Below are 282513 nucleotides of genomic sequence, written 5' to 3'. Positions count from 1 at the left end.
CCGCCTGGCAACGTCCCCCAGGTCCTCCCTGGGGCAGGAGGTATATCAGGGCTCAGTGAGTGTGCCCGGCCTCTCTCCCTCTTTCAGGGGGTCTGGCTCCGTCCATGTTGGGGGAGACGGGTGGAGAGGGGTCAGGAAGCCTCACTGTGGTCAGGGGATCCTCCCACCCAGAACAGGGCCTAGCACGCAGTAGGTGCTCAGGTGTGAACCGCCTGCCCCATCTGTTATTTTCCTGCTGGGAACAGGCCACCTGGAGGAGCAGGGGTTAGGGGGGCCTCATGGGGCATCAGCACTGCATCCCTGTTGGGCTCAGGAGGCAAGGAGGTGCTGGGCTGGCCCCTCAGCACAGCCTGCTTCTCATCCCGGGTCCGTGCCCCTTTCTAGAAGCTTCCACAAGAAAAGCCACCCATCTCCAGGCTGAGGGGCCGGAGCTGTAGTCTGTGCTTGGCGCCTGGCCCCCCGAGGGTTCAACGAGCCACCCTGAGTTCGCACCGAGGCCTGTGTGTGGTGAGGGATACGCCTGGGGCCCGTTGAGACTGGGGGGGCTGGTGGTCACCTGCTACCTGGGCCCCTCCTGTGTGTCCCCAGAATGTGGCTGTGACCTGGCCGAGGGCGGCTTCTTCGTGCGGCAGGGCGAGTACATCTGCATCCAGGACTACCAGAGACTGTACGGGACCCGCTGCTTCAGCTGCGACCAGTTCATCGAGGGCGAGGTGGTGTCGGCGCTGGGCAAGACCTACCATCCCGGCTGCTTCGTGTGTGCCGTCTGCCGGTGAGTGCGGGACCTGCAACCGCTCCTCCCCAATCCTCCTCCCTCCCCCCTCCCTCCTCTCTCCCTCCTCCCTCCCCCCTCCTCCTTCCCACTCCTCTCTCTTCCTTCCCTCCTCCCTCCCTCCCTCCTCCTTCCCCCTCCTCTCTCCTCCCTCCCTCCTCCCTCCTCCCTCCCCCCTCCTGTCTCCTCCCTCCCTCCTCCCTCCCTCACTCCTTCCTTCCTTCCTCTCTCCTCCCTCCTCTCTCCTCCCTCCTCTCTCCTCCCTCCCTCCCTCCTCCCACCATCCTCCCTCCCTCCTCCTTCCTCCTCTTTTCCTCCTCCCTCCCTCCCTCCTCCTTCCCCCTCCTCTCTCCTCCCTCCCTCCTCCCTCCTCCCTCCCCCCTCCTGTCTCCTCCCTCCCTCCTCCCTCCCTCACTCCTTCCCTCCTTCCTCTCTCCTCCCTCCTCTCTCCTCCCTCCTCTCTCCTCCCTCCCTCCCTCCCTCCTCCCACCATCCTCCCTCCCTCCTCCTTCCTCCTCCTTTCCTCCTCCCTCCCTCCCTCCTCCTTCCCCCTCCTCTCTCCTCCCTCCCTTCTCCCTCCTCCCACCATCCTCCCTCCCCCCTCCCCCCTCCTCTCTCCTCCCTCCCTCCTCCCTCCCTCCTCCCTCCCTCACTCCTTCCCTCCTTCCTCTCTCCTCCCTCCTCTCTCCTCCCTCCTCTCTCCTCCCTCCCTCCTCCCTCCTCCCTCCCCCCTCCTGTCTCCTCCCTCCCTCCCTCCCTCCCTCCCTCCTTCCCTCCCTCCCATTGTCTCATACGGCCGGGCAGGAGGCGGGACCCAGCCAAGGGATGGCAGGTGGACCCTGGCCCTGCTCTGAGGCACACCTGCGTCCAGCCGCACACCTTGCAGGCTCCCACCCCTTGCCCGCAGCACAGGACCAAGCCCTCCTTCTGGGATGCAGAGGCCCGTGGGTTCTGAGGCTGCCGGCACAAGGCCTCTGATGGCTTCCGGGGAGCTGCTCTCCCCCACCTGCGCCTTCTCGGCCCTCCCCCGCACCAGCCGCTCTCCTGTCCACAGCCTCCACCTGTCTCCTCTCACGTGGGTGTCTGCAGTGTCCACGCTTTGGCCTCTCCATGCCCACCCACCGCCGCTCCCCTCTCCTCCACTGTCCTGGCACATCCCACCTGCACACCCCGCCTCTCTCTACCCAAGTCCCTGGTCTGCAGGTGGCACTGGCGCCCAACCCACCAGGCGCACAATCCCCAAGCATGGGCGTCTTCCAAGGTACCCCGTGAACTTCCGAAGTCTGCCCAGCCACTGCCTTACTCAGACCCAGAACTCACCTGCCTGGAGTCCTGCCCAGGCCTCCACACTGGGGCCCCTGATTTCCCTCTCTGCCTGTCACTCCTCCGTGCCACCCCCGTGGCCTCCGTGAGAAAGTCTGAGCCTCCCAGCCTGGCCGAGAGGAGCTTCACAGTCTGTTCCAGTCTCTTCATTCCTTCGTTCATTCATTCATTCATTCGTCCAGGCTTTTCTAAGCGCCTGCATGGGCCAGGCCCCAGGCTGGCTCTGGTGACTTGGAGCTGCATTAGCCCAGACCCTACGGGCACAGGCGGCATCTGGGGACACGGCAGTGCAGCAGGAGCTGCCTCCCCCCAGCCTCCCCCTGGGAAAGCAGCCCCCTCCCTCTCCCTCCTCGCGGCCCCCCTGTGTCCCGGGCCCTACGACCCTTCTCTGGCACCGTGTCCCGGAGCCGCCTGACGGGAGCGCCACGTGGGCGGGGGCTCGATCTGACTCTTCTCCGGCGCCTGCCGCCTGGCACGGAGCGGGTGTCCAGTGGCTGGCCGCTAGAGACAGAATGAGGCCCTCAGCCCCGGCAGCAAGGCTACACCCGCTCCCCTCTCTGCCCTGCACCTCTGGGGCTCAGGGGAAGCAGCAGGCAGCCCTCGCACGTGGGCATCCTGCCTCCCCCCTCCCTCCCTCCCTCCCACCACAGCCTGACACTCGTTGCTCCCAGGGGGAGTGTTCTTTCTAGAAAACAAAGAATGAACCCCCCAGAGTTTATTCTCTGTCTCACCACACCCAGTTGAAAGGGGACTTGTTGAGTGCTGTTACCGCTGTTTTCTGTAGTTGTGGCACGTGCTCTAGGAGGAAAGGGAAGCTTTTGTTGGGGGTGGGGGTGGGAGGAGGTGCTGGGCCAGGAAGGAGCAGTGACAAGGGACATTTCTAACGTAAGAGTCACTGTGTATCATTGCCGCGTGTGTGGGTCAAGGTTCCCCCAAGGATAATCGGCATGTTTGATTTCTGTGCATGTAGCTTAGAGACAAGGGGTGACATAATCACAGTGGGTTTGAAAGATCACCTCTGTAATCCGATATTTTAAAAATAATAGCTGACAGCTCTGTCGTCCTGGAGTCACTGGCCTGGACTTACCCACCCACTATAAAAAAAACTAGAAAACTGGAAAAAATATACGAAACAACTGTTTTGGGGTACTGGCAGCTCAGAAGTAACAGAAGGAAGAGGAATGAAGGGACCCCCGTAACCACCCAGCTTTCTGCCTGGAGGCTGTTTCTTGAACCAGAGGATAAGGAGGGAACCAAGTAGGGCATGACATCCTCCCCAAGTTAAGAGACAGTGATGTGAGAGACAGAACAGCATAGGAGAGGGGAGAGAGCTCTGCGGAATGAGACCTCAGGAGAGCTGCATAGAGGTGCCTTTGAATCTTGGACTAAATATGAAGCCATGTAGACAGAGGGTAAATTTCACACGGTTGGGCTAAAAATGACCAGGTTTCTGTAAGCTAAACATTCCCAGGGCTGGGGGACATTCGAGTTCTGGCCAGGTGGAGATTCCTTGTGGAACACCCAGGCATGCAGTGGGGACACCAAAAGCATCACGCCTTATTAGTGGAACTGAAATTGCCCTAGAGCGAAGGCATAAACCCGCTCGAAGTTCAAGAACAAGCCTCAAAGAGATCACGCTGGTCTGCAAGTGAGCTAACTGCCGGCCAAAGTAAAGTATAACACTCTTTGTAGAAAGAGAAGAAAACCCAGCCCTCGACAACATAAAATCAGCAATGTCCAGCACCCATCAAATGTGACTGGTCATAAGAAGCTGGAAAACGTGACCCAGGGCCAGAAGAAAAATCAGTCAATAGCAACAGACCCAGAAATGAGATCAATGGTGAAACTAGCAGACGATGACTTCAAAACAGCTGATGTAAATATATTTCAGTTCTCAGAGGAAAACATGAACATAAGTAGGAGCATTATAGAAGACATGAAAAGAAACCAAATGGAAATTATAGAGATGAAAATTGAAATTTCTGAAATAAAACACTCCCTGAAAGGAATTAGCAGTAGATTATATATTATAGAGAAAAAGATGGGTGAACCTGAAAACATAACAATAGAAACTATTCAAACTAAAGCAGTGATAGGAAAAAAGACTGAAAAATATGAAAAGAGACTCAGCGATCTGTGGATATAAATTTTTCTGTCTAGATGGGGAGCGGGGAAGACTGAAAATTTTTGAAGAAATAATGGCTGGAAAATGTCCAGATTTGATGAAAACTATAAACTCATCTCAGTGAATCCCAAGCAGAATAAACACAGCAAAAACCTATGAACTTCATCATAATTAAACTTCTGAGTGACAGTAATAAGAAGAAAATCTTGAAAGCAGTAAGTGGGGAACAAAACAACCCAGTACGTAAAATGGAACAGAAGATGACTGCAGACTTCTCATCTGAAGCAATGTGCACCAGAAGATGATAGAACAGCATCTTTAAAGAGCTGAAAGAAAAAAATCTATCCAACAATTCTATACCAAGCCTCCCCCACAAAAACACTTTCAGAAATGAAGGCACGACTGCCAAATGGTATTGCATTTCTTTTTGGGGTGATGAAAAATGTCCTCAAATTGATTGCGGGGATTTGATTGTGTATTCACAGCTCTGAATACACTAAAAACCGTTGAATTGCACACATTGAATGGTATGTGAATGTTACAGAGCAGGTGAATAACATAATGTCAGTAAAGCCGTCACCCACACGAAATGAAGGCAAAACACTTTTGCAGACACACAAAAACTAAGAGGATTTGTTGCCAGCAGACCCGCACTATAAAAAAGTGAAGAAAAATAATGTCAAAAGACGTCAAGAAAATAAAAAGCAAGCCATCAGCTTAATAGAGGATATATATCTGGTGAAACACAGGTATCTACAATATATAAAGAACTTCTACTACTCAATAATAAGAGGACCAAAAAAAAAACTATTAAAAATGAGCAAAGGAGTTTAGCAGACAAATGAAACGATTACATTAACATCACTAGTCATCAGGGGAATTCCAATTAAAACTTGTTAAAATACCATCCAATGTCCTCTAGAATGACTCACAGTAAGAAGATGGATAGTGTCAAGTGTTGTTGAGGATACAGAGTGGAAGGAACTGTCACATGTCTCTGGTGGGAAGGCAAAGTGGTACAATCTCTACAGAAAGCAGTTTGGCGGTTTCTCGTAAAATTAGACACACAGTTAGCACGTGGCCCGGCAATTCCACTCCTAGGTATTTACCCAGGAGAAACAAAAGCACATGTCCACACAGACTTGTCAGCAAACGTTCTTAGTAGCTTTATTTGTAACAGTCCCAAACTGGAAAGAATCCAAATGTCCTTGGACATGAACAGCTTATCCGTGCAAAGGAGCAGCATTTGACAATCAGAAAGAACAAACCAGTGGTGTGTGCAGCTGTGTGAGTGAATCTCAAAAACATGCAGCAGAACACGACATCAAAGACTGCATACTGTGTGATTCCATTTATATGAAGTTCCAGAAAATCAAGTCTGATCCATGGGACAGGATGCCGATCAGAGCCGCCTGGGGCCAGGGTGGGGGGATGAGTGTGGACGGTCCCAGCAGGCTTTTTACGGTGGACAAAAATGTCCCGTGCCGTGACTGTGGTCCTGGTTACGTGAGCGTGCACATTTGTCAGAATACACTTCAATGAAGTTGCATTCATAAAATAATAGCTACCATTCATTCAGCCCCTCCGGGGCCCCGGGCATAATGCTAGAGCTTTCCACGCTAGAGGTTAGATGCATGGATGGATGAATAACAGCCCTGAGACACAGATGTTCTTAGTCCCAGTTTGCAAGTGAGAAACAGGAGCTCGGAGAGGTTAAGCAGCTTGCTCTAGGTTACACAGCCAGAGATTCTCTCAGAGCGCATCCAGGGATGGCAAGGGACTCCCGCTGTGGCCCAAGACCCCCCATTACCAAGGCGGCTGCAAGACAGCAAGCGGGAGAGAGGTAGACCCCAGCACTAACCACACATGGTGCAGCGCACGGCGTCGGCCAGGGCAGCTGAAGGACGGAGAGCGGCAGGACCATCTTGCAAGACTTGGGACGGGGGTCAGCTCAGCTTATATATGTCCTTGCTCCCTAAGAGCCGAGACTGGCCGGCTGGGGCCCAAGAACACACCTGCTGAATCCACCTAGGGCCCCGAACGCCAGCCCCACAAAGTGGGGGGCTGTGGCGGGGCTTTTGCATGGGAAGGCTCGGCAGCCTCACAGGTCAGAAAGCTCTTCTGGCCGCAGAGTCGGGGCTGGACTGGAGCCGGCGTGACCCGGGCAGGCTCCGAGAGGAGGCCCTGCAGGGGAAGGCGGCTGAGCTAGGCCTCCAGGGGGACCTTCAGTTATTGACGTGTTCACTTACTTGCTCATTCATTCACTGACAGTGGTCTGTCGAGCACCTGGCATCGTCCAGTCCCGAAGGAGGCAGGGGGGACACGGCAAAGGCTTAAGCCAGAGGACGGGGCGCGCCCCGGCCCAGATAATTCAGAGACTGCTGCCCGCAGGGCTCAGGTTCTTTTGCCGGCGCTGAACTGGGGGAGGACGCGGCCCAGTGGCCGTAGGTGGCCTGACCCTAGCTCAGCGGAGGCAAGCACCCGATCCACCTCTGTCACCAGAGGGGAAGTTCCGGGGTTGAAGCCACCGGCCTCGCTTGGGCAGCCCAGGGCCGTAACTTGACCTTGCCTCGGGGCCGGGACTAGGGTGCGGCCAGCGGGTTACTAGCTCTGGATGCAGAGTTTAAGGGGAGGCCAAAAAAATGATCAAGGTAAATGTGAGATTTAAAAAATTGAAATTAATGCAAAAAAAAAAAAATCCATGATGAACAAAATGCCAGACTTTAAAGACGGAATCCAGCATACAGTCTTGCATGCTCCTAGCGGCACTGCTTTCTGAGAGACCCAGGTAGGCAAATCACGGCGCTTTGGAGCCAGGCGGGTCTTGGTTTGAGTCTGTTTCTGACAGGCGGCAGCCGTGTGGCCTTGGAAAAGTCAGCTATCCTCTCTGAACTTCAACTTCCTCACCCATAGAGAAAAATGAAGCAAAGACCAACTTGGGCGAGCCTCTTAAAGGTGGTAGATGAGGCAGGCATTAAGGAATCTGTCATAGAACCTGGCCCGGCACCTAGTAGATGCTCAGTAAACGGTGCCGTTGCCATGAGTATTGAGCTGACAAAGCGTCCTGGGCGGTCGGAGGAGGCGAGGTCGGAGGGAGGAGGCCAGCGGCTGGGACTGCCCGGCTGATCGCCGCCTGCAAGCCCTGCTGCGGCCCCCGCTGCGGCCCCCACTGCGCCGTGATTCTGCCCGCCGGTGCCGAGGAGGAGACTAAGGCTGAGGGGTCAGGGAGCAGCCTGAGGTCGCCCAGCGGGGCCACGGCAGCGCCTGCACGCAGACACCCAGCGTCCTGGGCCTGTGGTCCCCGGGGAGGTGACGGCCTGGTGTCTAGGATGGGGCTCCCCCCACCCAGGAGAAGAGCCAGGAGGTGGTCCTGGCTGGTAACGCGCTGTCTTGTTTCAGGTTGCCCTTCCCGCCCGGGGACCGAGTGACCTTCAACGGCAAGGAATGCATGTGCCAGAAGTGCTCCCTGCCCACGTCAGCGGGCGGCAGCGTGCCCGTGCCCCAGGGCCTCTGGAGTAAGTGGACGCGGGGCGGCGTGGCGGAGGGGGCTTGGCAGTGCTGGGTGGCAGGCCTGACAACACCGGGACCAGAAGTCGAGGCAGCGAGTAACTGTGGATGAACACGATGGAGGGAGCCGGGGCCAGGCGTCTCTGCGGTACTCCTGCCTCTAAGCCTTTGCTCCGCCTGTGCCCTCCCCCCTTTGTCCCACTCCGTCTTTCAGCCCGGCTCTAGCCCACCTCCTCCAGGAAGCCTTCTGGCCTCCTTCGGGTCCTCTCCCTCCAGCACCCACACTCAGCTCCCTTCGGGAGAGCCCCTAGGAGAACGGTGACCTCTGGGCCCCTGTGGTCTGGGGCTCTTGGCAGCTGGGCCAGGGTGCGTATGCAGTGGGTGCTCAATACAGGCTCCTTGAATGAAGAAGGGGGTTGTTAGTGAAAAAGAACCAGTAGCAGGGGCATGTCAGGGGCCTGTGGGTGTGGGGCGGAGAGTGAGGCGGGAGCAGGAAGGCGCTGGCCTTTCCCTGTGGGTGGCTCTTCCGGGACCGGAGATGGGACACAGGGACGGGGAGGGAGCCCAGCGCCCCAGGACTGCCCCCACCAGGCTCCCACTGCAGAAACGGGTTGTTCAGAGCCCACCCTGTGTGCAAGGGGGCTGTGGTGTCCCCGGGGCCAGGGCCACGTGTTCTGGGACAGAGGAGGGGTTTGTATGGACTTCCAGAGCCAGCCCCTGGCTCTCCTCACTCTCCCGTCCTCTCCCGCCTCCTCGTCCGCGACACTGAAAGTCTGTGCGGAGGAGACTGCACGTCCTCCCCGGAGCCGAGTGTTGGCTTCAGGGACTGGTAATAATTTTATCTGGAAAATGAGGGGAAGCCTTCGTCCCCTGGGGAGGCAAGCTCACAGCAGTCGCAGCTGATGAGGCGGTTGCTTTGGGGTCTGCTAGGAGAGTTCTCCATTCAAAACTTTCTCTCCAGCTGAGGTCTGGATTGATTAACTTTTTGAGAATGTGCTTCAACAGTCCTGTTATCATTAAGCCTGAAATAGTCATCAAAAACGAGAGCAAAATTTGAAAAGGCGGGATTAGTTTGAAGAGTTTGTCCGGAGCTTCCTGGCAACCAAAGTAAAAAGGGAAATATGCCCAATCACAGACTCATTGTCTGAGACTTTTTTGAGATTTTTTTAAATGTCATGGGCAGAAAGGCTGCCCCCTCCAAACGGAAATTTATTTTAAAATATCAAATTTGTGTTTTCGAAGAACAAATGCTGCCCTCACCCCCAGGTGGGTCTATAACCTACCCCTTCTATAACCTATCCCTTCTCCCAGTCCATGGTGATAATCCCCAGCTTAGAACCTTTTTTGTGCCTAGAAGGCATTAAACATTCATCACCAGCTCTTGGCTTCTGTGTGGATGTCTGCATTGTCTTCCCAGCTTCCACCTCCTTTTGTCCCCAGAGTAGCCTGGCCAGGCAGGAGTCCCTCCCTCCTTTTGCAGAAGCATAAGTGCCCTGAGCCGGGTACAGAGCAGGGGAAGTGCTGGGTGCCCAGTGTCCAGCTAGGGAGGGGCTGGGGCTGAGGTTTGAGCCAAGGCCTTTAAAGTCCAAAGCAGGGGAGCCCGCCCTACCGTGACCAGAGGCTTTCTGAAGAGGTGGCCTTTGTTCTGAACCCTAAAACACAGGTTTTCGTTAAGTAGGCCTTGAGGGAAGGGCACTGCCTGAGCTGGGCCCAACTTCCACCCCCATGTGAGTGGACAAGGGGGGGTGCTGTGTGCGAGCAGGGAATGGAAGTGAAGAAACCAGGCGGCAAAGCCATGCCAGGGAGCTCCAGCTGCATCCTGGAGGCAACGAGGAGCCATAGATGGTTGTTGAGGGAGGTAGTGCCGGGGTGGGTTGGGAGCATGCTAGGAACGTGAGCCTAAGTAGCGTGGTCTGCCCTGCAGGTGGTGGCAGCTGGGGGAGGGACGCAGCCCTTCTCGCACAGGGTGGAAAGCCGCAGGTGGCCACCTTTGGGGGCCGCCTTCCCTGGGGGAGGCGGAGCGAGGCCGGCTGCTCCCATGGAAGTCAGGCTTGGTCCCGGGGACCAAGACCAAGACCAACATTGGCCTGTGCCTGTTGCTTAGTAGCAGGATCAGCGCTTCTTGCTGGACACCCACGCCTTCCCCGGGGAGGGGTGCACCACGCCTTCTGGGTGGCCAGCCGCTCCGCCGCACCTGAGCTTTCCAGGCTGCTTCCGCCCTGGACTGTCTCCCCGACTGCCCTGGGGCGAGGGTCTCCTCCTGCAGAGCCCGCTTGGCGCCCACCCAGGCTCCCCTTTTCCAGGCTCCTCCCGGACTCTCCAGCTCTGAGCCGGTTGCTGGTTGGAGCTGGTCACAGGGCAGCCCTCAGAGAGGCCCAGCGCCACTCCAGTCAGGGCGCAGCTCTGAGCCCGGCTGGGAGGAATAGACCCCTCCACGCACCACCGGGGCACGCTGTGGCCCCTCTCCGGGCCTTGGGAGTGAATATGGGGTCAGCGGTGGGTGTGGGTGGTGGCCCAGAGGCTCAGCCTGGTGTGGCAGCAGCCGGGAGCTGGGAATGTGGGGCCGTGGACCGGGGCGGCTCTGTCCAAGCTGAGGAGCCCCCCCTGGCCCGTTCTGGGGCTCGGCTCCACCTGCCGGGGCCCAGCCCAGCCCAGCCCGGATGGGGTCACACCCGGGACGTGGGATCACACTCGGAGCCAGGGTCAGGAGGCCCACCAGAGTCAGGAGGGAAGGGGCAGGCCCGGCATCCAAGGCCTCTGCTGGCTGTGTGCCAATGAGGGGCCGTCCTGTGGACGGGGCAGGTCCTCGGGCCTTCCGACATGCATCCTCACCACCTGGGCTGTGGCCCTTGGGGCCCCTGTGTCTTCCGCCCACGTGGGGGTGCACCGTCCATGTGTTCGGGGGTGAGTGACAGGATCGGGGCCCCAGTCCCCCTTCTGGAAGTGGGCTGAGCCTTTCTTGGGGTCAGGCTGAGGTTAAATGGGGGGATGACGTGGATAGATGAGGAGGGGCTGGGCCCCACGGGGGGAGCAGGCGCGCGGGCTGCCTTGTGGGGTGCGGTGGCTGCCTCGTGGTAGTGCATCTGCCTTGTGGGGTGCTGCAGCCCCCAGGAACCAACGTCCCTCCTGGCCGCCGCTCCCCGCCCCCCAGCCACCGCGTTGCCGTCGGGGGGCCGAGTCGCCAGGTCAGCGCGGGTGAGATGTGAGATGCACTTGAACCTTTTTTATCTCTCCCAGCAGCTGCTTGCAGCTCCTCCTGCTTGGCCCGGGCTCCTTAGAGAAATCGCAAGCCAAGCCCGTGACGTCTCAGGCATTTAAAATTTACAACCCGGTCGGTTCCTTGCCGTCACAGGTCAATCTCAGATTCGACCCAGACCCCCCCTCCACTCCCAGTTAGATCTGAGGAGGACAGTGGGCGAGGGAGTCTGATCCTGCACCCCACTCCCGCCCCGAGTCCACAGCTGGGGCTCAGAGAGGCACCCGACACGTCCTGGGTCCCATGCGAGTCAGTGGCAGAGCCGGGCCTTTGACCCCATGACCACGTCTGCTAGAGGAGGGGGCACTTGAGGGGAAACAAGGAAACTTTTTGGAAGGTTCTAGAAGGGTCATGCTGGGGAAGGGGCCCAGGTCCATCCGGTTGCTGTGATGGCAGAGGCGGGCCCAGGGCGCGAGGGCGAGTGGATGGCAGGCTCTGGCCCTTGCAGGCCAAAGCGTGTCCCCCTTCTGCCCCCCGGCCTTGGGGACACACTCCCTCAAGGACGTCTGCACGCCAGCTGCTGTTGAGTGGATTCATCACAGAAGATTCACCTGTCATTTGCGAAGCCCTGCGAAGCTGTGCTGAGCTCCAGATGTGTTTAGAAGATGACGATTGCCGTTTCCATGACAACAGTCCTCGCACATGGCTCTGGCCTCCACGTTCACGGCTCACCATTAGTGAGACTCTACCCCGGGTCGATGGGGACAAGGAGGCGGCATGGAGGTGCGGGCCACGTCCCCCCTCGGCTGCAGGTGGCACGTTTGCCCAGGGCCTCGGGCCCTGCCCTGGGGGAGGGCCCACTGCTGATACAGGAAGAGGCAGAGCGGCGGGCTTCCCGCAGGGAGTGGGCCCCTCACGAGGTGTCCCCCTCGAGAAAACAGCGGTAACCGTTCGAGCGTTCGGCTCACGTGCGCTTATCCATTCCTCAGATGTGTCCTTCACACCACAGGCCTGTCTCTGTTAGCTCACGGCAGCTGTGCGAGGCTGGTACTGTTACTTCCCCCATAAAATGCGTCCCTGTCTTAGTGGGCACAGAGACGTGAAGTGACTCGGTCACTGTCACACAGCGGGCGGGGGCAGCCTGGCTCCAGGGTCCGTGTTTCCAGCCACTGCCATGGCCTGCCTCTCCCCAGGCCCGGCGTGGTCCGGGATGCTCCTTTGCTTTGCCCGTCTGCAAGGACCTGAACCGAGGCTCCGAGCAGGCTTTCTCGACTTCAGCACTGTCGACGTTTGGGGCCTGACGATTCTTTGTGGTGGGGGCCAACCTATGCCCTGGAGGGTGTTGAGCAGCATTCCTGGCCTCCGGGCTCCTGGGGCCCGACCCCCACCTTCCACGCCCAGTTGGGAGGACCAGAATTGTCTCCAGACACGGCCAAAAGCCCCCGGGAGCAAAATGGCCCTGGTCGAGAGGCGCTGGCACAGAGCGTACCCTGTGTGCCCACGGTCACCTGCTGGGTGAGGGCCCAGAGTCAAAGCTGCACGGATCCAGCCCTGGGAGGTGGTGTCGGCCCTGCTCTGCTGGGGTCGGACTGAGGGGGTGGGAGGGGAGGGGTCTTGATGCCTCCTGAACTTGAGGAGGGAGCGTCCTCTTGGCTCCGATGCATTCAGGCCTTCGTTCACCGAGCTCTTCGCCGCCGCCAGCCTGGCTGGGCTCCAGGATCCTGAGATGGCTGGGAGGTCCCCTCTTCCCTCCCAGCCCTGGACCTTGGGGTTTGAGCCTGTTCTTTGGGTCTTGTCCAAAGTTGGCAGTGGATTTGACGGTGTGGTAAATTAAGAAGTCTAGAGTTTGACCAACACTTCTGTAGATATTAAATATTTTTCATTCTTAAAGATAACGTGATGCTGGGCTCTGCCCAGAAGGAGAGCAAATCCCCGCCAGAGCAGAGTCTGGCGAGCCCGCCGTGCGTCGGGCACCTAGACGTGTGGGCTCGGCCATCTTCGTATGAGATCTGTCATTGAATGTGACTTCCCCACCCCACCCCCCGGCTGGAAACAGGCTCCACACGGAGAGGAAAGAGGCTTGTCCAGTGTGACCTCAAGGAGTAGGGCCAGGATTGGAGCCAGGCTGCTGGACCTTGGGCCTCATTCTTTCATCTAGGGTAGGGGGGTCCCTGCCTGGCTGAGCCCGGGAGCTGCTGAGTCCCTCAGGGCACCCCCTGCTCACCTCTGCTCATCAGGGCCCTTTGGGGTCCCCAAGGCCCCACCCTTGTCATGTCCCCGACACACACAGATATACACGGACATACTAGACACACACACACACACACACACACAGACAAGACACATAGAGACACACACATGCAGCCACACACAGACAGACACACACAGAGACGGATAAACCTACATACAGACATACACACATTTATGCACAGACACAGACACACACAAATAGACTCACGCAGGGACACATATTCACACAGAGACACATACACTCATGCATATACATGACACATCACACACGCAGGCACTAACACGCCCATACTTAGATACACTCATGCACACACAGCCCTGCACACAGCCGCACACAGATATACTTGTCTGCACACAGACATGTAGTCACACAAAGATACAAGTGCACATGGTCTCAGACACAACACGTGCACCTAAGACACACGTATACGTACTCGATACAGACACGTTCACACACCCGCACGCCCCGGGCAGGTCATGCTGCCTGTCTCTGCCCCCGACGTTGCCCGGCCTGCTGCACGCCCTGGTCCTTCAGCCCACGTGGCACTGACTGTGGGAGCCCCCGGTGTGGCTGCCCATGGCTGGAGGGGTCGGGAGGCAGCAGGGCCGTGTCCTGAGCACCCGAGACCCCAGGGGGGCTTGATCGGGGATGGGCGTGGCTGGAGGGGCGGGGGGAGACCGGTCTGGGGCCCAGACCAGGCTGGGGGCCGTGGGGGGGAGAGCACCCGTCACCCGGGGACGCAGGCGCTTCCTGGGGCCTGGGTCCGACCGGGGCTGAGACCGGAAGCAGGAGTGCGGGTGGTCAGAGTGTCCTGCGTCCGGGATGTGGCATGGATGGCCACAGAAGGAGCTCAGAAGCCGGGGCCGGAGGGCTTCCTGGAAGGGGCACCCTGGCAGGCGAGCGCTCGGAGGACAGGCGTTGGGGCTCCAACTTCTCTAAAGCGGCACCTTTCCTGGGAGGACACAATTAGGTTCAAAGTCCACCTGCCAACAGAGCAGGACAGGCGAGGCCACCCAGAGCTCCTGCCATCATGGGACCCCGCTGCCCGGGCCATGCTTGGGGCAGTGCCCACTGCAGGCTGCCCCCGTGCACGTCCACATCTGCTTCCGCAGGCCCGGACACCCATCTCTGGAAGGTGGGGCCTCCGCCTGGTCCATCCTGGCATCCCGGGCGCGCGGCCCAGGCTGCATGCAGTCGGCGCTCGACGCGCGCTCACACCGGCTGTCGTGTGACGCCCACAGCCGGACGGTTCCGTCCGTCCCGTCCCCCGGCCCGCTCTCGCTGTCCCTGTGGTGTCTGAGGTCCCAGCGTGCCCACGCCCACGAGGATGACGGCTGTGCTCCGTTCTTTGCTCCAGGTTGCAAGGGCTGCGGGGTGGAGATCAAAAACGGCCAGTCCCTGGTGGCCCTGGACAAACACTGGCATCTGGGCTGCTTCAAGTGCAAGACTTGCGGGAAACAACTGAACGCAGAGTATATCAGCAAGTGAGTGGGCGGGGCTCGCTGACCTGTGGCCTGGGGGTGGGGGGGGCAGGGCTCGTCCTGTGCCCACCCTCCTGCATGCTCGGCCTTTTTCCTGCCCTCCTGCCAGCTCCTCCCATCCGTGCCGGGGGAAGAGCCCCGGCCGGGCCCCTCTCCCTACCAGCCTGGCTTCCTCAGTGTGGTTTGCGGAGACTCCCATGCTGTTTTCTGTTCACTGGGACAGAGACGTGAGCGCTCCCACCTCTGACCTTGTAAAACACCTCCCCGCACCGCCCCTGGTGTTAATTCGCCCCCCTTGCTGGTGCCTGCATCCCCTGCGGAAGGCGAAGTGGATGTCAGCCGAGGCCGGCAGCAGAGGGAGGAAGAGAGGGCTGACCGGGCCCAGGTGTCACGGGTGTGACAGCACAGCCCTGTCTTCTGCCGCGGGGCCATCGGTAGCGCCCGTGGCCGACACAGGGTCCCTGACGTGTGCTCAGGATGCAGCGATGGCTGGTTTGGGGTGCAAGGGGAGCACTGTTATCCAGAGGCGGTTGGGAGGGAGCTTCTGGGGATCGGGCCCTGAGCAGAGGCGGCTGGTCTGCCAGGAGTGGAGGTGCATTCTAATCCCTGGAGATCGGGAAACTGAGTCAGGTGAGCCCCCAGACGGCACAGGAGAGGGAAGGGTTACAGGCTGGGCTCAAAGGAGCAGCTTCTCTGAGTGCAGAGCGGTTCCCTCCTGCCAGTTAGGGGCTTTTTCGGCAACTTCTATCAAAGACTATGCTAGTTCTTGACACACACACGGGAATCCGAATCGGGTCGCTGCATGTGCCAGTGTCAATTTCCTGGTGGACCTTGCACTCTACTTCTGTAAGAGGTGAGCCTTGGGAAAACCTGGGGAAGGCCGTCCTGGTTTGTCTGTCCCGTTTCTTTACAACTGTGTTTGGATCCACAATTATCTCAAAATCAAACATTGCCAGTGAGAGCCCCTACACCAAGATGAGCCTCTGCCCAGGCTGGGTCAGGCTGGGGGGGGTTTCTGGCCGCTTGGGCCAGGACCTGTTGCCTCTGTCATAGTAAAGGGAAGGCGTGAGTGACACGCCAAGGCAGCCTTGGGGACAGAGCACTTAAAATAAAACAAAATGATGCCCAGCCCCCAGAGCGCTGCAGCCCCTCTCACCCACACAGCGTGTATGTTACTTAGCAGCCTCCGGAACAGCCCGGAATTCATGATGAGGGCGCGGTGGTGTTGCCATGGAGACGTTATCCTTGAACCTCCTGGATTTGCTGCATGTACAGCCTTTTTTGGGGAGAGGTCGGGGCCCTCAGGTCAGGGCATTTGAAGGTGGACCCTTTGGGCCCAATATACATGTCCCCTCCCTTGTGGAAGGAAGGGCTGCTTCGTTTCTGAGGCTGCAGAGAAACACCGGGACCTCACCCCTCCTGCCGGCATCTGTGGGACCCAGACAAGGTCCCGAGCTTTGAGGAAAACAGGGCGCCACTAGCTGCAGTCCCCCAACAGCCTGAGAAATCTCACCTGCTGTTAGCAGCTGAGCAAAAATCAAAACCAAACCGGAGCTAACGCGGCAACTTCAGCAGCGCGGGGTGTCGGGGGGGGAGACGCGCCAGAGTAACGCCCCGACCCTGCACCCGCCGTGCCAGTCGCCTCCACGTCCAAGTCCCATGGGGCCGGACCTGGGGCCGGGGGGACAGCCCTGGTTGGCGATGAGGGCCTCGGCCACCGAGTGCCAGGAGCCGGCCGCACCTTGTCTTGCTCAGACCTTGCTCTTCCCAGTTCCACTTTACAGCCAGGAAGCTGGGGCCCAGACAGGTTAAGTGACAGCTGGGACTGGGCATTTGAGTGCAAGGCTGTTTACTCACCGCTGCCCAGCAGGGAGCATTGGTGGCGCCTCCGACATCGCCGCTGCCACGCGCCCCGTGGTGTGTTGACCGCATAACGATAACGAATGAGCTCCCACTGCAGGCCAGATACCGTCCAGGCCTTGTGCCTGCGTTGTTTTCCGTCCACCACCTACAAGCCAGCTGTCTCCGTGCAGTTCAGGGGGGCTCAGCGTTTAAGCAGCCCGCCCACGGCTGCCCAGATATTCACGAGCAGCGCCCGCGAGGGTGTCCCGCGCGTCCCAACTTCCAAAAGCCACAAGCCACGCGCGTGGCAAGTAGTGAGCCCGCCATTGCTGTGCGCGGGGAGCGTGGACGCATCGCCGCCGCGTGGGCCTCCCGCCCCTTCCCGCGCAGCCGGATGCCCCCTCACCCCCCGGGTTTCGAGGGCAGGAGGCTCCCGGCCACGCCCAGGAGGGCGAGGGTCGGTCCCAAGGCACACCTGCCACTCGGCGTCTTGTCACCCTCAGACCGACCTGGTCTCCAACGTGGGCGGCTCTGTCACACCCCCTTGTGGGCTCACGTTTTGCTCCAGCGCCCCAGACCCCTCTCGGACCGAGCAGGAAGCCACCCAATGCGTAAATAGACTATTTCCCACCCCGGATGTTGAACGTCGGACAGAATGAACTGGGAGGAAGAGCCCCGTCTGCGGAAACGCCTTTTATTTCCCAGGAGCAGCTTCGATTCCTTGGGCTCAGCCTTTGGAGCCCTCCGCCAGCCCTCGCTCACCCCCTGGGCAGGCGGCCTCACCACTTGCCCCTCGGTTTGTCCACCTGTGCAATGGGACGATCTTTGTGGCGTTTCTCGTGGGGCTGCCCTGACGACCGAGGGGCCGTGCTGGTGCCCGTAAGTGCCCCATACACGCTGTTCAAGGGCTGTGCTGTTACCCGGAGTAGGGGGGAGTGGGCGTTTGCCCCTTGGACGTGGCCGCTCTCGTTGGCGCGGACTCTGAGGGCTTGGGGGTCCCGGGGGTGCCCCCGCCGTCCTGACTGCCGGCTCTGTTGCAGGGACGGGCTGCCCTACTGTGAGGCCGACTATCACACCAAGTTCGGGATCCGCTGCGACGGCTGTGAGAAGTACATCACGGGGCACGTGCTGGAGGTGAGGAGGCCGCCCCGGGGGCTGTGAGCAAGACACGCGCCCGCTCTAAGTCCTTCTCTGGGCACTGGGGCCTGCCCGCCCCCTGGGAGGTGGCAGAGAGGATAAGAAGGCGCCTCTCGTGGCGTCTGCTGTCTCGTGGCGTCTGCGGCGTATGTCTGTGCCGGAACCCGCAGCCCTGAGCCTTTGCCTCCCGGCTCTCCCAGAGGACACCTTCCAGGGTCTGCCCAGTGGGCGCCACCTCCTCCAGGAATATTCCCCTGCAACACCCTCTCCCCTGTGCCCTTTACACGTTGACAGAGAGGTGGGAAGAACTTGCGATCCTGGTTCAGCCCTTTGGCACCTAGATGGGAAATCTGAGGCTTGGCGGGCTGAAAAGGGAGCCTGGGAGGCAGGGCTGGGTCCACAGAGGCGGCCAGGTCACCCAGCGATTTCAGGTTGGGGCATTTCTGGGGTGCTGACATGTGCCTTTCTTGGTCTGGGTGGTCGTTACATGGGTGTGTCCCTTTGTGAAAATAACCCGTGTTATGCACTTTACTACACTTGTTCAGTAAGATCGATGCCGTGGCGTGGACAGGACCAAACCCACCGCCCTGATGCTCTGGCCCAGCCCGCCACTCCGCCCCACTCTGCGGCCCCTCCTGGGCTCTGCGCTGGGGCGGGTGGATGGGCCACCCCTCAGCGAGCGGCTCCTCTGTTGGGGAGGGCAGAGGTAACCAGAGGGCCTGGGGGGTGGGGAGGGGGCAGAGGACTGGGAGGGGAGGGGCCCTGACCCAGCCAAGGGGCCTGGGAGCCTTTTCCAAGGAGGTCACAGAAGCAGCCTCTTGGGGTGGGAAGACAGGTTGGGGTCTGAGGCTGCAGGGCCCAGGCCACCCTCCCACACAAGGGTTTCTGAACCCTGGAAAACCCGGGTCGGATTTGCATACTAAAGAGTTTCCTCAGGCTGCGGCTGAGGCTGGACTTGAGGCCGGACTTGAGGCCAGAGGCCCCAGAGGCCAGCCAGGAAGGGCTGGGCATTCCTGCATATCCCCAAGGACGCCTGCTGTGCCTGCCCCATAGCTAGAGCCCCCCTGTAGCAGGGCTCAGAATGCCTTGGTGAATTACACGTTGAGCACTGAGCTGCTTTTCTCGAAATGACACCAGAGCCGCAGGGAGAGAGTTGCCCCAGGGCCTCAGCTCCAGGTATCCGGGAGGGGAAGGGGTGGCCACACCCGCCCAGAGGGCAGTGGGGCCCTCCCCACCATCTCCCCATTTCCCAGACGCCACAGCGGGAATGGTCCCAGGCTCTGTGCAGAGCTGTGCCCTTCTGTGTCCAGAGGCCCCTGCGGGGGGGCTGTGATTACACCCTCATTGACTGTAGAGAGTTTGCAAAGCACAAATAAGGGGGGAAGTCACTGACATGCGATCATATTTAGCTGAACTTTTTGGCTGGATTCCTTCCAGTTTTTTCTCTCTCCATATGTCAGAGTTGGCGTCAAACCATTTATACATTATATCCTGATTTTTTTCCAACTCCAATGTCCTATTTAATAGATTCCTATGTTTTTGTTTTGTGTTTTATGGGTCTTTTTGTAAACAGCTTTATTGGAATATAGTTCACATACCACGCAATTCACCCATGTAAAGTGTGTGATTCGGTGGTTTTTAGTATCTCCACAGAGCTGTGCACCCATCCCCAGAGTCCAGCTTAGGACGTTCTCATCGCCTCAAGAAGAAGCCTGTACCCCTTAGCTATTCCTCCCCTACACCCTGAGCCCGTGGCAGCCACTAATCTCCTCTGGTCTCTGTAGAGTTCCCTGTTCTGGACACGTCATGCAAATGAAATCATCCACTGGTGGTCCTCTGTGATTGAAGTCTGTCTCACAAGATAGCATTTCCAGGTGCATCGTACGTACATAAGAGTGTTTCAGTGTTGCATCGTATTTCATTGCAGGAGTAGACCAGAGTGTTTTAGGTCGATCATTCATTGTTGGACATGGCACCGTTTTCCACTTTTTTACTACGATAAATAACACTGAGATGAACATCTTTTTTTATCGCATTTCTGGTTTTCCTTAAGATTAATTCACAGAAGTGTAGACACTGAGCCAACAACCGTGAACTTTGTAAGGGTTCTTGACACTTATAAATTGCTTTCCAGAAAGTTTATTCTGATTGACATGCTTAACGACAGAATGCGATCTTTCCCATCTCCCACCCTGGGTGTAACCTTTATGAAACCCTGTGTCAAGTTGATCGGGGAGAACGCGGGGCCTCGCTGTCGTCTGCTTCCCTCCCACCCCTGGTGGTGCCGGCTCTTCTTTGTCACTTTTAGCCCCTCAGGGTGCTTGCATTTCAGTTATCTGCCCTCAGCATTGCCTGTTTATACGCTGGGGGCGTCACGTTTCTCTGACGCGGTTGGGCAGGCGGTCACGTGGTGACACTGTTGACATCTCGTCTGCTGAACTTCTTGTATGTTTTCCTTGGGCAGTGATCACGCCTCACGTCTGTACCCCCATATCCTCCGAACGTGCACGAAGGACGCGTCCTCCCCCCGTACCCCACGGTGACGTCTCACCTGGCCCTCCCATCTCTCCAGGGCTCTCTCCTCACCCAGACCCTGCTCTGGGGGAGTCGGGGCACCCGCCACCTCCGGCAGCAGCACTGAGGCTTCTGGAGGCTTCCCCCGGCCAGGGCCCCGCCTGCCGCAGTGCCTGGCGGTCCAAGCCTGTTTCTCTCTGTTCCCCCGAAAGACTATTCCAGGCCTTCCTGGCCCTCCTGGGCTGCTCCCCTCCCACCCCAGCCAGCCAGCTACAACGACCTTGTCTAGGATTTAGCAGAGAGAGGGTCAGACGCCACTCGGGGCTGTCTGCGAAGCTGCTACCCCACCCGCTCCTGCCCTTTCCTGACGGAGGCTCTGTCTCTCCTCCCAGACGCAGCCCCCAGGCCCGTGGTCCGGTCCGAACCCCGCCCGCCTCCTCTGGAGCCTTACCCTGCCATCTCCTTTCCTCCCTGGGCGCCACAAGGCACCCTCCTGGTGGCTTGTTGAAACAGCTCAAGTCGCCCCCGTTTAAAGAGACTAGAAACCTGTCACCCTCACCTATGCAGGTCCGCCGGCCGCTGGACCGTCTCTTCAAGCCCCTCCCCAGAGCGCCGGCCCCCCTCCTTGGAGCCCTCACTCTGTGGGCTCGCGTCTGTGTGTCTGGGAGAGCATGTGCCGGGCTATCGGCCACACGCAGGGCCGAGCCCACTCGAACCCAGGAGGCCCAGCCGGGCTCTCGGTGCCTGTTCTCCGCCCGACCGCCTGGCCTCTCCCCGCGTAGATGTTGCTTTGTGCCCTGTTTCGTGCCACGCTGTGGTACCTGATGGCCTAAGCGGGGAGCATCTGAGGCTCTGTGGGCCGAGCAGTTGTCGCCACAGGTGTGTGACTGTAGCCCGGCCGGCACCCTTTGGGGTGGGCGGGACGCACCAGGCCCAGCCCCGGCGGCCCGCCCTGCCTCCCCTGTCCTGATCCTGAGCCAGCGCTGCGCCCGCCGAGGCCTGTCCTCAGGGATCCGACGGGTCCCCCAGCTCAGCGCCGGCCGCGAGGTAGCCGATGGGGGCCGTCGGCGGGCCTCCCCCCGACGGATCGGATGGGGAGGGCAGGGGCGACCCCGTCTGCAGCGTGAGCGTCCCTGGTACTTAATGGCCAGATACAGACTCGGGGCGTTTGGGGCCTGTGCATGGGGCCCCTCTGGCGCACTCGGGTTTATCCTCAGGAAGGGACGGACCGCCTGAATTGTGGGGAGCGGGAGAAAAACAGGTCCGGGGTGGAGGATAAAGAGCCTCCCCGGGAAGATGAATGCCTTTGTTTTCGCCCCTGCGGGCGGGCGGGCTCCTCGGTGTGTGTGGCGGTTGAGTCAGCGGGACCTGCACGCTCTGAGCGTCCTCCCCAGCGAGGCGGCAGCTGCGGGCGGGTGGCGGGCGGGGGGACAAGCCGGCTCCGCAGAAGGGAGCAGCCACCGTGCTGGCACCAGCTGGGCTCGGCCCAGAGCGTGCTGGCACCCAGCTGGGCGTGCAGTGGGCTCCTGAGGCGCGGCAGGTGGCAGGGGACCGGAGCGGAGAAAGCAGGAGGCTGGCTGGAGGCCGAGCGCATCTCGCTCTGCGCCCCCGTCCTCACGGTCACCCTGCCTGTTCCTGCCAGCCCGTCCCGGCAGCGGGGCCGGACAGGGGCCCAGGGGCCGACTGCGCGGACTGGGCTCCGGTGCCGGGACCCCGTGCAGGTAGGAAGCTCCCTGGACTGATGGGGAGGCCGCACTGGCTGCAGGTGGGTGGGATTGCAGGGGGCAGAGGGCAGGTCAGCCACAGGGGCCAGACCCCCAAGGCACCCGCCCCCCCGCCCCGACGTGCCTCCTAACGTGCGTTCCTCTCTGGAGCCTGAGTAGGAGAGCAGCCTGGGCCGCTTCCCCGACCCTGCAGGAGCCCTGGATCTGTGCCGCGTCTGCGTGCGCCGGGCCCGGTGCCATCTTACGCTGGGCGCCCGCCCGTGAAATGTGCATTTGCTGGTAGTGCAGTCCCCCCCCCGCCCCCTCTATCACTCTAAATACTTAGCATCCTCCAGTGCATGTTTTCCTGCCTCCTGCGTGTCTGGGGCGTCTGTCCTGATGAGCCTGCTCCGTGCCAGGTCTGGGGGTGGGAGCGTCCTGGGTCCGGTGGGGACCTGGGAGGGGCTGACACAAGCCCCCTCCCCTTCACGGGGTTGGCTGGCTGGGAGGGGGCTGGGAGCGGCCCTGCCGCGCGGTGCTGGCTCCTGGGGACGGAGTCCCCACAGAGACAGCTGGGAGGTGACTGTGCATCGCCAGGGGATGGTGGTCTCAGCAGATCAACCAGATCAGAGCTGGATGAGCGGAGGGGGTGCTGAGTGAGAGGGGGTCCCTGCCACCACCTTGCTCTCTACTGGTTCTCTCACAGTGTTAGCAGGAACCGGGGGGCGGGGGCGGGGAAGGGGGTGTGTCTTGCTCGGCCCCACCCTCCTGGACCCTGGCGGTGCTGTCTGAGCCCCACCTGCCTCCTGCAACCTGGCTGTCTCCATGGTAACGAGAAGCCCAGGGTCCCCCTGGGATGGCTCATTAATCCCTTCCTCCCTTTATTCCTTCCTGTGCCTCCATCCCTCCCCCCTCTTCCTTCCTTCCACTCCTCCATCCACCACTCACCTTCCTGAAGGCTCGCTGCGTCCCACCCTGGCCTGGGGGCTGAGTCCCCGGTGGGGACGGTGGCAGGGGTCCCCCTGCCTGACCTGGAGGAGCCCTGGAAGGAGGGGGGCGGCCAGCTGCAAGTTTCTCCGTTTCAAATGGACCCTCTCCTGCGACTCCACACGCTGGTGTGTTTATTTCTTCCTCTTTTCTCCTTGGCACTTCCTTTTCACCCTCCTAAGCCCGCAGGACTTTTATCACTGGGAGAAAACAAACCCTGAGTTCGGAACAAATCAAGGCGTTTCCTAAGGACAGAGGTGAAGTCCACTTCCCAAGACCCCAGCTTCTCTCTCCCTTTTTAAAACTGAATGAATGTGTTTATTCTAAAAACACTCTCAGAGGGAATAACTTTATCATAAAAGGAAAATCATCCATAATGAATGTCATCACCTAGAAAAACTACCGTTAGCGTATAGATTTCATCCTTTTAGACTGTGTGCACACACGCGGACACACAGACATACACAGAGACACACAGATATACACAGAGACACAGAAATACTCACTGACTTACACACACAGACACATACACACACACAGAGAGACACAGAGATACACATAGACACAGAAATACTCACTGACTTACACACATAGACACATACACACACACAGAGACACACACTGACAGAGATACACATAGACACAGAAATACTCACTGACTTACACACATAGACACATACACACACACAGACCCAGAGATACACATAGACATACACATAGACACAGAAATACTCACTGACTTACACACATAGCCACATACACAGACACACACAGAGACACAGAGATACACATGGACACACACATGCACACACATAGAGACATACACAGGGACACAAAAATACACACACATATGTACACAGACACACACACACACGACACAAAAATACACACAGACATACACAGACTCACACACACACACACACAGAGACACACAGAGACGCATGCTGACTTGCCTTCAACCTGACGCCACGTCCCTGCTCAGCACCCAGCAAGGATCAGTGTCTCCAGTCCTTGTCCTTAACCATAGGTCCATCAGCGCATTCCCAGGCATCTGGGTGGAGGAAGCCCGGCAAGGGCGCCAGGCCGACGTCCTTACTGCAGGACTTCTCAGAGCCTTGATAGCCGACGCGCCCGGAGGTGGAGTACCTTACCTCTCTGCTCCCACACTCACTGGTCAGAACTCCCCTGTCCTCTAGGACCCCTTTATGCATGCCTGGCGGGTACATCTTTATGGGACAGCCCCTCTGCGTGCGGCTCTGCTCTAGGACCTGGCACAGCGGAGAACGAGGGGACAAGGCTCAGTCCTAGAGCGGTCACCCCAGTCCTGGAGCTGGGGGAGAGAGAGGAACAGAGCCCAAACAGAGTCAGGGAGCCACGCCGGCCTCCATGTGGTCCCCCGAGGCCCTGAGTCCAGAACAAGACCCCGAGCCCAGAGCGAGCCTGTCCCAAGGCCTATGGCGTAAGCAATGGGGAGGGGGCAGGGCTGAGTCAGGGGTTCTGGGGGGCGGTCTTTGCGGACGTGGCAGTGGCACAGAGCTGGGAGGGTCTGGGGTTGCAGACCCCTCTGAGAGGGCTGCCAGATGCTCCCCCCTCTCCAGACCGCATCCTTCCTGCTAAAGATTTTGATTAGCTTCTCGGTAAATTTCATTTGACGGGTGCGCTCTGGAGATGAGGCCTTTTAAGATCTGGATCCAGTTCTGGTCATTCACAAAGGACACTAAAGCTTCAACTTGGGAGATGTGCCAGGAGCAGCCACTGGGAGCTGGCTGGTCTGGGCTGGGGGATGTGTGCCCTGCAGCGGGGACCCAGGGGAGGGCTCAAAAGCGGGCGGAGGCACAGCCCGTTCTCCAGGGAACGGAAGAGGCCGTGGACGGCTTTAGGGAGGAAAAGGGGGTGCCTGCTTCCGATGGGGTAGGGGAGGTCCATCCCTCCGTGCTTCCCACAGCTGGGGGAGGGGGAGGGGTTGGCTGCCCCTCTCTGCAGGGAGGGGAGGGAGTTTCTGGAGCCCAGAGACACCGCCACATCTCCGCGGTGCCAGCCCGGTCCCTAATGTCCACGGTAGGGCCGCGCTCAGTACCCTCCACTCTGCCTGGGTACCGCTGAGAAACAGAGCCGCTCTGTGCCCCCGGAGGCTGCGTTCCTGATGAGCCTGGTTCTGTCTGATTAAAGATGACAGCCACTTGTCAGGAGGCACAAGACATCGTTTTCAAACCACGCACTGCAAAATCTCATGGGCTTTTGATGCACTTGCAAACTCTGCGCCATCTTGAGTCCCGCCTGGGTAAGGGGCTGAGCTGCCTCCCGGGCTGGGGGCTGAGGTGACAGCACAGATGACTGAGGCCCTTCTAGGACAGCTGTGGGCAGGAAAGGGCTCTGACGGAGCAGGGGCTGCTGCTGGGTTCCGATCACGTGGAACGCCCCGGCCACCGCGGCCACCGCAAGACAGAGCAGACCAGCAGTGGGAATTGATGCAAGGGGTGAGGACACTTTCATTTTTGACTTCATGAGCCTGTCTTTGTCGGCTTGGGCTGCTATGCTATGAACTGCAAGGCTTAAACAACAGACAGTTATTTCTCCCGGCTCTAGAGGCTGGAAGTCCGAGATCAAGGTGCCAGCCCACTGGGTTCCTGGCTTGGAGATTGTCACCTTCTCCCTGTGTCCTCCCATGGCAGAGAGCTCTGCTGTCTCATCTTGTAAGGACACTAATGTCCTTCTAAGACATCATGGGGGCCCCATGTGGCTTTTCATGGCTGAATAATCTTCTGTTGTGTTTATCACACTCACATTTGAACATTTGGGCTGGTTCCACCTTCTGGCTGCTGGGAATAACACTGCTGTGAAGATGTAGGTACGCGTTTTTGTGTGGACCCGTGTTTTTATCTCTTTTGTTCTCTTCATTTTTCTTAAATACCTAGGAGTGGCGTTGCTGGGCTGTATGGTAGTTCTGTGTTTAACTTTTGGAGGCACTGACAAAGTGTTTTCCACAGTGGCTGCACCATTTTACATCCCCCCCACCGCTGTGCAAGGGCTCCAGTTTCTCCATATCCTCACTAGCACTTGTTCTTTTCCTTTTTGTTTTGTTTTAACTGTAGTCACCCTCGTGGGTGTGAGGTGGTGTCTCATTGTCGTTTGGATTTGCCTTTCCTTAATGACAGTGATGTTGAGCGTCTTTGATTTGCCTCTTGGCCATTCCTGTACCTTCTTTGGGAAAAAAATGTCAGTTCAAGCCGTTTGCCTATTTTTTAACTGGACTGTTTGTCTTTTTGTTGTTGAGCTGTAAGAGCTCTTTCTATATTCTGATCCTAAACCCTTATCAGATCTATGATTTGCAAATATTTTCTCAAACTATTTGCAAATCGTTTGTCTTTTCACTTTCTTGATAATGTCCTTTGATGCACAAAAGTTGTTAATTTTTGTGAAGTCCGACTTATCTATTGTGTCGTCGCCCCTCACGCTTTCCATGTCATATCCGAAAATCCACCGCCAAATCTGGGGTCAGAAAAATATACCCCTGTGTCTTCTTCTGTGGTTTTATACTTCTGTGGGAAAACTCTTTTACTGGCACATGTCACACACAGAGGAGGCCGTGAATCTCACACACTGGACACACCCAAGCCACCAGCACCCAGACCAAGAAAACACATGCCCAGCACCCCAAACAGCCCCCTGGGGCCCCCAAGGCAGCCACCACCCTGACTCTGACCGTATAGATTCATTTGCCTCGTTTTGAACGTTGTAAAAATGGGATCCGCTCTGCGGTGTCTGGTTTCCTTCCTCAGCCTTGAGTCTGTTCTAGGCCTCCAAGCTGATTGCTTTGCTCAGGGCGTGGGGTCTGGGGGGTGCGTGGGCGTGGGGTGCACACCACAGAGTCAGGGACCCCGCCCGGCTGGGGACAGAGGCCACAAAGGCCTGGCCCCACCCCCTCTGCTGTGTGACCTTGCTGGGCCTCCTCCACCTCTCTGTGCTCTGATGGAAACAAACATAGTCATGAACCTCCCAGGCCGTCACGGGATTGAAGACCAGTTAGTGTGTGAAAGGCTCCTTGCCTCTCCCTGTAGAAATAAGTGGTATCCCCGTTGCTGCTATTTTTGGAGACCGGGGGCATTTGCCAGCTGCTGGGTCGGGGGGTGCTTTCCAGAGGGAAGAGTGTGGAAGCCGGGCAGGACCCTGGCGGTGGCCGCAGGGCTGTTTCTCTGCTCAGCCTTAATTCTCATTGCTCGGGCTGGGGTTTCAAGCCTGTCCCCTTACAGACTGTCCCCACGGCTTTCTCTCTCCACCTGGCTCACGTGTAGGCGTGCCGTGTAGATGTGCTGTGTAGACACCAGTGTGTGCTTTCTCCCCCAAGCGGCTGTCACAGAACGCCTGCTGTTTGATGTCATGAGGGTGGGTTGTCCCCCCCGACCCAGAGTGAAGGGGGCGCCTGCCTGAGGAAGGCGTGAGGACAGGTCAGAGGTCACAGTGTTTAAAGTGCGTGAGTCCTCGGTTGACAACTGGGCCCTGATAACAGGTGGTTTCTATTAAAGCGACGGCACCGTTCCAATCCCCTGTTTGTACCTCGAGGACGGAGCTGCTCTGACTGCTTGGCGTTTTAAGGCTGAAATGGCAGCTTCACCCTCACTCTCCCGGGGCCCAGTGCTGCAGTGTGACCTGCTCCCCAGATAGATCCCTGAGACTAGGGGTTCCTGCCATGGCCCCATGCCAGGCCGTGCCCTCGGAGGCTCACTGTCTAGTGGGGAAGATTCACCCGAAATAAGTGTCAAACCCTGTGAAAATGGAGCTGTGGGAGCCCAGAGCGGGGAAGCTTCCAAGAGGAGGTGGCGTTGGAGATGAGATCGGGAACATTCCAGGTGGCCCCGGGTGGGAGAGCGGGGAGGGTGGTCGAGGTGGAAGGGGCTGCAGGTGCAAAGGCCCTGAGGCCGCAGAGCCGGCAGGACTGAGCAGTCAGCATTGTCACGCTTCCCCGAAGCATCCCTTTGCCTGGAGACATGGGATTGGCACCTCCGGCCCCCCGCAGGAAGGGAGTCCGTCCTGGATTCTTCCTCCCTGATGCGCAGGGGTCCCCTCGGGCCTGGTTTGCACCGAAGGCACCCGTGGGGAAGGGGAAGGAAAGTGAGGTGCTTGTAATGAATCTGCACCCCGTTGCGCACTGATTCAGGAGAGTATGACTAATTCAGTTTCAGAGAGTCGTGATAACCTTCTCATCTCAGGAAAGAGTGGGGGGGGGTCACATCCACATTTAGCAGCAGGCTGCAGCTACACCCAACCCAGGTGAAGGAATAGTCACTGCACAGTCAGGCTGAAGACAGTATTTTGGGGTGATTTTTTTTTGGTACCATGTAGAAATAAGCCAAACCTGCCCATGTCCTTTGTTTTGGTTATTTCAGTATTAATATTTTAATCGAATTGAATGGGTTACAAGAATGATAAAAACAGCAAAACGCTCATTGAGAACACTGAGCGATACAGAGAGACAGAAAGAAAATGATCTATCACTTTCACCCCACCTGTCGTGTCCCTCCACCTGGGGAAATAACGTTAGGTCCTCCCTCCCCGCCCCACCAAGTTACAGAGATGCGTGGGACGTGGCCCTCCCTCTGCCTCGTGGGTGGGGCGGACCCATCCACCACTGAGCCGGGAGGGGCGGGCGACACAGCTGCTCTCCTGGAGGCCGCTCTCTGCTCCCAGGCGTGGCCCCAGCGGGCAGGGGCCGCGTTCACACACCCTGGACGGCCTGGGGCATCGCCGGTCCCGTCCCATCGCCCTGGGTGTGGGCTCTCCACCACACAGCCCGAGGTCCTGCCGCACCTGAGCCCCTGCGCGAGGACACGCTGTGCCCTGAGCAGAAACGCCTGTGCTTTGTGCTTTTTGCAGGCGGGGAATAAGCACTATCACCCTCTGTGTGCGCTATGTGTCGGCTGCGGCCGGATGTTCGCGGAAGGCGAGGAGATGTATCTGCAAGGTAAGAAGAGCGTGGGCTTCCCTGGTGGCGCAGTGGTCGCGAGTCCGCCTGCCGATGCAGGGGACGCGGGTTCGTGCCCCGGTCCGGGAGGATCCCACGTGCCGCGAAGTGGCCGGGCCCGTGAGCCGTGGCCGCTGAGCCTGCGCGTCCGGAGCCTGTGCTCCACGACGGGAGAGGCCACAGCAGTGAGAGGCCCGCGTACAGCAAAAAAAAAACCACCAAAAAACAGAAGAGTGTGCTGCTTGGGTGCTCGGGACCCGAGGGCACCAAACAGGCGGCTCCCGGGCCCACGCCCTGTGCCGGCTGTGCCCTGGCGGGTCAGCGAGCTTTCCCGCTAGTTAGGGAACCCCGCCCCCCAGCAGAGATGGGGGACCAGGGCCCAGCAGGCTCTCCCCACGGAGCACCCGCCAGCCCCGGCAGAGTGACAGCCGGCCTGGTTTTGCATCGCCCGTCCACGTGATGTCCGTGAACCTGAGACGGACAAGATGAGAAAAAGGCCAAATTCAAGAGCAGGATCCAGGAGTGTTGGAAATTTGGGTCCCAGTAGCCAAACGTAAACGGATGCGGTCTGGGGTGTCTGTGGTCGCATCAAGCCTGTCCCGAAAGCCCCTCAGCCCAGGGTCCCTGTCTCAGAGCTTTCTCCCGCGCTACCCTCCCTTGATTGATGAGGGAGTGTGGAGACCACGGGACGCCCCTGAGGCTTTTTTCCTGGTCAAGGGAGTCGCCGAAGTGTCGGTAAAGAGAGTTCTGGAGAAAAACACAGGCAACCCTCTAACCCATTTCGTGGCATTTCATGGGAAATCCCTAACCCATTCACCATGAAAATAATAATAATAACGATAGAATCAAGGCGAGGCGTTCTGTGGCCACCAGACCTGGAGAAGCAGCAGGTGGCAGCCAGTTGCCCCCTCCCTCCTTCTGCAGTGACCCCGTTTGGCTCGTCGTTGCTTTTGTTCAAAAAAAATTACCCCAACACTCAGACCGGAGCTCCCAGCTATTTCTTTACATGTTTATTAACCGGGGTGCCAGCCATTCTCCTGCGAGCTACACTTCGTTTTATCACCTTGAAGACCCACCCCATCCCTGTGGCTTATTCATTCCCAAGCCTTGATAAAGAAAGATTATTTGGACGCTTGTCAGAACGGTAGGAAGACGGTAATCAGGACATGGCAGAAGGAGAGGTGGATCAGGCCAAATTCTGGAATTCGACAAGGATGGCGGGGGTGGGGGGGGGGGATTTATAGCCAAGGAGGGCGCGGGGAGTAGGGCAGGGACGGGTGGGTGGAAAATTACCGAGAGGAAAGGCCGAGAAGGATTCCTGCTGAAGACAGGCCAGCGGCCTAGACGCACAGTCAAAGGTGGGGCCGAGGCTCAACAGAATCCTCGCTGAAACTGGGCTCACGGGTTGAAGACCTTCCCCGAGGGGCCTGGGCGGGATGGGTCAGATGCTGAGACCCCCCTGTCTCTGTAGCCACAGTTGTCTTTTCAAGGACGCCTGTGTCTCCGGGACCCCGGAGGCAAGCTGAGTGGGGCCGGACGGGCCACTGGATGACCTCACCCGGCGTCCTTCTGGGGCCGTGTGTCACACAGGCCTCCCTTTCTGAGACTGAACCTCGTGGGGTGACGTCAGCCGGGACTGCCTGGCCCCCAGTGTGCCCTCTTGTTCTTCAGTCTTGAGAGCTTATGAAAGGGGCCCTTTGCGTATGGCTGGGTGGGGAGGGGTCCCCCTGCCCGAGGCGCCACGCCCACTGTAGGTGGCACCTTCAGGACGTACCGACGCCTAGCGCAGTGGCATCGAGCTGGCAGCTCGGGGACACGAGCTGGCCGTCACGGGGACCCAGTCTCAGAACAAAGATGCTCTTCACGGCCCTGGGCTCCCCGTTTCTAATGCGGGACCCGCCCTGACTCTCTGTGGGATGTCGCAGCCCATCCCGTCCCCTCCCAGCCTCTTTCCCAGTCCGTGCCGGAAGGGTTCACGCCCCGCTCCACGGAGCACCAGAGTCCCACGGGGAGGGGCCCCTTTGGGGCTCAGGCCCTGCCCTGCGCGGACACCCCGAGACCCTCTGCCTGGTCCACCTGGATGCTGGGGCTCCAGGAGGGCGTATTTGACGGGTGAATCCCATGCAGAAAAAGCCCCAAGGAGCAGAGGTCCCGGTGAGCCCTTTGGCCTCCGAGGGAGATGAGCTGCCCCCCGCCAAATACCAGCACTGCCACCCAGCCCTGGACGCACCTTCCTGTCTGCAGACTCAGTGAACATAGGCGGGGGAGTCTGACTCTCCCTAGTTATCAGGGAGACCCAGATTAAAATAACGCGTGGAGGTTATTTTTCCCACTGGATTGACAAGGGTTAAAAGGAAAGACACATCCCCATGCTGTGGGGATGGGAGGAAACGGGTGTCTTACCTGGCTCGTGGGCAAAAACTGGGAAATTGCCAAGATGCCTCAAGAGCCTTAAAAATGCACACACCCTTTGAGCCAAGACCCCACTTTTAGGAAGCCCTCAAGTAAATCAGAGAGATGGGGTGGAACTCGTGTACAATGGACTCCCCGCAACTTTTTTTAAAATATAAATTTACTTATTTGGCTGCATTGGGTCTTCGTTACTGCGCACAGGCTTTTTAAAAAAAATTTATTTATTTTTGGCTGCATTGGGTCTTCGTTGCTGCGCGCGGGCTTTCTCTAGTTGCGGCGAGCAGGGTCTACTCTTCGTTGCGGTGCGCGGGCTTCTCATTGCGGTGGCTTCTCTTGTTGCGGAGCACGGGCTCTAGGTACGCGGGCTTCAGTAGCTGTGGCACGTGGGCTCAGTAGTTGTGGCCTGCGGGCTCTAGAACGCAGGCTCAGTAGTTGTGGCGCACGGGCTTAGTTGCTCTGCGGCATGTGGGATCTTCCCGGACCAGGGCTCGATCCCGTGTCGCCTGCATTGGCAGGTGGATTCTTAACTGCTGCGCCACCAGGGAAGTCCCTCCCTGCACCTTTATTTAGAAATAAAACATTGGAACGAACAGGCAAGGAGCAGATAGAGACATTCTCATCAATCCGTACGATGCGATATTATGCAGCCCTTAAAGTTACAGTTTTGATATTTAGTTACGTGGAGAAATACTAAGACACTTTTAAGCAAAAATCGCAGGATACTAAACTGTGTACCTACGTTGTATTTAATATGTATGTGTACGCTGGAAGACAGCCCGACCCAAAGTGGGTAGGAGGTTACAGATGATTTTAATTTTCCTATATATTCTTTTTTAGGCTTCTTTAAATTTTAATTAAAAAAAAACAGCTATTACCTTTGTTATCATAGGCAATGTTTTAAAAGAAGAAAAGCTTACACACAAACCAGCCAAGGCCCGGTCTCTCTGGGAGCTCCGAGTTGGTGCAGATATTTTTCCAGGGAGGAGGAGAAATAAGTTCCCTTCCCCGGCGTTAACTCACGTGACCTGGAGGCTTTGCAGGCAGAAATGGGGTGTAGCTCCTTCCTGCCACCGCACTTTTAAGCCCCTGCTGTGTGCCAGGGCCCTACTACGTCCACTCTGTGTGGCTGGTTCGGGGGATGTGAGAATGGGACAGACAAGGCTCCCATCTCCACGCGGGGCGTGGGCTGTCCTGGCAGCGGCGGATGTAAACGCGGACACAGCAGCCGTGGCCACCCGCAGAGGGTGTGCGAGCCGAGTACGGATGGACGGAGGGAGAAAGGGGGCCGGGCTGAGGTTCAGGGAGGCCCGAGGGGGGAAGCAAGCGCTCTGGGCCCTGAAGTTATTACCCCTATTTAGTTATATTAAATTCTGCCAAAGGCCTGACCAGGTAGGATTATCGTCGGCCCTGTGTGCAGGTGGAAAAACTCTGAGACTCGGGGAGGTCGAGTTTGAATTAGAAAAGAGCAGGGCCCTTGGGGTCCTTGGGGCGCTTGGTGGCCTGTTACCTTGAGGGTGGCGCCTGTAGCTGTGGAAGCTGGGCGGGGCCGGCACGAGCGAGACAGCTCAGACACCCCGCGAGTGAGTGCGGGGTCAGGCCCCCCAGCCTGCAGCCCTGATCTTCAGCCCACACCTAAGGTTCCCACCTGAGGGTCCCCGAGGAGAGCCCTGCCCCAAAGCCCTCGTTCCCCAGGCAGGTCCCACTGGGCTCCGGCCCCCCACTGCGCCCGTGGCTGGGCCTGACCACTGCCCGCCCGCACGGAGAGGAGCCGGCGGAGGTCTCACGGCAGCCCCTCTTCTCTCCCCTGCCTCTGAATAGAAGCCACCCGCAGACCCCCTCCTCGGAGAGGCCTCGTCTGGGTGCCCGGGGTTCCGAGGGACCCCATGGGAGCATCAGCTCATGGTGGGGCGTTTCCTGTCTGTTTCGTGTCCTCGCCCTCCCGGTGGGGCTTTGAGCCCCCAGTGATCTGCCCCAGGCCCAGCCCTGACCTGTGACTCCGGCACAGACGAAGGGGAGCGAGGGCCCGAGCGTGGACGCCAGTCCCCTCCTCCTGACCCTCCGCGCGGCCCCTGCGTCTCCGGAAGTAACGCTAACACTTCCCTCGTGGGAATCTGTCCACAGGCTCCTCCATCTGGCACCCGGCGTGTCGACAGGCGGCCAGAACTGAAGACAAAAGCAAGGTTGGTGGAATTCAATCTCTCTTCCGACGCCTTTTCCCCGGCTTCTGCACTATCATCGCACGGTTAAGAGGACGCAGGCTGGGGCTGCAGGCTGGCCGGCCAGTCCGACCGGGCTATGGGGCAGGTGGCCCGAGGCCCGGCGGTGTTGAGGTGTAAACGGGTGGATCCGCTGCTGGGTGGGACCAGGGGCCTTCCCGCACTGGCCCGGCCGACCTCTTCCTTTGTTCAGTGGACGCTGATGGCTGCGCAAGTTTGGGGACAGCTGCAAAGTTAGCGGGTCTCCAAACAGTCCCAAGACCATCCATACTTGTGACGGCAACGGCTAGCACGAGGGGTCCTCACAGCTGCCCACGGGTTCGTTAATGTATCCGAAGGACTCACAGAACCGTCACAGCCCCGGTTATGGTTTATCCCGGCAGGGGCCGGGGGGAGATACAGAGTGAAATCAGCCCAGCGTGGGGCAGGGTCCAGGAGGGGTCCGGACACACGGTGCCATCGTCTTCTCCCCGTGGAGTCCGGACTCGGCCCCTCCCGGTGATGGGTGACAGCGCACACGGAGTACTGCCAACCAGGGAAGCTCCAGGGCCAGAGACCTTATCGGTGCTCCATTAAATGATTGATTGGTTGGTTGGCTGATTGATTGGTCACCACGTGGTTGATTTCACTCTCCAGGTGACATGACCCAAGACCGCCAGAATCATAGGGTTGGACTTTCCGGCAAGGCCAGCCCCACTCTAAGGATTTGGGGTGCAGTTAACCCCTCCCTACACAGAGGCATCCTGTCGGGTACGATCACCTTCCAGAAACTAGGGCAGGACCTCCCTCTGGGCCAGGCCAAATTCCTTGCCCCTCAGAGGCCCTGTGCTGGGCGCCAGGCTGCAGGCGCAGTGTGAGAGAGGAGGCCGGCATGCCCCTGACCCTTCCGGGGCTGGTGTCCCAGAGAGAGGCAGAAATCAACGCCTCTCAACAAGCAGATAACGCGGCAGTGTTTGGCTGGGCCGGAGAGCGGGGGAAGGACCGACTTTACCTGGGGTGGTTGGGGGTAGGGTGGGGTGGGGTGGAGGCGGTCCTCCAGAGGAAATGAACAGGAGCTGAGCCAGAAGATGAGATGGCGCCAGTCCTGAAGGGAGGGAGAGGGAGTGCGGTTCCAGGCAGGGTGGGGGTTCGTGCAAAGGCCCTGGGGCAGGAACAGGGCAAAAGCTCCCTTTGGCTGGGGTGTGGGTGCAATGAGCAGGGGAGGGGTTCCGCTGCCCCCGGGCTGCTGCCGCGCCTCCGTCCTCACTGCTCCCTTTCTCCCCTGCACCTTCGCAAACGCGTTCCTTCCCATGGAGATGCCCTCTCGTGCCCTTGCGTCACGCATCCTGGCAAACTCCTCCTTTGGGTTTCAAGATTCACCCAGAACGGCAGCCCCTGAAGACCTTGCCAGCTCCTCCTCCTGCCCCACGTCCTCAACTCACACCCCGCAGGCAGTTCCTTCTTCCCCAGAAGCCTGGAGGAAAGGCTCCGGTCTCCCCGTCCTGAATTCTCGGCTCCCACACGAGTCCTGGCAGGCGACACGCACGAGCGTTGGCGGGTTGAAGGCGGGAAGTGAATCCAGGGTGAACGGCAGCCCAGGGCACCACAGGCCCTCGAGGGGAGGCGTGTCAGCCACCTTTGCTCTGTCTGGCGCGACCGGGCCCTGTGCCAGGGAGCCCCCCACCCCTGCAGGACGCCCACTGGGAGCCCCGCCCTGCAGGGCCCCGGGATGGTGCAGACGGTCCACGGGCGGCGAGTGGTGCGTGACCCACAGGACTCCTGGCCCGGCCTCAGGACGCCAGCAACCCCTGGCTTTCCACTCTGTCCCCCACGTGTGGTGTCCCAGGCACGCCAGCCCCTTGAAAGCCACCAAGCGGGCTACGGATGAGCTGGATGGGGGCGGGCCCTTGGAGACCCCGGCCACTCCGGTGCCGCATAGCAGCGGCTCTGCATCCACGTTTGGGAGACGGACAGGGAAACTGCTGCCGGGGGCGGGGGGACCCACGGGGCTGCTCGCGCGCCTGTGTGTGGGGTGCAGAGTCATGCTGGGATCACTGCAGAGTTCAGACCCAGCCTCCTCGGACCCAAGCCCATGGGACACCCAGAATTCCTTTCGCCGGGGAGGGGCTCGCTGTGCTGGTGGCGGCTCTGGGTCGAGAGGCCGAGATGACCGGGGTCCCTGGGTGGAGGTGGCGGGAGGGGGCGCCGAGAAGAGCAGAGGCTGGAGAGTCAGCCGGGCCCCCCGGGAAGAGCGTGGGAGGCCGGCCGATCCGGGGGTCTCGGTGGCTCGCTGAGGCTCTCCGGCAGCTGTGTCTGGCAGGAGGGGCCGTTGCCCGGAGGAATTCTGCTCCGGGAGGAAAGGGCAGAGCTCAGCTGTCAGGCCCGCTTTGCTCTTTACTGTTGACGCTGGTTCTGTGGGTTGAGTCCTTCGGTGAGACCTTTTGCACTGTGGGAGCGAGGGGTCAGGGCTGCAGAGTCCCCCCACCCTTGGCTGTGGGGAGGGACCGGAGCCAGGGCAGAAACCTGTCCCCAGACCTAGCAGACGGTGCGGGGGCTCAGGGGTGGGGGGTCCCTGGTGGGGCTGGGTGGAGACCCACCTCGCGCGCTTTGGCCCAGAAGACGTGATGGGGGCATATGGGCTGGTGGAGGGGGCCCTCCTCGGGTCGGGCCCTCGGGGTGGGCGGGACCCAGCCCGATTCAGCACACTCTCGCCAAGCCCGTCCTGAAAGAACTGAACGGAGGGAAATCCTCACATTTTCTTTAGCAGTTGATTTCAGCGGGTTTGGAAGCCACTGCTTTTGGGGCAACTGCCCCTTCGTGATTCATTCAGGGCTCTCGGCCTGCGGCACCGAGGTGACTAAATCTCAAGGCCTGCTGTTCCCGATAGAGGCAGGAACAGGTGGACTTAGGTGCACGTGACGTCCGAGGGCCGTGGGGACCATCCTGCCTGCTACCCCTGGTGTGTCACGGCGACCTGGGGAAAGGCGGCCCTGAGCCGGGGTGGGAGGGCTCCGCGGAGGAGGACCACGTGCCCCGGGTCCTCTGTGTCCCCAGAGCCTCCCCTGACCGGGTCAGCATGCCCAGCACCAGCCCCTGGATTCTGGACCCGCTGTTGAGCTGGGCTCGGGACCTGCCGGGAGCCCAGCTACTGCCAGGCCTGGTGCAGAAGCCACCTGTGCTCTCAGCCTGGAGGCCACCGGCCCAGCAGAAGAGAGGCCCTCTGAATGCTGAGGCCCGGCAGGCCAGGGAGGAAGGGAAGGCCCGTTGCCCCGGGGGCCGGTCATTGCCCTGCAGGTGGCTTCCTGGGCTTGCTTCCACAGAGGCTCTGGGAACGTTTGGGGCGCTCCTCATTCGTCTGGAGGGCGGCTCGGCGGCCTACTCAGCCCTCCTTCAACCCGCCACTAGTGCCCCTAGTGCCAGGCCCAGTGGGCTCCGGGAGCCCCGGGAGCCCCGGGAGCCAGCTCCGTCTCTGCGTCCAGCAACAGGGGCCGGCACCGGAGTCCGGGCCGGGCCGGGCCAGGAGAGGGAGGGCGGTCCTTCCTCACTGCCTGGAAGGCCTCCCTGACTGCGTGCTCCCCCGGGGGATGGGTGCCCCCCAGGACAAGGATTTGCGTCTGCTGAGCGTGCCCAGGGAAGACCTGTCGGAAGGCTGTGGTCCTAACTGCCCGTCGACCGTGCATCGTTGGGCAGCAGATCATGTGGTCATTCAACACACAGCCACTGAGCACCTGCTGTGTGCCTTCCGGGCTGGGTACCGGGAACACAGAGGTGAATAAGACCAGTGGGTCCCTGCCCTACAGGAGGGCCCACGTCATCTGGCAGGGGAGACAGATGGGCGGGCTCCAGGGTGCAGGATGCTTGCCTGTGACAGGGGGAGGGACGGGGCCAGCTTCCCGGAGCTGAGACTTGGCAGGTGTGCGGGAGAGTGGGTCACGGGGCGCAGCCTTGTTCTGGCTCTGGGTCCCAAGTCAGAGGAGCCGCGATCTGCTGGGGATGGCAACGAGGGTTTCAGAGCCATGGCAGGGCGGCCCTGCGTCAGCTGAGTAGCTGAGAGGAGCTCCTTGCATGGACAAGGTGGCCGGGGACAGCCGGGCGGGCTCCTGCTCTGGTGGCAGCGGAGGGAGCCTGGACTGACCGGGCTGGTCCCCCAGGCTGCGGGTCTCCACGGTTACCGTTTCAAGAGCCCATGTCCTTCCCCACCCCCACCCCCAACCCGGGGCACGGAGGTCCGGGCTGCTTACCGCGGGGGGACCTGGGAGGAAGCAAGAGGCCCTGCTCTGACTGTGAGGCCGCCGAGCAGGGAGAAGACAGGCTTGTTGAGATGGTCCCAGAGGCCCGAACGCAAGGACGGGGTGACTGAGCTTGAGTGAGAACGTTTTAGTGCAATTCGCAGCAGCCACCGGCGTGGGAGAGCAAGGCTTGGTGTTGGACTCTGCCTCTGCCCAGCTGTGTGACCTTGGGCAAATCACTAGCCCTCTCTGAGCCTCAGCCCCCAGGCTTTAAGTTGGACCTCAGTGGGTGCTGACCCCTCACGCGGTGTCCATGCCGCTTGTGTGTGACCTTAATGAGAACCGGGCGCCCCCATCACTGTTGTAGGACGACGCTTCCCGGGACCAGGCTGAGCGGTGGCGCCAGGGCTGGGTGAGCTGCCCGGCCCTTTGCTCGTGTGAACAAGGCCCTGGAGAGAGAACACAACTGGGTGTTGGGTTTGATTGTGAGGCTCCTTGGAACGCATTGGAGTCGGGGTAGGGAGAAAGTGAGAGAAAGCCCGGGTCTCCTGACTCTGGGAGAATCACCTGGACTCGGCCCCCTCGTGTCTGGGCTCCCTGACCTGTGGGACGCGGGGACGCCCTGCCCCTCTCCGGGGCCGGGAACCTGGCACAGGGAGGGGAGCACCGTGCAGCCACCCACCTGCCTGCTCGGGACCCTGAAACGTGCCAGAGCAAACCCAGGTGCTCGCTGCCGCTCAAAGAGCCCAAGCCCCCTTCCGTCGGGGTCACGGTGACAGTGAGCCGGTGCCGCCCCACCTGTGCCAGGAAGTGTCCCTCTTGGTCTGGGGGACAGTTCTTGTGCCACTGCTGCAGCCCTCAGCTTAGGGGCACTTTCCTTTCAAAACAACCGGTGTTTGTCGGCTTTGCAAAGAAGGGGCTTCCTGCCATGAGCTGGAATAAACTGAACTGAACTAAAAGTAAGGATGATTTACCAGTGCCAAGCCCCCAACAGGCTGTGCCTAAGTCCTCAGAAACAGAAAGCGCCTTCCAAGCAGGTTTTTCCATTTCAGAGAGAGGGAAGCTGAGAGTCAAAGTTTTCTTCCAAATGTATGAAATGTGTACGTACATCATTTCTGCCTAGTAAAATAGGCAACCTGGCCACAGGGACAGAGATAAAACAGACCCAGTGTTACTGGCCTCCGACGGTGCATCTCCTTTGCAACGGCACTTGACGTTGTGTTTCACTGGGGGTGGCCGAGCCTCGGGGGTCCGGCTGAGCTCCCTGAGGGACCCCAGCCCCTGCCTCCGAGGGGCCCGGGGAGGCGGGGCAGGGGCCTCAAGAGGAAGCCAGGGTGATAACCGGGGCAAGAAGAGGGGATGGGCCCGCTGGACGAGTGGCCGAGCACAGAGATGGCCACGGAGCGCCACGCCCTCTCCCTCAGTGCAGAGATGGCCACGGAGCGCCACGCCCTCTCCCTCAGCGCAGAGATGGCCACGGAGCGCCACGCCCTCTCCCTCAGCGCAGAGATGGCCACGGAGCGCCACGCCCTCTCCCTCAGCGCAGAGATGGCCACGGAGCGCCACGCCCTCTCCCTCAGCGCAGAGATGGCCACGGAGTGCCACGCCCTCTCCCGCAGCGCAGAGATGGCCACGGAGCACCACGCCCTCTCCCTCTTCTCTTTGCCTCCTAGATGCAGAACCAGCCTCCCAGTCAGGTTTACCCAGGCTCCACCTGCTATACCTTTCAGATTTGTCCCTCCCACTGCCGTGTCGGCCTCACACCTGGTCCTGGTGTTGTCACATTCTGGCTGGTGTTGTGCTGAGGGTACCCAGAGCTGGGCGCCATCCACTTGGCGGGGGTCCGTGATGGGTGTTAGTGTCCCGGGGCTGCCGTACAAAATGCCACAGACTTGGGGATCTTATTATTTTTTTTTTTTAACATCTTTATTGGAGTATAACTGTTTTACAATAGTGTGTTAGTTTCTCCTTTACAACAAAGTGAATCAGTTATACATATACATATTTTCCCATATCTCTTCCCTCTTGCATCACCCTCCCTCCCACCCTCCCTATCCCACCCCTCTAGGTGGTCACAGAGCACCGAGCTGATCTCCCTGTGCTATGCGGCTGCTTCCCACTAGCTATCTAATTTACGTTTGGTAGTGTATATATGTCCCTGCCACTCTCTCACTTCGTCACAGCTTACCCTTCCCCCTCCCCACAGCCTCAAGTCCATGCTCTAGTAAGTCTGTGTTTTATTCCTGTCCTACCACTAATCTCTTCATGACATTTTTTTCCCTTAGAGTCCATATATATGTGTTAGCATACGGTATTTGTTTTTCTCCTTCTGACTTACTTCACTCTGTATGACAGACTCCAGGTCCATCCACCTCACTACAAATAACTCAATTTCGTTTCTTTTTAGGGCTGAGTAGTATTCCATTGTATATATGTGCCACATCTTCTTTATCCATTCATCTGTTGATGGACACTTAGGTTGCTTCCATATCCTGGCTATCGTAAATAGAGCTGCAAGACTTGGGGCTCTTAAACAGCAGAAATGTGTTTTCTCACAGTCCTGGAGGCTGGACGTCCAAGATCAAGGTGTGGGCACGTTGGTTTCTCCTGAGGCCTCTCTCCTGGGCATGTAGAGGGCCGTCTTCTCCCTGCGCCCTCCCATGTCATCCCTCTGTGCGTGTCTGTGTCCCAGTCTCCTGTTCTTATAAGGACACCAGTCAGATTGGATCCAGGCCTGTCCTAAAGACTCCGTTTAAACCTAATTGCACCCTTAAATGTCCTATACCTCCAAATACAGTCACATTCTGGGGTGCTGGGGTGTTGACTTCAACGTATGGGTTTGGGAGGGACGCAGTTCAGTTCATAATGCGGCCCCTCCCAGGCTGCTGGCACCACTGCAGCGGGTGTGGACCACTGAGAGGGGCTGCACAGAATCCCAGGGGAGGGGAGGAAGGGGCCTGCTTAGAAAACAAGAGAGGAGCCGTGAGCGAGTAGGGAGAGGGTGGCCCTTTGTGAAGACGGGTCCCGTTCAGGCGGGGCAAGTGGGAGGTGTGGAGAGTTAGGTACGTGGGTGGTCCCGGCAGGGCTGAGGGCTGGACCACGAGAGGGTCCGGGAGCTACCCGGTCACGCCCGACAGGTGGGGATGGACACGGATGCAGCAAGTGGGGTGGGACCCAGCGAGGCGGGGTCCTCGCGGTGATGGGGGGCGTGACGCGGGGGAGTGGAGGCGATGGACAGTCACCTCCGGGATGCAGGAGTCGTGGTCGGAACCGAGGGCGGGCGGCGGGGGAACGGTTCCAAGCCGCAGTGGGCAGGCGAGGAGCAGGTCACAGATGTGACGGCCGTCGAGTCAGACAACAGAGGCGGGGCTGGCGGAACGAGCTGCAGCACATCCCCCCTAATCGACATGGAGAGTAAGGTCTCTGAGCAGCACAATTCTGCCTTTGCCGTTGGAGCGCGCAGAAACACGGAAACTGCATCGCTTGCTCTCGTCCTCCGAAGAACAGATAATTTTGACGCCGCGAAAGCTTGGTGATCACGGGAGCGACGCCGGCCGGCGCTGAAAGCGTGGCTGCTTTGCTTGCAGCCAGGGTCACCTGCTGTGTCTTCTGATTACAGCTGTGCTGTCGTTCGTTCAAGCCTGCATGTTTATTTTAAGAATTCCTTCAGCCTGCAAGTTAAAAGTATCTCGTGAGCCGGCATTTCTGCTGGAGCGTAATTGCCCCTGCAAGGTTCTCGGCGTTGACAGTCTGCTTCAGCCTCCTCTCTCCTCCTCTCCTAGGAAAGCAGAACGTCTTCAGAGAGCGTCGTTTCCCTCCCGGCTTCCAGCACCTCGGGGTCTCCGAGCCGCGTGATTTATGTAAGTTGGACTCTGTGGAGAGCGGGGAGGGGCCCCGGGGCCCGGGGTCGTTGCTGAGTGTGCCCTCGGGGTGGGGGGCCGGGGCCGGCACCCCCCGGAGGCCGTGGGAGAGATTGGTGCGGACCGTGAGGCTGGGTCGGAGCCTCTGGTGTGGACGTGCTGTGTGAGCACGTGCCGTGGCGACAGGTGCGCAGAGAGGCGTGTGCCGTGGCGACAGGTGCGCAGAGAGGCGTGTGCCGTGGCGACAGGTGCGCAGAGAGGCGTGTGCCGTGGCGACAGGTGCGCAGAGAGGTGTGTGTCCACGGCTGTGGCTATAGAGGCGTCGGTGAGACACATCCACATCCCCACAGCCAGGACTCACCTGCGTAAATAACACTCGGGCACGTGTCACAAGTAACGGTGCAGATCTGTGCCCGCTGCTCTGGAAAGTTCCTAACGTGTTTTTAGAAGAAGCATGTGAAGGGTAATATATGTTATGTGGTCCCATTTTCGTCTGTGTGTGTACCTGTGTGCATATGTATGTACGGGTATGTGGGGGGGTGCGTGTGTGTGTACGCATATGTGTATATGTGCACGTGTGTGTGTGCATGCGTGTGTATTATGGGTATTTGTGTGTGTGTGTGTGTACGTGCACATACAAGTCTAAAAATGATTGGGAACATTTTAACGAATAGTTAATAACAGTTACCTCTGGGTGGTGGGATTAGAGATGGAAGGTGACTGTTGTCGTTATTTGCTAGTTTCCTTGTCTAAGTGGCGAACTTCATTGTCTGGGAAAGAGCCTGTGCCGGGTGGGGGAGGGGAAGGGGGCGAGCCCTGGACTGGGTGTCTTGGCCCAGCTGCACACCCGAAGGACAGCCGGTGACCCGGGACAAGTCGCCTCTCTCATCCGCCCGCCCCCCGCCCCCCGGCCAGCGCCTCATTTTTCTCTTACACGATGGAGATGGGATTCGCGCTTCTCAACACAGCCCCTCGCTCCCCAAACTCTCATTCTGGTTGGGCCAGGGCCATTCCTGACCCTAATTCCCATGGGTGATGATAACAAAGGTCCGAGTCCGGAGGGTAGATTGCAGGATGGCCCTTTGCAGATGCAAACCCGGAGGCTCAGAAAGGCAGCAGGAAGTCACCGGGTAGCTGTGTGCCCTTGGGCGAGATGTTAGCCTCTCTGAGCCTCTGGAAGCTCACCTGTAGCTGGGGACTCCCGGGGCCTGCCGCCCAGGGCCACTGAGGTACTGAGTGGGAGGCCCCGGGCACAGCCCTGAGCCCAGGGGGAGGACAGGAAACGCCCGCTCGCCGGGATTACTGTTATGACACATCTGTGCTCGTTTGCCGGGGCCGCCGTAAAGTACCGCAGACCAGGGGGCTTCGACCACAGAAATGTATCTTCTCACCGTCCTGGAGGCTGGGAGTCTTGCGTCAAGGTGTCTGGAGGGTTGGTTCCCTCCGAGGCCTCTCTCCTGGACGTGGAGGCGGCCGCCTTCTCCGCGTGTCCTCACGTGGTCGTCCCTCTGTGCACATCTGTGTCCCAATCTCCTGTTCTCAGAAGGACACCAGGCGTACTGGATCAGATCCCACCCTAATGACCCCTTTTTACCTTAGTCACCACTTTAAAGGCCCTTTTCACCAAATGTAGTCACTTCTGTGGCGCTGGGGGCTAGTGGTTCAACAGAGAAATTTGGGGGGGACACGATTTAGCCCCTAATACCGTCATCATCATGAATAATAATAATCATGACCGTTATTGTTGGGATGAGATCGTATTTGTGAAGCACTCGGCATGCGGCCAGGCGTGGTCGTGTCCTCAGACTGCAGCTCAGAGAGGTGCAGAAGCTAGTCTGTGTCCCAGCCTCCAAGCCATGGAGCCACCATCCAAGGACCTGCATCCATTTCTACCACGTGGACTCCCAGCACCACGGCCAGCGCCCAGCCGGGAACCGTGCCACCCTGGCCGTCCCTCCCAAGCCAGGGCTGGTATCAGCACCAGTCGGCAGGGCCCATCCATGCACCAGCTCGGCCTGCTCAAAAGGATGCCAGCCGCCTGGGACCCGCCTGCTGTGGGGTGGTTTTTCTCAATGCAGCCTCCTCTCCCTCCCGCCCATCAGGAAGGGATCAGTTCCCCGTGATGTCCCTGTGTGCAGGAATGGCAGGGAATTAATCATGGGACGTGGCTACCGTCTCCCACACGGGCTGTGAGCTCCTGGCGGGCAGGGGCCGTGCCTCACTCACCTTAGTATCTAGGATAAAACATGCACACAGTAGGTGCTCAATAAACCCGGGGGGTTTTAAAAGTAATCTTTTCACTGCCTTTTTCTTTATTACAAATGTAACCCCATTTATTAGCAAAAAAACAGTGATTGGTGCAGAGGTGAAAATGAATACCATTTATAATCCTACCAGCCAGAGTAGCCACTGTTAATATTTTGAAGTATGCCCTTTAGGTCTCCTTTTCTCTGTGTGCGTGTATTTTTTTTTTTTTTTTAACAAAACGAGGTCACATTGGCTATATTGTTTTGTAACCTTTCTTCACCATGGCAATAAAGCAGTGAGTCGGCATAGCATAAAAGCAGCATCATTAGATTACATCATCGGTAGGATTATATTATAGCTATAGCATCATACATGGTCATATCTTATTATTATTTGTTATGCTGGATACAGTGTAGGAGAGGAGAAAGCTAAGGGAAAACACTTGAACATACACACACTCCAGCGGCCTTTCCGCCAATTAGACAACATAGCCCGTTGTCATGGCAACCGCCCCAGGACTCGGATGCAAGGAGATGCATCTGTGAGCCCCGCTGGGCAGGACAAATGCTGAGGAACCAGGAGCACAGCCACACAGCCGGCCAGCTGGGGGCGGGCAGGCTTCTCTCTGAGCAGGGTCATGTTGGTGGCCGTTGGCGTCGTCGGGCTGCCTCCCTGACCCCCGCTGTCAGGGCAAGGCGGGCGCTGCAGACTGTGCACCTGGGGCTGAGAAAGCCAGCGGGCACTGAGTGCTGAGATCGTAGCAGGACAGAGGTGGGCGGGCGGACACAGCCTCCACGGTGACCTGTGAATGCCGGCCTCTCCCGGCCCCACGGCAGCATCACCCTTTATATCGAGCTGTGTTGATGGTCGCGAAATCCGGCAGATGGACGAGGTGGTATATTCCCATTTCCAGGGGGAGACAAAGACCCAGAGAACCCAGCTGGCTTTGGCAAACGCGCAATCGATTTTAGCTCAACTTGGCATGCCTGCCCCGAGGACCTGTGCCGTGTCAAGCATGGAGTTAGGGAGCGGGACTCCGTGGTGAATCAGGGTCCTGAACCCCCAAGAGCCACCAGCCTTAGGAGAAAAGGAGACAGATGTGCCAACAAAATCAGCACCTTTACTCACGGGAGAAAAACATCCACCTCCGGTGGTAGAGGGGAAGCGTGCTGACTCTGGAAGGACCAGAGGATGAGCCGGGCAAAGAGGCCTGGGAAGGGCATCTCAGAGGGAGGGAACGCGTATACGAAGCCCTCATGTGACCGAAAGTGGGGTCTGGCTGCTCGCCGCTCAGAAGTCAATAAGGAGGCAAGGCTGGTGGAAAGGAAACTTTGCTTTATTTTGGATGCCGGCAACCAGGGAGAGGTAGAGGAGGGCGGACTCCCGTCCAGAGGCTGACTGCCCCCGCTGTCAATCACTGGGCAAGAGCTTTTTTTTTTTTGCGGTACGCGGGCCTCTCACCGCTGTGGCCTCTCCCGTTGCGGAGCACAGGCTCCGGACGCGCAGGCTCAGCGGCCACGGCTCACGGGCCCAGCCGCTCCGCGGCACGTGGGATCCTCCCGGACCGGGGCACGAACCCGCGTCCCCTGCATCGGCAGGCGGACTCTCAACCACTGCGCCACCAGGGAAGCCCGGGCAAGAGCTTTTATAGACGGAGAGACGGGGCTCCATGCAGAAACTGCACAGTCAGCTCTGACAGGCATCTTGAAATTGGTCATCAGTGGTCTGACCAGCATCATCTTGATTGTTGTAAGTACAGTGAGTCTTCAGTTCCAGGGTCAGTTTGTTCCCATTTCCTTGAGACTAGTTCTTGGAACTGGGGCAGCTTATGCCATGGCTACGGTCTGGTCCTCATGTAGTTCACTTCTTCCACCTGGTAGAGTTTTCAGGATCTATAGGACAGCTCACAGGATACGGCTCAGAATATTATCTATAGCCCTTGAAGAAGAACTAGAAGTCCTTGACTATGCTGAATGACTAAACTATTATTATTCAGACTTGGGACTGTTTTCCCTTGTTTCTGCATCTTCTCACTTCTCTGATTAAACTTATTCTTCGGCTGAAGTTTTTCTACAGACAAAAGGCAGGCAGAGGACATGGGTGGAAAGCACCATAGGGTCCTGCTCCGTCTCACTCAGGCTCTGGATGTTCTGGAAACTGTAAGGGGTTGAGCGTGACAAGGGGTGACAATGGGTGGGGGAGTGAGAGGCTTGGATGAGCACAAGGGCCAGCTCCCCAGGGCCCTCTGAGTTCAGACTTCGCCGGAAGGCAGAGAGGAGCAGCTCAAAAATGCTGATCTGGCAGCAGCACAGTTACAAACGACAGACTCAGGGTCTGAACTCAGGTCTTCTGAACGTTGCCCAGGGTTCCCAAGGGACTCGCCAGAGATCTGAGACCTCGGGTGTTCACGCTCTCAAGCTACGTCACAGGTGGCAGGGATTGCCCCTAGCGTACCCAACGACTCATGCGAGCCTTGGAGTTGGTGGTCAGGGAAGTCTTCCTGGAGGAGGTGGGCTGCCGGACTTCAGAGGATAAAGGAAAGCTGGAGGGTGGAGGCTGAGCCTGGCATACTGGGGGAACAAGGAGGAGACACCTTCTGACGAATGGGCTGGAAACATCCGGGCCAAGTTTGGAAACTGCAGCGAGCGCCGTGTCACCCATCCGGAAGGGGCTGCCGGAGGGTGTGAGCCGGAGGACGACGGGGTGCAGCTGGAGTTTGAGCGCCGTGGCCCTGGCGGAGAGGAGAGCCCTGGCGGGGAGCGTGGCTCTGGACTCAGACAGCCTGCGTCTCCTCCCTGGCTGTGTGACTCTGGGCAAGTTACCCAGCCTCTCTGGGCTCCAGTTCTTCCTCTGTGAACAGGAGGTCCTGTGAGTGCCCCCTTCGTGGGCTCAGCCCAGTGCTATCCAGGGTGGAGGGTGTAGTGTCACGCTGCTGTTGGTGGTGTTTGTTAGAAGAATTGCTGGCAGGACAGCCCCCCCAGAGGCTGTGACTGGATAGGGACGTGGGCAGTGAGGGCCTTGACCGGAGCCACCTGGGTCTGGGAAGGGGCAGAGAGGAGGGCGGGGGCTGCGCTGACCTGGCCGGGGGCACTGAGGGGGGCCAGGGTTGAGATGAGGGTTCCTGCTGGGTTTGGGAGTCGAGCCAAGCCGACGGGGGCAGCCCGGGTGGCCGGCTTTGCCTGTGGCTGGCAATGCCAGGCTGAGATTAATCCTCAGAGGGGACCCGGGGAAAGGAGGTGACTGGTGTGCCAGCTCCAGGAGGGACGGGAGCCTGGGCATCCGCCGCACCAGGAACTGGCTCGTGCTGGGAGCAGGCTGGGGACTCATGTCCTCTCTTCCGTTGGGCTCGTGGGCTGTAAACATTCCGTCGGTGCTGGAGGGGTGCTGCAGGGCCACGGGGGCTGAGGCCGGCGTTTGGGGGGGAACCTCGGCCCTGCTGTGAGAGCCGAGCTGAGGCGGCCACCCCGCTCCGAGGCCTGTCCAGTCAGTCACGTGCCCCCAGGCAGCCCCCGGGGCCAGGAGGAGGGGCCGGCGGGCAGTGCGGGGGGGGGGGGGGGCCGGGCCCAACCACAGGGGAGCGAGCACCCAGGTGGACCTCAGCTAAGCAGATGTGGCGGCTCCAGGCGCGTCCCCATAAGTGAACACCTCTGCAGGGACCTTGCTGAGGTCACACAGCTGGCCGGCAAACCGCAGGCAGTTGGCTGCGTGTTGAAAGTGCTCCCAGGCCCTGAGTGTATGTGTGTGAGCAGCTGGGTAGGGAGGTGTGTACGTGTGTACTGGTTCGGGTGGGTGAGGTTGTGTGTGTGCGAGTGAGTGTGTGGAGGTGTGTCAGTGTCTCCCCTCCACAGTTGTAGGCGGGCATGTTCCCTGTGTGCGTGCATACGTATATTGTGCGTGTACATGTTGGGTGTTAGTATGTGTGCACACATGCACGCACACATCGTGCGTGTCTTTAAATGCATGTGTGTACATCTTTTACGTACGTATGTATTTTATGTGTGCACACGTGTGTATGTGCATTGCATGCATACAAGTATACTACGTGCGTGTATATGTATGTGTGCATCCATGTGTGCATTTGTATGCATGTCTACATGTGTGTTTTCTGTGCCCGCATGCATGTCATTTGTGTGTGCGCGCACGTCTTTGTGTTTGTATGCATGCATCCAAGCGTGTGTTTGTATGCATGCGTGCATATATGTGTGTTTTCAGTGCCCGCACACGTGCATTCGTTCACACGTACGTGTGTATGTATGTATGCAAGCACAGATGTGTGTGTGTGTGTGGTTGTGTGTGTATTTAGACCACGGGCTGAGTTCTCACTGTCTGCGGGGCGCAGGCCCGTGGGCCACGAGGCCTCCCCACGCCTTTGCCCCTCGGCCCCGTTTCGCCCGGACCCACGTCTACCCATGGCTGCCGAGCGACCACGCCTCCAGGTGTGGCTCTGACCACCCCCTCGGCTCTTTCCTTCCTCTCCTCGCAGGCCAAGCTGGGTGATGAGATCCTTGACTACAGAGACCTGGCTGCTCTCCCTAAGAACAAGGCCATCTACAACATTGACCGCCCCGACATGATCTCCTACTCACCCTTCATCAGCCACTCCGTGGGGGACAGGCAGAGCTGCAGCGAGGTACGGCCCTGCCCGGCCCGGGGCCAGCCTGCGGGGCACGGCCCCCGCAGCCAGTCTCCTTGGCGTCTGTCCCCACGGCCGTCCCCCCTCAGATAACCGGCGCCTCCTCTTTAAAGAATCCCCAGGGCTTCTCTGGTGGCGCAGTGGTTGGGAGTCCACCTGCCGATGCAGGGGACGCGGGTTCGTGCCCCGGTCCGGGAGGATCCCACATGCCGCGGAGCGGCTGGGCCCGTGAGCCGTGGCCGCTGCACCTGCGCGTCCGGAGACTGTGCTCCGCAACGGGAGAGGCCACGACAGTGAGAGGCCCGCGTACCGCGAAAAAAAAAAAAAAAAAAGAATCCCCAGTGTGCTCTGGCCCCGAACTGCCCCTCACAGACACCCTGACGGAGGGGGTCTGGACAGGCCCCCTCGGCAGGCGCAGAAAGCGACGGGAGCAAAGCGAGAGTCTCTTTATTTTCTTAAGTTGGGCTGATGTTCATCGTCGGGAAGCGTGTCCTGTTCCCTTGTCCAGAAAGCTCCAGGCCACGCTCCGGCTCTCCCGGCCCTGGCCCGCCCCTCCGTCCCATGCACTCCCCGAGCTGGCCTGACCCCTGGTTGAACCACAGACGGCTCCTTCCCCGCCGTCCCGTGGGCAGTGTCCTTTGCTGGGCCTTCCTGATCACGGCTGCTGCTCTCCATTTAACCTGGAGTCTGCCGATGAAGTCGCTTTTCCTTTCTGAGACTTCAGTGTGCGCGGGCCGTGGGGGTGCCTGGGATGGAGAGGAGGCCCGTTTTGCCAGCTGTCGGCCGTGTCTGTGTGCCAGGCGCGTGTGCTGGCCCGGCGTGGGCGCCCCACTCCGAGTCTCCCCGGGCGGAGCCGAGGCTCCGGGGCGCCGGGCTCGACGGCGTCGTGCAGGCAAGCCCGGCCTGGCAGACGCCCGCTGCGGTCCAGCAGCTGGCGCAGCTGCAGGGCGTGAGGGCAGGGCGGGGACAGCCCGCGGGCCCAGAGGTCCGGGGCACGCTCAGCGGGCCTGCCGCGGGGGCTCGTCCTTGTGGCCGATGGCACGGTCACCGCCCGTTTCTCAGGCCCGCTCTCAGTGCGCGGACCCTGGGCTTTTGCGTCGCTCCGCCTCCTGCGGCCCGGCACTTCGGGAGTGGCCGTCCCGGGACGGGACGTAGGCGAGAAGGCGAGGGTGAGGGAGAACGAGTTGGGCCCGGGGCTGTGCTGGTCACGGGGGCGGAGCTGGGGCTTGGGCCCTCGTGGCCGACCTTGGGCACTGCCGGCTGCGGCCAGCGCCCAGAGCGAGGTTTTGGGGTTCTGTCCCTCCTTCGTCTCGTGGGGCCTCAAGGCCTCTGCCCTCCACAGGCCCTGCCGTGCCCCGGCCCGGAGGCTGCCCAGCGGTGTTCTCTGTGGGAGCCCTTCCGTGGGTAAACGGCGGAGTGGGCCACAGAACGTGGGTCGGTGCGCCGGCCTGAGCAGGCGCCGGCCCCGGGCCCGGACCGCTTCCCCTGCTTCTCTGGAGCCGCAGCCTTCCAGCGGTTCAGCCGAGCGTGGGAAGCTAGCAGAGGGCGGGGCAGTGGGCCGGACGCACAGAGACCGGCCAGCCTTCCTGAGCCTCAGTCTCCCCTCCCATGAAACGGGAGGATTGGGAAACACTTTCCCCTTGCCGTGCTGACGGTACGAGAAAACGTCTCCCGTCGCCGGGGCTCCTCCCCGGAAACCCTCCACACCGCCTTCCTACCTGTCCCGGAGAGGGGGAGACGGGTGAGCTTTCCTGCCTGGAAGCCCCGTTTCCAGAGCCCCTTTTGCCCCGCGCTCCCTCCCTAAGTCCTGGCAACACGTCTGTAGGTGGCAGGCGGTGCCCGCCTGCTCCGGGCCCCGCCCAGAGCGGGGGGGGGGCGGGGTGCCTGGCCGGGGAGGCCGGCCACCGCTCCCCAGGGCCCCGATGACACCCCCCCCCCCCCCCCCCCCCCCCCCGCACACCGGTCCTCGGCCCAAGCCCCGAGGCTCCGAATCGCGATTCCTTTCTCTGGGCCGCTTTTCTCTCTTTTGAAGAAACCCGAGGGGATGGGCTCGCAGGGTGTGGCCACCCACCGCCCGGAGCCAACAGTCTTCCGCTGGGAAATGGGTCCTCGTGGGGGAGAGGCAGGGCGGGGGCGGGCCAGGATGAGACAGGGTCCGGGCTCGTCCGCACGGAGCGCCGTCCTGGGGGCCTTTTCCTCGGGTGCCGTTGACCGTATGTCTCCACAAAGGAGGTTTTGGAACGTGTGTTGGGTCTCGTGCTGGGGTCCCGTCCCGTGTGGAGGAGGGTCCGCGGTGCAGCTGAGCCTGGCCCGGGGCGCTCTCCTCCCCGAGGGACCGCCAGGCGCCGGGCCTAACGGGTAACTCTGTGTTGTGTCCACAGTCCCCTCGGCTGCTCTCGCCAACGCCGCCTGAGGTAACCCCCCCGCCCCCCCGCCCCCGTTTGCTCACGGCGCTGCCGCCGGATGGTAAAGATAACCGCCCGAGGCTCCCCTGGAGGGTCTCCCAGGCCCTTGACTGTGGCCTCAAAAGCCGTGACCCTCTGAGGCTGGGGCATCCTCCTCGGCGTTGGTTATTTTTACAATCATGTCTCATCTGCATGCCTCCCCCGCGTCTGCTGGCCCTGCGATACGGACACCTGGGACACCTGGGACACCTGTGTCTGGCCTGAGGTCTGGGCCACGGCTTCCTTTAGAGAAAAAGGCCAGGGGCTGGGTTAGCCTGGGCCACCTCATGCGCCTCCAAGTGGGGCCTACGGAAATATCTTGGCTCCTCGAGGATAAATGTGCTGAAAGCATTTCTCTATCAAATGGCGTGAGTTAGCTCTTTGTGCTTGCTTCTCAAAACCGATCCGCGACATAGACAGCCACCAATCAGACTGCGGTCTGCACGGGCAGCAGCCCTTGGGGCCAGGAACGTGACAGCCAAAGCCTGCGCGTGGGCAGCTGGCACCGAGCGGCCACGCCCACGCGTGGCCGCGAGCCCCGGGCGCCCGAGGACGTCTGTATGGTATAAACTGGCCACCGGGGCCGTGCAGAGGATGCCTGACCAGACCGCAGGGCTGTAGCCAGACCAGGGGAGAGAGCGTGCCCGTGGCCGGATGGACCAGGCCGAAGGGGCTCGGGGTGAAGGGTGGGCGGGGCCCGGCAGGTGCGCCTCCAGCACGAGGGCTGCCTGAGCGGAGCGTGCAGGCGGGCACACAGGCGAGCTTCGAGGACGGTGGCTCCGTGGGTCCTGCTAAAGAGCGGAGCCCTAGGAGGCGGGAGGTCAGCTTGGAAGGGCGTGGGAGCCGTGAGCGCCAGACCCAGACTCTCCCATCGCTCATCCCACGCCAGCCTGGAGGGCAGGGCGGCGGCGTCCGCCCCACGGCAGGGCGCTGGCCCACGTCGTGACTCAGGCCAACGTGCCGAGCTGTGGCTGGCGGGCAGGCGGTCTGCTCTGCCCCCGCGCCGTGGTGCCACGCCACCTCACGCCGCCTGTCACCTGCCCTGACCACTCCAGACGGTGGCCCTCCTGCTTGAGTGGGGTCTGTGTTGTCAGTGCTTGTGGGTCTGACTCAGCTGGGTTTCTGGGCCGGGACCAGGGGGCTTCTTCTTACTGCCCGCACCTGGGGAGCCCCCATCAAGGCCGGGGGGGCGGGGAACTCAGAATCTCCGTGGTTCTCAAACTGTGTTCCAAGGGGCCTTGGGTGCCGGGGAGGATGGGGCAAGAGGGGAGCTGAAAGACATAGGGGGATGCAGGTGCGTCTGCCTCCTCGGTGGGAGCCCCAGCTACAAGGAGGGGCTGCCGGAGGCGCGGGCAGGGCCCTGCCCTCCAGCACCTGGCAGGCACGGGGACGATGCCCAGGCCGAGGGGAATGTCAGCACCAGGGCCAGCCCCCCGTCTGGCCCTTCAGATGTGCCCCGGCAGGTGGGGGCACTGCGTCCTGGGGCCGCGCTGAGTCAGCCTCTTGGGTCAGGAGAGCAGACGCCGAGTGGAGGGCGGAGGGCTGGGGGGATAGGGGTGGGCTGTGCTCTCGGCTCCAGGGTTCACCAGGCTGTCTTCTCCCAGGAGGATCAGGATGACCGCTCCTACAAGCAGTGCCGGACCTCCAGCCCGAGCTCCACCGGGTCGGTCAGCCTCGGCCGTTACACCCCGACCTCGCGGTCGCCCCAGCACTACAGCCGTCCAGGTACATGCCCCTCCCGCGGCCTCTTTTACCCCCGTGAAGCCGTGCTTCTTGTGGCTTTTCCTCTGATGAACCTGTCTCTTACTTTGGCACCTGGAAAAACGACCAACAGGGCGTGGGGTTGCCAGTGGGTGATGGAGAGCCCGTCCTTTGAATGAATGAAAAGGCCCTCTCCTGCCGGGCCAGGGAGGTTAAGTGCAGAGACAGCTGGTTACCCCGTTGGTTCGAGGAGCCGTCCTGTGAAACACGCAAGGCAGCACTGAGCACGGAGAGTCCAGCTAATGTGTCAGTAGCAAGAGATGTCAGGAAGGTAAAACAGCACAGAGGGCAGGAGACCAGAAGTCACTTAGTTCCAAGCTCGCGTGGTTCTGGGAAGGTTTGAACTATGAAGACACGATCAACGAACAAAAACTAGAGTCAGCACGTGCATTGACACTGCACTGGTGGTAGCTGGGCTAGTGACCCCAAAGACAGATGTCCCCATGGAAGAATCTGCAAGGGGCCACTGCCAGCCCCCTCCCAGTGGGGAGAAGCCCGAGGAGGGTCCTCTACCCCATCCCACCTCATCCCCTGCCTGGCGCCCAGCTGTGTATTCCATTCCCTTCCCTTCTAAAAATCCGCGTTGCCCTCAGTGTGTCCGAGCCACAGGGACTCCACGCAGACGCTGCTTCTTGAGGGATTTCTCCAAGCATCTCCTCCTCAGATAGCTGTTGCATGGCTCCCTCCTCACCTCCACGGACTCCACTCTGATTTTTGCAGCCCTTGAGGGAAAATCAAAACGCATTCATTTGCAAAGTCATTCTCATGGACTCCCTGCCATGTGCCTGGTGCGTCCTGCTCAGTAGATGTTTGGAAAGTGGGTGAGTGAGTGAATGAATGAATGAGTGAGTGAATGAGAGCGACCAGGCGAGCAGGTGAGTCCAGGAGAAGGGCTGCCGGCCTCTGCTGACCCCTGCCCACCATATTTGGGTCTTCTAGCCTTGTTGATTATGCCTGGTCAGGTGGTCACCCCAGAGCTAAGACCCAAATCTCTCCTGGGCAAGGCCGGGGTACCTGTCAGGTGACAGATCACTCCCTGGTCTGGCCAGCTGCCCTCCACCTGGGCCCTGGATCCCAGCTGGGGCAGTGGGCAGGGTTCAGGGGCCAGCAGCTCCCACCCAGCAGGCCTGGGGGCGCCGCCACCCTGACCGCAGAGGGCAGGGCTTCCTCCCTCGGAACCCGGAGCAGACTGGCCCAAAGTGTACTTAGCGGCCGCCCTTCGGGGGCCTCGGAAAGGTGTGCATTCTTCGAGAGAGGAAGCAAAAATGTTCCTGGCACAGCGGGGCCTAGGAATATTTTGCGGCTTTGTGGCCACGAGCGCAGGGCCGACTCTGACTTGCTCTCTGTTGCCCGCAGCTGGTACTGTGAGTGTTGGTACCAGTAGCTGCCTGTCCCTGTCCCAACACCCAAGCCCTACATCCGTGTTCAGACATCATTACATCCCCTACTTCCGAGGTAAGGCGCGCAGGGCTGTGGGCTGTGGTGCAGGGCCGGCTGTGCGTCTGTGTCCCGCTGCCCTGTGTCTGCCGCATGGCTTTCCCGAGCCCATGTCTCTCGCCCGTGCTCCCCGCTTTGTGTCTTGCGTGTCCAGCTCTGTCAGTGTGTACATGTTCCCAGGAGGTAACGTGTCAGGGAGCAAGCGGCAAGGCAAGAAGAGGGGTCTAGGACCCACCCGGCGCCCACCCTTGGGCTGGTGCCCAGAACCTTTCCCTAAGTCATCTCCTTTCCTCTCCCTGCCATCAGCTCGGCAGGTGCGGGGACCGCAGGCCGTGCTCATCGGGGGCAAATGCTAAGGCACAGAGGGTGGAGATGTCCACGACCTCAGCTCCTGGTGGCCAGGCAGGAGGCACACCCAACACGGCTGCAACTCCTCCCGGGGCGCAGACCTACCCTCCTTCCCCACCCCTGCCCGGGCACGCGTGTGTGAGTCACACCAGGAAAGGGACCAATTCCTCTTCAGTCCGTATATTACGGACTGAATTATGTCCCCCCAAATTCATATGTTGAAGTCCCAACCGCCAGTATGGCTGCATTTGGAGAAGGGGTCCTCCGGAGGTTATTAGGGTTACATGAGGTCATCCGGGGGGGCCCTAATCTGATAGCGCGGGTGGCATTTACGAAGAGGAACAGACGCTCTCTCTGCACGCGCTCAGAGGAAAGGCCACGTGAGCACAGAGCACTTGTCTTCAGCCAAGAAGAGAGGCCTCACCCCAGACCAAGCCCTGCCAGACCTTGATCTGGGACTCCCAGCCTCCGCAGCTGTGAGAAATGAATGTCTGCTGTGTAAGCCACCAGCTGTGGTCTTTTGTTATGCAGCCCTAGCTGATTAATACACCATGAAAACACCCCCGGGGCACGAGAGGAGCCACAGTGATCTCTTGCTGATTCCCCCAGACGCGTGTTAAGGTCCCCGTTCCTTACAGTTGCTGAGTGGTGAAAGTTTCAAGAGAACCTTCTGTCCCCAAGGGACCGAGGGAGGACAGCTCAGCTGGATTATTCCACCCTTGGCTGGTCACCCGGCAGGGCTCCTTGGAACTTGGACGGTTCTCGTGTGCGTCACCGTCACCTGTTTGCGTGACTCCATCAGCCTAACTGAGAAGAGGGGCCCTGGTCATCGGGCTGCCTTCCTCTCCTCTTCGTGGACCTATCCCCACAGCTCATGGCCTCTTCTGGACCTACTGACTCTTCTTAGAAGCAGCAAAGCCCCAAATCCTGTGAGCGGGAGAGCAGCCCACAGGGCCTCTTGCACATCCGCGTGGTACAAGGGTGTTGTGTGGCCGGGGTGTGCCCTCACCCAGAGGTGGGCAGAAGACTCGCTGCAAGCTGGAGTGAATTTGACATTTAGACAAGCCACAGCAGGTCACCCAAGGAGATGCCTCTTCTTCCTTCGCTTGAAGGTCAGAAGAGCACGCGGTGTCCCTCCCGCCTGACGTGGCCCTGCTTGGGGGTCCCTGGCAGAGGTGCGGCCCAGAGGCGAGGCCAGACAGCAGGACCCTTGCCCTCCTGGCTGCTCTGGCCTCGCGCCCCGGGCAGCCCCTTGTGAGCTGGGCTGGCTGCCTGGGGGCGGCTTTGCCTAGATCCGTCCGGGCTGGGGCAGGAGCCAGAGCAGACCCGGTGAGGGCCCCTCCTCTGCCCCTTCTGAGCCTCTACCTCAAGTTCTTACTGCGTCAGGCTGAGGAAAAGCCAAGATGGGACCTCAGCCAAGGACGGGCCCCCTGGGCAGCTGCCCCCGGCCTGCAGCACCACGTCCTCAGCCACATGAGAGAAGGCCAGGGAGGGAGGCCGAGGGAAAGGCAGCCCACTCACCTCAGGCAGGAGCAGCGAGGCTCTTCCTTCCATCCTGTGCTGGGGGCAGGCGGGGCAGGCAGGCCCCCACCCCACTGCCCACAAAAAAAGGTGGTTTAGAAACCACATTTCTAAATGTCACAGCCCTGCCAACGGTGTCCCTGAGGTCAGGGGGCACGGTGCCCTGCAGTCCGCTCCGGGTGGGCACTGGCCCCGCCCGCGGTGGGCAGGGCTCTGCCCCGGTTCCCTTCTGGCTGCTTCGGCCCCCAGTTCTCTTTTTTTTTTAACATCTTTATTGGAGTATAAATGCTTTACAGTGGTGTGTTACTTTCTGCTGTATAACACAGTGAATCAGCTCTACATATACATATATCCCCATATCCCCTCCCTCTTGCGTCTCCCTCCCTCCCACCCTCCCTATCCCACCCCTCTAGGTGGTCACAAAGCACCGAGCTGATCTCCCTGTGCTATGCGGCAGCTTCCCACTAGCTATCGGTTTTACATTTGGTAGGGTATATATGTCCATGCCACTCTCTCACTTTGTCCCAGCTTACCCGTCCCCCTCCCCGTATCCTCAGGTCCGTTCTCTATGTCTGTGTCTTTATTCCTGTCCTGTCCCTAGGTTCTTCATGACCTTTTTTTTTTTTTTAGATTCCATATATATGTGTTAGCATACAGTATTTGTTTTTCTCTTTCTGACTTACTTCACTCTGTATGACAGACTCCAGATCCATCCACCTCATTACAAATAACTCAGTTTCATTTCTTTTTATGGCTGAGTAATATTCCATTGTATATATGTGCCACATCTTCTTTATCCATTCATCTGTCAGTGGACACTTAGGTTGCTTCCATGTCCTGGCTGTTGTAAATAGAGCTGCAGTGAACACTGTGGTACATGACTCTTTTTTGAATTATGATTTTCTCAGGGTATATGCCCAGTAGTGGGATTGCTGGGTCGTATGGTAGTTCTATTTTTAGTTTTTTAAGGAACCTCCATACTGTTCTCCATAGTGTCTGTATCAATTTACATTCCCACCAGCAGTGCAAGAGGGTTCCCTTTTCTCCACACCCTCTCCAGCATTTATTGTTTCTAGAGTTTTTGATGATGGCCATTCTGACCAGTGTGAGATGATATCTCATTGTAGTTTTGATTTGCATTTCTCTAATGATTTATGATGTTGAGCATTCTTTCATGTGTTTGTTGGCAATCTGTATATATTCTTTGGAGAAATGTCTATTTAGGTCTTCTGCCCATTTTTGGACTGGGTTGTTTGTTTGGTTTTTTTTGATATTGAGCTGCATGAGCTGCTTGTAAATTTTGGAGATTAATCCTTTGTCAGTTGCTTCATTTGCAAATATTTTCTCCCATTCTGAGGGTTGTCTTTTCATCTGTTTATGGTTTCCTTTAATGTGCAAAAGCTTTTAAGTTTTATTAGGTCCCATTTGTTTATTTTTGTTTTTATTTCCATTTCTCTAGGAGATGGGTCAAAAAGGATCTTGCTGTGATTTATGTAATAGAGTGTTCTGTCTGTGTTTTCCTCTAAGAGTTTGATAATGTCTGGCCTTACATTTAGGTCTTTAATCCATTCTGAGTTTATTTTTATGTATGGTGTTAGGGAGTGTTCTAATTTCATTCTTTTACATGTAGTTGTCCAGTTTTCCCAGCACCACTTATTGAAGAGGCTGTCTTTTCTCCATTTTATATTCTTGCCTCCTTTATCAAAAGTAAGGTGACCATATGTGCATGGGTTTATCTCTGGGCTTTCTATCCTGTTCCATTGATCTATATTTCTGTTTTTCTGCCAGTACCATACTGTCTTGATTACTGTAGCTTTGTAGTATAGTCTGAAGTCGGGGAGCCTGATTCCTCCAGCTCTGTTTTTCTTTCTCAAGATTGCTTTGGCTATTCGGGGTCCTAGTTCTCTTTGTTCAGAAATTGGACAAAGCCCTCTGCCCTCCTCTCTGGTGCAGGATGCAGGGGAGTCTGGCACCCACGGTTCTGCCCCCTGCTGACTTCAAGGGCCGTCTGTGACCTCAGGAGCCCCAGCCTTTCGCCAGGACTCACCCCTAGGGAGACCAAGGTTCAGGGACAGGTCACTGGGCAGAGCCCAGAGGCAGGCCCTCGTTCACCAGGTGCGTCCACCTGCTGGCCATGGGGCCACCACTTCTCCCCGACACCTCTCACTGAGGCCCACGGGCTCTGGCGCATCCCAGCCTGTGGGCGCTCTGCTGCCAGCTGTGCCAAGGGCCGCCTGCCTTCTTTTAAGCTGGTCACGGGGCCTGGCATCCACCTATGCTCTCCGGAAAAGCCTTCCCTGGTCTCTCCTCACAGCATCTTCAGCTTCTTTGGCTCCTTAGGTGGAGATTTTCCCTCTGGACGACACTGTGGGTGGAGGGCTCACGAAGGGGAGGCCAGCGCTTGCCCTGATCTGGCCAGATGCCCCTCCTTCCCCCCCCCCATCCCAGACACACCTTCCCACCGTGTCCTGGTGCCTGGGGCCACCCTCCTGCCAGGACGTGCGTGCCGCATAGGTGCCAGTGACAGCCGTTTACACTTTAGTATGAATTTCAGTCCCCAGTGTGTCTCCGGGGACAGTGTCAGGTTTTCACCTGGTAAGGAGCAGGCCGCGGGACCGCAGGTGAGTGCAAGCAGAAGTGATGCTGCCGAAACCATCTTGCTGGGAAGTGACTGCTGAGCCTGCTCCCCACAGGGCGTGAGAGGGAGAGGAGGGGCTGCGGATGCGGAACCTCAGGTCAAGGCCCCTTCCCCACCCACGTCTTGGTGACCCATGGGGCCCCTGCCAGGGGCTGGGGTCTGGCCTCGCCTCTGGTCCCCTTGAGAAGATCCACAGGAGCAGGTGAGGGAGCTCCCGAGGGCAGAGCTGGGACAGCAGAACAGCAGAAAGAAGGACGTGGTGCTGGATCGTGAAGCAGAGGACAAATGGCCACGCGTCCACACCGACGTAAAGGAAGGATTGGATAAATAAATAACTGGGGGAGAAGAGACAGACTCCTGGCAGAAGAATCTCCAATGATTCGCGCGGACCCTCCACCCTCCAGGAGGGGCCCCCCGCCCCGTGCCAGCTGTGGGCTGTGCACGGCGGCTCCCTCCCAAAGAGCGCAGAGTGGGGGCGTGGGGGGAGCTGGACGGGGAGACTCCTGGCCCGCACGACCTCGGCCGCGGGGTCAAGGTCAATCGCAGTGGTGGGCCACGTGGATGGCGGCGCCCCTGCCGTGATGGGAGGGGGGCGCCTCCCCTCTGTGCTCTTCCTCCCCAAACCGTAACCCCCGTCCAATCATGAGAAAAGCGTCCGACGAACCCCAGCCGAGGGACAGTCTGCGAAACAGCGACCAGCACTTCTCAAAACCGCCAAGGTCGTGAAACGCGAGGGGAGTCTGAGAAACGGTCACAGCCCGGGGGAGCCTGAGGACGCGTGAGGACCAGTGTCGCCTGGTGTTCTGGACGGGTCCTCGGATACAAGAGGGACGTGAGGGGAAAACGGGTGACGGCCGAGTGAAGTGCGGGCTTTCGTTCATTATGATGTATCGGTCTTGCCTCACTAGCTGTGACAAATGTACCAGGGAAATGTATAATGTTAACACTGGGAAAACGGGTGAAGCCCGAGTGAAGTAAGGCGTTTAGACAACGCCTGCGTGGCCTGCGTGGCAACGCGGCGGCGGCGTGTAAAGTAACGGAGCGAATGACTTGGGGTCCGCAGGAAAGGCTCCGCGCTGCCCGGAACTGCTTTGCAACAAGGCATGAATTTGGACAAACAGGCAAGGTGGCCGCTCCCCGGCCAGGGGCTCCCCGGCTCTGAGAGGTCCCCTCCCCGGCATCCTCGCGTCTCCCTGAGGATGCTGAGGGCCCCTCCCTGGCAGAGGTCAGAAGCGGCCTCGGTCCTGACCCGTCTCCAGGAGAAGCCACGCACCTCGGCCCGAGGGGCTCCGTGCCTTTTCAAAGTTGCCGCTCAGCTGGGTGACCTCTGGCTTTCCCCCATCTCCAGTGACATCAGTGGTGGGGGTTTTTGCCCCCAAGGCCCAGGGGAGAAGCTGGCCCTCAGAGCAGCACCTGGGGCCGGGCCTCACCAAGACACGGGCCCCTGCAAAAGTCAGTCGTGGTGGCGTGGCCGCCGGGCTGTCGTGAGCAAAGTGCTGCGAGAGGCCCCACGTAGGGTCTACGTGAGGGTGCATTTTATGATGATTCAGCCACACGGTGAACGGGCAGGCAGGTGCGTGTCCAGAGAAGGGAATAGTCAGCTGGGCTATGTTCTCTGGGAAGGCTTTGCACTTGAGCCTTGACCCAGGAAGGATCTGCACCGGTGGGGAGGATTGGAAAGGGAGTCCAGAAGGGGGTGGTGGAGAAGGGGAGGCAAGCAGAGGCATCCTGGGTCAGGTCCAAGGTCTTAAGAGTTGGTTGACAGGCGTGGAGGTGTCACCTGGATGGCAGGTGTAAGGGGGGCGCCTGAAAGCCCAGTGTGGCCCCCACATGGTGCCTCCTGACCCTGGTGAAAGCCGTGGCCCTCCTCAGATACGTGTGTGCGTGCGCGCGGGCATGCGCGTACACACACACGCGCACACACGCACAAGCACACGCACGCGCACACGCACACACACCCAGAGTCTTGCCTGTGAGGTCAGACACTGCACGGCGGGCCTGGGGACTGGGGCGGGGGGCGGGCAGGAGTCCTGGGACGGGTTAGAGACTCCAGCCACCTGGGCAGGGGTGGAGAGAAACGGGCCACTGGAAGCTGTGTCAAGACGTGCCCGGCACAGTGTCCTCGGCTGCTCTGGAGTCCGAGCAGATGAATGTAAAGCCCCTGCTTCCACCGTGTGCTCCGCTGCCCCTGGAGATGGACGGGCCACCGTCGGCAGAACGGATCTGAGGTTTTCTTTACGTGCCCCTGGGTGTGGTCTCCCCGGGTGCACCAGTCTGGCCTGGCGTGAGGCTCCAGAAGGCTCTGCGCTGTGCTGGAAGGTGGCAGCTAAGGGAAAAGCAGGGTCCGCGCCGCGAAGAGGGGGGCAGTCCCCTACCTGAGGCTCCATCCACGCTGACGGGTGCAATTGGTGCCGCACCCGGGAAGATGCTCGAGCTGTAGTCAGCAGGCCCCGTGTGGCCTCAGCCTGGTTCGGGCCGCTGGCTGTGGTCTGCTGAGCCCACCCCGACCCGCGGGCCCCCCTTTGCCCTCAGCGCGCCCCTCCGCCAGGCAAGAGCGTCCCCCTCACCTCGGGGTCCTGCGGCCCCCAGCCGGGGGTATTTTCAAGTCAGGGGTGTCCGTTTCCCTTTGCCAAGCTGTCACGTAACGCGGCGAGGGTTTCCTGGGGCTAAAGGGGGGGAAACGCATTGTGCCTTTGCGTGTCTCGCTACAAGGAGCCGTATGCCTTTCGTGCCGTCTTCAACGCCCAGCACACCCTGTGTATCACCCCATTCCTCAGTGGGTGTGTGGGGGGGGGCGGGGAGGACCAGCGGGTGACCAGGGCTGTCTAAATTTGTGACTTGATAATCCAACCTTGCTCGCAAAACAGAAATGACAAATCCAGACGGGATAAACATCGGGGCCAGAATCAGAGGACTCTCTCCATTTACCTGGGCCAAAAAAAATTGCTTTATTTGGGAACATGGCAGCTGATTAATACCAACGGTCTCTTATTCTCCTGTGGCTGATTGAATTTTACTCAGTGGCTTTTCAGGACAGATGTAGATGAATTCTAGCCCTCTAATCCCGATTCTGAATGGCTAATTTGTGAACTCTCCAAGAAATCCACGTCTTTTTACGCAAGGCTGCTTAGGACGTGGGCGTGGGGGGGATGCTTCCTTTTGGTGAATTTGTGATTTTTCTGGATTCCAATGGCAGCCACGGCTGAGCTGTGCCCGCCCCCGGGAGAGGGGGCTCGGCCGACGGCCAGGCCAGACTTCGCAGGAACTGGGAAACAGCACGGGCTCTGCCCTGGGCGTAGCTGTCCCCTCATCACGGGAAGGGGGTCCCTCGAGGTTGGATTAACAAGCCGTGGGGCCCACCTGGAGGTGTCGGTGAGGGTCCCTCTCCCTGGGCAGCGGGTTCGGGCGGCCCCGCCGGGCAGCGGAGAGGGGCTCATTTTCATGCTTGAAATGCTCTCCTCTGCTTTTCCCTTCCCGCCTTCTGTCTGCCGGCTTTGCTTTCCCGTCTGGAGGCAGTGAAAGTGGCCGGAGCACCTCCAGCCTCTCCGTGCTCTCAGACAGCAAGCCTCCCCCCTCCACCTACCAGCAGGCTCCTCGCCACTTCCACGTCCCAGGTAGGCGCCCAGGACACACGGCCGCTCGCCAGGCAGACCGTCCGTCCGCCCCTGAGCTGTCGGGTGGGGGGGTGGGGGGGTGGGAGCGGGCTGCCGTGCCTCTCGGGGGTGGCACGGTCCCCAAGCCTCCCCATCTCCCTCTCACCCCTAAATTCCGAGATGCTTTAAAAGTCCGCAGGTGGGTGTGCGTGTCCCCAAACTGGCACGTGTTTGAGTTTCTCCCAAAGCTCCACAAACGCCAGGGAGGCGTGGCTGCCCTCCTGGGAATGGGCTGGAGGGAGGGGCTGACCGGGTCACAGCTGTCGCTGGACACCCGCTGCAGCCGCCTCTGTCCCTCTGTCCCCTTCACACGGCGGGTGGCATCGGGGCTGAGCGAGGCTGACGTGCAATGTGAGGCCTGGGTGCCGGTCGCCGGGGCGGGTGCCAGATCCTCTCTGGGGACTCTAAATCTGGGTGACGGGCTGCTGCTGCTGACAGAAAAGCGGTAGAACGGAAACCCTCACAATTTGCTTTTGCTCACCCTGCTGTTCTCTCCTTTTTTTTTTTTTTCTTTCTTCTTTCCCAGACACTGGCGTCAAAGATAACATCTATAGGAAACCCCCCATCTACAAGCAGCATGGTACATACAGTAGGATTCCTCTGCTTCTGTGTTTGCCTTGCATGCCTGTCAGTGCCTTTGCTTCTGGATGCTTCCCGTTGTCGTGTTCTGATACATGATGGGTGCAAATTTGCCGGTAGGCTCCCGAGAGGCCCCTTCATAAATTACAGCAAAGGGTGTGTCCTACTAAGGACACCGCTGTGTGTCTAAACCCGGGGCTGACGCACGTGGGCCAGGCTGGTCTCGGTGTGTGGCTTCAGGGATGCTACTTTGAGAGAGGCGGCCAGACTGACTTTAGCCAATTTGATGAGGGGCGGAGGTGCTGGGACCACAGTCTCACCCAGCCTGGCCTTTGTAAACCAGAACAAACCAGAATCAGTCATTTATGCCTCCATGAGAATTTAAGAAGAATTTTGAGAATTTCGGATGATAGAATACAATGACTTAGCCTTTGGTTAAAGGGATTTCTTGCATCAGCAAATAGGGGCTGGAGATGCTTGGTTCCAAGGGCGTCTCTCGCCCCCCAGTTTCCCTCTCGGAGGCGACCAGCCACCTCCGCCCCACCTGAGCCTGCAGGGGACAGGTGCGCAGGGAGCAGAAGTCTCCAGATCTCACCTCTGTCTCGTCACAGAATTTCTGGTGATTTGGGGCTTGTTGCTTCACCATCCTGAGCCTCTGTTTCCTCATCTGCAAAACAGGACCGACCCTCCACGCTGCCCTTTTCACGGGCTGGTTGTGAAGACCAGATGGGATAGTGAACGTGGAATCGTGTTCTAAACTGTCGAATGCGGTGCGCGTGGTGGGGGTTGTTATTAAGACACTAGAGAGATGAGGAGAGGGATCCCCAACTCAAAGTCCTTGTCCAGATGCGCCCAAAAAACAGCCACGTCCCCCCTGGACAACTGGATGGGCGCTGTTGGGTGGCATCTATAAAAGTGTGTTTTCTGTGGCTTGCTGACAAATCCGTGCTCTAGTTGTGCAGGCTGTGTGCGTTTTATAATTTTCTCCTTGACTGCAATAGGCCCTATGCTTTGTGTGTTTCTTCCTCTTCCCGAGAAAGAAAAAGACGAATGGGAACTCCTGGGCTTCCAGAAGGCGGTGACTTCCACCGCTGCCTCTCAGTCGGAGAAGCAGGGAGCACAGATCTTCCCGAGGGATCCGAGAGGGAGGGACGTGTAGACTCCAGGGCCCTCAGAGGTGGTCCAGACCGGCTCCCTGTGTTACCAGCGGGGAGACTGAGGCACGGGACGGAAGGAGCAGGCACAGAGCGGTGTCTTTCCATCGTGGCGCCCATACTGCAGCCAGGAGGCTGTGCGTGCTGTCTGCGTCCACGGCAAGGACCGACTGCCTCGGCCTTTTCTCAGCCGCTAGCTAACGCGTCACGTACACACACAGGGTCGGAGGGCCGGCCCCTGGGAGGGGAGGAGGCAGTGAATCAGTTCAGGAGATTGCTCACTAGCCTCTGAGGGAGCCCGATCGAAGACAAAGAACTTCTGACAGTAAGGCCCTTAACCGGATCGCGCAGTGGAGCCTCGGTTTACCCTGTTCTCTTTTTTGGCCGTGCCGCGCGGCACGCGGGATCTCAGTTCCCCGACCAGGGATCGCACCCGCGCCCCCTGCAGTGGAAGCGCGGAGTCTTAACCCCTAGATTGCCAGGGAAGTCCTGGTTTACTCGTACCAGGGGTAATCTTTGTGTTTCCTTTTTAATCTGGACAGAAACACCTCTTCTATCCAAAGGCGAGTGAATTCCTCTTTGACTGAACCCTGAACAGTGACCCAAACCCTCTTAACATTCTAGAATGTGGGTTTATTGATTAATTCATGAAATAAACTTTATAGAGCGCCTGCCCTCTGCCACGCGTTCAGCCACGTCGTGGGATGGACATGGATACAGTCTGTCCCTGCCTGACTGTAAAGGGGCCATGCGTAAAGTGAGTGCTCACGGGTGCCGTGTGGTCCTCTCCACCAGCTTTCCTTAGACAACCGTCCGGACGTAACGGATGTGGGAATTCCCTGGCGGTCCAGTGGTTGAGACTCTGCGCTGCCACGGGAGGGGGCTTGGGTTCCATCCCTGGTTGGAGGACTAGCATCCCACGTGCCGCGTGGCACGGCCAAAAATAAATAAGTAAACTGAGGACATAATGGATGTGCTGGGGTGCATTTGATTTCCGATAGATTTGAGATGTCTTCATTTTACAAGATTTGCCCCATCGAGCTGGACCATATCCGGGCAGAAGTGCACTGGGGTGGGGGGCATGCATGTGTCAGTGTGAGTGTGCATGTGTGTGTTTAAAGCCCAAAGGCAGCCACCCCCGCCCCCCGCATCTCAGCAAACCGACCGTCCCCTCATCGGTCAAGGGAGAGGGGCACACATTTCAGGGTCACCTCAGGAGAAACCCACCCTTTTAATAGCCAGACTTTCCAGAAACAAACTCCGGGTGATGATGGTGAGTTCCTGGACCATTTAATTCGCTTAAGATAATATAGTCAGTGAGTTTTAAAATGTTATGCTTTTTAAGTAATGTATTTACTTTTCAACTTTTTATTTCCGACTCATCAAAAGTTGTTGGGTTTTGGTTTGTTTTTTTCTCATCAGCGACACTCTTCTCTGGTGCTCTAGTCCCGCTGCTGTTTGGGGGAAGTGAGCCTCCTGCGGGGGGGTGGCCAGGCCTGGGGACTCAGCGGGGGTGGGACCCTGGCGCTGAGGACGAGGGTTAGGGTTAGGATTAGCAGTCAAAGAGCTGCCACTGAATGCGTCGCGCGTGCTGGGGTTTCATCTCAGCACAGCCTTGAGGCAGGTATTGTCACAGACAAGGAAACTAAGGCCAGGGCCGCAAAGTGACCCATCGATGGCCAAATCACACCAGGTCTGCCTGACCCCTGAACCCACCACTCTTATTTTACATCAGTTTGCATCATTAGAGACCAATAGTATTTTCTTAGACTACCTTAGTTCCAATTCTACTTGGTTACAATTTAATGGCTTCAAAAAAGCATAAGAAAGACAAGAAAGGAAGCAAAAGGAGACTGAATGGGAAATAAGAAGGAAGAGGAAGAAGAAAGGGAAGGAAGAACCCCATCCCGTCGGGCAGAGGTGCCGCAGGACCAGCGGAGGGTGTTGGACGGGCTGGGAGGTGGGGTGCGGGGGACCTCCCACCACCCGCTAAAGGTCCAGCTGCTATGGGGACATTTTTGGTGTCTTTCGAACGGTCCTGAATCAATCGCAGTGTTGAGCCCAGCGTTCTTTGTGAGGCAGACAGGATTCCAGCCACAGCCGCTCCCCTGCCAGCTCTGTCTCTCGCTCTGAAGGACGAGGTTCTGGCTTCCAGGGGCTCTGCGTTGAGGCCCCGTGTTGCTTGGCACAGAGCAGGGCCTTTCCTCTCGATGGAGTGAAGCTGGCCCAGTGTTTAGACTGTTTAACGTGAATTCAAGAGGAACAAGTAACGCCTCCCCCAAATTTCCCAGGAGGGACAGACGTTTTGTTTCCTTGGTAAGCGCACGTGAGCCGTCAGATGGCAGTGTGTGTGGAGACGCTGGCCCAAGAAGCAGGGGTGGCGTCTCACCGCCTCCCACACCTGCAGACAGTTGGGGGCTCCCTCCCACCTCCCCGAGCTGCCCACCCACGCCAGACGGTAGAGGCGACCCGTGTAGCCTGTACTCTGAGCTCTTTCTTTGGGGCCTGGTTTAAGACGGGACTTAATCACATCTCATGTGTCTCTGGGATTCCTTTGTAGTGGGGTCGAGTCTCATTTTGGTTTGGGGATGGGAGGAAAGGGAATGGCCCTGTATCCAGAAAGAAAATTAGAGACCTCCCACTCTCATTGGGATGTTCCCTATAAAGGTCCCAAGGGATGCAGGGAGTCGGACATCAGCCTTTGCCCAGAGGGTGCTCACTGGCAAATACTTTGCAGGGCTCGGAAGGAGCTGCCTTGTGTGATAGGAAAGACACATGCAACTCGATTTCGCTGCTTGTCCTGAATTGATCCGTCTTTTCCTGAGACTCTGAAACGGCATTTTACAAATTAGCTGCCCGGTTCGCCTCTCGTTTTATTCCTGATATTCCAAACGTGTGAGCTGAGCTCCGCATCATGTGACAGCACCTGCGTGTTACCTCATGCGATCCTCGTAAATTGGAGGGCGGGGGGGGGGCGTCATTTGCCCATTTTACGGATCAGGAAACTGAGGCTCAGAGCTGTTAAGGAAGCAGCCCGAAAATAACACAGAGCTCCGGGTCCCTCTGTTTTCCTAGCCGTGCTCCATTTCTCGAGAGAATCCGTTGGGTGCTTTGCGGACTGGCAGACCGGGACTCTGGAAAGCCCGCGGTTTGAGTCTGGTTAGCTCGTGCACACCTCGTGGAGCTGGCGGCGTTTGCAGAGAAAACTGGCTAAACCTTGGTGGGATAGCCCCCTTTTTGGAGGTGGGGCCCTTCTTTAAGCCCGGAGGTAGCTCTACAGGCAGAGTCCGGCCCAGCACGCTCCCCGAGGCTATGGAAAGTCCTCGGACCCAGGAGGGCCGCTGTGATCTGAACTCCTGGGACCTCACATTCCCAAAAGCCCTTTGGTTGGAGCCACTTAATTGTTTTGGCATTTGCAAATTATCCCAAGCGTGGCTGTCCATTCGGTCCATTCGGGGGCCTCTGTGGGCTGTTCAGGGAATCCAGCAAACTTACTTTTACCGGCAGACCTGGCCCTGGAGGCCTTCTCTGGGCTGGACAAGGGCAGGGCTCTTAGAGCTCCAAGTAGCCTCTGGCCCGACGTCCCTGGGGCGGCCGTGTAGCTGCCCAAGGGTCCCGGCTGATGTGCGGTCAGAGGCTGGAGGCTCCGCTGCCTGGCAACAGCCGTTGTCCGGGAAACAGGAGAGCTGACGGGCATGCGTCCCTCTGAGCCCCCTGCTCCCCGCCCCTCCTGCACTGTGCCCCGCACGCAGGCCTGTCATCAATTTGCCTCCGCGGGTGGACACAGCTAGGTGTTGATCTTCGCTTTGAAAGCCACTGTCTCTCCTGGGAGACGGAGAAACAGGTAGCCGTCGGGAGTAAAGAAATGTCAGCGTATCCAGAACCGTCTTCAACTGTGGCCTTATCTTGTCGAGGTCCTGTAGCCCAAGCCCCAGTTTCCAAGCTCTCGGGCCTGATGTCTGTCTTGTCCTTGGTGGTGCACAAGGCAGGGTGCTCCAAAAGGCTAGAAGGTCCGAGCCCTCCGCAGGCTGCAGGTAAGGAGCCCACCCTTGGCGTGTCCTTACTACGGCCTCGGTCTCTGTGGCAGGTGGCAAAGGACACTGGGGTCTTTCCTTTCGTCGTTCCCTCGCGTGGGGTCAGCGATTTAGCTTGGGGGGCACAGGATGGGTCTTTACCGAACTGGATGCTGAGAACCGTCAACCTGCCCTCGTGTGATTTATCTCATCATGCTTGGTTGGAGATGATGTCAGCCCGGCTGGGTGACAACCCCCCGTCCCCAAACAGGCAAATGGAGAATACAGACACCTCTTGACTCAGCTCTAGAGAGTCTGCTGAATAACAGACGATTGCTTGCTCTGTTCCATAGAGCGCACCTCTGGTTGTATGTTGTACCCTCTTTACTGCTCTTCGTGGAATTCTCCCAGTGGCATAGCTCACTCACCTTGTTGTGTTTTGCGAGCAGTGGGGTGGGGCAGACAGGGGAAGGACTGAGAGTCAGACCGCCCGGGTTCAAATGCCAGCCTCTGCCACCCGCTGATCCATGATCTTGAGAAAGACACGTCATGTCTCTGAGCCTCGGTCCTCTGATCTGTAAAATGGGTCGCGTGGGGATGAGTGGTAGTGTCCGTGAAGCACCCAGCTGAGTCTGACCCGGTAGGGGCTGGATCACCGGGCCCTTCTCTTCCTTTGAACTTGGAGGATAGAAAGTATGTTCTTCGAGATGCCAAGTGGCTGCAGGGTGGTTGGCTGGAATGTGAACGAGGCATCACTTTACACATCTGCTCTCAAGTTAGCGCGTCCTGTGCAAGGCCCCAGGCCACATGCCTGCGGGGACCTTCGCCAGCTGCTCTGGTCCCTCAGCCCTTAAAAGTACAGCGCTGGCGACTTTTCTTTGATTATTTTCCATTTTTGAGCATGACTGACTGTGAAGTGGGAACTGACACATGGAAACCCAGGATCTACGGTGCGCTGCCCTGACAGATCGATTTTTCCCTTCCAGCCGCGAGGCGATCGGATGGGGAGGACGGAGGTTTCGACCCGGATAACAGGAAGGTAATGCAGGGGCAGACCTGGTTTTGTGGGGGCTTCTCCAGCTTGAAGCCTCAGGCTCCTCCCCTTAGGGATTAGGCAGGACCAGGTGGAACGGGGACCAAAGTCAAGAGGTGCTGCCACCAGCCCCCTTACATTTAGGACTAGCACATCTGCTACCAAAGTCCTCATCCTGTGCTGTATAACTTGGTCATGGTTCTGTAACCAAGGAGGTGTCCGAAAAGAAAGGAAGATAAATCAAAATGCATATTTTAGGGTTTGGCCCAAGGGCTGAGTTTGCCCGCCCACCCTGGCTCCAGAGGTAAGACCCCCTTTGCTCGTCTCTAAGAAGGTAGGTGTGTGTGGGAAGAGCCCAAGGCTGGCTTCCCCGGCTGTCCCCTTGTGAAGCCACGTGGGCCCCGACCTCCCTGAGCCTCAGTTTCCTCCTCTGTAAAGTGGGGCGATGCCACTGCAGGTGACCTCAAAATTCACTTCTGTTTTTCTTTCTCAGCAGAAGACCGACTGGCTGATGCTCAAGGGGGACGCAGACACGAGGACCAACTCTCCAGACCTAGACAGCCAGTCTTTGTCCCACAGTAGCGGGACCGATAGAGACCCTCTCCAAACGATGCCAGGGGACAGCACTTACTCACGTGAGTGGTTCTTTTGAGCAGGGAGCTGTCAGTGTGGCACGAAAGTCCTTACAGAAAAGGGGCCCACAACCTCGAGCCAGTCCCCCCCCAGATCTAAGCCTTGCCCGTTAAAAACTAAGAGAGCAAACCCACAGACAGAATGGCAAGCCCGCTAGGAAGCAGACCAGTAGCCGTGCGCTGGCTTCCCTTGGTGACGCCCTGATTCAGCCAGCCCGCTGCCCAAGGGCCACGCCGGCGTCTCCCGGAACTCTCCAGAGCGGGCAAGAGGGCAGAAGGCCGACTCAGGCTCCTGGGCTCCTTTGGGAAAAGGGCTTGCAGGCTGCCAGGCTGGAAGTTGAGGGCCCGTCTCCCTCCGGAGCGGACAGGAGCGTGGTCCAGGGGGGCGAGTCCAGACTCGGAGCCGAGAACGGCATTATCGTGTCTCCTGTGCTCGTCCTGGGCGAGGGGCCGGGAGCTGGGACTCCAGATCCTCAGGGAGCGCAGGAGACAAAGACCACGTCTGCCTGATCCGGGGGGTCGTGAAGCTGCAGTGGGCGTGACCTTCAGATGTCGGGCGAAACTCCCCGTGACGCTCTTACGTCCAGAGGCTGTAAATTTATAGGCAGCCACAACAGCAAGCTGCCGTCGGATGGCCCGCGGTAGATGGTGGGCAGAGTCTTTGGGTCTCAGCAGCTGCGCTCGGGTTCCCGTGGACAAGCTTGAGGCTTAGCTTGGAAGCAGAGGCCAGGAGGGGATGGTTGTGCACGTGAGAAAGCCGAGGAAAGACACTGGCTTTGCCGTAAGACAGACCTGAGTCCAGATCGCGGCTCACCACTCGCCGGGCCTCAGTTTCACCCGTGTGCCCGGCGGGGTCGTTGGAGACCCGGCGGAGGCGCCGCGTGTGCAGCCGGCCCTCGGCCGGGCCCAGAGTAGACGCTCGTCATCCTCACCGTTCTCGGGACTGTAAACCGTCTCACAAATGAAAGGGCGTGTGTTCCGGCGTGGGAAGAGGGTGAGAAGCGTGGAGACGATCACTTGTTAAAGAAGCCGTCTAAACAGAGAAGGCGTGTGTTGCTTTGCGTGCGATCTCTGTAAGCAGGTGTCGGCGGGCCCCGGGCCCCGTCCGCCTGGGCCTCTGCTCTCTGAGTGGGACCCAGAGCCGGAGCACAGCGCGGACACATCCCCGCTGGAAGGTCACACCGGAGAGACCCCAGAGGGTCTCGTCCAAACGGAGGCGTGCGCCTCCTGGGGGGGGATCCGGAAGGGCCGAGGCAGGCTGCCCGTCCCACCGGCGGAGGGGTGAGGGGTGCAGGGTTGGTTACGGGAGAACCCATGGACAGGCTCCGGACCAGGCAGCGGCAGCCCGTCCTCCAGCCCTGCTCTGCCTGGTGATGCAGGACTTGCACGTGGCCCCCGGCCACTGGCCTGGACCGTGGCCTTTTCTGTCTTGCACTTTGTTTTTCCTAATGCAATTGAGTTCGGGAGGTGGGGTGCTCCTGCTTTGCCAGCCCCCTAGCAGCCCCCGGTGGCCCCCGTGCCTTGAGGGCACCAAAGCGTCAGCCCCGGGACTCGAGAGCACCCAGGAAAGGACTGTCTGCGGTCCTCAGGGTGGTCCTGTCTAGCTTCAGTCCTTCCCTTGCTGGGAGGTGAGTGGGCCTGCATCTGCAGGGGGGCAGCTGCTGTCCCCAGGGGGTCCCACTTACCTTCTGGCCTGCCTGTGGCTTGGGGCTTAGGGAGGTGGGGACACCATCCGGGGAGAAGCCTGGGCAGGAGACGGCCCGCGCCGTGGGGACCTCCCTGTGCCGCGCCGACCCGTCCGTGTCTCCTCACCTCTGTGCGCTGCCTCTCTCATCTGCGCGTGCCGGACGAGGCGCCCTGGGGTCGTCCCGGGCGTCCCGCAGGCGGGAGACCCTGTGCGACCCGGGGGCCGTGCACGTGTCTCGGCCAGTCACACGCCTTCGAGGTCTGTTTGTCAACCCCGTTCCTTGCTGCTGTGTTCCCATCACAAGCCGCAGGTGTAGCCGCGGATGGGAATGGACCGCCTCCCATCCAGGTGCGCCCGGCCGGCAGGAAGTGGAGCGCCTGTGCTAGAATTCGTGCTCTGACTGGGGCGAACCCTCCAAAGTACGAACAACCTGTGTGCGCGTGCGCGTGCGTGTGCGTGTGCGTGTGTGTGTGTGTGTGTGAGTGCGTGTGTGTGCGCGTGCGCGTGTGTGCGCGCGCGTGTGTGTGTGCGCGTGTGCGCGTGTGTGTGTGTCCCCTCCTCCTTCAGGGATGCGGGCTCACGATGACCACGACGATGGTTCTGTCATCCCTTCGCTTTCTACACGTGTTCTGACGTCAGTTCCTCCGAATGGGAAACCCGCAGTGTCTAACAATTGCAGTTGTGCCTTTATTTCTGTCCTGGTGGCATCGCCTTGTTTCCCAACGTGCGTGGAAATAGCAGCGAGGACCCAGGCCGCTGGTCGTGCCTAGGTCAGGCGTGCCTTGCTCTCTGCCGGCCTCTTGAGACACTTGGACAGGCTGAGCACACACTTAAACTGAGAAGAGAGGGGTTTCCGCCTTCTTTTCTCGGGTTCCTTCCAGTCTCACCAAGCGGCCCCCAGTTGTGAGTCCATCAACAGCAGTTTCATTTGCAAACAACCGTTACTGAACAAAGTATTTGCACGCAACAAGGCACGCCCGCCTGCACCCCCGGGACGTCCATCTGTAGCGCGCCCAAGGAGGGTAGGATTGTGATACTCAACACAGTGGGCGCTCAATAAATGTTTGTTGAATTGAGATGCATTAAATTCAACGGGTATTTATTGAGCACCCACTCTGTGCCAGACGCTGTGTAGGGCGCCGAGGGGAAGACCGAGAAGACGAGAGCAGCCCCGGCCCCAGAGACGCGTGCAGGGAGCTGGGACAGGGAAGGACGCCACTGAGAGCGAGTGCACACGCACGCCGCCGCCGCCTGCCTGGGGCCCTCCGTGGGCTCTCGGGGGCCAGAACAACCTCATCCCACTCGTGACACCATCAGCACATGTCACCTGAGACTGCATTCATCATTCAGTCATCCATCCGCCCCTTCGCCAGACACTAACTGAGCACCTACTATGTGCTGAACACAGTGCTAGGCAGCGGAGAGGAGGTGGTGAATATGGCCCAGTGCCTGTCCCCCAGGGAAGCAGACAACCGACAAACCAGCGTGACATCCCTCTCCGCTTCGGCAGTGGTTCCCAGCCAGCACTGTCAGCCCCTCCCAAGGAGGTGCCGTTGAAATACACATCGTACGACAGACTGCTCGTTTCCCTTTACGCTACGCTTAGGGCATTATCTGGACCGTGCATGGAGTCGATTATCTTACGGATGAATCTGATTTCTGCACAGGAAAGGGATGGTATTGATTTTCTGTTACAAGAAGAGGGCCTTGAGCCTTACAGGATGAGGTTCACTGCCCCAGAAGAACGCGAGGTGGTGTGGGCCCCCCTCCCCTGGTCTACACCCTGTGGACCCTCCTGACCCTTCGCGCCCTGTCCTCCCTTTTGAGGTTTCCCACGTCCCCCTCCAGGTGGTCACAGGTGTGCTGAAGTAAGACAAAGCCCCAGGCCGGCTGGAGACCCTTCCCTGAGGACTCAGTGACCCCTGGAAAGGACCCTACCCTTCCGAGAGGAATAAGGCCCTTCCTCAAATCCCAGCACGTGAGGGGCATTAGGGTGGGCCCGGAGGTCGGGGAGAGGAAAGCTCCGCATTAGAAGCCAAGGCGGTGCAGACGGTGGGTCCCGCGCGCGCCCACCCTGCCTGGGATTTTGCCGTTTTACAGCCCCTTCTGTGCGTGTGTGCCCACGGAGTCCCATCCCCTTGTCTTTGCCTGCTGCCCACCCAGTCCGGGCCTGGGCTGGGGCTGGGATCCGAAATTGCCTCCTGGGTCCCTCACCCCCAGCGCCCACCAGTGTGAAGCTGGGGAGACAGCACCTCTGTTGCCCTTTTCCTGCCCTGCTGGTGGGAGGAAGGCGGGTTTGAGGGCTGGCCGGAAGCGGCTTTCCTCACCCCGTTAGGCCTCTGGAGTTTCCAGGCGGGAAAAAGTCATTCTCACGTTTCTTAGTCCACGGCTGGAAGAGAGAGAGAACCGATTCACTGTCCGCCAAGCCCACGAGAACTTGGGGGCCTGAGGACCCCAGGGGCAGAATCCACAAGCATCGCCCTGACGGGACCTCAGTCCTGGCCCTCATTTTTGGACAAGCAAGAGAAGGCCCAGAGACAGGGTGTGACCGCTGAACAGGTCCTGGGGCCAGAGCAGAGGCCACACAGACAGCACCCCGGCCCCAGGAGATGATGGTCCAGAGGAGGCGGGGACACGGTCAAAAACCACGTTAGAAAGTAAGGCCCCTGGCGCGTGCAGGTCGGGGGGCCAGGCGCCGCCGGTGGCTCGGGGAAGGGAGGTGCTAAGGGAGCAGGCGTGAGGGCTGCAGGCTTGAAGGGGTGGGTGTGGGAGCAAGCCCTCCTCACAGAGGTGAAGCCTGGCTGCTGGGGCCCCGGGGGAGGGCTGGGGCCTGGGATACGCAGGGTCACAGAGGGCTCTATGGGCCTGGGCAGGGCTCGGCCTGGCCTCCGAGTGGAGGACGGACCTAGGGGTTCTCAGCAGAGCCCTGGCCGCGGGGCCGTCGGGGCAGGAGGGGAATTGCCGTCATCCAGGCTGCGGGAGGGCTCTGGGCGAGCTAGTCTCTGGGGAGTGTCCGGGGGTGGGCTGAGCGCTTCGAGGCGAGAAGCAAGGGGGCGGTTTGGGAAACAGGAAGCCAGCGGGGAGGCGGGAGAGGGCAGCCCGAAACAGCTGGTCTGTGTGTGATGCTGGGAAGTTTCTTCTCTGTCTGGCGGGGCCCGGGGTCGGTGCAGCAGGGCCGTGAGCAGCAGATGAGGTGATGGGTTTTCTGTGTTTAAACACGGATGGGCAGCTTTGCAGAGGGTAGACTGGAGGCTGCTGGGTCGGGGCTCAAGGGGCTGGGGTGTCCAGATGAGCCATGGGGAGGCCCCCCCTGAACAGTCTGAACTGCAGGACCGGTGCAGGCAGTCGGGGGGGGGCGGGGGGGGCGGGGGGGTGGAATCAGGAATGACCCCGGGCGTCCCAGCTCAGGTGGGTGGAGGCACCTCTGTCCAGTGCTGGGCAGGAGCAAGGTGGCTTCTTCACGTCGAGTCGGGAGGCTGAGCTGCCGGGCCGGGGACGGATGGGCTGGGCGCTCAGGAAAGGATTCTGGGCTGTAGGCAGAGTCACAGGGGTCCTCGGATGGGCCTGGGGGCACGGGGGTGGGTCACCTGAGACCCAGGCCCTTCCCCAGGTGGGTTCCTGAGCTGTGTTACTTCTCCGAAGGGTCTGAGGCCCAAAGAAACTGTGACTCCTGCTCAGCACCTACCGCACTCCCACTCCTCAGCCTGTTTCCCTTCTCCGTAGGACGTGGCGGGGAGGATGGAGAAAGTGTGGTCCGGGGGAGGCCCAGGGATGGAGAGAGCCCGGGCCAGCGGAGAGGGCGGGGGAAGGCTGGGAGGGAGAGGCCCGAGGGAGCTGGGGGGCTCGCGCGGCACCCGGCATCCGGCGGGTGGCTGGGACTCCCCTGGGGCAGAGACTGCTGGGGAGGGCGTGGCCCGCCCGGCCTCTGCCCCCGCCCACGTTGGGCCCCAGCAAGAGCAGCGAGGGTTCTGGATGCCAGGGAGGGGCCCTTGGCTCGGGGGAAGCCCCCTCCAGGTGCGAGGCGGGGCCCCCAGGGCAGAGCCCCCTGCCGGTCCCTGGGGGCCGGCTGGGCCTCTTCGCTTTCAGCAAGGGTCCCTGTGCGCCCCGTGATGCGCAGGCTCGCCCCCAGCCGGGGGACTGGACAGGGTGTGGCCTCAGGTTTGCGGGCGGGGGCACAGGCAGTGCCTGAGCCCCTCCGGCGTCCAGGGGAAGGAGCCCCCGTCCCAGGCCACAGCTCTCGGGGCCTCCTCTGTCCCCCTACACACAACTCTGCCCGGGTCTCCCACCCACCTGGGAGCTCTGTCTCCCCTCCCCCGCCCCCCACCGGGGGCACCTTATCTGTGACCCTGAGTGTCCTTTCTCCCCTGAGGACTGTTAGCTCCTGAGGAGCAGGGTCCAGATGGGCCCCCCGTGCCTCCCCCTGTGCCCACAGCAGCCCCCCAGTGAGTGCCCACGGGGCGGTGGGTGCCCAGGTCTTCCCTGAGCAGAGCCTTCTCTCCTTCGTGGGCCCCAGCACGGTGGGGGTTAGGGGGGGAGCTACAGAGTGCATGAGATCACGCGAGGGGTCAGCAGAGATGGCTAGATGCGGGTGCGATCCCGCTGGGTTGAATCCTAGCCTCTCACTTGCTGTGTGACCTTGGGTACGAGAGCAAACTTCTCTGAGTTTGGAATCGCCTCTTCTGTAAAAGCGGGCATGAGCCAGTCCTCCTGGCAGGCGGCACCTGGGCTTCGGGGCTCAGACGTGGGCCTCCTGTGGGCTGAGCCCCGGGGTGTCACACAGAGCTGGTTAGGTCCACAAGCCAGCCACGGTGAGCCTTCAGTGAGGGCCCCTCTCACTTGCTTCTGAAGCCTGAAGCTCAGACGGCCCAAGGGGCGTCCTGTTCATGTTCCTATAGCGGCTGAAGGGGGCCCCAGCCCCTCCTTCCCCGGACGGGGATGCCGAGACTCAGAGAGGGGACCCGAGCCTGCACAGGGCCTCGCAGCTGCAAACTTACGTAGTCACACATCAGTGAACTGAAAGCCGTTCACCATCCTGGTGAAAGTGACGAAGATCTGCCCAGGGAAACGGCTTCCTGACCGTCGTCCACAAAGCATCCTGGATGCCGTGATGAGCCACGTGCCTGTAGCTGCACCTGGAATAGCCACCCCCCTGCAAGGGGCCTCTCCTTGCCCATCCATCCAGAGGTTCCTCTAACCTCTGACAAGCCAGCCCAGAAGACGGACAGACCCAAGGAGACCCAAGGTCAATCCCAGCGGAATGCTGAGGGCAAGGTTGCCGCAGGTGGGCTTCTGGGAGGAGGTGACGGGGAGCCTAGTTAGGCTGAGCTTGGACATGGGGCGTGGGCAGGTGTCCAGTGGTTACGGGGCCACGAGTACCCAGCTGCCACCTGTCCAGGTCCAGCACACCTGCCTTCTTCTCCCTGCGTGCCTTTTCTCTCTCTCTAATATACACACAGCACACACTCTTAAGGCCAGCCAATGCCATATGCCAGGCAGGTCCCTAGAAGACTCCCACACCTGCAAACCCTCACCAGGGCAGAGCTGCTGGAGCAGATAGGGTTGCTGCTTCGCAAAGCTAGGGTCCTGGGAGATTGTCTCATCCTCTCCGTGAGTAACAATTTGATCTTATACAAGTCACTTAATTTCACTAGGCCTCAGCTTCCTGAAATGTAAAATGGGCTCATGTGTAACGCCTTGGCTTGTGACAGTCAAGAAAATCTCCGAATATCTGAAGGGACCTTTTAAACGGGTGGTTCTCAATCTCGGCTGTACATGGGATCCTGGGACCTCTGAAATCTACTGATGACTGGTCCCATCCCAAGAGAGGCCGATTCTAATGGGTCTTGATAGCATCCCACAGATGTGAGAGTGGAGACTCCTCTCTCCCTGCTCTTCTCCACTCAGTACAGCTGAAAAGCCCAAGAACAATAGGGCAGACAATCATAGAACTCCAGAGCATAGAGAGAGGAAGGTGGACTGGCCAGAGACCTGAGGACTTGAGGAAATATGCAAGACCAGTGTCTCTCACCTCCCATGCAGTGGACACGGTGACCAAGCAGATGGCTGCCCTCCCTGGTACCCAGCAGCCAGGAGAATAGGCCCAGGGAAACACTCTCCATCCGTGGCTGGTGTCTTCCACCCCCACCTTGGGGCACGGGGCAACCAGGGAAGCACCTTTCACCCCAGGTTGCTACCAGAAACACCAGGTGGACGCAGCAGACCGGAAGGGCACTTTAACGAGCATTCTGAAAACTAAACTGTCTTCGGACTCACAGCCCATATTAAGCCATGCCCCACGTGTTAAACCTAAACACAGTGACAGCCTGCTAACATGGAAAACTTAGCTAGGATCCAGGTGTCTCCCGACATAATATCCGAATGTCCAGGATGCAGTGGAAGATCACTCATCACACCAAGAACCATGAAGATAACTATTTGAATGTGAAAAGGCAATCAACACATCCGAACACTGAAAAGAATCAGATATTGGAATTATCCTGAGAAGGAATTTTAAGGCAGTCATCACAAAAAATGCTTCAACAAACAATTGCAAATACTCTTGAAGCAAATGAAAAAGAAAAAAGGAAGATCTCACAGAAGAAATACAAGTAATAAAAAAAAGAATCCAATGGAAATTATGGGAAAGAAAAATAAAATAACCAAGATTTAAAAATTCACTGGATGGGTTCAATAACAGAATAGCGGGATTTGTCAGAGGAGAGAATCAGTGAAATTGAAGACAGAACTACAGACTTATCCAGCTTGAACAGCAGAGAGAAAATAGCAGAAAAGAATGAACGGAGCCTCAGAGACCTGTCAGACAGCACTTGTATCACTGGAGTCCCAGAAAGAAGAGAATGGGTCTGAAAAATATTCAAAGAAATAATACCTGAAAACTTAACAAATTTGGCAAAAGGCATAAACTTAACATGCTCAAGAAACGGAGTGAACCCCACGTAGAATAAGCTCAAAGTAATCCACACCAAAACACACCATAATTAAACTTACAAAAACTAAAAACAGAAAAAAATAATACTGAAAACAGCCTGAGGGAGAAGACATATTATACTCCCTACTGGGGGCACCAATGCAAATGACAGCCAATTTCTCCCCAGAAACCATGGAGGCCAGCGGAAGGGCACATATTTAATGTGCAGAAAGACATTTTCTGTGGATGTGAATTCTATCTTGGATGGAAATATCCTTCAGGAATGAATGGAAAACGGAGACATTCTCAGACAAAGGAAAACTGAGACAAGTTTTCACTCGCAGAGGTACTTGGCTAAAGGCCGTTCTCCAAACAGAAAGGAAGTGATGAGAGGGCTCGGAAATTCAGAAAGGAAGAACATCAGAACAGGTTAAAATAGGGGTCAGTATAACACACTATCCTTCTCGTGATGAGTTTCTTAAATCATTGATGAGCAAAGCAAAAATTGTTACACCATCCGATAGGGAAGCTCAAGGCAGGTATAGAAGAAAGAGCGAAGACAGTCATAGTTGATGAGTGAGGAAGATGAAGTGGCCTGAGGGGAAGTAGAGTCTCTACACCTGCCGTGAGACCAGAGGCCGGCAGCCTGAGCACAGGGGATTTTAGAAGCTGGCTAGGTGATTGCAGTGCAGCCGGGTAGAGAACCACTGGTTTAGAGCAGGTGAGGCTGGAGGTGAGGGCATAGTTCTTCTCGGGGCCCTAAGGGTTCCCAAGTCTTAGTGTGTATCAAAATGCTCTGGAGGGCTTGTACAACACAGACCGCTGGACCCCAGCCCCAGAATTCTGAGCCTGCAGGTCTGGGGTGGGTCCTGAGAATTTGCCTCTGTAGCAAGCTCCCAGGCATGCCTGGTGCCGCCTGTTGGAGACGCCACCTTGAGAAGACTACACTAGCATCCCCGCCTGGTCAGGAGCTCCTGGGTCTCAGCTGAGCGTCCTTGAGATCCTCAACCCAACAGCCTCGCATGCCCGAGTATGCCTGGCTCTGGGTGTAAACTGGGAAGCAGGTGTGTCCTGGAGGGACCTCAGGACTGTAAGTCAGGAGGCCCTTGTCTTTGTGTCCCAGGGCTGGGTGACCTTGGACAGGTCCCTCTGTGTCCCCGGGCCTCAGTTCCCCTTCTGTGAAATGGGAGGAGCTGGCTATAGGTCACTCAGCTGGCAGAGCCCAGGGCAACCAGGAGGAGCGAGGGATGCCCGGCAGGTCTGGCCCGAGCGTCCGGTCCCGCTCCTCTCCCTCCGGCTCCGCTCTCCTCTGTTGCACGTATCGGAGTCTTCACGTAGAGTTCCTGTGACAAGAGGGCTCCTCGGCCAGAACCAGTTTGAGAACCCTGCCCTTGGTGGTGTGAAAGGCCCTTCCTGACCCACATCTGGAACCTTCCCACAGACGACTGCCCCGGACCGGCAAGTCCCCGAGGCAGGTCCCCAGCTGAGGTCTTTCCTACGGGTGTGACCCGTACCGAACGCCTTCTCTGACCCTCCACCCCACAAGACAGGCGCCCGGATGGACCAGCACCCTGTGCTCCGTCCTCCGGTTTACAGCCTCGTGAACACAGAGGGATGGCGCCCGCCGTCCCCTCTGAGCCCTCGCGGGCAGCCCGGTCGCTCCCAGGAGCCAGTGCCATTGCCTGAGCTGTGGGGGACAGGGACCCCCAGATGCAGCAGACATGGCCCCTGCTTTTTACGGGCTCACAGGCGATGGAAAGACAGTTCAGGCAGCCGGGAAAGGCCTCCTAAGGGTGGTGGAGGTCCCCTGCCCCTCAGGGGGCCCAGGCCGTGCCCCTTGGCCTCCCTTCTGGGGCACATCCCACGCTGACTTCCGAGCCAGGAGTTTCCGCTCCGCTCTCTCCAGACGTGGCATTGAAGCGGTTAACGGGGGGTGGGGGTCTCAAGGTCCTGGGCCCCCCAGAGCAGCCAGGGGTGTGATCAATGGAGGGAGACCAGGTGTGGGATCCCCACAGGGAATGCAGGGCCCAGTGTCTCAGACGGGCCCTTTGAGAAGCTAGAAATTAGGATTTTGATGTGAAATCCCCCAACTGCAAACAGCTCAAGGGCTTTGAAAAACTAGTCTGCAGGCCACCTCTGGTGGTGTTGGCCGCCTCTGGCAGCGGATGGCGCAGCCGTCCCCCGCATGGGGGCCCCTCCCTCCCTCTGGCCCCTGCCCTGCTGGTCAGCCAGGTGAGGGGCTCGGCCTGGTGATAGAGGCTTCCGGAGGATGCAGGGGCCTGCCAGGCCGACTCAGGCTCCGTGATGTTCCTGGTGTCCTGGGCGGGCTCGGGGACGTCACCCACCTCCTGGCTTCATCCGCAGTCAGTGTCCTGGGGATAGAGGTCTCGGACGAGGCAGGTGGGATCCTCGGGGCCAGCCCGTGTCACCTGGGCAGCCCTGCCCCCCGGCTGAGGCCCTGTCCTGCGCCCGGTCGAGCCTGGCTGCGTGCGTGACGGCTGTGCTGTGTCTGTTTCAGGGTTCCCCTATTCCAGGTCTGACCCTGTCCCAGGACATGGCAAGAATGGCTTGGACCACCGGGTAGGTACTCGGCCCCGCACGCCCCGCGGGCCCCGCGCGCCCTCCCCAGCACATGCGTACTAAGGGCCGCCGTGGGCTCGGGTGGCTCCCACAGCTTGGTGACCACACGGCCAGGAGGACGGGCCCTGGGGGCCCTGCTCACCCACCCACGCCTGCCTGGCTCCGCCCGGGGCCGGACCACCTCCTCCCCTCTCCCTCTGCTCCCAGCCCCCGGGGAGGCCTTGGCGTCGGGGGGCGGGGGCAGCGGGGCCACCCGGAGGACTCAGACCCTCTTTAAGGCCCTCCTGACCATCCTTCTCCTGTGACCTAGAGCCCAATAAGGACCTTAAAGGATGGAGGGGTTTCGTGAGCCATGTGGGCCCAGAATCCACTTCCTTCCCTGGAGCGCCCTTCCTCCCCGGCCTCCAGTGGCAATGCCGTCACCGTGGTTACCACTGGTGGTGCCCTTAGCACTGTGACCGATGCTGGGGCCGCACCGAGGGGCCGGCTTTCTCTGCCCCACTCCCAGCTCTCTGAATCCGGGGACGTGAGAACGTGAGCCCAGACAGCGTGGTGGCTGACTTGTCCCCCCAGGCTGGGCCCTCGTGTTCGTCCCTGTCCCCACAGCTTTGCTAGGTCTCCAGTGAGGACCCGTCAGGTGGAGCGGACATGCTGACACCAGACCCCCCGCCAACCCCCTGTCCACACACACACACACACACACACACACACACACACACACACACACGCACATAGACACACACACACAGACACACGCACAGAGACACACGCACACAGACACACACACAGACACACACACACAGACACACGCACACACGCACAGACACGCACACACGCACACACACACAGACACACGCACACAGACACACACACACACAGACACAGACACACGCACACAGACACACAGACACACACAGACACAGACACACACACACAGACACACACACAGACACACACACACAGACACGCACACACGCACAGACACACACACACACACACACACACACACACAGCCCCAGGAGATTTGCTACCACTGAGGCAGCCTTTTCCCGGTCGGAGGAAGTTTGTCCACAAACCGAGGCCATTCACCCCCCAAGAGAAGCCACTCAGACCTCAGTCCCTGTGTGTTGACCCGGGGCGGCCCCAGCAACAAGTGTGTAGCGCAGGGGACAGCGACCCCTCGGGCAGACCTCAGATCCGGGGTGCAGGCCATGGGGTGCATCCGAGAGCAGGGCCGCCAGCACGGAAGCTGCGGGTGTCCTCGGGCCGTTCTCAGTCACTCTCGAGCTCTGTGTGCCCTGCTGCTGTGTGTGTCCCGGGCCCAGGTGCCTCTGCATGGTTTGCTCGAGGGAACCCCGCCCGTCCCACTAACCACTGCCCCCCCACCCCGTTTATTCAGAATGGGCTGAGCTGGAACGGCACGTGGCATGCTCCGCTGAATTCCCTCCTAAGGAAGGATGCCGGGGACATGAGAAAGCAGGAGTGCACAGAACTCCCACAGCGCCGGGGAACGTAGATCCTTAGGCTCAGCGTGAGGGTCCTGAGGGCGTTGAGCGCCAGTCAGAACGTTCTCTGCTCACCCGGCACGGCTGTTCCCGGGCTCAGGGGCCGTGAGTGCTGAGGTCACGGAATGGGCATGTCCACGCGGAGGCGTTCCACTCCCCACGCCGAGTCCTGGGGTGTCTCTCAAAATCCGGGAGACGTGGGCTTCCCTGGTGGCGCAGTGGTTGCGAGTCCGCCTGCCGATGCAGGGGACACGGGTTCGCGCCCCGGTCCGGGAGGATCCCACGTGCCGCGGAGCGGCTGGGCCCGTGAGCCGTGGCCGCTGAGGCTGCGCGTCCGGAGCCTGTGCTCCGCGACGGGAGAGGCCGCGACAGTGAGAGGCCTGCGTACCGCAAAAAAAAAAAAAAAAATCAGGGAGACGAGAGCATCAACGCCAGCACTTCCAGGCTTGCGTCATTGGCGGCCGGTTTATGCATCCTCTAGGGAGAGTCCCTTCTTGGTTGCCAGGCTGGAAGGACGCGGGTCGGTGGCTCCCAGCACCTGTGGGGAAGGCGTGGCCTCCGGAGGCTCCACCCCCAAGGGGTCTGGGAACAGCTGATCCAGACACTCTGGCGGGGACACCGTCTTCAGGCCTCTCCGAGAGCAGAGAGCAGACTCTTAAGCTTTGCAGAGTCGAGAGCTGAACCCTCCGGGAATGTTTCCCCTGCTGGCCTCAGGGTGGGGAGCAGACTGTTAGAAAGCTGTGAGTGAGCCCTTCGGAACGTCCTGGGCAGTCGATAAAGATGGAATTCATCACCACACGGGGATTTTTAGCTTCTCACATTAGAATATCCAGGAGATTGATAAAAATTATTGCTGACTTTTTGGGGGGATTCTTTTCTCCCTACCAATGTTCTCTCCTATTTTTTTTCACTCTTTCTAAGACTCTAATGTAATCGTATGCCTGTTTCTCAGCTGAAAAGCCAGATAATTTGATGACCAGTCTTTTACAGCTCAGCCATGTCAGATTAAGTTGTTTCTTGGTTTGTTTTTACTTTCTGAAAGGATTCCAGGTGACCTAAAGTAAAAGCCCAGATGCAGAGTGACCAAAAACCCAGTAACACCAAATCCCAAAGGAGAGGAAAAGAAAGAAGTAGGAGAAAATTAGATCAGAGACACACAGAAGAACACTGTATGGAGAAAACCATCGACACTTAGCTGTGAACTTCCTGAACAGGACCAGTTGTGTAGTTCTTATTGTCAAATGGAAGGAAGGAAGTCAGTAAAATCAGGGGAGGCGGAGGTGTGCCTGGTTCTTGTTCTGGAAGGGGTTTGTCCCAAGGGGCCAGCACCATATGTCCCAAAGCTTGTTAAAATGTCCTGATAAGTAGCCCGCCACAGAGCCTGACACATGGTAGATATTCACACCTCTCTGTAGAACAAGTAGGGAAACAGCCACCTACCAAAGGCTTTCCAGTGGATGAGACAGCATTGGTTCCAACATGTGCCACACGGTCTGCTATTAAGAGATTGACCGCTGGTCACCGACAGATCCACACGGTAGCCTCTTGGAAGGAGTCCCATTTTGAAAAACGCTGATGCTAAATAAGAACAGACTGAATTTTCCTACTAAAAGACAAAGACTGTCAGGTTAGATGTTTTTAAAAATAAAAGAAGAGAAACATGTATCATCACGAGATGAACACAAATTATTTTTTAATGGATTAGAAGTCAGAGGATGGGAAAGAGATAACCAAAATCACAAGTAGAAGGAAAGCATGAGTGGTGGTATTAATATCAGATAAGGTAGAAGTTAAGGTTAAGATGAATTAGTAGAATTTGTGGTAAAAAGAAGGAACACTAGTTCATGATGACACAAGTTATAAAGCAGTTAACAGCATTCATAAATTTAAACTTGCCAAGCAACGTGGCAAGGCCAGAGACCTTGATAAAACGCACGTATGGTAGGCCGTTTGAACGTGACTCTTTTGAGATCAGACATGGATCTAGTGAAGGAGAAAAAAAGTGTTGAGATCGATTTAATAGTGCAAACAGCGAACTTAATCTAATAGGCATATGAAAAAGACTCGTATATTTTGAATCGGGTTTTCACATCTCCATAAAACATTCATAAAAAGGTTCATGTATGTCACTACAAGGAAAACCTTAACAAATTTTGAGAGTCGGATATGCTAGAAAGAACACACGCATTATCATCAGGCAGCCCCGAGTTCAAATCCCAGCTCCGCCACTTCCTGGGTGTATGTTTGGGCAAAAGTCACTTAAATTCTATGAGTCTCTATTTCCTAGTCTTTAAAAAAATTATCCTGACCTCTTAAGGTTACTGCCAGGACACATAACATTATAGTTGTGAAATCTTCTAAGTTCTATAGCGTAGTTCCCAAACGAATAGTTACTATAAAAGCAAGTCTCTACTCCTTCTTACTTGCACCTCAGTGGCTAGTGAGTAAAACGGCGCACTCCAGTGTGAGCTTTAGCAAGAAAAGAACAATGGTGAATGGCCACGATTTCCTTCTCACCGTTATCAATCCCAGTATAATTTTTGAAAAGTAAAATGCACGGGTTAAATTGTTTACAGTTCCATATATTAGCTGTGTGACCTTGGGCAAGTTGCTTCACGTCTCTGGGCCTCGGCTATTACATGGTGATAATAATCACCACTTGGCATTTAGAAGGCCAGGAGTAGAGAGCTCTTTCCCTGCTCTGGACTGACACGGTGACACCACCCCCCCCAGCCCCCGCCTCCACCCGGGGGATGCCCCACCCTCCCTCCTGAGACTCTCTGTCTAGTCTCGGAGCCTGGCGGACCAGAGGAAGCCGGTTCTGCTGCCAGGAAGTGGGTTTAACTGCCCAAGGTGGGCGGAGGCCGTGGAGTTTACAGCCTGTGATGCAGGGCAGCGGGCACTAGGGGGCGGCATTTCTCTCTCGTATCGCGGCCGGGCCAGGTGGTAGACAGGTTTGCCTTGCTTTATGCGGGAGCTTCCCTAACCAGGCAGGTGCACGGAGGGTCCTTGTCAGTGGCCTGAGAAAATATCTGCAAATTGCTCTCCAAAGGACTCAGAAATCAAGGTAAACAAGGTAATACAATGTTTTGAAAAATCCAAATTAATGAAAAAAATCCATGATGGACAAAGTATCAGAAACGTGAAGACCAGCTCCAACCCTCCACTGAGGCGCTTACCCGCCTCACTGCCCTCATCCTGGCGTCTCTGGGCCTCAGTTTCCTCTGTTCAGGATGAAGGACTTTGGACTCGGTGCTTTCGGAGGCCTCGTCCTGCCCCCGCACTCGCCGGGACCATGACCGGCTCCTGACCTATCACCTCTTGCAGTAAATTAGTGCTCAAAGCTCTTTCCCTGTAATACAACCCAAGGGTGAAGACTATAATCCCTTCTTTAACTGCAGAGCTCTCTCCGTGGACATTTAACCCCTGTACCCCGTTCCAGAAGCGCTGGCCAAGAGCCCTGACCCCGTGTCAGACTCTGTACCAGGCGCCAGGGATACGGGCACAAATAAAACGTTTTTCTCCACTGTGGGCGGCGGATGCAGGGCCAAGACAGAGTTGGACAGGAGAGGGACTGAGGGACCCTGCGGGCCTCGGCACACGCACCGTGGGGCGGGAACCCTCTGTCGAGGTTTGCAGGATGACTTTTTCAGGTGGGTGGGGCGAAGGAGAACTCCAGGCGTCAGAGGTGGCTGCCCGTGCCATGGGCGGGTGCAGGGGGCACCTGAGACAGGTGGCCGGGTCCGTGCCCCCTCCGAGTGCCATCCCTGGGCGTCGTCAGCCATCACAGCCACTGTGATTGGACGGGGTGCTCGCGACACTTGGGATCGGCGCGGGGGACTTTACAGACACCGGCCACCTGAGCCCCTGGGGACAGCGCGTCGGGAGGGGAGCAGAGCCGTAGCCCCAGCCAGCCGCCCTGCGGGGCCGGGACAGCTGCGGGCCGGGGGGCCGGGCGCCCCGGAGCTGTCCTCACAGCGGGGAGGAGCCGGCTGGACAGGCAGGGGCAGCTCAGGGCCGGAGGCGGCGGGAGGTAGGTGAGCAAAGCCGCCGCGTGGGAAGCCGGCGGCCCCCAACGGGCGTGGGCGGCCACACGGCCCCTCCAGAGCCCGGCCTCGGTGGGCACGGTGGCCTGAGCCTCCTCCCCGGCCAGGCCGCCGGGACCCCGGCGACAGCCTGCCCCCCTGCAACCTGCCGCCTGCCGCCCTCTCTCTTTCTCTTCCAGAATGCCAATCTGGCCCCTTGTGGAGCAGACCTGGATGCCAGCTGGGGCACGCGAGGTACAGGAAGCGGGGACCCCGTGGGTCTCTGGCTGGGGCAGGGGTCGCTAACGGTTTTGCCCGAGTTTCGTTCTGAAACCTCCGCCGACCAGGGCCGCTGGCACAAGGCTTCCGAGCATGGTGGAGTCGCGGAGCCGGGGCGGCCGTGTCGCTGCCTCTTCCGGTCAAGCACTGGATTTCCTCCGTCCTAATGTTGCCTGAGCTGCGCCCTGTTCTCCCCCTCCCCCCGGCGCTCCCCACCTCCTAACTCCTGCTCCTCCGCGGCCTGGCCCAGGTGCTCTCCTCGAGCGCCGCCAACTCCCCCCCCCCCCGACTTACGTGTCGCTCCGGGTCACCCGGGGAGAGGTCTGTGTTGGAATGTGCGTCCCACGCCAGGGCTGAGGCCAGCCCAACGCCTACCGTTAAATTCTATAGCAGCAAAGGAGGCAGAGACACGGTGAAAAGCCCGCGGGTCGGAAGTTGGGTCAGATCCCGCTCCAGCCCTGCTCTCCGCCTGGCCTCCCAGGGCTTCACACCAGCAGGGGGGCCCGCAGGGAGGTCGGTGTTGCTAGAGAGACCCGGTCACGTGGCAGGCGCCGGCCCAAGGGCTCTGCCAGCTCTGAGATGCTCACTCACGATTGTCACCCGAGGGTGACCAGAGCCTGCTCTCTTGGGCTGTTTCGCGCTGGATGTGGGAGTGGAGGGAGCTCTGAGTGGCCTCCAGGACCCCGCATGGCACGTGGGGATATTCAAGGACCGGCCCCCCGGTGCCCAACCCCTCGCTAGGGTCTCCCTCCCGAGACAGGCTTGCTCGTGGCCGAGATCCAGAGATGCTGCCCTGTGGGTTCTGCGTGCTCGCGGAGGCCTCCCATCCGTACGACTTTATTTTTTAACAAGCCGCTTTTAGCCTGGAAGGAAAACCTTTTAAAAAGCTAGCGTGCGGAGCTCTGTATTGAAAAGGAGGAGCTAAAGGGTAAAGAAGGTAAAACAGTAAGAGGCAGGGGGGTTCGACCCCAGCAAGGCTGCCTGTCTCCACGGGGGTAAACCGAGGCAGGCCCGGACCACCAGGGAGACAGCAGCACAGCTGAGGGACAACACAGTGCCGCGTCCGGCTTCCAGTCTGGCCTGCAGCCTCCTGACCGCGCCTCCTTCCTGCTCCTGGCTTCCCGCCGGAGATCCCAGAGCCCGTTCCCCCCCCTCAGCCCGGAGGATGCTGCGGGGCGGGGTTAGAGATTGCAAGGCCCGGCCCCACCCCGGCAGGGTGGGCGTCCTGGACGGGCTTGCTTCCACCTTTGGGCCGAGCTGGCGCGTGTTCTAACCCAGCCCCTGTGGTCTCTGCTTTCTCTTACAGAATACAAGGTAAGAGGGGCCGCCCGCTCCCGCGCTGACCTCCAGCTGCCGAGCTGCACCTGCCCAGGTTAAAAGTTCCTTTTGTTGTGCTTTCCCTGTGAAATGTATGTGTCAGATGCAGACGCAAGTATGTACCTCTCCGCTGGCCTCGGCCTCGGCTCTTTTGTCCCCGCACATGCTTGCTTCCTGGGTGAACCCGGACTTGCTTCTCCCCGCAGATCTACCCTTATGACGCCCTCATCGTCACAAACCGACTCCGCGTGAAGCTGCCCAAAGACGTGGACCGGACGCGACTGGAGGTGAGAGGGGCCCCGGGGGGGAGGGTCACGTCTGCCGAGCGAGTCCCCGCAGCTGCCTTGACGTCCACAAAGTCGACGTTCCTCGCCCCCAAGGTCCCCGCGGCGACCACGCGGTGCCCGGCGATGGGCTTGGAGTCAGGGTCCCTCGTTGTTTCAAAGACCGGAGGACATGGTCATATACCCAGCAAAGATGGCTGTGCAAAGGGGGGCACAGCTGCTTGCGGTTCGGGGCAGGAAAGCCTGCGTCGCTGTGCGTAACTGGGCAACAGACGCCTCTTCCCTGATATTTTCTGATATTCAGAAAATCGGCCCAACTCATGGCTTCTCGTCTGACCACGCTCACCCGGATCTTGAATAATACTGAGCTCTGGGAGCAAGTGTACGTTTAAAAGACCCTCAGGTCAAGGGCACAGACATCTGTTGACCAGGCCCCACCACGAGCCACGGTCCCAAGTGGCCAGAGTGCGTACTTCATCCATCCTCACTGTCCTCCCACGAGGAAATCAATGGCCAGCGATGGACTTCACCTCCCCAGCCATGTCAGGAAGGTTTCACTGGGGTGAGGGGTCTGGAGGCTCCTGAGGGCCCAGGGCCACCTGCCCCACCTGTGCCCCGGGGCTGGGAACACCTGAGGTAGAGTGTGTGACCGGCCAGCGCCAGCCCCTGCCCTGCTGCCGGTGTGGGCGGGGGCTCAGGTGGCTGCTGGGAGGGAGGCCTAGGGGCGTGGATATGGCTGAGGGGCACCAGCAGTGCCCCCGGGGTCAGGAGGGCTGCCGGGTGGGAGCCAGTCGGCCTGGAGACCAGGCGGATCTGCAAAGAAACGCCGTCTCGGGTGGTCCAGACAGATGCTCTGGAGCCCTGATCCCGCCCTTTAAGATGAGTAGAGACCAGGCAGATCTGCAAAGAAACGCCGTCTCGGGTGGTCCAGACAGATGCTCTGGAGCCCTGATCCCCGCCCTTTAAGATGAGTGGAGACCAGGCAGATCTGCAGAGAAACGCCGTCTCGGGTGGTCCAGACAGATGCTCTGGAGCCCTGATCCCCGCCCTTTAAGATGAGTAGAGACCAGGCAGATCTGCAAAGAAACGCCGTCTCGGGTGGTCCAGACAGATGCTCTGGAGCCCTGATCCCGCCCTTTAAGATGAGTGGAGACCAGGCAGATCTGTAGAGAAACGCCGTCTTGGGTGGTCCAGACAGATGCTCTGGAGCCCTGATCCCGCCCTTTAAGATGAGTGGAGACCAGGCAGATCTGTAGAGAAACGCCGTCTCGGGTGGTCCAGACAGATGCTCTGGAGCCCTGATCCCCGCCCTTTAAGATGAGTGGAGACCAGGCAGATCTGCAAAGAAACGCCGTCTCGGGTGGTCCAGACAGATGCTCTGGAGCCCTGATCCCGCCCTTTAAGATGAGTGGAGACCAGGCAGATCTGTAGAGAAACGCCGTCTCGGGTGGTCCAGACAGATGCTCTGGAGCCCTGATCCCCGCCCTTTAAGATGAGGATGTTGGCACTGGGTGGGTGGCTGTACCCACGAGAGGTCACATAAAGCCCCTCGCCCGGGGTACGGGGTAATGGTGGCGAGGAGGGGACAGGGACGCTGGTGTGGCTGCCGCAGTGGGGGAGGCGTGTCCATTTTGACTTCTCTTTTGCAATAGTAGGAACCTGACCCGAAGCCGTGGAAGCTAAAAGGGAATTGCCAGCTCCTATGACTGAGGGGTCCCTTCGGGTGGGGCTTGATCATGTCTCCAGACCCAGACTCCCTTCTTCCAGCTCTTCAATGTTTCCTCTGTGTGTGTTGGCCTGACTGATGGGCGGACGTTCACCTCCCCTCCCCCGGGCTCAACGTCTGCAGCGAAGAGACTTGGGGGTGAGGGGGGGTGCTCCTAGAGGGGCTCTGAGACCTGGGACCTAGAGACAGGGAGGCTGGTGCTGGGCTCACAGCAGTAGCAAGGGCTTAGCTGCAGGGAGGTGGGGAGCTGAGGCCGGGGAGGAAGACCAGCACAGCCGTGGTCAGGCAGTGCCGTGGTCAGGCGGTGCCGTGGTCAGGTGGTGCTGTGGTCAGGCAGTGCCGTGGTCAGGCGGTGCCGTGGTCAGGCGGTGCAGGCCACCTGCTGAGTCTCGGAGTCCCCAGGGTGTGGGCGGCATCTTGCCAGCAAAGGACCACAGAGCCGAATGACCCCAGGGCCTTTGCTCAGGAGGCTGGCCACTCGGCAGGACATTTGGACCTCACCCCGTAGAAGAGGAAGGACGACTGGAATGTTGTGACCCGTTAGGACGAGTGCGGGTCATTCCCGGGGCTGGGGACGGGGCAGCCGGACTGGCTAGGAAGCTGGGGTGTGAGTGGGGGACGGGGGAGCACGTGGAGGTGCTCAGAGGGCAGGAAGGCACACAGCAGGCCCCGAATCAAGCTTAAGGGGTGCCGGCCCTGTGATCTGGAAGACAGGTCCTAGGCAGCCTCTTCTTGGGCCTCCCCCGTGACAATCCCTGGCTCCGGCTGAAGTTGAACCCTTGTTAAGGGTGTAGTCTTGTCCCCCTGATGTAAAGCAGGAGGCTGTCGCTGCTGGGTGACTCAGTCAGGACCCGCCTGAGGGGCTCCCACCTTTCTGCATGTTTGTTTGTTCCTTCAGCGTGGGTGCCCTGAGGGCTCCTAGCCTCCACCGCGGGGCGGGGGGTGGGGGGTGGGGGGTGTGCCTCCAGCTCCAGCTCCTGACACAGCAGCAGCCTCGGGGCCACCCGCCCCTTGGGACTGGCTGCTTCCTTCTTGGGTCTGGGGTTCGCTTTAACCAACCCCCATACCCCAACCCTTATTTTGCTACAGTACAGAGTGAAGGTGCAAAATATCAAGTGGTTAATACATGTAACCGGTTCCCTTTAAAAAAAAAAAAAAAAAACCTTGGAGGAGGGGGTAATGGGTTTAATCACCTAAATCTCCAAGAACACACCCAAGGGTGCGTCTCTCTGAGGCAGATTGGAAGCGTTATCGCAGAAGGGCACGTCCCACAGCCTTCAGGGTTTGGAGCTGGGGCGTGAGCCAGGAGGGGCTCACGAGGGGCTACATCCCAGCAGGAGAGGAAGGGACACCGATGTTTTTATTTCAGGGGCGAGAGCTTTATTTTTAATATAAAAACAATTCATAACTCTTGTAAAAGTCCAGAAAAACACAAAGAAGAACGTAAACATTACATGGAATTCCCCTACCGAGTCAAAACTAGCTCCGGGGCGGACGTGCTTCTGGAAATCTCTTTTTTTGCACAAATACCCAGAGATAACTGAGTTCTCTGTTGGGTGCGTAGCCTCCATACTGTTCATGCAGTTTGACATCTGCTTTTTCTCTCTTAAGTTGTATGTGGACATTTTTCCGCGCCGGTTCACGGGGATCTGCCCGTCCTTTTAGACGTGGCTGCGTGGTGGTCTCACATCCCGTTCTCATGCTGAAAACTTGGCCTCTGTGCACTGGGGCTGAATTGAATCTCGGAGACGGAGTTTTGGGTGAAGTAGAAAAAAATAGCTTTATCGTTTTACCAGGCAAAGGGAGCCACAGCAGGCTCCTGCCCCGAAAACCTGTGTGTCCCAACCTGGGTGGATTTGATGAGGAGATTTCTAGCCATGGTTCAAGCGGGGGGGGGGGGGGGGGGGGGGGGGGGGGGGGATAGCTGATAAGGTCAGGGCGTGTGCAGGGCCTGCACTCCTTTAATCTGGCCTCCGGTGGTCTTTTCTGCAATGAAGAATACTGACATCTTCCATTTATTCGGGTCCTGGTTCTATAAAGAGCTCAGAATATATTGTCATGTGTATTCCTTGAGGTGGAACCAGGACCCTTCCCCAGGGCTGCACTACCGTTTCTTGGCTGTTCTTCCTTTGTTTCTGCATCCGGGCCCTTCCCTGATTAGCAGCTGTTCGGAATCTGCCCTTCGGGACTCAGGGAAGGTCATGGGGGCTGGAGTCTGTTCCCTACAAACAAGAAACGGGGGGCACAGAAAGGCTTCCGTGCCCGGGAGCCCCACAGGGTCCTGCTGGGCTTGAGCTCCACACAGGGGAGGGTCCCAGGGGCCAGGCTGTGGAGAGACAGGCCGCTGGCTGGGGCTCGGTCACATGGCAAAGCTGCAGGTCTGCTGTGTGCTCAGCAAGGGGAGAAGATGGACGTGGGCAGACAGCTGGTGGTGCCCACACACCTCTGTAGGGTCGGTCCCTGGAAGGAGGACCACTCCGTCCGTCGAACGGTCAAGGCTTGTTATGCATCCTTTACCGCCAAAGTGCTTGGCTGAGCCTCACTGGTTTGGTGAACACGTGCCAGGCACTGAGCTGGGCCCTAGGGGACGCACAAAGAGCAGAAACCAGCATGAGCTCTGCCCGTAGACTCAGCCTGATGGGAGGTAGACGTCAATCAACTGATGACCCAGATGAGCGTGTGAAGTTATACACCAAGATAAGAGCTCTAAAGGAGAGGAGGGTGGGCCTGTGAACATTTAAAAGGGGGTAAAAGTTAATTGGGTGCAGTATGTGTGTGTGTGTGTGTGTGTGTGTGTGTGTGTGTGTGTGTGTGTGTGTGTGTGTGAGTCGTGGCAGGTAGGAAGAGAATTCCAGGAAGAGCACACAGCAGGTGCAAAGGCCCTGGGGCAGGAGGCAGCACAGGCTGTTTGAGAAGGAACTTGCTGTGCTTGAGTGGGTGGGGCAGGAGGGGCGAGGCCTACTAGGGCCCTGAGCCACATAAGCAGTTTGGTTTCTAGGAAAGGCAAAGGCGTTTAAGTTGCAGGACAACCTGATTACGTAAGTAAAACAGTGCCCGAGGCTGCACTGTGACGCCTGAATTAGCTGTGTGGATGCAGGGAGACCATTTTGGAGGCGGTTGGGTTGTCCGGGCAAGAAATGGTGGCATCTTGGACAGGGTGGCGGCAGTGCGGAGGCGAGAAGCGGGTAGATTCAGGCCCTGTTTGGGAGGTCAAAGTGGGAGGGGCAGGGCCACGCCTGGTGGGACTCCGGGCCGTCGGGATGGGGTGCTGGGTGAGCGGCGGTCACTCGGTGCCGCAGGACGAGCCCAGGTTCTGATGACGTTTGTCGCCCTGGCCTGTGAGGCACAGACAAGGGAGTTCAGGATGCTCAGCGTGACAAAGAGAAAGGTGCCATATAGGCACCTGGGAGCCCATAGTAGGTGCTCAGTAAAGGTCGGTGACTCGTGGAGGTGTTTGGAAGGCGTGCGGCACTCCTCCGCTGCTCTGGAAGCGCTGTCACGTGGAAGGCAGCCAGGTGAATTGTGTGATCAGGCTTCCCAGGGAGACCCGCCCGGGGCCAGTTTTACACCATCCCTGAGATCCAGCACTTTCTGTCCTGTGGGGGGGGGGGGGGGTCCGGGTCCCAACGCCTACCCCTGGCACCCAAGGACCTCATGCCTTGAAGGGTCTCAGATCCTTCCTGCGTCTGGCTGTGCCAGGAGCTTCCACTCTGAGGGGGAAGAGCCTTGCCTGCCCCGGGCAGGCTCAAGTGTCCTCTTACCTGAGGCCACTCCTGCAGACCCCTGCCCGGCTGCCCGGCGTTTGCCGAAAGACTGGCCATTTTGCTCATGCGTCGGCCTCTTGCCATCCAAAGGTGGCATATCCTGGTGGAGGGAGAGAGCACTTCGGGTCAGGATGACCTGGGTGTGAATCCAGTCTCCACAATGTCTAGCTGTGTGACCGCGGACCAGTTACTTAACCACTCTGAGCCTGACCCTTACCTGTCAGATGACATCGCTGTTGCCTGTCCTGCTGGGTGGTTTGAGCATCTGTTCAGTTGTTCAGAAGTAGCCGTGAGCACCTGCCGTGAGTGAGCCCCAGGCGGGTGTGATGTGCACGTGGTTTCCATTATTTTGTCCATGTCGCCCCCAGTTTACCAGCCCGGGAACCGAGTAGAGGCCAGTGTGGATTAGAAAAAGGTTTCCAGGGGGGTGGGGTGCTATGGGCTGGCCAAACAATGATTGCTAAGAACTTAAGTGGAGGAGCAAGGTGGCTGGCTGTGCAGGTAGGATCAGCCACAGGCTTGGCCACCAGGAGAACAGAGGTCCCTCCTTGTTGCCCAATATGGGGAAAAAGCAGGAAGTTTGAGAATTTATCAGATTTGGCTTATTTACAAGCACTTGATCACTAGGCTGTTCCTAGCACTTGACACGTCCCTGTACTTGGTTTTCACAAGTTGGTGCAGCAGCTACAGAGGAGGCCTTGGTGGGAAGGGGTGGGGGTAGGGGAGCTGGAGGACATCCCCAGGCCCTCGGCTTCTGGGGGACAGATCTGGGGTTCCCGCTAAGTAGTCACACAGGGCCGCCGCACCGTGCATCTTCCTGGATTAATTACAGCATTAAAAGTGAATTTCTAACCACCCTTCCTTGCCCCAACCTCCCAGAGCACACGTTCGGCTCCTTAGGTAGGAAAATGTATCAGTCAGGGCCCTCCGGAGAATCAGAACCAACAGGAGACAGGTAGACAGATGGACAGACAGATATGGACATAGACATGTATTAAGAAATTTAATTTAAGGAATTGGCTTCCCGTGGGGCTGGCAAGTGTGGAATCCGCAGGGCAGGCCAGCAGCCGGCTGGATGGACACTTGGGCAGGAGCTGACACTTAGAAGCAGAATTTCTCCTTCTCCAGGAAGCCCTCGGTGATTGCCCCAACGGAGTGGATGACGCCACCACATTCTGGAGGGTCATCTTCACTTAAAGGCTGATTGTAGGCATGCCCGCATTGACAGAATACCTTCCCAGCCACCCCTAGACTAGTGTTTGGCCAAACAGCCGGGCACCAGGGCCTGGCCAGGCTGACTCATGCAGAGAGCAAAGGCTGCCGGCTGAACAGGTTTGGAAGGAGGGTGTGTCCAGGCCAGTCACCAGGGTCCTCCGTTCTGAGTGCTCAGCAGAGACAAGGCTGAGCGGCTCCTCTGGGGCCACCTCTGCCAGACCCTGAGGCTAAATGCACACCTGAGTTTGCTCAAGCAGGAAAAGCCCGAGTTGTAGGAATGTGCCTGAAAAATAAGTTCTGAAGTTAAAGACTAACGTCCTTTGTTTAGACTCATCTGACCGGTCTGATGAGAACTTGCCAGACAGACTGATGGTGAAGTGTGGGTTCCCCGCCACTGGGTGTGTCTGGGAGACGGGTCTGCCACAGGCTCCGGGACCCTAGGGCCTCCCAGGAGAGGTGCAGAGAACAAACCAAGGCCAGGCCAAGTGGCAGGGGCTTAGGGGTGGAGGGTGGGGAGGGAGGAGGGAGACACAGTGCAGACTAGGGCAGGCAAGTGGAAGGGGCTCTGAGGGAGGAGAGAGGAAGCTGCAGGCAGTGCGGCCAGCAAGGTGAGAGCACAGGTTTAGATTCAGGGATGCAAAGAGCACAGATTGTCCCTGGGTGAGGAGGGGAGACAGGCCCATCCTGCCCTACTGGAGCTGAGAACCAGATGAGATCAGCAGTGACTCCGGACCGAGGGACACACATGGCCTGGGGCCTGCTCGCTTGGCTAGTGCAATCTGGGAGGGCCCTCTGGAAGAGGGGGACATTTGAACTGGTACCTGTAGAAGGAGGAGGAGCTGCTGTGTGAAGTGGAGGGAGAGCACTGCAGGGTCTGGGTGGCAAAGAGCCTGGCATGTTCCAGAAGCCGTAGGTGCCCACCGTGGAGCAGAAGAGGCGGGCAAGGACACGGTGAGGACAGGGCGTCGGGGCCACCTGGCAGCCACGTCACTCCACAGCTCGGAGCCTCTGTCCCCGTCCTTCCCCATACACTATGAAGAGGTCACGAGCCTGTGATGGAGAGCTCCCGGCCCTCACCTGGCCCAGAGGAGGACTCCGCAGATGGCAGGGGTCATCGTCATTATGGTGATGCTGTCGTTATGGTGATGATGCCAGGGATCTCCGGCTAAGAGGGCAGAAGCTTCAGAGCATGGACCCAGCTCAGCAGGACTCCCCTCTGCAGACAGGGCCTCCTTGTACAGTGTGATGGGGCAGGGAGGCACCGTGGGACCCAGGCCTCGGAAGAAACGTGGGCCTTGCCGGTCCAGGGTTCGCAGGCTGAGCGGGTCTGGGGCCTGAGCCCACCCGATCAGCCCCCATTGGAGCAGGGGGCCTGGCAGTGGCCGGTGGGCTGGCGTGGGACAGCTGAACTTGGTGAGGCGGGCAGGGGGTACTGGAAATGCCCTGCAGGGAAACCGAGGCAGGCCAATCCAGCAGGGTGGCGGCTAGCCTGGGGTAGCCTGCAGAGCAGCACAGGCCGAGGGCCTCCACCTCCTTCCAGAAGCTGCATCAGGGGGCAGGAAGTCAGGGCTGAGGGAAGGGCCCGGGCTCCTGAGCTACCTGGCCTGGCGCCCAGGCTGCATGCCCTCGGGCGAGGCGCGGGACCTCTCTGAGCCTGGGCTTCCTGACGTCGTAAAATGAAAACTAGACTCTCAGGGCAGGTGAGGATGGCAGCCTCCGTCATGAAGCCCCTTCCCGAGCCCGGCCAGTGGTCCTCCATCAGTGCAGGAGAATAGCGGGGTTCAGGCCCAAACTGGGATCCCCGAGGAGGCCTCCTGCACCCAGACGCTGCGTGTATGAGTGTGCGTGATTCTACCAAGATGGGCCACTGTGTCATCGTTTCGGAGGGTCCGTGACCCAGAAAAAGTGGGGCTTTCTGCCACACAGGGACAGCATGGATGGCCCGGTTTCCAGGTGGACAGGCCTCGGTGGGTCCGTCTGCCAAGGGGAGGGCTAGCCCCCCAGCTGCGTGGACCTGCTGGTCTGAATGGCACGGTGTTCTCAAGGAGCATCAGGTGTCAGCTTCTCAGAAAGAGCCCTGGACCCCTGGCCAGAAGGTCCGAGTTCTAATGCGCCACTTGCAGGCTGGGTGACCCGGGAGACGTCCGCCTCTGTGGCCCGGTCCACGTCCTCTGGGCACCACCAGCCCCCACACTCGTTGCCTCCCTGGGTGTGAGCGCACGTGTGCCTCTGGCACAGAGCCGTGTGTGCCCTGGGTACCCGGCTGCTGTCCCTGGATGAGCCCTTGCTGCGAGCAGAGGTTGGTGGCCGTTACTGATTCCTGTATTCAGGGAGCCCTTGGCGATGGAGCCAGGTTACAGGGTTAAGTCAGATCATGTCCCTCAGAAAACTACCTCTGGCTGTAAGATGCTGGTGGCATGTCTGATTCCTGTATTCAGGGAGCCCTTGGCGATGGAGCCAGGTTACAGGGTTAAGTCAGATCATGTCCCTCAGAAAACTACCTCTGGCTGTAAGGTGCCGGTGGCATGTCCTCGGTGCTTCACAAGGCATCAGGGCCTCCAGGTCCCGGGCCCTCGCATGGACTTAATTGTGCCCTGACCCACCTGCCCGGCAGGTGTGAGATCTCTGGGGGGTGGGCTCACCTGGTCTGGTTTATTTCTGCGTCCCGGCACCTGAATGAGGAGAGAGCAGAGCGCCTGCATAGGAGCAGCCCTTCCCCTCCCTTCTCTCTGCTCACCCTACCACCCAGGAGCGCCCCATGCAGGGTCCCGGGCACACAGGCCCTGTCCCCGCCCGGGGGTGCTCGTTGCGGAGGGACCGCTAGTGCATCCGGCTCGCTCAGAGATCAGGGGCCGCTAGAGCTGCTCCTGTTGTTGTATTTTCAGGAACTTCCCACGCTGGTTGTTAAACGAGCCATCACTGAAAAACAAATGATGTAAACTTAGGATTATGAAAATTACATTGAAAGCAAAGGTGACAAATGCTCAACACTCTCTCCTCCCTCACCTCTCGACTACATTTTACTACCATCTGTGCTCTCGAGGTTACTTAACCGCTGTTGCATCTGCGTGCGGGGGGAATAATCTGTGACAGTATGTGCTCCCGGGCATCTCTTGCCAGCTCTGCATTCAGTGGCGTCACGTTGGAAGCTTGAGACTGGCCGTGGCGTGTCTACCCCACGGAAAGGAGGCTTGCGGGTCTGGGAGCCTGGGGTGACGGGTGCAGTCAGGGGAGGCTTCCTGGAGGAGCTGGCACCCAAGCCCAGGTCTGGGGAGTGAGTAGGGGTTACGTGGGCAGAGGAGGAGGGCCCGGCATTCCAGGCAGAGGGGGAATGGGGGAAGGCACAGACAGGATTATTCCGGTTTTACAGACATCACAACTGAGGTCGTGTCACTCAGCACAGCCGGACAGGCCTGCGGCCGGGACCGGATTCTTGTGTGTCTGGCTCCTGAGCCCGAGGTCTTTGCACGATGCTGCCCTGGAGAGTGACACGTAGGCAGACCCCTGGCAAAGCGTGTGGGTCCCCTCCCATGCTGCCCAAACGGCCTCCTCCCCAGGGGCTCTCTCCCCAGTGCACCCCGGAAGCGAGGCCATCCCGGAACGTCCCTCGGCCCAGACACCACGCCCCGGGCTGCCTTCCTGCCGGCTCAGGAGGGAATTCGGCCGTGCCTGGCCTCGGCGGGTCCCGGCAGCCTTCGGGAGCCAGCGGCCGGGGGAGTTGGGCCAGGGTCAGAAAGCTGGCTCTGGCCTCCGGGGTCAGCCGTGCTCTGCCACGTCCCTCCTGCTGCGGCAGGCACTCGTGCAGTCAACAAGAGCCCTGGGTGGGGGGCCCTGACCCTGCCTTGCGGGAGATGATTCCCAATTTCCCAGCTGCCGGGAGCCGGAGGCCGTGGGATCAGCCGGGTGTAGTGAGATGCTGTAGACCACACAGCCGGGGCCGGGACGGCCAAACAGACCCCTCTGCCAGGCCCTCCCCACGTGACCCTCGCCTGCCCTCCAGAGCCCGCAGGCAGCCAACTTTGGTTCTCAGCCTACAGGTGAGGAAACAGGACCAGAGCCCCGGGGGTCCCTGCCAGCCCCCACGACTTGCCCTCGGCCTGAGTCCCCGAACCCAGCTGCCATCAGCTGCTCCGGGAGGCATGTGACACAGGCGGGCTCCTGGGCCCCTAAGGCTGCCTTGGGAGGTTTGCGGGGGGGCAGAGGGGAGGGGCGGGCACTCTCAGATGTGACAAGCACCCCGGGTCACTGTGACAGGCCTGCGGGCTTGGGAACTCAGCCAGGACACCGTGCAGCGCCCCTCCCTCCCTCCTGCCCCCGGCTGCCTCCCGGGCAATGGGGTGGGCTCCTGTGGTCAGGTGGGGGCCGGGGGGGGGGGAAGCAGGCTTCGGAGTGCCAGCCCCAGAGGGTCCTCTGCTTTGCCTCTCCTCCTTCCTGCGAACCCACCAGTTCACAGGTCCCCAAGGCTGGGGGTCCCCTTGCCCGTAGAACCCGGGTTTCTGTGCAGCTTTTCGGCCTCAGTTCTCAGGGCATCTTGGTCTGGAGGCTGGAGGACAGGCTGCATGGGACCTGCGGTGGGTGCCGGGCGTAAGTGACTCCTTGGGCCCCCTTCCCACGCCCCGCAGGCCCTGCCGAGGTCCCCCTGGTGCTAGCGGGAGGCTCCCGGCCGGTGAGCACGGGGTCCCCCTCACCGCACGGCTCTCCCCTTCCCGGCTTAGAGCGCGGTGACCTGTGTCGCCGCTCTCCCCTCTCCTCCCCTCTGTGTGTCACCGCCTGGGAGACCCAACCCCGGAGACACCCGGGGGCCCTAAAGCAGGAGATCGCAGGCTGCAGGGGTGCTGGGCGTCACCCCGCGAGCCCGGTCCACGCCCCCTGGGCTCCCCGTTCGCGGTCACCTCTGGGCCCCTTCCCCTTGCTTCCACCTCCCCAGGGCCCGGCCCTGAACACCGGCATCTCGCTCAGGCCTCGGATCTTCCTCTGCCCCCCCGCCGGCCGGGCTCCCACTAACCACCCGCGGCCATGCCCCCCGCGGCCTCAGGACCCCGGCCCGTGTCCCGCTCCCGCTCCACACTCGTCCAGTAACAGGAGACGCGACTCTCCTTTTCTCCTTCGCGTTGGGCATCTGGTTGACCCGCAGAACTTGGGAAGGTTGTGACATGGTACCTGGAAGTGGGTGCTGCTGTCTGAAATGACAGTTGTGAGTCCCCGTGGGCTGGGTTGTGGATTCACGGAGATTCACCAGATCGGCCGGCGGGAACCCCCGGTGTCGCGCGAGGCTCATTCCTGGCCAGAACCCTCTTCCTGGCTGCAGGTCCGAGATGGCAGCAGGCAGCTCACGGCCCTTCCCTGGCAGAGACTAGCTTGATGGTGTGTGTGTGTCTGTGTGTCTCTGTGTGAGTGTGTGTCTAGTATGTCTGTGTGTATCCGTGTGTCTGTGTATGGCTGTATGTGTCTGCATGTCTATATGTGTGTGTGTGTGTCTGTGTATGTCTTTGGGTCTCTGTGTGTCTTTGTGTGTGTGTCTAGTATGTGTGTATCTGTGTGTCAGTGTATGTCTGTATGTGTCTGCATGTCTGTATATGTCTGTGTGTGTGTCTGTGTATGTCTTTTGTGTGCGTCTGTATGTCTTTGTGTCTCTGTGTGAGTGTGTGTCTAGTGTGTCTGTATATGTCTGTATGTGTCTGCATGTCTGTATAGGTCTGTGTATGTGTCTGTGTATGTGTATGTCTTTGTGTCTGTGTGAGTGTGTGTCTAGTATGTCTGTGTGTATCTGTGTGTCTGTGTATGTCTGTATGTGTCTGCATGTCTGTATATGTCTGTGTGTACGTCTGTATATGTCTTGTGTGTGTGTGTGTGTCTGTGTATGTCTGTGTCTCTGTGTGTCTCTGTGTGAGTGTGTGTCTAGTATGTCTGTGTGTATCTGTGTGTCTGTGTATGGCTGTATGTGTCTGCATGTCTGTATATGTCTGTGTGTACGTCTGTATATGTCTTTTGTGTGTGTGTGTGTCTGTGTATGTCTTTGAGTCTCTGTGTGAGTGTGTGTCTAGTATGTCTGTGTATATCTATGTGTTTGTGCATGTCTCTGTGGGTGTCTCCGTGAGTGTCTGTGTGTATCTATATATGTCTGTGTCGTGTGTGTGTCTCTGTGTGTGTGTGTGTGAGTGTGTGCGCCCTCTGCGGACCCCAGGCCCAGATTCAGTTAGGAGGGCGTTTTGTGACTCAGCAAAAGTGGGTCCCTTGGGTTCCCTCCCCCACATCCTGCTGGCCACTGGGCCCCAAAGCCCGACGCGTGCCGCTCAGATTTGGTGATTTTTATGACGGACGCAGTTGGCAGTGACTGATGTTCTGCTTTCTGTAGTTAACCATGTGTCTTCACGCCGTTTTCTCTCTTGACCATCACAGTAACCTTTAGTGTGAGGTGTTTTCTTTTAAATTTAAGGAAACCACTCTTTGGGGGGCAAGAATTGGGTTGTTTATTATTATTATTATTTTTTTTTTTTGTGGTACGCGGGCCTCTCACTGTTGTGGCCTCTCCCGTTGCGGAGCACAGGCTCCGGACGCGCAGGCTCAGCGGCCACGGCTCACGGGCCCAGCCGCTCCGCGGCACGTGGGATCCTCCCGGACCGGGGCACGAACCCGCGTCCCCTGCATCGGCAGGCGGACTCCCGACCACTGCGCCACCCGGGAAGCCCTGGGATTTTTAAATTATAAAAGCCACAAACTTAACCATTTTAAAGTGTATGACTGAGTGGCGTTTAATACATTGTCAAGGTTGTACGACCTCCACTACCTCTATCCAATTCCAGAACACTTTTATCAGCCCAGCAGGAAACCCCGTACCACTGGCCAGCTGTTCCCCGGTCCTCTCCCTCCCCAAGACCCCGGCAATGACTGCTCTGGCTTTGGTCCCTGTGGACCTGCCCGTCCTGGACGTGTCGTATAAATGGGATCAGCCTAACAGTCGCGTGCGTGTTTTAGCGAGCGTCAGAGCTTCACGACTTTTTATGGGTGGACCGTGTTCCCGAGTCTGAATCGAGCTCATTTTGTTTATCCGTTTGTCCTTCAATGGGCAGTTGGGTCGTTTCCGCTCTTGGCCCTCGAGGATGATGCTGCCGTGACCGTGGGTGTGCAGGTGTCTGCGTGAGTCCCTGGGTTGGGTCCTCCGGGATCTACTTGGGAGTGGATCTGCTGGGTCGCGCGGTGACCGTGCGCTAAAAGCCCGTGGAAGAACAGCCAGACTGGTTTCCACACAGCCGTGCGGAAGCCACACTTCTCAAATGGGGGCCAGAGCGGGCATTTGAACCGGGTCCTCTGGGGCCAGAACCTGTCCCGCACCTCCTTTCCGTCTTCCCCTCAGCCCTCCCAGGCGGGAGGGGGACAGCCTCTCCCCCCCCGGGAAGCGCCCCCCCGGAGACGGCGCCGTGCCCACCCGAGCCTGGTCTCAAAGGGCAAGAAGGAGTTACTCAGGGCCTGCTGAGGAAGACAGATGTGCGGTTGATGGGAGCAGAAACCTGCAAGGAACAGTCTAGAATTCGGGTGGCGGGCAGGGGAAGCTCCACAGAGGTTGCTCTACCTCGGATCATGACAAACGCGCCCGACGCACGCTGGCCCTGCCCGTGGCCGGGCTCAGCCCTGAGAGCTGACCCGCACTGACCCGCTCACCCACACATCTCGGGGGGGGGGGTTGCCAGGGTGACCCCATTTACAGGTGAGTAGACTGAGGCCCCGGAGCCTAGCTGGCGCAGGTGCCCTTGGCGCCGTGCTGTTCAGCCTCTCCATTGTGCCCCCGGGATCGGGCTCAGAGAGACAAAAAACTCACTCGTGGTCACACAGCAGAGGTGGGGAAGAGGGGAGGATTTGAACTGAGGCTCCTTTGCCCACCTCCACACCTCAGCGTCCTCGTCTGTGAAATGGGGACGAAATAAAAACCACCCCCTTCCGGCTCTCAGACCGGGGGGGGGGGCATGAAAATTAAGTGAAATCATGAATGTGCCCACGTGTGCAAATCTCCCGAAATCTCAGCCATTCCCAGGCAGGAGGAAGCCCTCTCCCGGCTGTGCTTTCACACTTTGTCTCCGCAGTGGGGTGCGTGTCTGTAGGTGGCAGGAGTCAGGGCTGTGGCCCCACTTCTGCAGCTGGCCACCGTGGGGCCCCAACCAGACCTCTTTCCCCCGGGCTTGGTTCTGTCCGCTGCAAAGCAGGGCGATGGGGATACAGAGGGAAGGCGGGGAGCCCGAGGGCCCCGGGTGCGCCGAGGGGGCCGCCGCATCCTTGCTGCAGATCCCGCCTCAGGGGCCGGAGTTGCTGACTGCTCCCCTCTGGGGTTTCCTTTTTATCTGAAGAGACACCTGTCGCCCGAGGAGTTCCAGGAAGTGTTTGGAAGGAGCATAGAAGAGTTTGACCGCCTGGCCCTCTGGAAGAAGAATGACCTCAAGAAGAAAGCCCTGCTGTTTTGACGCTGCCCGGGGCCCTGACCCCGGACGCGCCTGCGGGAACCACCAGACCCCTCCTCTTGCACTTGGCTTTGGCTTCTCTGTGTCCACGGTGGGCGGTGGAAGGGCCGGGCTGGGGCCTGGGGGCGGGAGGAGGTCCCAGAGCAGGTGCAGTGCCCCCGTTTCCGCCAGCACCGCCCCCTCCCGTAGTTTAGGGCCCAGACGCCTGGCTTTGCACTGCTCCTTCCCCGCTGTTGCTTGCCATCTGGGAGATGCTGCAAGGTCACTGCCCCGGAGGTGGGGGAACAGACAAGTGCAGCCCACCCCCCAGGCCTCCGGGCAGTGCCCACCCCACCCTGGGCCCTGGGGGCACAGAGGCGATGGGACCGGAGATTTGAGGAGGCCTGTCAGTGACAGGCGCTGACAGGGCCTTGGGTGGGTGGGGGCACGGCGTGGCCCCCCTCACCCGCTCAGCCTCAGGAGGCACGGCCTGGCACATGGGCCCCCCACCCCCGAGGCAGGGCGAGTGCCACCCAGGGCTGCAAGAAGCATGGGGGCTCGGTTTTTACGGCCTTTGCGATGAATCAGTGTTTAGGGAGGAACCTCGGTCTTAAAGAGGCACCTTCTGCCAGGGCCCTCCGTGCACTGCATTTTTCTTCCAGATCATCCCTTAGATGCCTAAATGATATCTTTAAAGTAACACAGAAGTTTTTATTTTATTAAAAAGTAGAGCCTACTTAAAGACGACTTATATAAAGAGTTTAATTCTATGGTCCCGCTGAAGGGGCGCACACCTCCAGCCTGATTCTCCACCGTTCGCATCTGTGTGGTTTCGGGTTTGGGCTGTGTTCCCGATACACAGGACTCCTTGTCTGTTTTCTTTGTGCTTTTTTGCTATTTGACCTGTCACACAGGTACCCCGACAGGCAGACCCACTCCCCGCCCCCCCGTAATGCTGTCTGTAAGTACGCGTAAAGTACAGCCACCACTGTTTGTCTCGCTGTCATTTCCCAAGTCTTGGAGAGAAGACGGCCTCCCCTGACGGCCAGTGCCCCAGAATGAAGGATTTCCATGCCCTCTTGGTGACATGGCCAGGGGCGTCCCACCTTCCCCCCTTCTCCCCCATAAAACACAGACACCCCCAGGGAGGGGCCCTGCTCTTGCCTGGTCCTGAGACCGACAGCCAGACCCTCGGGGAGACGGGATGGGAGGTGCCGCCTACATCCGCAAGGTCGGCAGGGCATCCGCGGCAGGAGGCCGGCGGGTCCCCCGCTGGAAGGCGTCCTGCTTGTGATTAGGTGGGGGCTAGAGCGTGGTGCCTGACGCGGAACGTGTGTCCATGCGTTGAGAGGCCTGTGAGACACCGCAAAGGTGTCCCCAGAGTCTGTCCCCCTCCCCGTCCTTGTGAAGCTGCATCTCGCTGTGTGTCCTGGATGTTCCCGTCCGTGAGTCAACGTCGCTCAGCTTCCTTTTGTCCCCGTAACACGCCAGTCCCTCTGTGTACCCGGCTTCTCACCAGCCCGGCTTGGCCAGGGCGGGGAGTCCTCAGCGGACTCAGTGGAGGCTTCCCCCCACTTTGCGATCTGAGCCCTGGCCACTGGACACCCCCCAGTTTCTCACTAGTGAACGTCGTGTCGGACTAGGGGAGCCTGGAAAAATAAAGGATGATGTATTATAACTTGAGAAAGTGAAAAGCCACTTCTTATAAAGGCGCGTCGTTTCTAGACAGTCCTTGGGGAGAGCGTCTGCCCAAAGCGGTCTCCCCGGAAGCGTGCGCAGAGCCGGGCGGGACGGCCCCAGGGTTGGCTTCGGGAACGCCCTGGGACAGCGCTCTCGGGGGAGCCCCTAAGGGTGGGGCCCTCTGCTTGCTCTAGAGCCCCTCAGCTAGGCACCAGGTGCTGACGGGAGGGGTGCTTATGCCTGTCCCCACCGGCAAACAGACAATGACAAAGACTGACCCTTTGGAGAAGGTCCAGAGGAGGCCCCGTATACACCCCAGAGGTCAGGGGGCCGGGCTTTCTGAGAAGGTGTTGCCAGACGAATTCTTGACGGATGAGGAGGTGTTCCCAGAGGCCAAGGAAGGGAAGGGTGTTCCGGGCAGAGGGAACAGCAGGAGTGGACAGTGAGCCAGAGGCAGCTTCCCAGGTTCCGGAAACTCGGGTTGCTGGTTATGGCCGGAGCACATGGCTAAGGAAGGGAAGAGAACGGAGGCCGGGCTCCCTCCAGGGAGGGCCCGGCAGGTCGGCAGATGTCATCCTGGGATGAAATGCTTTATAATCTCTACCTTTGTTTGCCCAGGCTGCTGTAACAAAAACCATAGACTGGGGGCTTCAACAGCAAAGATTTCTTTCTCTTGGTTCTGGAGTCTGAAGTCCAAGATCAAGGTGCTGGCGCGATCGGGTTCTGGTGAGAGCCTGCTTCCTGCTTACAGATGTGTGAGCTGTGTCTTCACAGGGCAGAGAGAGAGATCATCTCTCTTCTCATCTCGCTCAGCTTCTCAAAGGGCACTAATCCCATTGTAAGGGGCCCACCCCTCACAACCTAACCACCTTCCAAAGGCCCCCTCCTAATCCATCACACCGGGGATTAGGGCTTCAGCGTATGGATTTGGGGGACACATTTAATCCACAGCAGTTCTAATCTTATTCCAGTGACATTAATGGCTCTCATAAAGCCCCAGAAGCCTGTCCACATGTACACAATCTGCCCCATTTTAGTTTGCCCAGGTTTGCAGGTCAGAAACCAGCACATTCCTTCCCCCTCAAGGACGGCCTGTCGGAGGTCCCGGTTCCACCCCGAAGCATCTCTCTGTATCTCTCCGTCTCAGCAGACGCTGTCACGGAACTATCCAGATCAGAAAATATCCTGAGAGTGGAAAGTGGCACCATTACCAATGACCCAGGGACACAGCATACACCTGGCCTGTCCCAGGCAAACTGGACATGTGGTCACCCTGACCATACTCCCTCCACCCTCACCTCTCGCCTGGGTGAACCCAGCTTCCCAATCAGCCTTCTGTCCCCACTCTCACCTCCGGACCTGTCATTTTTCACAGGCAGCCAGAGTGCTGCTTTGCAACCATGAGCTGGATCGTGTCTAGCCCCCAACAGCACCTTCTATGACCCCCCGCTCTCCCCTCTCCCTGCTCCACACAGGATGGGCCTATGTCCCATACATCACAGCCACGCTGCCTTCCTCCGGCACAAGCCCTCAGCTTTTGCACGCACTCTCCTCCCTCCTGGAGATGGGGGCCTGCTTCTTCTCCGGGCAGGGCCCCTCTCACCCATCTTGGTTTGGCTCTGAAGTTCCCACCTCAGACAGGCCCCGCTGCTGACTCTAGAATTTCCCCACCAATGCCCGCCCCTGTGTCAGCACGTTCTTCTTTTTTTCTTTTTTTCCCAAATCACAGTTTCACTTTGATTTGGGGACACCTTGTATTTTCTCTCTTCTTTTAATTTTTTTTTTAATTTTAAAATTTATTTTATTGAAGTATAGTTGATTTACAATGTGGTGTTAATTTCTGCTGTGCAGCAAGGTGATTCGGTTATACCCATGTGTACGTTCTTTTTCCTATTCTTTTCCATCATGGTTTATCACAGGATATTGACTATAGTTCCCAAACACATTCTTCTTATCTGTTTACTGCTGCTTTCCCTCCAAGAGTGCTGGCAGTTTTAGAACAGTGCTCTGTGACCCGTCATTGGAATATTTGGTAACAGGACTGGAGCCCAGAGTTTCTCCTGGTATCGGTGCTTCTAGAGCAGCGCAGCCCAATAGAACTTTCTGCAAAGCATTCTGTACCCACACTGTCCCGTATGACAGCCACTAGCATTTGAAATGTGACAGGTGTGACTAGGGAATTAAGTTTTAAGTTTTCATTAGTTTAAAGGTCAGTTTAAGTAGCCACGCGTGACTAGCAGCTGCCGATTAGACGGCGCAGACCTGGAAGATTAGAAACTTCCAGTGTCCTGACCGGAAAGACTGACTGCTGCAGGAGGCTCGGGACCTGTCATTCTGGCTAGTGGAGTGTCCGTCTGGTGCCTGGTGTCTAGGGTCATTTAGAGTACATTCGCTGAGACCCCATCTGCGCCTGGCACTGTCCCGGGTGCTAGAGGTATGCACAGCCAGCCCGTGTCCCCCACAGCTTACATCCCCACCTGAGCCCCAGCTGTCTCGGGTTCTAAGGAGCTGCCCACCCCAAAGTCCCAAGCCAAGTCCGGCCCCGTTCTCCACGGCAGCCTTGGTGTCTGCTAATGGCACCAACCTTCCCGAATTGGCCCCAGCCTGGGCCTGTGTCAGGAGCCCCGAGACTGACGGGGCAGGGAGATGTCAGCCTACAGGCCTCCTTTCTGGACCCTTCTACCCAGGGTAGCTGTGCCTTCTAAGCCACTGAGATCTCAACCCAACGCTTCAGAATTCACTGCTTTGAGTGTGAGGAGGAAGAGAGGCTGGCAAATCACACAGCCCACCCTAGGCTTTGGCTCAGAAGGGACACGTGTCACCAGCAGTCAGGCCCATTGGTCAGATTTAGTCACGTGGCTCCCCCCAGCTGCAAAGGCATCCGGGAAGCACGGCACCTGTGTGTCGAGAAGGGGAGAGGACCCGCCCTATTGGAGCGCACTCCCAGCTCTACAGCCCAGGCTCCCCGAGGCCTTCTTGTCCCCATGTTCACCCCCCCCCGCCTTCGGTGGCTCTTTGTATGAATCGTCAGGAGGCCCCCAGCTGCCCCGGTCGCCATCCTCTGCGGGTGAGCTGCCCTCATTCATCAGTGCCCAGCCGCCCACCAGCGCCACGTGGACCCCAGTCCCTGCGAGGCTTTGCCATGTTCCGCGCCCCCTCCTTAATGCGCTTTACCCACAAATCACCGTGTCCTGCCCATGACCTGCTGCCCCCAGCACCTGGTCTGCCCCCAGACCAAGAGAGGCCCCTGAGCCCCCTGCAGGGCAGACTCCCTGGTCACCCCGTGTGACATTTCTCCCCCAGCCCCAGCCCGAGAGGCTCCATTCTGCGTGGCGATGGTCCCCCCAGTCAGCACCGTCTCAGGGAGCTGGACCGTGACATGCGTGAGTCAGCCGGGGGGCGGACACAGAAGCAGGGGCCACGCGGCCAGAGCGCAAGGCGGCAGGGGCCACGCGGTGAAGAGAGGGCGCACAGAGACGTCGGGCGGGAGAGCGGGAGGGGGAAGCAGGAAGCGGGTGGGGCTGGAGTGGCCCGTCCCAAGCATGCAGGACGTGGTGAGTGGCCCTGGGGGTGGCTTGGGGCCGTCCTTAAGCCCACCCACCCCTGCTGTCATTGGGAGCCAGCTGAGAATCAACAGGAGGTGCCTGAGGAACCAGGGACTGTATCAGCTTCCCTCATGCACCAGCCTCTGAAACGCCAGTGCCGAGCTTCTGCAACAGCTGCGTTGGAAGACGTCACTTAGTGTGTTGTAGCTCAGCAGAGTCTGCAAGAACGGTCCACTTGCTACCCGACCCGCACCTGGACCTGAGGTCCCACCGGCTGACAACTGGTGGCACAGGGGGTGGTAGAAGCACCCTCGCCGGCCAGCACCACCGGGAGGGGGCCTGACTGTGAGCCCGCCTTCCCGGGGAAGCAGGGGGAGAAGGGCCTCCAGGCCCATCCCCAGAACCCAGGCCTGGGACCTGGCTTGGGCACAGCTCCCGCGGGAGGTGAGGGCGTGAAGAGCGTCCATTTACAGGTCTCGCTGTCTGTCCGGCCCTGTTCTGAGCACCTGAGGTCCTCACAATAATCCTATGAGGCGGACCCTTCCATAATCCCCACTTTGCAGATGAGGAAACTGAGGCCCAGGGAATGTCAGACAGAAGATCTAAAGCCCGTCCTCTGCACTTGGATAAGGGGCGTTGTCTCCCAGGTGCCTGCCCCGCGATCCCTGGGCAGAGTTTGGGCACAGGTCACCCTCAGACCAGGCCCGCAGCGGATCCATCTCACCGTCCAGAGAAGCCTCCGTCTTTGTGGACAGTCAGGGACACTCTCCACTGCGCCAGCGAGGGCGGTGGCCAGCTGTGTCCTGGATGGAGAAGATGATGCTCCGGGCCAAGAGGGAAGTCACTTCCAGTCACGCTTAGTTTATAAGGATCCCTAGACGGCCCGCCGGCCCCGAGGGCACTGAGTGCGCCCTGCTGCTCGGCCTTCGGCAGGTGGAGGGTGGGCTCCTTCTGGCCGAGCCCCAGCTGCCCCCCCCCCCGACTGCCACCGCCCCCGTGTCTCCCCCACCCCGTCCAAGGCCATCACCCCCACCTTCCTTCAGCTCCTTTCCAGGCCCCCCTCCCCTACATCACCTCCACCCCTTGCCATTGTCTTTCTTAGTTCCCAGGCTGACGCTCCAGAGGGAGAGCTGTCTACTGAACAAGGGATAGCTGGATCATTCCAGAAGCCAGTTCCCCTGGCCCCTTGTCTCCCCGTCCCCGGCCTCCACCTTCCCCACCTTCAAGACTGGAAGAAACCCTGGTATCGGGTAGGTTATCCACCTGTGCTACACGAGCCAGGATCTGGCCCAGTTCCAGCCCAGGGGCTGAGAGGGCACATCCCCAAGTGTGAGAGCACTTCTGACAAATTAAATGAGAAAGGAGATCAGTGCCTCCCTGGTGACCTCCAGAGGCTGCCAGGCTATTACTGAACCAGGTTTCATGAATAATAGAGGCTTCCTTTTCTCCTGTCTGCAGCCTGAGCGCCATGAACCCTCCTCAGCTGCACAGCATTTCTGAGCGCTCCACGGAGCAAGCGCCACATCCTGCCCGTGCTCCCCGCCTCCAACGCCCCAAATCTCTCTGTCCTAAAACTTACGTGCCGCGTCACTCCTCCAGTCCACCCTGTGCTCAGGGGCCCGCGGCAATTGGTCTGTAGTGCAGGCTTGACTGTGCCGTCTCCTGCCTGGACACCTCACCTCAGGGACCTCCGTGACCTGTCCTCCAGCTCCTTCATGGACACCATCTGGCCACTGATTCCCTCTCCAGACTCTTCTTTACTCTTCCGTTCTGGCAGCCTTATTTCTTGAGCATCGTGTTCTCACGTCCCTCCCAAACATGGTGCCCTTAGCAAGGGCTCTTTGCTTTGCCCCATCTAGCAAACTCCTATTCATCCTTCAATGCCCAGCTGAGACGTCATCCTCTCTGCAAAGACTTCCATGATGTGACCCCTCTCCCCAAACTGTTACCACCCTTCCTTCCATTCAGATAACTCTGTTTATGAACAAATATTACTGAGTTGGGTGTGACAAAACAGAGATGAAGAAGATACTGTCCCTGACTTCAAGAACTGATCACAAACCCATGGAAGAGATGTGCTATGGACTAAATTGTGTCTCACACACACATACCCAAATTAATATGTTGAAACCCTAACCCCCAGTGTGACTGTATTTGGAGACAGGCGTATAAGGAGGTAATTAAGGTTAAATGAGGTCATAAGGGTGGGGCCCTAATCCAATAGGGTCGGTGCCTTATAAGAAGAGGAAGAGAGTTTTCTTGCACAGGCCCTAGAAAGAGGCCACAGGAGGACACAGGAGAAGGTAGCCACCTACAAGCCAGAAAGAGAACTCCCTCCAGGAACTGAATCTGCCGGCATCGTGATCTCGGACTTCCCAGCTTCCGGAAGGATGAGAAATAAAATAATGTCGTCTAAGTCCCTGTCCGGGTATTTTGTTCTGCAGCCTGACTGACTGGTACAAGGGTCACAGGAACAGGCGACAGCAGCCCAGGTAGAAGTGCTGTGGTGGAGGGTGGGGGCGTGGGAAGGACCCTAACTGGGAGTGGGGCGGGCATCTGGGAAGGCTTCCTACACGCAGCCACACTTCAGCTGAGTTCAGAGGGGTGAGCAGTCGGCCAGTGAAGGCTGGAGTGAGGACAGCTGGAAGAGGCATTCTAGGCCGAGGACACAGCACCGCAAAGGCTTAGGACCGGAAGCTGCCTGGAGCCTCCAGGAGCTGCACAGTATATCTGGGGTTTGGGGCCCTCCCTGCCCTGGGCTCCACAGTAGCCTGGCTGTGCCTGGGATACTTTCCACCTCGGCTCATAATGACCTGTCCACCCTGCCAGGGAGAGGCTGCTGGGCCCTGCCTGGAGGCCTGGGGCCAGCAGGATCCGAGGATCATCTGGAGGCTCCTATGAGACCCTCTGCATCTCTGGCCTCGGGCTCTGCTCAGCCTATGTGAGGGGCAGGCCTGGAGCCCCGGGGAGTTAGCTCACCTCCGGGGCAGCCCTTAACCAGTGAGGGCCCCCAGACCCTCCCTCATGGATGGGACATCTCCGAGGTTGTCCACACGGGGCTTGAGTTCCGGCTGCCCATGGCGGCCACCTGCCCCTGGACACGCCTCCCTTGGCACCTTCCTTACCTTCCCCGACCGTTCCCTCCTCCATGCTTAAACCGTTTGTACAGAGTTCTGGTTTCTGGGGCTACTTCTGGGGACACCTGTCTTCCATCAGGCCACCCCTGCAGGTGGGTGGGGAAAGAAAGGTGTTCTCTTGCAGCCAGCCTAGTGCTCTGGCCTTCCCAGGTGTAAGCAGAGCCATCCGCATAGCCGTGCAGGGCCACGGAGGGAGCAGGGCGATTGGCACCACTGCTGTCGCAGTAGGGCAGGGGCCCCGCGCCGTGGCCTCAGCCCCACTGATCCCAGACTCGCCAACACACGGAGCTCTTTCTCTCTCTAGCGTACGGAAAACGCTTTCCGCATCTCATGATGGATCCTTCCGGAGTGCCCACAGGGAGCTTGGTAAACTAGGTAGTAGTATCTCCATTTTACAACTGAGGAAACTGAGGCTCAGAGAAGTTAGGTAAATGGCCCAAGAGCACGCAGCTGGTAATTGGCAGACTGGGATTCAGACCAAAGCCCATGTCTGCACCCTCTGTGACGGTCGCGTTGGAGAACGAATTGCATGTCAGCCGTGGGGCTAGGAGTGTGACATGCCTTATCATCTAGCTTAACAAGCACCCATTTTACAACTGAGGAAACTGAGGCTCAGAAATGTTAGGTGACTTGTCTACAGTCATATGGCTGCTTAGCAGAGGTGCTGGGATTCCGGCCCAGGACCAGCGAGCTCTAACCCTCCTCCTTCCCTACCTCCCGCACACAAGGCTCAAATTCAGCAACTTTGAATGATGCCCCTTATGTGCTTATTGTTTTCGATAAAGAGTCCCAAGGGAAAACTACTTCTTGGCACAAGTGTCTGTGTGAGTCGTTTTCTTGTGTAGAGACGCACAGCTTACCACGGCCAGCAGGTGAACGTGGAATGAACGCACGCGAACACCAGTGGGTTCACATTCAATCAATCACGCCCGTCCTAGGAATGTTGGTGGGGTGTAGAGGGCCTTGGAGACCAGTCAGTCCCATATGGGGATGCATTTAGGGTCTGGGGGACAAGGGCACCCAGACCTTTATTTTGTCACGGGTAGGCTGGCTGGTCAGACATCTATGTATGTAGATTAAGTCACACAACCTGTGACTTAAACTTTTTAAAATAGTAAAATACAGCTTGGTGGCTTGGGTTGAAGTGGCTTAAATCCACTTGCTGGGTAAAAGCATGTAAGGTTCTGGACAAGGTGGTGAGAATACTGAGATTTAGCAGGTCTCTCCTCTTCTGCACCAGCCCCTTCTCTGGACTCCAAGCTGATGCAGACAGGGACCGGCCCCCGCTTTATGGACCAAGACCTCCTCCCACCCCAATTCTCCTCACACAAGGCTAGACTTCCACTGAAAGACACGGAGAGAGGCCAAGGGATGAGCATTACGCCGCAACCTGGGGTTAGTGGAGGTGCTGGGCGAAGGACTGGCCTCCGGACACCCCTGTTTAAAAAGTCCCAGGCTGACTATGGAGAACAGTACGGAGGTTCCTCAGAAAACGAAAACTAGAGCTACCATGTGATCCTGCAATCCCACCGCTGGGCATCTACCCAGAGAAGGACATGGTCCAAAAGGTTACATGCACCCCAATGTTCACCTGTTTTCAGTAGCCAAGGCATGGAAGCAACCTAAATGTCCATCAGTAGAAGGGATAGAGAAGATGTGGTACATATACACGATACTCAGCCACGGAAAAGAATGCAATAATGCCATCTGCGGCGACATGGATGCACCTAGAGACGGTCCTACTGAGTGAAGTCGGTCAGAGAAATAGCGTATGATATCGCTTACGTGCAGACTCTAAACATAATGACACGAATGAACTTATCTACAAAACAGAAGCCGACTCACAGACTTAGAGAAGGAACTTCTGGTTATCGAGGTGGGGAAGGGTGGCAGGGAGGGATAGTTACGGAGTTTGGGTCCAACATGTACACACCGCTATATTCTAAATGGATAACCGACAAGGACCGACTTCCAGCTGTCCTCGCTCCAGCCTTCACTGGCCGACTCCTGCTCACCCCTCTGAACTCAGCTGAAGTGCGGCTGCGTGTAGGAAGCCTTCCCAGATGCCCGCCCCACTCCCAGTTAGGGTCCTTCCCACGCCCCCACCCTCCACCACAGCACTTCTCCCCGGGCTGCTGTCGCCTGTTCCTGTGACCCTTGTAGCAGTCAGTCAGGCTGCAGAACAAAATACCCGGACAGGGACTTAGACAACATTATTTTATTTCTCATCCTTCCGGAAGCTGGGAAGTCCGAGATCACGATGCCGGCAGATTCAGTTCCCGGAGGGAGTTCTCTTTCTGGCTTGTAGGTGGCTACCTTCTCCTGTGTCCTCCCGTGGCCTCTTTCTAGGGCCTGTGCAAGAAAACTCTCTTCCTCTTCTTATAAGGCACCGACAGGGGACTCTGCTCAATGTTCTGTAACAACGTAAATGGCAAAAGAATTTGAAAAAGAACAGATACATGTATATGTATAACTGAATCACTTTGTTGTACACCTGAAGCGAACAGCATTATTAATCAAATATACTCCAATATAAAATGGAAAGTTAAAAAAAAATTGTCCCAGGCTGTAACTGCCACTAGACATTTCCCAGCAACCAGCTGCCCGCTACGGCCCCTTTCCTCTTTCCCCGGCTGCCCTCAGCCCTCTGCCGTCTTCATTTCCCCGTCTCTGGGGGTGCTCCTGGGTGCTCCGAAATGCAGCCGTCCATCCGTTCTTGTTCAGAGCAGTTTAGCTCTCTTTGTTTCTCTGCCTCAGCCCCCCCACCCATGACCAGTGGGTCTTTATAATCAAAGCTAACCTTCAAGGTGCCTTCCCATGCAGATACGTGTGTCTTCCTCTAGGAAAGGAATTTTGAGGTTTGCTCTTAAAGCACTATCTCCGCCCCCTTCCTTTGCCTTGGGCTGCTCCCAGGGGAAGAGGTTGGAGGGGCCAGGCCTCGAGGCAGAGAGACTGATAGGGGTGCTTTTGCCGTCATGCTGGGGAGAGACGCAGCCTGGGAGGAGGTTGCGGCAGGGAGGCCGGGGTGGAGGATATGGGTTCCAGAAGGAGAGTCAGCAGGACCCGCTGACTGGGCTGGAGGGTGAGGGGCCGGGAGGGGTGCAGACTGGACTCTGCTTTCCCACATGGCAATGGGAGAGATGATGGAGGGGCGAGGAAATAGGGGGGCTGAAGGTTTGGGGCGCGTGGAAGAAGCCAGTTCTGCCTGTTGCATGTCACGCATGAGGTACCCACCTCCAGGGGGAGGCGCTCAGGAGAAAGCTGGCTGGGAGGCTCAGCGGATGCCTCAAGTGTCCTCACGGGTGTCTGCGAGGGATGCGGGCGGAGTCGCAGGCTTGCGGGAGACTCTGTCCGGGGACGTGGTGCCCAGGGAGCCGAGTGAACCTTTCAGAGTTTGGTGGAGAAGAACAGAGTACAGGGGAGAGTAAGGGGGGACAGCAAGACGTGGGCAGAGAACCAGGAGGGTGTGGTATGACCGAGCTCAAGGGAAGAAAGGGGGTCCAAGGAGGGAGGGATACAGAGAGCAAATGGCGAGGTGAGGGCAGTCCGGTAGGACCCAGGTGCATCCTCTGGGTTTACTCTCAACGAGTTCGTTGAAGACCTTGGCAAGGAGAGTCATGTGAGGTGGGGGGCGGGGAGGTGGACAGCAGGCAGAGAGGACCGAGGCTTCGGGGGGAGGCACAGGAGGCACCTTGGGAATACACATCTGAGTCCGAATGGGGGAGAGGCTCGGGGCAGCGGCTGGAAGGGGGAGGGGTGAAGCCTCACGCAGAGGGAGGGCCTGTTGGCATGGATGATGGTGTAGGAGGTGTGTTCTTGTTTTAATGCGAGAGACCTGAGCATACAGATACCAATGGGAAAGAGGCATGGGAGTGATGGAGGGAGAGAGGACGTGAGAAGAGGAAGAGAAACCAGTATGGACTGGGAACACATGCCTGCCAGGCAGACTGGAAACGATTTGTATCCCTTCAACCCTATGAGATTAACTGATTAATTCAGCAGTTATTGAGTGCCTACTATGTGCCAGGCACTCTTTTGGGATCTCAAGATATAACAGTGAACAGGATAGATAAAAATCTGGAGCTTACTTTCTATCTGGGCTGGGAAGAGCAGACAGACAACACATGTGTCAGGAGAGGATAAATACTAAGGAAGAAACAAACAGGATAAAGGGAGAGAGTGACAAGAGAGGGTGTTTTCTATACAGGGTGGTCAGTCCTGGGGGAGGGGAAGTCCCTTCTTCCATGGTGACAGGGAAGGAAGGAGGAAAGGAAAGCTGAGACACTGCTTAGTTTGTGTCAGAAATAGGCTCAGCATAAGCACGAGGTCTGGACAACACGTTTTAACCCTAAATTGTTCCAATCAAATAACAAATTTCCATCAGGCACATACAATGGAGCCAGGTCCCTTGTGGGTACCAAGGAGATAAGTATGAATCAAACACACCCTGCCCTGGAGGAGCTTGCTGTTACGTGGGAGAGACAGATCTGGAAACAGACCATGACAGTGCAGGGTGTTAAATGTAATAATATAGGGTAGGTTATTCAAGCAGCAGTGAGATCATGGTAGAGGCAAGGAGGCCTTCCTGGGGAGTGGAGGCAGCTTCACAGAGGCGATGACATTTAGCTGGGTCTTGAAGAATGAGTAGGAGTTTGCCAGGTCAGAACTTGAGCTGGAAAGGAACTTATATCTGTAAGGTGCCTACTAGGTGCCAGGCAATTTACATATATGATCTCATTTAATTCCCAGAAAAGTCCAGCATGGTAGGTAACATGCATATTTGACTGTTGTGGCTACTGAGGCTCAGAGAAGCTAAGAGACTTGCCAAGGTCATATAGGTGTTAGAGCTGGGTTTCAAGAGATAGTTGTTATTACTCTCAAACTTATGATTTCTGGAAACACCAAGCCACCATAATAACTTGATGGACCAGTGTTTGCAAAGTCACCAAGCAGAGCAGGAGAATGACATGCTTAGGGCCAGCTGGGAATGGTCCTTTTCCTATCATGCCATGTGCATGAAGGAGACAGAAAACAGTGCATGTAAGTGGTTATAGCTTTTGGAGGAGACGGATTAACAGTTTTGTTTTGTATTTGTTTTTTCTTTCAACATTATGAGACTATTATCCCATTGTCTTTTGACTTCCATTATTTCGGGTAAGAAGTTATCTGTAAGTCTTATTGTTAGTCCCCAGAATATGGTGTTTGTTTTCTATGTCTGCTTTTAAGATTTTATTTTATTTCATCTCATTTTTAAATTTAATTTTATTTTCCACCACGTGGCATGTGAGATCTTAGTTCCCTGACCAGGGATCGAACCTGTGCACCCTGCCGTGGAAGCATGGAGTGTTAACCACCAAACCGCCAGGGAAGTCCCAAGATTTTATTTTAATCATGAGTTTTCAGCAGCTTGGTAGGCAGCCTCTGAGAAGACCTCCAATGATCCCTGCTTCCTGGTGTTCCCACCCTTGTGTGGTCCCCTCCCGTTGAGTGTGGGCTGCACCTTCTGACTTGCTTCTGATTGAACACAGTGAAGTTGATGGTAACTTCTGGTAACCTGTGTAGCTTCCATCTCAGGTGCTCTGGGGAAAGTCAGCTGCTGTGTTGCGAGTGGCCCTGCATAGGGTTCACATCTTGTGAGGAATGTGGCCTGCAAGAAGCCATATGAGTGACTTGGAAACAGATCCGTCCCCCAGTCAAACCTTCACATCAGACCGTGGACCCAGCCAACAGCTTGGTTGCAACCTTGTCAGAGACCTTGAACCAGAGGCACCCAGTTGATCTGTGCTAGATTGCTGACCCACTAAAACTGTGAGATAATACTTATAAGTTGTTTTAAGCCTCTAGGTTTTGGAGTAATATGTTATGTAGCAATACATGACCAGTGCGGCAGCCCTGTGGGCTTTCAGTGCCTTGGTGAACTCACATCACATCCTAACCTGGGCTTGAATTCCCCACAGGTGCCCAGTTGCCATAGATGATCTTTGCTCCCTCTAGGCTCCGGAATCTAGGAAGACTGCATCAAAGGTGTCATGGAAATGCACCTTACCTTGTGATATAAATAGTTTGTAATTAATTTTCTTCCTCAAGAGATGTGTTACTGAAAGAATCTGGAAGAGATCTCTGGCCACTAACCCTACCTCATAGCCCTTCACAGTATCAAACTAGGTCAGGAACTTCTACACAGAGTGTTGGCCCAGCTCTTGGATCAATAAACCTTGATTTATTTTCCCATCAAATGAACACTCTCTTTACATCAGAAGGGCTGTGGTGGCAAAGAGGGATTGAGACTTATTTTCTTAGGTTCAAGAGGTCCCAACATTTCAGTTTTGGTTTTTTTTTTTTTTTTCAGTACGCGGGCCTCTCACTGCTGCGGCCTCTCCCGTTGCAGAGCACAGGCTCCGGACGCGCAGGCTCAGCGGCCATGGCTCACGGGCCCAGCCGCTCTATGGCGTGTGGGATCCCCCTGGACTGGGGCATGAACCCGCGTCCCCTGCATCAGCAGGTGGACTCTCAACCGCTGCGCCACCAGGGAAGCCCAAAATTTCAGTTTTATATAGGGAAAAATTTTCTACTAGTCAGAGCTGCAATCATACCCTGACTAGTTTAATGGGTGGTGAGTTTCTTGTTAGTGGACATAAGCCCAAACAGGATGACCACTGGTGAGGAAGGATGGTCAGGCTGAGTTTATTAATTTGACAAACATTTCTTGAATATCTGTACACTTCAGTTAGGAATTCTGTAAGTAACACAAAAATTGACTAACAGTGGCTTACATCAGTAAGGTTTTTGTTTTTCCTACCTAATAGAGAATCTGGAGGTAGATGATTCCTGGTCTTGATTCAGTGGTTCAGGGGTAGGAGAGTCAGAATCTCTCTGATTCTGACTTTTGCTTGTCGTTGTGAGATGGCTGCTATAGCTCCAGACATCACATGTGTGTTCAAAGTACTAATTCCTGCTGCTTAGAAAAAGCTGTATCTATTCCTTTCCTGGGGGAGAAAAATCTTCCCTAGAAGATGTGCTGGTAAATCTTCAATTACCAGCATCCTAGGGGATGGAAGGAAGGAAGGAAGTCCTGATTTGTACCAATTACCAATTTCTGTGGTATACATTCTCCTACCACATCTGATTTCAAGCTACCAACATGACACTGCTAGCTGCAGGTATGGGAAGAGGTCGCTGTAGCACACCATTATATACTATTTCTATCGTACAGTTACGATAGATGTAAAATCCTCAGTGACATAGATCATTGTAAACTGCACTGAAATAATTAGGCAGGAGGGAATTTTCAGTATTTATTATCTTTGCTTTTAATATGATCTTCATTGTAAGTTTATATAATTTAATTTTTGAGTAATGATTGTGTTTAACAACTGACTTGCAAAATTCCTAAACAATGAGCAATTGGCTCTCATGGTCTGGTCCACAATGGCTCCAGGACACCACTGCTGGAAACATTTCTGCCAACTTCCCCTGTGTCTCACTGGCCAGGACAACAGCACATGGCCACCTTGGGCTATAAGGGAGGTTAGGAAGGCAGTAAACTATTCGAGTGTCTCTAATGCAATATACCCTGGGAAAAGGGGGCTGGGAAGGACAGTAGGGCCAGCCAACCCAATGATGGATTGGTCTACCTTTGACCAATTGCCTTAGAAGAAAACTGTGGGGGCATCTGAAGCACAGTGATGAGCTAGACACACTCCTTTTCTGTTCTCATGGGGCTTTCATGCTGGTGGCAAGAGAGTAATGCTAAACAAATTAGTAGAATTATGAATGAATGCCAGAAAGAAGTACAGGGCGCTATGAATGTATGTATTGGGGATTCGTTTTTTATTGTTTCATAACAATATGTTTAGTATTAGTTTTTTATTGTTTCATAACAAATAACCACAACTATAGCAGCTTAATGTAACACACATTTCTTTTTTTTTTTTTAGATGTTGGCGGTAGGAGTTTATTAATTAATTAATTAATTTTTGCTGTGTTGGGTCTTCGTTTCTGTGCGCGGGCTTTCTCTAGTTGCGGCAAGCGGGGGCCACTCTTCATCGCGGTGCGCGGGCCTCTCACCATCTCTGCCTCTCTTGTTGCGGAGCACAGGCTCCAGACACGCAGGCTCAGTAGTTGTGGCTCACGGGCCTAGTTGCTCTGCGGCATGTGGGATCTTCCCAGACCAGGGCTCGAACCCGTGTTCCCTGCATTAGCAGGCAGATTCTCAACCGCTGAGCCACCAGGGAAGCCCCACACATTTGTTAATTCAGTTTCTGTGGGTTGGAGTTTAGCCCATGTTAGCTGGGTCCTCTGCTCAGGGCTCACTCAGTGTTTTGTCTGGGCTGCATCCTCACCTGGAGGCTTGACTGGGGAAGAGTCCTGCCAAGATCCTTTAGGTTGGTTCCAGAAGTCACTTCTGCAGGCCTGCTGACCAGGGGCCTAGCTCTTTGCTGGCTGTCAGCTGGAGGCGATGCTCAGGTCCTACAACCATTCGCAGGAGACTTCTCCAAAGCCTGTAAGTAGAACCTCTCCTTATAGTGTAAGGCAAATTCTTTTTCTCAGATTAATTTTTATTGGAACATAGTTGATTTCCAATGTTGTGTTAGTTTCTGCTGTACAGCAAAGTGAATCAGTTGTACATACACATATATCAACTCTTTTTTAAGCTTCTTTCCCCAAATCGGTCATACAGAGTCCTGAGTAGAGTTCCCGGTGCTATACAGAAGGTACTTATTAGTTATCTATTTTTTACATAGTAGAGTGTATATGTCAATCTCAATCTCCCAATTTATCCCTCCCCCCCCTTACCCCTGGTAACCATAGTTTGTTTTCTACGTTTGTAACTCTGTTTTGTAGATAAGTTCATTTGTACCCTTTAAGACGAATTCTTATGCAATGTAACGTGACCCAGGGAGTGACAGTTCATCACCTCTGTCACCTGTAGTGGCCAGAAGCTGTCGCAGGTTCTGCCTGCACCCAAGACGGGGAGGTCATACAAGGGTGTGACTCTCTGGGGATCACCTCAGGGTGCGTCTGCCGTGGTTGTACTTGGCGCAAAGGTGGCTACAAAGCCTTCCTGGGGAAATTGACACTGAAGGTGAGGCATTGAAGGGTCAGTGGGGGTTGGCCAGGTAGAGGGAGAAAAGTGTGTCAGGCAGAGGGCCGCATGAGCAAAGAGGTCTGCAACTGGGCGCTGTCCTTTGCAGTAACTACTTCCTTTCCTGAGATTTTTTGTTCCTGATCTCTGAGCACATCCCCCAAACATGGGGCCTGGCTGAAGAGTCAGAGGGAAGTTTCTTATCTCCAGGGGGGAATCTGGCAAATCAGACTGGAAACCGGGCTTTCAGTGATGTGTGTGTGTGTGTGTGTGTGTGTGCGCGCGCGCGTGTGAGTGTGTGCGCGTGTGTGTGAGTGCACGTGTGTGTGTGTGTGTGTGTGTGTGTGGTGTGTATGTATAGGGAGATGGGGACAGGGTCTTCCCCAGTCACTGTCAAGGCCTTAGCCATGCACCCACTCCCTCTACCAGCAGCCCTGAGTGCCTTCAGGGTGCCAGGCTCTGTTCTGCACAAGAAATGACTCAGACCCCTGCCTTGTCCTAGAGAGGTCACACTTCACTGGGGGTGGGGGGAAACCACTCAGATGGAAAGCTCCAGCTGGTGCTGTACTAAGGTAGTCACGGATGTGTGGGGATGCAGAGAAGGCCGGCCGGGGGGCGGGGGCTGGGGGGTGGGGGGTGGAGAACGCAGTCCAGGAGGATTTCAGGTTTCAAGCCGAGCACCTGGGCGGATGACGAGGCCATTTACTGAGAAAGAAGGACGTGGAGGAGCAGGTGGGGGGCATTGAATAAAGCACTTTGTTTTGATGGTGAGACATTTGAGATGCCTCCTGGGAGTCCAGCTGCGTATGCAGCGGGGGTCGGGGCTGGAAATACAGAGCCGGCAGTCACCGCAGTCTGTGGATGGTTGAAAGCCCGGGAGAGCCTGAGATTCTCAGTAGGAGGGTCCATGCCCAGGCCATGGGCCACCCTAACAGCCCAGCACCAAGAGGTTGGGCAGAGAAGGGGTGTATCCCGGAGACTCCCGGAGGAGCCGCCAGTGATGGGGAGGAAAGCTGGGAATGCGAGGTCACACGACGCCCAAAGATCAAAGACGGCGAGGACAGAGGTTTTATGGATGATTGGTACTTGGATATACGGGGGCTGACAGGTGGGGAGAGGGGAGCATTGCACGTGGGGAGCAGCGTAGCCACAAAAGCTTTGAGGTAGGAAAGGGAAACAGCTCTGCTCTGCGCTGCTTTATCGTGGGTTAAAGTGACTCCGAGAAATCTCTGGAACTGCCTGACGGAGCTCCTTAAGGGAGGGCCAAGTTTGTTTCTACTCCACTCCGACCGCACACCTTAACGGGCTGCGAAAATGTTTGTTTAATGAATAAAAGATGAACGAGTGAATGGGACTTTGTGACGTGGGGGGCAGGTGGTCTCGCTCCTTGGGCCTCAGTTTCCCTTTCTGTAAAGCAGGCCAATCAGATATACTTGAGTTCCGGGTTTGGGATGAGCACGGCTTGCTGAGCGGATTCCAAGTGGACTTTACGCCCGGCCTCCCCGGGTCAGGCCGGGTTGGACCGCGGATCCGGTTGCTCTGGGTTCGGCCCCCGCGGGACCCAGCAGCCCAGCCCTGAAACGGCCCCGCCCCACCTCCCTTTGTTTCTCCAGGCCCCGCCCCCTGCGCGCAGCTCCCTCTCCATTGGTTGGGGGGCGGGCCCCGAGTGCCGGGCGCCGCCGGGGGCGGGGCGGAGGGGCGTGGGCGGGGCGAGTGCGCCTGCGCGTTGCCCGAGCCCAGTTGCAACCTCTCGCCGGCAGCTGCTCCGCGCGGAGCGGGAGACGGAGCCGGAGTCTGAGTGTGAGACGGGCTGAGACGGCTCCGAGGCGGCCCCGCCCCGGGGCTCCATTGTTGCGGCGACTCCGGCTCTGCGGGCTGCTCGGCTCCGTCTCGCTCGGCCAGGGCACCTCCGGCAAGGAGTGATCGCTGCCCGGGAGGCGGCCTGAGGTGAGGCGGCGGGCGGCGGGGCCGGGCCGGGCGGGGGTCCCCGGCGGACATGGGTTCCGGGGCTGGGAGAGGGTCCCGAGGCCGGGCCGGGTCCCAGGCGGCAGGGGTCCCAGTCGGGCGGGGGATCCTAGCCGGGCGGGGAGTCCTCGGGAAGCAGGGGTCCCGGAGCCGGGCGAGGTTCTGGGCCGGACAGGGGTCTCGGGCCGGGCGGGGGTCCCAGGCCGGGCGGGGGACTCAGGCGGCAGGGGTCCCAGGCCGGGCGGGGGTCCCCGAGAGGACCGAGGTCCGCGAGCCGGACGAGGTTGCCGGGCGGAGGTCCCGGGGCTGGACGGGGGTCCCAGGCGGCAGGGGTCCTGGGCCGGGCTGGGGTCCCCGCCGGGTGTGGCAGGTCCGAGAGGGGCGCCGCGAGGTCGCTGCCCGAGTTGGCGGCCGCCGCCCTGAGCGCCTGTGGGACGGGGACGCAGAGGGGGACTGACCGGGCGGTCGCGCGTCCGGGCGCCGGGCATGGTCTCGGCCTCGGGGTGGCACCGAGGGGGCACCGCGCCTGCCGCGACTCCGCGTGGATCCGCGCGTGAAGCCCCGCGCGGGGTCCTGGTGACCCTGAGGGTGGGGGTCTGTCTCGGTCCCCACTCACTCCGTGGAGTGGCTGGTTGGCTGTGTCACCGAAGGTAGCTCTGCGTGGGCCCTCGCGCGTGGGGATCCCGGACATCCTGAGAGTGGGAGACTGTCTCTGTCCCCCCTCCCCTTCCCCCCTGGTGTGACTGGTTCGCTGTGTCTCCTTGAGGGTGACCGCGTGGACCCTCGATCGTAGGGATCCTGGGCACTGAGAGTGGGGCTTTTTCTTGCTCCCCACCCCCATGACTGGTTCACTGAGTGTTTGTGTGTCACCGAGGGTGGCTCTGCGTGGACCCGCGCGCGCGGAGTCCTGGCCACCCTCCGAGTTGGAGGGCTGTGCCCCGTCCCCTCCCCCCGCGGCTCGTCGGGGTGTGATCAGTACCGGGGGCAGGCTCCCCTCTGTCCCCCAGCAGTGTGTGTGTGTGTGTGTGTGTGTGTGTGCGCGCGCGCGTGTGTTGGGGGTGCCATGTGTTTCGGGGTGTCTTTGTGCTGGTAGTGGCGCCCGTCGGGCTGTAGCCGGCTGTGCGTGGGGCACACAGACGGCCTGCGTCTGACAGCTGACCCGCTGTTTTGTTTATTGCCTTATTTGCCACTTGAGCAGAAGTGGCTGCACTTCCCCGGGAACGCGCTCCTCTCCCCGGCCCGGTCCCTGGGGAGCGCGGGGCTGTCACCGCGCCTGGGGACCGCTAGCCCGGCCGCCGCGTTTCCTGCTCAGGCGCGAGGCTCGGCCGGCCCGGCGGGAGCCGGCTCTGATTGGAGGGAGCCCGGTCCCTGTGCCTGGCGCTTCTTGATTTCTTCCGTTAGGATTGGGAAGGAAAAAAAAAAAAAGAAGGTCTGGAAAGCCAGATTTAACTTTGCAGCTCTCTCAGCGCCTGGAGAGTGGAGGAAACTTTCCCAAGAATTTGGCGGGCTGGAAAGTGCGTTTGAAGGAGGGGAATCCACACCCACGGAATGAGGCCAAGCAGTTACAGTTAGAGGTCAGGTTTACAGAAGGAATAGCAGGGGTGAGGTTGTGGATCGGGAGACTTGGATTTCAGCCTGATGGCAAGATCTTATACTACCCTGCAGGCTGTGTATCGCTCAGCCACTTAAATAAACTGGGGTCATTCACTGACCCTTTTATCAAACTTACGACAACACCTATTCTGTTCCAGGGATGCTTCTTCTCCCTGGGGAACGCGAAGTCTCACAAGTCTTGTTAGTCTTGCAAGTCTAACAAGACTCTGAAAAGTCTCTTCCTTTTCAGAGTGTTCTGGTCCAAGACAGAATACTGAGCTATAGGCACAAGTAGCTCTAATGTCCAAATGGAAATTCTTTGTGAACGAGATGGTGTATAAATAACAGGAATGCAAGATGAAAATGTGGTCCTAACTGCAGCTGTCGCTGTTATGAAGTCCAGACAGCCTGCAGGCCCCTCACCCTGCCTTCTCAGCCCTCTCTCTTCCAGCTGCCCTACGCCCAGCTCCAGGCCTTCACCCATCCTTACAGTCTCAGTTTAGGTGACTTCTGTCTGAAGTCTTCCCTGACGTCCTCCTGCCCAGCCCTCTGGGAGCTGTGGTCTTCAAGGACAGGGTGGTTTGCTGTAGTACTCAGAGAGGAAGAGGTGTATCTAAATGAGAGGTCCTTCTAAATGAGAGGTCCTTTTTCCGTACCACGGAGCCAAGTCTTTCCTGTGATTTAAAATCTGCAATTCTTCAATTCTCCTAAGGGTTTTTAGATGAACATTTGCTGTTACTTCCTAGTGTTTGTTGCACAGTGTCAAGTACTTGATTCGAATTTATTTGGTCTGATTCTGGCTCTGGAATATAGTTGCCATTTGTTCCTGCAGAACCACGCTAGGCTTCAGTTTCCTCACCTTTGAGGGTCTTAAACTAGGTAAGAACTTTGTCAGCCCTAAACCTTTAATTCTTTCAACCAAATAAAGCAGAGGAAAGTTCTCTTAGTGGCAGTTGTATAACTAATGGGAATCTTTGAAAATGTAGATTCTAAAGTAGAAGTTCTTTTTCTTTCTTTCCTTTTTTTTTTTTTTTTTCTTTTCCTTTTCTTTCCACAGTTGCATGGGTGTATACCTCGTCTCAGAGTTGAAGGAGCAGGTCTATGATGGAAGCTTAGGCAACTTTTTTTTAAAAAATAAATGTTTTGGCTGCGTTGGGTCTTCGTTGCTGCATGCAGGCTTTCTCTAGTTGCGGCGAGCGGGCTTCTTTCTCACTGCGGTGGCTTCTCGTTGCGGAGCACAGGCTCTAGGTGTGCGGGCTTCAGTAGTTGTGGCTCGTGGGCACTAGAGCACAGGCTCAATAGTTGTGGCGCACAGGCTTCATTACTCCGCGGCATGTGAGATCTTCCCGGACCAGGGCTCGATCCCGTGTCCCCTGCATTGGCAGGTGGAGTCTTAACCACTGCACCCCCAGGGAAGTCCCTAGGCAACTTTTTGATATTGTCTTGCATCTTCTTCATAACCACATTTTGCTTGCAACATCTGTGCTCTATCAAATTGGCTTGAAGTTTTCCTTAATGAAATTGTTGGGTGCCGAACTCTTGGCAGGAGCCTTTTGCTGATCTTTTGAGTGTCATATGACGTCGGCCAACTGCAGGCTTTGTTATGCCCCAGGCTCTAACAGAGATTTTAATTTGGAGACTCTGAAATAAGTGAATTGGGGGAGTACCTTGAGTAAGTGTATGTGGCTTTGTATGATGGTTTAAAGCATAGTTTAAAATTGTTACTTGCAAAAATTTACATATGTTAAATGACCTATCACGAAGCTCTACTTCTAAGGACTCTAGTAATAAATCCTTCAAAATATTAATCTCCCAGTTTATCTGTTTGGCAGGGTGGCAATTTGGTGTGCTCAATGATTTTAAAGCCACATGGCTGTCCAAAGGATACACGATTTTCTCTGCTATTCCTTTTTTGTTTGTTTGGTTTTTGGCTGTGCTGCACAGCTTGTGGGATCTTAGTTCCCCGACCAGGGATTGAACCTGGGCCCTCGGCAGTGAGAGCACAGAGTCGTAACCACTGGGCCTCCAGGGAATTCCCTCTCTGCTATTCTTATTTGGATGATTACAGGGTTAAACATAGATGGTAGCCGTTTGGTCAAGGGGTGATGCCATCAAATTATATTTTCATGTTAAGTAGGATCTTTGTCCTTATTTTGATTTGTGGTCTTTAATTACTTTTTAAGAAAGCTCTCTGTTACATCCTCCATGTGGTTTGTTTTGTTAGGGATCTTATTTTGGGGGGAGGGGGTCTTCAGAAATGCAAATGGATTTTCTTGGTGGTTTCCTTAGATTGTCTTTTTTCTTTGAGTTTTTGAATTTTTCCTTAGATTGTCTGAATGTTTTCACTGAAGACTAGTTAATACTTGTTGGGCAGGAAGGCCTGATTTTTATATGGATTAAATGAAAAGGGCGTTTCATGGAAGAGAATGCCCGGGGATGGAGAATATGGCGTTTGAGCTCTGCTTTTCCACGTTGTTCCTCTTGTTCTTTACTGGGGGGAGAGGGTTAATCAGTTCTTCCCTGGTGGCCTAATGAGAGCACTGAGTCCACCCCACCTTAAACAACCGATGGTGCTTTCCCCACTTTTTAGATGATGGTATTCCAGAAATCATCTTGTTTAAGCATTGTTTGCCTAGAACTAGAAATTCAGTGATAATTTTTTTCTTAGACTATAAATCTAAGTCTTTGCTGTTACGTCCCCCCCCATGCCACATCACCTACCAAATGGTTTTTTTAAAAATTAATTAATTAATTAAGTTTTGGCCGCGTTGGGTCTCCGTTGCTGCACGCGGGTTTTCTCTAGTTGCGGCGAGCAGGGGCTACTCTTTGTTGCTGTGCGCGGGCTTCTCATTGCGGTGGCTTCTCTTGTTGCAGAGCAAGGGCTCTAGGCACGCTGGCTCAGTAGTTGTGGCACGAGGGCTCAGTAGTTGTGGCTCGTGGGCTCTAGAGCACAGGCTCAGTAGTTGTGGCTCGTGGGCTCTAGAGCGCAGGCTCAGTAATTGTGGCGCCTGGGCTTAGTTGCTCCGCGGCATGTGGGATCTTCCCGGGCCAGGGCTCGAACCCGTGTCCCCTGCATTGGCAGGCAGATTCTTAACCACTGCGCCACCAGAGAAGCCCTACCAAATGGTTTTATTTTTCTTCTTTCTTTTCCATTTTAAAGATCTTATCATGTATGTGTCTGTCGTTGCTGGCTACATCAAAACCGTTTTGAATGTTGACAGGATGTAATATGAATAACGTAGTAAAGATAACTTACTCCTGTTCTTTTGCACAGGAGACCTGGCCCCAGTAAGGCTTTTGTTAAGTCCAAGTACTTCTCTGAACTGCAGTTCCCTCACTTGTAAAATGGAGTTAATCGTTGGTAATTCCTGCTCTATCTAGCTCAAGAGATTGTTCTGAGGATAAAATGAAATCATGAATGTAACGTAATTTTGTAAGTTGTAAAATACTATGTTGTCAAGGATTTTTCAAAAGTGCTTCATTAAGAATGTAATGAATCTGGGTTTTTTAAAACTCCAAATGTTTAATGTACAGATGATCCTTAACCTGAAGGGTGTCAGGCAGCTTCATTTAGGATTGTTTTCTGTCTTTCATCGGCCAGTGTTGTTTGATATCTTAGCCTTTTGGGGGGACATCAAATTCAAGTTTCAGAGACGTTCATCTTTGGTAAGTAAGCCTACTGAATGTGCAGAAATGTAGCCTTTATCGGTCTGTCTCATATGTTTGTTCCTATGAGCCTTTCTTTTTTTTTTTTTTTTTTCGGTATGCAAGGCCTCACTGCTGTGGCCTCTCCCGTTGCGGAGCACAGGCTCCGGACGCACAGGCTCAGCGGCCACGGCTCACGGGCCCAGCCGCTCCGTGGCATGTGGGATCTTCCCGGACCGGGGCACGAACCCGCGTCCCCTGCATCGGCAGGCGGACTCTCAACCACTGCGCCACCAGGGAGGCCCGAGCCTTTCTTTAATGAAGCATAATTGCTGGGCACTTTAGTTCCTAAGTGCCCTGTCTTGAGGTTGGGAAAGGCATAGGCACTGTGAGGCCACGATCAGCAAAACGCTGGCCTGTGCACCCCCGGAACTTCCAGCGGGGTGAGCAGCAGACGTCAGGGTGAACCTGACCTCAGCACCACAGTGTCCTGGGGCCTTCTCTCCTCAAGCCGCCTTGGAAACTGCAGTGCAGCTTGTACTTTAGATGCAGATGGTATGTTACACTGTCACGTAGTCTGACAGCCACTCAGCTAGATTGCCCGTGGTGTGCCCGAGTACGGGCTACACGCAGAGATTCGAAGGTGGGAGCCGGTGCCTCACTGGAGAATTGCTGGAGGCTCACGGTGTAGCGGGAGAAGCAGACCTGGTGTCCCTCAGTGCGGGTGGTAGGCGCTGCTAGGGGTGCGCAGGAGAGTCTGGGGGCCGGGCTGATGCACGCAGTCCAGCATTTATTCTCCTGCGTGGCACTTAGAGTTTGTCAGGCAAGACAGGCAGTGAAAGGTTTATAAATTAAAGGAAGGGCAGTGAATTACCTGCAGCCGGGAACAGGTAGACGTTCTGGGCAATTTCTAAGTCCCCAAATCTGCATTTATCAGAACAAGGCTGTGTGTGGTCTGTTGTTTTGGATGGAGTGTGGCCGTCCCTGTCTTTCGATTTAAGGAAGTCAGTTGACTCTTGTTGAACGTCCGTGATGTGACAGACACTGCCGGGTATTGTCACATATATCACGGTATGAGTTTCCTGCTTCTGCTGTAACAAACTGGCCCACACTGAGTGGCTTAAAACAATACAGATTTATTATCTTACAGTCTGTAGGTTAGAAGCCTGACTCGGGTCTCACCGGGCCAAAAACAAGGTGACCGCAGGGCTGTGTTCCTCACTGGAGCATCTGGAGGAGAACTGCAGGACAGCTCATTCAGATCGTCCACCGAATATATCGCTAGTAGCTGCCACTTGTAGGACCGGGGACCCTGTTTCCTTGCTGGCTGCCAGCTGGGAGGCTGCCCCCAGCTCCTGGAGGCATCTTCCTGGACCTTGCTTGGAACCCCCTGGTGCCAGAGCCAGCCAGGGCCGGCCAGTCCTGCGCCAGCTGTCTGGTGTCCCCTTTGCATCATCTCTCTTCTTCTGCCTGGAGAAAGGTCTCTGCTCTTAAGGGCTCATAGGCACTGAGATTGGGCCCACCTAGAAGCCCAGGCTAATCCCCCTATCTAATACCCCTGTCTGAGGTCTGTGGCGAAGCCCCTTTAATGTGACAGGTGTGACAAATTACAGGTTCCAGGGGATGCACACGGGCCTCCCACAATTACCCAAGCCATTTATGACAGCGCCCAGTGACACTGTTACTGTCACCCTCAGTTCACAGGGAGAGAAAAGGCATAGATATTTTAAGCAAATTGGCTGTTAAGATTGCTGTTAAATGACAAGACAGTTCTCGTGGCGTGACGTGGAGCCGTTGGTGGGGTCTATAGCAGCAGGTCAGTCAGAAGCAGAGTAAACTTTGTGTTTTGGAGCCCTTACATGGGCCACTCTGATTACAGAAGTTTTGCCAAGAAGTCATCAGAGTAATTCCTTTGTTAGAAAAAAACACCCGCGTGGGGGATTTGGGACGTGAAGGGCTCTTTCTCACGGGGCGAAGAGTGCATAATTCCACGTCCGGTTCTAGAATGGAAACAGCTGAGTCAACCCCACAGGGAGTCACATTCCTGAGCTTTAGAGAACCTGTTTCAAGGCTGAAGCAAAGCGCAGTAAACAGCGTTCGCACTTTTGTTGATAGGAACGAGGTGCGTCTTGGGGTCAGGGAAACCATGGGTGACGGTCACCAGCATCAAAGACCAACCATGATCTCATTTGATCGTGTTTTTAATAGTTCTTCATTAGGATTTTTTTTTCCTTCTATAAGAAAGCAGAATGTAGAAATCCTAAGGCTTTTAACCTGGCCTTCAGGAATTTACCAACTGCCTGAAACCCTTTGCAGAGATGTTGTGTGTCTGTGCCTGTGTGTGTGTGTTTACTGGGGGGGAGGGTTTACAGCTTGCTGTTCTTTTTCGAAGGGGTTGGATTCCAAAAAGTTTAAGAACACACCGCTTACTCTGATATTCTTGCCGGTCGAGTGTCAGATTTTGTTTAAAAATTAAATACCCCACTTTAAACAAAGTTATACAGGCGCGTAGTTTTAAGCGTCAAAAGTTCTACAGGATTTAGAACAAAAAACGAGCCATCACCTACCCCACCCTTCTCCACCCTGATTCCTGCTCCTCAGAGGCTTCCGCTGTCAACATTTTAGCTGTTTCTTCCAGCTTTGGGGTGAGAGACATCCTGCTAAGGAAGAAGACCATTTAGGTCACCTACGCACCCCTTGCACTGCCCACTTCTTTCTTCCGCTGTCCTCTCAGTATAATTATGTTAAAGGTTTTGGTTAAATATTCAGCAGCACTTATTGTGATTATGGAAATGTTATTCACAGCTGAGATATGTAGTCCATTTTGATTACATTTCCTTTCTTCTACAGTTTTTTTTTTTTTTTTTTTTCCTTTTTCCTAGAGTTGAGAATTGCCCTGCTTTGTTTTGCTTAGTTTTCTGTGCTGTCACTTCTCCCCCTCCACCCCGCAAAGTCGCAGTCTCCTCTTTGTATCTCACACAGCACCGGGCACCATCCAGTTTGTCCTTTTCTTCGGATCATTCTTCCTGGAGCCTGCTTTCCTCTAAATTGGTTGCGTCCTAGACCTGCTGCACATTCCCTGTCACCCTGAGAACCCCTTTCACCTCTTGCCTGGGTAAGATGCCTCCGTCTAAAGTCTTCTCTATTTGGGTTGGGCATGTTTACCATAGCTTTCCAAGAAACAAATTGTTTTGAGATCTCGCATCATGTTGGAACATTTGACTCTCGTTTAATTGGTAGTTTGGCTGAGTATAGAATCCTGGGTTAGAAATCATTTTCCTGAAGAATTGGGAAGGCTCTGCTCAGTTGACTTCCAACTTCGTCGTGACAGAGCCATCCCTTTGCACGTGATGCGTGTTTTCCTCTGTGAGGTTGTAGGCTCTTCTTGATATTCCTCGTGTTCGCAGATGTCGTGCTGGCCGTGCCGCGATGTGGGTCTTGTCCCGTTCATGGTGATGGGAACGGGGTGGGCCTCTTCCATCTGTAGACTGCAGGCCCTCTGTTCTGATCCTGAATCTCCTTAAGTGTCTTCTCTCTTCCCATTTCTTTGTCTTTTTGTTTTCCTTTTTGGGATTTCACCCACTTCTCCTCTAAACCCTTCTCTGAATTTTGTATTGCTCTGATTATTTTAATTTCAAAGGCTCCTTTATAGACCCTGAAAATATTTTTTCAAAAATACTGCCCTTCCTTGTTTAGAGGATGTGGTCAGAGATTTTATTACACCTGTATCCTGGAGGAAAGGTTTATCTTTTCATGGCTTTTCAGCTTGATTATCTAATAAAGCCTGAAGGATTTGAGAGTAGTTTCATGATCCTTCTGTAGATTGAAAGAAAAATTTCTGTTCCACCCATTATCTATTCTTTAATATGGAAAAAAGACTGAATTTTCAGTCCTTGGTGGTATTAGAAGGTAGCTTCTTTTTTTTTTTTTTTTTTTTTGGCGGTGCTGAGTGGCTTGAAGGAATCTCAGTTCCCTGATCAAGGATCGAACCCGGGCCCTTGGCAGTGAAAGCAAGGAATCCTAACCACTGGACCGCCAGGGAATTGCCAAACGAGGGGGCATATCTTGCCATGGTAGGTGGAGCTAGGTTTGGGGACCGTCATCTAGTCTGGACCTTTCTGTCAGAAGGAGTTTACAGAAATGGCTTGTTGGGAGCGGGACACGGTGCCTCCTAGGGGGGTATTTGGTGAAGAGGTTAGCGGCGGATGTCTGAAGAGAAAGGAGAATCCATCTGAAAACTGTTTTGGAGCCATACTTTTTTGTTTTTTTTATTTAAAAAATTGTTTTCATTATTTATTTATTTTTGGAGCCATACTTTTTTGGTTTCTTTATTTAAAAAATTGTTTTCATTATTTATTTATTTATTTATTTATTTTTGGAGCCATACTTTTTTGTTTCTTTTTATTTAAAAAATTGTTTTCAGGGCTTCCCTGGTGGCGCAGTGGTTGAGAGTCCACCTGCCGATGCAGGGGACGCGGGTTCGTGCCCCGGTCCGGGAGGATCCCACGTGCCGCGGAGCGGCTGGGCCCGTGAGCCGTGGCCGCTGAGCCTGCGCGTCCGGAGCCTGTGCTCTGCAACGGGAGAGGCCACAGCAGTGAGAGACCCGCGTACCGCAAAAAAAAAAAAAAAAAAAAAAAAAAATTGTTTTCATTTTTAATTAACTTATTTGTTTTTGGAGCCATACTTTTTGAATGGCTTTTGAAACCTGTACAGGGTTTTCCCAAACATTGACAGCCTGTGACTCTGAGTTACTTTAACTGTGAGAGTCAGGATGGCTCTTGAGGATGTCGGGCGTGATGCTTTCTTTTTCAATCCCCCCTTCCAGTGAACACACATTTGTGTGCTGGGAGGTCCTAAGTTAGGTGAGATTTTTCTCTCCAGATGGGTTGATTATTTGAGTTTTCCTGTGCTTGAAGTGTGACCCTCTGTCTTGTTTGTTCCGGTTGCCATAACAGAATGCCGTAGACTGGGTGGCTCATAAACAACAGAAGTTCGTTTCTCATGGTTCCGGAGGCTGGAGGTCCGAGATCAAGGTGCTGGCAGATGCGGTGTCTGCTGAGGACCTGGTTCACAGACATCATATTCTTGCCATGTCCTCGCATGTTGTGAGGGACAGGGATGCCGACTGGGGTCTCTTTTATAAGGGAGCTAATCCCATACAGGGGGACTCCACCCTTATGACCTATTCATTTCCCAAAGGCCCCCCTCCAAATACTGAGACACTGGAGATTATTGGAATTTTGAGGGGACACAGACCTTCAGTCTGTAGGACCCTCTAAGAAGCTCAGACGTGCTGCGTCTTCACGATAAGGGGGACCAAATGGTTCAAAAAGGCTAATATTAATAGTCTTTCGGAGTTTGTATCACCACCCCCGTCACTACTGACACTGTTTGCTGAGTGCTTACTATGCCCTAGGCACCGTGCCAGATACTTTACATCTGTTATCTCTTCTAGTCTGTTCAGCAACTTCGTGGGGTAGGTAATGTTCTCAATTTGCAGTTGCCAAAATGAGACGGAAGTCTCGTGGTGGCCAGGGTTAGCAATACTGTATTGTGTATTTAAAAGTTCCTGAGAGAGTAGATCTTGAGTTCACATCACACACACACACACACACACGCAAAAACTGTCACTACGTGCAGTGATGGATGCTGAGGAGACTTACTGTGATCCTTTCACAGTGCACACATATGTCAAATCGTTATGTTGTCTAACTAATACAATGTTGTCGGTCACGTGGCGATGAAAAAAAAAACAGTGAGGCGACGAGGCAAGGAGGACCCGCTCAAGATCACGTAGCAGGTGGGATCTGACTAGCGTGTGGCACAGCCTCTTCCTTCGTTAGGGCTTTCCAGCGACTGACACCACGTGACTGGCGTGCCCGAGAGCTGTTACAGTGCAGCCCCTCAGAGCCGGCCAGACCTGATGCTGTTCCTGCCGTTGACCTGCATGGCGCTCGTGGGGATGCTGCTGGGTCTTCGGTGCCTGTGCCCCTGCATCCCTTCCCTTCCCCACTCAGTGGTTCAGAGGGTGTGCGTGCAGGGGTCCCCGCCCAGGCGGCTCCTGCAGCTGCACGCAGTGGGGGGCAATGTGTACGGGGTGGACCGTAGAGGCCGTGACAGATGCTGTCAGGCAGCCATGCGCAGGATGCCGGGGCTTCGGAGAGGCGGTGGGCAGGCACCTGCGAGGGGGTGGTTCTGGGGGGACCGTGCAGGGGGCGTGGGGTTTCCACGGTGGCACTGAGGCTCCGAGGCTTTCTCAGCTCTGAAGATTCCAGCCGCTTGGTCTCACTCCGACGCCTTTTCCTGAATTCTCTATTTTTTAGCGCAGAAAAAGGTGCCATCTCTGCGCCATTAATTTCTACGAGCCCTGCGTTTCGTTTTGGACGTGCAGCAGATTGGCGCAGCCTGGGCTGTGAGAAGGGAGCCTGCGTCTCCCGCCAGCGGGGCCTCCCGCCAGCGGGGCCTGCCATCAGGCGTGGCGCAGAGCAGTGTCACCAGACGGGGGCCCCGAGCCTCCAGCTGCACAACGACGGCTGCCACCGGCGCCGAGAGACGTTTCACCTGAAAAGACAAGACCCGGGATATTTCGTGTGTCCCCCGAATGGGATAACCTCCCGGAACGGAAGGGTTTCTACCGGTTCCCACCCTGCCTCCTTCCCGAGACCGGACCATCCTTCATACCGCAGCGGGAGGCATTTCTGGGGCCCCTGAAATACTGGCCATCTGTCAGCATCCATTGGGCCTTAGGGAGGGTGGCCAGCGTCACAGGCCCTGTGGGGCTGGGGCTGGCGTTCCGGCTCCGCCACCCAGTCATCAACGGGGTGGAACCTTGGGCTTGTCCCTTACCCTTCCATGCGCCGCTTCCATAGGAGGGCAGTGCAGCACCTGTCGCCCGAGGAGAAGGCCAGGATGGCCGGGCTGCCTCTCTGAGGGGAGCGGTGGTCGTGGTGCCTTGAGGTAGGAGCCAGAGAAAGAGCTTAGAAGAAGGTGACCTTGGGGGGAGCCTGTGGAGGAACGAAGGGTGTTTGTTACTATAAATAGGCGAAGGTTGGTCTCTTCACCAGCAGCCAGATGCCTGCTTTATCTCGGGACTCCCTGAGTCGTGCACAGCAGGGCTGGGGGATTGTGTCAGAGTGGGATTGTGTGGCAATTTCAGTTGAGCTAAAGCTGCCAGTCGAAAAATGCAGCAACATGATGTGAGAAAGCTTGGACTGCAAAGCAAGCTGAGTCCAAGTTCTGGGTCTGGAACTTGAACTGTGACTTCGTAGGTAAAGGGAGGTCCACAGAACCCAAACGTTTTGATTATGACAGTAAGAAAGGGCTTGGAGCGTCTGCGTTGGTTGTGTACCAGTTCATTTCAATGACCTCAGAGCATTTACACTGGAACAAGACTTGATTTCTCTAATTTCTATTACTTTACCTTGCTGGAACAATCTCATTATGATTTGAAGATTTTTGGGGGTCAAAATCACATGGTCCAGCTACCTATCTTGGAGCAAATTTAGGCACACACATTTGTTTAAGTATTTCGGGTGCTATAGGCAGAGACACATAGAGTAAAATGCTGAACTTTGCACCCCCCCAGGGTAACCACTGTTACTAGTGAAGCTTGTATTCCACACGTTTATTGTACATTATAAATATAATGGGAGTATACGTATGTATTTAATAATATCTACCGTTTATTCGGTATTCAGGACGTGTCTATGGAACTCCCTCTCCATGCCAACTCATTTTATTATTTTTAGAGCAACCTTTTTTTTTTTCTTTTTCTTCCTTTTTTTTTTTTTTTTTTTGGCGGTACGTGGGCCTCTCACCGCTGTGGCCTCTCCCGTTGCGGAGCACAGGCTCCGGACGCACAGGCGCAGCGGCCACGGCTCACGGGCCCAGCCGCTCCGCGGCACGTGGGATCCTCCCGGACCGGGGCGCGAACCCGCGTCCCCTGCATCGGCAGGCGGACTCTCAACCACTGTGCCACCAGGGAAGCCCTAAAATGAAATTCCTGATGAACTCAGGGGTTTGACCTCAAAGCCTTTGATCTTTCCTTAACACTTGGTTACTTCCCTGGACGGTGGCTAGTGACTGAGAGCTCAAGAAAGTGAGGTTTTGTGGAAAGAGGGCCTGGTGGACCGGAAGTCTCTCCAGACTTGGACTCTGCCTCACTGCGCTTCTAAATTAGGGACTGACCATCTGGAGGGAAGCCCCTGGTTTAAGACTTTTCTTTGTGGAAATGGACAAAGAGCAACCACATGGAAAAGGCAAAAGCTGTTTATTCAGAGCTGGCTTGTAGCAAGGGAGATGGCCAGAATCCCTTGTGCCTGGCAGAGACCCAGAGGCAGGCAGAGGCGTGGGTGAGCTCCCCAGTGGAGAAAAGGGGGCTCAGGGTGCCCTGCTGGGGGCTGGGGGCCTGGGGGGGGTCTTCAGGGTGACTGAAGGGGGTGCATCCGGGTGACTGGTCAGGGGGCAGGCGGGGCCTTCTGGGGTTGGTCCTGAGTCGGAGGCAGGACAACGATTAGGGAGGCCGTCGGTATTGATCGAGTCCTGGCCGATTGTCCAGGGGTGGCTGTTTGGCTTCCTGGCTTGTCACTGGAGACAGCAGTCTGCCCTCCTGCAGGTCCGACTCCCAGCAGGCTGGTTCCCGGGGCTGACGGCTGCCGGCTGAGGGTCAGATCTCTGCTTTTATATGGTCTGGCCATTGTCATTGTATATTGTCTATCATCTTTCTCTTGTTGGTAAAAATATTAAATAAAAAATTAGATGTGTTAGGAGTTGTTTGGATGTCACGCCTCCTGGAAGAACTTCTTCACACCCACATTCAGAGTGACTCTATACTGTTGGGCTTGATCCTATTTTAAAGACTAGAGAACTGAAGCTAAGAGAGGTTAAGCAGAGCCCACAGGAGATGGTTAAGCTCAGACCTGAACTCGGTCTTCTAATTTCAAGTTTTGTCTTCTTTGGAGGCAAGCTGGTATGACATATACATTTCGCCCTTGACAAGATAATACTTATGCTCTATTTAGTCCTTCTCCTAGGTTATAAGCCTTTTTTGGGGTGGGGATGTTTTTATTTTGAGAATTTCTTATTGAGAGTCTAGGACAGTTCCTGAAAAGGCAATGCAGATCATAAAATAATGTAGATTTTTCTGCTTTTTGCTCTCCAAACATCTAAATTGTCCTTTGATGTTGTAAACCTTCTGCTATAAAGATATATTCTAAGGGAGAAGTCCAGGCCACTTGTCTTTTAAGGATTGCAATTTTCTTGGTAAGAGAAAGAGAACTTCGTTAGTCACCCTTTTAATTTGGGAAGGTCTTCTGTGTTCAGTGAACTATATTTTCCATATGAGTTAGAAGATTGTCTTGAGACACAAATATAGTTTAGCAACGAAGTTCACTCCCTTGATAATTAAATTATCTTTCCTTCTTTCTTTTATCCATTATAGTGACAGCATAAAATCTGCTTCTGAATCCACTGGGTTTTGCTGTCATCCAGAGAAGGGTGACCCCCAAATACGGAGCATTGAACCCCAAATTATAAATTTGGTCCAGAAAGATTGTGCATGCTTATTTTGATATGGTTAAACTTCCCACATATATGAACCGAATAATGTCATTCATATATGAATGATTGTGTGTATATGACTATAAACATATTTATTTATTTAGGATGTAGGAATCAAATAACACTGTGTAAATAGCCTTTCTTACAAATTCCAGGGAGCCCTCTTATTCCAAAAATGAGGAAATTTTGCATTCATCCTTGAAGTGTACACGCGCTTGTCTGATAGCTCTGTATTTTAACAATGATGTTACTAGCGCCATGGATCTATTTTGCATCTTTCCTCCTCAGGTGGGGTTTCTTTGGTTGGTTTTTGCTTTGGTTATTGAGCTCGTGACAACCTGTGTGAATTCCCTTCCCCATCTTGCCCACATTCTCTTCGTGATGGGTCATGTTTCTATCTCATTGGACTTCACTGTGTTTCTAACAGTGGGAGTCCAGGGCTCTGGGCCGAGCAGTTCCGTGAGAAATCACCCTCATCTTCTAGTGGTGCATGTTTTCAAGGCAGGAGAAACATCAGCAGTTCTTATGGGGCTGCATATCAACCTGGCAGTCCCGAGACCTGCCTTTGCCCTGCTTCAAGCAGGTAACTAGTTGAGTTACCAAAGAAAGCCAGGTCCCTTCCCTGGTCTGTGTCTCTGTAAGTAGAATGGCAGATGGTATGTTTCCTAAGGTGCCTTCCAGAGTGCTCAGCCGCTGACGTGCCAAGTACAGCGGAAACAGCGAGGAAACGCCAGGCGCATTTGTAACCACGAGGGTTGCAATCTAGTTTCAGACACAGGATGGAAGCTGACGGCGCCGGGCAGGGGTGCAGACCGAAGGCATGTGGAAGGGCGGTTCCAGATCCCTCAGGGTGCTTGATGTGATCTGAGAAAGACACATGCAGAAAGGCACGAGGTTGCTGAGAAAAATCTCAGCGTCCGTGTCCTGGATTGTCTCACCAGCGGGAAGGTGGAGGATGGTGTCCTGAGTTTGCAGAAAGATGTGCTGTGGTTGACAGGGCCTTGCCCAGCCTGGACTCGACACTTAGGTTCATTCAGTTTGTCCTCTGTTTCCACCTTCCTGATGCACCCCCTTGTTTCTCCAGAAAACTCGCAGTGAATTTTTTTTTTTTTTTTTTTTTTTTTGCGGTATGCGGACCTCTCACTGTTGTGGCCTCTCCCGTTGCGGAGCACAGGCTCCGGACGCGCAGGCTCAGCGGCCATGGCTCACGGGCTTAGTTGCTCCGCGGCATGTGGGATCTTCCCGGACCGGGGCACGAACCCGTGTCTCCTGCATCGGCAGGCGGATTCTCAACCACTGCGCCACCAGGGAAGCCCTGCAGTGAATTTTTTTGGAAAAACTTTATAGAAGGAATAGATGCTCACTGAAGGTAATTGAAATAGTACGTAAGATGAAGAGCAAAGGTAAATCTTTCTTTTCTTGCTGTCTTTGGGGTGACTGCTAGTTTTTTTTCTTTCTTTTGGCCGCGTTGGGTCTTCGTTGCTGCGCGTGGGCTTTCTCTAGTTGCGGCGAGTGGGGGCTGCTCCTCGTGGTGTGCGGGCCTCTCGTTACGATGGCTTCTCTTGTTGCTGAGCACGGGCTCTAGGTGTGTGGGCTTCAGTAGATGCAGCACACGGGCTCAGGAGTTGCAGCATGTGGGCCCTACGGGCTTCAGTAGTTGTGGTGCACGGGCTCAGTAGTTGTGGCTCGTGGGCTCTAGAGCGCAGGCTCAGTAGTTGAGACACACGGGCTTAGTTGCTCCGCGGCACGTGGGATCTTCCCGGACCAGGGATTGAACCTGTATCCCCTGCATTGGCAGGTGGATTCCTAACCACTGTGCCACCAGGGAAGTCCCAGGGTGACCACTATTTCACAACTGCTGTATTTCCTTTCAGATCTTTTCCGGTATGTGTGCAAATATATATGTACATCTTGGGGATATTTTTAAAAAACAAAGTAGTATTTGATACATGCTGTTCCACAGCTCTACCCCAGCAGTACACAGGGACAGCCTTTTATGACGATACATTTGGATATGATATACTCCTTTTGCCCTTGGAGAGCAAATGCCAGCTCATGACAGCTGGCATTTACTGTGCATTCGCCGTGTGCCGGGTCCTGTTTGCTAAGCTTGCCACGCGAATTAGGTCTTATGATTTTTCCCGACAAGCGTATGGATGAGCGCCGTTACTATTAAGCATTTTACACGATAAAACTGCAGTAGAGAGCGGCTGCGCTCCTTGCTCAAGCTCCCGGCAGTACTGCCAAGAGAGGCGACGCGTGTTAAAAAAGTCTCGTTACATTGAAGTAATTGACATGTATGTGCTCATTTCAGGAAGTATTTATTGAGTGCATCCTGTGTGTTGGGTGCCGTCCTGGAAGCTTCTCCTGAAAGCACATTTGGGATATGGGGTAACGGGGGAGATGGTCCACGGGCTCGGGGCCCCACTTGCGCAAGGAGGGAGGGGCCCTGTGGGGAGCAGAGGGGGCCCAGGGAGGGGGTGTCTGGACAGTGCCCGCGACGTCGGTGTTTGCGCCAGCCTGGCCCAAGGCCCAGTTCCTGTACAGACGCTTCCAGAGAGACCTGATTTTGATTTCGATTATGGCTCACCTGAGACTGAGTGACCGTTGATTTAAAACTGCCCGAGTCACGGCCTCAAAGGTTAGTGCTGGTGCCCCTCTAGCTGGCCTGCTGTCGCCCCCCCCCCCAACTCCTATGGAAGGGGAGCCACCCAGGGGCTAGAGTGATGTGCCCCCAAGCAGCTATGTGGGTGTCTCCTAGTAAGTGGATTTGATGCTGTTGTTGTGATGGGTCAGACTTTCCTGCTCTTTCCCACTTGGAAGAAAATTTTTCACTTGTCTTCGGGTTTTGCTGCGGGGCTGCAGGGTTAGAGCAGGGCCTGGCAGTTTGCTGGTTGATACACATGTTCTGCGAGCGCGATCACAGAGCTTTGGGAAATGTGGAAAGAAGTAGCACTCAGGGCAGTGGGGTCATTGGTTATAAACGTTTCCGTAGCAACGGCATCAGACTTGCGCACAATGGCATGGGTTTCTGCTATATGCTTTCCCTGCTATTTTGGCAAGTTTGATTTGGGTGTCTCCCGTACAGAAGCCATGACATCAGCTTCTGCCATCAAGTATTTACAGCAGTTGGCACCTCCTACATGGGTCACTTTTTGTGCTGTGATTTCTTTAAGGAAGTTGTAGCTCTCCTGTCCAAAGCCTGCTGCCCGTTTCAAGGTGTTCCCGATTTCTGAGCACCTTGGGAGATGGTGCTCTGGATAGAGGACGTACCCCTCCCCATTTGGTGGTCTCTGATGACTGTCCGAGTCAACGAGGCCTGTAATGAGTGTCGTCCTGGCATTTGTGAGGTGCCAGACCCCTGTCCTTCCTGGGCCTCCTCTTCCTTCTCCTCCTCCTCCCTGTTTTCTTTCTTTCTTTCTTTTTTCTTTTTTCTTTTTTTTGCTGTACGCGGGCCTCTCACCGTTGCGGCCTCTCCCGTTGCGGAGCACAGGCTCCGGACGCGCAGGCTCAGCGGCCATGGCTCATGGGCCCAGCTGCCCCGCGGCATGTGGGATCTTCCCGGACCGGGGCACGAACCCGCGTCCCCTGCATCGGCAGGCGGACTCTCAACCACTGTGCCACCAGGGAAGCCCTCTTTCTTTTTAAAAAACATTTCTTATTAAAAATTGAGCAAGTATTTTGGTGTCCTTCATTTGCTGTTCTTTGCTAATTGCATGTAGAGTGAGCCTGGGACCGAGAAACAGTTTTTACTTCCCTTCAATGATGATAATAGTTACTCTTAACTGAGAGGCTGACCATGTACCAGGCATTGAGAAGTGGCTTTCGGTCCTCACACTCAGCCAACTGGGATAGGTGGTGTTTACCCCCAGTTACTGAGGCGGGTGTTTAGCTCAGAGTGCTTGAGGGGCCCTCCCAAAGTCACACAGCTAGAAAGTGGCAAAGTGGAACTAAACACAGATTGTCTGCGTACGACAGATGGTCTGATTCCAAAATGGGCTCTTAAATCCTGGGGCCAAAGAGCTGAACTTGGATTGGAATTGCTATGATGTAGAGGGCCTTTTTGTATCTTTGTTATTGACCCTAGACATTTCCTTGAACTAAACTTTCCTGCCTTCAATAAATACAAAGTATTTGAAAGTTTAAATTTCAGCCCTGAATTTTGCAATATAGAGAAATAACACTTTAGGTTTGCTTTGGATATAAATATTTATTATCCAGTCCCAGGGCTTTACAATGATGACCTTTTCCCCCACAATTAATGGGAAATAAAACCCTAATTAATAGACATACATACTAATCATTTTAATTTTTATACATTTTTAGCTGTTGTTCAGGCTTTGCTTGTCCTCATGTCAGCAGGATCTGATATCATAAGTAGAAATCAGAATATTTAGGAAAAAATACTTAGAGTTATATTTTTCACACTTTCAAACTAGACATTTTACATTGTTCAGTATACAGTTGGAATTAAAGCTTCACAAAACAATACTTACCTGTAATATGGATGACGCACTAGCATATTTTTAATTTCATTAAAAAAATGGAGCTCATTGCCTGAAGCAATTGGACATCTACAGACCAAAAAAACAAAACAAAAGAAAACCTTGACCTAAACCTCACACCTTATATACAAAAATTAACTCAAAATGGATCACAGACTTAAATGTAAAACTATAAAGCTCTGAGGAAACTAAAACATAGAAACTCTTTGAGATTTAGAGCTAGGCAAAGAATACTTCCTTGGACTCGGCACAGAAAACACAGCCCATAAAAGGAAAAACTGATAAATTGGATGTATTGTAGAGCACAGAGAATATAGCCAATATTTTGTGATAACTTTAAATGGAGTATGATCTATAAAACATTGAATCACTATGTTGTCCACCTGAAACTAATTTAATATTGTAAATCAACTATACTTTAATAAAAAAAAATCGAAAATGTCAGTTATCTGTGCAGAGGGAAAAGAAAAGACTGTGTTAAGAGGATGTAAAGACATGCTACAGACCAGGAGAAAATATTTACAAACCACATGTGATAAAGGACTAGTATTTAGAATATATATGAAAAAAACCTCGAAATTCAACAGGAAAATAAACAATCTAATTAGCAAATGAGTAAAAGACATGGAGACATTTCATCAAAGAGGGTGTACAGATGAGAAGTATGCACATGAAAATATTTTCAACATCATTAGCCATCAGGGAAGTGCAAGTTAAGACCGCAGTGAGGTACCACTACCGACCTACAGGAATGGCTAAAATAAAAAATAGTGACACCACCAAATGCTGGTGAGGGAACATACAGTGGTGCAGCCACCCTGGAAAACAGTTTGGCAGTTTCTTAAAACAAACTAAACACGCAGGATAGTCGGGGAGTTTGGGATTGACATGTACGCGCCGCTGTATTTAAAATGGATAACCGACAAGGACCTACTGTAGAGCACAGGGAGCTCCGCTCAGTATTACATTAACAACCTAAATGGGAGAAGAATTTGAAAAAGAATAGATACATGTGTATGTGTAACTGAATCACTTTGCTGTACACCTGAAACTAACACAACATTGTTAATCAACTATGCTCCAATATAAAATAAAAAGTTAAAAAACAAACAAACAGACAAAAAACTAAACATGCAACTACCATAGGACTCAATAATTACAATCCGGGACAAATTTATCCAGAGAAACGAAGACTGCTGTTCACACAGAAACCTGAAAGTGAATGTTCATAGCAGCTTTATTCACAGTACCCAGAACCTGGAGGCAACCCAGATGTTTTCAGGGGCTCTGTAGGTTTCTCCCTGAAGGGCTGTGGTACATCCACTCCCATGGAACACTAGTCTGCAATAACAGGAACATATTAATACACACAACACCCTGGGTGAATCTCCAGAGAATCATACTGAGTGAAAAAGAAAGCCAATTCCCAAAGTTTAAATACGTATAGGAATCCATTTATATATAGCATCCTTGAAATGACACAATTGTAGATGGGGTGAACAGATCAGTGGGCCAGGCTGGTGTGAGATTGTACTACGGTTTTGCAAGATGTTACTACTGGGATGAATTGGGCAAAGAGTATGTGGGATTACAGGTATATGTATGAGTGAATCACTTTGCTACACACCTGAAACTAACGCAACATTCTAAATCAACTGTAGTCCAATATAAAATAAAAATTAAAAAGAAAAGTGTATGGGATTTCTTCTTCTTTCTTATTTTATTTTATTTTTTTGCGGTACACGGGCCTCTCACTGTCGCGGCATCTCCCGTTGCCGAGCACAGGGTCCGGACGCGCAGGCTCCGGACGCGCAGGCTCAGCGGCCATGGCTCACGGGCCCAGCCGCCCCGCGGCACGTGGGATCTTCCCGGACCGGGGCACGAACCCGCGTCCCCTGCATCGGCAGGCGGACTCTCAACCACTGTGCCACCAGGGAAGCCCTCTTCCTTCTTACAACTGCATGAAAATCTACAATTATTTCAAAATAAAAAGTTTAATTATTAAAAACATGCTGGCTGCTAAGCATTCAACTGATTTCATTATTTACCGGAAAACTCTTCTAGAGGAATTTAAATAATATAAATTACAGGAAAAGATCTGTAAAAAATACAAACACATGGAGGCTAAACAATACACTACTTAATAACAAAGTGATCACTGAAGAAATCAAAGAGGAAATCAAAAAATACTTAGAAACAAATGACAATGGAGACAAGATGACCCAAAACCTATGGGATACAGCAAAAGCAGTTCTAAGAGGGAAGTTTATAGCAATACAATCATACCTTAAGAAACAGGAAACATCTCAAATAAACAACCTAACTTTGCACCTAAAGCAGTTAGAGAAAGAAGAACAAAAAACCCCCAAATTTAGCAGAAGGAAAGAAATCATAAAGATCAATGAGAAATAAATGAAAAAGAAATGAAGGAAACAATAGCAAAGATCAATAAAAGTAAAAGCTGGTTCTTTGAGAAGATAAATAAAATTGATAAACCATTAGCCAGACTCATCAAGAAAAAAAGGGAGAAGACTCAAATCAATAGAATTAGAAATGAAAAAGGAGATGTAACAACTGACACTGCAGAAATACAAAGGATCATGAGAGATTACTACAAGCAACTCTATGGCAATAAAATGGACAACCTGGAAGAAATGGACAAATTCTTAGAAATGCACAAGCTGCCGAGACTGAACCAGGAAGAAATAGAAAATATGAACAGACCAATCATAAGCACTGAAATGGAAACTGTGATTAAAAATCTTCCAACAAACAAAAGCCCAGGACCAGATGGCTTCACAGGCGAATTCTATCAAACATTTAGAGAAGAGCTAACACCTATCCTTCTCAATCTCTTCCAAAAGATAGCAGAGGGAGGAACACTCCCAAACTCATTCTGTGAGGCCACCATCACCCTGATAACCAAAACCAGACAAAGACATCACAAAGAAAGAAAACTACAGGCCAATATCACTGATGAACATAGATGCAAAAATCCTCAACAAAATACTAGCAAACAGAATCCAACAGCACATTAAAAGGATCATACACCATGATCAAGTGGGGTTTATCCCAGGAATGCAAGGATTCTTCAATATATGCAAATCAATCAACGTGATACACCATATCAACAAACTGAAGGAGAAAAACCATATGATCATCTCAATAGATGCAGAGAAAGCTTTTGGCAAAATTCAACACCCATTTATGATTAAAAACCCTGCAGAAAGTAGGCATGGAGGGAATTTTCCTCAACATAATAGAGGCCATATATGACAAACCCACAGCCAGCATCGTTCTCAATGGTGAAAAACTGAAACCATTTCCACTAAGATCAGGAACAAGACAAGGTTGCCCACTCTCACCACTCTTATTCAACCTAGTTTTGGAAGTTCTAGCCACAGCAATCAGAGTAAAAAAAGAAATAAAAGGAATCCAAATAGGAAAAGAAGAAATAAAGCTGTCACTGTTTGCAGATGACATGATACTATACATAGAGAATCCTAAGGATGCTACCAGAAAACTACTAGAGCTAATCAATGAATTTGGTAAAGTTGCAGGATACAAAATTAATGCACAGAAATCTCTGGCATTCTTATACACTAATGATGAAAAATCTGAGAGTGAAATTAAGAAAACACTCCCATTTACCATTGCAACAGAAAGAATAAAATATCTAGGAATAAACCTACCTAAGGAGACAAAAGACTTGTATGCAGAAAACTATAAGACACTGATGAAAGAAATTAAAGATGATACAAATAGGTGGAGAAATATGCCATGTTCTTGGATTGGAAGAATCAACATTGTGAAAATGACTCTACTACCCAAAGCAATCTACAGATTCAATGCAATCCCTATCAAATTACCACTTTCATTTTTTACAGAACTAGAACAAAAAATTTCACAATTTGTATGGAAACACAGAAGACCTCGAATAGCCAAAGCAATCTTGAGAATGAAAAACAGAGCTGGAGGAATCAGGCTCCCCGACTTCAGACTATACTACAAGGCTACAGTAATCAAGACAGTATGGTACTGGCACAAAAACAGAAATATAGATCAATGGAACAAGATAGAAAGCCCAGAGATAAAGCCACACACATATGGTCACCTTATCTTTGATAAAGGAGGGAAGGATATACAGTGGAGAAAAGACAGCCTCTTCAATAAGTGGTGCTGGGAAAACTGGACAGCTACATGTAAAAGAATGAAATTAGAACACTCCCCACTCCCTAACACCATACACAAAAATAAACTCAAAATGGGTTAAAGACCTAAATGTAAGGCCAGACACTATCAAACTCTTAGAGGAAAACATAGGCAGAACACTCTATGATATAAATCACAGCAAGATCCTTTTTGACCCATCTCCTAGAGAAATGGAAATAAAAACAAAAATAAACAAATGGGACCTAATGAAACTTAAAAGCTTTTGCACAGCAAAGGATACCATAAACAAGACCAAAAGACAACCCTCAGAATGGGAGAAAATATTTGCAAATGAAGCAACTGACAAAGGATTAATATCCAAAATTTATAAGCAACTCATGCAGCTCAATAACAAAAAAACAAACAACCCAATCCAAAAATGGGCAGAAGGACTAAATAGACATTTCTCCAAAGAAGATATACAGATCGCCAACAAACACATGAAAGAACGCTCAATATCATTAATCTTTAGAGAAATGCAAATCAAAACTACAATGAGATATCACCTCACACCGGCCAGATTGGCCATCATCAAAAACTCTAGAAACAATAAATGCTGGAGAGGGTGTGGAGAAAAGGGAACCCTCTTGCACTGCTGGTGGGAATGTAAATTGATACAGCCACTCTGGAGAACAGTATGGAGGTTCCTTAAAAAGCTAACAATAGAACTACCATACGACCCAGCAATCCCACTACTGGGCATATACCCTGAGAAAACCATAATTCAAAAAGAGTCATGTACCCCAATGTTCACTGCAGCTCTATTTACGATAGCCAGGACATGGAAGCAACCTAAGTGTCCATCGACAGACGAATGGATAAGGAAGATGTGGCACATATATACAATGGAATATTACTCAGCCATAAAAAGAAACGAAACTGAGTTATTTGTAATGAGGTGGATAGACCTGGAGTCTGTCATACACAGTGAAGTAAGTCAGAAGGAGAAAAACAAATACCGTATGCTAACACATATATATGGAATCTAAGAAAAAAAATGTCATGAAGAGATTAGTGATAGGACGGGAATAAAACACAGACCTACTAGAGCATGGACTTGAGTATATGGGGAGGGGGAAGGGTAAGCCGGGACGAAGTGAGAGAGTGGCAGGGACATATATACACTATCAAATGTAAAATAGATAGCTAGTGGGAAGCTGCCACATGGCACAGGGAGATCAGCTCGGTGCTCTGTGACCACCTAGAGGGGCAGGATAGGGAGGGTGGGAGGGAGGGAGATGCAAGAGGGAAGAGATATGGGAACATATGTATATGTATAACTGATTCACTTTGTTGTAAAGCAGAAACTAACACACCATTGTAAAACAGTTATACTCCAATAAAGATGTTAAAAAAAAAGAACTTTTGTTTTTTTTAAAATCATTAAGGTTCTTCTGAGATTTTATTTGCACATTATAAAGAAATCAAACAATGCAGAAAAGTACACATGTGAATGTTTTAAAAATCACTCCAATCCCTCCCTTCAGAAATTACCATAAATTTGAAAATATAGTATTTCCTTCACCACACATTTAATTTGCTTTCCTTCTGAAGGCTGCCATGGCAGAGTGATTACTCTCATTTTGACATTAGGAATCAAGGCTTGGAGAATTTCGATGACTTGATCAAGGGCAAGTGCTGAGTAGGTGGCCCGGAGCAGAGCTGCCTCCTCTGCGTTAAGACCCTTCCCAGTATCTTGTCTCGGGCCGGCCCGGCCCCGTCCTCTCCTTGTCCCTGGGAACAGTGATTCTCCAAGTGTGGTGCTCCGGCCTGTGCATCTCTGTCACTTGGGAGCTTGTTACAAATGCCCCCACCTATGGAATCAGAATTTTTGTTTTGATAAGGCCTCTGAGTGGTTCTGAGGATACTCTGAAGGGTATCGTCTTGATGATGTTTCAACAGCAGACTGGTGCACATGAAAAAAACAGAAAACGTGGCTTCCGTGGTGGCGCAGTGGTTGAGAGTCCGCCTGCCGATGCAGGGGACGCGGGTTCGTGCCCCGGTCGGGGAAGATCCCACACCCCGCAGAGCGGCTGGGCCCGTGAGCCGTGGCCGCTGAGCCTGCGCGTCCGGAGCCTGTGCTCTGCAACGGGAGAGGCCGTGACAGTGAGAGGCCCGCGTACCACAAAAAAAAATAATGAATAAATGAAAGAATAGATACATGTATATGTATCAAGGTAACTGATTCACTTTCCTGTATACCTGAAACTAACACACATTGTAAATCAACTATACTCCAATATAAAATAAAAACTTAAAAAAAAAAATAGGCCTCTTGTCCTGGTTCTCGTCCTCTTCGCTGGAAAAGTTACTTGACTTCTGTGAGTTTTGGTTTCATTCTCTTAAAATAGGGGTGTGACGAAACATAGGCTGCAGTCACACAGGGCTGCTGGGAGGAGCCGAGGAGATGCAGGGCCGAAATCCTTTGCAGCCTATAAATAAAGCCTTCCGTGCATGACAGGGTCAGAGCGCGTAGACAGCATTTCTGGAATAATCGCCTGAAACGCTTCAAAGTGCGGTCTGCCTGATGACACCCGTGGGTGCCTCGTAGGACAGGGGAGGCCCAGCTCAGCTCAGTCTCTCTCGCTGCAGAGTCAGAGCTGCCCAAGAAGTTGCCCCTCCCCCGCCCTCAGCCTCGAAAGGAGGAGGCTCTTTCCCGCCTATACGAGGTGGCATCAGCTCAGTGCTTTGGGGACGGCGGCGGGAGTGGGCACTGGAGTGTGGAGAAGGGAGCTCACTGCCCACTAGCCACTTCGCCTGCACCCCACGGTGATGGGGCGGCGGGGGGGGCGGGGGAGAACGGGGAGGGGAAGTGGCTTCATGGTAACTTGCCAAAGGCTTTCTGAACCCGTCTGCGCACAGAAGTGACCAGCATGAAAAGTAAAAGGTCTGTTAGAGGCAGATGGACTGTATTAGTCCTGTACATGTATGGCTTTTGTGGCCTCAAAACAGCCCGTGACAGAGCTGCCAGGACTTGATAGCTTTCTGGGGAATGCTGGGTCAGCCAAGGGGCTGGGGCAGGGAGGGAAGACCGTCCGGGCCCCGCTGCTCTGAGCTGGCTGTGGTTACTGAGAAGAGACGCCTGAGTGGGGTCTCTCGAGTACTTCCCTTAACCTCTTGAGGCTGCAGTAATTTTCATCGGTAACCGCAGAGGGCTTCTCTGACCATTAGATGCGACAATGCAGTAATGTATGTGGAAGTTTAGAGGGCTTGCAGGAAAGGAGCTTGACTTAGGGGCAGTGGGGAGCATCTGGCACATAGAAGGTACTTCAGATATTTGCGGGATGAATGAATGCGTGAGTGAACGTGCAAAGCAATGATAATCGCTCAGCCGTCGGGGTGAGAATCAGAGCGTGTGTGTCCCGCTGTCCCAGGCTATGCTAAGTAGGATGGGTGCTTCGTTCTCTGCTTTCCCTTTGGGCTTTTTAAGAATGGGAAAAGGTCCTTCCTTGAGTTGTTTTTCTGGTCAATGGCAGAAGCTCCTTTTTAATCACTGTTAGACTCTGGAGCTTGAAGTCACACCTGTCTTTTTTTATACTTGACCCTCTCATTTAACTGTTGGCCACCCGGAGACCAGAGGGGGGGAGGGTGGACTTAGCTAAGGTGACATTGCAAATTGGCCCCGGGGCCAGGACTAGAGTCCCCAGCCCCTTGATTCCCAACAGCTCTGTCTTCTGTATTGTGCTGCTTTTCTGTTTCCATCCTTGACAAGACAGTACATCTAAATTCACGCTGTGCTCTTTCACCGGGGAGGGTGCGCTTTAAGAATGGCAGGTGGCCCAGACCTGAATTTTTCTTTCATGCTGCGTTCTCATGGCTCAGAGTTAATCCCTGGCTACTGACAGGGAAGGTAAAGGAAGTTGTTTTGTATGTAAACTTATACAAGAGTATTTTTCCACCTGGGAGTTTCTTTGGTTTGGACTGGAACACATCTCTGGCACTGGTTTCTTTATCCTAAAAGCAGAGAGAAGTGTAAACACTTCTTTAGGGGCTTGAGCCTGACTCGTCTTACTTGACCTGGGTTCGCAGTGCTCGCCGTCTCCATCCGTGTTGGTGAACTGGGCGGAAGTGTGCGAGTGTCAGGGCGGTGGAGTGGAGGGTGCACGCTCACTGCACACCTGTTGAAGCAGAATGGAGCCTGGGCATCTGTAAGTTTTAAAAGAGCCCCAGGTGACTGTGGTAGACAGCGAGGGTTGAGAACCCCTGTCCAAGGTGAATGGGAGTCCTAGGTAACGCACGTGTTTGCTGCTTTCATCAGCTTAGAAGGGTTTTGGGTGCTTTGGGGGTGATGAGAGAACATGGTGCAACTAGATGTGGAGCTTACATGAACGCCACATCCCGCTACCATCTACCGTGGGTATGTTTACCAGTGCCTCGGCTGATTCTGATGTCTACGCATTCTACCTTCTCTTCACGGAATAACGGTCTGACAGTCAGTGATGCAGGGCTACTACAAGTCTGGTTTCCTTGGCATGGAATGACCCGGGGTGAAGTGCCGTGCGGGTGTTTGTGGCACTCCTGTCTGCTCCAGCCCTGTGCCCGGCAGCTGGTAAATATTACCTCTCAGCAAGGGCTGTGGAGTCAGGCTGTGGTCTTGCTGACCGGCCGTGCCATCTGGGGAGAGTTGTTAAACTTGTCTAAACCTCACGTTCTTCCTCTATAAAATGGGAAAACAGGTGTCATGATCATCTATCTCACAGGATGGTTCAGAGCTTTCAGTGCAAACACGTGTCTAAGTGCATAGCGTAGCGCCGGTACCTAGCACATAGTAAGTGTTCAGTAAAGTCGTCATGATTATGTCACCATCATAGTTTTTCTTTCTTTATTAGTTTCTTTTTAATAGTTTAGTTTTTCAATGTACATATTCAAAGCTAATCAATTTGTCAAAGATAATTCATCCTTAGCCCTTGAACCAAGGATGTCTTTAGTTTTAACTGGTAGGGTTAATTCACCACTTAAATACGGGCCTCTTTTAGCACCTTGTTTCAAACGAGTGTAGCCAAGGGATTTCACAATTGGAACCTTGCGTCTGAAAGCCGATTTTAATCCGTGTGAGTGATCAGTCCCGGAGCTCCACTTGTTTCTTTGGTTCCTTCCTGGACACTCGTCTGCGGTGAGTTCTGGTACTGAGGGGATGGGTTTATTGCGGCTTCATTAGTAACCTTAGGGAATATTGATCTTGTGCTGTAGGAAGCGCTGAGATGGTGTTCTTTATGTGCCATCTGGGCAAAGTTATGTGCTTCCCACGGCTACCTGTGCTTTCTCTTCTCAGCGCTCTCTCATCAAGCTGATATCTTGTTCATCCGTCCCCCATTAGACCCGCAGTTCTGTCTGAACCAGGACTCTGGCTGTTCTTGTCACCGCCAGGTCCTCTGTGCTTAGCAACGTCTCGCACATAGTAGGTGCTCACTAAATATTTAGCGAATGATAATCCAGCTGAACACAGGATAAATCCACGAGGTAAGATTGAAGCTGTGTGGTATGAATCTGACATCAACCCAGCTTAGTACGTCAGTTTTGTTAATGCGAGTTGAAAATGTTTTAGTAGCTAACTTATTAGTTCAGTAGTCGTTTATTGAGTGTCATACAGGCCAGGCATTGGGGATAGAAGGATGATATGTGATCCCTGCCCTCATGAACAAGAGGTCTGGTGAGGTGGATGGACACACAGCTGTGATATAAGATGGTCCTGCCCTTGGAGCAGAGGGTAGGCTTTGTGCTTTTATGAACACGCGTGACAAGTCCAAACACAATGGAAGTCACTTGTTGCATATTCATGCTTGTATATTTTACAGGAAGCACCTACCTTTAAGTAGGTGCTAAATAAACTCTCTGATGGCTTTAATATGGATCGCGTGGCTTTTGGCTGGGTCTCGTTTTTCTTTCCTTCGCTAGGAAAAAAAACACAGGGTAGCATTGCTGCAGGAGCTGTGGACCAGAGGCTAGGCGAGTAGCTTTTGCTTCTGGCTCTGTCACTAAACCAGACTATTTACTTCTGTTACCTGGGCACCAGGAGGGCTGGGCCACATCTGATGTCGAAGCACCTCTGAGTTCTGACTCCGAGACTCATCCTTTCGATCCATCTTCCTCGGGAGTGGAGAAAGGACAGGGCAGTTTGGGAATCGTTTCCCTCCGCTCCTGGGACTCTGCAGCCTGATTCTGGGCGAAGGTCGCCACCGGTGAGCTCAGGGAGGAGCATCCGCGAGCTGTCTGCGTGGCGCTCAGCTGCGGGGGGTCCGCAGCGCCTTAACTTTGCTCGGCGTCAGCGGAAGCAGCGTTGGGGTCCGGGTGTTAGCGGCTGCTGAACACCTTGAAGCCGAACTCACCGAGTCTCTGCCCTGAATATGTTTTCAGGGTCCCACCCAGCGTGGTGTCCCTGGATTCAGCACAGGAAATTGAGTAGCGCCATGTGGCATTCGAATGCTCTTTTACCTTTTTGCTACAGGAATGTGCAGACACAGCTGTCGCGTCTAGCGGAGGCAAACCCCTTCTCTGCTCAGCCCTGCTCTAAGCTTGGGTGACTTCAAGCCCCCAGAGGAAATAAAACGTGGTCCTGTATGGCGGCTGGCTTCTCTCTCGGAGGCCTTGGAGGGAGTGGCTCAGTGCCAGTCGCGGGCTGTTCGCACCCGGGCCCTAGACCCCGGCTGCGTGTCACTTTGCCCTCGGTTGGGAGAAGGCTGGGGTGAGGGAGGGGAGGCTCTTGTCTTAACTCGATCGTACGTGGTTGTTATTAATGGTAACCATGGTTTCTCACATTTGTGTTTTGCTTCATAGTTCACTAGGAATTTTTAAATCCATTATCTCATTTTATCCTCTCAGCAGTTCTGTGAAAAAGGCAGGTCCGCGTTCATGCCTTCTGTTTTCCGGTGACCTTACCGTGACCTGCAGAGGTTGAGAGCCTCGATCAAGGTCGTGGGCTGAGTTAGCGGCCGAGCGGGGAGTAGATCTCGGACCTCTGGTGACCCCGTTCCTTCCTCGCCGTCACACCAGCGCTCTGCACCCCGTAACGGCACGCGTTCGGGCTAGTCTTCTGTGGGTCCCTTACATCTGGGGAGGGGTTCTGGGAGGTTTCATGTCAGTTCAGAGCCTTTCGCTGTCCTGTCCTCTGTCTCCTTCCTCCCGATGCGTGGGCCCCCCTGAAGGCCACAGGCTGACCTTGTGTGGGGGGGGCTGTGTGGACCTTCTGAACGAGCTGTAGACGGGGGAGCCCCTGTGCCCACCGCCACTTGCCCGGCTTGGACCGGCCTGGACGCCACCCGTCACAGGGATGGGGTGTATGGTGCGCGCTAGGTTCTTTTCCTTTCGATTCAGGCCAGCGAGGGCCAAAGTGGAAACCGGCGATGGCAGTTAGCAAGCCGCCTTAAAATCGTGACGTAGAATCTTCCACTCCCCAGTGTGAGCTCCTCAAGGCCACGGCCGGGTCACGTTCATCTGTGTCGCTGCCGCAGCGCTACCTGGTGTCTGGGTCGCAGTCAACGTGCGGTCAGTGCTCGCCGTGCCCGAGCGTAAGGCCGGCAAAGGGGTAGTAAATCTGGAAAACGGCAAGTCAGTTAAAGGAATTTTTACTAAAGACTTTGCAAAAGAAATCTTTTGAGAAAAGTGGACCTGTTTCTCGGTTGGGATTTAATTTCACCTCCAAAAAGCAGCTGTGTGCCCAGAGAGCTTTGGGGTTTCACTTTGTGACACAGGAACGTAATTCGATGTTGTATGACTTTGTTATCCTTTCGTGGCTTTACTGGACCTTTCTCCCAAGTGCAGTAGATTTTTTCTGTACAATCACACTTCCTTTTTGAGAAGTCTAACAGCAATTTTATGGGATGATCTCCTGCTTGTTCAACCCGAAAGATGGCGACCCGCCAAGAACCAGACGCGCTGCTTTCGGCTCTGGGAATGGGGTCTGGTTTCCGCCTTCGCAGCCGGAGGGAGAGAGGTGCTGTCAGAGCTGGCAAACAAGACACGTGTCTGCGTCCTGCTCCTTCCCCATGGCTGTTCCATGTCTCTAAGCTGGCATCTCTTTCAGCTTTTAGGAGCTGAATGGGTGTGTGTACACAGGCTGTAGGGAGTGAGGTGTCCTGGTTTTCTTCCACCCGGCTCTGTGACTTTGGATAAGTCACTTTGGAAGGTCACTGAGTGACCTTCCCTTTCTGTCATGCTTTCCTCGAAGGGTTTTTGGAAGAGTCAGTGAGGTAATATGTGTGAAAGTGCTTTTAACTTTTTAAAAAATGGAAGTATTGTTGATTTACACAATTATATTCGTTTCAGATGTACAGTATAGTGATTCAGTATTTTTATAGATTATACTTCATGAAAAGTTATTGGAAGATAATGGCTTTCTAATTCCCTGTGCTATGTGTACTTGTAAATTTTGGAAAGTTTCAAGCCTGTGTGTATTTTTGAAGCGTATGTGATTTTCTGGGCTCTGGGCACTTGGATCTCAGGGAAGTCCCACCTCCCTACTGGTCAGAGTGCCTCCTGGGCCTTAGCTGTTGTGCAGACAGACAGACAGTATGGTTCGTGCCTCAACACCTGCTTTCCGTCTGGGAGTCTGGAGCTTGACACGCCAGGCAGAGGGGGCCCGTGGGACCAGCCCCCAGTGAGCTCTGCACTGGGTCTCTGACGAGCTTCCCCGGGGGACGGTACTTCACATGTGTTGTCACTGGGTGACTCCACTGGGAGAGGATTCTGGAAGCTTGTGCCTGGTTTCCTCTGAATTTCGCCCCGTGCGCCTTGTCGGTTTGCTGACTCGCTTTGTACCTTCCCTCTGTAACAAATCACAGCTCTGAGTGCCTGTACGCTCTCCTGTGGGTCCTCCTAGCTGACCGTCGACCCTGGGGGTGGTTGACAGAGGTCCCTTTTCTTTTCTAAGCATTAATAAATATGTAGATGTTTTTAATAAAATGGGTATGGTATCTTTTTGAGATCTCTTTTATTCAACAAATACCAATGAGCATTTCATCATATCATTAAATATTCTTTCAAAACATGATTTATAATTATGTCAAATTGTGTCTTAAAGGTTTATGCAATGTTAGGAGTTGGAATTTTCCAATTCATGGCGCTATTATAGGTAATGAAAATCCTTGTTTGTAGAACTTGATGTTCATCTGTGATTATTTTCCTGGGACAGATTGTTCTTGGAGTGAGAAGGTGACAGGACGTGATCACGTGTGCGATCTGATAGACACGCTACATTGTTTATCAGAAAGGTGGTCTCTGTCCACACCGCTGTGAGCAGGGCACACGGGCAGCCCTCTCCGCACATCCTCGCGGATACAAAGTATGATCATTTAAAACAGTTATTTGTCCACTTGATAAGTAACTGATGGTATAGTTTAACTTGCATTTTTGAGTGTCAGCGAGGTTGAGTGGTTTGTCATGTGTTCGTTAGCTCTTTTTTCCAACTCATCTGTTCATATCTTTTGGATCGAGAGTAGTGGGATTTTCCACCTTTTGCCCAGATATTTTCTGCCTCTTATTCTGGGCTGTGGTGGTGATCTCTGAGGCAGAAGGCCCTACAGCCTCCCTCTGCTGTGTCTGCTGTATGCCTGCACAGCTGGACGTCCACGGCCGTTGCTGGAGAAGTGGGCTTTGGTTAGGACGAGAAGCGAGGCATCTGTCACCCACGGACTCAGCGCATCCTTAAGAAAGAAGGCAGCAAGTATGCGTCGCGGTTGGTTATCTGCCGTGGGAAAGAGCCGGGGAAATCCGGGGGCCGACGGTGATGGCGGTGGCAGCTCTTGGGAAGAGACTGGACAGGAGGAGGCCCTCCACATGTCACCGTTGCTGTAATGGTGTCAGTGTCTCCACCGGGATGGCTCCATGCCTTTATCGGGAAGTATGAAAGAGACCCGCAAAGGGAGAACCTGAGTAAGTGAACTAACCCTGCAGAATTGTGGACACAACTCAGGAGGCGGCTGAGGGCAGAAGCGAGAAGGCAGTTGTGCCGAGGATGTGTCTTCAGGGGGAGCGTAGATCCCGCGGTGGCTGGTTCTGCGGAGGCACGTGTGGCTGCCGGAAGGTGTCAGGGTCGGTGGCAAAGTGCGATGCAGGCCTGGACCAGCTGCCAAGGCGCCCCCTGCTGGCTAGAGGGGCCTGGCCTTTCACCTCCTCTCGGGGGACAGGCTGTCCGTACTCCGTTCATCTGAGGGGGTCTGGAGGTGCCTCGTGGGTTGCGGGAGTGTCGCAGCTAAAGCCCCCGCAGGCCCCCTGGGGGACGAGCAGGGGTAGCATGTAGTATTCACCCCACGTGTGTGCGGTTATTCCTGAATGCGAGGAGGTGGGCGCTCTGGAGGGACATATGACACACCGTTACCGTCAGCTGCCTCCGAGAAGGGGATTGGGATTGGAGGTTACAACGAAGGGGGAGATTTCCCTGTCGTGTGTAAGTCTGAATGTTTATTCTGCTGTTTTATTATTCTCTGAGTCGCGACTACTTTTTTTGTTTGTTTGTTTTTGCGGTACGCGGGCCTCTCGCTGTTGCAGCCTCTCCCGTTGCGGAGCACAGGCTCCGGACGCGCAGGCGCAGCGGCCACGGCTCACGGGCCCAGCAGCTCCGGATGCGCAGGTGCAGCGGCCGTGGCTCACGGGTTCCCGGATGTGGGATCTTCCCGGACCGGGGCACGAACCCGCGTCCCCTGCATCGGCAGGCGGACTCCCGACCACCGCGCCACCAGGGAAGCCCTACTTTTAAGTTTTGATAACATCTGCAACTAAAGCAATATTTATTTTTGAAAATTTGAAAAAAAATACTGAATAACCTGTGACCATGGAGAAAATACGTGTTTGCCTCGTATTTTCCTCCTCGGTTTGCTCACCTGTGACGTGGGGATGATGTGGTGCGGATTTAATAGCGTTGGAGCGAGAGAAAACTCAGAGCCTGGCACCTTGTCAGTGCACAGTAAACGTTGTTATTATTTCAAGTTTTAGAGGAAGAAGTATTATGGGCTGTTGCCGTGTTGGAAAGAACTTGAACTCAGTGCCATATAAATCGTGTGGTGGAGAAAGCATCACTTGGCATCAGGAGACTGCAGCTGTGTAATCTGGGCAGCTTTCTGGGTTCCCGGCTCCCCTGTTCTCTCACCTGTAAAAGGGAAGCCTGTCTGTGTTGCAGGACCGCGGGGGAGGGTTACAGGACACACGACACGCCTGAAAGTTGCCTGAGGCGATAGAGCAAGAAAACGCAGGCAGCGGTCTTTATCGGGAGAGCAAAGCGTCGTCTGTGTGTGTGGCGAGCTGCTGCCTCCTGTTTTTCACGTGTCGGGGGAGAAGGGGTGGCCTCGTGGAATGCATCTGACAGCCATCTGATCTGGCCACTTGTCATTTGCTGTCATCAGAGCAGCAGTTGCTGAAGGGACAGCTTGCCGCCTTGATCTGCGTATCTGGGTGTTGGTGCTATTTATAAACAATTAGAAGAGGCGTGGAAGCCTGTGTACGCAAGCTGGCAAAGGCAGCGGGACACGGACCGTCTGTTAGCCCGGGTTGCACTTGCGCGGGCACAAGGCAGTGAAATAAACAAACACATTTGCCCCTATTTAAACGTTTCTCTTAAAAAGAAAAAAAGGCATTCGGCCATCGGCCATATGGTTTAGAGATTTTTCCTTGAAACGTGTGAGCTGGATGCTCAGACATCTGAAATCCGAAGCTGTTTTAAAACGTTGCCCTGATTTTGATGAGTTCCTCGCCACCCCGCCTCAGCACACATACACTTTTTTTTTTTTTTTTTTCCATTATGAGGAGGGAAGGATGGAGGAGGGGAGGAGAGCGTCAGTTTGCAAAGGCTTTTGTTCCAGCCGGTCTGTCCCGTCCTTCCTCTGGGACCCCGTTCCCTGTTTACATTTCACGGTGTGAGCCTCTCTCGGGGCGCCTTGTCCGGCGGTAGAGACGTTCGTTCTCCCCTTCCCTGCTCTGTTTCTTCCTAGAGCATTTCTCGCTCTCTAAGGTGTTTTTTGGTTTGTCCGTCTCCACCTCTCTGAAGGCCGAGATTACTGTCTGTTGTGTTCACGACTTTGTCACCGGTGCCTGGCACGTAGATGAATCAATACTTGCTGAAAAAAGCCCGCTATTCTTCTTCCTTCTGCCACGTCATGAAAAATGCTTTTGGGCAAAGCTGTCTGAAAGGGAATGGGGAGCCGTGTCAACGGCTGGGGCCGTGCAGGTGGCTGCCGGATGGCTTCTCATCCCAGTTAGTTCACCTGGAGGACGGTGTGTGGCTGGGGTACAAGCACGGAGAGGGGTCCTTTGGGAAATTAGCTCAGTGCCCCGGCTTTTCAGGTAGGGATGTGATGTTGCCGCCTGTGTTATGCGAAGAGCTGCTGGAGCCTAGGATCTCGGGCTTATAAAACCCAGTGCAGATGCAAATCAAGCTCGAGGCACAAGAAGGTGATTTGCCCAAGGTCACCCAGGTAGAGTTGGGACCAGGACCTATGGCTGTCTTCCCAGAACCTTTTAACTGCTCACCCCACGCCCTCTTTACTGCTAAAGCCATCTGCCTTGACTCTGGATATGTGATAACAAGGGAGAAAATGTTCTCAGGTGTCCCAGGATGCAGAGAAAAAAAAAAAACAACCCAGCGGCTTAAACTAATGTTCACAAATCTTGTATCCAGAGGGAGTGGCTGTTTTCCACGATTCCTTTACATTTCACAGTGCGTTTCCTTTTCTCGTAAGTTTTATAAAACAAATAAGACCAAAGAAGGGGTTGGGGGAACAGCAACTTGAGGAAAAGGAAAAAAAATCAGGTCAGAGAGTTACCATTTCTCTTTTATCCCCCGTCTAGAACTTCAGGCTTCCGTCTGAGGTACAGCTCGGACCTCATGAGGAGCTATGGGCGGCTGGCCATGGTCCACACTTTCAGAACAACAGATGCGGCTCCAACCCTGCCCTCTAATAGCGGTCTTATTCATTTTAAATTGGGATGACGGGGGAGCAGATGGCAAGGTGGGCTGCGTATTTAGATGTTTGGTCATCGCTAGCTTTCACTTCCACGCATCGCGTTGGGATTTGAGACTGGCTGAGCCCACGGAGCAATGGTGATTATCCGTCCCCTCACCAGCTGGGTTCTTGTTCATCGCCTGCTGGGTCCGGAAGGATTGCGCCTGTAGCAGTTAGTAAAGATAGATGGCTGATTGTTTTGAAAGCATGGACGTTTATTTGCACCACCCCAAATTCTGAAGCAGAGCTATCCAGAGGTTGTCGTCTCTAGTGTAGTTCACATCTGGGTGATTTAAAAAAATGACACGAGCAAACAAAAGTCTTCTCTACTCGTTAATCGTGTATATTATTGATACGAGTGAGGTGTACTCCACGGCAGAGGCCCTGGGACTTTGTTGACACGAAGATGTGAAACTTCCAACCTAAACTGGGTTTTCTAGACGGTTATCCGGGCATGACGCCGTGCACCAGAGACATACGTTTATTAAAGAGATCTTCTGTTTTGTCTGTGTTCACAGTCTACGTCAGTGTTTAAAAAAACAGCAGGAGAACTAGTCCAGCCCCCCGCTTATAGCTCCATAAAATCCAAAGGAGCTTTTGCAGGGTGGCGCGTTCCCTGCCTGTCCGAGTTGGACGGCCCAGTCACGGAAGGAAGCTCCTTTCCTGGCCTGGCACCTTTCCCCTCCACCTCTTCTCGCTCTTCAGAGGGAGGGGTCTGCTGCAGTCTTCCGAGGCCCGGCAGGCCTGCGGGGTGAGGCATGGGGCCGCCGCAGCGCCTGCCCACCCAGCGGAGGTCAGTCTCGCCACCACCGCCGCCGCATCTCGTCCTCGGGTAGCACAGTGAGCGTGCGTCGCTGGGCAAAGCAAGAGATGAAGATGGGGGCATAGAATCTCCCCATCACAAGGCGCCGGGTGTTTTAATCGTGGGTGGAAAGCCATAGAAAAGTCTGTGATACCCGACGTTGGAGGTCAGAAGGAGGTCAGGGATGTGGAATGAGAGTAGAGAAAGTTCCGGTGTAACAGGTGCACCAGCTTCATTAGATGAGCCCTCCTTCCACCTCCGACGAGGCAGACACGGACGGCCGCTCCGTCTCACATCTCACTTATGAATTTGCCTTATAATCATGTGCGGAGTTACGTCGTTCAGTGATACTTGTAATCACCAACAATGTCCTTCTTGCAGGTTCTAAGAGGTCAGGATTTATTCAGTGTTCATTTGATATTGCGAGCTTTATTCCTGGTCAGATATGGAAGTTAGATGTTCTCCTGGCAGGGTTGTAGCAGGTGTTTGCTGTGGCTCAGACTTAAGGGAAGTACATGAGTTTGAATACAGTTTAAGCCATGAATAACCGAAACACAGCCAGGTGCTTTGGGCCCTATTGTTTACTAATCACTGTTATGCTTCTCAATCAGGCCTAATGAATTCTTTTTTTTTAAACATCTTTATTGGAGTATAATTGCTTTTACATTGTTATGTTAGTTTCTGCTGTATAACAAAGTGAATCAGCTATACATATACATATATCCCCATATCCCCTCCCTCTTGCGTCTCCCTCCCTCCCTATCCCACCCCTCTACGTGGTCACAGAGCACGGAGCTGATCTCCCTGTGCTATGCGGCTGCTTCCCACTAGCTATTTATCTTACATTTGGCAGCGTGTATACGTCCATGCCACTCTCTCACTTCGTCCCAGCTAACCCTTCCCCCTCCCCGTGTCCTCAAGTCCATTCTCTACGTCTGCATCTTTATTCCTGTCCTGCCCCTAGGTTCTTCAGAACCATTTTTTTTTTAGATTCCATACATATGTGTTAACATATGTATTATTTTTCTCTCTCTGACTTACTTCACTCTGTAGAACAGTCTCTAGGACCATCCACCTCACTACAAATTACTCAGTTTGGTTTCTTTTTATGGCTAACAGGCCTGATGAATTCTTGAGCCCCCCCCCCCCCACAGACACAGATACAGACACACACAGACACACACACTTTTTTTAAAAAAGACCATAGCCCGTTGGGTGGCCACTGACATTCAGGCCCCTATTTGCCATCTCTGGTTCAGACGTATCCCAAGCCCAGTGTTCCTTCTGTCTCTTTCTCAGTTCCCTGGTATCACCAGTCAGCCTGCCTCTGACATCTGTCCTCAGCTCTTGGAAGCCACGGTGGGGGGGGGGGGTGCTGGGCACGCCTTCACAATTACCAGGTTCTTATTCCGCCCTGGGTCTGGGAGGGAGTCATCAGAGGCTGGGGCTTGTTAGGTGTGTGTGCTATTCGTTAATGGTGAGATTTTATTTTGTGCAGGGAACTCACAATGTGCTTAGCAGGGTGGAAAATGTTTTGACTTCCGCCCTTCTTAGGGAGAGAGAGCTTGTGAACCCACCCTTGCTTCCCACAAGAAAAATACGATTTGCATATCGGCACATCCTGTCTTCCTGCACATTGACTGACAGCTGCTCTTGACCTCATCACTCACTCAGCCACTGCTTCTTGAGCAGCGCGTGCTGTCCTACCGTGGTAGGTACTCTGCTAGGCTCTAGGACCAACCCCTCTGAAACCGACGGTGCAGGGAACTAAAATGCATAACGGTTAGATCTTGGTAAGTGCCGTCGGGGGACGCTGTCAGGTGCAAGACAGCTCAGGTGTCACCTCACCGAGGAGGTTACACGTCTTTCCAGCTTCCATAGCTCTGCACCCCCTGTAAAGTGCTCCTCGCATTATTTTGAAATTCTCTGCTCATGTATCGCTCCTTTCTGTTCAGTTGAGAACTGTCTAAGGACAGGCTGTGGGCTCTGGATCCAGTTTTTTTTTTTTTTTTTTTCTTTTGCGGTACGCGGGCCTCTCACTGTGGTGGCCTCTCCCGTTGCGGAGCAGAGGCTCCGGACGCGCAGGCTCAGCGGCCATGGCTCACGGGCCCAGCCGCTCTGCGGCACGTGGGATCTTCCCGGACCGGGGCACGAACCCGCGTCCCCTGCATCGGCAGGCGGACTCTCAACCACTGCGCCACCAGGGAAGCCCTGGATCCAGTTTTTTATTTTTATTTTTAAAAGTTTTTTATTTTTTTAATTTTTTATTCACACCGCCTAGCACAGTAGGACATGTTCTGCAAGGGCTTGTTAGTGTCTCATGAAACAATAGATGGGCTTAAGGGAGTTTGTCCTAGGTTGGCTGGGGGGACACAGGATGGGTTCACAGAGGGAGATAGTGGGTTTTGGTTGTTTCACAACTCTTCCATTTGAAATAATTCAGACTTACGGAAAAGCTGCAAAAACAGTGCAAAGAATTCTAGTATGCTCTTCACCCAGATTCCCCAAACATTTTAGGACACTTGCTCCTTCTCTGTCTGTCTGTCTGTCTCTCTCTGTCTCTATTTTTTTTCCTGAAATGTTTGAGAGTGGAGGATAGGCTACAGGGGTGAGGTGCAGAGGCGGAAGAGAAGAGGGGAGTTGGGAGGCTTTGCAGGTGCAAGAAGGTGGTGGCTTGGGCCTGGCTGGGAACAGCAAGGGAGGCGAGAGGTGGTTGGGCCTCTGGCCCAGATCTTGCAGGGAGACCTTGTAAGATGTGCTGATGGGTTGGGTGACACGAGTGAGAAAAAGAAGTTTTGAGGATGTGGCTTCAGGAATTTTGGCCTCAGTAACCAGAAGACCAGAGATGCTGTTTCTGGGATGTAGAAGACATGGGGGAGGGAGAGTGGGTTTTGGCAGTTTTTTGGGGGCCATGCTAAACCTGAGGTCCAAGTGCAGAGGCCATGAAGCGTTGGGGCGAGAAAACAGAAAGCAAGGTGCCAGAGAACACGAGCAATTCATAAAGATAGAATTAGCTGCTTTTATCATTAAGCAAAACAAATACTGTGCACGTAGAGCGGCTCCAAAGCTGTTGGTTATTTTCAGCTCTGTTTACCTGGGGTGAAACGTGCCACCTCTATACCTTTCCCCTCCGGTAGTGAACGGCCGGTACTCAGCTCGCACCGGCCGTCGCACCGAGCTCGCTCTGACCTCCTGGTTTTCGTGGGTCGCCGTCAGCGCCCTCTGACCTCTTGTTTTCATCACCGCCCGTCCTTTGCCCCCCACATGTGATGTGCCGTCGCCTTCAGCATCCGGCGGGGAGGTTAGAGTCAGTTCAGTTTCCCCTCAGAAGGCGGCCGGAAGTCTGAGTTTGGAGTTGAGGGCAAGGTCTGAACTGAAGGCAGACATTTAGGGGTGACCACTGTAGTTAAAATCATGGGCTTGGAGGAAATCACCCGGGCAATGAGTATAATTAGGGGAGAAGAAAAGCCCAAACCCGGGCCACTTCAACATTTGGAGATGGGAAGGATGAAAACAGCAGGGGAAGCAAGGCGACAGAAGTAAAGGAAGGGGTGCCCGGAAACCAAGCTAGGAAGTGTTTGCAGAAGGGCGGGTGACGGGTATGCCGTCAGACGCCGCCAGGTGGGTGAAGTGAGGGTGGGGCTTGTGGTAGGTGCCACTGGGGGCTCTACAAGAGCTGTGTCAGGTGGGTGGGGACAGAGGGGTGATGGAGCCGGACAGAGAGGAGGACGTGACGTAGACGTCTCTGTGGAGGTGGTTGGTTTGACTGAGTAAGGCTTATTTTAGATGCTTGGTCATGATGGCATGAAGTATGATTTAGTATATCTTTTTTTTGTGTGTGTGTGTGTGGTACACGGGACTCTCATGGTGTGGCCTCTCCCGTTGCGGAGCACAGGCTCCGGACGCGCAGGCGCAGCGGCCACGGCTCACGGGCCCAGCCGCTCCGCGGCACGTGGGATCTTCCCGGACCGGGGCACGAACCCGCGTCCCCCGCATCGGCAGGCGGACTCTCCACCACTGCGCCACCAGGGAAGCCCGATTTAGTATATCTTTTAACCTCTGGACCCTCCCCCTGGGGAGCGGATGAACATCCTTTAGCCAGAAAGCTAAATGTGTCTAAAAAAATCTCTTTTAATTGTGGGTTGGAGGTGTTTGGGGCTTTACAAAGAAAATTATCTCTGTAGAAATGGGGCTGTTTGGATTAATTCTAAAAAGAAATATTTTGCAGGAGGATACACATTTTTATTATGTAAATGGTAAGGTGAGAGAGTGGGGTTTTTAACGGAAGCAAAGATTATTGAGCTGGTAGTTGCTAAACCTGCTAATATTTTTGAGAGAGAGAGACGTTGTTAATGAGATGTCAGTCTGTCGTTTATTGGTTCTGTGTCCTTAGGTGAGTTATTTATCCTTGGTGAGAGTTTTCTCTTCTACGAAATGACAGTATCTACCCTGCAGATTAGATTGTTATTACGTTTTTTTAATGACTTGTTTGGAAGAGCAGGTCTCCTTGGGTTTATTGGTGGTTCATGAAATATACAAGGGACGGTCGATCCGGTTTCTCTGGGGCAGGAACAGCTATAGTTTGTTGAGAGCTTACTGTGTGCTGTGACTGCTCTGTATTAGGCAAGCTATTTAAAAAGACAAAGAAACAAAAACCCCAAACCGGTTGACAAGGCCTGCTCGCCCTCATTGTATGGCGGAAGGGACGATAACGTCCCCGCGTACGCAAGGCCTCACCCAGGTAAGTGGCGGGGCAGAATTTCACCCCAGTCCCTTCAGCACCAGAGTCCGTGCTCTCTCGCTGCACGGGGACCGCGCTGTGCCCCCAGTTCAGTGGGTCCCTCCCAGATCACGTGCATTCTCTGGGCGCCACGGCTCCAAACCCTGAAAGCTCTTGTGAGACCGCCCGCCTTCCTTAATTGGCTTCCATTAGCCCATGGACATATGGCACCCAGACGTGGGTGCCCACTCCCTCCCCATCCGCACATCACGGTGCCGGGCCCCATCTGCCAGGGGAGCGGCGGCCGGGAGACAGCCGGCCGGCCGTCCTGACGACTCCCTGGGGGTGAGCCCGGCAGCCCCTCCTTCCCCTCCAGTTTGAGCCTCCTGCTGTACCTGCTGTCAGGAGCCCTGGAGGCTTGCCCCCTTCTGCTGTCAGAGAGACCAGGACGGAGGAAGAGCCCGGGGCCTCAGCCTCTCGCGCTGGCATGTGGTAGGAACCAGATTAATTCAGAAGCCCAGCTTGAGGCTGGTCCATGGGAGACCTGTCACATAAGGGGGCCGCGGAGGAAAGGATGATGGACCAGATTTCCATAAGGGGTGCAGGCAGTTGCGGAGGCTGGTGGATCCAAACACAGATCATCCTCTGTCTCCCTGTGCTGCAGAGTCAGCGTTAATAACAGGAAAACGACTGCCCTTGGGCAGTGGACTGGGCCTCTCGTTTCTAACTGACATCCCTGTTTGCTAGCTTTGACCAGGCTTGCCTGAAAATACAGTTCTCCCCCCACCCCCATTTAATGTATGCTTTATTGGTTGTAAATATTGGTACATATTGAATTTTAAAAATTACTGCATCATGATTTTTAAAATGAGTTTTTTCTTGTCCCTCTTACTGGGCCCGTCACAAGTTGACTGAGCACTTCAATTGTGCTGTGTCCCTCTCAGGAGAAGCCCCCTAAAATACAACTCTTATCTGTCCCCGAGTTTGCACTGCTCTAGTTGCTTCTGCAATGTTGGAATTGTCTTGGATTTCAGGTTTTCCTTTTCAGAGTTTATTTCCCTGAATAGCCAGATCGGAGGTGAAAAAGCTTTTTTCTATAAAGGGTCACAATGTAAATGTTTTGGGCTTTAAGTCAGTGTTGCCATCAGTTTACTGTGCTCTCCCAGCACGGAAGCAGCTTTAGACAATACATGAAGGGGCGTGGATGTGCCCCAGTGAAACCGTATTTACAGAAATAGGCTTCCGGCCGGATCGGGCACTTGCCCCTCCGCCCCCCGGCTGAGATGGATGAGGCTAAGGATTAAGCACACACTGGAGCCTGGCGTCCCGTCATCTTAGAGCTGGTTGAACCTGACCGTGTGGAGAACATCAGCCAGTTGCAGGCACGTCTTTGGGGCTGGTATTCCTTACGGAGCTCTCTCCTCTCCCGCCTGCTTTGCTGCTGGTTTGGATTCGCGTCCTCTCGAGGCCTCCGGTGCGCGTGGGGGTCGTGGCGGGAGGGGGGGGGTGATACAGCAACGTCTCCGATGTCTCTCTAAGGAGCGTCCTTGCTCTGCACGTCTGCACTGGACACGCCCTTTCCTTGGTGCATCAGACTCAGTGTGGCTTAGGGCCTGGCTTCTCTAAGTGGGACCCGTGGACTGGGAGCTCCTGAGAAATGCAGGCTCTCAGGCCCCACCCCGGACCTGCTGAGTCAGCACCTGCATTTTCACCGGACCCGCTCCGTGAGCTGTAGCCCATGAAAGTGTGAGAAGCACCAGTTTACAGTATTCCAGTCCTGAGGACGGAAAGGAAGCATTGAAAAAGACCCTTTCGTCTTCAGCTTCTTCATATTGAAAGTGTAATCAACTGTAGAGCTGTGAAGGCGGTCTGATGTCTTTTCAGACATCCTGTAAGTGTCGTAAATTGACTCTTCCTGACTGGAGAGGGATGTCACGGCCCACCAGTGGCGTGGTGTAAAAATTCTAGACTCGTTAAAGGTTTGAGGCTGCAGCCCGGCCCCCCTCGCAGCACGACTGGGCAGATCCCGCCGTCTCTCTGTGCCTGAGCGTCTCCTGCGTGGTACGAGACAGCTAGGACAGGCTGATGTGTAAAGCTCGTTCTGGTTGCAAGTATTCTAGTTTATCTTTTACACGCAGAGTGCTTTGAAAATCCTTCTCCTGCCCCCGCCATCTCGGGGAGATTTGGAGATTTCCATCCCCGTGCTCATATATGCCCCCCCCCCCCCTTTCCACTTTTGACTGATGCTCTGCAATTTCAGTGCAGCTGGCAGGGGTCAAGGGTGAGATCTAAGATGGGTTGTAATTGTAGAGCTTCAGAATCGGGGAAAGGAAAAGCCAGCCTATGCCGAGGAGCCACCATTTCCGTTTGTGGTGATGACATAGTTCGGGGGAGTTACAGGCCATTGAGGCTTGCTCACTGGGAGGGTCTAAAGTCTTAGAGGTATCGTCAGCATCCTGGAAGCCTCTGCCTTGACTTCATCCCCCAGATGACTTAATTAGGGCGGGCTTTTTTGATTGAAATAAAGTAGTGGCTGGAGAGATGCTATAATCCAGCTGGAAGTGTGAAATGATGGCGTTTAATAGGAAATACCTACTGCCTCAGTTACGGGAAACACGATACCTTACAGCTGGCAGGGCATCCTAATGACCCTGGACCTCCCTGCCCTCTCCCCTCAGGGAGCGCAGAGCTCTGTGAGCAGCTTTCTCACCCTGGAACCTCTGGCCGCGCCTTCCTCCACAAAGCCCGCTGTCCCAGCGGTCACTCTGGACGTCTGCAGAGCCTTAGGTGTTCCAACTGGGCAGCTGGTGGCCGCAGCACAGGCTGGCAGGGCAATCTTTCATTCTGAGCAGAGAGGCCTCAGTGTCCTTTTAAGTGACGCTTCTCCATTTAGAGGTGGTGCCAGGGCCCCTTCTGTCCCCGAGGGCTTGAATAATTAATACTGTCCCCAGGGGCTTTAGGGGCAGGGCACTGTCAGAGCAACCAGACAGGCAGGCGAGTGTCATCAGCTGGGGCCTGGAAGTCCCTGTTCCTCCCTCAGCTTCCAGGGCTACATCTGTGAACCCAGAGTTTTAGATAAGGAGCCCTTGTCGTGTGGGGAGAATTCAGCCGGTAGGATGGCAGACAGGGTAGCAAATGCTTCAGCCCCTCGGCTGCCTCTGTGTGACATTGACCACGGGAGGGATGCTTGGTGGCGGGGGGCGGGGGGGTGCAGGGCTGGGGGCTGGGAAGCGTCTCCTTCCCTGCACACCTTGACTGGGTTTCGCTTCCTCGCCGGGTCTTTGGGGACCCAGGGGTGGCACGTGGTCTGTCTCCTTGCCTGGTGGAGAGGGACCGTGAACTCATGTAGCCAGACGTCTCCCGTCCACCTGCCCAGCGGAGAGGCTTGCATGGCATCAGGGTCTTGTCACCTCGGGAAGGAGATAGAACTATAGTTGGGGTGAAATTTGTTCCTTCCTCCCAGTGGTGGGGGCTGCGTTCATCCAGCTCACCGGTGACACGAGCGTAAAGCCTGTTGTTTCAAGGAGACCGTGTTTATACGTTCAGCCTTCCTTTCCTTTCCCCTTGGTTTGCATTCCTTCTTCTGATTCGAAGGAGAACTCGTTCATGAATAAAGACCCAATGCCACTTTACGGTAATGAAGAGAGCTCAGCTCCTTGGAGCTTTCTGAGTTTCTGCCTAAGATCAGGAGCCCTGCTTCTTCCTCGTCAACGCAGGCTGAGCTCTCCGCGTCCTGAGCCAATCCGGCGCTCTCGCTCCCTATTCCTTGCGGTTGTGTGGCGGAACCTTTTCTTAAAATTCCATTTACCTAGATTTTCTTAAAATTCCACTTACCTAGCATTCTCAGATGAAATATGCAGGGTGTCTTCCGTTTAATTTTACTTCACCTTCACTAGTTAGGTTTTGTTTTTCCCTCTGACTCTTTTTTTTTTTTTTTTTTTTTTGCGGTATGCGGGCCTCTCACTGTTGTGGCCTCTCCCGCTGCGGAGCACAGGCTCCGGACGCGCAGGCTCAGCGACCATGGCTCACGGGCCCAGCCGCTCCGCGGCACGTGGGATCCTCCCGGACCAGGGCACGAACCCGTGTCTCCTGCATCGGCAGGCGGACTCTCAACCACTGCGCCACCAGGGAAGCCCCTTCCCTCTGACTCTTAATTCCCACCCCTAACGTGCTTTACCTTCAGCGCAGAGTCCCGTCCATGAAGACAGAGGAGCGTGTCCAGCACCCGCTCAGACCCAGGCAGCCACTGATGTGCTTTCTGTCAGTGCATCTAGATTAGTTTTGCTGGTTCTAGAATTTCATAACAATGGGATCGTGCAAGTGTGCCTTTTGTGTGTCTAGCTTCTTTCTCTTAGATTCTTTTTTGAGATTCCTCTGAGTTCTGCATGGGGTAGTTTGTTTCTTTTTATTGCTAAGAAATATTCCATTGTATGAATACTTTGTAATTTGTTACCGGTATGTTAGTTACTGGCTCTTCAGGTTTTGTGCAGCTTTTGGCTATGGTGAGTAAAGCTGCTAATGTTTCTGTGTGGACACGCGCACCAGTTTCTCCTGGGTAGATACCTGGCAGGGGAATTACTGGATCACATAGTAGGCGTCCATTTAACTTTATAAGAAACTGCCCACTTTCCTAAAGTTGTACCTCGTGGACTCCCAGCCGGAGAGTGACGATTCTGCTGCCCAGGCTTGATGTGAGAAGTCCTTCCGATTCCCGCTATCCTGGTGGATATGTAGGGGTACCTCGTGATTTAAATTTGCATTACCTGGTGATTAATGATGTTAGCACCTTCGTATGTGCGTATTGGCCATTTGTGTCTTCTTTGTGTGTGAAATGTATTTAGCTCCTTTGCCTGATTCTTCAGGCAGAGAATTAGGTTGTTTATTTATCTGTCTACATTCTCAGAATTGCGAGCACGTGTTGATATAGGTGCACTGTCAGCCACGTGCATTGCAAATACGATTTCTCTCAAAAAGTCCAATTTATTAATTATTTTCCTTTACGTGAGTATGTTTGGTGTCCTGAGAAATCTTGGCCTACTCCAAAGTCATAAATAATTTCTCCTGTGTTTTCTGCTAGACATTGGAAGTTTTACATCTTACGTTTAGGTCTCTGGTCCATTGGAGTTCATTTTTGTGTATACGGTACGATGCGTGGGGTGAGTTCAGTTTTTCCCGCGTTGGGATCCACTCCTTGAGCGCTGTTTCTTCCAAGACTGGCCTCTCCTGTTGAATTGGCATCTTCGTCAGCAGTCATTTGGCCGTTTGTGTGGAGATTTCTTTCAGGACTTTGTTCTGTTCCGCCCACCTGTCCTGACGCCGAACCACACTGGGTGGTTAGTGTAGGTTGTACTGAGCCTTGAAACTAGGTGATTTGGGTTCTCCAATATTGGTCTTTATTCTCCCCAGCGTTTGGCTATTCTAATTTGTTTCATTTTCATGTATTTTAGAATCAGCCGGTCAATGCACTTTTGCAAAGAAAGCTGCTGGGATCTTGACTGGGATTGTGTTGAGTCTGTAGATTAATTTGGGGGGAGAATCTCTCAAATCAATGACTCTGGTATCTCTCCTTTTGTTTAGCTCTTCACTATGTTTTTTCAGCAACGTTTCCTGGTTGTCCGTTTGTAGGCCTCTCCCTTATTTTGTTAAATTTATCCTTAAGTATTTCATGTATTTTAATGCTATTGTTATAAGTCGTACTGGATTTTCTTTTTCTTTCACTTTTCAGTTGTCCCTTGCTAGTGAGGAGTTTATTGTTTTATAGACAAATTGAAAAACAAGTAGGCAGATGAGGGGCCTTCCCTCTCCACTGAGTTGGTTTGGGAAGGCTTTGCAGGAGAGGTGGCATTTGGTGGCACCTACAGAAATCTCGGTTGGTAGAGAAGGTGAGTGCCAGGGTGAGGGTGTTTCAGGAAAGCGTGCGCTAAGCTCAGGCGGGAGCACAAGGAGTGTTCTGGAAATGAGTGGTAGTTGGATCAGGCCACACCAAAGCACGAAAGGTGGCATATACGGCAGGTGATGGGTTTCTAAGGACATCGGGGCCAGATTGACAAGGGGTTTACTGCTGGACAAGGTTAAAACCTTATTCAGTGGGTGCTTGGGAGCCCTTGTGTGTTTATGAGCCCAGGAAATAAGCCATCCTTTTCTTTTTCATTTATTTATAAAAAAATCATAGTAAATATATATATAACAAAATTCACCATGTTAACCATCTTGAAACATATAGTTCGGCGGCATTAAGTATGCTCGTGTCGTTGTGAGGCCGTCCCCACCGTCCACCTCCAGGACTCTTGCACCGCCCCAAACTGAAGCTCTGCACCCGGTAAACAATAACTCCCCATTCCCCCTGCCCCAGCCCCTGGCGTCCACCACCCTACTTTCTGTCTCTAGGAGCTTGACTGCTCTGGGGGCCTCATATAAGTGGAATCGCACGGTATTTGTCCTTTGGTGACTGGCTGGTTAACTTAGCAAGATGTCCTCGAGGTCCACCCCTGTTGTAAGAAGTTCCTTCCCTTTTGAGGCGGAATCGTATTTTCACTGTCTGGATAAAACACATTTCATTTACTCATTCATCTACTGATGGACACTCATGTGCTTCTGCCTTTTGGCTCTTGGGCATACAGAGCCGTTCTTACAAGCAGAGGACCTCCGAGATGAAGTAGGGATTTGGAGCCAGACACTCTGACGCAAAATTGTTGGTGGGTGCTTTTTTCATAGCATCCATCATAATTTCTGGCTGTTTTTTATTTGCATCCTGTTTGTCTCTCTGAGGTGAATATAAGATCATGTTGTCTTGCTTATCATTCTATACCCCACAATTATGCCCTCAGGTATTTTTGCGAGTTTTCTTTAGTAAATATTTTAAATACCTTACAGTCAATAGAGCATCAATTTGCATTTTTCTTTTCCATCCTCCTATTGCTGTCCCTCTCCATATCCTTTTTTTTTTTCACATCCTTATTGGAGTGTCATTGCTTTACAATGGTGTGTCGGTTTCTGCTTTACAACAACGTGAATCAGCTGTGCGTGTACGTACGTCCCCACATCTCCACGTCCTTTGGACTGTGTGTGTGCCTCTTCCTTCTCCGGCCTCTCGCTACACCACTTCATGCTAGTGCCGCAGCCAGAGTACAGCAGCTTTTCAGAGACAGAGCTCCATCAGTGGCACTTTCCCTGACAACCCGGGACTCTGTCTTTCATGGGATAATGGTTCTGTGAGTCCAAATGTTTATCTGCTGCTCTAGATCATGAACCCTTGGATGTCAGAGACTTGCCTTTAAAGACATTGAGTACCGTGCCTTAAACAAGCTCACGTTTAACAACTTGTTACTAAATTAAATGGAACTGATGTAAGTGGAATGAAAATTTTTGCTCTTGATATCTTATTTAAAACTGGCGTCAGCAAGCAGCTTGGTTTTGGTCAAGTCTTCTTTGTATTTATTTATCTGTTAACATCGTTACTGGAGTATAATTGCTTTACAGCGGTGTGTTCGTTTCTGTGTCAAGGCTTCTTGTACCAGCCTAGGAATCAGGCTTCGTGAGTCAGGAAACCTGGTTCCTGTGGTATTGTCAGGTTACGCAGATTACGATGATTAATAAAAAGCGTGTCCAGATCTAGGTTTTGTCTTTTACTTTCAATAGCATCATCCATCCCTGTGCTGGTCTGACCTTTTGAGAATCATGATAATTTCCGGAAAGAATTTGTTCTGTGGATTTTCATACCGGTGCCTTTGGGGACTCCTTGCTGGCTGTGTGTAACCCGGAAGGGAAGCGTCTCAGGACTCGGAATGTACATGCGCACACCTACCCTTTTAGAGACACAGGCTTTCCTTTAGGGTATTTTGATAAAGCTTTTAAAGATTCAGAGTCAGTGCTGAAACCGAGCTGTGTCTGTCCGAAGTCCTGTTCAGGAACCCGACAAGCAGAGAGAAGAGACCTCATTTACTTTCTCTTTTCAGATTCAAATTAAACTAGCCTTGATTGAATGTCCCCGAACTCAGAGGCTTTTTACTCACAGTGGCTTCTGCATTCTCCGCAGCGGTCTTGCTGACACAGAACTGTTATTATCCCCAAGTTACAGACAGGGGCCCCAGGAGTCAAAGCAGCTTAGTGGTCTGTGCTTAAAGTCATCTGGTCACTCAAACAGCGGTCATGTAGAGTTTGAAGCAATTTTAGATGTAGTCTAGCCGAGGGAAACTTGCCAGCCAGACAGCATCTACAGCTGTGCAGCTTTTCTGAGATTTCTGAGATCAACTTTTAGGCAGCCCATGTGGCTTATCTGCGAAGGCTGTGGAAATATTTGGAAGAGCCTGCATGAAGAGTCTTAACTGCAGCCCTATAAGGGAAAATACGCAAGCGCCCTGCCTGAGCGTCGGCCGCTTGGCTCAGTGCCACACCAGTCCCGCCCCTAAGCCTCTTCCGAGGGCTCCCCGGCGGTGTCTCTGCAACCTTAGCAGAACAGGACGCTGACCAGGTGCTGGTCCAGCTGAGGCCGTGAACTTGTCAGAGCCACTCTTTTACCGCTTTTGATGCGCGCGCTCTAAGAGTACCCCCAGGAGACGCAGTTAGTAACTGTGAGAGGGCGACCCGTGGCATTTTTCTCTGCAGCTTTTCCTCCTCAGGACAGACCTCAGGAGCTTTGTCTATCACGGAGGTCCGGAAACCAGCACGTGAATTAATTCACCAAACGCATACCGAGTGTCTGCTGTGTCCGAGCCTCCGTGCCAGGCGGTGTGCTCAGCGTTCTAGGTACAGAGAGAAGTCAAACGTGGCCCCCCGACTTCAGCCTGCCTCCTGGCGGGCGGAGGGAGGGTCCGAGTGACCCGTCGTTACGGCATGAGGTGGGAACGGCGATGCACGTGGCCAGAGCCTCCAAGGGTAACTGGGTAAGAGGTCGCTGGTGAAAGAGGTGTGCGGGGTGTATGGGGGACGCGACGGGGACGCACAGGGTGAAGGCGCAGCGCAGAGGGTCCGGGGCCAAAGCAAGCCTGGCGTCGGTGGGAGACTGAGGCCTTCAGAGGAGCTGCGGGTGGGAGGTGGAGAGAGGGGTCTGGGAAAATGAGCAAGGGCGAGCTGAGATTCTGCTGCAAGGTCAGGAGAAGTCGTCGAAAAGAAGAATGAATGTAGGAGTCAGGGCAGCGTTCTGAGGCGCCTCCAGTGTAGCCCAGTGGTCCTCGGTGAGGAGGAGCAGGTGGGGTTTTACGAGACCAGGTCTCCAGGGTCCTGGCCCTGCGCCCAGCCTCTGGAGACAGTCAGCGCACGGGCAGGTGCACGGCAGCCCCGGGATTTTCCACCGGCCCCAGGAGTTTGTGGGACGCACTGTCTGCGTGACGAGTTCCGCGCAGGGCGGTCGCAGGAGGTGCGGTCCGTAATTCAGTCCTTATTCTAGGCGCTCAGACTTTTCTTTCCGCAGAGTCTCATCAGTACGTCCCGTCGTTTACGTCTGATTTTGAGTCAGGGTTAGGAGATCGTTTCCCATACCAAGGTTACAAAGGAGTTCAGCTACTCTCTTTTCTAGGACTGCAATGGTTTCATTTACATTCGCAGGTATCTTGGGGGTTTTTTTCTGGTGTAAGATGTACTTAATTTTATCTTTTTTTTTTTCCCCCCAAATGGCTACCAGTTGTCCTGAACCCAATCATCAAGAGGTCCATCTTTTCCCCACTGATTTGAGAGACTAGCTTTATTATCATAGGCTATATTTCTATATGTATTTGGGTCTATATCTGGACTTTCTATTCTATCCTATTGATCTTACTGGGAATTTAGGTATTAATATAACACCATTTAAATGATAGAACCTTTATATTATGTTATAATAGAGGATATGGCTGGACCCTCTTCATTGTTCTTAGGCACCCCTTATTTTTCCCTGTGAACCTTTTAGAGTCAATTCGTCTAGTTCGAGACACAAAACAAAACAAAACAAAATTTGTTATATATTTATTGGACTTGCATTAGATTTAGCTGTTACCTCGGAAAGAGTTGCCATCTTTTGGCTGTTAAGTTGTTCTGTTCAAAGGCAAAGGGGTACATTCTACTTGTTCAAGTTTCCTTATTTGTCTTTCAGGAGAGTTTTAAAATTTTTCGTCTGTAAGTTTTACATGTTTTTTGCTAAATTATTTTAAGTATTTCACTTTTTAAATTGCTTATTTATTTATTTATTATTATTTTTTTTTCTGTGTGCGGGCCCCTCACCGTTGTGGCCTCTCCCGTTGCGGAGCGCAGACTCCGGACGCGCAGGCTCAGCGGCCACGGCTCACGGGCCCAGCCGCTCCGCGGCACGTGGGATCCTCCCGGACCGGGACACGAACCCACTGCGCCACCAGGGAAGCCCTTATTGCTTTTTTAAATGGAATTTTCTCTTCCATTTATACCTTCTGTTTATTGTTTGATATGAACATCACATGCAAAAGCAATAGTTTTTATATATCCTACTTTATTAACATTTTTTTGGTAGTAGTTTTATCATTGATTCTCTTGGGTTTTCTAGGTATACTTTCACATCAGCTGCACATAGAGAGAATTTTATTCTTTTCTATTCTGAAGTTGCTAATTGCGTTGGCTAATACTTCCAGTGCAGTGTTAGAAGTGGTGGGGGAAATGGGCTTCCCAGACTTGTTTGCGACCTTAATGGGAACGCCCGCAGTGTTTCCTCATTAAGTAAGATGCAGTGTTTGTTTTACGTTAATGTCTTAGTCTGTTTTTTGAGCTGCTGTAACAAGATGCCACAGACAGGGTGGCTTACAGACAACAGAAGTGCATTTCTCAGGGTGCCAGTGTGGTCCAAGTTCTGTTGAAGGCCCTCTTCTGGGTTGCAGACGACTGTCTTTTCGTCGTGTCCTCACGTGGTAGAAGGGGTGAGAGCGCTTTCTCGGGCCTCTTTTGTAAGGACACTGATCCTGGCCATGGGGGCCGCACCCTCATGACCTGGTCACCTCGCAGAGGCCCCCCTCCTGACGCCGTCACACTGGGGGTTGGGATTCAACGGAATGGCAGAGGGGATGCAAGCGCTCAGCCTGTAACAGTTAGTGCCTGGATTTCATCAAACTAAAGAAGTACATATCAGTTCCCATTGTGTTGACGTATAAAAATCAGGAATGGGTATTGAATTTTCTTGAAGGCTTTTTCATCATCTGTGGGTGATGAGAATCATATGATCTTCCCGTTAGATCTATTAATATGGTGAATGTATATTAGGAGATCTTGTAATGTGGAGTCATCCTTGCATTCCTGGAATGAATTTCATTTGGTCATGTGTGCTATTAAGGTATTGTGTTGGTTTCTGTTTGCTAATATTTTATTTAGGAGTTTTGCATTGATATAAGTAAGATTGGTCTTTGGTTTTCTCTTGTGTGCTATCTCTACTAGGTTTAGGCATCATTTTTTAAAAATTATTATTTTTATTTATTTATTTTTGGCTGCTTTGGGGCTTCGTTGCCGCGTGAGCTTTCTCTAGTTGCAGTGAGCAGGGGCTACTCTTCATTGCGGTGCACGGGCTTCTCAGTGCAGTGGCTTCTTTTGTTGCGGAGCACGGTCTCTAGCCACGTGGGCTTCAGTAGTTGCGACACGCAGGCTCAGTAGTTGTGGCGCACGGGCGTAGTTTCTCCGCGGCATGTGGGATCTTCCCGGACCAGGGCTCAAACCCGTGTCCCCTGCATCGGCAGGCGGACTCTCAACCACTGCGCCACCAGGGAAGCCCTGGCAGGCGGATTCTTAACCACTGTGCCACCGGGGAAGCCCCTAGGCATCATTTTTATACCTACTCCTAAGAAAGAAAGAATTGGAAAATTGTTTACCTGTTTCCATCTTCTGGAACAATTTATGTATTGATAGTAGTCTTGTTGTTTAAGGTTTGGTACAATGCCCCTGTAAAACCATCTGAGTCTGGTACTTTTATTGTGAGGACAAGTCTTTGATAACTTTCTTTGCTTTCTCTGTGTAAGCTTTCTGTAATTTGGTAAATAGAGTTTGGCAAATTATATTCTTTTCTGCGAAATTGTCTATTTCACGTAGTTTCAAATGTATTTGCATAGAGTTGTGCAGAATAGTCTTTCATGCCTTTTCTTAAGGCGGAGGTAGATATTTTAAGGACTTCCTAGTTTTAGAAGACAAGAAGTCATGGGTCATGTCCGCTTGCTGTGTTTGTGGATCCCAAGGCTTAAAGTAAAGTTCTGATAAGATGAGCCTATGCTATAATTATGGTAATAGCTACCATTTGTGAAATGCTTGCCTCTGTATGGATGTCAGCTCATTTTAGCCTCATTACAATCCTGAGATACCTAATAATCATCTCATTTTAAGGATGACATGATTTGGGGGAGTCACCCACTCTTCCAAAACAGGAACAGACTCACAGACAGAGAAATGGTTACCAAAGGGGAAAGGGAGGGGGGAGGGAGAAATTAGTGGTTTGGGGATTAAAATGTACACACTACTATATATAAAATAGATAACCAACGAGGACCTACTGCAGAGCACAGGGAACTACTATATATAATCTACATTTCAATAAAAATTTTTTAAAAATGGCCATAGCCACTCACCAGGCCAGCGATATCTCAGTGTAATCCATGGAGTGATTATCGTGAAATAGTCAAAGCAGGGCCTTTGGAGTCCGAACTGCATTCACATTCGTTCTGTTACGTTCCAGCCACGTGACTGTGAGCATATTACTACCTGGAGAGGCTCAGCCACTTCTTTGCTTAGCAACCTTAGGCAACCTCTCTGAGCCTCGGTTTCTTCGCCTGTAAGATGGGGATCAGACCAGTTTCTACCTCCTGGGGTTGTTGGGAACACACATGAAGTCATACGTGTAAAGGGACTAGAAGTGTCCCGTGCCTGTGGTTGCCGTGTAAACATTTGCTTAAAGAAAAGCAAACAAACGGGCTGTGGCTCCTAATTCCCCCGTGTAGGGGGCCGATCACGTCTTCGCAGCATTATTGTGAGAATTAAATGAAGTCTCATGTGTAGATGCCCAGGACAATGCCTTTCACACAACAGGTTTTCAGAAAATATTTTCCTACCTTATTAATTTGCTCGTCAAAAATCCCTGCATGCTTTCTGCGTGGCTTGTACCACTAGGCTGCTATAAGGTGCTCGGAGACAAGCAAAGCCTAAAGCCTACTCTTGACCAGCTGACTAGCTATATTGAGAAAAGAAAAGAAAAAAAACTCCTTAAGGTCACTCAGTACCCGGTTATCAGTACAGCTGGCAAGAGACAGAAGAATTAAATAACTTGGGCGGAGCTTGTGGAGGATGTTGAATTGGCTAGGAGAGAGCGAGGGGTGTGAGTTTAGGTGTTTGAAGGGCCTGTTGAGGGTAAAATGTGGTTTGTTTAGTCCCCGCAGATCCTAGAAAGGAGGAACTTTTCTAACAACTGCGTCTTTCTGATTTGGGGATGTTCTGCTTTCTGAGGTGCAAAGAGCTTTGTTTGACAATCTTTGGGGTGCAGTTTCGGGTGAAAAGAAAACCACACAGTAGCTTAATAAACAACGAAGTGACAATTCATTAGAAGGATGCAGATACTTCAGGGAATTCAGTGCAGCCCAGGTTCACAGGTAACTGAGAAAAGTCCAGGAGGGTCTCAGGAATCCATCCAGTGCCCCGTGTGGGCGCCACTTCCTCTCTCTTGCCTCTGAGCACGCATGCGTGCTCCTGAGGGGGTGAACTTTGTCCTTTCGTCCTCTGTCAATGACTTGCACCCGCTGGCACATACATGCCGCAACGCGGCAGCTCCGTGGCCCCTGAGTTGACTGAGATCACCTCTGACCCAGAGTTCCTGTCCCAGGCAGTATGTACCGGAAGGAGACTCTGATGGAGCGGGTTGGGCTAAGGGGGTCCAGTCATGAGCTGGGGGCAGGAGGTGGCCTGCAGGGCCCGGTGGCGCAGATGTACCGAGAGTCTAGCTTGCAGCTGAGGGCGCTGCGCTCTGAGGAGCGCGGGCCGGGCAGGAACCTGACTGTGGTTATGAGAAACTCCCAGCCCAGAGGGGTCTGCGTAAAAGTCCCCGATGGGACCCCTGTAAGGGAAGCTCAGGTTGAAGACGAGATAGGACAGGTGCACGCAGTCTTTGGTCCTCTTCAGATATTTCGATGCTGCTACGTGAAACCCAAGTGAAGTCCTGCAGGATAAGTATGATTTGGCTACATGCAAGAGAAGCTTTTTTTTTTTTTTTTTTTTGCGGTACGCGGGCCTCTCACTGTTGCGGCCTCTCCCGTTGCGGAGCACAGGCTCCGGACGCACAGGCCCAGCGGCCACGGCTCACGGGCTTAGTTGCTCCGCGGCACGTGGGATCCTCCCGGACCGGGACACGACCCCGTGTCTCCTGCATCGGCAGGCGGACTCTCAACCACTGCGCCACCAGGGAAGCCCCAGAGAAGCATTTTTGATAAGAGTATTACGAATAGGGATGGAGAATGGGTTTTGGGAGTTTAACATAGACCCATAAGCATTTTTAACGTTTTTGCTTATAGCTTTTAGCAGCCCTTCCATTTGTGGACAAGGTTGATTTTGTTTTCATTGTGGTAAAATATACATAGCATAAAATTTACCATTTTAAAGCTTTTTGAGTATACAATTCAGTGTCATTAAGTACATTCACGTCACCACCGTCCGTCACCAGAAATCTTATTGTCCCCAACTGCAACTCTGTCCCTGGCAAACGCTCACTCCCCGTTCCCGCCCTGCCCCAGCACCTGGCACCTACCATTCTACTTTCTCTATGGGTTTGACGGCGCCGGGGACCTCACAGACGTGGAAGCACACAGTGTGTCCTTTTGTGTCCGGTTTATTTCACTCAGCATAATGCCCTCAAGGTTCATCCACGGTGTGGCACATGTCAGGATTTTCTTCCTTTTTAAGACTGAATAATATATCACTGTATGGAGGGACCACATTTTATATATCCATTCATCCATCAGTGGACATTGCAGTTGTTTCCACATTTAGGCTACTGTGAATAAGACTAGCAGCCCATCATTTTTAAAGTATAGATGAGATTGTTTTCTACTTGGAGTCACGGGGAAATTGTTCTCCTAATGAAAGAGGCCTTAAAGACTGACTGAATCCAGCCCCTTCATTTCATAGAGCGGAAATTAGGAAATTGCCCAGTTAGGAAAAGTGGACAGCCTCGGACACATCTCGCCTACTCTGAACTCATTTGCAACTTCTCTGCCCACTTGTCTAAAATTATGAGAGCTTTGGTAGTTATAAAAGGGTGGCCTCACTTAGGATCTTGTATTCTAGAGTGTGCTGTAGACTTGTGGAATTGTAGATTTGGGAAGAATTCCATAGACCAGTGGTTCTTGAACTTTTTTGCTTAGGACTTTTTTTGGTCTCAAAATATATATTGAAGGGGCTTCCCTGGTGGCGCAGTGGTTGAGAGTCCGCCTGCCGATGCAGGGGACGCGGGTTCGTGCCCCGGTCCGGGAGGATCCCACGTGCCGCGGAGCGGCTGGGCCCGTGAGCCGTGGCCGCAGAGCCTGCGCGTCCGGAGCCTGTGCTCCGCGACGGGAGAGGCCACAGCAGTGAGAGGCCCACGTACCACACACACACACACACACACACACACACACACACACACACTATATATATATATATATATATATATATATATATATATATATATATATATATATGACCCCCAAGAGCTTTTATTTATGTGGTTATGTCTGTCGGTAGTTATCATATTAAAATTTAAACCTGACAGATTTTTAAGATATTTATTAATATATTTATGAAAAGTAACTGCATTATGAGATAATTCGTGAAGGAGTGGCATTGTTTATATTTCTACAAGTATCTTCAGTATCTGGCTTAACAGAAGAAAGCTGGATTCTCATATCTATTTCTGCATTCTGATTGTGATGGACCGCTGTTTTGGTGGAAGTACATAAAGACCATCTGGCCTCACAAAGATATGTACTTGGAAAAGAGAAGAGTGTTTTAGTGCCTTTTCAGAAAATTGTGAATATTCTTTGATACTACACCAAAACTCAACAAGTGGTAGTTTCTTAAGGTTAGTTGCAATGTGGAATCTGGCGCTGTATCGAAGAACACTTCCTTTTCTGTTACATGAAGATATTTCAGCTTATTTTACACATTAGATGGATCTTTACCCACGTGGGCTTTCATGACATCGTGGTTTCCTGAGTTGTGTAGAGCTTCCAACTGTCAACACGCTGCTTTATGCACCCGGAGATCCATGTACCTCAGTGTCATTCCCGATCTCATTAGAAAAGTCTCTGTTGAGAAGCTGTCACGCTCCTCGTGGTGGATACACGTGTTCAAAATTCTGTTTTCCCGTGGAAGCTCAAATTGTATCATTGGCAACAAACGCTGTCATTGTTTACCTGGACGTGATAAGCGTACTGTGTTCATTTTTGAGAAGACGTCGGTCACAGACTCAAGTCTGAATAATCGCGGTTTGTCTATCATTTCTTCTTTGGTGCTGCATGAAAAAAGTGGCTTAGTGTAAGTCACAGCTCAGAAGGTTGTACGCGTGCTTCTTCTCTAGACGACCATGGTACTTGGGTCTGCAAGACAAGTGTTTCATGCGTTCTTCCCACCTCACCACACAGCACGTGATAAAGCTGTACCCTCCAGGGCTGAGAGCTATTGAAAGCAATGATTTTTACTGCTTCATCAAAGACACCCTTAAGTGAAAGTAGCATTTTAAAATTTTTATTTATTTACTTATTTTTACTGCTAGTGTGTAAGTGAAGGATACAGTATAGTATAGTTTGGCGTCACTGCTTTGATTTGCGCTAAGATGCCAGAAGTTTAACCACCCCTTCATCTGCGCCATTTGCGCAGGAAACAGTGAATAATGTCATACGTTATGAAAATAGTTGGACCTCACGGACACCCTGAGAGGGTGTTGGCATCACTCAGAGGTTCACATCATGGGGTACAAATTGCTGACATCAGCCCCACGGTGGAGTCTTGTGGGTGTCCGAGGGGAAGTCTGCTGTAATCCCAGAAAGAAGAGACATGATGGTAGTCAGGACCTGAACTTACATCGAGGTCGTCCCCCCCGGCACCCAGCACCATTGCTGAAACTGTAAAGCGCTCACAGTCTTCCTGGGGAGGGAGCCAGCCCTGCAAAAGCACAGAGTTGGGTGTTGAGTTGCCACGTCCTGGTACTTATCTGAAGCCTATTTGGCATTTTAAACTCCCGTCTCCTTGACACTGAAATTCAATATCATGCAGTTGACAGCAGATGACGCTGTCAGGCCCTTGGGTCGTGACTCCATCTGTTGGCGGTGTGGCTTTGGGGCTTCTCCCAGACAAACACCTCTGCCTCCAAGCAGAAGTGATGGAGGAGCACATTTGTCTAGAAGATGATGCGTGAGTCTTTTAGACGCCCTGGTTTCGGCTAACTTGTGTTTCCTGTTGGAAAACAATATTCAGCTATCAAGCTAAAAACGAGATACTCTGAGTAAAATCGAGCATTCGTGTTTTCACATTTGCAAATTGGTGGGTCTCATAGTACCTTTCCTCTCTCCTTTGTTTTCAGCAATGGAAGAGTTAATCGTTGAACTTCGTCTGTTTCTTGAACTCCTGGACCATGAATATCTGACCTCAGCTGTCAGGGAGAAAAAGGCAGTTATCACAGACATCCTGCTGAGGATACAGTCATCCAAAGGTACGTCTCATTCAAACTGCTAGTCTTTCTTCTTCCGGTTTCTTTTTGCCTCTAAGCCATCTTCAATTCTCATCTTTCCGAGACACATTCGTGAATGAATGAATGTATTCATTCATCAAGTTGTCATCGAAGGCCTTACTACGTGCCAGGTACTGTGTCAGTCTCTGGGTTTACAAAGATAAAGACCTTAAGGGGTTAGGCTTCAAGTAGGTGTGTTGGGCGGGTCCCTAAGAGCAGCTCAACACTGGGAGATTTGCTAGCAGCACTCAGCATGGAGTTATACTTTCTCATGCCTGGGATTCATCACAGAGGTAGTGAGGATACACAGCCAGACTACAAGGGGCAAAGACTCAGGCCAAGTCTGGAGGGGCCATGTACAGGCTTCTTTTTTTTTTTTTTTCGGTACGCGGGCCTCTCACTGCTGTGGCCCCTCCCGTTGCGGAGCACAGGCTCCGGACGCGCAGGCGCAGCGGCCACGGCTCACGGGCCCAGCCGCTCCGCGGCACGTGGGATCCTCCCGGACCGGGGCACGAACCCGCATCCCCCGCATCGGCAGGCGGACTCTCAACCACTGCGCCACCAGGGAAGCCCCATGTACGGGCTTCCTGTGCTTCTCCCACAAGGGTCATACAGATCACACTCTTTCCTCAACAACAGAAATGCAGCAGCCTGTGTGCAACGTTTCTGTTCAGGGAAGCTCACTGGAGACTCAGTGCCCAAGGACTTTACTGGGGGCGGGTCACATAGGCACCCTCCGCCTGGCAGGTACCAAAATCCCAGACACCCAGAAAAGCAGGTTTATGAGTCAGGGTTCCCCAGAGAAAGAGAGCCGATAGGATAGAGGGATAGAGATAGAGATAAAGAGGAGGTTTGTTGTAGGGATTGGCTTCTGTGATTACAGAGGCTCAGAAGTCCCACAGTCTGCCCTCTGCAAACTTGAGACCGAGGAAAGCCAGTTCTGTAATTCAGTTCGAGTCCAGAAGCCTGGGCGTCCGGGGAACCGATGGCTCCCGTCCTGGTCGGAGAAGTAAGCACGCCAGCGTCCGAGGGCAGGAGAAGGTGGGCGGCGTGGCTGAAGCAGAGAGGGCGCCCCCGCCCTCCCTCGGCCTGTCCTGCTCCGTCCCCAGCGGCTCGGGCGCTGCCCACGCACACCGCGGAGGGCCATTCCCTTTGGAGTTCTGGCGCACAGATGCTGACCCCGTCCAGAGACGTTCCCACAGATACACCCGGAAGCAACGTTCTACCAGCTCTCCGAGCACCCCCGAGCCCGGTCGGGTTGGCACACAGAGTCCGCCGTCACGGCAGGTGTTTGGTGTGAGGCCGTGTTGTCTGCCCCGCCAGTCTAGGCAGAGTAGACCCACCTCGTCGATTGGGGAGATGGTGGGGGCACTTCTGAAAGCCACACTCCCCGAGCCAGCCCTTGTGAAGACAGCAGCCTCAGGCCTGCTGTGTTAGCTCTTTTGTGCACAGTGGGCAGGGCAGGATGGCAGGGACGGGGCGTCCGTGTTAAGAGAGCCCCCAAGAGGAGGGTCCAAACCAGTTTAGTGGGAGAGAGAGTTGCGGGGGGGGGGGGTGCAGTTCTTGGAGGATATGGTGTGAGAATCCTGACCGCTGGGTAGGGGATACCTGGGTGGGATGTAGAGGTTTACTGTAAACAGCTTCACTGAGACATAATTCACATACCACGCACTTGCCCCATCAGAATGTACAATTCGTTGATTTTTAGCGTACGAAGCCACGATTTGACACAGTTCGATTTGCATTCCAGAAAGCTCACCTTGTCAGTCTGGGCAGTGGGTTCAAAGATCTGGCTGCAGGTTGAATGAGAGCTACGTGAGGCCCCGGGTGGATGGCGGGACCGATCCCTGAGGTAGGAGTGCAGGGTGAGGACCACGTTTGAGGAGCAGTAGGGTAGAGAGGACCAGTAGGATAGACGGAGACAGTGACAGAGATAGAGATAAAGATAAAGACGGAGACGAAAGTTCACTTTGAAATGATGCTGCTGCTTCCCTGCCTGGACCCTTTCAGTACCTCCCGTTGCCCGTGGACGAACCCCAGGCCCCCTTACGACGCGTGGTCACGCCTGTGTAGCGGACAGTCAAAGGGGCTCTGATTTCTGTCTCTGCCTGTCTGTTACCCAGTGTGAGACCTCGAGCGAGTTACTTAATCGCTCGATGCTTCAGCTTCCTCCCCTGTAAGAAGGGCGGACAGCGGCACCTACCTCGGAGGGACGCAGTACGGATTGGCGAGATCGTATAAAACGTTTCCAAGCGGTGCGCGGCGCCCGGCAGACACTCAGCAGCTGTCGCCTGTCACTTCCTACCGTCGATTTTGCTAGCAGAAGTAGCGTTTCTTTCGACCTCATCTCCTCTGCGTACAGCTGTTTCCCACCCACTCCAGACTAACGGTCTGAACACACTGCAGTTTGGGCCTCCTGCCTCTGGCGTTGCTGTTGGCTTTCCCTTGATTTCCCTTCCTCTCTTGCTCTGCCCAAGGAGTTTCAGCCCCTTTTCTCTCCATGCTTTGTTCTGGATGTTACGTCCCAATTCATTGATTTTTCTCTTCAGCTCTTTAGTTTGCTTGAAACTCAGCCGCTGATTGTTTGGTGGTAGAGTTTCCATTTGTTCTTTTTCTTTCTTTCTTCTCTTTTCTTTTATTGTCTCCAGGCCCCTGCCAGAATCCCGGTCTTGCTGTCGCCTCCGCGGGCCAGGCTCTCTGTCTTGCCCCGGCGCCCGCAGCGTCCCGCTTCACCCGTCATAGGTGACCATGGTTGAGCGGTTGTCTCTTCTAGATCCAGAAAGGCGGGTCCCGGGCGTGCACGTAATAACACTGTGCCCGGATTAAAGGGGCTCCCTCCTCTCTCCTGCCTCCACTGGCGCTCACCACGGCTTCTGAGGGTCTGATGTATGTGCGTTTCTCTTCCCAACTTGAATATGATACCCTGAGGGTATGAGCTTAGTATCAGTCTTGTCAACAATAAGCGTGTCCGTTACAGCATCGGGCCTTGGGAGGCCACTTGATGCAGATTTACTGGTTCCCAGGAAAGCGTCTGCCCCCTTAGTACGTGGGTAAGTATCGATACTAACCCGAGCGGAAGTTCAGGAGGGGCAGCTCGCCTTTGAGAGGCTGCCTGGCAGCGGGCAGGATGTCGACTTTGGTGCCTGCTCCATCATTTCTACCTGTTGGTGTTCCAGTTAAGCACTTTAACCTGTTTCTTCAGCCATAGATCCTTCACCCGTAGAATGGAGAAGAAGAGCACCTACCTTGCAGGATTGTCGTAAAGGATTAGAGGAAGTAAATACGTGTTTGCGATGTATTCGGTATGGGGCCACGGAGGTGATCGCTGTCAGCAGCGCCATCTTTACCTTCTTTCTCCTCCTCATCCAGTTCTGTGGTTTCGGTCGGTACAGGTTTTGAGGCGAAAGATCATGCTGCGAAGCCAGAGAGCCCCAGCAGCCTGCCGGCCCCACCCCAGATGCCTTTGCCTGAGATCCCGCAGCCGTGGCTGGTGAGTTAAAGTCCCGCCATCCCAAGAATCACCAGATGTCTGTGTTACTTTTGGTTCCGGGGGCAGGTGATACAAGCCCAATTCCGGAAGGAAGGAGGCCACGTTTCGCCCCAAGCACTCCTCTGAGTGTGGTTTTGGGATGCTAGTGATGGCTAAGTGGGGCGCTGGAAACGTAGCCTTCTCTTAGGAGGCTGATGCTTCTTTGAACGTTGCTGGAGCTACAGGTCCAGGGAAATCTGTTCTTAAGTTGGATTTTAAAAAGCTCAGATGATTTGACAGCAGAGCCTAGGGACTTGCCCCTCTTTCTGGGTTAACTCTGAATTTGAATACCTTAGCCTCAAACTTTAATGGTCATTGCTATGCTTCTTCTGGGATTAAATATTCTTTTTTCCCCCCAAGAAGAAAAAAATATGTACCTAGTCCAGGAATGTGTGTTTTGTCTGATTTTCTGCATTCAAAATTGGTTTTGGAGTTCTTTTACTATTTTTGCAATCGGGGGATACTCACGTATGCCATTTTTCATGGAGCATTCAGCTTTTTCTGCCTTTTGCTATTTTCTCATTTGCTTACTCAGGGAAATTAGGCTTTTATTCAAAATTAGAGCAAAATCAGTTACTTAGCAACTCTCTTCTTAACATTTGCTTTCTCTATGAATCACCTGATTCTCTCTCTACCAGGAAAGGAGCTGCAGGAAAGCAGGGCCCCATCTCATTTGTTCCTGTTCTGCCTGGACCCCAGCACATGGCTGATGTCCAGCGAGTACTCAGTAATTATCATGGTAAAGGAGATGGAAATCAGTGCTTGCTGGGTCCCTACCACCTGTCACAGATCATGCTTGCTCTTTTTTCACTCATAATTTCATTTAATCCTTACAACCTGACCTCAGGGAACCCCTGAAATACCCCTAAACATGTGAATAGTGTGTCTTTCCATTTTCCAGAAAAGGAAGTGTGGGTCCAGTGAAGATGTGTTTGCTCAAGGGAAGTAGGAAAGGCAAAAATACAATTTTTTGTAACGTATCCTTTTGAATTCAAATCCAGCCTTTTCTCAGCAATACTATTAGGGGAGGCATGGCAGCAAAGCCAATGCCAGCATGACTCATGGACGGGGGAAGGTTTTCTTAGGAACCCAAGCCTGTTCCCGAGCTGGGCTCTGGGGCGGCCGCGGGGTCCAGGGTGTGGACGGGAGCATGGTTCCTGCGCCCGGGCACCGGCTCTGACACTTACTGTGTGAGTTCAGACTGTGGCTTTCACGTCCCTGTGCCTGAGATGCCCCATTCTGAAACGAGTGTAATAATAGTACCCACTTACTGTGATTCTTGTGAAGATGAAAGGAGTTGATGGACCTCAAGTGCTTGGAATATATGCCTTGCATCTGTTAAGCCCCGTGCAAGAGCCAGCTGTTACTTTGTGGGGCTGTGCTTCTCAGACTTTCGTGGAACGTGTTAAACATGGACATTCTGATATGCTGGTAACCTGAATTATATTTTAGATATATTGAGTTAAAGAAGATGTATTAACAAAACCAATTTCATCAATTGCTATGGCTACTAGAAAAATTTAAATTACATATGTAGCTCACATTTGTAGCTTGCTTTATCTTTATTTTTCTTTTGTTTTATACGTTTAATCTTTCCACTGTGGAAAGCATATCGAATATATGATTTTTATATACTGTTCTTATTTTTTTAACATTATGTATTTTTCCTTCTTTATAAACTTATTTTTAATAACTGTTTTCCTCTTTTTAAAAATTCTTCCTGTTTCTTGTAGAAACTGTGACTCAATTATAGCTCTTTTTCATTGTCTTATTTGATGTTTTTAGATATAATACAGAATCATAGTATTAATCCTGTTTACTGGTATATCGTTTGTCTACAAGATAAAGAACTAGATGTGAGAAATCAGTAGTTCATGAAGCTCCTGGTTTTTGTGCTCTGGTTTACTTTTATTTTTCTTTCTAAGCTGACTTTATGATCTGTCTCAATACGCTGTGTCTTGTGTTTCATCAGCACAATGCAGGTTGGGAAAGGTGTTTCGAGACTGAAGGTGAAATGCAAACCTCTAGCAGCAGCCAGAACGGTAGTGATGGTTATAGGAATTTCATAGACTGTTCTTTAGTGATACGTGAAGTGCCATCCAGCCGGCCTGGACTAAAATGCTTGTCTTTGACGTGCCAGGCCAGGAGGAGTGAATCTCTGTTTCAACGCCAATTTCAAACCAAGTACTCATTGGATGGCCAACATTTTGTACCATTTTTGACGGTTGAATAGTCAATCCCTTTCTATGGGTTTTTCCTCAAATGCAGTTTATTCTTCATCCACTATTTTCTCTCCCTCTTCTTCCCTTGTCTCCCGCCCATCTTTGGCTGCAGCGTGGCAAACTGCTGTAGTTTAAGGTAGACGAGAAGCTGTCCTGCCAGTGGAGTCGGCACCGGTAGGTGGTTCATTAAAAATGTTGGTTAAAGTGAGCAATTCTAAAAGGGGTATCGTGTGCTTTAAACATTTCAAATTTAAACCAATCATTTTCGAGTAGGAGTTTGACCAGTGGGTAACTCCTCCCAACTGGTGCCTAACGTGGGTGTCAAGAGAATTGTCCAAACTCAGCCTCTAAGCCAATGCTGTTTCTTGATATAAAACTCCTGAGACCTTGATGTAGGGCCAAGAGGTGCGTCCTTTGAGTGTGGGGCTACGGGTTGTCTTTTCTACATAATCCATACCTGTGATATAGGACTAATGATTCCCAGTTTTTGTTTCCTTAAAGTGCAGTTAAAGTCAGACACTTGCGAGACGACCTGATTTTTAGAGTCCCTGGAATTTTACCAGGGCTGCTCTTTTGCAGCTGACTTGACCGCACTCCTAATCGAGTAACTGTGTCTTTTCTGTTTCTGCAGTTTGTCCTGACTGAGCCTTTCTAAAGCTTCCCAGAGAATCATCAACTCTCCTTCTGCACTTGTTTTTTCACTGACTGATTTATGTAGTAGCTAACCAAATGAAGTAAAATAAATAGTTACAAGTGTAAGAGTGTAAAGAGCAAAGCTGACTGTTGGTGACAGTGCAGACTCAGCCCCTGGCACTGTCTCGTAGGCGCTCTGGAGAGGAGCCCGTCGGCCGCGAAGGGTCAGCATTTTGTGGGTCTCCGTCGGGGCATTTTACAGACAGAATGAAGAACATCTGTCAGCTCAGTGAGTCCGTGAGGTGGAGAGGGGTTAAGACGGCGCTGCTGTATTTTCCCGGTAGTTTATCAGGGAATTTGTGATTCAGCAAGTGAGCCTTCATTCAGCGAATTGCCTTTGGTGAGGTGGCTTTTGTCCGGCGGGTCATTCGCTGCTGGCGCGTGGACTTGCAGCAGAATTAGCTGGCAGTGGGCCGGAAGTGGGACTGGGTAGGAGGCTATGCCAGGCAGAGGGCGTGCCACAAATTAAGGCACAGACCCAAGAAAGACCCCGACGGGCTAGAGCATCACAAGCCCCTCTGTGTAGCTGAGTAATAGGACTTGGGTGAGTCGTCCGTGGATGAGGCCGGAACGCGCCGCGGGGCTTAAACCTCGAGGGGCCCGTGGGCCTGCAGAGCAGTTCGGAATGGGCCTCAAGGCAACTATGAATGACCCCAGGATTTGTTTTTAGGGTAAGACTTAGGATGCTCCAACCAGGCAGGTATTATTTCTTACTTATTTGAACCACGATTGCATTTTTTACGCTTTCACGGCATGTATTGAAGGAACGCTGCCTTTTATCACAGCTATTATGTGTGTTACAGTCTCCGAGACGTGAGTCCGCTTCTGTCTTTTTATCCCTTTTAGGGCGAACGGTGCTTTATGCAGCTATCGTTAACCCTCTCTTGACGTGCTTTGTTTTCTGGACCCTCGAGAGCCTGGGCAGGAGGGTGGGGTCACACTGGCCTCTTTCCCAAGCACGCTCAGCACCCTTCACCCCCCCCATCTCGGGCCTGGCGCACCCCTGGCGGAGGGCCCTCACCGGGCTCTCTGCGGCGCTCTCAGGCATCGGCGCTCCCCTCTTGCTGGCTGACACCCAGGTGGGCCCCCCACACAGGTGTGGCAGAGACCAGACAGGTCTCTGTGCCCCGGTTGGCTGGTGAATTACACTCAGGTGGTAGCAGGAAAAGAAAAAAAAGGGGGATCCAGTGGATCTCTAACACGTGCCCATTTTGCATAACTGAAACTTTATACCCGTTGATCAGCAATGCCTCATTTTGATATTCTCGTAATTAAACTAAACTTTAACCTTTTGAAGATGATGCGTGTTCCTCTCCTCCTCTGTGCTCCTCGCATCACAAGGCAGACGATGCTGACCACCGCTGAACGTCGGGAGGCACATCAAAAAGTCCGTCTCGGGCTTCCCTGGTGGCGCAGTGGTTGAGAATCCGCCTGCCAATGCAGGGGACGCGGGTTCGCGCCCCGGTCCGGGAGGATCCCACGTGCCGCGGAGCGGCTGGGCCCGTGAGCCGTGGCCGCTGAGCCTGCGCGTCCGGAGCCTGTGCTCCGCAACGGGAGAGGCCACAACAGTGAGAGGCCCACGTACTGCAAAAAAAAAAAAAAAAAAAAAAGTCCGTCTTGTAACATCGATGACGCTTCTGTACAGGGAGGGAAGAGCGCACGGTTCTGTTTTGCTCTTGGAGCCAGTGCGGCTGCAGCCCAGGGTCCTGGGCGAACCGGCGACCCCTTCCGTGTGGCCGGTGGAGCTCGGGCCGGGCGGCGGGAGTGTGGGTGTGCGCTCTGTGGAATTCAGAACTTCCCTTGACCTTTGGGAGCGAGGTATGGTGTGCAGCGTGTTTACAGACCCATCCGGCTCCCTTGCTTTCCAGGGGAGATTGGGGCGGGCCAAAATATACATATGCATAACGAAAACATTTCCGGGAAGGGCTGTGCTTCTCAACAGATTCTGGTTTTTGTTTCACACCGAGAGTTGTGCAGCTATCAAAGGGACGGTACTCAGTTAGCATGCAGCCCGTGCTGAGGGAGCGTTTGCGAAGGCGGCCGGTTCATCCGGAAATGGGTCCCATCTGTGTTGACATTGGCCGCCGGGCCCCGCCGCCCAGCCCACCAGCCGGCTCTGATCCAGACAGTCGGGAACTGTACTTCCTGCCCTCCCCTCCTCTGCTTCGGAGGAACAGTGGGTCCACGGACAGGGAGACTTCAGACCTTCCTGGCTGAGAGAAGAGAGCAAGGAGACCCCTTTGGGGGCTGTATATGATCTGTATGATATCCCTCCCATCAAGGCATTTTCTAGAAATATTTTTATGTGATCATTTAAACGGCAGAGGGTTGCACTGTGTTTAGATGTGGTAGAAGACGCAGTTTAGTGTTTTGCTATTTTAAGGCTAGACCTTATGTAAATGTGATGCCTTATACCAGCAGATAACAGCAAGGTCATTTTTTTAAAAAATATTTATTTATTTATTTAGGCTGCGCCAGATCTTAGTTTCGGCATGTGGGATCTTTAGTTGCAGCATGCGGGATCTTTAGTTGCAGCATGCGGGATCTTTAGTCGTAGCACGTGGACTTCTTAGTTTCGGCATGCGGACTCTTAGTTGCAGCACACAGACTCCTTAGTTGCGGCATGCATGTGGGATCTAGTTCCCTGACTAAGGATCGAACCCAGACCCCTTGCACTGGGAGTTGCAGAGTCTTACCCACTGGACCACCAGGGAAGTCCCAGGTCGTGTTTTGTTTTGTTTTGTTTTTGCGATACGCGGGCCTCTCACTGCTGTGGACTCTCCCGTTGCGGAGCACAGGCTCCGGACGCGCAGGCTCAGCGGCCACGGCTCACGGGCCCAGCCGCTCCGCGGCACGTGGGATCCTCCCGGACCGGGATACGAACCCGTGTCCCCCGCATCGGCAGGCAGACTCTTAACCACTGCGCCGCCAGGGAAGCCCCAGGTCGCTTTTTTATTGTGGCAAAATACACATAACACAGACTTTACCATTTTAACCACTTGTAAGTATCCAGTTTAGTGGCATAAAGTATGTATGTTGTTGTGCAGTCATCGCCACGATCCATCTCCAGAACTTTCCATCATTCCAAACTGAAACTCTGTCTGCAGTAAGCAATGCCCCGCACCCCGCTAGCCCCTGGTAACCAGCATCCTACTTCCTGTCTCTAGGAAACAATGATGTTTTGGTCCCAGCCCTTACCACCTGCCTGCTGATGGCATTTTATCCTTCCTAAAGTACTTTCACAGCAACTTCATTATCTCTATTTGATGGATGGGATTATGAGATTCTTTGAGATTGTATGACAAAATCAGGTATTTTATCAGTTGCAGAGTTTCGACTAAAGCCCAAGATGTGAAACAGCAAAACCATGTTATTTCCGGGAGAAGTCAGACATGACCCTTTTAGTGGCCGTGAACCACCCTCTTCCTTTTCTCCTTGTCTTTCGAAAATCGCAGAGTTTAGTGTCACGTCTCATTCCTGTGGCGTCTTCATCTTGGATTTATTCCGTGTCCCAGTGGCACTGCTGTTGCACTGGCCTGCCTTCCCTGTGGGAGCCCGCCTCCTGGTAGAGAAGGAAGGGAAGGAGACGTGCCCCACGGGCTCTCATTCTTAGTCGTGTATAAATAAAACTTGAGAAAATATGTGTGAATAATTTCCCCGTGTTTACTCAAGTGCTGTTGGAATGCAAATTAAACAGTGATCGGAATGGAAGGGGGTGTCATTTGGATAAAAACTTTTATTTTGCCAAGAAGGGTATCTGCTCAAAATTCTTGATGTTAGGATTGAAACCATGGTTTGCACTTGAGACCATAAGCTTTTGTTATCTGTTGACAGTCCCTCCCTTCCTGTCCTCGGGAAGCCGGGGTGACGCTGTGGAGTGCTGCTACCGTATTCTCGTCGGCCACAAAGGCTTTTGCTGATATGTGGCAGAACTCGAGCGTGAACCGTCCTTGTCTTCTGTCAGATCATATCGTTTTTAGCTGCCGGCTCCTGGCTTCTCCACTAAGCAGCTCTGCAGCACTGGGGGTGGGGTGGGCAGGGACTTGCATCCCCGTCAGTTTCCTCGTTTGTAAAATCAGAATCGAAATACCAATCTCTCAGCGTTGTTTTCTCAACGAGAGAAAAAATATATAAAGTGTTCCAGAACAGTGCGTGACACACGGAAGGCAGACCGTAAATAGTCATTATTATTATTTTGTTGGAATAATAGCAATAACAATAATAATCACTGTATTTATGCCATCTAATTATATCTTAATATTTATTATTATTAATGGAAAATTTTTTTCTGTGAGGCTTTTCCTTAAAGTAGCAAAGACAAATATTGTGTTGGCCAAAAAGTTCGTTTGGGTTTTACGTGAACGAACTTTTTGGCCAACCCAAATACTAATGGGCTTCTCTTTCCAAAAAGGTAGAAATTAAATTATGGCCAATATTGCGAGCCAAGCAAGCCTGTCGATTGTATTCCTATCCAGTTGTAAGTACTGGTTTTCTCTAATAAGACGCTGACACCTTAAAAGAGAAATCTGTAATGCCTAAGGCAGATAAGATTTCCCGAAAAGAAGTCACATTCACTTAAGCATTCATTCGTGGGAGAAATATTTCAGTGAGTTTAAAGGTTATCTAGTAACCAGTACCATATGCCATTTCTACTTTCCTGTCTAGGGCGCAGCACAGATAAGTCATTCCTGGAGGAAAACAAGTTTCTCATCCTCCTTTGTCAGTATCTGAGAAGGCTGTGAGGGTTAGACTTGAGTCCCTTATTCTGTTAGCATGTGTTTTCCGAGAGCCAGTCCAGGGAGACTCTGGTGACCAGTGCAAGATGGTACCGGAGCTTTGTGCACGGACTGGGTCTCTGCTAGCGTTGGAGGGAAGCCGCCAGATCCAAAGTAGAGTGATGCCACGTTGGTGTGTAGCCTTACTGTCGGAAGGTACATTTGAGTCCGTGCTCTGGCCAGAGATTACGGTGTCGTCAATCAGGTAGCGAGGACCCAAAGGCAACTCTCACTACAGTTTTGAAATGCGTAAAGTTGGCTTTATTGGCCGATGACCTGCAACTTTATAAGGATACTACAGTTGGAATCTTAGAGCCGGGATGGACATCAGAGGTTATATGATCCCACGCCCTCAGTTACAGGGAGGAGGTTGGTACCCAGGTTTAGAGGAAGGCTGCGTAAACCAAGGCCGAGGCTGGAGCTAGGCCTGCCACGTGCCGAGTATGGGAACACTGGTCTTCTTTACCCTACACGCTACAGTTTCCTGCCTGTGCCCTGGTTTCCGTGACCCCCTTTGGGAACTTACCTTCCTCACTTGGTACCGTTCAAAATTCCTGGGGATTGTGATTTCAGCGGATTCGACCCACTGGAAAGGATCTGACGGAAGTTTTTCCTCTGAAAGCAACGGTGCTAAATAGTGGTTCTCACCCACCCTCGGCCTCTGTTCTCTTCCATTCTCACAACATCTTTCCTATTCGTTTATAGGATATAGGTGGTGTGAACTAGTTATGAAAGGGAAAGCATTTTTTCTGTCTCTCCCTCATTTGCCCTTTAACAAACCATCAGGCCTCTGCCCGTGTCTGGAACCCCTGTGGCAGAATTTCAAGGGCAAATGGTATTTGGGAGTGGACTGTGAAATCCTTTTTGGAGAAAGAGGGTGCGTCTCTAGAAGTATTATTTTTTGAGGGGTATTACTTCAAATGAAAGTCATTGTTTTCCCCTGATTTAAAAAACAATATTATGTAGAAAATGCAAGCTATATGGATGTGCATAAAAAAGCAGTAACCTTGGGCTTCCCTGGTGGCGCCGTGGTTAAGAATCCGCCTGCCGATGCAAGGGACACGGGTTCGAGCCCTGGTCCGGGAAGATCCCACATGCCGCGGAGCAACTAAGCCCGTGCGCCACAACTACTGAGACCGCGCTCTAGAGCCCGCGTGCCACAACTACGGAAGCCGACGCGCCTAGAGCCCGTGCTCTGCAACAAGAGAAGCCACCGCAGTGAGAAGCCCACACACCATAACGAAGAGTAGCCCCCGCCCGCCACAAGTAGAGAGAAAGCCTGCATGCAGCAACGAAGACCCAAAGCAGCCAAAAATAAATACATTAAAAAAAAAAAATCAGTAACCTTGTGTTAACATTTTGATGAGTGACCTGCCCTTGTATAGATGTGAGCGTAAGCGCGGCTCTGATGGAAAGGCTGATAGTGTACCTGTCTTCTTTCACTTGGCAGAGTATCTAGTGGAGATTTTTCAAGTAAACGACTGCAGATGTGCACTGTCCTTTTCCATGTCTGCACCTGGCTGCGTCAGGATACCTAAGCATTCTTCTCTCAGGGAATGTTTAGATTGTTTTTAACTTGGGAGGGGAAAACTTTTATTGAACATCCTTATACGTTTTTGCTTGTGTGACCAGTTGACCTTCTTGGCATATATTTCTAGAAGTGGAATTGTGGATTTAAGGGCATACGTATCGAGTGGCGGTGCCAAGTGCACGGCCACCAGCAGGGTCCGAAGGTCTGCTAAGTCCCATCAGCTGAGAGTCAGCGCCTGCCTTCCACACCTTTGCAGCACTAGGAAGGGGGCCTGTGCTAATTCGTAAACATTCGTTCGATCCAGCCACTTGCAATGCTTTTCTAGAGCATGAATAATCCGACTGTTTCGGCATACTAAGGGGAAGTTGAAACACCCTCCTTTCACGAGTAAAAACACTCAGGGAATCAAACAGCCCCCTTCCAAAAGCACCACGCGGAGCCTTTAACCCTGGCCTGGACTCCTGTTCAGACCTCACCCGGGGAGGACAGTGTGTCCGGTTACACTGTAGGCACCACCTCTCCTCTCCAGCTGATAGGAGTGGACGTGGCCCAGCGTGCGCGCACAGGGCGATGGCGGGCGGGCCTCAGCCCGGGGAGGGGAGTGCAAGGGGACCAGGGCCCGGGGGCGGAAGGGGGCTAGCTGCCTTCCAGGATGGGAAGGGGTACGGCGCAGAGGAGCTGGAGTAGGTCATCTTTCTTCCTGTGGCGAGAGGAAGGAGTGGGTTGAGTGCCCAGTGGTGGTTAGTCATTCGCAGCGGACCTCTTGGCTTCAGACTTGAGTTACGGGAAAAGTGGCGGAGTTTCACCTTCCGCGAATCATCGTTCTCCTTGGAAACTGCACTGGTCGGCCTTTAGTCTCGGCGACATCTTTCCCACTAGCTTACAGGATACCGGTGGTGTGAACTAGTTATGAAAGGGAAAGGGAGCGAGAAACAGAGAACATGAATACGAAAAAGCTCTTCACTGGACAGATCTGGTGCTCGAAACCCCCAGCTGTGTCGTGGACCAGTGTCTGATCTTGAGCAGGAGGTTTTAGACTCCGAGCCCCGCTTCCCAGGTCCGTTGAAACATCAGGTGGTGTAATGTCGACCTTGCAGGGTCCCTGGATGGGTGACCGATGTAGCTTGTAACCAGTGCCGAGGCTGCTGGGGACAGTGCCAGGCAGATAGCGGGTGTTTGGAGGCCGTTGGCTTTCCTGCCCTTCAGCCGTTCCTGTTGACCTAAGGACCAGGGACGGATGGGACGAGAAGGCCCCATACGTGTTCGTGGGAAGAGGAGGCGGGTCTGCCTTGGAGTCACCAGGGGCTTCTGAGAGCCCATGGCGCCTCAGCTGGCCTGGCTCCAATCAGGGTGGTCCTGAGCCTGCCAGCTCTCCGTGCTCTGAAGTTATGGCTTCAAAAGCAGGGTGCCTCCGTCTCGGAGTCTGCCAGAGTCCTTCCTTCTCCAGAGAATAATTGCTGGTTGCTTTTAGAGGCGGGCTCCTAGGTGATTTCCTCTTCTCTTGTTTTACGAGTTTCCCTGGCACCCACGGGGAGCGTGGTGAGATCGTGAGCAGAGACACTCACGTGTCCGGTCGCCGTGTCGCGGGGGCTCTGCCCTGGGACGCTCACGGATGGGCCTGAGCCGTCTCTGCGCCCCTCGGGCGTCTCCAGTGTGGGGCGCAGGCCGCGAAGGGGAAAGGCAGCCTGGGCACCCGGGAGGGCCGCGGCGCGGGGGAGAGGGGACGAGAGACGCCTGTCTCTGCCCTGGGGGAGGGGTCCGCGAGGGCCAGCGCGCGTCCGGGGACAGCCGGCGGGCCGTGTGGGTTGAGTGGCGTGGCCGGGGCCGGCCTGAGGGTGGCCGTGAGCGGGCGAGCAGCGGAGATCCCGCCAAGAGCCGAACTTCGGAGGCTCTTTGGATGATGTTCCTCTTCTCCGGGGACTTTACAAAGGAGCGAGGAAGATGCCCGTCGACGCCTGTTAGGTGCAGATCCAGAGCTCCCTCCTAATGGCTGTCCTCTGTTGTTTTCTCCTTTCCTCGCTCAGCCGCCGGACAGCGGGCCACCACCGCTGCCGACATCCTCTCTCCCGGAGGGCTACTACGAGGAGGCCGTACCGCTGAGTCCCGGGAAGGCTCCGGAGTACATCACCTCAAGTGAGTGGCCCCCCGACCCGCCGGGCTGCTGGGGAGCCCTCCTGCTTTTCGGGCGAGGGGGGAGTAGGGGCATTTACACGACCCCATGGACGTGTGGACTTCAGGGAATTCTGAACCCGAGGCGGGAGGTACAGGAAGGGTTTTGAAAAGTCTAAGGTGTCCACCAAGTACCTTCGGTAATTTCAGATCGTTGTTTTTCTCGGGACTCAGGAGTAGGGAAATCTTGTTGCTGTGGGAGCACGCACCAGCCCGTGAAACGTGTTCCCTTTGGTCAGAAGAGCGTGACTTTTTGAGGCATGTTTTCATGGGGTCCCTGCCCGCCACCTTGACCAGGGCACGCCCCTCTTAGGCTGCATTCATGGTGCCACCAAGAAAGCGTGTCTATAAGATAAATACAGAACGAGCAGGCATCTCATCGTAGCTGTTTGTTTGTTTTTCAATTTAGTGTTTGTTGAAGTCTAGTGGAATTACAATGTTGTGTTAGTTACTGCTGTACAGCAAAGTGACTCAGTTATACGTGTATATACATCCCTCTTTCATATTCTTTTTCATTAGAGTCCACCCCAGGATATTGAGCCTAGTACCCTGTGCGGTACAGTAGGACCTTGTTGTTTATCCGTTCTGTATACACCAGTTTCCATCTACGAATCACAAAACCCCACGGCCACCCTCCCCCACCCCCCTCCCCCTTGGCAACCACCAGTCTGTTCTCTATGTCCCTGTTTCTGTTTCATAGACGGGTTCATCTGGGTCACATTGTAGATTCTACACGTCAGTGGTATCACGTGGTATTTGTCTTTCTCTGTCTGACTGACTTCACTTAGTATGATAATCTCTAGTTGCATCCATGTTGCTGCAAATGGCATTATTTTGCCCTCTCTTATAGCTGAGTCATATTCCGTCGTGTGTATGTACCACATCTTCTTTACCCATTCATCTGTCGATGGACACTTAGGTTGTTTCCTGTTTCTTTTTTTGTTCCCCATTCATACAGGTTTTGCAAGAATGCTTTGGCCTAAGTTAGGGCCGTCATGACATGATCGTTAGCTGCCTGCCGGCACTCAGAAGTGCCCCTTTGTAGGCAGCTGGCTTTCACAGTCACAGAAAGAAGGTCAGTGGCACAGAACACCTCGTGTAACTACCTCTGGGACTTGTTTTTAGGTCTTTGCCTTTGCTCCTGCCCCCGATACTCTGGCAGCGGGCGGCGTGCTTTGTCTCGTAATGAGGCAGATGTGGCGTATCTCAGTGTGCCGCCTTAGGGAATCCAGCTTGCCTTTCCTGCGGAGCACGCGTAAAGCGGGGAGTGAAGGAGCGATACGCTCGTGTCACGGAGAGGCTTCCGTGTCTTCGCATCTCATGTCCCGTTCTCCCGCCTTCTTGCTCTGCTCGAGGAAACGCTCTCCATTGTCGCCGTCTGCACGTGCCCTGAAGTCTCTGCTTCACGCAGACTTGGAGTTTTCTGGTCTTTCTCTCCCCTGGCAGCAAACAAGCGGGGCCATTTCAGCAAAGCGGAATCGAACTTGAGCGTTCCAGGAAATACCCTCAGGATATTTTCTGACCGTGAAGAGGGACACCCAGAAGCCAGGTGAGCGGGGCCTTAGGCCCTGGAGGGCAGTGGCCTTTCCCGCTCACTCGCGCCTGTTGGCTCTGGAGCAGGCCGACCCGGCCTCAGCCCAGCAGCATCTGTAGGTACTTGAGGCCCTCTGAATGAATTCTGAGTGAGAGAAGGGACAGTTCTGACAAGGAGGCTATGAAATACTGGGTTTTGAGATCTGAGTAGTAAATATTCAAATTTCTCTTTCAGTTTAGAAGCATTTGGGCAAAATGCATTCAAGTGATTTCTAAGTGTCCACTGTTTCAGAAGATAGTAAATTAATTAGAAAACTTAAAAAAATTAAACAGCTTGATATAATTCAAAACTTCAGTGGTTTCCTCTCTTTCTGAAAACAATGAATAAAGGAAAAAAAGTTTCTGATGAGGGTATTTCGCACCATTGGGAGCGCGGGGTCCCAGCCTTCTCCCACCTTCCTCGTCTCGCTCCGACGTACTTTCAAGACTAGAAACCGAGAGTAATTTTGTTTGACTTGTGGGGACCCTTGGTCATCTTCGGTCCGAGAAGGCCCACGCGACCGGCGTGTCGTGTCCTTAGCTGCTGGGGTCGGGCCCCTTTGGTTGAGCAAAGCCCAGAGGGAGGGCCACGGAAGGACTGCTGCCTGGGGAGGGACAGCGGGTCCGCAGCGCCCGCACTCCGCTCAGACGTCTGTGCCTGAGCCTCGGCTGCCGGCCAGGACCCGCCGCGAGGGGAGCCGTGGCGGGGGTCTGCGGCCGGGTCGGGCCCGGGCCTCGCCGCCTCCGCTTACTCGCGGGCTTCTGGCAGCCTTGTCGAGCCCCGGGTCAGGCCCGCTTTACCGCAGAGGCAGTCGTGGGGCAGCGGCGTGTTGTAGACGCGAGGCCCCGTGGGGTCGTGGGAACCGGGGGCAGACGCGCGCCGGGGGGGCCGGCCAGCAGCGAGGGGAGCTGCACGAGGCCCGGGGGCGAGGAAGGACGCCGGGGACCCCCTGCCTCTCACTCCCCGGCGCGGGGCGCCCCCAGAGGCGGCCGGGCAGGGGGCCCCGCGGGAGCGCCGACGAGGAAGGCCTGCGGCCCAGCGCCCGCGAGCTCGAGCTGCAGCGCCTGGCAGCCACCCGACCCGCAGCCGCTTCCCGTCGGCCGTCCAGGTTGCTCACCGACTTCTCTCGTGGCCGGTCCTCACCCAGAAGCATCCAGCAGAGGGAATCCGGGGGGGATGTGTTCCAGCCTCGCTGAGCTGATACAGTGTAGAAGTGCCACCATGGCTTCTGGGTCGGTTTGGCGCCCACGCGCCTCTCTTCACCCACAGCGGATTTGCAGACGCAGGCGGGAGCAGAGTCGCGGTTCAGCGTAACATGGTTCAACTATGACTGCTGTGACGGAAACTCCCTGACTCCCCGGAGGGTATGACATCCTCTGTCCACTCTGGGCTGACCTCGTTCTCTTCTGGCCAAGTCACACTCTCCCCTTTGGGAGCCGGCCACTAGAATGTGAATCCAGGGTCAACTGCTGTTAGCACTTCTCTGTTAGCTGGTAGGGGATGTGAGAGGGGAAGAAAGGGATTCGATTACACGTACACAGATAGAGCCCTATCAGAATATGGACAAAAACCTCGTAAAGGGTTCAGTCCTCATTTCCGCAAACGGTCCACGGTCCTAGCTGGTATTTATAACTTCCCGCATGTCCCCTTTGCCTTCAGCAAGCACCTTGGTTGATGGTCCAGTACAGCGGCTCACCTTTCCTTGCCGAAAGGTCTGGCCTCCAGCAGGACTACCTGTACTGGACAGTGGCAGTGTCCCGCTGACTTGAGTGCTAAGGACATCCCAGGGATCTCCTGGACCTGGACGTGCTCTTCTCCACACATGTGGTCACAGCTCCTTGGTGGGAGGGACCAGTCACCCAGTCACTGCAGTGACCACTAGTTTGTCTGTTGTCCCCGCTTCTGGGTCAGTGGAGCCATCGCCGTGTCCCTCGGAGGGGACATTCCGCCCCTCGAGAGTCAGACCTGTGGCCAGCAGAGCCCAAATCTCCAGGCGTAGAAGCAGAGTTTTAGTGGGTGGATGTCTAGGGGTAATAGTGAGTGGAGTCACTGCCATTTCACCCCTGGGTTCCCAGACCTGCGCTTGGAGATATTCTGGAAGATCCCAGCCCCAGCCCCACAGGCGCGACCCATCAGGCTGGGCCCGAGACGGACGTTCCGCAGGGACGGCGCCGGTCCGCTGCGCTGGCTGCTCCGGGGCGATGAGGACGGCGCGAGGCCGGGGGACTTCACGAGCATCAACCCGTCGCCGGGAGATGAGTCCCTTGGTCGGAAGCGAGGCTTCAAGCCCACGGACTGCACCTTCTGCAGGACCGTCGTGGGCGGCGGGTCTACCGTACCCCCTCCAGTGAGAATAACGTGCTGCCCCGTCCGTGGCGCACGTGGTCCAGGGATAACCCGTGAGCGGGCGGCCGGCCGACGGCCCCAGGGAACAGCGTCGTGCGTAGGCGGGACACTCAGAGGCGCCAGGAGTCGGATGGACCCCTCGCTGAGAGAAGTCCTTGTGGCTGAGTCCCAGGTGCCACCCCCACCCCGACACCAGCTGCCCGTGCAGGGGTCCATTCGGACAAGAAATCCGGGCAGAAACGCTCACCGACGGCTGTCCAGCGGGTCGTGTGGTTACCCGCTCGTGATCCTCCGGCGAGCTTGCCCTTTGCTAAGCACTCACCTGATAGACAGGTGCTCACCTTCGGAGCCCATCTGCGGAGGTCTGTGCGCAGCCCCTTCCGCAGACCCCCTTGCCACCGGTCCCCTGCAGGCCTCGGCCGCCCAAGCAAATGCCAGGCGCGCTCACGACCCGGTGCTGAGTGGAGAGGCGGTGCGGAGAGGACGGGGGCACAAGCTCCTGAGCCACTTCCTCACGCCCCTCGCTTACGCCTTCGGGGCCTGATGGAGCCCAGTGGACGCGCGCCCGCTCCGATGCGGTGCCACGCGCTCCTCGGGGGCTCGGGTGGCCCGGAGCCCTGGCGGGGCAGCTCAGGTTGATTGTAACCCGGTGCTCCACGATCAAGCATTCAGACTCTGCTGGGGTGGCGGCGGCGCGCCCAAGGCCGTTTCTCAAAACGAAGCGGTCCTCGTCAGAGGCTGCCAAAGCCGCGCCCTGAAATCCCGCAGGTCGGCACTGAGCTTCACCTGTGAGAGCCCGCCAGAGGCTTCGCTTTCCAATTTCTAGGGCAGGGTTCGAGCGGAGCTGAAGAAGCACCACGAGGTGGAATAGGAGGTTTATTGCAGGGGTGCGAGCTCACACGATGGCGGAGCTGTTGAAGGCGCTCCCCGAGTACCTGGTCAGAACGGCCCTCGGGGAGGAGAGCTGGAGGAGAGGAGGACCTGCCGTCGGTGATTCTCTGCTCTCCTCCCCGGCTCTGCGTCTTTCTTAGCTTTCCACGGGGCCGCAGCCCTGACACTGGACCCCTTGGCATCCTGTCAACAGCCCCCAGGAGGAAGCCTGGACTCCACTGGGTGGCCGCCCAAGACACTAGCCAGTGAGTGGGTTGTCCGGGGGCCTCAGCCCGTTGCTCCCGACTGCTTGGTTTGCTGCTAAGTTGGCTGACTTTCTTCTAACACAGTTCCTTCAGTCCCGCCCTCTCAGAAGAAGGTGGGCCATGAACTTCCTGTCTTTTCCAGCCGTGGATCTCAGCCCCTGGGTAGCCAGGGGCACGGTCTACGTTTTCAGTTCAGAATCAGGGTTCGGCTTCATCCTTCATCAGGATGTTGTCTTGGATGAGTCACCTGACCTCTCGGCATCCTTGTTCCTTTCCTCTGAGATAAGGACACTGCTCTCTGCCCGCCTCTGGGCGGCTAAGAGGACCAGCAAGGCAGGGGGTGTAAGTGCAGAGCTGGCTTCCTCTTTTCACAGCCTCATCCCACAGCGTAAAAAATACTGCCTGGGGCTTCCCTGGTGGCGCAGTGGTCGAGGGTCCGCCTGCCGACGCAGGGGACGCGGGTTCGTGCCCCGGTCTGGGAAGATCCCACATGCCGTGGAGCAACTAAGCCCGTGAGCCGTGGCCGCTGAGCCTGCGCGTCCGGAGCCTGCGCTCCGCAACGGGAGAGGCCACAACAGTGAGAGGCCCGCGTACCTCACACACACACACACAAAATACTGCCTGACACATAGTGAACGTTCAATAAATATTTGTTGCATGAATGAAATGAAATTTTCCCATTTCTGACTGATTTAGTCATTAATTCTTGCGTTCATTTGATGTTCACTGAGTTTGATGTTCTAGAAGATGAGCTAAGCACCGAGGCGTTCATGGACCCCAAGCTGCTGTGAGCATCATCTTTCTAGGATAAATCAGGGCTCGGTCCACCGTCTGTCTGAAATCTCTCAGCGAACCTTGGGCCGTGGAACAGCACGTGGTCTTTCCCAGTTTCATACTTCCTTCCCCGTGTGCTACGCGCCCACTGTGCTAAGCTTAAAAAAGCTTTTATTATAAACTATATTTATCAAAAAGTGCCTAAAATATGACTTGCCAGAGTTACCTCTTCGGTCACCCGAGTCTCCGGCTGAAAATCTTTCCTTGCCTAGTTTATCAGGACGTAAAGTTCAGCCAGCCCTGCCAGTCTCTCTCGTCCCCCCCTTAGTAAATAATTCCATGTGCGGAAGTTAGCGTGCGAGTGTGAGCGCGGCGTCCAAATCGCAGTCCGGTTTCCGCTGAGCTCCGCTCTGAGCAAGGTCGGCCTTTTCTGCCGCTGCCCCGTCCTCTGCAACCGGTTGCTTCATCCGTGGTTTCTCTTCATCTGTCGCTCATTCCTCGTTTAGGTGTTCATTCCTCCCGTGGGTTATGAAAGCAGATGTATTCCAGATGTGTGCGGGGGTTGAGGGGAGGGCAGAGAGGAATCGGACACGGCCTCCAGGACCTTCTGACCCAGCAGGGCTGAAATTAACAAGATCACTCATAGTCACTAGTATTTATTCATCACTTTTAAGAAGCCAGCCCTCCTTCTGAGGGCTTTGCATTGAATTGCAGCCGATCTAACTGTTCTCCCTTCTACAAATATTTGTTACTTGCCCTGTGCCAGGTCGTTTGTTAAGTTACTTGCCCTGTGCCAGGTCATTTGTTAAGTTACTTGCCCTGTGCCAGGTCGTTTGTTAAGCCCTGGGACAGTCCCGTCCGACAGGGTGGTCTCCCTTCCTGCAGGGGACGTACAGCCTGATGTAGGACAGGCAGACAAACAGAGGTGACAGTACAGTGACATAAGTTTTGTGTTGGGTAGTGTGGAAGCAGAGGGGAGGGGCATTTCACCTGGTGTCTTAGCTCGGGCTGCCATAACAAAATAGCATAGACTGGGTGGTAAAACAGTAGGCATTTATTTTCTCAGAGTTCTCGAGGCCGGAAGGCCACGATCAGGGCTCTGGCATGGTCAGCTTGTGGTGAGGGCTCTCTTCCTGGCTTATGTACATCCACCCTCTCCCCGTGTCCTCACACGGCAGGGAGAGGGCGCGGGATCTCCCTCTTTCTTTTCTTCTAAGTGGATCACGACCTCATTTAACCGTAATTACCACCTGAAAGTCCTGTTGCCGGATACGGTCACATTAGGGCTTGAGCTTCAACACGTGAATCTGGGGGGGGCACCCAATTCAGTCTGTAGCAGTCAGTGCTGGTGATCCAGGGAGGAGGTGCCGTAAGTTAAATCCTGAGTGATGAGAGCACGTGTCCAGGCAAAGGCAGGAGACTGAGTGGGGTGGGCGCGAAGCCGGGGTGAGTGCAGCGTGTGAGACCCCGAGGTGAGGGAAAGTGGGGTCTGGCTGGGAGACTACAGACAACCGGTATTTAAGTGTTGGTGCGTGGCAGAGCCAGAAGGAGGCGTGAACCTTTCCGAAAATCCCACAGATGACCTGAAGGAGGGGGGTGGCCTTGGGGTGGATCTCGAACCTCAGGAAGGGTTTGTGCGGGTGGCGATGCCAGGAGGGAAGAGGGCACTGCAGACGTGAAAGGACTTTAACAGAAAGGTGTGGGTAGGAGTTTTCCTTGGCGAAACTCTCTGCGAGATGGGGTCATGGTGCCCGGCAAGAACGCAGCAAGGATTCGACGACGTAGGGTCTGCAGGTTGCTGGGCCCGTACAGAACAGTCCAGAAGTGGTTTTTATAAATACAGCATTCTTAGTCACTTCAGTTGAAAACTCTTCGTTGAGTTTCCGCTGCCCAAGCCTTAGTTATTTTTTCCCTGTTTTTGCTAACTGACGTTTCCCCAGTTACCCGAAGGCAGAAGCCTCTTTCTCGTTTATGGATATAATAATGTACCCTGGAGCCCGTAGGCGGCCCTCAAGATAAGGCTTTTGTAACCAGGTTTTTTACTTTTCTTACTTTTGACAGACTATGACTCAGATGCAATGAGTAGCTCTTACGAATCGTACGATGAAGAGGAAGAGGATGGAAAGGGCAAGAAAACGCGGCACCAGTGGCCCTCGGAGGAGGCCTCCATGGACCTGGTGAAGGATGCCAAGATCTGTGCCTTCCTGCTGCGGAAGAAACGCTTCGGGCAGTGGACCAAGTTACTCTGCGTCATCAAAGACACCAAACTACTGGTAAAGCCTTGCGACTTGGTTGCTCTTGTATAGAGTCGGTAAGATGTGGTCGGCCGTCTGACTGGGTGGAATGTATACCCAGGCGGGTGGCGGTAACATCGCGGGAGGCAGAGGGAACAGCGGTCAAGGGCCGGCCCGTGATGGGCCGTCAGGGAGCCCTGGCCGAGGCTACCGTGGCTTTAACGCGGTTGGTTTCGCCAGCCCCCCTAAAGCAGCCAGCGGGCAAAACCATCCCCGTCTCGGGCCAGTGTCTGCGGTTCATGTCAGTGGAAATGCACGCTGCTTTGACTTGCCAGAGGTCGCAGGATGGATTTTCTCATTTGTAGTGAGTCAGTGAATTCCTCAAAGCCAGGTCATCGAAGTGGGCCGGGCAGGCCAGGCGAGGTCTGGGGGAGAGTGCCCAGGAAAGGAAATTCTTTTGGAAAGCTAAAGGCTGACTCTTTTTTTTTCTTTTCTTGTAACTCAGAGAGGCAGAATAGAAAGATTGAGGAAGTAACAGAGGAACGGAGACAGGAGGACAGAGACCCTTTGCTGTAGGCGTTAGTCTACCAGGGAACCCAGTAAGGAGGCAAGAGCCTTTGAGACACACTGTCTGTCTGTCCCTCCTCCTTCCTTGCCTTAGAAACCGTGGCTGGTTCTTGGCATTTTGAATGTTAAGAGTGTGTTATTGTATTTTGTTTTCCCTTCAAATTAACCTTGGGGAAAAAAAAAATCACTCAAAAATATATCATTAAAACAGGACACATGAGAATGTATGATTCTGTAACTCACTTTTCAGTGGCACAGATAACCCCCTTTTTAAAAAATAGTCTCATCTGTGAATTACAGGAATCTGATTTACTAGATTCTCAGGACATTGTATGTTTTTTAATTAATGGTTTTGTTAAAAGAAATTTTTTTTTTAAACAGTGCGAGTACACGTTTTTTCCACATGTGTGGCCTGAATTTCTCCCAAATCTAGAATATGCCAAATGTGATGATGCCTTGGGGGAATTTTAAAGTAAAGAACGAAGAAAAAAAAAGTTGAAAAAGATTAATATGGTCCGTATTTACAGTCTGACATAATGGCTGCACGAAGTGGATATATTATATAAACATTTTAAAACTACACAGTCGGGCTTCCCTGGTGGCGCAGTGGTAGAGAATCCGCCTGCCGATGCAGGGGACGCGGGTTCATGCCCCGGTCCGGGAAGATCCCACGTGCCACGGAGCGGCTGGGCCCGTGAGCCGTGGCCGCTGAGCCTGCGCGTCCGGAGCCTGTGCTTCGCAATGGGAGAGGCCACAACAGTGAGAGGCCCGCATATCACAAAACAAAACAAAACAAAACAAAACAAAAACCAAAAAAAACTACACAGTCGACTCTCACGTAAAATGCGCTGTGGGAAGCCTGTGGTGGAGGGTAGGGTCAGCGGACGTCGGACCCTCTGCGCCGGCCCCAGCCCCACCCACCCCCGCTCTCGTCTCCTCTCTCCCTCCCTCCTCATCTTCTGTTTCTTGCATCACCTACCGGGTTTCCCATCTTCCACACCGGGATGATAATGCCTACCATTTAGAGGAGTCGGAAATATTTCAGAAGAGATGAATGGAAAACCATGTGAAGGCACCCTCTTTGATGAAACGCAGAATCAAAGTTTCGTTACGAAGCATTTTTTCGTTCACAAATGACCGATGATCCAACCGCCCAAATGACCCCTGTTGATGGTGAAAAAAAAAAAAAAAAAAAAATGGACAGAACAGAAAGCTGTGAATAGAAAACAAAACGCCAGCCTCTTCCCCTACGTGCTCCCGGCCTGTCTTCGCACAGACGCCACCATGACCAGCGGTTTTGAGTAGCCTTCCAGAACCTGTTCGTTTCTATGCCCAGGCAGCTCTCTGGTGGACACTATCGTGTGCCCAGACCTCTTCGGTTCCCTCACTTGTGGGGAGGGCTGCCGGCAGACAGCTACCCAAGGTCACGTCCCTTCCCAGGGCATCTGCATCCCCTGTGATGCCTGAGTGTGAACGCCCCGCCTCGTGGGACCAGCCTGCAGGCGCGCTCCAGCTCCAGAGCTCCCGTGGGGTTCGTCAGGGCCTTGTATTTGAACTGCCCCGAAGCTTACCTTCTTCTTCTGCCCAGTCCTCCTTCTCCTCCTACAGGGATAGCTCTTAAATAAATGCCCCTTAACAAATATCCTGTGTGCTGCTCTGTTTTAGGGTCATCTTCCCTGGGAATCCAACCTGCAGGGAGCTCCAGATGTTACTGTATGGTATTACTGATAACATATCCATTTTGAAGTGTTTAACTTAAGGACAAATATAAGCTATAAAATTTCCTGGGACTTCCCTGGTGGTGCAGTGGTTAAGAATCCGCCTGCCAATGCAGGAGACACGGGTTCGAGCCCTGGTCCGGGAGGATCCCACATGCCGTGGAGCAACTAAGCCCGTGCGCCGCAACTGCTGAGCCTGCGCTCTAGAGCCCGCGAGCCACAACTACTGAAGCCCAAGCGCCACAACTATTGAAGCCCGCGAGCCTAGAGCCCGTGTGCCCCAACAAGAGAAGCCACCGCAATGAGAAGCCTGCGCACCGCAACAAAGAGTAGCCCCCGCTCGCCGCAACTAGAGAAAGCCCGCGCGCAGCAATGAAGACCCAACTCAGCCAAAAATAAATAAATAAATTCATTAATTAAAAAAAAAAATTTCCAATTCATTCTACTGTTAGTTTCCTTTTCACTTTTTTTTTTTTTTTTGCACATACCGAGAATGTGAAAAGTCTGGTAGATGGTAAACATTCATAGCAACCTGAGATTAGTTGTTTTTGGTGTCTTTTTTTCTTCCTTTTTAGGCAGGGTGGCCATCAGTTTTACTTCTTAAAAAAGTGGGTATCTTCCATACCTGTGCCATTTAGGAGCCACAGTCTTAGAACTGTAAAACAGGAAAGGGCTCTAGAAATCATTTCTGAAAAGAGGTATCTGTTCGTTCATTCCTTCGTCAGTAGATGGATTAGGGTCCTGGGTGCGGGCTCTGCACTCGCAAAGTTTCGGGCTAGAGCCCTGGCTCTACCACTGCTCAGGATGCCTGATTTTGGACTAGTTCCCAACCACCTGAACCTCAATTTCCTAATCTGCAAAATGGACAAACGTGACGATTAAATGAGATGTGTGAAACGCCTCCTATAAGGTAGACACACTCAGTATTTGGTAGCTGCTGTTATTGTTGCTAATTATTTAATAACAATGTAATTCAATAAAATAATAATAAAACAGCAAGAAATCATTTCACAAGAAAGGAAGCAGGCTCAGAAAGCTGAAACAACTTGTGGGAACCCAGATTAAATTAGTAACAGAGCTGGGACCCAGATACCTGAACTCTTAGACCATGTATCGCCATTACGGGGTGTGCTTTTGGTCCCCAGTAACGCAGTGAACCCAAGGCAGGAGGGGAGGCCTTTGGGCAAGGATCTGGTTTGAGAGGTCTAGATCAGGCAAGAGCGATAGGAACTCAGTGTCAGTGTCACCACAGCACTGAAAGCTCTAGGGCGAACGTCAGTGATGCAAACGGGGCAGCATGCGTTGTGGACCCTCTACTCAACCAGAAAGCACAGCTTTGCAGACGTTTTCGTCCATGATATGTTGATATGTATACTCTTCATAAAATCGTTCACCTGTCTTTCAGAAGGAGGCTAGGGATGGGATAGGAGGACACCAAACAACATAGGTTGTGGAGTAAAGTATCCAAGGTCCTGTCTGCCCACATAAGGGCAGCAGCGCCATTTCAGCAAATCTAGTATATTCGTGTCGCTTAATGGGGAAGCTCCACTAGAACATAAGCTCCATCAGAGCAGGGACTTTGTTTCCCACCGAGTCATCTCCTGGGTGCTTGCTCAATTCTGCTGAATTAATGAGCAGATTTTTTATTTTTTTATTTTTATTTTTATTTTTTTGTGGTACGCGGGCCTCTCACCGTCGTGGCCTCTCCCGTTGCGCAGCACAGGCTCCGGACGCGCAGGCTCAGTGGCCGTGGCTCACGGGCCCAGCCGCTCCACGTCACGTGGGACCTTCCCGGACCGGGGCACGAACCCGCGTCCCCTGCATCAGCAGGCGGATTCTCAACCGCTGCGCCACCAGGGAAGCGCAGTATTGTTTTGTTTTGTTTTTTGCGGTACACGGGCCTCTCACTGCCGCGGCCTCTCCCGTTGCGGAGCACAGGCTCCGGACGCGCAGGCGCAGCGGCCACGGCTCACGGGCCCGGCCGCTCCGCAGCACGTGGGATCCTCCCGGACCGGGGCTCGAACCCGCGACCCCCGCATCGGCAGGCGGACTCTCAACCGCTGCGCCCCCAGGGAAGCCCTGAGCAGGTGTGTTTGCACGCGCATGGAGGTGAGGTGTCGGTGTGGAGCGGTGCTCTGTGTGTGAGTGCCAGAGTCTGCAGATCGCTCTTCCCGTCTCTGAGTATCTGCACCCTTCCGTCGGACCTGCGGGTGCTTCGCCAGAGCTTCTGTTTTCATTGTGCCGGGGTTGTATCAGTGTTTCTGCTTGGACTTCCTTGCAGCCTAACTTTGGTTTCTCCTGTCCATCCACTGCAGTGCTACAAAAGTTCCAAGGACCAGCAGCCCCAGATGGAACTGCCGCTCCAAGGCTGCAGCATTACATACCTCCCCAAAGACAGCAAAAAGAAGAAGCACGAATTGAAGATTACTCAGCAGGGCACAGACCCGCTGGTCCTTGCTGTGCAGAGTAAGGAGCAGGCCGAGCAGTGGCTGAAGGTAACTTGTTGCTTTTGTTTCTGAGACGTTTCCTTTTCCAAGCCTCTTGCTGAGATCGGTTTTATTTAATCCGCACTTTTCCCCAAGCGCGGGCAAACAGTGGATTAACCTGAATCGTTTTGTCTTTGATAGTGGAATACTCTGATTACTTTGAGGTTAATCACTTTAAATTTTGTCTTCAGAAGGCAATACACCCCCTGTTTACAGGCTGCTTCTACAGCTTTCTCTCTTTCTTTTTAAACATCTTTATTGGAATATAATCGCTTTACATTCTTGTGTCACTTTCTGCTGTATAACAAAGTGAGTCAGCTGTATGTATACATATACCCCCATATCCCCTCCCTCTTGCGTCTCCCTCCCACCCTCCCTATCCCACCCCTCTAGGTGGACACAAAGCACCGAGCTGATCTCCCTGTGCTATGCGGCTGCTTCCCACTAGCTATCCACCCTACGTTTGGTAGTGTATATATGTCCGTGCCACTCTCTCACTTCGTCACAGCTTACCCTTCCCCCTCCCCATGTCCTCAAGGCCAAGCTCTAGTAGGTCTGTGTTTTATTCCCGTCCTACCCCTAGGCTCTTCATGACATTTTTTTTTCTTAGATTCCATATATATGTGTTAACATACGGTATTTGTTTTTCTCCTTCTGACTTACTTCACTCTGTATGACAGACTTCAGGTCCATCCACCTCACTACAAATAACTCAGTTTCGTTTCTTTTTATGGCTGAGTAATAGTCCATTGTATATATGTGCCACATCTTCTTTATCCATTCATCTGTCGATGGACACTCAGGTTGCTTCCATGTCCTGGCTATTGTAAATAGAGCTGCAATGAACATTGTGGTACACGACTTTTTGTGTGTGTGTGTGGTACGTGGGCCTCTCACTGTTGTGGCCTCTCCCGTTGCGGAGCACAGGCTCCGGATGCACAGGCCCAACGGCCATGGCTCACGGGCCCATCCACTCCGCGGCACATGGGATCCTCCCGGACCGGGGCACGAACCCGCGTCCCCTGTATCGGCAGGTGGACTCCCAACCACTGCGCCACCAGGGAAGCCCTACATGACTTTTTAGATTATGGTTTTCTCAGGGTATTGCCCAGTAGTGGGATTGCTGGGTCGTATGTTAGTTCTATTTTTAGTTTCTTAAGGAACCTCCATAATGTTCTCCATAGTGGCTGTATCAGTTTACATTCCCAGTGCAAGAAGGTTCCCTTTTTCTCCATACCCTCTTCAGCATTTAGTGTTTGTAGATTTTTTGATGATGGCCATTCTGTCCAGTGTGAGGTGATACCTCATTGTAGTTTTTTTTTGTTGTTTTTTTTTTTTTTTTTGTGTGTGTGTGTGTGTGGTACGTGGGCCTCTCACTGTCGTGGCCTCTCCCATTGCGGAGCACAGGCTCCAGATGCACAGGCTCAGCGGCCACGGCACACAGGCCCAGCTGCTCCGCGGCACGCGGGATCCTCCTGGACCGGGGCACGAACCCGCATCCCCTGCATCGGCAGGTGGACCCTCAACCACTGCGCCACCAGGGAAGCCCCTCATTGTAGTTTTTGATTTGCATTTCTCTAATGATCAGTGATGTTGAGCATCCTTTCATGTGGTTGTTGGCAATCTGTATATCTTCTTTGGAGAAATGTGTACAAAGCTACAGTAATCAAGACAGTATGGTACTGGCACAAAAATAGAAATGTAGATCAATGGAACAGGATAGAAAGCCCAGAGATAAACCCACACACATATGGTCACCTTATCTTTAATAAAGGAGGCAAGAATATACAATAGAGAAAAGACAGCCTCTTCAATAAGTGGTGCTGGGAAAACTGGACAGCTACATGTAAAAGAATGAAGTTAGAACACTCCCTAACAGCATACACAAAAATAAACTCAAAATGGATTAAAGACCTAAATGTAAGTAAGCCCAGACACTCTCAAACTCTTAGAGGAAAACACAGGCAGAACACTCTATGACATAAGCAAGATCCTTTTTGACCCACCTCCTAGAGAAATGGAAATAAAAACAAAAATAAACAAATGGGACCTAATGAAACTTAAAAGCTTTTGCACAGCAAAGGAAACCATAAACAAGACGAAAAGACAACCCTCAGAATGGGAGGAAATATTTACAAATAAAGCAGCGGACAAAGGATTAATCTCCAAAGTATACAAGCAGCTCATGCAGCTCAATATCAAAAAAACAAACAACCCAATCCAAAAATGGGCAGAAGACCTAAATAGACATTTCTCTAAGGAGGATAGAGCTTTCTCTTTTACTTTGATTTTCTGGTTTCACTTTATTGTGTCTGGATGTCAATTATTTTTTATTTATTCTGCCTGGGATTCCCTGGGATTTTTAAATCTGTGGATTGATATTTTTCTGTTTTAGAAAAAATTTTCAGCCATTTCCCTTAAAATATAACTTTGCCTCATTTCCTCCTCTCACCCAACTAATTTAAATGTATGTTAGACTTTTTCACAATATTCCACTTTTATCTTCTCTTTGTGGTTTTTTTTTTGTGTGTGGTACGCGGGCCTCTCACTGCTGTGGCCTCTCCCGTTGTGGAGCACAGGCTCCGGACGCACAGGCTCAGCGGCCATGGCTCACGGGCCCAGCCGCTCCGCGGCACGTGGGATCCTCCCGGACCGGGGCACGAACCCGTGTCCCCTGCATCGGCAGGCGGACTCTCAACCACTGTGCCACCAGGGAAGCCCCTCTTTGTGTTTTACTATCCTTTTTTTCCCTTTAGTCTGGTTAATTTTTTCTTGTTGCTTTCCAGCTCACTATGTCTCTCTTTAGTTGTATCTAATCTGCTGTTAAGTTTGTTCCCGTTCACTGGATTCTTAATTTTGGGTATGGTAGTTTCCAGTTCTTGAATTTCTAGTTGTTTCTTTTTAGGAATGTTTGTTTGGCTTCTCTCTCCAATAACAAGCACATAACAGACATAATTGTTTTGACAGTGGTTTTGGTTGAGTTTGGACCTGGTTCTGTTATCTGTTGTGCCTTTTCTTGTTCATGTTATTTTGTCTTCTTGCCAGGTTATCTAATGATCATGCCGGGCATTATATCTGGAAAAAAATTATTATAATTACTTTTAATAACAGCTTATTGAAGCATAATTCACATATCATGCAATTCATCCTTTTAGCATATTATTCAGTGGTTTTTAGTATATTCACGGAGTTGCGCAACTATCACCATAATCCAATTTCAGAACATTTTCATGAACCCAAAGAGAAAAGCTGTCCTCACTACGCTAGCAGTCATTTCCCCGCCACCCCCAGCCCCAGACAACCAGTCATCTGCTTTCTGTCCCTACAGATTTGCCAACGCACTCATACAACATATGTCCTTTTGTGACTGTCTTCTCCTACTTAGCATAATGTTCTCAAGGTTCATCCGTGTTGTGTATGTATTAATATCTCATTCCTTTTTATTGCTTTTTGTGTCATTCCTAAGAAGCCATTGTTTAATCCTAGGCCTTAAGATTTACACCTGTATTTTCTTGTAATAGCTTTGTAGTGTTAGCTCATAAATTTAGTCTGTGATCCATTTTGATGTCGTCTTTGCTTGTAGTGTGAGGCAGGGGTCCCATTTCATTCTTTTTCCTGTGGGTATCTAGTTGTCCCTGTAGAAGTAATTTGATTCTCAGCACAGTGCTTTTTTCTATCCAGGAGCGTTTGCCTGTACCACATGCTTGAGGGGGCTTTAGGTCTGCAAAACCAGTTTAATTTAAGTTCAGAGCTTGAGATTTTCAGAGCCATCCAGGTGACTTGAAGTCAGCCTGCCGTCCATTCAAGGGCAGGCTTATGTTTATTTCAGTCTTACTCCAGCTCCTAATCTTGGGGCCCTAATATTAAGCGTCAGGGTTTTGCCAGGGGCCTCATCCTTGGCGAGCCCTGGACTCCAGCTTTCGGTCCCTATTCCGCCAGAGCTGTCAGAGTGCCACCTGGCTTCTTGGCTACCTCCTCTGTGGGGTATCAAAGGCAGTCCAGGCTGCTGGGCTACTTCTCCGGATTCCCATATGCTTCTGGATCATGACCAGACAATTCCATACTATGACAATAGCTCTTTCTTGCTCTTCGGAAGATGCTGTGTCTATTTCATCTTGCTTTCCTCATTGTCTTTGTCAGAAGAATTGGTCCAAACCTTCTAGTCCATCATTGCCTGCTAGAACTTGCTTTGAATAACCAGTTGGGAGTGGGCGGGAAAGCCTGATGAGACATTTTACAGCAATGGTTCTTGTAACATGCCAGTATCCTTTAAACCTTGAGCCTCACTTCCCCCTCATTCCCCAGGAAAGTATAAGGGTCAGACTCTGTGATGACAGCAACGATCATTTCTGTTGGGGCAGAACACACAGATGTGGCTTTTCTCATCTCTGTAATTTGGGAGATGGCGCAGAGCATTTTTTTTTTTTAATGGGAGTCCTGTGATCAGGAGTTTCTGCTGCTGAGCTTGCTTAGACTTCCAGACACAGAATCTTAATACATTCCATGTCAACCACTGGTGTTACCAGAGTACTTTTCCATCATTATTATCTCTTGATCCTCAAAATGGCTGCCTGAAAAAGGTGTTACTATTGGCCATTTCATTTTACAGGTGAGATACCAAGTCCCAGGTAGACGGGATGTCACAGTGAACCCAGTGATGGAGCCAGGAGTTGACCTCTGAATTTCCTGGCTTCATTTTCATTTTCATTCTGCTGGGCCCTCTTGACCATTTGCCATTTTCTCTTTCTGTTCCTCACTTCTAGGTTCTTAGCACCATTCCTTCAGTAAGGAGGGAACGAATGAGGAAATAAACAAGGAGCCTTATGTATGATTCTGTTTTCTTCACCTGGCCCCACTCTTGGCTTACCTGTATCTGGCCTTCTGCATTTCTGTGTTTACCTGTTCCCTTGTGGAGAACCCAAGGAAGGACACTCTGAAACCTAAGCTTTCTTCTCTTTTCCATCTGTTCTCACAGTTTGTTGAGTATTTTATGCATACTAAAGAGTAGCTCCCTTGTTAATGGTATTGGTCTAACATGAAGTCATCTGGCGTTCACTGGGTTTTACTGTTTCATTGGGAAATAGCAATGAGCTGACAGTGCAGCTCACAAATAGACAAAGACAAAACTTTTTCAAGATGTCAGGTGCCGATGGAGTGAAATAGTCTTACACCTTATTTCAACAGATGTGAGATACAGATCACAGGCACTTAGCCAAGTGTAGAATGATGACTGTGTCAATGGGAGCTTACCTGCAAAAACTGTTGAGCATTTGCTGATACTGCTTTAAAAAGAAGTCAACACATGGTAAATTATCTTTTTCTAAAGGGTTTAAATTGATTAATTACTCCACTTAATGTTTGTGCTTTACTTCCATTGCATATTGTAATACAAGCAGCTAAGAAGTCTTGATGAGAAATGGAAGTCTGATGACAAAACTAGTTTCAATCAATCAGTTACAGAATTTTAATTTTTTAAAATCAGCAGAGGCCTGAGATGTTTTAGTTTAGTTTCATCCAGATATTGTTGTTAGATTGGCTGCCTTATCAGAATCAACTGGAAATTTAAAAAAAAAAAAAAATCAAAAAACGAAAAAACAATCCTAATCTTAATCCCTAATGATTAGATTCATTTGGGACCTAAGTATTTTTTTCTTTTTACTTTATATCTTTTACCCTTTTTAAGATCCAAAAAGCCACAGATGTAATTGAAACATGCCTGCCCTATTAATTCTCTCTCCCTCGGTTGTGTCTTTTTATTTTTTTTGAACGATTTATAAGGGCTTTATCATTAGTAAAGATGTTAATCATTAACAATAAAAATTCTCTCCCTCTTCCAAGGTCACTTATATCTTGAATTTGGTCTTTATTATTGTCTAGGTATACTTTAGAAATGCTTTTTACTTACAATGTCTGTACTCATAAACAAGAAACGATGTTATTTTTCATGTTGAAAATTTCCACGGAAATGGCTTCAACCTGCACCTGCTCTGCAGCCTCTGCTCGCTTCACTCACTCATTTGCTCGCACCCTCTCACCGTCACGGGCAGTGTTCTCGTGCAGGTCACCTGGTCGCGGCGTCCTGGTTTCTCTAGGATGGAGACTGTGTATTGGAGTCGCTCGTGTTGATATGTGCACGTCTTCAGCATTACTAGAGCCTCACAAATCGTTCTCCGGGGTTGTTTGTACAGTTGTCCTTCTACCAGCAGTGTGTGAGAGCAGTCGCTTTGTGAGTCTCCTTTGAGTTTCTTTGTACCTATGCAGCAAATAGAAATGCAAATTTCAATACCCGTCCCCCCACCCTCATAAAAAGGGTGCAGAAACAAGGTTCTGCACCTTGTTTTTTTTTTTTCCTAAATAGAGTATCTTGGAGATTTTTTTTCTCCAAGTTAGAGAATAGAGCACTTTTTTCTCTTTTACAATACATAGCATTTCATTTTATAAATAGAATATACTTTAAAAAAAATCGTATCTTCTATTTGTGGATATTGGGTTGCTGTCATTCTTTTGATGTGACGGGGAGTTCTGTAATGTTAATCGTGTGCCCGCCTCATCTCACAGCTTTGCTAGTCTGTAGACTGCATTTCCAAGCAGAGGAATTGTTTGCATGAAGGTTATAAGCAATTGTAATTTTGAGGTACAGTTGAATCACTTTGTCGGTTTACCAGTTTACCTTCCCACCAACAGTATGTGAGTGCGTTTCTCCCCAACGGTGTGTTGAGTGCCTTTTCCCGCTACTGTCCTGCCATTAGCCTGTGTCGTCAACGTTTGAATTTTTGCCAGCCTGATAAGGGAAAATGATACCTCATCTAGTTGTAATCTGCATTTCTCTCATTATGAATGACACTGAGCATCTTTTTATAGAGTTCAAGAGCCTATGGCTGTCTTACTGTTTCTGTGAACTGTCTGTTTATTTCCTTTGCCCTTTTTGTAGATATTCTGCTCAGAAATCTATTCTTAAGGAAGCTCCCAATGCCCGAGGCCAAGCCAGGTTTGGTAATCGCAGCTCTAGCTCAGCCGGCTCATTTCCACTTGGATAAAAGTCCTCATGGAAGAGAGCATTTGAGAGCAAGTAAGGGTTTCTGCAGGCAGATAGGCTGTTAAGGTAAATGGCACTCGACAGCCATTTTCACTAAAGTTTTATCTGACTCTTATAACTGCTTCTGAAATTCATTATAATAAGTACAAAGGAGCCGGGAAGGGGAAGGCGGTGAGCCAGCACTGGGTAGAAAGACAGTGTCGCTAGAGCTCAGACTGGAGTCCGACGCTGGGTTCTGACCTCAGCCCTGCCAGTCACTCGTTGAGTGTCATAGATGAGCTACTTGACTTCTCCGCGCCTCAGTTTTCTCATCTATGAAAATGCGAGGGGTTGAAAGTAGTGTCTGCTTTCTAGAGTTGTTGTGAGGCTGCAACCATGTTAAGATATAAAGTGTTTATTTAGAAGAGCACCTCGCCTGTATGAGCACATATATAAGTGCAAGCTGCTATTACTGGTGGTGTTAATAAACATACAGGCTCCTGTTGAAATCCGTTTGGAAATCAAGATGACAGCGGGATGTTTTTAGGGGCCGGAGCTACGAGTGTTCACATCCCTTCCTCCCACCCTCCTTTGCCCAGGCCTGCAAGGAGTCTGGGGAACATTTTCCTGTGTGCCCATAGAGAGGAAACCATGTGCCAATCATCTGCCGTATCCCCTGTTGCAAATAAATGAATAAACATCCCAAAACAACTCTTAAAGGTCGATACCAAAGAGAATGTTTGAAGGAAATTGGCTGCACTGTAGACACCACTGTCCTTTTCTAACGAGAATCCGTGAGAGTCCTAGTGCTGACCTTGGTAAATTGCATCTGTCCTTTTCTTGCTTTTTCCCCCCACTCCCTGCTGGGTAATGTAGGGTTTTTACAGCACCTCCTGGTTTCAAGCAGTTTTAGAGGAATACAGTTGAAAAGAGTTTTCAGCATGATTTAATGTGCTAGGAGAGTATCGTTGTGGTTTTGCCAGACTTCTTCTCAAGGAGGATCACAGACAAGTTTATTGTATACTTTAGCTCATAGAACCTGATCCTGTGTGTCCTTGAAGAAAGGTTGATCTTAGTTCCCCGACCAGGGATCAAAGCTGCGCCCCCTGCAGTGGAAGAGTCTGGACTGCTAGGGAAGTCCCAGGAAAGGTCTTTCATATTCTCCCAGGCATCTCCCCTTACTTTGTTTCTTCCTGAAGAAGGGCCTCCATGTAGGGTCATCATTTCCTTTCACCCTAAAGAAATGATTAAAATAAAATGATTTCTTATAGAGCAGACCTTCTGGAAATAACTCCTTTCAGTTTTTTTGTTTGTTCTTTTCTTCTCCTTTCAGCTTTGACCAGAAATGTCTTTATTTCACCTTAACTTTTGGTGAGAAGTTCGCCATCACTTGTATCAATTGTGCCTTTGAATGTGATGTGTCATTCTTTTTTTTCATGGCTCCCTTTAAGATTTGCTTTTTTAATCTTTGGTTTTCAGCAGTTGACTGTGAGGTGTCTGGGTGTGGCTCTGTAGGTTTTTATCTTTCTCAGAGCTTTTTTTTGTTCTGTGGATTGATGTCTTTCATCAGTTTGGGACCATTTTTGGCCATTATCTCTTCAAATATTTTTCTGGCTCATTTTTTTCTCTCCTCTCCTTTTAAAATTTGTTGGCACATGTTAGGTCATTTGGAATATCCCATGGATTTTGGATTCTCTGTTCTGTTTTTCTTCAGTCTTCCGTGTGTTTCAGTTTCGGTGGATACTTTAGATTTACCCATCCTCATGTTTACTGGTCCTTTGCTCCTGAGTCCAGATGTGCCCTTAAACCCATCTTATGAATTATTCTTTTGTGACATCCTATTTTTCTTTTGCTTTTTTAAAAAAAAAACAGTTTCCATCTCTCTTCTGAAATTCCCTATCTCTTCACACATGTCTTAATGCCTTTTTCACGATCTGTTTTGACTTCCTATCATAGTTATTTTAAAGTCTTTTGTATTTCTGATGTTTGGGTCATCTCTAGGACTGTTTCTATTGAATTTGTCTCATGAGTTTACATTGTATTCCATCTGCTTTGTATAAAAGAACAGTAGAGACTGAAGTAATTACTGTTTCCTCCAGAAAAGGGTATGCCCCTTCTCCCGTCTGCTGCTCATAGGTGGGCTGCCTCTGTCTCACCTGTAGTTGAGGAAGATCTGGACTGGGCTGCAGCTTTACTTTGATTCACTTTGCTATTGCCTTCACATGGTTTCAGGGCTGGATCTGGAATTTTCCATCAGCGTGGCTCAGGTTCTGAGCTGTGGTGGAAGTCTGGAGGTCTCTGTGTGCTACAGACACATGGTAGCTTTCTGGACTAGCTTGGTTTTCTTTTTGGCCTGATGCTGGCCAGCTCTTTGGTTTGCTGGGTATTCTCTCTGTTCTCTCTGAAAAATTCTCTCTGAATTTTTTTTAGAGCTCACCCACCTTGTTTTAGTTGTCAAGGTGAGAGTGGTGGCCTGCATGCCTTTCTATGTGGCAACCAGAAGTCAAGATACCATGTGCTGCCCTTTTTTCTTCGTCAGTCTTGCCAGAAGTTTATCCATCTTATTAGTTTTTTCAAAAAAACCCAATTTTTGCTCTATTGATTTTTCTCTATAGTACTATTGTTTTCTATTTTATTAAGTTCTCCTCTTCTTTCACTTTATTTTGGCTTAATTTTCTGTAATTATCCCAACTTCTTGAATTGTGTACTTAGATAATTGATTTTTAGCCCTTTCCGTGTGTGTGTGTGTTTGTGTGTGTGTGTGTGTGTGTGTGTGTGTATGGATTTAAAGCTATGCATTTCCCTGTAAGTACAGTTTTAGCTGCATCCTCCATTTTGATTTTTTTGTGTGTGTTTTTATCATTCAGTTTAATGGGTTTTTTGTTTTGTTTTTTGGCTGCAGTGGGTCTTTGTTACTGAGCGTGGGCTTTCTCTAGTTGAAGCGAGTGGGGACTACTCTTTGTTGCAGTGTGTGGGCTTCTCATTGCAGTGGCTTCTCTTATTGCAGAGCACAGGCTCTAGGCGCATGGGCTTCAGTAGTTGTGGTACATGGGCTCTAGAGCGTAGACGCAGTAGTTGTGGTGCACAGGCTTAGTTGCTCCACAGCACATGGGATCTTCCCAGACCAGGAATCGAATCTGTGTCCCCTGCATCGGCAGGTGGATTCTTAACCACTGCACCACCAGGGAAGTGCCCTGTCATTCAATTAAAAATATTTCCTGGGGCTTCCCTGGTGGCACAGTGGTTGAGAGTCCACCTGCCGATGCAAGGGACACGGGTTCATGCCCCGGTCCGGGAAGATCCCATATGCCGCGGAGCAGCTGGGCCCGTGAGCCATGGTTGCTGAGTCTGCATGTCCGGAGCCTGTGCTCCGCAACAGGAGAGGCCACAACAGTGAGAGGCCCGCGTACCGTGCAAAAAAAAAAAAAAAAAAAAATTTCCTAATTTCTGTTGTGATTCCCTTTTTTACTAATGGTTTATTTGGGAATATATTGCTTAGCTTCCAAGTATTCAGTGATTTTTAAAAAAATTATCTGATTGTTTTACATTTCTAGTTTAATTCCACTCTAGCCACAGAACTTTATATGGTTTCACAAAGTAGAAATTTATAGACTTGATTTATTGCTCAACATGTAGTCAGTTTTGGTAAGTGTTCAGTGTCTGCTTGTAAGGGATATGTATTATGCATTTGCTTGATGTACTCTTCTATATATGGTTGTTAGATCACAGTCATTAATTGTCATGTTCAAACCTTCTATATCCTTACTAATTTATTTATTTGTTTTATCAGTTACTCAAAGGGAGAGATATGAGAATATCTACCACTTTGATTATGAATTTATCTATGCCTTTTTTATTTCTGTTAGTTTTTGCTTAATATTTTTGAGGCTATGTTATTTGTTGCATACAGAATTTAAATGGTTATATTTACTCGTAGTTAAAACCTGAAATGTCCCTCTTGCTCTCAGTGTTTCTTGCCTTAAAGAATTACTCTCTGATTAATCTGTAGATTAATTATCTTCCTTAATGGCACCTTTTGATGAACAGGAATTGTTAAATCTGAAATCTGGCATATCAGTCTTTACTTCTATAGTCAGTACTTTTTGCATCCCCCCACCCCAATTTTAGCATATTCCAAGTCACCAAGATAGAACCTGTATTTTCTTCGAGAATTTTACTGGCTCAGTCTTTACATTTAGGTCTCTGATTCATGCATATTGGTTTTCATGTACAGGATGAGATGTGGGAGTCAAGATTCATTTCCTTCCATATGCATAGTCAGTTGTTTTAGTACCATTGAAATGAACTTAATTGCCACAATTGGAAATCAGTTGATTGTCTTATGTGTGGGTCCTTTTCTGGGCTCCTTATTCTGTTTCATTCCTCTGTTTGTATATCCTCATGTCAATGCCACATTGTCTTGATTGCTGCAGCTTTAGAGAGAGCCTTGAACTCAGCTAGTATGTGGCTTCCAACTTTTTTTTTCTAAATGATTAAAAACTTTGAAATCATAATTTTATGTGTAAGAAGTCAATGCTGTCATCATGTTTTTTTTAATTTCACCTTGTCAAGGCCACATGTTTATGATTGAAGTAGGTTCTTCTTAAAGAACTATCATAAAAGAAACAACCCTTCTTTATCTTGATGATAACATGTTAGAGTGACAGAAGATTGAATGAAAAGTCTGGAAATCTAGAGTATATTCTGAGAATGCCTTTAACTCATTATGATATTTTTGGTCAGCAGACTCTTTCCCATTTATCTATCAAGTAGAAATAATACTGATCAGAATGGTCAAAAAGCTAGAATGAAAAAGTTATATAGGGCTTCCCTGGTGGCGCAGTGGTTGAGAATCCGCCTGCCAATGCAGGGGACACAGGTTCGTGCCCCGGTCCGGGAAGATCTCACAGGCTGCGGAGCGGCTGGGCCAATGAGCCATGGCCGCTGAGCCTGCGCGTCCGGAGCCTGTGCTCCGCAACGGGAGAGGTCACAACAGTGAGATGCCTGCGTACCACACACACACAAAAAAAGTTATATAAACGCACTCTTAGAACTGTAATGAACAGTTGAAATTTGTGATTTATTAGTATCACGTCTTAGGATTCCTTCTGTGAAAATTCTAACAACTCTCTGACATGAATTGCTTTGTAAAACAGATGCCAAGTCTTTTATTCATGTAAACTCCTCTTCTCCCATACTGTCCTAAACCTATTATCCAGGTGTTCAGTATTTTGAAACGTGGCTTCAGTGTAACAATTAAAGACCTTTTTGGTAAGTCACACACACTCCCTCGTCAGGTATGAGAAGCCTGGGGCCTTTGTTGGGCCAGTACAGGACTTGACAGACACTTCTTCAAGGATCGTTACCAAATTTGTTTCTGTCCTTTTGGTCTGCAACTTCCATTACCAGCAGCTCTTGCCAGAGTTCACTCTCGGGGTGTGTGTGTGTGTGTGTGTATCGTGTATGTGTGTGTGTGTGTGTGTGTGTGTGTATCGTGTATGTGTGTGTGTGTGTGTGTATCGTGTGTGTGTGTGTGTACAGATGCTGAAAACATGAGCCAGCTTGCTGGGTTCACTCTGAAGACGAGTCACTCTTCCCAGAAATGCCGAGAGGTCAGATTTCCTTAAAAAATGTGCAGAGATTGTGTTTCTGGAGATGCGGGCTCAAGTTAAAAGCAAACAAAAATACCACAGAACATATAACAATTTGTATTTTGAGGGATTTGTGATTCTGAATTTGGATCCAGTTCTCTTAAATACGTATTAAACGTCTCACAGAACATGGCTCTTTCAAAAGAAGTATATTAGTATAAAAACCTCATTTGCAGCTATTTGAGAAATCAGGTGATAAACCTTTTATTTACTACTTCCGAATGAACTCTGCCGGGGCAATATGGCAATGAACAGCGATCAGAGACGAAAGACAGTTTCATTAAGATAACCTGAAAGAATCCAACCGTTTGATAAAACCCAAGGAACGAAAGACTGGTTTCTCTCATTGATCTTTTCAGCAGTGCCTTTCTCTGTACCTGGGATGTAATTACCATTATTAAATAGTCTCATGTTGCTGGGATACCATGAATAACCCCACCTGACCCCAGGTATGCTGGGTCTCCTCTGGTCTCCCGGATCCACCTCATTCTATTCTCTCCATGAGGAATTTAAGTTCTAAAAGGGAGAAACTAATAGGGAGGAGGGGCTATAGTTGCTCTATGTACAGCATTGTAAGCATGTGGATATTTGGGCTGGCTTCATCAGGAAAGGCTTCTCAGAAGGGTGACTGCATTTCATGAGTTGGCTTTGACGGCTCGGTAAGCTCCCCTGGCTTCAGAGCTTCAGAGATTCCTCAGTTCCCCAAACGTTTGTTTACGGGAAAAACAGGACCCGATATGGGACGGGGGAGAGTGGAGGGGACAGTCCAGTGACCAGGAGAGTGGGAGGAAGTTTGCGAGGCTGGGGTGTGTTGGTGCTGCAGGCATGGCTTTTAGTGGATGCTCTTTTTTTTTTTCTCTCTTTCTCTTTTTTAAATAATTAATTAATTAATTTAATTTTTGGCTGTGTTGGGTCTTCGTTGCTGCGCGCGGGCTTCCTCTCTAATTGTGGCGAGCGGGGGCTACTCTTCATTGCTGCGTGCGGGCTTCTCATTGCAGTGGCTTCTCTTGTTGTGGAGCTCGGGCTCCAGGTGCATGGGCCCAGCAGTTGTGGCTCTCGAGCTCTAGAGCGCAGGCTCAGTCAGTAGTTGTGGCGCACGGGCTTAGTTGCTCCGCGGCATGTGGGATCTTCCCGGACCAGGGCTCAAACCCGTGTCCCCTGCATTGGCAGGCGGATTCTCAACCACTGCACCACCAGGGAAGTGCCCTCCCTCTCTTTTATTTTTTAAAACTTCCCCGTCCCTGAGGATTTTAGGAATCTATGCAGAGGACTAGGGAAAGTTTGTCACAAGGCTTTACTTTTCTTATGTGATGGCCTAGAGTCTCTTTCCTTCTGTTTTTCATTCACACTTTTTTTTTTTTCCTCATAGGGAATTTCAGGTCGAATTTATCTCTTCATTCTCTCCTCTTTTTCTTTCATCAAACTTTTTTTTAGTCGCTGTTATGTGCTAGGCATTGGGAATACCAGCCTAAGTGAGACGGAGCCCCTTCTCTGAAAATGAGCCAGCTTGATAGAAGAGGCAGACCTGCGGGTCCAGGATGCCCGTGACCAGGGCCTGAGTGCAGTGCATGGCCTGCGGAGGGGCAGCCGTGTTGTGTCCCATGCGGGAGGGTCCGAGCAGGCTTCCTGGTCACGGGGGACCCAGGCTGCTCATGAAGGATGAGTCCCGTCCAGCCTAGAGGGGAGCACACCTTCTCCAGGAGATACCTAAGATCTGACTGGAGCTTCATAGATCCTTCCCCTTTTGGAGAAACGAAAAAGAAAAAGGAAAGAAGAAGGACAACTGTGGGGCTTCCCTGGCGGCGCAGTGGTTGAGAGTCCGCCTGCCGATGCAGGGGACGCGGGTTCGCGCCCCGGTCCGGGAGGATCCCACGTGCCGCGGAGCGGCTGGGCCCGTGAGCCGTGGCCGCTGAGCCTGCGCGTCCGGAGCCTGTGCTCCGCAACGGGAGGGGCCACAGCAGTGAGAGGCCCGCGTACCGCAAAAAAAAAAAAAAAAAAAAGACAACTGTGTTTTGCATAAAAGCTTTTGCCAGAGATAGGTTTCTGCAGGTAGTGTTTTGTGGGGTTTAGCCTTCTAGTGTGAAACAAGGGCCTCGAGGCCCTTAGCAGTGTGTGTACAATTGAACGCGTTTTTGCGGGAAGAGAAAGCACGTTGGCAGTCCTCGTGGAGCCGTCCAAGTGGGCGTCGCTTTCACACGTTCTGGGCAGAGATGGAGGCTCACAGCCTGGGTGGCTCAGCCGTGCCTCTGGAGCCGGTGGTGGGACTGGGGTTTCAGCCCTAGCTCCTGTCAGATGCGAAAGCCCAGGAGTTTTCCATTGCGTGATACTCTTTCCCAAGAGGGAAGAAAAAGTCTCATCCTTAGGTCAGATGAAAGTATGCCTTGTCAACTGAAGGTTTGACAAACACAGGGGAGGGGAGGGAATAAAGACCTGCTGCAAAAGAAGCAGCAGTGAAATGAGCATGAAACGCGAAACTGAGGGAACCTTTTCCGCCCGGAGACATTCAGGAGGTGCAGGTCACCTGGTTGGTGTCACCTTTGCTTACGTTTTCACACCTCCGACGCAGCAACGAGAAAAACACTGCAGCAAGCTCTCTGGGTTTCCTCTTTTCCTGTTTTTCCTGTTTTATTCTTCAGTGGACCTCAGACCGTTGCTTTTTTTTAAAACATCTTTATTGGAGTATAATTGCTTTACAATGGTGTGTTACTTTCTGCTTTACAACAGAGTGAATCAGTTACACATATACATATATCTCCATATCTCCTCCCTCTTGCGTCACCCTCCCTCCCACCCTCCCTATCCCACCGCTCTAGGTGGTCACAGAGCACCAGCTGATCTCCCTGTGCTATGCGGCTGCTTCCCACTAGCTGTCTATTTTACATTTGGTAGTGTGTATATGTCCATGTCACTCTCTCCGTTCGTCACAGCTTACCCTTCCCCCTCCCCATATCCTCAAGGCCATGCTCCAGTAGGTCTGTGTTTTATTCCCGTCCTACCCCTAGTCTCTTCATGCTGGAGAGGGTGTGGAGAAAAGGGAACCCTCTTGCACTGCTGGTGGGAATGTAAATTGACACAGCCACTATGGAGAACAGTGTGGAGGTTCCTTAAAAAACTACAAATAGAACTACCATACGATCCAGCAATCCCACTACTGGGCATATACCCTGAGAAAACCATAATTCAAAAAGAGTCATGTACCACAATGTTCACTGCAGCTCTATTTACAATAGCCAGGACATGGAAGCAACCTAAGTGTCCGTCAACAGACGAGTGGAGAAAGAAGATGTGACACATATATACAATGGAATATTACTCAGCCATAAAAAGAAATGAAACTGATTTATTTGTAGTGAGTCTGTCATATAGAGTGAAGTAAGTCAGAAGGAGAAAAACAAATACCGTATACTAACACATGTATAGGAAATCTAAGTCCGTTGCTTTTTCGTAGAGCAGCTGAACAGCAGGACGGCTAGAAATGCTGTCCCGGCCTCCTGCCCGTTCCTGGCTCCCATCCCAATCCCACAGCAAGCCAAGGGAGTCTGGATGTGTCTGCTGAGATCATATTGCAAAGTTACTACACAGATAGCTGGGGCTTTGGCATTGCTTTTTTATTTTTTTCTCAGAAGGCACTTGGGTTGAACTCAGATTGCAGCTTAGTTCCAAAAAGAATAGAAGACATTTTGAAAGCTTTTCCTGCTAGCTCTTCATTCACCAGAGTGTAAGTTGCACCAGCCCGGGAGCTCGTCTGTCTTGTTTGCTGCATGTCCCCAGTGATCAGAAGCATGCCCAGCTCCTTGCAGGAGCTCAGGAAGCACGGAAGGGACCGTGGGTGGCCGCAGGGGTGGCCGTGATGGCCAGTAGTGCTGCAAGATGGTCCTGACACCTGCGGGTCTGGGCCAGGATCCCTTTCTGAGCTCTCAGCGTAAACCGTACAGGTGCTGGCAGTGGTGATGGTGCTGGTGACGGCGGCCACCATGTCTTCAGTGTACACGTGCAGGTGCTGGCTGAGGCATCTTGCATACAGGGTCACGTTTTTCTCTTCATCCAGCCATAGATACAAGGCAGGTCACGTGGATATATCGCCTTCCTTTGCTAGTAAGGACACTGAGGTCAGGGAGGTGACGCCTCTCAGCCCGTACTGATGTTCTGGCCTCACAAAGCAGTCAGGTGCCCTCTCAGACCCCTGCTGCCTCCTGCGCCAGCCCTGCCTCCTGCCCTGCCTCTCCAGAGCCCAGTCCCCTCCTGTCTCCGCAGCGCCCTCCTCTGCTCACCTCCTCCCTAGGTGTCCCCCCTGGCCATGCCCAGCCCCTCCCAGCTCCCTCCCTCTTCTTGGAGGCGAGCTCCTCTGGTTTGCTTCTGGCCTCCTTGTCCATTGCAGCTCCAACTCTTCCAGATGCTTCTCTCCTCGGCTCCACCCCAGGTACCGACCGGCTTGAGATCTTCTCCCGGGTCTCCGTCCTGCTGTGTCTCTCCCTCCCCCCGTGGGCGCGTTCCATCCACGGCCATGAGCATCAGCCCGTTGACAGTGATCCCCTGGCCCCCGCTGGCCTCTCCCAGCCCATCTCCTGGCCCGTGGCTCTCTGGGCCTTCCGTAAACCCTTCACATCCACCACAGGGCCTGGCACCTTGTCCCCTCTGCCTAGAACCCTTTCCGCCCGCTCTTCACGTGGCTGCACCCTTCTGGCCCTGGTCCTTGAGCTCAGCTCTCAGCTTACGTGTCCTCCCAGGAAGGCCTCTCTGGATCTAAATCAGCCACCCCTTTTGGTTAAAGACCCTCTTCTATTCTTTGTAGCGCTGACTGCTGTCTTACCTCCATTTTTCGGTGATGTTCATCGTGTATTGTGGTATCTAACTTTGACTGGAGCACAAGCCCCATGAGGGCAGGACTCTCACGTCCACCGCTCCCTTCTGTGTCCCGGAACCTCTGTCGGTACCAGGATGGGATAGACAGTTGGTGAATGATGAGTGAAAGAATGAACAAACGAGTGCCGGCCATCCTGGAGCTTAAATCCAGATGCCTCTGGCCCCTCGCCCTTCCCTTCCGCACCTCCTGCCTCTGCCTGGACCCTCGTGTAACCAGCTCTGCCCTTGTGCACTCACCACAGGTGGTCAGAGAGATCTACAGCGGCGGCAGCGGGCCAGCAGACTCGGAATGTCCTCCCCCCTCCAGCTCCCCGGTGCACAAGGCAGAACTGGAGAAGGTAAGGGGCGTGTTTCTTTCTGGGAATCCACCTTACAGTTAACTTGGGCCTTCCTCGAAGTTTTCATAACACCTCTGATATTTCAGCCCTTCTGGCTGAAAAGAGAAAAAAAGGAAAAAAATAACGCAGCCCTGCTTCCTCGCTGCCTGCTCTGTACGAAGCTCAAGTTAGCTGTTTTACAGATCGCGTGGTTAGTTTTATTCCTCCCGGCTGTAGATGCAGGGATGGCTGTAAAGGTGGCACAGGATTTAAGGTGATCGAGGTCACCAGCTGCTCCACAGCAGCATGTGACCCGCAGGCAGCCCTGTGTCCTTCTGGAATACGTCGGGTGCTTTGTCAGTGCACTCTCCCAGAGGTTTGTTCCCAACAGACGGGTAATACTTCCTGTCCTTCTCTGCTCTGTACTTGGGCGCCGTGAGCACGCGGCAGGTGGGCAGGGCCAGCCTTTCCTGCCAGAGCGCGTGAACCTGCCACCCCTGCTGTCTGTCCCTGATGGAGCTCTGTTTGCCTGTCTATGCAGAGACCTCGTTTCCATGGATATCCCTGGCTTCCTGCCCCACCGTGTCGGTAGCCTCTGTCTCAGGAACTTTCTGAGCTCTCCCTGTTTGGCCCCTGCCCTACCAGTGAACACATCCTTTTTCGTCTATTCTTGTTTTAGTCAGGGTTCTCCAGAGAAACAGAACCAGTGGGGTGTGTATGTATATATGTGTACACACATTTTATACATATTGATAAAATATACATAAAAGTTCAATAAAAATAAAATTCTACGTATACAATTATATACATACTGAGAGATTTATTATGAGGAATTGGCTCACAAGGTTACGGAGACAGGTGGGTCCAAAATCTGCATCGTGGGGCCTTAGGCTGGAGACTTAGGAGAGCTGATGGTGCAGGTGAAGTCTTCGGGAGGACTGCCCCCCACCACCCCTTGCTTGGGAGGCCCATTTTTTATTTTTTTAATTCAGACCTTCAACTGCTTGGGTGAGACCCACCTACACTGTGGAGGGCAATCTGCTTACTCAAAGTTCACCAATTTATTTTTTTATTTTTTAAAATCTATTTTATTTATTTATCTATTTACTTAGTTTTGGCTGTGTGGGGTCTTCGTTGCGGCGTGCGGGCTTTCTCTAGTTGCGGCGAGCCGGGGCTACTCTTCGTGGCGGTGCGCGGGCTTCTCGTGGCGGTGGCTTCTCTTGTTGCGGAGCACGGGCTCTAGGCACGCGGGCTTCGGTAGTTGTGGCACATGGGCTCAGTAGTTGTGGCTCGCGGGCTCTAGAGTGCAGGCTCAGTAGTTGTGGCGCACGGGCTTAGTTGCTCCGCGGCATGTGAGATCTTCCCAGACCAGGGCTCGAACCCGTGTCCCCTGCATTGGCAGGCGGATTCTTAACCACTGCACTACCAGGGAAGCCCCAAAGTTCACCAGTTCAAATGTTAGTTTCATCCACAAACACCCTCCAAGTTGACATATAAAGTTAACCTCACAACCCTCACCCTGATATTGTGACATAGCAGGCCTGTTTCTCTTTTTTCCTGATTACAAAACTAATGCCTGCTCATTGCAGAACATTTAGAAAGTAAAGAACCAGAAATAGGATGGATAAAGTTACTTAGGAGTCTAGAGCTCCTCTCAAAGCTCTGCATGTTTTTAAACCAGTTTTTTTTTCTATTCATGTGTTTCTTTTACAGTTTGGATAATCTGATGCATAAAATTTCTTGTGCTGCTTTTTCCTTTTTTCTTTTCAGTTAACCTTTATACTATTAGCAGTTTTCCATGTTTTTGAAAACACATAACATGCAACAAGCATGTTTGCATTTTCATCACCTGAATAATAGCAAATTCATATAACTCTATTATTTATATAACCCCCCACTAGGCTCTTTTTTTTTTCTTTTTTGAGTCGTGTAAAATAACCTGACACTTTTGTGTCAATCTTTGCTGCTTCTCTGACTATTACCTGAGAAAAGATTCCCAGAAGCTGGCTTACTAGACCAAAGGATAGAATTTTTAAAGATTTTGATTCATGGGACTAAGCAAGTTACCTTCTGAAAGTTTGATCCTATTCTGTTTCTCATCGGCAATATGTCAGGGTTCTTCTTTCACCCACTCATGCGGGAATTGGCAGTTCTCTTTTACTATCTTGGTTTCTAAGGTGGTATTGTTAGTGCCTGGCTGGACCTGTTGACCCAGATCCCAGGGGTGCTTCCTGGCCTGAGAGCTGGGCTTTCAGTCCTCCTATCACTGGCATGTGGCACATCCTAGGGTCCCACTAAAGCCATAATTCTTTTACTTTGGCTCTTGCTGGTGCCACTGGGGTTTACTGGCACCTGCCTGCCATCTTGGCCCAGCACTGCCTGGACCTCTTATCACGAGGTGAGCGTGTGTGTCCCTGTGTTCTGGTGTCATCCGGATATTTTGATTGTCTCCCCGCTGGCCAGTCTCTGTGGCCCTGGGGTGTAATTTGAGGTTCTGAGGAGGGGTGTTCTGGAGCCATTTCCTTCACTGTGACTCCACAGGGTCTCTGGTTGGAATGGAAGAGGTTCTGCTCAGAACTATGTTTCTTCTCCTGATACTAACCTAGAGTCCGAATTATGCTCCTCAAATCCATATATGAAGATTAAAATAATTACAGGTATCCCTGTGTCCTTTGATGGCTGTGATAGTAGCTCATCTCTCTGTGTATATTCTGACTGTGTCGTTACGCGCAGATGCTTGACCCTCGCCCAGTTGTTGGTGAACGCTGGGAGGAAATTAATGAATGCTGTAGGATTTACTTCTGGAAGGATGATGTGGCTTGGTGAGGGGGAATATTTTATGTACTCCTAATATTTGGTTGGCTGAAAAGTTTCCATAAGGTGTTACGGAAAAACCCGGACAAATTTTTTTGCCAACCCAATATTCTTTTCAAAATTATTTGCAAGAAAAAGTGATTTGATTGAAACAAGCTTGGTACTATAGTGTGTGTTAGTATAACCTCAGCGACCTTTTTCTTTGTTCTTTCGATGTTTTTAAAGCCGTTGTAGCAAACCAGCCGGAGAGTCCGTGTTATAGTTGAGCCCTGTCTCCAGATTATTAGGAATGCGGCCCACGTTCCCTTTCGCTTTTGAGATGACTTTTGATTGACCCGTGATGCATCCGTCCCTTGTTCAGTGTGACCATTGTAAGAATAACTTCATCTTTTGATCCTCACAGAAACTGTCTTCAGAGAGACCAAGCTCAGATGGGGAGGGCGTTACAGAAAATGGAATTGCTGTGTGTAACGGAAAAGAACAAGGTGAGTCCTGTTCGTGCCAAAAATATATAAACAAGCAAACAAAAAAACCCCCAAAACAAAAGCACTGCAGCCAGGTCTGTAGACTCTGTATGGAGAATGTCCTCGGTAATTCAGTTCTGCAGGTGTCATCATTCTGTGTTACACTTGCAGAAATCCAGAGAAACCCCTTTGGTTGGTACTGTTCCTCCACGTCCTCCCAAACGTTGGCCTACGTTTTCTCCTACTGTTTTGATACGCGCCCTGTGTATATTTTAATTTATGACTTAGAGCAGGTTACTGCCTCACCTGATTTATCACTGAGACAAATTTGCATTGGGGGGCCGCCAGCCCCTTGATGGGAGACGTGATTTTCAGGGAAAAGAGCTTTGGATGATGAGACCGGGAACCCGCGTGCCCACCCCAGCGCTGCCTTTGCTGGAGAGCAAGATTGTGAGTGAGCTTTTCCTGTTTGGTGAGCCTCAGTTTCCCCGTCCTTAAAATGAGGAGGCCAGACTCACAGATTTCTGATCTTTTTAAAAATGAGTGTCTGAAAATATCTTTATTTCACCCTCATTTAAAAAAAATCTTTTTAAATTGTGGTAAAATACAGATAACATGAAATTTACTGTCTCAACCGTTTTTAAGCCCAGTTCAGCGGCATTAAGTATCTTCACCGTGTTGTGCGGCCGTCCCCACCGTGGGTCTCTAGAACTTTTCTCATCTTGTAAACTACAGCTCTGTGCCCACGAAACGCTAGCTTCCCATTCTCCCCTCCCCCCTCTCCTGGCAGCTGCCGTTCTACTTTCTGTCTCTGTAATTTTTTTTTTTTTTTTTTTTTTTTTTGCGGTACACGGGCCTCTCGCTGTTGTGGCCTCTCCCGTCGCGGAGCACAGGCCCCGGACGCGCAGGCTCAGCGGCCACGGCTCACGGGCCCAGCCGTTCCGCGGCACGTGGGATCCTCCCGGACCGGGGCACGAACCCGCGTCCCCCGCATCGGCAGGTGGACTCTCAACCGCTGCGCCACCAGGGGAAGGCCTGTCTCTATAATTTTTGATGACTCTAGGGACCTCATAAAAATGGAGTCCTATAGTATTTGTCTTTTTCTTGACTGGCTAATGTCACGTATTTCACTCGGCATGCTGTCCTCAAGGTTCATCTACATTGTAGCGCGTGACAGGATTTCCTTCCTTTTTAAGGCTGAATAATATTCCCTTGTGTGATTGGACCACATTTCGTTTCTTTGTTTATCCGGTCATCCATTGATGGACACTTAGGTTGCTTCCACCTTTGGGCTATGGTGAATAGTGTTGCTATGGACATGGGGGTACAAATACTGAATTCTTTTTTTTTTTTTAAGTCAGCTTTCTAAAGTTGTAGATTACATAGAGTCAGAGTCGCCCTTTTTGGTGTACGGTTCTTTGACAAACACACGCATGTAAACTTCATCCCAATCGAGATGTAGAACATTCCTGTCACCCCAGAGTGTTCCCTGGCCACCACTGGCCTGTTTTCTGGCCTGTAAGTGGAATCATACAGGGTGCAACCTTCTGGGTCTGGCTTCTCTCACTCAGCGTATTGCATCGGGGGTGCGTCCACGTGGTGGGTCAGTAGTCTGTCCCTTTTCTAGGCTGAGAGGGTCCCAGTGTGGATGGACCAGTTAGTTTATCCGCTCCCCAACTGAAGAACAGCCGGGCTGCTTCCAGGTTTGAGTGGTTTACAGGTAGAGCCGGGCTGCTTTCAGGTTGGAGTGGTTTACAGGTACAGCCGTCGTAGACATCCACAAACAGGCTTTTGCGTGAACACGTCTTCATTGCTCTTGGCGGATACTGCGGAGTGGGACTCTTGCGGTCACAGGCGTCCATGTGCCTTCTCACCAGCCTTTTATTGTCATCTTTGTTTTGTTTTGTCCTTTTCTTCTTATTTTAGCCATCTTAACAGGTGTGTAGCGCTGTGTAATTGTGACTTAGAAACACATTTCCCGACGACTAACAATGTTGAATGTTTTTTAGTGTGCTTTTTGGCCAGCTGTGTGTTATCGCTGTATATTCTCATTGGATTCGTTTTTGTTCTTACTGGTTTCTGAGAATTCTTTATCTATCCTGAATGCAAGTCCTCTGTCACAGCCGTCCCCAGCCTTTTTGGCACCAGGGACCAGTTTCACGGAAGACAGTTTTTCCGCAGACGGGGCCGGGGCGGGGGGTGTTCCGGGCCGTAACGCGAGCGGTGGGGAGCAGCTGTAAATACGGACGAAGCTTCGCTCGCTTGCCCGCCGCTCCCCTTCTCCTCCGAGGCCTGGCTCCTCCGCGGCCTGGGGGTTGGGGACCCCCGCTCTCTCAGATGTCTCCTGCACACGTCTTGTCCCGGTCTGTGGCTTGACTTCTAGCCTCCTGCGCAGTGTGGGGGCCCAGAGGAGGGCTGGGGCTGGTGGGTGGTGAGAAAGTTTTCCCTGTGCAGAGGCCAGAAGCCCGTGTGCATCCCAGGTGGGTAGTTCTGCCTGCCCAGCTCAACTGCACTCAGTCGCCGGGGTGGGGCAGGTGTCTTCTGGCTCAGAGAGACACAGAGGTCTCCCGGCCTTAAACCGCATAGCAATCCCGGCCGCTGAGAATCTTGGAGCCTAAATCACCTGGGCTGTTGTGATATTTCAAGGTTCACACCAGAGTGTCGTGATCTCTGCCTTGGCCCATGTGATTTTCTAACTCGGTTGTCTCTTGAGTGTAATTTTAGTTCTTTCCGTCGGAAGTTATTCAGTGGAAGGTATCATCTGTGTCGTCACAGGGCACGTTATGTGTAATCAAAGGCAGGAGAGCTGTCTTTAAGTTTTGCCCTGAAACAGAACAACGTACAATCTCAGGGTTCCTGCTCAGACGCCGAGGCTCAGGAGGCATTGCTTTGGCTGGTCTCTTTTCTTTTTTGTGATTTCCTCTCCCAGTGTCCCCGCATGAAATTAGATTCTACAGAATGATATATATGTCTAGATATACAGGTAAGTGAATATGTCTGCATCTGAAATTCTTCTGTTTCCTTTTAAAAAGTACAGCCTTCTGTGCTTTGTAAAGGTGACCTTGGTTCAAACACTTTTTGCCTGGCAATGGTGCTTTGCCTATAGTAGACCCCCAGTGAATGGTCACTGAAGGAAGCTAACAGCTTACATACATTCTGACCACCTACCTTAGCTTTTATCCTTGCTGCGCTCTCTTGATTAGTTTGCAGTTGAGAAGTTCTAGTAAAGCTCCCTTGATCCCAGCCGTGTCGTGACTCAGACAGATTTCTCTGCTGGCTGCATGGAAGAAACCCCCAACTCCTGCAGTTTCTCCTAAATGTTAGACTGTCAACTGTACATGGACACGATCCAGATTCTGTGACCAAAGCCACAGGCAACGACTCTAAAACTCTGGTTTCTTCTTTCAAGGTGTCAGGCCCTGGCACGTAATGAGCCAGTATGGTGTGATTTGGGGTGAATTCAGTAGAGTTGCTATGGATACTGCAGCTGACATGAGCAAAGAGAATTGAGTCCCTAGGGCTGATCTGTGTGGAAGTGACAGCTGTCCCCAACTAGCATTGAGCACGTGTACCATTTAATCACAGGTTAATGGGTCTGTTGGTAGACTTAGCATATCAGTAGTCTGATGATATTCCTCCCACCTGCCTAAATACCAAAACACCTAGGCTCCCACTTACGTAGGATAAGAGGGAACCATCTGGGTTTATGACATTCACGGCTTTACGTGCCGCGAATTAGCTTTGCTTCAGTGCCTGTCAGCATCGCCTCCACCCCAACGTGCCACCTTGACAGTGATACCATTTAAACTCTGCAGCCTTTCTATTGTACAGCTACAGTGAGTTGAGAGTTCTGAGTTTTCAGGTTTTCCTTCATAATTCTATTATATTTGCTGAATTTTGACTTTTGTTTATTGAATAGCATCAACATATGCTTGTGATTTCTTTCTCACGTTCCTACATCCTTTAGCTTTTTCTTCAAAGGACAGCCTCACTTTTGCTTTTGCAAAAAAGCAGTGGACATTCAAGGAATTAAAAGTCTTTATTATGTCCTTTCTTTGTAGCCAGAGTCCAGCAAGTACTTTCCCAACAGGAGCACATCCTAGTAAAATTGGAAGTAAATCTAACAACCTCGCTTTCTCACTTGTCACTTTGAGATGCAGGGAAGGACTCACTTGTCACTCTGAGATGCAGCGAAGGACTGATTCGTGCTCCTGAGCTTTGCAGAACGTCCCTTCCCGGCACTGACTGTCCTCGCTAAGATGATCTTCTTTTCTTAAAGCTTATTAGCTTGAGTGGGGTTCTGGTCAAAGATCAACTTCAGGCTCTTTAGAAACAGCTAAGAAAGGAAACATCCACTGCTGTTTTCACTGTGGGTTTGGTTGAACTGAAATCAATGATACAGGTATTCCAACCTCGGACTCCATGTCTGACGGCAGCTGGGGAGGAGATGTGCCTTCAGACCAAGAGATTAAAGTGTATTCTTGGTGCTTTATTTTACAAGGGGTTGCGTGTGGTGGGAGAGTGTCAGGAGTGGGTGGGATAACAGTCCTGTGTTCTGTGTTTCTAATATGACCTGATTTGTTTAAAATAACATAGAAGTGCTTGTACTAGTCAACTCAGGCTTCCCTAACAAGATACCACAGACTGGGTGGCTAAAACAACAAAAGTTTCTCACAGGTCTGGAGGCCAGAAGCCCGAGATCAAGGTGCCCTCAGTGTTGGGTGCTGGTGAGGGCCCCCTTCCTGGCTTGCAGATAACCACCCCTCACTGTGTCCTCATGTGGCCTTTCCCCACGAGTACACCAATCCTGTTGGATCAGGGCCCCACCCTTAAGACCTCATTTAACCTTCAGTGCTTCCTTAGGGACCCCATATCCAAATACAGCCAGCCACACTATGGGGTTAGGGCTTCAACGTGGGAATTCTGGGGAGATGCAAACATTCAGTCCGTAGTGCTGATTACCTTGAAATTTAGTGCGGCTTTAAAAAAAAAAACGATAATGTAGCACCTCCTGCCTCAGACATTGTTGACTGTCGTTTCTTTCTAGAGAGGAAATAAGTGTTCAAGCATGGTGACTGGCCTCACGGGACCTCACTGAGCCCGGGGGGTGGGGTGGGGGGAAGAAGATCTGCAGAGCCCAGATGAGGCAGGCCCGGGCGTGGGTGGATGTGCGCCGGCCTCGTCCCGTGCGTGTGGGGCGGGTGGCAGAGTGGAACTAGAGAAGGGGACGGCTTCCCCGCCCCCCACTGAGAGCCGCTGATGTGGCAGAAAGGAGGTGGGGGGGCGTACGCTTTTAGAGGGTAGGTTTACGAACGAGGCCCATAGTGTATAATCTCGCGTCCCTGAATCCCCTTCCTCTGAAATTATCCTGTGTGATGTTCGTGCATGTTCTGTGTCCACAGGGAGAGGGGTGGGGAAGGAATTCTCGACTTTCATTCCATCTTCCGAAAGGTCCATGCCACCCTCTGAGTTACAGAGGGGTGAGGGGTCCTCCTGCAGAGGACCGAGCAGGGGCTGTTGGGGGGGTCTCGGGGGTTCAGGTGATGGTGTCTGGCCTTGATGCTGTGGGTCCCTCCAGGGCCCTCCCAGCCCATCCACACTGAGCGAGGCCCTTGGCCCCAGCACCGGGCACAGAACAGCCCTCAGGTGACAGCTCGCCTGCCCAGAAGTGCTCTGGCGGGAAGGGTCTTGGCCCTCAGTCCTGGACACACCCCTAGTGTCCACTCCGGTTCTGCGCCTGGTCCCCACCCCTGTGATTCTGTCGGAGACCGTAGACAAAGCCCTCAGGAGCTGGAGAGAGCAGGTTGCCGCCACGGGTCAGGCACAGGATAGCGGCCGGCCGCTGGCGCTCAGTCGGCTGGGGTCCGGGGACTGTCGTCGGCTGGGCACATAGGTCTTTGCACACGGCTGCGGCTTCTCAGGCCCTGTCCCCACCCGCCGTCGCTTACCAAAAGGTGGGTTCGGAGTTGCCAGACCTTCCCGTTTTCCAAGGGAAGCCAGAAGTCATTCCTCTTCATGCAAAACATTCACGCGTTTTGTGCGTACGGAGTGGCACTGCAGGCCGAACAGAACACGTGAGGCTGGAATGCAGGCTGCTGGTCTGACAGCTCCGGATGGGGCGGAATCCATGTGAGTCTCTGACAGGTCAGTGAGGGGCTGGTGGAGGCTCGCCGAGTCCCCCTGCTCCCCTCACCTGCCGGACCCCTCCCCGTGCAGGCCAGGTTGCCCGAGCCTGTCTCGTGTTTCTAGACACGTCCGGCTCCTTCCAGTGTCACGGGCTCTGTGTTCGCTGATGCTCTTCTCGCCTGGACGGCCCTTCCCTAGGGTTTCTGCACAGACGCTGCCTTGTCCTGATACTTAGCTCCTCTGCTTCCTGACGGCCCGGGCACTGGACCACGTAACCCTACTTTAGGTCTACAAAGGCCTTTCCATCAGCCGACCTCCCTCAGGGGTGTGTGTGGGTGTGTGCGTGTGTGTGCGAGCGCGTGTGTACACGTGTGTGCCTGTGTGGGTGTGTTCTCAGCCTGCTGTGGAACACGAGCTTCCTGGGGGCGCCCGTCTTCTGCTTTGTTCCCTTGTATCTAGACGAGTAGCTGATGCACGGCAGGTGCTCAGTAAGTAGAAATTCGAGGAAAGAAAATCAGCCACGAGTCATGCTTTATTTGGGTGTTTCTTTTCAGTTAGAATCTATCGTTGAAACATGCTTTTTTCGTCATCACCTTTCTTCACAGTTAAGAGGAAAAAAAGTTCCAAATCAGAGGCCAAGGGAACTGTGTCTAAAGTCACTGGGAAAAAAATCACCAAGATCATCGGTTTGGGAAAGAAAAAGCCGTCGACAGATGAACAGACCTCCTCAGCGGAGGAAGACGTGCCTACTTGTGGTAAGACGGGGGTGTGTGGGGTTGCCAGATCTGCGCCCTCTCCCCGAGCACGCGGGGACCCTCTCCGGGGAGACCTCTGTGTCGTGTTCTTCTAAGTCTCACTGATTGGGCTCTTTTGCACTGGGCTTGTGATCGGTTAAGTTGTGGAGAATGGATTACAGTTTACTGCTTATTAATGAAGGCCTTGCAGGGGTTTGAGATGATCGCTGAAGTTCTCTCAAAACAAAAACCAAATTCTCCCTTTGATCCCATGAGGTTCTTCCAAATCCCCCTTTTTTTTTTAACTTTATCTTTCGTTGTATATTTATTTATTTGGTTGCGCCGGGTCTTCTTTGCGGCAGGCGGGCTCCTTAGTTGCGGCCCAAGGGCTCCTTAGTTGCGGCACGGGAACTCTTGGTCGTGGCATATGCACGCGGGATCTAGTTCCCGGACCCCAGGGATCGAAGCCGGGCCCCCTGCCTTGGGAGCGCGGAGTCTTCACCACCGGGCCGCCAGGGAGGCCCCCCAATTCCTCTTCAGCGTCTTGAAAGGGAAGCGTACGCACGGGCGGTTGGCCAGCGGAGGGGGGTGTGTAAGGTGCGTAAGAGCGCCTCCAGGCTCCCCGGCAGCCCCTTCCCGTGGCCTGACGTCACACGACTCGACCCGCCGGGGCTGCTCCACTTCTCCAGCTTCCGCCTCAAGTGCAGTCGGGCCGGCTGGCCCCTCCCCTCGTGGGTCTTCGTTCAGAAAGTGTTCTCTGGGCAGCCGCCGGCGGTGGGGCTGCGTCCGCGGGGCGGGCGGCCCCCGCGATCCCACTGCATCCAGTCTCGCGCGCGGAGGGCGGCACAGAGACAAACGTGTGGTGACTGTGACCCTGATCCCGACCGCGGCGGGGATACGAGAGGGGCCGCCCGAGAGTCTGGCGGGGACGTGACTTCCTCCCGGGGAGAAGTGAGACCGGACCTGCGCATTGTTTCCTAGGCAGCCGCGTTTACCGGAACAGCGCGAGCCCTTTAAGGAGAAACGCTTTGGAGTCTGAAAGATGGAACTTTACCCTTTAAGAAAAATAAGAATGGGCTGTACGTTCCCTTGCGGACCGCAGGGCGCGGCGCACGTCGGTCCTGTCGTGCCTGTTCTGTGTGCTCGCTGTTTACCTCTCTCTCTCATTGAGCATCTCTTCCGTCCACGGTTCCGGGTTACTGAGGACGCGGAAAGCTGCCAGCATTGAGATGCTGCCTAAGCTGGGCCACACGCGCAGAGACGCATTTATTCAGCCCATGTCACGTGCCAGGGTGTGGCTTGTGCTGAAAGCGCGCCGTGAGCTCAGAGCTGTGCCGGTGGGCAGGAGGGTCGATTGTGGAGTGCAGGGCAGGTGGACTTGGGGGTGGGGGCCCTCCTGAGGGGAGGCAGGGTGGACTCGCAGCTCCTCACGGGTGTGATCCTAGGGAGTCGTAATAGACTCTTGGTGACACGGGAACCCCGCTGGGGTGCTGTGCGGAAGTGCGTGCGGAGCGGAAGATGGCTGGGCGGGCAGTGGTCGAGGCCTCTCGGGGTTGAGGTGTCATCCCAGGGAGGCCCCCGTGAAGCGGCCGCCTGTGGGTGGAGCTGGGAGGGGAGATGGTGACCCCAGATGGAGGCCAGCGGTCCGGGAGCCCCCGTGCATGCAGAGGTCGTGAACCTGCCCCTGGTCCGACGGCAGTGGGGTCACAGAAGCACGCGGACTGATGCTCTTTCTACGGAGAACAGCCGCCCTGCGGAAGCTGAGCCAGCTGGACAGAGCCCTGGCGGGAGGGCCGCTGCGGGGGAGCTGCGGATGCCAGGGGCCTGTGGCCCTCTGCCTTACCTGGAGCCGCTCACGGCACTGGGTGATCTGCGGTGGTTTCCCTCTGGCGTTAGCCCCGGAGAGGAGATAGGAGTCAGGGGTTAGACATGGAAAGAGGGAATTAGCCAACAAAAAGGGAACTCCTTTTTTAGTTGTTTTTTTTTTTTTTTTTTCTTAAAACTGCCCTAGGTTAGCGAAGGAAATAGAGGTTCTTTCATGAAAAACAATTAAACATTCATATAGAAGGCAACTTAGCAGCTGTGGTCCACACCCCTCATTTGACAGTGAGGACACCAAACTCGGGAAGGTCTTGGGACTTGCCCTGAGTCACACGGCCAGCTGGGGACAGGGCCGGGCCCGCTGGCCACCCCTGTGGCTGTCCTGAAGCACAGGCCTTCCGCACCGCCCCCCCCCGCCCCCCCCCCCGTCCCCCAGGACTCGCCACCCTCATGACTCCTCATAAACAGCTGTGTGGGCACTTGGCCCGAAGGCGCAGTGGAATTGCTCAGAGAGCCGGCCTGGGGGAGCTGCAGCCCCGCATCCTCACCTGAGGGTTTCCGCCAGGCTCTCGGTGGACATCTTTCACCTCCACGAAGAGAACATCCTCTGTCCACAGGGGTTTAAAATTGTCATCTAGTTCTTTGCTGGGCCAGGGGACGGGGGAGGAGTCTGTAGAAAACTCGAAGGGGAGAATGACTGTCTTCAGTTATGTTAGGACAGCTGCGAAGTCTCGGGCGGGAAAAGTAGCCGCACGAAGGCCCGAGGCCCCCATCCTGCCCAGCGTGTCCTGCGTGCCAAGCGGACGGGGCACAGACGAGAGCGTCCCCAGGGCAACTGGAAGCTGAGTCCAAACCCCAGCTCTTGTGGGAGATGCAGCCCGGTCAGCTGGGGCTGTGGGCGTGCAGGAGAAATGCCGGCAGGCGGGAGAGGGTTCTCTGCAGGTTTCCCCCAGGCGGGCTGGGAAGAGGCGCCCACACCAGCCCCCCGCTCCGCCCGTCCTGCCCGGCTCTCACCCCTCTCTCGGGCCCTCAGCCAGCGGGTGCTGCGCTTGGCACCAGGCCGGGTCCACTCCCCAAACAGCCACTTGGACAAGATGATCCGAGACTTGCACACAAACCCCTAAGCAAAGATGGGTCCTTTATTTTCCCACCCCCAGTGCTCAGGAGTTCCGGAAGTATCGTCACTGTATAGAGGCACCAGGAGATGCCTTTCACGGTTTTCTCTCTTCTCCAGCCCGTTTCTGTCTGTTGTTTGGACTCGTCCCCAAGCCTCTCGACTGTCCACCTTCTTCAATCCTCTGGATCCCTGCAGGCTACCCCGTGGGAGTTTTGAAACCTTGCACTAATCGTATCACCCTGTGCCCGGTCAGTTCAGGGCCTCTAACAATCTTGCCTCACTGAATTTTCCAGCTTTTTCCTCTCATTACTGGATTAAGATGCAGGTCGAATTCACCCACCAGTTGCGTTCCCAGCACCGAGCACACAGCCTGGTGGATAATAGCAGCTCAGTAAACACTTGTCACTTGAACGAATGAACTTAAGCAAGTCGCACACTCCTCTGAGCCTCAGCTTCCCCACGTATGAAATAGGCTTATACTTAAACGACTTTCTTCTCCTTAGAATTGAGGATAAAATCATGAAACATTAAGCTCATTGCCTACTTCATAATTTATGCTCAGTAAATGGTCGCTATTATCATTCATTTGTTCACCTGAAGAAAACCTAAGCATATCAGACATAGTCAAGCTGACATGAGGGCAATGCCAGATGGGTGGCCTTGGTAATATCGCTAATAGAAATACAGAAGCCGAGTGAAAGGAGTGGCCCCCGGTTGCTAGGATGGAGGGCTTCCCGAGGCAGGGTAACCTGGGCTCCTTGGAAGGGCCTTCCGGTTATTTCTGGGGCCCCTTCTGGCTCTAATGGTCAGTGACTTTGTGAAGTTTTCAGCAGTAGGATCTTTGGTGGATGTGCAGGAAAGTTATATGCCTCTCCCTTTCTATCGTAATCCACCCGACAAAAGGTCAGGTGACATTTAATCAAGGGGGAGGGACGCGTTCTCGATGTCAGTCACCACGTCAAGGGTGTCTCGGGTCCTTTGGGTGCCCGCTGGAGGCGGCGCGTGCCTCGGGCGGAGGGAGGGTTTCCGCGTCGCGGGCCGGGGTTCAGCTCTCTTCAGCCCCTTTCCTCTCAGCCGATCGCAGTCTGAGGCTGGCTGAAATGACACGAGCAATTCAGTGAAAGTCCTCACAGGAGTGTGACCAAAGCACAGGAGACGCTGCCCTTCCTGTCCTAGAGGAGAAGTCAGTGGACGTGGGCCCCCCTTCGGCCAGGCGGCCCTGCCTGCTGGTCTGCAGCTGCTGGACCAGAGGCACCAGGTCCCCACGCAGCTGACCGCGGGAGCGTTCACGTCTGTCCCCTCCTCCTGTGGTTGTGTGTGTTTGGTCAGCCTCAGGCCAGCCTCGTGAAACCTCACACGCATTTGTCACCCAGCTTTTGCAAGAGGCCTTAGAGTTCTTTCTTTAGAATTCCGAGCAGAGATAACCTCAGAACGTCAAACCGAAATTCCCAGACGGTCACGATACCATAACATCTCACCGTAACGTGATAGGCGGGAACAAACGAACAAAAAATCAGATGATATTGGAATCGCCCTTATTAGCAGGGCTCTGAGCTGACCCGGGCGAGCCTGCGAGGCTGCGAGGCTGCGAGGCTGCGAGGCTGCGAGGCTGCGAGGCTGCAAAGGGGCCCGGCTGCTCTTCGGCGCCACCTGGTGGTGGGTGTCTGCTCAGGCCGATCGCCTCGGGGCTGATGGGGTCCCGTGTCGGCCGGGCTTCCATCTCAGCCTAGCCGTGTCCTGGTGGGGAGAAAGAATATTACGGGACATGGGACCTGCTCTCTGACTCCAGGGTACTTCGGTGAGCTGCCTGCCATGTCCCTGCGTGGTCTCTCCCTCATCCGGGGTCCCTACCCAGAAAGTAGGCATTTCGGCCACCTCTTTGGAGAAGGCGGTGGACCTGCCGGGGGAGGCCAAATGCCAGGTGTGGGCTTGTTTCCGTGGCGTTTGCTGTTTACAGAAACAAGCCTGTTACCCACCGTGATTCTCGTTTTGCTTTTCCCTTTTTGGGCAACTGTAACTCATTATGAGGAAGGCGTTAAAATACGGTCATTTCCTTTGAAGTCCTGCTCTAACTAAAGTGTGGATCTGTCCGATGTAATCATTCCTTGTGTGACTCACGTGTCGAGAAACCCGTGGCATTTGGGGACTCGGTCAGGGAAGAAAACCGGATGAGCACCCTCCCCTCTTCGGGAGATGCATCGTTCGCGTGGCTGGCCGAGCTGTGCTCAGAAGCTGCGGCCCCCCTGCGCTGGGGACAGGTGCACCCACGTGGTGAATTCTCAGATCCAGAAGTCCTGTGGAAGTTTAGAGGAACCCCCTCACCGTTACTGAGAAGGCAGATGTGCTTAGATTCCTCAGTAAATGTTTTGGCATCTCCTTCCCCATTGCGACGCCCGCCATCTTCTGCAACAAGGACAGGCCCCTACAGTAGCTTCCGAGGTTTTCTGGGACCAGGTCGCTAGACGTCTCGGGTCTCAGTTCACCACGCCCCCCGCTTCTCCAGGCCTGAAGGGATCCCCCCACCCCTTAAGGCCCAGGGGAGGACCCGCTCCAGGGCACACGTCAGCCTCTGCCCTGCCAGCCCCCAGCGGTCACGTCCGTCAGCGCCCTGCGCCTTAGCGCTTCCTTCTACAGACTCTTCACTCGCCCGTCGACCTTGTGTGCCCAGGAAGACTAGCTTAGTTGAAAGTCATCCCATGCTTCCACTTATTTCTTCTTAATTATACGCCATCATACTGTCCATAGGCCGCATGTGTCCATTCATGCTCGGAACACACTTACGATGGAGCCGGTTGCCAGCTATATTTCATAAAGATCCAAAGATGTGGGCCTTCAGCGTGATTAGTGACTTACAGACGGAGATATTGAATAGTTCTAATAGCCGTTACTCAGATGTTCAGATATTACATTTGACTATATGTTTTAAGTAGAGCTTAAAAAAAAAAGAATAAGTGTATCAGAACTATGTCATTTACAAATAGTATTTCCCAGAATGAAAACAGTGGCTCTCTCTCCTCCATCTTCAGCTGTCAAAAGAGCTTCGGGTCGGTCTTCGCTGGGCGGCCGTGAACAAGAAGGAAGAAGGTCAGGGAGTGAGCCCCCTCCTTTGTTTTCTGAGCTCTGCTTCTCCAGCCTGTCTTCACCTCCCTCCAGTCCCTCCTAATTGTGCACAACACAAGGAACTTCAGGTCCCAGGCACTTGAGCTCATGGGCTCACTTCTCCATTTTCTCTGTAATTTTACAAATATGGCAGCTTGTGTCCCAAACTGAAGTTTTAGTCCCAGGTACCCTTTAGGATATATTGGTAGAACTGATTTACATTCAACTGAATGTACATTTAAGTATTATAAGCATTTTCCTAGTGAATTCATTGAGCTATTATGTATAGTAATGTCATCATCTGGCATCATTCTGGGCCCTCTAACACCCCTATTGGGGTTTTGTTTTTGTTTGGTTTTTGCCTTTATAGCGTTTATCCATTGCTAATAAAGTGCGTAAGGTGTAGAACAGAAAAGAAGCAAAAGGTGTCGTCCAAATCCCTTTTGGAAAGACATTTTAAAAAGGATCAGAAAGGATTTTATTTATTTACTTATTTATTTATCGAGCTGCACGTGTGTGCGTCTGTGCACACGTGTGTGTGTGCGTGTACGTGTTACTTGAAAGAGCAGCCGAATGACTCAAGGAATCCTTGTTTCGTTTCTTCCTTGTTGACCTGGACTCCATATGCTGTTCTACTCACTTCCTCCATCTCACTGGTCAGAAGTCACAGCCACCCTGGGAAATCTGTTCGTCATATGCCTTGTTATTCCCAGAGAAATGCACTGTATGTTTGTAACAAGTGAAAACGATCAGTTTCTTGTCTTTGAGGCGATGTCCTTTTTTAAAAAACGAGGACAGTTCTTGTAATTCCATCACATTCCATCCGTAATGCACCGAGGATGTATGTAGTGCAGCCTCAGAGACGTGGGTGACGAAATTCCACATGCATCAGACTCAGGCCTTTCGACTTCAGCAGTCGGACGGGATGCTCCAGTCAGAGGGCACCGAGGACGGGCATCTCTGGCCTCCGGGCAGGAATCTCATCCCGAGGGTTTGCCGTCACTTGCGGGAATATTTCCAGTGGTGGGGAACTTATCACCTCCCAAGGCTGCCTGTTTTGTGGAAAGTTTTCATTTTCAGATTGTTTTATTCCTCACGTTAAGCCAAAATCTGCCTGTCTTGTCCCTTTTGCCCCGGTGGTGTCATTTGCAGCTACTCGGAATGAACCCAAACGCTTTCCTGGGTGAGGTCCCTTCAGCTATTTGAGGACGGCAGCGTGTCCTCATAGCGTCTCTCCCGCCAGCCACCGATGGCTCAGTGACCTCTCGTACACCGGGCACGCTCCGGGTTCCCCTAGACGGTCCTCAGCACGCGTCGCACGGTGCATTCGGGCTCCTGGGTGGTCTGTCCTGTCCCAGCCCCCAGAGCTGACGGAGGGCAGTCCCAGGAGCCTGCACGTGCGGACGTGCCGTGTGCGGGGCCCGTTCCATCTTGGCGGCCTCCTGGGGCGCAGCCTTCTTGGGGAGGCTGACGGGCCTGCTCTCGTTGCAGGCTACCTGAACGTGCTCTCCAACAGCCGCTGGCGGGAGCGCTGGTGCCGCGTCAAGGAAAACAAGCTCATCCTCCACAAGGACAGGGCCGACCTGAAGACCCACGTCGTCTCCATCCCACTCCGCGGCTGCGAGGTCATCCCGGGGCTGGACTCCAAACACCCCCTGACGTTCCGGCTGCTTCGCAACGGCCAGGAGGTGGCCGTGTTGGAGGTAGTTGCCGCGGGGCACTTGCGCGCGGCGCTTTGCCTTCTAGGGTCCGCCTGGACGCCCCGCCAGCTCCTCACGCCGGCTCACGGCAGCTTTGGTTCTGTCCCGTCCCACGTGTCCTGCGTTTCTTCTCCGGGGGGCCCCAGCCTTGGGGACGGCGCAGCCGGTTCTCTGCACGGGGTCCGCGGCAGACTGCCTGCCAGGTCACCTCCTTGTCTGATATCCTCTCTGTTCGTGTTTGCGTGGAAGTTCAGTACACGGCTCCACGCGGTAGAGTGCGTCCTCAAAGTGGCCACAAAACAACTTGTTTTAAAATTTCCAGTAAAACTTCTCCCCTAACCGTGGTCTGCCTCTGAATTGGTGGCATTTCCTTCAAGCTGTCCTTTGGAATGTTCTGGGCTGCTTCACAGGTGGAGCAGGTGTTTTTTGACTACCAGTTGCCTATCGACAGTGGCCAGAGAGCCAGGTTACAAAAGAACAAAAAGAACACCTTTGGTTTTTAAGAACCCTTGGCTTTGCGTGCATTTTACTGTTTGGCTGCTTTTTCAGACCTCCTGATTCACGCAAGCAAAAAAAGGCAATTAAAACTAATTTCTTAGCTACACACTCAAAACTTGCGTTTTTGAAATTTAAAATCTTTATTTATCGTCTGTGATTAATTGATTTCTACCCAATATTAATTCAGACCTTTTTTCCTTTGTCATTTTTTGTTTCACTTAGCAGTATCATGATTAAGATACAAAGACACACGTGCGTACATATGTATATCCATGCATACACAAATAGCAGAGTGTAGAATTTCCGGAGTACATGTAAGTATATTTATGCTACCCGGCTGATAGAAATGAGGATATTTTGGGTTTGGTGGCATGGCCGATGTGTGTTCTGAATTAATCAGATGCAGAGCCTAATCTAAACGACCGCAGTGTTACTGACCAGAGAAGGAGAGGGTATGGGCTTGTGACCAAGATCAAAGGGGCCCCGTTAGCCAACCTAGAAGGTCTTGGTAGGAGATAGGAGTTAGTTTCGGAGGCTGCTTTTTTTTGGTGGGGACAAAAAGAGACTAACAACATAGCTCTTCCTCACACAGGGCTCCTTGCCCGACGGTTTGGATGGTTTGAGATAACAGGTCGAAGGGCCGAGCCTGCCCTAGTGGCTGACTTCCCAGAAGGGAGGCCAGGCCCGGCTGGGATCAGGGTATCTGGGCCCCAGTCCTAGTTCTGTTGCAGACTTTGATCACAACCCAGTCTGTTTTTCTCTCTCGGCTTCTTTATTTGTCTGTAAAACAGAGCGCTGGGCTAGAGTCGGTGTGCTTTGTAAGCATGTATGAGGGCTGAAAGCTGTAGGGTGGATGAGAGTGGAAAAAAGCCAAAAATGTAAATGAAGAAACTGTACTCTCGATGCAAACAACTCAGGTGTCACGTGAGAGCTCTGGCAGCAGATCTGAGAGAGGCGGCGAGCGCAGGAAGGCACACGCTGGATTCGGGGGTGAAAAGTGAGCCGTTGGCCTGGACACCGGGTGGTGACAGGAGCCCCCGTGGAGAGGGGCAGGGGGGAGCTGGGTGAGAAGGGCCCTGTCCTGTCTTCGCTCCCAGCCCTGTAGGTGCAGCCTCACGTCCCCCCAAAAATGGTGGCTGTGGTTCGTTACCTTTTCCCTGTTCCAGTTATTGAGTCAAACACGCACACACGTAACCACACTCAGTGCTCCAACATAAGCAAAGGGTTTGCCTGAATCAGTTCGCAGATGCAATGATCCGACCAGTAAAGTATTCTGTACTTTTTTTTCTAAGACCATTTTAACTGTTGAGATGATTTCAGAATTCCAGAAAAGTTGTGAAACTAGTACAAATAATTCCATACACCCTTCACCCACATTCCCCAAATACTAACATTTTACCATGTTTGATGTCTCTTGCATGGTCTCTTCCCCTCTCTCTCCCTCTCTCTCCTTCTCTCTCTCTGTCTCTGTGTAAATTTTTTCAGAACCTTTTACAGACGTGTTGCCCCTTTATCCCTAAACACTTAGTGTGAATTTGCCCAAAATGAGGGTATTCCTTTACTAAAACCACTGTATAATCATCAGAATCAGGAAATTCACACTCATGCAATACAGTTGTCTGACTTACAGATTTTAGTCAGATTTTCCCAGTTATCCCAGTAGTGTCCCTTGTCAGCAGAAGGAAACCCCAGGTGGTGTGTTTCCTTCAGCTGCAGTCTCTTTGGCTTCCTCTGTCTGGTTTCGTGGCATTGATACTTGGGGCGGGTACAGGCCATTATTGTGTAGACGGTCCCTCAGTTGGGGCATATCTGCCATTTCCTTGAAATCCGAATCTGGCATAGGCATGCTTGGCGGGGGCACGTGGAAGCAGTGGTGTGTTTGGTTGGCACTGCGTCACTTAAGCAGGTACGCCCATCAGTTCGTCCCACGACTGGTGATGTTAACTTTGATCTCTCAGGTGGGGTGTCTGCATGGCTTCCCCACTGCAAAGTTACTGTGTTTCCCCTTTGTCTTTCATCAGCTTCATGTGGGAAGATTCTTTGAGACTCTTTCAATATCTTCTCACTCACAATTTCACCCACTAATTCTTAGCATCCGTGAGTGACTCTTGCCTGATACAGTTATTAAAATGACAGCTGCTAAATGGGGACTTTCTAATTCCATGATTCCTTCTACGCTTATTAGTTAGTATCTACTATAAGGAAGATTTCCCTTTCTCTCAATTAATTATTCATTCATTTATATATATATATGTATGTCAGCAGGGGTTCATAGATTACTGTTTTCATCAGTGATTATGATCCTTTGTTGTCATGATTTATCCTGGTCAGATGAACAGAGTTGGTCAGCAGAAAGCCCTTCGAGCCATGTGGCCTTTGCTATGTCCCTGTAATAAAGACACCACAGTCCGTGGTCCCCTTCATTCTTTGAGCTCTTTCTTCACGTTATGATGCAACAAGATGTTCCAAGCTCATCTTGTACTTTTCTCTGCCCCAGGCCTCTTGGAATCAGTCACGTTCCGAAGAGCTCTTAGTGGACAACTCCTAGTGGATAATGGTATTTAGAAGCCAGGATCTGGGTCGAAGGTGTGCTCAGAGTTCCTGGGGGGTCACCACGCCTAGGCCTTTTCAGTAGTCATAGGAAATTGTGTGTATGTGTGTGTTTGTACCTACGTATATTCAGGCATGTTTCTATGCTATACGTATTACACACACGTATATGCATATATACATGTATACACCTGCATGTATACCTATTTATATACTAAAAGCCGCAAGATCGTAACTAATACTTCTCATTTTAGTCCAACACCACAGAGTTATTATTTTTTAAAAGCCTACGAGGAAATTTCTTAAACAATGAAGAAAACAGTTAACAGTGTAATAGTGTCATCCACATCTTAGATATTATGTTAACATACTTTTAAGAATGCTTAAATGAAATAGTTGTAGATGCATGGATATAGATTCAGTCGTAGGTACATTCTTGACATAGATTTCGTTTGGGGGAGGACAAAAGACCAGTGAAGAGAACATATTTGTGATTTTTAAAAAATTATCCAAGCACTCAAATCAATTCATTTCAGTTTAGCAAACACTGATTACATTCCTCCTGTCCGTAAGGCATGTAATTGGAATCCATTCACTTTGTCCATGGCCGCATCTGACACTGCTGCTGGTACAGTATCAGTAGCCAATTCTGTCAGCACACAAAACACAGCTTCTTCCTCGTCAATGGCTCTTCCTCCCGAGAGCTTTCTGTGCCCGCCATGGGGTATGTACGATTACTTGTATTCTGATCAGTGTTCAACTCAGCAAGGTTATAATGGTGAAACCCAGTTTTCTTTAAGTCTTGAAGCTAAACTTACAGATCTTTCTTTATATAAAAATTTGTAATTTTTGCAAAAAGCTAAATATTTATTTTTTCTTTGACATTCAGTTAACTCACACATTTGAGAGCTCAATTTCCCCTAAACTTTAAATATGACTTACACAGTTGATTAGCCAATAGTGTTTAGACATTTGAAATACCATTATGAATGTAATGTAATTGATTTTCTAAATCACATAAGAAGGACGGCTTAACATTTTAACGAACCAAATCTTAAAGATATATTTCAGACTTGCAAATTAGGCAGATGACATCCGGGGAGCATTTCAAACATCTTAAAAAAGTAACCTGCACAAAGCAGCCCAACGATTATAAACGTTACACCTATATACACACAACTAATATGAAAGTGAAAGTAGGTTACTATTCTGTACCATCTAATCAGGGAAATAAAATTGCCATTTCAGGCCCATTTAGGAGACCACAGCAAGGGCTACTGGTCACCAGAGTTGGTGACCTACAGGGGCCGTGGCCTGGTGTGGTTTCCAGGTTAAGCAGCTGTGGTCGGAGGGGCTCCTGCTCCCCAGATTTTGTTGCCAAATTAAGGAGCCTTTCTAAACAGCTTCTTTTAGCTGAGATTTAAATAATCCCATTGATTTCCATGTCTTCCACCCTAGTGCCTTTCCCCAAAATAATTGGGCGGCATCTTAGGACCTCGGGTTTTTATTCCCTTGGGAATAACGGTTATGCAGCGTCCGCATTAAGGCTTGGATTGAACGCGGTGTTAATCCCGTGGCTGAGGCAGCGGCTTGTCGTCTACACCCTCAGGTGCTTCGTGTGCCACCGCCTTTCCTGTTACGTTGTCTCTTTTTTGACATTTTAATGAAAATGTTAAAACTCTTTACTGTTACTTAAGTAAAATGCACTTCTCCCCCCTTCACCTCAACAGGCCTCTTCTTCTGAAGACATGGGCAGGTGGATTGGGATTTTGCTGGCTGAGACGGGGTCCTCCACAGACCCTGGGGCCCTGCACTATGACTACATAGACGTGGAGATGTCGGCGAATGTCATTCAGACGGCCAAGCAAACCTTCTGGTAAGATCCACTGCCCTGCGAAACAGCACTGAAATTAAACAACTTTATTTTTTCCCTAATTTTCTTTTCCTTTTATGTGAGTGTATAGCCTTCAAGGGAAAAAAAAAAAAAAAACAGCTGAAGACTCTCCTTTTTGTATAATATTAACCCAAATTTTGATGAAATGTTTGTCATTTCAACCATCTGCGTTTTCTATTAGAACAGGCGTTGGCAAACTTTTTCTGCAGAAGGCAAGGTAGTAATATTTTTGGCTTTGTGGACCAAATGTTCCCTGTTAAAACGACTCAGCTCTGCTACTGCAGTCACACACGTAAATGAATGGGCATGGCTGTGTGCCAATAAGACTTTATTTGCAGACACAGGCAGTGGGCCAGATTTGACCCATGGGCTGTAGTTTGCTGACCCCTGTATTAGGGGAACAGTTCTATAAAGCATAAATAATTCAACATATTGCTGTAGTGACGACTGAGTTTTCAAAGCCACCAATCATATACTTTTAAAACTTAAATGTGATTTTTTTAAAGTGCTGTTATGTACAAAAATGTTCTTTTAAACTATGAATATTTCCTTAACATAATGATGGCAAAGAAAATTATAGCAGCAGTCCTCAAAGTATGGTCCACGGACCCCTGGGGGTATTCAAGACCCTTTCAGGCAGTCCCAAAGGTCAAAACTATTCTCATAATAACGCTAAGAAATTATTTTTCTTCTTCACTATAGTGACACTTGCATCGATGGTGCAGAAGCAACAGCAGGGCAGGGGGCGTGGCTAGATTGGCAGGTGCCTTAGCACCATCAGTGGTCACTCCACACCGTGCCGTGACCATGGCCACTGGCACTCGCTTGTAGTAAAAGGAAATGCTGTGTTCACTTAAGATGCCCGTGACGGGGACTTCTCTGGCGGTCCAGTGGTTAAGACTCCGCACTTTCACTGCAGGGGTTACGGGTTTGATCCCTGGCCTGGTAACTAAGATCCCGCAAGCCGTGCAGCGCGGCCAGAAGGAGAAAAAAAAGAAAAAAAAAAGATGTCTGTGATGAAGCAGTACAATTATTACTTTTTCTGTGAAGGGCCAGATAGTAGATATTTTTATTAAATCTCTCAAGTACATGTCTTTTTAACATTTACATAGCGGGCAGGACACACAAAGCGCTTGCGTTGACTGAACTGTCGTGTTGTCTTGAGGAAACGCTCTTGTAAGACTGAGTTGCTGACTAACCAGCTGCTCCCTAACCCCACCACAATGTCTTCACTTTTACTTGTAAGAGCAATGAACAGGTGAACCGCGGTTATTCAGATGTAGGTATATTTGCAGACACGCTTTCAGAAATGGACCGAGGGGGCCTCTCACCTCGAGGAAAACGGTGGGCAGTGTTTGTTGCCTGCAGTGGAGTTGAGCTTGCCCTCAGAAGTGAGAACTGGGGGGGATGCGTATCTGCCGCTGTGAGCTGACAGCTCCCCAGTACTCAGACTTTTCTGATAAGATTGGTGGTGACGCTGAGTGTGGGTTTTTTGATACGTATAGTGAAATGCGTGCATCTGACAGGTACACATAAGTCACGCACGGGTAAAAGGTCCATCCCACAAGCAAGAGAAACGAACGGGTTTTCATGTAAAAGAGGACTAAAAGTTCATTGATACAGTTTGAGAGTCTACATGGCAATTCATCATTAAGAAATTACCACTTGTAGGGCTTCCCTGGTGGCGCAGTGGTTGGGAATCCGCCTGCCGATGCAGGAGACACGGGTTCGTGCCCTGGTCCGGGAAGATCCCACATGCCGCGGAGCAACTAAGCCTGTGAGCCATGGCCGCTAGGCCTGCGTGTCTGGAGCCTGTGCTCCGCAACGGGAGAGGCCACAACAGTGAGAGGACCGCGTACCGCAAAAAAAAAAAAAAAGAAATTACCACTTGTCGAGTTTTGGCGTAGCATCAAAGAATATCTACCGTGACCTGGAAAAGCCGTTAAAATACACCTCACTTTTACAACTGGATATCTGCGGGAGGCTAGATTTTCTTCACACGCTTCAACCAAAACAACTTGTTGCAACCCGTTGAATGTTGAAGCACGTGTGAGAATCCAGCTGTCTTCTCTTAAGCCAAACATTGAATAGATTTACAAACATGTATAACTACCACTTTTCTCACTCCTTTTTTTTTGTTTTGGAAAATATAGTTAATTTTTATAGAAATATGTTTAAATATGGAGGCTTTATTCCCATTATTTTTATTTTTTATTTTTATTTTTTTTCTTTTTTGTTATACGTGGGCCTCTCACTGCTGTGGCCCCTCCCGTTGCGGAGCACAGGCTCCGGACGCGCAGGCCCAGCGGCCACGGCTCACGGGCCCAGCCGCTCCGCGGCATGTGGGATCTTCCGGGACCGGGGCACGAACCCGTGTCCCCTGCATCGGCAGGCGGATTCTCAACCGCTGCGCCACCAGGGAAGCCCTGTTCACATCTTTATTGGAGTATAATTGCTTTACAGTGGTGTGTCAGTTTCTGCTTTACAACACAGTGAATCAGTTATACATATACATATGTTCCCATATCTCTTCCCTCTTGCGTCTCCCTCCCTCCCTCCCTCCCTATCCCACCGCTCTAGGTGGTCGCAAAGCACCGAGCTGATCTCCCTGTGCCATGCGGCTGCTTCCCACTAGCCATCCACCCTACGTTTGGTAGCGTGTATATGTCCCTGCCACTCTCTCACTTCGTCACAGCTTACCCTTCCCCCTCCCCGTGTCCTCAAGTCCATGCTCTAGTAGGTCTGTGTTTTATTCCTGTCCTTGAATGGGGTTGTAGAATGAATGTTTATTTAACGATTGCCTGGGACATGCTGGGGCTGAGTAAGATGAAGATAATGTTTGCCCATATTAGGAATCAAGCCACCATGTTACACCCAATTAAGGTAAATAGCCTTGACAAAATGAATTAATCTCGTACAACTTTACTGGGAACTCTCCAGTAATGCTGGAGCATTTCTGAAGTACAAACTGCTTATTCTCACTACCGTTCTTTTGTGTGAAAACCAAGGTGACAATAGTCAAGTGCTGACTGTTCACCCTCGTGATTTTTTCCATAATAACATTGTATCTAATCAGCAAGGTGTAGGTAAATTCCAGTGAAACTCCTAATCATGCAGTAAATAAAGCACATTTAAAGTATCTCTTTAAGAAATGTAATATCCTTAAGTCCAGTTTTGCGAAATCTACGCATCCAGAGTGACATAAAAGAAAGGAGCTTATGGTTGTGAACCGTACTATTTGGGACCTTTTCTTAGTTTCCAAAAAGCCTCTCCTAAGTCCACGTGTAACTTAAGCGATAATAAGCAAACTCATAACCACATTTAAGAGAAACCCTGACTAAAAATATTTCCCCTAGAACACAAATGAGTGCGGACTATTCATCTAAACCAAATGCGGGAAGGTCACAGTTTTGAGAAAGGAAGGTAGATTGCAATTCTGAAAACTGATTTATTAAAAATAGGCATGTATTGCGTTTGTGGCTGCAGGAGTCTCTGCTACCCCGTTAAAACCTTTATAGGAGATGTCACTTAGCAATAAAATTTATTTTTATTTATTAGTTTTCTGCCAAACCTTCTGTAAAAATTGAGAGGAGAGATTTGACAAGGAAACAGCGTTCAAACTATAAAATATGGTAGCTTGCTAATGTGATAATCTGAAGTTGAATTCATTTTTGCCTTTACGTAAATTGTCATCCAGTTAATGAATCCTCTCAGGGTTATTAGGAGAAATTTTTGTACATCGGATTATGTCTGAGGGAGAAAGGTCAAGGGTATATTTGGGGAAGAGGACAGTAAAAGAAATAATAGTAATGTGAAGTCTCCCAGAAAAAGCGGTCTGTTTAAGAGTATTAATAATGGTAAACATTTGAAACAGACTTTCCTATGGCCTATTTTTAAATGAGATGTAGCTAGATGGTGTGATACAGGGCAGATATTCTGAAATTTTCTTCTGGAGCTCTTTTCAAGTCGTGCTGGGTCGGAGCCCCGTAAGAGAGCTGTGGCAACAGTGATGGCGATAGAAGCAGTCAATCAGTGCGGACACAGGGAGGGGAGCAGGCAGCCCGACGGGAAACTTCCACCTTGAGTCACCGTCTCATCTGAACCCCTGGGAGGTTTTATTCTAAAATACATTTCCTGAAAACATGAACGCACCTGGGAGGTATTAACGCTAAGTGAAATAAGCCAGACACAAGGGGACACATGCCGGATGACCCACTTAGGTGGGGTACCAGAGTAGGCAAATCCATAGAGGCAGGAAGTGGGGTGCTGGGTGCCGGGTGCCAGCGCTGGGGGGGGGAGACAGCGCTTCAGCTCTTTGGGAAGATGACAGGTTCTGGAGGTGGTGGTAGTGATGGCTGCACCACAGTGTGAATGTGCTTAGCGCCCCAGACCTGGACACTCAAAAGTGGCTAAGATGCTCGGGACCTCCCTGGTGGTCCAGTGGTTAGGACTCCGCGCTCCCAGTGCGATCCCTGGTTGGGGAACTAGGTCCCGCGTGCCGCAGCTAAGACCCGGCGCAGCCCAATAAATAAAATATTTAAAGAAACGTTGAGATGGTGACATTTCTGTTATGTATATTTTACCTATGCTTTTTTTTTTTTTTTTTTGCGGTACGCGGGCCTCTCACTGTCGTGGCCCCTCCCGTTGCGGAGCACAGGCTCCGGACGCGCAGGCGCAGCGGCCACGGCTCACGGGCCCAGCCGCTCCGCGGCACGTGGGATCCTCCCGGACCGGGGCACGAACCCGCGTCCCCCGCATCGGCAGGCGGACTCTCAACCGCTGCGCCACCAGGGAAGCCCCTTTACCTATGCTTTTTAAATTTTTTTTCTGTCTTATGTTTTTGGTTTAACAAGTGGCATACGGTCTCTTATTTCATTTTCACTTTCCTATTTGGCCAAAAATCCTATTTCAGGAAGAGTGCCAGGCCAGAAGGTGAGGGCCTCTTACTCGGTCTTGGATCCACTCTCTGTTTCGGGCCCAGAGACTTGGTTTGGGGGCCCGGGTCCCTCTCTGTGAGATGAGGGGCAGCCTAGCTGGTGGCCGAGGTCTCTTCCAGCCGGGACAGGACAGCCTGTGCGTCTGTGGCCTCCCCTTAGTGCCGTGGGTCAGAAGCATCCTGCTGGTGTCTGTCCCGAGTGAGTGAGCCTCCGTCCTGCCCCCTCGTGGTCCACGCGCCTTCCTGCATCTGTGTCCCAGCGCGAGTGCCAGGCTGGGCGCCGGAAACCAGAGACACAGACCAGGCAGGAGACAGTCTCTGGGCAGGGGGTCCGTCTGCCAGGACGTGGAACAGGTCCGGGTATCAGCGCTCACGGGCGGTGGAGCGTCCTGGGGCCACAGGCATGGGGAGGGCGTGGCCACCCCTTGTCCTGCCTCTCACGTGACCAAACCCTCACCCCCAAAACACCCTCAAACGGGATGTTTACACCAGAAAACTTCCAATATGTATCTAGAAACAAGGAGAACCTTTCTTTCTTTTCTGTACATTTTCTTTTCCTAAATATATGTTAATATATTTTAAGTATAGAATAATGATACACATTTTTGTATCAGAAAAAAGCAAGAAGAGTTATTTTGTAAATTAGAGAGAATACCGCGTCCGGGGTGGGACTCGCCGTGCGTGCTGTGTTGTCCCAGCAGAGGGACACCTGAGCCGCCTTCCTGCAGCCACAGGGCCGGCTGAGTGTTAAGGGCAGCTTGAGCCTGGGGGCTGACCCTTCACAGCCCCTTCCTCTCATTCCCTCCAGAACCGGAAATCCGAGCACAGTTGTGTTGCAAGACCTCTTGTCAGAGAGGCAGTCCTCACCTCGCCTCTTACTGCCTTCACTTTGTCTCATTTGCTCTCTTTTTTATTCATCTAGTTACCATAGAAATGTAAGATCTCAAGAAGAAGCAACATTGGAAAAAAAAAACCAACTATTTTTTTCATTTCAGGCTGTTTTAGTTTTCCCAATTCGGAGAAAAATGTTATCTAGGTTGTTTCTTCCCTAGGCATTGAGGTTTTTCGCTTATAACAGACATCCTGAGCAAACCGTTCACGCATTCCTTCCTTCCTTCATTCCCGTGTCCATTCATTCGTGCAGCTTGTATCAGCCAAGCACCTTCTGTGTGCTGCATGAACTGAACTGGCAAAGGCCGTGTCCTCCTGAAGCTCATGTTCCAGTGAGGAAAGCAGACAGCAGACACACGATCGTGCACCATGTTAGGTGGTGATTAGTGCTGGGAAGGAATAGGGGACAGGACAGGGACGCAGAGGTGGGAGGTTGGGGTGATCGGGAAGTTCCCACCGAGGCTGAAGGAAGGAGGGGTCTCAGAGAAGCGCCGTGGGCAGAGGGGGTGCCCTTGGCCAGCGAGCGAGAGCTACCAGGAGCCTGGGGTGAAGGCGGCGGACGTGGCGCTCGGAGCCTCGCGGGCCGTGCAGCACTGGATTGTCCTCGGAGCCACCGGGGCTTTGAGCAGAGCCGTGACACGAGCGACGGGGGTGGCCCCTGTCAGAGGCTCCCAGAAGTTCAGGGCCGTGCAGGGCAGAGGGGAAGGTGGGTAGTGACGCCGAACGAACACTGAGAACTCAAGAAATGCTGTGGGATGGACGTTCTAAAACGCTTATAGAACAGGTCCGTGGACTTTTCCTGAAAAAAGCCAGAGAGCAAATATTGATGCTTCAGTTTTGCAGACCAGACGGTCTCTGCCTTTGAGAATTAACAGGCTCATGAAAGAGGCACGTGAAAAAAAAAAGCAGCCACAGACGATTCGCCAGCGAAGAGTCCAGGTAAAGACAGGTGTTCCAGTAAAGCTTTGGCGACAGAAGCAGGCTGCCGATACAAACGGTGGTTTTTTCCGAGCGCCGGGCGTGTGCAGGCCTTGCTCTGGGTACCTGGCAGGGTCATCGTGGGTCCGGGCCGCAGTCCTCCGGGCGGGTGGTGTCGTGTCCTACGGGTGAGGAGCCTGGCCCGTGGCTGTGGGAGCACCCGATCCTGCCGGCGTCCCGCGCTAACACCTCCGTACCCTGCAGCCTCGGACGGAGCCTGAGCATCCGTCAGGGCTCCTGGAAGCCCTGCTGATCAACTGGAGGGTTGTAACCCGTTTCCTCTCTGTCAGTTTCATGAACAGGCGCGTTCTGTCCACTAACCCGTACGTGGGGAGCACCGCCAACGGCTACGCACACCCCAGCGGGACGGCACTGCACTACGACGACGTCCCCTGCATCGGCGGCTCGGTGAGTGCGCCGCGGGCAGAGCGGGCTCGGCTGTGCGGGAGGGCGGGGCTCCGTGCGTCTCCGTGACTTACGCCCCTGCTCTCTGTGCAAACGAGAGAAAGCTTCCGCTCTGAGACAAGATGAAAACTGCACCCCACCTCTGTCCTCTTTGACAGCCTGTTCATCTTCATGCACATCTGAACACGCAGGTAGTCGGACACCAGTAGACAGTCTGTCATTCCTGTCTGTGCCATTAGACGCAGGCCGACGTCACCATCGGGAGGGAGATGCTGCAGAGTAGCGGCCGTACTGCCAGCTCCAGACGCTGTCCCGCGGCCTCCGGGTGGGGTGCGCTCGCAGCGGGGGCCCCGTCCGGCGGAGAAGCAGGGGGGCGGGGGCGGGGGAGCGCGTTCCAGCGCAGATTAACGTGAGAGGGGCTCGTGTTAGGACTTGGGTGTCGGGGTGCGGGCACGCGTTGAAATCCCGTCGCAGCTGCAAGGCCCATGGGCTGGCGTCCCCTCTGAGTCCGGGGTGGCCTGGGGTGACTGGGACGTGGCTCCTGTCCCACAACAGGAACACGTTACGCCCGGTCGGTCTCCTCCTTGGCCCCCACCCCGTTCCCACCACCACCTTCGCCTCGGGGGCTGCAGGGCTGCAGGGGCTCTGGTGCCCACTGTGGCCGTGGCCGTCCACCCTGCAGAGAGTCTCGTGGGAGCCACACACTCGGGGAGAGCCCGCGGCGGCCCGACGGGAGCAGGTCCCGGTCCGGTCTCTGCGGCCCTGCGGCCCTGCCGCTGTGCCGTTTCCAAGAGGGCCCGGCTCTCGGCCTCTGCCTGCTGGTCTTGGTGGAACCTGCCCTCATCGCAGACCCGACCGCCACCTCGTCCTCGTAGGACAGTCTGCTCCTCTGAGCCTTGATCTCAGCGCCAGCTTGTCTGGAAAGATAAAACACGCAAACCTGCCTCTGCATCTTCCCGCCCGGAGGCCCCCTCGTGTACCTTTCCCCAGAGGGCTTTCTCCCCGTGCACGTGGTTTAGAGAAACCGTGGACCTGCACAGACGCTGCTCTAGTTCCCGCATCCCTTCATCCCTGTTAATACCACACGGGTTCAGGCACCCCCAGGACTGAGCTTTCTTTAGGTCATGCATGGCTTCAGCTGGTTCAGAAACGAGAAGCTGCCCTTCTCCAAGGCTCTGCATTTAGGACTCGTTTCTGCGTGTACATCGCTGGGCGGGCGACGTAGGTGATTAAGACAGAACGCCCGGTGCGCAGCGTTTGTGGCTCATTTGCTCGTTAAGGGCTTCCTTGACGTTCAGGCCTCTCTTTAAACTGTTGTTCTACTTGCTGGGCTCTGTGACCGGGCCCTTTGTTTTGCGAGAGCCTGCACTTCTCAGTTTTATAAGGTTCATACTTTTGAGCCGATACCTGACATTTTAGCAATGTTTCAACTTCAGTAATTCTTACCCATTCGGCGTTCCCCCTGAGGCCTAGATGAAAGTGAATCTCAAAGAGGATCTTCTGACAGGCACACGCACACTTTTAATCTAGAAGTTCTCTGGTGTTTGTTTTCTAAGTCTTCCATGTGACTTAATCCTTTGGTATTTTAGGAAAATGATGGTCTGGTCTAGACCATTTTAACAACCCTGGACAAATATATGCTAGGTTGTCATTACGAAGCTCACATCCACGTTTATCTACATGTACCATTATTTTTAGGTTGTAGATGGGTCCCCGGCATCACAAAAATAGACACACTGAAGTGATTGCAAAGGAATAAAAAACACTCTTACTATGAAAATTTAAACCTTTTCTATTTTTATAACGAAAGGCTGTAATTATATCCTGGCAGAAAGGAGAACTCTGCAAGAAGGATATAAAAATAGAGTAAGATAAGTATAGTATATGAATTAATATTTTCTCTTTTTTAAAAAAAATGAAAGCAATTCCTTTAAAACTTAAAAGAATCTGGGTGTGGTTGTAAGTTTGAGTTTTAATTTATACTTTAATGTCCATGTTCTAAAGTGGCTTGTAGCTATTTTAATCCTTTGTAAAAAGGCTTTCCACTAAAATAATGCCATTCTATCATTTATAGTTTGAAACATCCTATTTTCTATGATTATTCGATTTCTTTCTTTTGACAGCCTGTGTTTTTGGTTACTGCACTTTCTTCAGGCGTAACTAAGTGTGGAACGGGTGATGCTGACATTCACCCATAGAACTTAAATCCCTGACACCCGCATAGCACGCTTGGAAGCGTCCAGAGGTGTTCTGGCATCGAGCCCCTCATCTTACCCTGGAGGAGCCTGAGGTTCAGACCCCAGGCAGTGTGTACTTATGAGCACAGTTCTAATCCAGCTCTGCCTCTTACAGCTGTGTGACCTCTCTGCCTCAGTTTCCCCCTACTTCATAAGATTCCTATGAGAATTATGTGAGTCTTTTTTTTTTTTTTTTTTTTTTTTTTTTTTTTTTTTTGCGGTACGCGGGCCTCTCACTGTTGTGGCCTCTCCCGTTGCGGAGCACAGGCTCCGGACACGCAGGCCCAGCGGCCACGGCTCACGGGCCCAGCCGCTCCGCGGCACGTGGGATCCTCCCGGACCGGGGCACGAACCCGCGTCCCCTGCATCGGCAGGCGGACTCTCAACCACTGCGCCACCAGGGAAGCCCTATGTGAGTCATTTTTACTGTGAAATAAGATAAGGTGCTTTGGGGACTTCCCTGGTGGTCCAGTGGTTAAGAATCTGCCTTCCAATGCAGGGGATGCAGGTTTGATCCCTGGTCAGGGAACCAAGGTCCCACGTGCCATGGGGCAGCTAAGCCCACGCGCTGCAACTACTGAGCCCACACGTCACAACTAGAGAGCCCGTGTGCCACAACTAGAGAGAAGCCTCCGCGCCGCAATGAAGAGCCTGTGTGCCACAACTAAGACCCAACGCAGCCAAAAAAATAAGAATAGTAATAAAATACAGATAATAATATCTGTCAGTATTTTTTAAAGAAAAGGTAAAGTGCTTTGCTGGGATCTTAGCGTACTTTCTCAGTAGAATCAGAGCCCCCAGTCTCCAGATGGACCCCAGTCCAGCATTCCTTTCGTCACATCACATTGCTTCAGCTTTCTGGGTCAGGAGGACTTCCGAAATCCAGTTCTTTAAAGAAATGTCAAACATATATACATACATATATATATATATATAGCCTGCTTTAACAAACAAAACAAAAAAAAATGATCATAAGCCAATGGCCTTGGGAACGATTTAAGGAAAAAAGAATCCTTAAGTCCCCACAGGTAGAAAAGTCCTTCTGAATCCGTCCACCTAGCTGAGTGTGTGTGTTTTACTGGGGGTACGTGCATGTGTTTTGGGGTGCTTGCTAATAACATCTCAATGTGCTTTGCTTCCTGTGGCCGAGGCTCTAACGACAAGCTGTGTGTGTTGCAGTGGGCACCCGACGGTGGCTTTCCTGCTCCCCGTGGCCGAGGCCTGGGAGAAGAGACGCTCTATGATAACGCGGTCCTGTACGATAACTTGCCATCTCCGAAAATCTTTGCCCGCTACCCTCCTGCTGACAGGAAGGCCGCGAGGCCATCTCCTGACAAGCTGTCCTGTAACCACTACAAGCACCCTGCCTCTTCCGGTCCGTCGTCCTCCCCGTCTGTCACTAACACCTCTTCTCTGGGGAGGGCATCTCTCGGGCTCAGCTCACAGGTACAGCATCTCCTTCTGTCTTCTAGAATCGCTTTAAGTCACGGTCGTCCATCAGGGCTTTGCAGGGAGGGTCTGTTTGTCAGCTTGGGGTCAGCGAGCCCCGTCAGGGTAAAGCGCCGGGTTTTTCCCTCAACTAGAATATAATCTGCAAATACGCAACGTTTGGCCACCCAGGGACGGATTAAATACAGTGAGTCCCCTACGTACGAACCTTCAAGTTGTGAACTTTTCAAAGATGCGAACATGCCCCTGGATGCCCCTGTACTTTTCAGGGTACCGTACTGTAAGATGAAAAACGTTTTCTTTATTTTTTGTGTTTGTTTTTTATGTGTTACTTGTGTGATTATGAACCTATGCAAGTATTATAAACCGATTACAGTACTCTATAGCCGACTGTGTTAGTTGGGTACCCAGGCTAACTTTACAAACAGATTGGACTTACGAACGCGCCCTTGGAACAGAACTCATTCGTATGTAGGGGACTTACTGTACACCTGACTAGTTCACGGTTTACGTTCTGTGTTTCTTTGCCTGTGCCTGGCTCTCTTTCCATTCTTGGGAGGTTACCCAGTGAATTTTGTGAATTACGGCAATTAAAGGCAAAGATGTTAAAGAGCGCGGGGACGGTGGGACGGTAACAGTTTTCAGAAGATTTTTGAGCTGCAAGTTCCTTTCCTGTGTTTCCGTAACACGTAAGTGAGGGAGGGTGGGCTTCACGTGGCACTTGCTTTTCGATCTTTAAACATTAAATAGGATTATCCCGAGAACTACAATATTTTCCCGTAATGTCCCCCCGAAAACCAAGTAGATAATAAGGATTTGGGACTGTAATTGAATGGTCAGTAACCTTGGTATTGAACTATCGTCCATCTCACACCTCGTATTTGTGGCACATGGTAACGCTTCAGTGTAAATATCATGGTGTGTTTTCATGCATGTCAACCTAGGATTTTTTTATGCTTTGAGTAAAGATCTAAGCACCACGTGGAAGAATATTCTAGAAGCATAAAGCAGAGGGGCACATTTTTAATTATTTTCTTTTCCTTTCATTTTTGGAGTAATCTTAAGGGAATGATGAATGCCAAGTAAGATTCTAGAATTTCAGAGAGTTATAGCAGTTCTTCGAAACCGGTTCTTTTCATCAAAGTCACGTGAGAAGATTTTTGTTTGTTTTTTATTTATAACAACTGTTAGAGATTCTCATTCACTGAATCTGAGGGGCCCGGGCCGACGTATGGTCAGACGTGGGAGCCACTGGCTTCTAGTTTTTTTGAGTATTTACTAAAACGTCTGGTAGGTCGTGTGCTTCGCCCACTAAGTGAATGTGTCTCTGGCGATGTATTTATCTGTCTTTTTATTGGTAGTAGAGTTCCCTTGGGTAAAAAATTGTGGGAAAAAATAGACTATCTTGTACATTCGGATTGTCCCCAGATTCGTTTGGAATCAGTCATTCGATCCGTGGTTCATGTACGTTTGCATTTTGTTCATTTTTATTTTAAGTAGGAAACACATTTGCAAGCCGTTTACCTTTAGCTTTCATGTCCTCATTCGGCCCTTTGAACGGGGGACCTACTGTTTAATGGAGAGAGCTCACCGTCCCCACACGCCTGCCGTATGTGTGCCGTAGGTGTGTGTGCTGCGTCCGTTAACCTCTGAGAACCGTGTGCGAGACGTCAGCATCTTTATGTTTTTAAATGAGCTCACAGAGGCTCAGAAAGCGTTAATGCTGTGCTCCGCGTCTCCTGTGACGGAGCGGGAATTTGAAGCTTCCAAAACCCAGGCCCACAGCAGTTAGAAACGTGGTGCAGCGCAGGAGCTCGGGCTTGGACGTGTACAGTCGGCCTTTGCCGTTCGGCTGGACTTATGACCCAGCCAAGGTACACGTGCATCGCTTAAGCAAAATGCAACACGGGTCGGCTTGCGGCCATCAAAGAAGTTAGGGGTGTGTTGAATTGTTTTTGAAAACCTGTGGTTAGTTAAAATTTAGTTCATGCTGTTTCTGTATTTTGCCTCTTTTGCTTCCTTCCTCAGACCCCGTCAGTGAATCGAAAGATAGTTATTTATCCAGTTAGGACATCGGTATCGAAACCCTGGGAGTTGAACTCTTAAGTGCACGCTCAAGCTACTTTCCCGAAGAGCATTCCACCAAAATTAAAGCTGTTTATCTTTGGAAACACAGACTTTTAGTAATCTCGACCAAAGGGTCTCAGATACCCACTGTCTGTGCCAGTGTCTTGATCGGCGTATGTGATCTCCTGGTCGAAATAGGTGACTTTTGGTGCGTTCCAGCTGAAGCCATCCTAGCGTATCTCGTTTGTTTTGGACCTAAGAAGGTGCTAGAACCTTCTTAGCTGCTCTGGGAAAGTCCCAGCAGTGCAGTGCTGGGAAACCAGATTGGTTTTCTACTACCCGCATTTTTTTCTGCCTATGCTGCGTTCTACTTGAAGAGCTCGGGACTGAAACAATTTACTGCAAAAACCCCAAGGTTTTTGTCTGTTTGTTTCTAATTCTCTCTTTGTTTATTTCAACAGTTGAAGGGTAAAAAACCGCCCCCCGTGGCATCCAACGGGCTTACGGGAAAAGGCAAGGCTCTGAGCAGTCAGCAAAGAAAAGCTGATTCAGTGGCTGGCGTGAAGCGGACGCCTTCAAGTAAGTTGATCCTTCGATCTCCCTCGTTCTAGCTTTGGGTGCCGTGTGCAGAGTTGGGGCTGTCTAGCCCCCTTCCTCCCTCACCTGACCAGGTGGAGAATGCCAGGTTGGGGGGCCAGCTGGAGAGATGGCACGGTTTGCATCCGCGTCCTTCCTCGCTTGCCGGATTGAGGAATGGCCACGATTTGTAGCCCAGCTTTCATTTTATAACCGCTGCATATATGAGGAAAGACAAAGCTGGCTTAACTGTAGAATTGCCTGCGCGTATTTCCGTGTGAGGCAGTTTGTGGGTGCAGCTGGCAGTGCTGCTGTGAGCGACCCTGGACGGTGGGTCGGGACACCTCGGTTTGTGTCCTTGATCTGCTGAGTGAGTGAGTGACTTGGGTTGAGTCACGTAGACTCTCTGAAGCCAGCCTCTGTGTGTTAGAGGTGTAGACAGGTGGCTGCTGTGGTTTCTGTGGCTGAAATAATTGGGGGAACTCGTGTACCTCAGGGCACGGGAGACTGTCAGGGTCTGTAAGGAACTCCTGCCCCCGCTGTGCCTCCTAGCCTTCAAGCAGCCGTGATTTCTCTCCTCCCGTGTCATTCTCCTGGCCCCTTGATCAGGGCGGAGCCGTAACCTACCCCACTGGGCAGATGTAGACGTAAGCTCAGAGAGGTGGCGTGGCTTCCCCGAGGTCTCACCGCCGGCCGATGACAGAACCAGCGTGAGGACCAGGTTTTCAGCTTCCGGACCTGGCAGGGGCTGGACCGGGCAGAGGAGCGGCGAGACTCCGGTGAACGGCGGCCCGTCAGCGCGCTCGGCCTCCTGCCCGATGTGCAGATACTAGACTCTAGGGGTACTGTTATCGCAGGTGTGTCCATTCGCTGCAGCCCGGGCTGTGTCGGGTGGATTCCTCTTCCTCCAGCCAGCCCGGCAGCGTCGGTTCATTCCAGCCCTGTGCCTGCTGCGGGCACCGCAAAGGTGAGATAGAGCAGCGGCCGGGTCCCCCACGCAGACGCGGGCCTCAGCACGGGCTCTTAGCAGGCTCAGAAGCTCCTCGGCGGGTGTGGGCCTGTCGGGGACGGTTTCCAAGAGGGGAAGATGGGAGTTGGCCTGAGCTCGAGTTTGACGTGAACACCTGCGAAGCTGTGTCGACACACTTTCTGAACCTGGTTCAGCGTACCTGGTGGACCAGGCTCCCTCCAGGTAGTAACCCTACACCAGGCGACAGGTCACCTGACTGCTGAGCTCCCTGTGTGCGCGGTGATGGGCTTTCAGAGTCTGGATTTCAGAGTCAGCGCCCGGGCTGGTCCCGCATGGCTGAGCCGCCGTTGTGCCCCGGGTCTCCTGCTCCTGCCCCAGGAAACCTGTGCTTGCTTTTTTTTTTTTTTTTTTTTTTACATCTTTATTGGAGTATAATTGCTTTACAGTGGTGTGTTGGTTTCTGCTGTATAACGAAGTGAATCAGTTATACATACACATATGTTCCCATATCCCCTCCCTCTTGCGTCTCCCTCGCACCCTCCCTATCCCACCCCTCTAGGTGGTCACAGAGCACCGACCTGGTCTCCCTGTGCTATGCGGCAGCTTCCCACTAGCTCTCTAATTTACGTTTGGTAGTGTGTATATGTCCATGCCACTCTCTCACTTCGTCACAGCTTACCCTTCCCCCTCCCCATATCCTCAAGTCCATGCTCTAGTAGGTCTGTGTCTTTATTCCCGTCCTACCCCTAGGTTCTTCATGACCTTTTTTTTTTGGTAGATTCCATATATATGTGTTAGCATATGGTATTTGTTTTTCTCTTTCTGACTTACTTCATTCTGTATGACAGGCTCTAGGTCCATCCACCTCGCTACAAATAACTCAATTTTGTTTCTTTTTAGCGCTGAGTAACATTCCATTGTATATATGTACCACATCTTCTTTATCCATTCATCTGTCAATGGACATTTAGGTTGCTTCCATGTCCTGGCTATTGTAAATAGAGCTGCAGTGAACATTGGGGTACATGACTCTTTTTGAATTATGGTTTTCTCAGGGTATATGCCCAGTAGTGGGATTGCTGGATTGTATGGTAGCTCTATTGTTAGTTTTTTAAGGAACCTCCATACTGATCTCCATAGTGGCTGTATCAATTTACATTCCCACCAGCAGTGCAAGAGTGTTCCCTTTCCTCCACACCCTCTCTAGCATTTATTGTTTCTAGAGTTTTTGATGATGGCCATTCTGACCGGTGTGAGGTGATATCTCATTGTAGTTTTGATTTGCATTTCTCTAATGATTAGTGATGTTGAGCATCCTTCCATGTGTTTGTTGGCAATCTGTATATCTTCTTTGGAGAAATGTCTATGTAGGTCTTCTGCCCATTTTTGGATTGGGTGGTTTGTTTTTTTGATATTGAGCTGCATGAGCTGCTTGTAAATTTTGGAGATTAGTCTTTTGTCCGTTGATTCCTTTGCAAATATTTCCTCCCATTCTGAGGGCTGTCTGTTGGTCTTGCTTTCATGACATCAGCTCACCTGCGCGTCCCTTCTCCTCGGACACACATTCAAGCAGCCAGGTGGGCCAAACCCTCCTCCTCCTCATTCATTTACTGTGCTGCTTTTCTCACCTTATTTGTCCAGCAAATCTTATTTCCCTCATGCAGTTGGGTGTATTTATATTCACTTAAAATTTGAGTGTTGTCCACTTGGGGAGGGGCAGGTGGGGGAGGGCGTAACGTGTCTGGAAAGCCTTGTGATGTGAGACCGGAACCGCAGGAAATCTCTGTCTGCATAGCATCCCCCCGTCTCTCAGCACCTGTGCTTATTTTACTTCTTAGATGATGCGTTCCTGTATTTTATGAGGGCTTCTGTAGGGAATTTTTATTAACTTTGCTGACATCCAATGACGAAAAAAGGGAAAAATAATTGTGCTCTGTGTTTTTTGCTGAATTCAGCCAGTTGCATTATAGCCTGGACGGGGTTTATTGCGTGGGGACCAAATGATGTGGAAGGTGGTAAGTGACTGCACACAGGTTTGTCGGGGAGACGTCTTAGATCAGAGACGAGTGGCCAGAGTTTGGACCGTGCTCTGTTTATGCAACATGTGGTTACCCAGGCCACTAAGCGCAGGGCTTTTGTTTCAAGTTGTTGATTTGGTCACCCTCATGCTGCGATCCTTTTAGTATCATTCTGTGGGGGGGTGGGGGTGGTTTTTAGAGAGGGGAGGATGGAGTGGGGAGTGATGGCTTTGTGCCTGCCTCCGTAAGTGCGCGGTGGTCACGCGGTCACGGTGGTTTGCATCGTAAGAATCCGTGAATGCGGGGTTTAGGACAGGCGCTAGAAGTCGTTAGAAATGGCTCGTCGTTGTCTGGCAGAGAGGACAGGGTTCCGGGGCCTCCATTATCACCGACAGGGACGGGAGCTGCCAGGGAGTGTCCACCGCGGCCCGGGCATCCCATGATTCTGTCAGGTGGGTTTTAGTACATGTATCGAATTTTTCTTTTAACCCCACAAGTTAGGCCTTAGCACTTCTGCTTTATAGAGGGTGGAGCTGAGCCTTCGGGGGGTTTATTGCATGTCCACAATCATGGTCTCTTCCCTGGCCAACTGCCTTTATTATTAACCATGACACCGCCCTCCGTGGCTTCTCCCCAGAAGTCGTTTCTAGTCTAAGAAGGGAGTCAGACGTGCCAGGCCCCCACCATATGGTATCTCGTGGAATGTGAGCTCGCAGGTGCAGGAGGTGCAGGAGGCCTTGGGTCGTCACCAGGTTGGAGCCGTTGGCTGTCAGGAGCCATTGGGAGACCACAGAAGCTGCACAGCGGTGAACCCTTCTTACTATTGGAAGGCCAGAATAATTCGGGGACGAGAGCATTGGCTCAGGATTTTAACGCCCTATTCACCAGCAGCGTGATGTTGGCCAAAGCTCTGAATTTTCCGGAAGGCTGGTTTCCTCTCCGTTCGTTTACGCACGCGCTTTATTTAATGAGCATCTACACAGTGCCCGGTCTGTGCGTACTCAGAGTTCTGTACCGGTATTGCTTTAATCCCCGGAACAGCCCTGTGAAGTGCCTGCTCTTACCCCCGTCGCACAGGCGAGGAAACGGAGACACGGAGAGGTGAGGCGCCCTGTTGAAGGCCACGCAGCTCAGGTGGCAAGCTGGGGTTCCCACCTAGGCGCTCGGGCTCCAGACACTCATCCGGGTGCCCCTTCATTTTCTAACTTGCTCAGCCACTCACTCAGCGGATATTTATCGCGTGCTCCGTCCATGCCGGGTACCCACCCCCCTGGAGGTGGGGATGGCGCCGTCAGGTCAGCAAAAGGAGTTGGACAGCACGGTTAGAAGGATCAGACGTGACAGTGTAATGGAAGTGTTTTGAAAACTACAGAGAACTACGCACATCAGGAGGTCATTTCTGATGTTGGTGGACCCCTCTCCTTTCAGATTACAGAATGTTTTGTTCACTCTGGACCTTGCTGAAGACTATATGTTGCATGCCTCAAAGGGAGGCGTCCAAGGAGTTTCCTAACATTCTATTTTCATTTTAAAAATTTGTTTCAGAGAACGTTGGATAATCTGAACTGGTCACTTTTCTGTTCGGTTCAAACCTGTCCTGTTGTCTTTCTTGTTGAATGAGCAAGACGACTAGCTTTGAGTTTATTTCACTGAGCAGGCTGATTAAACAGGCTTTATGAATTACCCTGTCATCTACTTGGTTAAACCTAATTTCCTGTTGATGCTTTTTTTTTTTTTTCCAAGATGCTGACCAGTACAAATATGGCAAGAACCGGGTGGAAGCGGATGCCAAGCGGCTGCAGGCCAAAGAGGAGGAGCTGCTGAAGAGGCGGGAAGGCCTGCGTGACAGGCTGGCCCAGCTGCGGAAGGAGAGGAAGGGCCTGAGGGCCGCCATCGAAGTGAACGCCGGTACGAGGGCCCTGCTTCTGTTGACGCCAGAGTCTTAGCCTCTTCCGCCCTCGGGGTCGGAGCCTCCCGAGGCTCTCCTCTCAGTAAGACCCGGTCATTCCATGCGCTGCTTCTTGCAGCCTTGGTGCAAGCCCAGGGCAGGTGCCACAATGTGGAATCATGGACCAGGTGGGAGGAGGCCGGGCCCGGACCTCAAGTCGCCGGCTGAGGTTGGGTCGGTGCCGGGGAGCCGTCCCAGCCTTGGGGGCTGACGGCAGAGCTCGCGGAGAGCACAAGCCTCGCGGCTCACGAGTTAGGGTCACTGTGTGTGAGGGCGGTGTCCCCGCAGGAGGGCGGGTATAGTACTCAGAAGCCCAGCTGAGAGGTCTTTGCGTGGGTGGGAGGAGCCCTCCGTTCCCCGAGCAGGGACTGGTGAGGACCAGGCCGTGATGGATTCGTGGAAGGGACCAGGGGAGGGGGAACAGCCCCAGAGAGGAAAGAAGAGGGAGATGTGGGTGAGGACAGAGCCGTGTCTCGGGGGCAGCCCGTCTGTCCCCATCGGCGGGAGCTGGCCGTGTGGTTCCTGGCTCCGGCGCTGGGGCTGCTGAGATGTATGTCTCCTCAGCTCAAGACGGAGTTGGATCCTGGGGCAAGGCTGACGCTCTAGATTTCAGTTTCTGGCCTCGGGGGCTGAGGAGGAGGAATGTAGAGACCAGAGTGGTCCCGAGAGGAAGAACCTGCTTTCCAGCGACTTCTGTGCCGAAGGAGTCGGCGTGTGTACAGCGCGGTCAGTCGTCAGGTCCAGCCTTTCCTGACTTCGTGCCTATATGGTTTTTAAGAAAGAAAGTGCTTTCAGAGTTTAAAGAACAGCAGGCTGGGTGTGGGCTGAACCCGTTCAAGAGAGCCTGTAGGAGGGGCAGGAGGTAGCATCTCCCACGAGGCCCCCCCCCCATCCCCGCGCCCCGGGGGACCAGAGGCTCCGTCAGAGAACCGGACGGGAGCCTCCAGGTCAGCAGGACAGGAGGAGAGTTTCTTCCCGCTGTTGTTTCCAGTTTGTAGGACAGTGAAGATGCAGAAAGATGAGACCAGCTTTGGGCCTTGCAAAAGAGGTTGTCACGTGCTACCAGGCGGTCGGCCAGGGCCGTGCTCACAAGTCGCTTAACCCTTGGGATCGCTTTCCTTATCTGTCCGGTGGGCAAATCGCCTGCCTTTCCGTGCCACTGTAACACACTACGAATAAGATGAATAAAGCAAATCTGCTGCGTGCTATGGGGACGCAAGCTCTACTGTATTCTGACCATAGGGGCAAGTGAGGTGACTCAGAGAAACATATTCGGACTTTTCAAGTCAGTGGCACCTTTGGAAGCCACCTAGTCCAAGTTCCTCACTTTAAAATGAGTGTATTGATAGATACAGTGGCATATTCGCCATAAAAAAAGAAATGAAATTGAGTTATTTGTGGTGAGGTGGATGGACCTGGAGTCTGTCATACAGAGTGAAGTAAGTCAGAAGGAGAAAAACAAATACCGTATGCGAACACATATATATGGAATCTAAGAAAAAAGAAAAAAAAGGTTCTGAAGAACCTAGGGGCAGGACAGGAATAAAGACACAGACATAGAGGATGGACTTGAGGACACGGGGAGGGGGAAGGGTAAGCTGGGACGAAGTGAGAGAGTGGCATGGACGTATATATGCTACCAAATGTAAAATAGCTAGTGCGAAGCAGCCGCATGGCACAGGGAGATCAGCTCGGTGCTCTGTGACCACCTAGAGGGGTGGGATAGGGAGGGTGGGAGAGAGACGCAAGAGGGAGGAGATATGGTGATACGTGTATATGTATAGCTGATTCACTTTGTTATACAGCAGAAACTAACGCACCATTGTAAAGCAATTATACTCCAATAAAGATGTTAAAAAAACGCAAGGAGTGTATTGGGGCCCAGACCCCAAAACCCTGGCATCTGTGGGCATCAGGGCCCCTGCTTCCTGGTCCATATTCTACCAGCTGCAGCAGAAGAGAGCCGTTAGGAAGGGACGGTGCTCCTTTCGGGGAGAGCTGGACTCGAGTGTTGTGGGGAGGACCCTAGGCAGGGGAGGTCAGCCCCCACATTGCGCTGAGCTCCTTTCCGGGGCACCGCGTGTCCGTCCCCTGTCCTCCTGAGCTCTTTGCCTTCGGCTGCAGCAGTCGTGTTTCTCTGGGGTTTCAGGCCGGAAGACCCAGGCGATCCTGGAGGAGAAGCTGAAGAAGCTGGAGGAGGAGTGCAAACAGAGGGAGACGGAGCGCGTGAACCTGGAGCTGGAGCTGGCCGAGGTCAAGGAGAGCCTCAAGAAAGCCCTGGCCGGCGGGGTCACCCTGGGGCTGGCCATCGAGCCCCGGGCGGGGGCGGCGAGTCCGCAGGTAACGCCCGCCGCTCCCCGGGACAGACGCGGGGGTCGCCTTCTCAGGTCACGGCTCCCCCGTCGCCCCCAGCTTCAGCACCGCAGAGACGCGGCTCCCGCGGCCGTTTCAAACACTTTGCTTGGCGCTGTTTCACGTTCATGGACGTGGAATTTTCTTGTGTCTTTCTCTGAACTGTTTCAAAGGCGGTGGAAACGCCGAGTCTGTTTTCTTTCCCCCCTTGTGCAAAATCTGAGTAGAGCTCTTCTCATCTCTCGTGAGCCATGTCCTCCTTGATGCCAGTTCATTAGATAGAAACCTTTGTTCAGTGTGGCGGATTTTTATGACATGTCTAGCCTGTGTGTCCTGAGAAGGACGCCAGGTGCTGGGGACACGGAAATGAGTGAAAGCATCTATAACCTCAGAATCTAACAGAACGAACGAATTAGACACGAATTAGCGCCTTGGGTGGTTTGCTGCCCGCTGGCATTGGAGAGCTTGCTCTTTTCCACGAGCTGTTCCGTCGGGGCAGACGTGATGGCTTCTGTTTTCCAGATGAGGAGCTGGAGGCCCGCAGAGCTTGCCTGAGAGCACAGCCCTGGGCCAGCTCCTCCCGCTACTGGGGTTCGGGGGGACCCGCAGGCAAGGTTTCTGGGTTACGGGTGTGTGGCGCCACCGGGGTCCTCTCGTCCACCCTCACGGCCCCACCGAGAGGCGGTCACCTCACTCTCCCACTCTCCGCAGAGACCATCTCAAAGCTTCTCCAGTCGCCGGTCCCTCTCCGGCGACCACCCCTCACTTTCAGACGATTCCCCCCTCCACCCCCAGACCACTTGGCAGAGCAAATTCCAGCAGCAAAGTGCGGGCTTCCACCACCAAGACCATGGCCCCACACGAGCCGCCCGTCCTTTGGGGCACAGCGTAGCAGGGAGTTGAGGGCAGCAGGCTCTGTGAGCAAAGAGCCCGGGGCTTGAGATGACTTCCCTTCCGTAGGCCTCGATCTTCCATCTGTGAAACGGGGGTGGTGCTGTCGCCTCCTGCCTGGGCTCGTGTGTGCAAAAGCTCTGGGCATGGTGCGTGGCCTACGAGAGTGTCCGTCCACTCGTGTGTTCACCAGCCCGTTGACACGTGTTCACTCATTCAGCAAATTAGGTACATGTGTGCCGCGCCCCGTCTGTGTGCCGGAAACGGTTCCAGGCGCAGCAGTGGGCGTCGCAGAAGAGCAGCTCTCTTTCCGTGGAGCTCGTGTGTAGCAAGGGAGGACCGGTAGGACCAGGGAAAGGCACTCGCATCGGTGCCGGGGAGAGCCGTCCAGCAGGGGAAGGGGCTCTCGGCGTCCGGCCGAACCGGGGAGCGGGGGTGTAAGAAGGTGGCCGCTTCTACCTGAAGAATGGTGGCAGGGCTCTGAGCGTGGGCCCGTGCGGGGTGGGGCTCTGTGCCAGGGGCCCCCGGGGACCCGTGTCGGAGGCGGACTGGAGGCAGGAAAGCCTCTTGACCTCCCGGGAGGGGCCTGAGGATTCGCTGGCGTCCCCGTCCTTGGTCCCGTCGGACGGAGGGGTGGCTCCAGCGCCACCCTCTGCTGACCCCTCGGGCACCTGCCACGCCCTCCCGGCTGTATCTTCACCCCTCCTCCCTCCTCGCTTCCTTCAGAGCATCGACAGAGTGCGTAGTGTGTCCCTTCTTACACCACAGATTGTGCCCCAGCCCCACGTCCCCTGCAGACACCGTCCCGTGTGCCCGGTGTCCACTCACCCACCTGCTGCGGTTCGGCTGCCCTGGAGCCGCCTTCGCTGACCTGACCTCCGCCCTCACCTCCCCGGGTCCGCACGTCTCCGGGCACCGCTCGCCGCTCCCTGTGTCTGGGCTGACCCCGCACTCTCCGGGGCTCTCCCTCCCTCGTGGGGGTCTCCCCCTCGGCCCCCTCTCGTCAGCTCTCCTTTCTTTTGCCCCGTGCTCTGGAGGGTGCAGGCCCGGCCTGAGAAAGCTCCTGCCCCCAGGCCACGGGGCTGCTGCCGCCTTCGGGGGGGGGGCCCTCCTCGGACCTCGTGCCGCCCTCCGCCTGGCGAGCGGCTCTCGGCCTTCTCCCCACCCCGACCACGTCCTTGGGCCGCAGCTCGCCAGCTGTCCTAGGGGAGCGCCGCGGGCCGCCCTCCTCGGAGCCCAGCCTAGCCCCCGGGGGACGGGCGGCGCGGTCCCCTCCTTCCCACCGGCCGCGGCACCCACAGCCCGGCCGGCGCGGCCTTGGGAGGCGTGTCCAGGCGGGCGCGCGCGTGCGGAAAGCCGGCTGCCGGGGACCCGGGGTTAGCCGCCCCCGGAGGGGCTCGAAGCCGCCCATCTGAATGATCGATAGGACAGCGCTCTCCTCAAACGACATCTAGCCGGTATTTTAAGTCACGTGTTCACACAGCCAGAGCAGGGAGAGGTCAGTCCGCGGAGACCTCCTTTGCGGGGGGGAAGTCCAGCGAATTGTCGACTTTTTCCCCAAAGAGCAGCTTGTAATCTCACGCGGAGTCTCCACTCACGTGGAGACTTGGCGACTGCAGATTCACGTTGTCCCATCTTAAGTCTTGCTCTTTGACCTGCAGAGACCGTGCCGTGAGTGGTCGGGGGTCCTCGCTATTGATGTGTTTGGTAGCTGCAGGGAGCCCCGCCCTGCGGAACTGGGTCCCGTGAGCTTGTCCTCCCCCATCCTGGCCACCGGTGGTTTCTGCTCCTGGTGCCGTAGCCTAGGAGCTCCTCGAAATCAGAAAGGTCCTTACAGGACCTTTCACCTTTCACCTTTCACCCTTCACCTTTCACCTTTCACCTTTCACCTCTCACCGTCATGTGAGAGGCTGCCCCGCAGGCCTGGGAGAGCCCGCGCTGAGCGCGGGGCAACGCGTCCGCCAGAGCCTCTCAGTCCTCCAGCTGTAAGATGCCTATTTGAAAGTTGCTTTTAGAGTGGGGCTCTGTGAGGTGGTCCTTATTACTCTTGTTACTGTTTTTGCCTGTTTCCAGAACTTGTTTTATTCTTTAAGCCCTTTTCCTGGGGGAAAATACTGATGACGTGGAAACCATACCTCACCCAGCGTCTTCTCTTTCCATTAACAGTCTCCAGTCTTTAGGCACCGGACTCTGGAGAACTCGCCCATGTCCAGCTGCGAGACCAGTGACGCAGAGGGCCCCGTGCCCGTGAACAGCGCGGCCGTCCTGAAGAAGAGCCAGCCGGCCCCCGCCAGCACCCCCTGCCGGGGGCACGTGCTCCGGAAGGCCAAGGTGAGCTCCCGCCCTCCTGCTTTGCTTGCGGGGGACGCCAGCACTGACGGGAGAGAGGCGTCCCGGGGCAGGTGGGGGACGCCAGCACTGGCACGGGGAAGGTGTGCTGGAGGCACTCCAGCCTCGGAGTTTGTGGGGCGGGGGCGGGAGCTCAGTGTGGCCTCCTGCTCCAGTCCTGCAGCTTCTATATTAGATGCCATTTCACGAGAATCTACCCAGTTTTTTCTAAAGGCAGACCCTCCTATGGGAATCCTCCTTTGCAAAGGCAAAAAAGACCAGAGCTCGTCTCTAGGCCCGGACCATCTATTTTCAGGAAAACCAGCAGCATGGTTCTGTGTCCTGGCTTCTCCTGACCTGTTCTTTCATTGGTGATGTAGAGATTGGCCAGTGACCGCTGGGGTCCTTTAGAAAATCAAAAGTCGAGGCAGACTCTTCTCCATACCCTCTGCTTTGCCAGCCCTGCCGCAGCCTGTAACCCCGTACCCGAGGGGCCGTTCTGTCTTACCTTCCAGTCTTCTGACGGGATTGGCCACTAACGATTTTTGATGCTAAGCTTAAAAATCTCAGAAAATTTTAAAAAACGGTAGTTTATCAAAGCAAAGAGTTCCTGGCGGCTTAACTGAAAGAGTGTGGTATGAAAAAGTCCTACTTGGCACAGTCAGGCCAATGCATCCAGGTGAGTTTAATTTGTTGTGGTGAATGTGGAGGCCAGACACCCTCCCTTCACTGTCTCTGGGACCCTCTCTTGCCGTCCTTACCTTTGTTCTTTGGCAGCTTTGGAACCCATTCCAAAGTGGCTAGAAATCTGTTGTTTTCTGAAAAGCGGATGCGGTGTCAGATAAGAATGTGCGTGTTAGCCTCAGGCTGCTGTGCTCGCGGGGGGTCCCCGCCGATGGCGGTTGTAAACGGCATCCTGGCGTATCTGTCTTCGCAGCACGTGCGTTTGTCTGAGCCTCTGTGTTGATACATTCGGGGAAGAGAAGAATTACGGGGCATCGTTTGTTACTTTGCTTGGCGTCAAGTGTTCTTCGTTTGCACAGGAGTATGTTTTGCCTGAAAGATGTTTAGAATAGAGCTGTCCCATAACGTCCCCCTAATTATTTGCAGAGGGGAAATGCAGTAAAAATATGTCATTTACTTCTCTGCTGTCAGAGAAATCAGTTTCCGGTTCTGTCAGTGCAGCCTCTGAAAGGGCTGCATTTTCCATGCCTGCTCTCACCGTCCCGAGGCGCGGTACTCTGCACTTCCTGCCCCCTTTTCACGATAAATGTAAAACGTGGGGTTTTGGCCGGTTCAGATGCGCAGCTGACCGGACCACATCCTCCCTGGAGGCACGGGATCGAGCAGGGGTCTCCCAGGATTCCTGGGAATAGCGGCAGGGGACCCGCGGCTGGAGGGCGAGGCGGTGGCCTGGCCTCTGGCCTCTGGCCTCGGGGAGCGCCCGTCCGCCTGTAGGTGCATCACACACGTGGCCTCCTCTTGCACCCTGGCCTCTTCCTGAGCACCTTTCTCAGTCTGACTCATTCTGGGCTCGGGAACCGTTATCCCGGGCTGTATCCCTAGAATAATTTCCCGTTCCCGATGAGGGATGCTCTGAGTGTGAGAGAGCACGCTGCTGAAACTCACGGGGTTTCAAGTCACCTGTCACGGGGTTTCCCAGCCGAGAAGGGGGCTGAAGGGCCCCGACGTCCAGCTCCAGGCCCAGCATTCTCCCCACAGCCTGGGAGCTCCGGGTGCCGAGGGATGATCCGGGAGCCGGGGCGTGGTGGCCGCAGCGCTTTCAGAGCTGACACACGTGCCCCAGGTCCCAGCGTACCAGGACTGGGCCACCCCGAGCAGGGGACACCCGCCCTCGTGCAGCCTTTTCAGCGAAGCACACGGCGGCCTTGGGTCCTCCCCGCGTCCCCCTGGCTGGGCGAGTCCGTGGGGCTCCCTGCTTGGTGGCCAGCGTGACCTGTGCTTGGTCACACGATTACACGCGTAATCGTGCGTGTGAGGCTTCGGCAGCGTGTGCAGGCACATACCCACGACTTCTCTCCAAGCCGACGCCGCCCCGGAGGCTGGCGGCTGTGGAGGGAGGCTTGCCGGGGCGTCACCTTTGCGCAGAGCAGCCGAGCGTCCTCTCTGGGGAGCCCGGAATTGGGGGCGGGGCTGTGGTGGAGGCCACGAGGTCGTCCACGCCTCTGTGGGACCGGCGCCGGCACGTGCTCACGAGGTGCCGGCGGCTCAGCGCTGGTTTTGTTTCTGCCGCGTTGGCGAACGCCGTGCTTTTAACCGTTAATGAAGCTCGTACGTTCGATGCTGGAAAAAAAGGTGAGAAATTCCCAACTCGATGCAAGATGAGAAGGTGGGCGGTGTACTCGCGGCCCAGTTAATGACCCCCCGGGGACACAGCAGGAGCCGGGCACTCGCATCCGACCAGCACTGCCGCGCTCGGTGCCCCCAGGGCAGGCGGGAGAGCCCTGCTTGGCGCCAGGCCCCGTGTGGGGACCCGCCACGCCGCGCACACGTTCTCTAGATTTGCCCCGAGTCCTCAGGGGGCCTCGGGCCGGCGTCGGTTTGGCCGTGTGGCGATTCTCAGCCCGTTGCCGGGGACCCTCGGCGCTGCCTCCCCGGCAGCTGAGCCCGCGCCGTCCGGGGCACAGGGGGGGACGAGGTGCAGCCCGGCGCGTCTCCGCCCCCCGCGCGCGCCCTTTTGATCTGTACACGCTTCCTCTCGCCTCGCTTGGCAGGAGTGGGAGCTGAAGAACGGGACATAGAGCTCGCGGACGCCCAGCTCGCACAGCGCCGTCCCGTCGAGTGGCCGCGGGAAGCCGGCCCGGGGCTCCGGCAGCAGGACTCGGGGTGCGCGGCCGGACCCGGACCTGCCCGCGGTATCCTCTCTACTGTATAATGGTTCCCTTTAAAGAGAGTTGCTTGTAACGCTTTGGCTTCCCACTTCATTTGTTTCAAGTCCGAAAAGGGACGGGAGGTGTTGTGAGAGCCTCCCCTGGCGGATGGAGAAGCTGCACCTTCCCACCCGGGTAATGACCCTTTCAGCAGCCTCAGCGCTCCCACCCAGACTGAAGATGAACGGCCCACAGGCCCTGCACGCGCTCCGCGCCCCCGGCGGGGGTGTGAGTGTGAGGGGTGGGCACTGGGCCGCCCGCCCCTCGGCCAGGCGGATCCGGGGATGTCGCTGCAGCGGGAACAGCGGGAACCCGCACCCCGAGTCTCCGCGCCCCTCTCCCCACGTGCCCGGCCCCGCATCGCTCGGGGTAATGGCGCCACAGAATTGTGCTGTGAAGCATTTTCCACCTTTTTAAAAAAATTTTCCGGACAGATGCTTCTGTCACCAGGATATGAAAAGCTGCCGCTCTTCTTTAAACTTTAAAAAATGATCTCTTTTTCCTCCTGTGTCACGCTTAGCTCCAAGGGTTTTTCAGAGATTCTGTATCACATTGTGTTACGTGTACTGCTTTTGAAAGGCAGCAGAGTGTTTTCGATATTTCACGCATATGTGTCCTTCCCGGCTTTTCCCGGCATCCAAACCCCTTCTGCCCCTTCCAAGCCAGCGGGTGGTCCTCAGAGACCTGGTCGGCCTCGGGGTGTTGGCCACACTCATTCTCGAGGGGCGCGAATGCCCTTTGAAAGGCAGCAGGTTCTGGGAACTGTGCAGCTTTAGGGCAAAAGAAGGGCCCCCGAGAGCTTCTCTCCCACCCCCGCCCCTGTGACCCGCCAGGGGACTTGGTGTACTGTTTCCGTCAGGGCGCGGCCGCCAGGTAGGGCCTCTCTGAGTTTCCCCGTTTGCCTCCGGAGGGATGTTTCTCGAAGCCTTCAGACACTAAGGCGTGAAGGGGACGGGCCAGTTCACAGGTAGAGGTAATGTGGGTCCAAGAACCAGGCCGGCTCTCCTCTGTCTGCAGAGGGACCTCTCAGGAATTCTCCTTGTGCAGCCACTGCCTAGAAAATACATCTGTCACCCCGGAGCCCTCTGCAGACTGACCCATGGGACCCAGTCACACGCGGGGACGGGCCCCTGCTGCTGCAGTTGGGGCGGGCGTGCCGTCCTCTGCTTCTCAGCAGATACAGGAGCAGGAAGCCAGAAAACCGCGCACCCGCGAGCACATCCCGGGCCGCGCACGGCTTCCGCGGGCCTTGCTGGTCGGGATTGGAGCGGCCCTCGAGGCCGGCACGGGCCCTGTTTGGCTTCACTGAGCAGAGCCGGAGTGCGGTCTCGGCGGCTAAGAAAGTTCTGCGGCAGGACCTGCAGGCTGTCTGGCTGGAGTCCACCTGAAACCTGGATTTGTCGCGAAGCCGTCGGCCGGCTCCGCGGGCTGCCCGCTGGCGGCCTCACGCGCGAGCTCCTCCTCCGCTGTTTACAGGACGGGGTAGGGGTGGGGGGCGGGGGTCGCATCTCACCTGCACGTAGCACGTTGGGGCCCCCCGACCCTGACCCCGGGAAATCCAAGTAGGAAGCGGGGAGCGAGGGGCCTCCCCGAGCCTCAGGCCCATCTTCCTGGCCCTGCTGGGGAGGGGGAGCCCCTCTCCCCACGTTCTTCCGTCAGCGTAGGAAGCTGGCATGAGAGGAAGCTAATTGTCTGTAAAGGGGAAAAGTGTGATCTCTGCTGCCTTCCGGTCAAATGAATGTTCTCCAAATAAGGCTCTCAGGCTCTTCTGGTCGGCAGCCAGCTTGGCCCACGGCAGCAGCCAGATTTTGACTGTTGCTCAGAAGGGAAGACGTGACCTTAGCCCGGGAGCAGGTGGGCACAGGTGGGCGGGCCGTCAGCAGAGGTCACCGCAAATGTCACCTCGACCATATCTGTGCGTCACGTGCAAGGACCCAGCCAACTGGTGCCAGAGCCAGGATTTGGACCCTGGCCTTAAGACTCCTGGTGTACATATTTTGTGTTTAAAAACACCAGGTTTTTAAATTCACTTTCACAACCATAAGCCTTTTAAAGACGATGGTGGATTCAATCCTGTTACGTTTCCCGGGGCCATTTAAAACGGCCCCGCGGAAGCCAAGGCCGCTAGCGTCGGGCTCCTTTGATGCCCTTGAGGTGTTCCCCTCGATGTCTTTAGATTTGATCAGAAAGTTAGTTTAAAGCGTTTGCTTCAAAATAAGTTATTTATTTGTAAATGTTCAATAAATATAGTTTTTAATTTATATCTGTACATATTAGATACACCGTGGACATCCTACCAGTGATCTCATCGCCCCCCTAGATGTGCCCCGGGGACCTGCCCCCCTTATCTCAGGGCAGCCGGGAGACAGCGGTGACAGAGCCAGGCTGCGGGGGTGGCCCGGCCTCGGCCCTCGCTCCGGGGTGCAGGCCACCAGTCCCCTGGGAGAAGTGGATTCTTGAGAAATGTCCCCATTCCTCTGACAGACAGTCACGGGCACAGAGTGCTGGCCAAGCTGTAACAGGATCCTAACCGAAATGAGACACGTGTGGGGGCCGGACCGGGGGCTGGCACGGGGCCCTTCCCTTAGAACAGAGGCCACCGTCGGCCTCAGGCTTCTGCTTCCGCCTTTGGTAAGGGGTCATCAACTTCAAGGTCCTCTGCATTTTTACATTTTTATAATGTTTTTCATTCACTCACCAACCTTTTGCACAGAGATACCTTGATGGTGAGAGGGCGCGCCGTGCCGCCCCCGACGTGGGCTCAGGTGGAGGTGACCACCCCCTGCCCAGAGGCCGCAGGCGGTCGGCCAGGGCCAGGGAGCCAGCAGCCCTCCCGCCCGGCCCCGGGACGGCCCCCTGCGGGGACCCGGTGGGTCTGGGGACGCTCCCAGCTGCCGGGGCTCCGCACAGAGGTCCCCGCGGGGCTCTCCTCTTGGCCGCGTGTGTAGAACTAGTCGTGGCCCCTCGGTTCAGACACGTTGACGTTGTCCAGCCTGACCATCCACCTTTTTTATCTAGCTCGCTGGTCCCTGAGTCATTTGGGGCTCCTCTGAAAACCCGAGACGACTCTGATAGGTTGGAATGTGCCACCTTTGCAAAGTGTCTAAGAAACTGTGTGTCTTGGGCCCTGAAGACCGCTCCCAGGGAGGAGTTTCAGATCCCTGTTAATCGTGGCAACAGTTTGGAATTTGTGTACAGGTTTCCAAGGGGACAGCTTTGCAGCTGGGGTAGGCCCGGTGGTCGTGGGCAGAACCCCTTTGTCGGCGGTCCCATTCATTCTTTCCAGAAGAGTAACCCTATCAGCACGCTGTTTGAAGGGAACGTAAGTTTTGCCTGTGGACCTACTCCACCAAGCAGCGTTCTCTGGTTATTCACCACGTCCTGCGACAGGAACCTTCCCAGGCTGGGCACGGGGGCGGGCGCGCGGGCAGGACCTCTCCCGCCGGAGCAATCAGGTGTCGGCGGCGGCTGCATCCCAGCCCGGCCCCCGCACAGCCCAGCGGATGCCTTTTCCAGGAGCAGGAGGCCCGCCCGTCTCCACCGCGGCTCACGTCAAGGTCACGGCAACACCTCGGTGCTAAACTATCGCCTTCCTCTTTTCTTTCTAAATTGAGTTCTTTAAATAATTTCAGATCGTGGCGTAGTTTTAAGGAGGGTAATTTTATCGTTCTGGTTGTCATTACTGTGTTATCATTATCCCCACGATGGGCTGGGTTGATACTGTGAAATAAACTAAAAAGAAATAAACTAACATTTTCATGCCCCCCCCCCCGCCCCTTGCACACGGTGCAGCATCACAGAAAGCCTCTCGGTGAGCCCCGAGCCATAGCGGGGCAGCGAGTCGTTCGTGACGGTGAGGGAGCCTCACGTGCACCCTCTTTGCCCATCTTTTGTGAAATCATTCACTCCTGTCCTTCCAGAAAAGCCCAACCTGACAGCATGCAAGCATTACCAGGTATTTCTGTTAGTTGCCATGGAAGAAATTTTCGAGATGGGATCATCAGATCATCATTCTTAGGGACCAAAGGTGTTTTTAATAAGATAATCTTTGTATTTGATTTTTTTAACGAGAAAGGAAATATTAACTTTAAACTTTAGCATTGACTTTTAAATTATAGAGATTCAGCATTAATTGACCATGGCTATAAGTTGTAAAATGTTTTCATATTAAGAATGTAATTATTTCCTTATTGTATTTTTTAAAAACTAAAGTCATATTTAAAATTCTCTTTGAAAGAAACAGGCAAGAAACAGGAAAGATTTTTTTAATTAAATATGTTGGCAGTGTCCATTTTAAAGAACTGTAAATATATTTTCACTGTGTTTCGCAATGTATTTAATTCATAAAGTAAAAAATTTTATCAGAAGAAACTTGCATTGGAAATATTCGTTTTCAGTCCATTTGCCCGGATTTTGTAGGAGCCTCACTTGAATTTTCTGCTTTACTGCTGGATTTTTCTACAGTTTTACACGGTGTAGCCCGCAGACTGGCGCCCTCGGGCGTGCCTCATTTGTGTATTGCTAATAAACTCGCTGTTCCAACTCGGCCTCTGCGTCTTGACCAGCTAGGTTTGTGGGCAGACAGAAGGACTTTCGGGTGAACGGAGGCATTTTGCTGACAAGGCATTTCGCTTGCCAGGTAGGGAGGGGTGCAGGGAGGATCGAGGTGGGGCAAGTGTTTTATTTCTTTGGCAAGAATCTTCTTTCATGAAAGAAACGTCGTGCGTTTTATTTTATGTATTTGTTTAATTTTTGGCTGCACCGCACAGCATGCGGGATCTTAGTTCCCCGACCAGG

The 282513-nt window shown here is 53.5% G+C and overlaps 2 protein-coding genes across 23 annotated transcripts in view; both read left to right on the top strand.

The window, feature by feature from the left end:
* Positions 1 to 105012, top strand: part of ABLIM2 (actin binding LIM protein family member 2) — a 152642-nt gene extending 47630 nt beyond the window's left edge. For 2 of the 19 annotated variants that reach the window (XM_067036748.1, XM_067036747.1), the window contains exons 3-14: positions 589 to 772; positions 7620 to 7735; positions 14532 to 14658; positions 17538 to 17631; positions 28710 to 28797; positions 33331 to 33389; positions 41416 to 41493; positions 48224 to 48370; positions 50755 to 50787; positions 52422 to 52542; positions 68908 to 68960; positions 69448 to 70631. In XM_067036748.1, coding sequence (XP_066892849.1) covers positions 589 to 772; positions 7620 to 7735; positions 14532 to 14658; positions 17538 to 17631; positions 28710 to 28797; positions 33331 to 33389; positions 41416 to 41493; positions 48224 to 48370; positions 50755 to 50787; positions 52422 to 52542; positions 68908 to 68960; positions 69448 to 69606 — 1259 coding nt within the window. In that variant the 3' untranslated portion in view covers positions 69607 to 70631. Of the gene's footprint in view, positions 1 to 588; positions 773 to 7619; positions 7736 to 14531; positions 14659 to 17537; positions 17632 to 28709; positions 28798 to 33330; positions 33390 to 41415; positions 41494 to 48223; positions 48371 to 50754; positions 50788 to 52421; positions 52543 to 53934; positions 54034 to 62034; positions 62137 to 62701; positions 62756 to 68907; positions 68961 to 69447; positions 70632 to 72397; positions 72849 to 80719; positions 80782 to 86511; positions 86567 to 87896; positions 87983 to 88113; positions 88195 to 103235 lie in introns of those variants that run through there. The other 17 variants (XM_067036752.1, XM_067036736.1, XM_067036734.1 and 14 more) reach the window with 17 other exon arrangements.
* A 17471-nt stretch (positions 105013 to 122483) lies between these two features.
* On the top strand, positions 122484 to 277886 carry AFAP1 (actin filament associated protein 1). 4 transcript variants are annotated; one of them, XM_067036757.1, is made up of 18 exons: positions 122484 to 122719; positions 182217 to 182345; positions 185756 to 185853; positions 197138 to 197246; positions 205173 to 205384; positions 209946 to 210125; positions 227888 to 227983; positions 231180 to 231261; positions 237972 to 238121; positions 245629 to 245840; positions 250616 to 250761; positions 257875 to 257992; positions 261406 to 261672; positions 264204 to 264321; positions 269050 to 269214; positions 271404 to 271594; positions 274664 to 274828; positions 277782 to 277886. In XM_067036757.1, exons 2-18 carry the CDS (start codon positions 182219 to 182221, stop codon positions 277806 to 277808), a joined length of 2463 nt encoding a protein of 820 aa, XP_066892858.1. In that variant the 5' UTR covers positions 122484 to 122719; positions 182217 to 182218; the 3' UTR covers positions 277809 to 277886. The 4 variants fall into 4 exon arrangements, with proteins under 4 accessions (XP_066892858.1, XP_058923705.1, XP_058923702.1 ...); XM_059067722.2 differs by lacking the exon at positions 277782 to 277886 and adding an exon at positions 277561 to 277750; XM_059067719.2 differs by lacking the exons at positions 261406 to 261672; positions 277782 to 277886 and adding an exon at positions 277561 to 277750.
* Positions 277887 to 282513: the final 4627 nt, after the last annotated feature.

Source organism: Kogia breviceps, chromosome 6 (genome assembly GCF_026419965.1).
Source record: "Kogia breviceps isolate mKogBre1 chromosome 6, mKogBre1 haplotype 1, whole genome shotgun sequence".
Lineage (NCBI taxonomy): Eukaryota > Metazoa > Chordata > Mammalia > Artiodactyla > Physeteridae > Kogia > Kogia breviceps.
Note: the sequence above shows the minus strand (reverse complement) of the source record. Positions and strands in the feature narration are given on the sequence as shown.

What these genes read in the sequence shown, in the direction of transcription:
- AFAP1 (XM_067036757.1), top strand. Translation starts at nt 182,219, where the DNA reads ATGGAAGAGTTAATCGTTGAACTTCGTCTGTTTCTTGAACTCCTGGAC. An exon ending in GAGGATACAGTCATCCAAAG is followed by an intron (nt 182,346 to 185,755) that starts GTACGTCTCATT and finishes CGGTCGGTACAG; the next exon opens with GTTTTGAGGCGAAAGATCAT. An exon ending in CGGGGGCGGCGAGTCCGCAG is followed by an intron (nt 271,595 to 274,663) that starts GTAACGCCCGCC and finishes TTCCATTAACAG; the next exon opens with TCTCCAGTCTTTAGGCACCG.